General features: G+C 35.9%; 1 protein-coding gene across 8 annotated transcripts; it reads left to right on the top strand.

Moving 5' to 3' along the window:
- Nucleotides 1–50,924: 50,924 nt before the first annotated feature.
- Nucleotides 50,925–282,522, top strand: TUSC3 (tumor suppressor candidate 3). 8 transcript variants are annotated; one of them, XM_064652781.1, is made up of 11 exons: nt 50,926–51,074; nt 85,453–85,622; nt 95,155–95,272; nt 97,646–97,786; nt 98,348–98,488; nt 108,081–108,170; nt 138,177–138,269; nt 142,535–142,598; nt 150,074–150,148; nt 183,635–183,711; nt 282,177–282,522. In XM_064652781.1, the coding sequence occupies exons 1-11, from the start codon at nt 50,952–50,954 to the stop codon at nt 282,273–282,275; spliced, it is 1,191 nt and encodes a 396-aa protein (XP_064508851.1). In that variant the 5' UTR covers nt 50,926–50,951; the 3' UTR covers nt 282,276–282,522. The 8 variants fall into 8 exon arrangements, with proteins under 8 accessions (XP_064508854.1, XP_064508851.1, XP_064508852.1 ...); XM_064652782.1 differs by lacking the exons at nt 183,635–183,711; nt 282,177–282,522 and adding exons at nt 152,332–152,422; nt 160,456–160,736; XM_064652784.1 differs by lacking the exons at nt 138,177–138,269; nt 183,635–183,711; nt 282,177–282,522 and adding exons at nt 152,332–152,422; nt 160,456–160,736 and having other exon boundaries at nt 50,925–51,074.
- The last annotated feature ends 5,836 nt before the right edge of the window (nt 282,523–288,358 follow it).

Genomic DNA, 288,358 nt, shown 5'->3' with positions numbered 1-288,358 from the left:
ACTCTTGCAGGTTCAGGTGTTTCTGCTATAGAACTAATCACTTTCAAAAGCTTTTAATTGGCTATCTAACTTCTCCATGCTGCCCAAGAGCCGAGTAATCCCAAGTGGTATTTCTGGTCCTTTCATCAGACTTCTGAGGTTCCAACTGCTTCTGAAATTGGCCACTTGCCATGTGTCTTCTATGTCAACCACTGTTACAGGAGAGTAACATGATAAATCTGAGCCCTTCACAATTTTCTTACTAGCAAATTTCTTTGCTAAATTTGTCCACATGCCTGTAACATCAGAAGACTTTGGACCAGTTATTCATCTTCCGCAAAGGAAAACAAACTTGATGACCCATTTCTGTATCAATACAGGGTAATCTTACTATAGAATTGCACTGCATACTGATGGTGACTAGATTTTTTTCAGTTAAAGGATAGAAAAAAGTTTGTATTTTCTTCTGTCCTAGTACGTGCTGTACAACATTCTGATTTGTAGTAGTCCTTTATTTCTTCCAGGATTCCTAGAGATGGGTCAGCAGTCCCTGCAGGTAGTTCTCCAAAGAGAACCATAACGGGTGAGACCCCTATAAAATCTTATAAGATCTGAAGATCTTACTGATTCTGGCATTTGACAACCATTTGCTTTTTCTTTTATTTAGTGTACATTTACACCATGCAGGCATAGAATCATGGATAAAAACCTATAGCTTAAATTGCGAACTCTGGGCAGATAATTAAGGGTATGTGTAAGGACAGGGTGAATATTCAAAGCTGAAACACACACACAGACATTAGAGGAGCCTCATGTAGGAGCAGCATGGTAAAAGTTGAAGGGGTGTCTGAACAGCCTTTGAAATTGCGTTGCAAGCACTTGTGGCCTCAACTATCCCAGTTTTGGCACTTGGCTGACATAATAGTGCACACATCTGTGGGACTGTCTGCTCACATCAAAGGACTGCACTACTTCAGGCTATGGCACCACTGATGGACTAGTAGCAAGTCCCACAGACTCCAGGTGAGTATAACCAAGAGTTTAAATCTTTCTACTAAAGCCGTTTATGGATGTAAGACTAGGACGTGTCAGAAATGAGTTTTGTAAATCTAAGTCTGTGATCCAGCCTGTAGGAGACACATTCTCCTAATGCACATGCTTCCTATTTCTTGTCTGATTAAACGCCGTAATAATTACCTCTGTTACTGTAATCTTAGGCAACATATCAAAAAAGAAATTAAGCAAATACAAAATTAGATACTCTTGTTCTATAGCTGAAATATCTTCAGAGGGGTGAAGAGGGAAATAGATCCTTAGCTATAAATTCATAATCAGTCATAATTTGAATTCAATGTATATCCGTGGGTCCTGGTTTTACATGAACTACATAGTTATACATTCCAAAATTATTGTATGATTCTCTGCTGTTAGTGCTGTGTAAAGCTGGACATTGTAGTTCATGGAATTTGGATGTGTTGGATAGTCTCAGTTACATGGTTTTCCACCCATTTAACTGGTAAAGCATTTGTGTAACAATGACATCTTCTTCCAAGACTTGTTATTCAAGGGTTTTCAGATTTCCATCCTACTTTTTCAAGAGAAAACACCCCCAAAACATTATTACTCTCTACACCTGGTAACATTTGAGAGCCAAAACAGGCATAGGACTGAGATAAATAGTTGATAATAAGCTAGGGAGAATTTCCCATCTCATAGATCTTCAACAGTTAACTAAATTCCATAAATGGGTCAAATTCTACCTTCAATTACACCTGTGCAACCTAATGAAAAGACTAACAATTGCAAAGAGGGACTTTAGCCTTGTAGACGCTTTTTTTGACAGTAAATATGACAGCCTGAAAGGATATATCGTGTCTGAAGTCTCAGGCTAAGCATGCAGGGCTGCAGCTGGGAAGATTTTCATTTTTAACCTAGAACTTGAGCAAATATGATACAGAGTCATTGATCATAAAAGAATCCTATCATGTTGCTGTTACACTGACAGAAGACAAGACTGTTCTTCAACTCAGGAAATAGACACAGCTCTATTGTTGCATGGGCGTTGTACTCCATCTGAAGTTAAATAATTTATGTGTCATGAACCCAGCTCACATCTCAAAATCTGCATTTGCTGAACTATAATATCATCACTTCAAAATTGGCTTGTAAGATGAGAGTAGAAAAAAAACATCCTGTTTGTAAGAAATGACAAAGAGTAGCCTGAATATATTTTGTAGCCCCTCTGAAATATGCCTGAAGAGTATATTTCAGAAACTCACATAGAAAATAAAGGACTGTTGTGATGCCATGAAATAAGAATCTATACTGTAAATCTAAGATACTGTTTTCATTATCAAGGTAAAATTTCTTCAAGATATGGAAGATTGGAAATGGACACTTACCTGCTGAATCAGGCCTAAAAAAGGAAAAATTATGCCAACACTATATGGGTAATCCTTTGCTATCACACATTTCTGGAATATTTCACTTAAAAAGTTACCTGGACAAAATATTCATGAAATTAACATTTTTTAATGAAACTCCCATGACAACACCACAGTGATGTTTTGATGCAGTTGCTATATCTTTCTGTAGAACCCTGCAGTGTGGATTTCAAGTGTTTTATAGCACTTTTAGCATACACTTGAAATAAAAAAACACATTCTGTCAACTTCTGTTGATGGTTGCAAGATCTCACTGTAGAGACCTTTTAAATATAAACTCCAAGTGTAAAAAATACAATAGAAAAGGATTTTCATATATTTTTAGAAGAACATGATTTTTGAAGGTGTAAGCATGGGAGTGTTGAGAAAACAGAACTCTGATATTTCCTGGAAATCAGTTTTATTTTACAGAAATATTTGTACCTATTCATACAAATGCCATGCAGAACAGCCAGTTACAGACCATAAGAGTATCAAAGAACAGAAGACCAACTTGCAGAACATAAACAAATAATTATAATAAATATAGAATTGTAATATTGAGAATTGGAATTTGAACTGCAAGCTCAAAGACACTACATAGGAGTAACTTAAAGAGAAATGTATTTAGAAAAGTATTCTCAAATGAATCACACTCACCACAACCAAGGAAAAGTGTATGGAAAGAGCAGTGCACTCAGCTTGCAGCTTTCCCTGAGAAACCACCTGAGCACAATGACAGACAATAACACCTCTGCTATCCCCACATGGGACTGAGGCATACTGAAGGTCGCCTCTGATGTGCCCCAGCCCCACAGCCCCAGCCCCACATCAGGCAGCTGTGACAGCAGATAAGGTATACAAAAGAGCTGTATGTGCCTCTACCCGTACTCCCTCTTTTCATTGCCTGGAGAACTGCATTTAATCTCATGCCTTAGCTTTTCTTTTTTCACTTGGTGCATTCTAGGCATGTATGTGCCTAGCTTTCTACACTGCTAATCCTTGCTTCACCTCACCTTTGCTGATTTGACTCCCTGGCTTGACGTCAGACCTGTCTTGTTATAATGACTTTTCTAGCAGTCCCTGAACTGTGGGTAGCCCCAGTTACTGTTGTGGAACTTGCTCTGCTTAAGTGCTTAAGGACTGTATTTTTTGCTAGTGAGCCTACCTGGCCATTGTTCTCAGTTTCTGGCTTGTCCTCTGTTCAGGAGCAATTCAACTCTTGATGTTACCTGCCACCTTCTCAATAAGTGTTTCAGATGTGTATGAACAGCTGTTTTTATGGAGCCTACCAAATCAGTGGGGGCCCACCAAGCTGCAAAATGACCAGGAAGCTAAAGCTTTAGTTCTGTAGTACAACTTAATGTGGAAGTAGAAGCTCTTCTGAGTATCGAGCTGTAAATAATGTGTCGACAAGTGAGGTCTTTAGTGTGCATAAGGTATGCTGTAAGGTGGAATACGAGAAACACTAGCATCTAAGAAGTGGAATTTCATTACCTCTTTGTTCTCTTAACAACATAATTATACAACACAATAGCATGGAAAAGTATTCTTACTATAATTAGTCAAAAGCAATACTGCAAAGGTCAATTCACAACATGTTAATTTTATAGGCATATATAGGGGTTTACAAAAAAACATAGGCCTCAAAGGACTATAATGAGACATAAGAGTTAAAGGATTTACCATAACATTTGTTAGCATTTGTCATAACATACCTGAATGTTTAAGGGCACTTCAGAATATGCTTTTTGTGAATGTAATGCTGGTATCTGAGTAGAAATAAACTTGCATACAAAACCTTTAAACATCGATATTAGCACTATAATATATATCCCAAAGGAGACAGACTTCCTGTAAGTATTAGAAGATTATGAATGATTGACAGGATTATGTCCTGTAGATTTTTCCTTGCAATCCCTGGAAATACTTTAAGTCTTGGAGGCAAAGAGTGTGGTCAACCATCGATAGGCTTTTTATTGTAACATTAGACTTGTGGTTTATAATAATGACTGCAGCAATAAGTGCTCAGTAAAGTTTAGAAGCTGTTTTATTCCCTGTTATGCTGGGTGGAGATTCTGTTTAGCTACTTATCAACATAAATGGTTCTATTCCTGAAGATCCTCTTTTTCTAAGTGGAAAAGACACTCAGATCCAGGAAGCCCCTTGAGTATGTTACAGTTGTCATCTAACAGTAAGTTTTTTAAAGTCTAAATAAGATCATATAATGAGCTGGTTATACTACCTGTAAACAGGTATAAAGGTCAAAGGGAAGCAGAAATCTGAACAAGCAGTTTATAGTCCCTGCATAGTCTTGTGTTATACTTCAACTGAATTATGCTTCTTAACTGTAGGGATCAGTCATTATTAAACTGCAGAAAGCAAGCTGAGCAAGTCATTGCAGTATTAGCATATACTCACCCAACTGAAACCACAGCACTCCGTTTCTTTTCATTCATCTGTGTCTCTGCTACTATTCAGTAGGCCACCCACTGTTTGCTTACTTATTGCTGTATATGCACATTGGAGATTATGCACTATCATGCTCTATTTCTCCAAATTTTCCTTTAAATAAAAGATCCCCATGGCTTTCTAAATCCATGGTTTTCAACCTATATAAAGCTTGGGTTAATGGTGCCTATAAACTCATCACTTCTGTGATAGGTGTTTCTCAGTTTAGCATATGCATATTGGCTTAAATGACAGGTTCATTACCCGTTGTTTTTGTTAAGTAAAACTGGTGTAAGAATAAGTGCTGTTTGATCACCAGAAAGATTCAGATTATCAGAATATTAAGAATGTGCTGAAAGTCAAAATTATTGAGTGGATCAGACAATACTCTTTAAAATTTTTGCTTGCACCATCAAGAAACTACTAGCCTGGAACAAGTATAGCAAATAAGCTACACTGCATCGGTTAGTCTGACATAATCATCAAGTTTTCATGAGTCAAGTAGTCAGTGTGACTGGCATTATGCTATTACTGCTACTAATTAGACTTTAAAAAAAAAAAAAAAAGAGAAAACAGTGATAAAAACCATTACATCGTAAGGGTTAGCTGAAAAATTAATGCAGGCTGAAAGAATAAAAATATTCAGCTGCCTGATTTACAGAATTCCATCACAGTTTTTTTGCCTTTCTGACAAGGGCAATGAATGTGGTAGCCTTGTATGTTAGGATTTAGTCTGAGCAAGATTCAGTTGCAAATAATCATTTTTGGTCCAGCTGATTAGGATTTGGACTATAAAAGCCATTGTTCCATTCAAAGTCTTTCTTGTTTCTCTCCTTTGAACACTGTCAAAGCCTGGAGTGCCAGAATGATGCTGGGCGTGGCTTTCTGCTCATGCTTCTCACAGCAGGAATCAAAGCAGGCAAGCACCTTCCACTGAAAGCACATATGGCTATCAGGGAGCCAAAATATGTACACAAGCAAGATCCGTATGTGTGATGCAGACAAGTCAGCTGTGTCAGAATAATAGTGTTGGAGTATAAATTTGTAAAGGCACATTGGAGTTTGTTCTTGTAAAGGTGCTATGAGTCTAAATCAACATTCACCTTGGCACTCAGCTGGATTGGCAAACTTGAGCCCAAATTTGTGCACATCTACCTTGAGAAGCTATTGATGTGTAACCTCTCAGATTCTCTATGCCTCTATTAATGTAAATACCTATAAATTTAGTTTCTAACTTTACATTAGTCACAAAAAAGTTCTTTGTGTCTCTGCTAAGAAAATCAGTACTTTATTCTTTTTGAAACGTGTATATATTTCAGAGAAGCCAGTACCAGATTTTCAAATGCAGGCACTGGAGTAATTTTCTCATCAACAGGCTGAGTGGCTGGCTCTCAGAGCCACTGTGTGTGCTTCTCCATATTATCCAACTTGCATGTAACATTGGCATGTGAAAGTATCGATATCCGCCTGCATCCTCTGATCCATGTGTCCTCTCAAGATTTTAGTATGGTGCTTTTCCCCAAAATCTGGTAGCAGTATGTTTCGTGGAAAAGCAACCATAACCCAGCATATTTCAGAGAATCAACAGCCAAAAAGCTTTACACTGCTTATAATTTGCTTAAAAGAAAACTCTGGAGTTTGGGTTAGGGGTTTTTTTGAAGTTGAAATATTTGTGGCAGACATTTATCTTTAGCTCTGCAATATTTTGTATGAAAAGCACTAGCTAGCACATTGTCCTCTGAAGTAGCAGAAGTGGGAGGAAAAACATTAATCACTTACAATATAACACATAAACCAGTTCTGTGATCAACACTGAATCACACTACATAACTGTAAAATTATTGGATTGGAAACTCTAGAAGATGGAGGGAAGGGAAGATCTGACTAGTGTTGTAAAAGCATTTTGGTTATTGCTTTATATTGCACATTACACTGATCCTTAACATCAATTTTCAAAAGCAACTTCGTAGACCTACCTCAAAATTCTAGCTCTTATCCTGCAACTCTTTTGGAGATTTTTCTCCTGATTAAAATATAATGAGCATATAAAGAGTAAAATGTATAGATTAGAGGTATTCCTCTAACAATATATAATTAGAGTTATTCCCCCCAATCTCTTTGACCCATTCTCTATGATTTAAACAGTGTACAGTCAGAAATAAATTCATCACTGATTTCTGTGGGATGCTTCATAAAGCATTTAGGACATTTTCCATTACTCTAGCAAATTCCCTCTTCCTAATATCAAAGTGAATACAATTTGACAGGTGGAACTAGTAGTAGCTAATGTTCTTTCTTTCATTTAAAAAATCACTGGATATTTATCTATGCTCTGAATTCTAAGAGTCTATTTAATAGTATACTTACCGTTTTTATAATATTTGGAGAGAAGAACTAATGATTCCTGCGCATTAAGAGGAACATATTAACTAAATCACTGAAAGTTCAAGCTTGCAAATTTTTTTTCATCATATCAATACATGTCCTAACACTCTTGTAGTGTTAACACTATGAGACGTGTTAGGACACATGTCCTAACACTCTATTTTCTATAGAACTTTCACTTTTTTCCTTCTCTTTCCTGAGACTTTCTAATCTCTAGAGCAGGCTGGGTTTTTTGTTGTTGTTGTGATCTTGTTATAGGTTGACACTGTAAGAGCTCGGCTTTGTGTTCTTTGTTGATTTTTCACTTACTATTCCAGACAGAAACTTACTGATAACACTAGCAAATAACTCTGAGAAACAATAGCCATCCCCAAAGAAAAGGGCAAAAGTGAAAGAGGAATAGGTGAAGGTTTTGCTAGGAGTGGAGGCTTGGAAAGGAAAATAATAATCTGGTAAGTCTAAAGTCAGGTAATACAATCCTTAGGACTGGGAGGAGATGGATGGAAAAGAGAGTTCAGGTTCAGGAAAATGTTGTTGGATTGGGGATTTTGAAAATGTGAAAATTAACAAGGGTTTTGGAGTATTCCCTAGTACCTGAAGAGTAAAATGAGAGAGTGGAGCCTAAGAGCAGATGAAGGAAGCATTAAAGGAGCCCAGTTTTCAGAAGACTAGAGGCTTTCAGAAAATTTTAGGATGAAAGACTTGTTTATACCTGCTCTGTGAGCCTGCAATCCTTTCAGACTTTAAACTGCATTTAGGGAACTTCTGAAATACGTTTCTAGCTAAAGGTGCTGCAACTTGATGAGCAGACAAAAAAGGAAATGCAAAACAAAGGCCAGATCCTACCCTGGGTTTGAAGAATCCTGCTGTTTGGTGTTACCCTAAAAAATAACTCATTGAGCTGATCAATACAATCAGTGACAATATGCTCAATATGTTTTCTCTAGTAAAATGAAGTACAGATAACTTGTGCAAATACAATCTTTATATCTTGTTTCTGAAAGAGTCAGAGATTATTTCCATGTCAATTATATCTAAGTGAATTGTTGGTGGGATCATAGCTTTCAGCAGGAAGACCTGAACTCAGATATCTCTCTGAAAGTTTAGTTTATTGAATGAATTTTCTTTGATTATTCATTGGAATTAAGATAGATATAGGCCTATATTTGTTAATTATTTTTACACTATTATCCATGTTTTTCAGCACAAGATTTTGGCAAAATTTGATGTTTAACAGAACATATTGTGCTGAGACTGTCCTGCACCTTTTGCAGGAGCTTCTAACAGTTTTAGTAGTCTAGTAAAGCAAGAGTAATCGAACTGGTGTTATGATGTGAGGGCAGGAAGAGCAGATAATATGTAAAGCACTGTAGTGTGCTCTTATCCAGCTGCCATTGTTTTGCAGGACATAGTTGTTCAATTTGACTGAAATAAGAAGTGGATCAAGGATGAATCTTAATCACATCTATTTGCTTGTGTTAATTACACAAATCATCTTTGTCCTACTTCCTTATAATCTTTGTGAATCAAGCTAAAGTGTAAGACACAAGCTACAGAGCCAAATTCCCTCTGACCACAGACCTTGGCCAAACTGTGACACTAAACAGCTGTTGACAACCATATCGAACAACTCTACCAAATACCCTGGTGAACCCAATTTTGCCTAGTACCAAATAAAACCTGGAGATTACACTCTTTATTTCTACATGATAGATGGAAATAAATTGTTCCGTAAGGAACAAAGTCTGACCTGAAATCACCTGAATACAGATGAAAACAGAAAGATTATCTCACATCACATCATATCACCGAATATTAGATGATTTATATTTGATAAGTTTTCCTTTTTTTAATTTGGGGGGACTGAAAAAGAATTGCATAAATACTAAATGTTATACAAAAGTGAGTCCCAAGATAGAGATATGTATAAAATGATTATTAACAACCTTGTAGCGCTGAAAGCATTAAGAGTGGTATGGGGAAGGACTGGAGGATGGAATATTTGAGAAGAATATTAAAGAGGTGGATAAAAAAGAAGAAACTCCATTGTCTCCAAGAAACTCCCATGTCTCATTTACCATTTCAAAGTGATTTTTAACTCCCAGCATACTTTTACTAGGTGTCGAAGGGATTTCTATATATAGATCTTCCTTCTCTGATTTGTGTGGTACTTAGCCAGGAACCTTGAGTAACTGTTTTATATCTCGTTGCACAATTTTAGTGCTAGACACATGTTTAGTGGTGATATATCTCATTGATTGCAGAGAACACATCACATTTCTGCTATTTTATTTCTGTCTCATAAAACTAGAACTTCAGTAACTTTTTTGGGAAAGGTTATCCTTAATATAGAGCAATGAATCCTAGGTGGAGAAATTTTACTTCAATGAAACAAGTTGCTTAGGCTTCTGTTTCATAATATTTTGGTTTTTTCATATTCCATACTTTCAGCAAATGCTGACAGGTTTTTTTGAGGCTCCAGTGATAATCCTGAAACATTCCCAAGAGTCTGGCATCTATCCATCTTGTATAGATCTCTGTTGCTCTCTGAATGTTACATTTTCAGCTGTCTACTTGGGAAACTTCATTTCCATATGCTCTAGACTCTAGTAATTCCAAATATACTTTCCCTGTTGAAATGGAAAATCATTTCTTTTCAAAAGTTTCACACATAAACATGATTATTCTGAAAGAAAAAAAAACCTAGTAAGACTGAAAAGAAACTTTCTCCCTGTTTTTTTTTAACATTTTAAACCCTTCATTTAGTTGTGAATACCCTCAGTAATACATTGATTTCAAACCGAAATTGCCTCAGTTAATTGCCTTTGCCTCTTTCTTGAATTAAAAACTCCTACTCATTCTCTTTCAGCTTGAGATACTGGAAAATGGCAGTGGAGTTGCAAAAATCCATGTTACTGATAACCACCACGGTGTTTATTAGCACATGGGCATAGTGAGTTTCATTCCTCTATCTTACTAGTGCAAAGGAGTTTCATTTAAATTTCAGCTTACTGGGCAAGAAATACAGAAGAAAGTAGGAGTTTCACTCTTGAGATCAAAGAGATAAAACCCATATAGATAATAATCCTATAATTTCCAGGGCCTGAATATAGGTCCTTAGTGAGTGCATTAATTAAATGTTTGTGGCAAAGCTGCAAATGGCTATTTCTAAGACTGCATTTTCAAGCTGTCATCTCAAGTTTACTGTTGTGTTTAGTAGATATGTGTCTGCATGTTTAAATAACTAGAACTTAAAAAAAAGCCAGTGTTAGCCTGGTACCCCATTGATAGAACTGCCACACATGGGCTCTCCCCTGCTGTTTTTCCTGTGCAGGATTGCTTTGGATGAGCTTGAAGTGTGTGCTTGGGATTTCCAGATGTATTTCAGCCCTGTATCCTCAGGTAGTTTCTGTGAATCCATGAAACCCCACGTGTTCACCCATCATGCGTGTCTCATTCTGAGTGCACATACACCGTACAGGGGATGTTCTTGAGAGCACTCACACTGCCTGTGATGTTGCAGAAGAGTAGCTGGTCCACTTAAGCAGATCCAGCAATGTTCAGAAGAGTGGAAAGAAACACAGATGTGCTGCACATGTGCAGTGAGACTGCAGTCTGAAGCCCTGAAGCTGACTGCACTACTAATAAACTGTGGTGATATGTGCCTGCAAAACTGAGAAGGGGTTAAACCATATAAAGGCTACAACAGAGGAGAGAGAAAGAACTGTTCTCCATGTCTGTGGTAAACAGGATGAAAAGGAATGGCCTTAAATGGCAGCAGAAAGTGTCCTGTCAGACACTGGTTTTTATTTTTTTTATGTGTCAGAACTGCAAAGCCCTGAAATGCATGGCTTAGGTAGACTAGAATCTTCATTACTGGCAATACTTAATGCCAAGTTAAATAGGCACCTGTCAGGAAATAGATCCTGCTTTATAAAGGACACTAGAATAGATGATCTCCCCAGGTTCCTTCTGGGTTTATTTTCTTATGATTGTATGCATAAGAAGCCTGACATATCCCAAAGGTTTCCAATTACAGTGCATGAACAGACCATCTGTGCAAAGCAATCTCAGTGTGCCTGATGCTTCCTGGAAGCGTTTTACTTACTGAAACAGAAATATAACAGTTCTATTCATTTATACAAATGTCTGTCCAGAGTCATTGGGAAAAAAGTCTAATAGAGATACCCATCAAAGAAATGGGTTTACTCAGCATCTTCTTTTGAATTTGCATTATGCCTAATTCTCCCAAGAAGAGTGTATGTTGAAGATGCTTGACATCCTGCAAGTGTTAAGATATAACCATACTTTCCCTTGAAAATTACGATAGGATCCCATCCCATGCACTCTTAAGGGAAAAGATTCACCCTAGTTAAACATGTAAAGCAGTATTTTAATGAATGTTTTCAGGATCAGGTCCATAAGAATACTAGATATTCTACTGAAACAATTACTCCTGTTTAAGAAATGTATCAAACCAACTTCTTTAAACATTTTCTCATGGAAGGAAAAAACAAATCTAGAGTTGAATTACAGTACTAGTGAATGGTATTTTCCAAGACATCTTTAGCTGCAGTTTTAACATTATAGGCAGCAAATGTTTGTAAACAGCTGAATTGCATAGTTGGACATGGAATCAAAGCCTTTAGGTGTTTTGAAATTCCTCAGCTTCAAAAATGTGAGGTTTGAAGTGAAAATTGCTCTTGGATAAACCACTTATAAAGGAAGGCTATGTGGGCAAATACAATGATATTATGAACATTTGAAAGCCAGTGAATTAAATATTAAATCACCCAAGATCACTTTTAAAAATTTCTTACAGTGATAAGCATGTCTCTGGTTTATGCTATTTCTGAAGAGCTGGATTATTCTTATAGACATTATTATAATAACTTTTGGTGTTCATATAACATACACAAAGAATACTTTCAATATACATAGAATAATAATCTTTAAAACCTATTTGCTAAAAATATAATATATAGTTAATATAGGAACCCGTCTCTTCAAAGAGTGGAATGTGGTAAAACAGCTCAGTCTTCCTAACGTTAAGAACCGAAGAAAGTACTTGAAAATATCTCTCACTGTCTTTTTCCTTTGATTGTTGCTATTGCTTCTGTTCTTTTCTGACAGTAGTTGGTGGTACTGGTTAGATCTGTGGTAAGTTCAGAAACAAAAAAAATGTATCTTGTCTGGTGCTCATGCTGCAATGAATTTTACAGTCTTGGAACCTCTCTCTTTGTAAATGAGAAGTGCTATGATAATGTAAGTTAGGAATTTGGGAGAGTTTAGCATAGATTTTGAGCCCAAAAGGATGTGGCAGAAAAAAGAATACATAGAGAGAGAATAGGCAGAGGAAATTTTGTGTAATCTAATATTGGTTTTGTGTTTTATACTTACAGCTGATCTTGTTAAAGTTCCACACTGTAAATTGGACTCTGCTGAATCAACAGACACAGAAAGGAAGCTAGCCAAACTCCAAAATAATATCTGAGTTTCACTAAAAACCTAAAAGATATCAGATTCAGCCCTTGGGGGATGAAAATAAATTCTATTTACAGTAGTGTGCTGAGAATCAAGTTTTCTAAACTAAATGTTCAGTATAAGCCTTTGTTATATTCGTATGTTCCAAAATTTTATTAAATAAGCTAAAACATTTTTTTTTAAATTCAGCACAATTTTAAATTGTGCTGTTGTTAAATAATTAACATTTTGAATAACATAATAAAAAATCTCAAATGTCTGTTCCCTCAGCACAAGAAGACAGAGAAACAGTTGAAAGGCTGAGATGTAGATAGGGAAGTCTGGGTTTGGAAACAGTGAAGGAAGGGTAGAAGAATAAAATTGGCATGGGTTAATAGCATCTTCCTCAGAAGGTCATGAATATTACCGTACATCTACATTCGGCTTCTAAGACACCTAGATCAGAACAGAAAGACTGCCTAAAACAACTAGCAAAGGAGACTTCCTGAAGAAAGTGAGGGACAGACTGAACCAAAAAATAGATTGAAGCCAGTAAAAGATGCTGGCAAGAAAACAAAGAACAAGTTGGAGCTATTGGACACCAAGATAAAGAAAAAAAGCCAGTGAGTACAAGCATCGTGCTCACCAGCAGAAATGCCTAGTAACTCACTCACTTGATGCTGAAGACAGAAGATCACATCCACTCACAGCTCCTAATGGATGCAGGACCAGTACATTTTCACCAGTTGAAAAAGAACTCAGGGAAAGTGGTAAGGACTTGAAAGCCAACAAGTTTTTTCCCTTCTGCACCCTGAAAGAGACTTTCACCTGGCTCCTAGGGAACTCCTGGGAAAGTGGCTTTTGTCCCTTCAGTGGATGAAACTGAGACTTAGTCCTTTGCTTCCCTGGGACTGTTAGGAGGGGGAGTAGAAGCCTCTCCAGTGACACAGGCATTGGGGAATTGGAGGTGTAAAACACCACCCCAGTCAAATCTGAGGAGGGAAGGAGGAGGAGGGTAAGGAATCTTTTTAGTACTTTGAAATAAGTTGCCCAAGGGAATTTGAATAACAGTTCTTGTGCCCAGTATTTCTTATTAACTCAGTAGATTCTTGTTCAGCTTGCTAGGTGGCTATATTCCACTCCAGGACAGTGGCTTGCCTTAGTCTCTGTGTTGAAATTTCAGTTCTCTAAAACGGGTGCTGGGGTTAATAGATATCACTTGCAACTGTTTCATTGAGAACACACCTTTTTTTTTTCTGAGACTCTTTAAAATCTTTATCCCCTGCTAAAATTTAGAAACATTGCCTAAAGTAAATTGTGGGTGCTTTCTGTTTGGTTTTGTTTTCCTTGTTGGTTTGTTTTGTTTTTTTTTAATCTGTCTTTGGCTTTGCTTTAATTGGTGAAGTAACATGTTGGTTACTTAATGATGGGAACAGCTGAAAACTTCAGCCTAAAACAAGTTTCTATACCTTCCAATTTGGAGCAAGGATGGCAAAAAAATATGTTAACTGTACCTTTAAACAAAAAATACTTGGCCAAAAGACATGATGAAAAGAGTGGTGATCAGAACAGAATCAGATTTTAGGTGGGATAAATCTGCAACCTCAGGAGTAAATTCTTAGATTCTGGGAGTCTGGGTAGTTTCACTAAGACTTCACAGAATCACAGAATATGCTGAGTTAGAAGGGACTCACAAGGATCACCGAGTCTAACCCTTAGCCCTACACAGGGCTATCCCCAAGAGTCCACCATGTGCCTGAGAGTATCATCCAAACGCTTCTCAGGTCCCATCACTGGTCACCACAGAGACTTTTATACCCCATCACAGATTGTGTCTGACATTGTCTTCAGTAATAGTTCTTTGACATCTTAGAAAGAACATTTTACTTGAATATTTGGTGTTAGGATAGTTCCTTAATATAATCCCTTTAGGTTAACTCAATTTGGGAAAAAGTTAGGAGAGAAATTAATGTCTGTTGAATGCTCCTGTACCCTGTGCTAACTCTAGTTAAAGAGCTCCCTGATACCTCCAATGTTATGTAAAGACTGAAGCTCTTTGCTTGACATACTGTCTTCATGAATTACTGCTTAACCAGTGGCGTTAGAGTTTATATATATATATAATCTTTATATCTTGAAAGTCTTAGATCGTGAAATGGAAAATTTATTTTTGTTGTTGTTTTTCAGTTCATTTTTTGTTGGTGGTGGTGGTGGTTTTGTAGCAGCAAGCCAAAAAGTAAAATTAGCTAGTTGCAGTCTATAAACGTATAATGGCCAGATGAGAAACCTGTGTCACTCCTGTGTATGATTGAAGTATTTGATCTGTTCAGGAATTGCCTATTTTTGGATGACATTACTTACTGCAAATAAGTAATCAAGCTAGACAAATCTGGAGGAATAAAAAGAAAGATTAAGGATGTAGTGAACAATACTTATGTCTCTGCCAGTCATAACAGCTGTTAGAAATGTCTATTAAATGCTTTCATCAACTTTGCTTTCATCCTGTGATTCTGTGATAGCTGAAAAGAAATGTACAGGCTTTTAAATTTTCTTTTAAAAATTATTTCATAGGATGAGTTTAGACAAGAGATGAACCAAAAGGGCATGTAAGACATATGTTGAACAAAAAAGAAAATAGAGACATAAATTATATAGTCAGACCTTCTCTCATAACGAAAACATTGAAAGAATCTGAAAGACAATACACTGAAAAGCAAAGTATATTTGCAGGAAAATACTAAGCACTACAGATGGTTTGGACTTGATACCTTATTGAAAATATGGCAAAGTTTCTCATTGCCTTTAATGAGCTTTAATCTCTTGTTGTGATATGGATTTGAAAGCTGAAAGTGGGAATATGAAAGGGACTTGTGTCTAGTGACAGAAGAGCACACCTTGTTCTGCCAGGGACTAGTTTTGCTGTGTTTCTGCCAGTAGAAGGCTTTGCATTGTAAGGCATCAGCTGAGAGCTGGATAGAAAATGCCTCTCTTTGATCACAGCAGAGAAGGGAAAAGATTTCTCGATGCCTACCAAAACACAGGTCTGTTTGTCACTAGCTGGAATGCCAAGAACAGATATAAAATATAGCACCAGAATTTTTGTTGCGAGTTATCATCCAGCAAATTTCAGAAAATAACACCTATTAGAACTACCTGAACAGATGGAAAATGTCCATTGGGGTCAGGCAGGGAAGATAGTTAAAGCAGTGTAAACTTTTCATCTTCAGTGAAATCTTTTTGACCTGTGGGAGGAAAGGAAAACACAACAAGGAAGACGAACAAATGGCTCCAACACTAATAAATCTTCAAGGGTGGTTGAAGAAAGCTCAAGAACTTGGAAATGTGAGTAGAGAAGGGATTGCTTACCTCACAACCTAGGGAAATAACATTATTTGGGGAGGTTGGTCTGAACTGGCAAGAAAAGCATTAAAAAATTAAGAATTTTGAGAGATGTGTATTTAACTTTATGCATGACTATAAAACATACAGAGAAGCACTGATAAATGAGGGTGCAGCAGCAAGTAAAACAGGATCAGGTATAGGAAAGATGTATAGTTAGAGGGGAGAACTGCGGGTAAGTACTGTAAACAGTGAAAGCTTGGATGGGACAACAAAACGGCAAGCAGTTGTTGAATGACTCATGCTCAGTTCAGGACTTAGACATCAAATAGTGCCACTAGAATTACTAGTGTAGAACCTGAAAGCAGTTATTAATATGGCAATCATGGCAGAGCACAGCTGCAGCCAGGCACAAATCACTGTGGAAAGACAGACATGAAAGTAAAGATGCTGAATACCACTGCATGGGGTTCTGTATCAGATGCAAAGAAAAAAAAGAAGAGAGAGCCAGGAAAAACTAAAATCTGCTTCATGCCAAAATTCAATTTAGGAAAGGTTAATAAACCAGATTGTATCGGGGTAGTACTGTAATAGAGTCCCTGGATCAGATCTGGATAGAAAAAAATTATGCAGAAATAAAGCAGGAGAATAAGTACAGAGATTATGTCAGTATTGAGGACCTTAGTCTCCTAATGATAGACCTGACAAAGTAGTTACAGGTCTGTATATTCTGGAATCTCATAGCTGACAAAATTTTCCTCGGCTAATCAGTAATGAAAAATGATGGCAGAAGTGATTTCACTAAGACGTTAGAATATGATCAAAATGGTAGTCATGGGCGTGAGAGAAGGGTGGGCGGAAACCGTTATCAAAACTCAAAACTTTATTTCTGTTACATAGAAGGTTGATAGAGTTATGTGGTAAATTTTTGAATTTCATATGTTCAAATTTGATCAGTGAAGAGAACTGGTTAGTAAAAGTATCTGAACAAAGAGCTTAAGGGCTTGAATTTAGAATAGGTTCAGAATTCCTTGAAATCAAAGAAACCTGATTTCTTAGCAAGGTAAAATTGTTATCAGAAATTCAAATAGATTCAAAATCCCTCCTCAGGGTGTGTTAGGATTAAAGAATGAATTTTTTAAAAGGGGGATGAAAAGCTTCATTAAAAAAAAAAAAAAGCTGAATGTTACAGATCAAGAACTGCAGGGATAAAATAAATATAGCCTAAAGTAGGGCTGAGTTTGATCTCACAATATTAAAATCAATAGTAAACATTAAACATTCTACATATGAAAAACAAGCTACACACATAAAAACAGAATGAGGAAAGAGTGGTCATTAGCAGGTCAGGTGATATTGATACAGTCCAAAAGACAAAATGAAATCTTCATCTCAGTTTTTTCTAACAAGGGAAAATGGTGAATAAACTAGAAAGCTAGACTATTAGAAATGAGGATAGAGAAAATTCCATTGCCAATTCAAGTCAAAATCATTCTCCAAGATTCTAATGCACTGATATTTTGAGGAACCAACAAACTAGGAAATTCAATGGAAAAAAACTCCCACAGTAATGAACTAATGAAGTGTCTGATTTGGTAGCAAGGATTTTTAGTATGTTGGCACATGTAACGTGACTCTCTATGCTCACAGCTAAAAGAAAGATGTTAGTGAACAGTTTGACTGTTTTTAAACCATCCTCACAGGAAAGTTGGAAGATTCCTGATGAAACTTGCAGATGTCACTAAGAAGGGAAATGGTGTCAGTGCAGAAAACAGAGGAAATATTGTACTGAATGCGCTCAAAGATTGATGGAAGTCAGTGGTACAGCATGCACATTAATGCACACCAATATTAAATCTTGCTTTGACCTCTATCTCATCAGAGAGAAATAACTGCAGTGGAGAAGTGGTTGAGTGGTGTAGCTGTGCTTGATCTACTAGATGGGCACAGGATGTCTGAACTACTTCTGACATATGGCTGTGCAGAAAGGAGGGACAGAAGAAGATATGGCTACCTGATGCATTGGAACAGGCATTTCCAGTAGCGATGGAAGGGAGAACTAGAAGTCTACTCAGTTCAGTGAAACAGGGTCCAAGATAAAATTTCTCTCCATAAATAAAAATCAGGGACAAGGATATATATTGAGAGGGAGAACTCTTTGAACTAAATGGTGATGCTAGTGGAGAACAGGGGTTTTAAACAGGTCACAACAAAATTCATTGAAAAATTAGAAGGCTTAAGTACTGTAGAAGTGATGATCTGAATGAATGAGGCTACAACTGGAGCATAAGGAGCCATGAAAACTGTTAAAAGTAGTGCAGTCAGTCTAAGGAAAACTATACTGAGCTGTGATATCTCAGGACTAGACTGCAGAGGCCCCTTCTAATTCCTAATTACAAGAGTAATTTTCTTGCAAAATTACACTGATTATTCAAACACTCAAAGCAAAAATCAACAGAAATTGGAAAAGGAAAAATTAATCTGCGTGGGATGTATAGCTTATATGTATTAAAACACAAGTTACAGACTTTGTTCCTTTGTCCTTTCCAATGATTTTGAGGATATATTACTTGAAATTATTGAAGAAACATTTAAGGCATTCAAGTCATCAGTACAGTAGAAGCAAAGACAAAATCCTAACAAAAAGAACAACAGAAACTACATAGCAAGAAGACTAAATTCTTTGCTCTAGCAATCAGTTTTGATTCAAAACATCCTTAGTTCCTGCTGCGCCTCTTTAGCAGACATTTTAGTGCCTGGGTCTCTGCCTGGCCTTTGCTATGATTAGTGTTAAAGTTCCATTCAAAGCACTTCTGAACAATTTGTCATCTTTCATTGCAGCTTCTGTCTTCAGCAAAGGCAAGGTTCTCTTCAAAGTATGAAACATCAGACGAGTCTTAGCATTTTCACAAACTTTAGCTTGATGCTCCCTGTGTCTTTCTACCCACAACCTAAACATTCTAGTTCTTAGGCAAAAAATAATTCCTTCCTCTGGGAACTCCTGACAAGGACTGGGAATACTTCATTTTGATTTCTTATGCTGCAGAAGTACAAGCCATAAAATTTCAAAGACCCTCCAGCTAATTTTATTAAGTTAAATGACATCACTCAGCAGTCCTGAAATTCAAGTTCAGTGCACATAGGGGAGGAAAAGAAAGCTAACGAAATCCCATAAAATCTTTCTCAAAATATTTTAGTTATTTAAGTTTCAGATCTCAGATACTGCATAAAGGTAAAGCTTTTCTACCTCTAAGCTGTCCGCATGAAAAATATTTGGGTTTACTTTTACCCATCTTTGTTAGACTTGCCAAAATTTCAGCAACAGAGATGAAGAATGCAATTAATTTGCTGACTTAACATACCTGCATACCTATGCACACACATGAGAGGTTTATTATGTCCATATGCTGACATGTAATTGCACATCACTGCAAACTACCAGAAGAAACATTTCTTAGACACTCCCTAAGACAGTAAGATTTCTTTTGACTTGCATAAGGCCCTTTATTAGGTAGATTATATCACTGCCTACACTTCAATTCATTAAAATTTGCACACAATTTGCTTGAGCTTTTGAAAAACTGATACAGTCTGGCAATACATTCAATATGTCTTGCACTGAAATATAGACTTCATTACTTGTTGATTGTTTAGAATGCTCTACTTTGTATGTCCCCTTTATTGTTAGGTGCATTTTCCTCCAAATTCTGATTTTTTTCATGCACTTGATTTCTTTATGTCCTTAATTTAGTTTTAGCACTTTCCAGAAAACTTGTTCCTTACCAAAGGCAGCCATTTATTGCACGGCCCTTTCTGGATTATGTCAGGTTTTACACACATTTCTCTAAAGTAGTACTCAGAGTTGCTAGGTTTCCTTCAAGACAAGTAGCCTATAACATTGGTGGCTGAAATCATAGCTGTGTTCTTAGGAAAACCTGTAGGAAAATGTCATTATGCAAATTTTTGCTCCCCAACCATTGCAATACCTGTTATTTAATTATGATCCTAAATGGTCAACAGTTTAACTTCCACAGATTTTCGTGCACTTTTAAACAGTCTCTTTAGATATAAGTAGATCCACATTAATAAGTCATATAGGAAGCCATATACAAAATCATTGTGTGACATTTATGGGTTGGTGTAGAGTACGGGTAAGCTCATGCTTATCTCATTGGAAAGACTCATGCTAACTTCAGCTGAAACAGAACTTGGCCTCGACTTCAGTCCATGAAGACAACCAAAACATTCTCAAATTGTATACTACAACATGCTAAGTGTTCTAGGACACTGGTGATACATTTCTGTGCCTACTGCTGTAGTGCATAGTCTTTTTATCACTTCGACTAGGGGAATCAACATTAATTATTAGCAATGTTGTACCCATAACACAAAATCAGGCAAGTCTGTTCAGTAGAAATCACACATATGCTGTAGATGAGAACACTGATCACTGTAGTCCAATATATTCTGCCTGACAAAAAACAGTGTAAATTGGAGTAAAAAGCAAGAACAATGTGGTAACCTATTTTTAGAAGCTTCTTTTCAATTCCCCCCAGTCAGTGGTTGCACATGTCCTGAAGCATGAAAATGTCAATGGATTATTTTCATTTTCTCTAATGTAACTGCAGACAATCTTATGGTGAATTCTGAAGTTGCCTATAGAATCCTTATATTTATAAAGAAATACGTAGATTCTACAATGGATTAACTACATTTACAGGTAAATAAAGCATGTCTTTTATTAACTTTTAATTGTCTGTCTTGTAACAATAGCATGGCTCATTTTGGATGATAAGATGAGGTTATTTTAATTTTAGTTAGCTTTAAAATCAGATGCTGTTAATGCAATTTTATTTATCCTTCTTTTATTTCCTTATGTCCTATCTTTAAATGGTAGGAAGCTTTTCTCTTGAGCTTCTCTTGAGTTTTTCACTTGTTATTTACACCTTGTTATATGAAAATAATGCTTTCAGTTTTGGATGAATGGCTCCAATGGCTCCAGTGATTTCAAGAGCACCTGTCACCCTCCAAACCCTCGCTGTGCCTGCTCTTGTTGTTACTCCTGCAACTTGCTAGGTTGTCATCTGTGTCAAACCAAATGATTGCATGGCCAGGTTCAGCCTAGACCAAAGCACTCTCTTTAAACACTGGTGCCTCTTCTTCCCTCCCTCCTTTTTTTGTCTATGTATGCTTATGTTCTAAGCTGCCCTCAGTCCACAGGGGAATCCAGCGAACCCTGAACAAAGGGGTCAGTGAGCTGTGACAGTTCACCAAGGCAGGAACTTCTTAAGCCATACTGTTTCCACAAACCCTTCATCTTTAAATTGAGGCTTCTGTCTGTTAGAGAAGGTATTTACAAAATTGGATTTTTTCCAGAGAGTCAGGAAGAAAGTTTTGTTGCTTGTATATAATGATCTGACAGATATGGTGATGTGTCTGCATTAACCCCTGTTCAGAGAAAGGCTCAGCAGCTCTTATTCTAACCTCCTGCTGATACAGGTGCAGTTCTTGCAGGCTGCACTTACATTAGCTGTAAATATTGCTTTAACTTGTTTGGGCAGATGTAAACTGATAGCTTGCATAACTCAACTGCTTCACAGTTCACATCAAGTGCAGATCAGATTCTTATTTTTTAAAGCCTTTCAAACGTAGTGTGCAATTTTTATTTTAAATTAGCCAAGGGAAGGTGGTTGTGTATAGCCATTTCCTAGTTTTACAGGGAGCAGTCGAGAACCCAGATTGCAGTAAGTGATGCCATAAATATTTGTCTGATAACAAGGTCCAATTTGTATATATTTTTCTACTGAAATGTTCATGAGCTTTGTATTTTACTCCATGTTCTTACAGCAGTTCTTAAGGCTTTGCAGATGAAACAGCAAAGACTTGCTACCTAGCGTCTTATGCAGGCTGAACCACAGCTGAAACCTTCTGTTCTAAGGAGGACAAATAAAATGATTTTACCAGCATCTTAGTTCCTCTAGCCCTTTCTGCTTCTCACATTGCCCTGCCAGGAAGTAGGCTGGGGGTGTCCAAGAAGTTGAACCCAGATGAGGAAAAGAATATCCCATACCATGTGACACCATGTTCAACAATGAAAGCTAAAGGAAGAGGGAGGAAGGAGAGACGCTTAGAGTTACAGCATTTCTTCCCAAGTGACTGTTTTATGTGATAAAGTGCTGCTTTCCTTGAAATGGATAAACATGTGCCTGCTGATATTAAGTAGTGAATGAATTCCTTATTTTGCTTTTCTCCGCACGCAGCTTTTGCTTTACTTATGAAACTGTCCCTATCTCAACCCACGGCTTTTCTCACTTTTACCCTTCTGATTCTCTCTCCCATGCCACTGGGAGGAGGATGCTGAGCAAGCAGCTGCGTGGTGCTGAGCTCCCTATGGAGGTTAATCCAAAACACCACAGTTAGTGAAACCATGACAACAGCAGCACTGAATAGGAACAGCACTGTGGATGACTTAAAAAAAAAAAGAATTATTTCATTTCTAAGCATATCACAGAATCTCCTGAGTTGGACAGGACCCATAAGGATCATCAAGTTCAACTCTTAAGTGAATGGCCCATACAGGGATCAAACCCACAACCTTGGTATTATTAGCACCAGGCTCCAGCCAACTGAGCTAATCTCAAGGTCACATACAGTCATTTATTTTAAGTAGAAAGCCAGTTGTATAATACATCCAGTTCAAAATTATGTATTTGACATAATTAGATACCTGGCAAATGGTGTTATCAGGGTTGTTGACAATCACAGTTTGTATTTCTGCAAATGTTGAAGTAAGAAACCTTTCCTTGGTAGCACCATGCTATCATAGGGCTGAGTGAGAAAATCAAAACCTGGATGCAGAGAAACCTCTGATTGTCTTGATGCTTATCTAGAAATGCAAAAACTAAGGGCAAAAATAAATTTAAAAAAGCAAAAACAGATAGGGCTCAACTCTAGGAGCAATCACTTGTCACTGGAAAGGATCTGAAATTTGCCATAGAAGTCAGGTGAAGCAAATAAAAGCCTTCTTGGGACTGAAACTTTCTCATCTACAAGGAAGTTCTCATATTATTTCACGAATATAAAGGATTTATTGGGCAACAATATGTAACAGATAAAGGTACTTAGCAGACTGGCAACCTATCTCGTACACTTGTAAAGAAAGAGCTTTCCACACTCAGGGCTGTCTTTGAGTTATCAAAGATGTTACTCAACGAGCATCTATGTCCTGACCTCACAGTTGGAGATACTTGTGTTCTTTTGTGTTTTGCCATTAACATCTGTAGTCTGTACTGTTTTTAAAAGACATGGCAGTTGAACACATTTTCACCCCAGCAGTTACATTAAAAGACTTATGAGAGCTTGTCTGCTGTTGGGTGTTAGTATACAGCACTCAGGGCTGTGATTTACAGCACTTGCTACTTGATACTGCTTCTACACATTGACACTCATAATGAGCACTAGTTACTCACAAGCTTATACAGACTTAAAGTTTCCATGACCAGATGTATAAGGCAGCAGGTCAAGGCAGACAGCTCTGTCTATGCTGTCTCCAAAGCAGAACAAAGGGATAGAAACACACTCAAGTTGAAAGGTTCATCCCTGGATGCAATGGTCAGGTTTGTTTTGATTTTTCTATTTAATGCAGTAGGTTTGTAAACTACACTTCATTTAGAAATCAGTTAATACCCTTAGAACTCTAGATGTCTATTGCTCAGATCAGTACTTTAATTCATGTTGTGACATTTTTCTGCCTTCAATATATATTCACAGTATGCAGGCCAGGAACCAATAATGATTTAACTAGAGGAATTATAAACTCACAATGTAACCTAGTTGAAATTAACTTCATACAAATCTTAAAAGTATTGCATTGTCATATTTGGAGATATAAGCTAAAAAAATCTTTTTCTTTTCTCTTTAGTAGGGGTTGTTTTATAAAATTAGTAAAGCATTTGTATGATCAGTAAGCCACTAAAAACACTAGTTTCCCTATCACTGATCATTGTAATAAATATAGAATTTTTTATTTTATCATGATTCAGTTACAGTATCTTCCATAGTAACCATAAAAGAAAGGAACTATACAAAGTCTTATTTAATTACATACACACTATTACATTTTGATAAAGCCAGAATTACCTCAAAATAATTATTATTATCTCTATTGCATCTACATAAAGGGAAAATTCAGTATAGTACTAAAGGTTGGGCAGTAAGAGGACAGCATTAAAGTGCTCTAAAGTAAAATCTACATCTTTTAGATGTCTTTCGAGATAGTTCATGGAAGTGAGATTTTTTTTATCTTATTCATTACACATGTGCCTTTTGTAATGTGCATTCAAAGAGATCAATGCATTTGTTTTAGGCACAAGTGATTCCCATTTTAACTTCTATAACAAGCCAATGGTTGAACCATCACAGTATGTGGGCTTCGTTTCACAGGCAAAGATGTTGGTACAGTCCTGAGTCAGCAGTATCTTTATTAATGTAGAAATAAGGGTTATACAACTTTATAGTGAAGGCTCGACAATCCAGAAGCAGTCTTGCTAGAGCCTCAGCATGCTTACTGGTAATTGCAGTGATCATTGTGATCATTCTTTAAGAGCTGCAACGGCTTTTGCCACTGGCAAGTACCTTCAAAGATGCCGTTAAGCCAGGAAGGATGGTTTTCTTGCAAAACAGATGTATATTACCTCACAAGGGGCCCAGAAATTATGCAGATGTATGCAGAAAGAAAGGGGAATCAACTTTTTCTCTTCATCCAGAGCCTGTGAGGCTTACATAAGGACGTTGCCTTTGGACTTGGTGGAGCACAGGGATTTCTCCTTTGCTACATTGCTAATATCGTGTGACTGCCCCAAAAGGCAAGTGGGAGAAGAAAAATGCTTCTCGTAAGCCATCTATGTCAACTTGAAATATGTAGAAGAGAGAACATAGGTGATGCACTTTGGAGATCAATTACCCAAGCAGCATTCAAGTGCCTTGGCTTTATGTTTAAATACAATTAAAAAGGTACCTTGTATGCAAATTTTCAAAACACACTTGATTTACTCATTTGCCCTTGAGGCATTGCTAAGAAAAACCCTAAGTTAATAGTAATTACCTCTAGAAACAAACTAAGCAATGTCTCAACTTATTCCCAAGGGTGAATTCCCCGCATCAGTTTCTGAACTGTGAAGTCTTTAAGCTTAGACATCAACATGTAATTTAGATATTGATTATGAAACCTTTAATTCTCGTCATGGAGTGTCTTATCAAAATCTACTTATGAAGTCTTGCACTTTCTTCTGAAATTGAAATGTTCTGGACCTCACTATAGAGACACAGGAATAAACTTTTACTGTATATACTTTTAAGTAATTCCTTTAAAAACTATCAGCTTGTACTTTAAACTCAGATGCAACAAATGCTTCAGTGAAATGTTTCAGAAGTCATTAAAATAAACTGAATTCCTACCAAAACATTATGTAAAATAAAATCCTAATCAGGAATAGTAAGTTCTTGCATTAATGTTTTGTCTTGGAGATGCTAATGCTGCAATTCTTTAAATTTTCTTTTTCTGTGCAGGACTTGATCTTAACTAGATGCTATCAGTTCTATTCTTCAGTAAGGATTACTATGATGTAGTGATTAATAGCTATCCAAAAATATTGTTGTTAATTTTACACAGTTTAAAATCTATTATAGCCACTAGCAAGCAATTTTTTTTTATGTCCAGAAGCCTCAACTTTAAGCCAGATAAATCTATTAATGAAACATCTTTTTCTAGGTATTAGGACATACTGCCACCTGAGATTTTAGATTTGGCCACAGAGAAAAGTATCACCATATGAATTTTGACTTTTGCTAATTTGTTACATTATTTTCTCTGCAAAGTATAGTGCATTCTATTCATAGAATTAACCTTCAATCTTAAAAAAACCATGTAATTGAACTTAAGTTTGTTTTGCATTAATTAAAATTTAAATCAAACTCTCCTTGTTTTTCTTATGGTTGGCAGATATTTCCAGATATTCTTCTCTAGTACTCCCTGTACTATTACTATAGGATAGTATAAAGTAAGATACTCAGTTAGGGTTTATTGTCTACTAAAAAAAAGGGGGTTATTAAGGATGTTGATTTCCTTATGGTTTATACAGCTAAATCATACAACTAGTTGAATTAACTCTTAAATTTTAACACATTAATGGAAACCAGAGTCAAAAGTTCAGCACAGATTTAATTTATCTAAGGAAGAAGGACTGAAATCAATTTACTTCCTTTAAACTAAAGTTTTGGATAGTTTTGATTGATTAACATTAGTAAATTTGGTATACTCTTATGTGGTGAAGAGTACATAACATGGGTTAGGTGGGAGCCAGGCATTGTGATGCCAGCCTCCTGATACAGAAGACCTGTCCGCACCATAGTACACTCACTCATGATCTGTTAAATATTTCTGGGCTCTCAAATAGCTGCATGAAGTTCCTTTTCAAAGGATTGGCCCTTTACATACACTAGATTCTTCTGCTGAAAAAATATCTTGTGGTCCAGCAGATGGGATGTGCATAAGGAGTAGGAGCAACCATATCACTAGACAACGGAATATGTGTTGGTGAAACATCATCTATTGGTTTATCTGCTTGCTAACTTGATGAAGGATACAAGTGACTTGCACTTGTTGGGACAGCAGCAGAACTATATTTTACTGCATTGTTCTATTGGTGGTTAGATTTTGTCCTCACCACATCAGGACTCTAATTTAATTCATATACCATTGTTTGAGTTGATTATACTACATGAATTAAGAAGCTTTTTTGCCATAATGCTCTACTCAGACTTCTGATTTTAGAGTTCAACACTAAAAGAAGTAGATGCATATGATTAGCATCTACTAATGAAACTAATTATTAGTGTCTACTCTGAAACACACTAGTGAATGCAGATGCCATTTTGCTTTGTAGTTCTGATGTTTAATATTCATCAAGGTTTTGGGGAAAGTATTTTTCACTTGTGTTTAAGGCCAGAAGGGAGCATTACGTGTCATCTACCAGGACCTTTTGTATCATATCTGCCATTGAATTTTAGCCAGTTGATGCCAACTGTTTATTTTATAAAAGGACATTTGGTCTTGTACCAAAAATCAACTGTTAGATTCTGTCTCTTTCCCCTCGGTTTGCATCAGTGCGCAAACACCCTTCCTTTTAAAAATTCATGTCCTCTTTCTACCTTGACTGTGTCTGGATTCCAGTTATTATGGTTTATTAAAGCCTTTCTTTGCTGAGGTAGAAAGATCTTTAATGCCAGGTACCTGCTCCTCAAGGAAATACTTATGTATGGTGCCAAGCCACCCTTCAATCTTCTTCTTGACATGCTAAACAGATTAAGTTTTTAAGTCTCTTCCTCTAAGGCATTTTCTCAGCACTCAGTTATTTCTTATTCTTTCCTCTGTCTTCTCCAATTTGTTAAACATGAACAGCAGTAGAATATGTAGTATTCCAAAAACACAGTCAGCCACATCACCCTGAGAGATTAAGTCCCCACTTCTTTGTTTACAGACAAGTGTCTGGTTACACTGAGGTTACTGTGAACTGGTTTTCTCTTGTAAATCCTTTTCAGAGTTCACCTTTCCATGACTAAGGACTGTAATTCTTTATAGATGTATAAAACATTATTTTCTTGAATATCTTCAGCCTGCTGTGTGATCTAAGTGATTCAAGACTGTTTTGTTGTTATATGTTATTATCACCAGTCTCCAAGTTTTGTCAGAAGTATGTTTAAGGTCTTTTTTTGTTCCAGAACAGTAATTAAAATGTTTCATGGTAGCATTCAGCTGTTCTCAGCAGAGCACCACCAGAAGCATCCTGATTTGATGACTCTTTATGTTCTGATATATGACAGCTAGCTGCTCTAGATATACATTATTGAAGCTATTTAATGTTAAATTGTTAAACACGTGGCTGTATGTAAAAAAAAAAGTCAAAAGACCAAATTTATTAGATTTAAAGTTACCTTTATTTACCTAAAATATTATCATCAAAAGCTGAATATAATCCATGTGGATATATAATAGCCCAAATAATTAAAAAAAATCTCCAAGATTTTGATGAATTTTGAAACTGCTGTCATTGTCACTTGCCTTGATTTCACTAGGACATTTACGACCTTATGGTTGTCATTCCAAATTTTTTAATGTGGGTCTCTGGGCTGAAAATTGCCTGTTTTTCTTTCTTTATACTCTCTTATCTACAGTTTCTGAGCATACTAAAAACACACAGTGTTGTTTTTTTCTCTTGTATTATGCCATATATTGCAATACTTAACACAGAGAATTTCAAGAGTCAGAAGAAAATAAAAGAAAAAGCTCACAAACAAGACCAATGTGCACATGGAGTATGTGTGTGCCTATATCACCACAGGTTTTAGTAAAGCATGTGTTCAGGAAGCAGCTAAACAGATTTAGAAAGTAGCTGGCTGTACTTCCATTTTTTTTGCATTTTTGATACGAAACATTCAAATAAAAATATATCAAGAGATCATTGGGTTTGCAAATTGAAACAGACACACAAGTAGGGAAATACCAACAGAAAAGCCTCATGCATACCATTGTTTTCAGAATATGGCCACACTGATATTTAGATTGTATAGCAATAAATTGTATGAAGAATCTGTAGTAAAGGCATCTTGCACCATCAGCATCTCAGTCTGGCCCAAAATCTGTTCAATTATTACATAAGGAATGAAGCACTTCAAGATGCAAGTGTACATTAAGAGATGTGTTCATGTGGATGGTAGTAGGTACACAGCTCAACAATATTGCCTTGACAATGTGTTATCTTTGAGTAATGAGGTACCTCTGAATTTCTCAAAGTGAAGGTGGCAGTGGTCTCAGGAAAAACTGTCAGTGGCACCAGAAGATAAGAGCCTGACTGCTCCATGTACCTGGAACTGTACCATGTACTTGCTCTGGCAAGCTCAGGCTGTGCTACTGCTGGTGGGCAATCCTAGAAGTATTTGTACCAGGAAAAATCAGTAGGAGTCATTGTTACTCCCATAGTATTGGAAATCTCCCAGAATCTCCTCCACAAATAAGATTGTCAGAGAGGAGCTGATAAATAGCTGATCTCATAGCAACGTGTTACCTCTCTTGGAAGTAGTGCTACAATAAAATAGACTGAGATACTGTGAGAGACTGAAACTTCAAACTACTGTGAAGACACAAAGGTGCTATGCTGAAGCTGGGCTTTGAGGCTGATAAGAGGCAAATCCTGCAAGGCAGGATGGTGCCTTTCATCATGGTAATTGTCTCTTATCCAACTCTGCTCAGTTGTAAAACTTAACCCCCCCTCCATCGGGGAAGATCTGATTTGGCATAACTGCTCAGACATGAAGAGGCAGCTGCCATGATCTAAATGTGGTCATAAAATATCAAAGACCCTCAAAGTGCCCCCAGAGCCATTTTTTGAGGTCTTCTACCACAGGACTGAAAGCTCCCCCAACCATGGGGAGGTGCCAGGCATTCCAAACAGGTCTGAACATTTATTAACCCAATGGACCTTGTGTTTCGTGAGCTTTTTACCCCACCCAGATGGACAAAGACAGAACAAGACTTTGATCATCACTTCGACCGATAGTGCAAAAATAGTCTAATCATAGATTCATGGGTGGTGGTTATGAATCTTTCTACTCTTATCCTTTCTTTCTCTTCCTTCCTTTCTTTTTCCCTTATACATTTTTAGTGATATAATTAGGCTTTCATATTGCCATATTACTATTACTTTCCATTGCAATCAAATTGTTCTAAAATAAACCTTACATACATATATTTACAAGCATCGGTCATTCAGTGCCTTTTGCTCTAATCCACCCTAAGGGATCTATTAATAAGAACCTGAGTTACTCTTGCCTTCAGGGGCAGGTCATAACAGATACTTCTACCACAAATCCTACAACAAGAGTGGATGAACTGTTCATGGCAGTTCTGCCAGAGACCTTGATTTGGCAGAAGAAATTAGTTCTGCGTAGCATCTAAAAGTGACTGATATGATAGGGTGGTGGAGATAAAGCAGTGGAAATGGTCTTGGCCTTACCAAGGGGCAGCACTAGAACCCAAGGTACAACACAACTAGAATGCAGACTCCCCTAGGCATTATATCAGACTGTGTCAACTACAGTTTTGCATGTAGGTGATGCACATGGTGTGAATCCCAGTGCTGTGTGATTGCTGATAGTTGACACTTAGGTGGCATAGTGGCATTTGCACTTTAAAATGTCACAGAAAGCCAGAATAGCAATTCCTCCTCACTGTAAGTATTACTAACCAAGTGGGCAAAGTGTCTGTGCAGCTGCCTGGGTTTAACCCTGAGTTTAACCAGAACACTGAACTTACAGGGTAAGTGACAGCAGTCAGCAGCTGATGTGCAACACCATTAAAAAAAAAAAGTAACCGGAAAAAGAATTGATCCATTATTAGCAACATATGGGTCAACTTAAGAGTCAAGAACATGTTTGCAGAGCAGAAGTTTTACACTAGTTGTGAGTCTGATCACAGGAGTCAATCAGTCAGTTAGGAAATAGTGATATATTTGTTGCAAGTAACCTAGCCAGTGTTATGAACAGATTACAAACTGACAAAAATGACTTAAAATACATTGTCAAGTACAGTAAAACAAACAAACAATCAAACTCAACAAAAACTCAAACAATAAACTAACAAAAAATCACTCAACTTCAATAATCTGTAAGAACAAAAAAATAATAAGATAAGTAAAAGTAAAATTAATTCCTAAGTGCATTATGTGTAGTCTGTCAACTGAGATGATGTGGGCAGAAGGAGGTTTGTATCCAGCATTGTTAATATCTAAAAATGCTGACTTTCTGCAGACACAAGCAAATATTGTCCAAATTTCTGGTAGAGAGAAGAACTCACACATATTCTATTCTTGCGTATAAATTTTTACTTGTTAATGGTCAGAACATTTACTTCAAACTAACTTGAAAGTAATTTAAGACTAAGAGAATATCACTCGCTGTCCAAAGGAAAAAAAATACAGCATTCAAATCTGGTAAAGGCCTTAAGGTCAGTATTTTAATTTGTTCCACTAACAGCAAGTATGAGATTGACACTCTTAGGTTTCCAAATCTGGCCCTCCAACTGTGTGTATTACAGGAAGTCATTGACACTTAGCGAGCAATATGTCAAAGTAACTTGTCAAAGGTAGTAAGATCATAGGTGCCCTTGTTCTTTCACAGAAATCAGTCTAAACCATGAAGCTGAATCTGAAAGTTCAGGCAGAAACACAAGCAAGGGCTTATTGTCTTCTTAACAATGGAATAAGAAATGTGAGTCTGGTACAAAAATTGTGTAGGGGGAAGAATTTTCCAGAACCTACAATGAGTGGCATTACTGACTCTATCTTTCAAGAGTGCCATGGCGGGGAAGAAGACGAATTTGAATACTCAACAGAGCATAGCATGCAAAGTACCCACAGCTTTATTTAAGCCAAGACTACTGAGCAGCACGTATGAAACTTCAAGCTCTGAAAATAGACTCTGAAATCTTCCCTAACCATATGTTGATGGAATTAAAAAGCCAAGTCTTCAGCTTTCTCTTAAATAACTCTGCTGTTTTCTGTTATTACCTGGTACCATATTCTGTGTTGTTGTGGTAGAGGGTTATAACTGCAGCAGTTATACCATAGTTAAATAGAAACAGGTATTGCAGCCTTAACTGCCATCAGCCTGAAATTATTTTTGCAGAATCTTAGGAGACTGTCAGTAAAACCTAGAAGATTAAGATGCTTATATCACACAGAACTGCCATAAGGACCATTACAATAAGTTCATATGTTCCACAGGAATTTCCATGTAATTTCTTTGACTTAAGGATTGTATTTTTACATTTTAAAGGTAGTGCTGCAGTTCAAAAGTTGCAGATGTTATTCTGTGGTTTAGTAACAATAAGTATAGAATTCTGGGTAAAATATGCAGGCACATTTATCTTGAAGGTTACTTTTCTGTAGCAGTGGAGGGAAGATAAGCTGGCAAACAGAATCATCTCCTGAAACTGCACCATTCAGGTATGACACCATCACAAATACACTCTACAGTTTAATGCAGGTGTAATAATGATAGGGCTTCAAGAATTAATGGTTTGAGAATGACTTACCCAAAAGTGAAATAATGCGCAATATGCCTGTCACAGATATTATGTCAGCATAATTAAATTGGAAAATGTAATTAGTCTAGCATCTCAAGTAAATTTGTGTGGATAATTTTAATTAACACCTGTCCAATTTCAATGTAACAACATCCTACTAAATAGGGATGGTAAACGATTTGCCCTTCGCATTAGTTTAAAGGTCTTTACCAGGTGATGTCAATAGAGAATAAGTTGCACAGACTTAACTCAGTATCCTTTCGTGATGCTGCTAATTCATCTGCGACCGGTATGATTCATCAAAATATTTGTGAAAAGCAAATGTTTCAGAGTGAACTTAGTCCAGATGATCGGAAATGTATACATGAGATTTCATGAATGTGATACACCATGGTGCTCTACTTGCACTGTCTGCAATCTAAAGACAAGACTGAGGTGAAGACCTTGAAATTTAAATATTTAAAATGTTTAAAATTTAAGTGCCTTTCATTAGGCGCATCAAGTAAGTATGTTAACCCCTTATACAGCTAAGGACAATATAGTTGGTTTAGATGGACAGAAATGAATACATATGATGTTTCATATGTATTCATTATGGTAGAGGCAGGATGTAACAAATTGTGACATTCATAATTTTTTTATTATGTCTTTTCTATGCTCCCAGCTATGCAAAGAGAATGTTTCCTAATTCATTTGCCAGTGTATGGAGGCTATTTGTTCCAATCTGTCGCTCTCCAAGGGACTGCAGTTTTGTTGTCGATTGGCAAAGCGTGTGAAGTTCACTGCAATTATCTTTCAGATCCCTTATGTGTTATTATTTTCCTGTTACTTCTGGAACAGAAACCAATATGTAATTAGTGACAGTCAAATCTTTAAAAAGCAGATCAAAACAATATTTTAAGGGATACTAGAGCAGGTAAGAGTATGAGAGTTAGGTTGGGTATGTCTGGTATTCACAAGAACAATCAATTACAAGCTTCTTCTCAGGAAGAAGCTGTTACCCAGAGCAGAGGTAAAGAAAACCAAATCCTCTCTCCTATTGAAGAAGAACATCGAGTTGGAGAATTCAGATTCCAAGAAAAACCTTGATAATAATTTAGGGCAAGACCCCATCTGGACTGAATTCAGCTTTTTTAGTCTTTTCAAACTTGCCGTGCACATAGATAGTACAGTTCAGAATGTTGAGCTTGGGTTTCATTATAGTATGAATATATAAAAACAAAACTGAAAATTGGGGAATAACAACCAAGGCAGTTCTGTTATTCTGCAGACAAAATAAAGTTTGGGTGCCAGTTTCCACATTTCAGGACAAATTTTAGTTGCACTCGTATCATTTCCAGTATTCCTTAGTACATCACTGCTTTAACATTTTATTTATATGATCTGTTATTTTTACAAAGCTTCTAACTTCTTGTACTTAGTGCCTCTCAACTATACTCGCTTCTTTTGACTTATGGATCATTCAGGTTTGTACTCATGTATATGTGTTGGGAACGTTAGTACCAGCCAAGTAGCCAAGGTCTCTGCCCACCTGTCCTTATGATTTCTAAGGTAAACCCATTTTAACTGTTTACAATGGGACTCCAACTAACTCTGGACAGAACCATTCTTGGAGCTCAGCTGCTAAATAAGGTGGGTAAGGCTTTGAAATTAATTTGAAATACCTTTGAGTTGCACCTGGTTGGATGTATGACAGGTCTGGTGTGAAGTGTATGATCAGGCCTGTGCTTAGAAATAAAGTGCAATATATTCACTGCAGGAACAGTTTAGTAGTTTTACCCTGCATGTTTTCCTTCATAGTTATTTTTGTTCTCATCTTCTTTTTATGTTAATTTTTTTTCATAATGATAAATTAGTAAGCTCTTCTGAAAGTTAATCCCCTGTTAGCTTTGCAGATTCTATGCTAATCTCTTGTTAGCTTTGCTGCTTGTATTTCTGGAGCTGATTTGCATTTCCTAATCCAGAGTTGAATCTCTTTGCTCTGGGTACTTACGTTTGTATGGGTATATATTAAATAATTAGTTGAAGGATCCTCCCTATAGAACTTAACACAAATTGACAACATTTTATATAAGCTGATGTTTAAATGGCTTTCAAGCCAAGTATGATTTTTTTCTGATTTATCTTTTCATCTGGGAACAGACAAACCATATGTTCATGATTTTTAAAATTAACTCTCAGCTCTATTTCTAGAATAATATTTTTCAGAAGCTTGCTTCAGTGCTTGTGAAAGGGTTGCAGCAAAATCATGGACCTTCCTCCTGACTTGCAATTCTAGACACAAAGCAGTAAGGTAGGTAAGGACTGGACTTGTGAGAATATTCCTTTCCCTGGGATCCTCTGAAGGCTAGATCTCCTGTCTTCATTGTACTGCAGACACTCATGCACCCAGAAAAATGGATGTGCCTACTGCACTTGCCCCCTTGTGTAGCTAAACCAGGAGGACCCAAGATATTCAGGATTTTCATCTCCTCTGCTTAACTTGCCAGTGATTGTGACAATAGGAGTTCTGTTGTATTAAAAACGCTACAAAGACTGTATCAATCTTAAAAGTCACATAAAATTTATTTATACAAATGTGTATTTTGTTTCTGAGAATTTGGGCAACATAACTCCTGGTCATCTACTCCACAAGAGGAATTACACACATTTTTATCATAATATATTTAGTGTGGGTCCATGGAACATAAGAATGGCTGTACTGGATATGTAGCTTGATATCTGATCTTGAAGAGTGAGCAGTAGTAAATGACCAGGAAAGAGTATAAATTGACTACAAATGGTATTTCTAGCTTCTTTGAGACTGCCATAGTCCAATTTGAGTTAATTATTAGGAAAAATGGTCATTGTCTTTTTGCCTTTTCCATGACTCCTGCAGATTAAGAAGCCCAATTCTTTGTATGGAAGTTGTTTCATACCTTCGATCATTTTGGTTGCTGTTCTGTTGAAACTTTTTAAGTTCCTTTCTGTCTTTTTGGAGTACCTTTTCAGTACTACATTTTTCATTTCTGAATCAAAATGTAGTCAAACTTTTGTAACCAAATATGAAAAATCTCCCTTATAGTATAGTTTTTAGTATTACCAACATTGTGGATTTACCAATTTCTAGCACAGCAGTGTTGCTCAGTCACATTTCACTACGAACAAGAGTTACAAAACAAACACTCCATATTCTTGTTTGTAAATGTATGTAATGAATTATTATAAGCTCATATTATAAAATCATAAATTTAAATAAATGCAGTCAGACAAGATATTACTTTCACCAATGTCTTCCTAAAAAGGACATATTTACAGACACTGTAAGTACATGTATTAAAACTAACTGAACTCCACTTAGTTGGAACTTACATTCAAAGGTATCTTCATGAGATAAGTAAGAGTCCATATCAGGCAGAACACCATGGCACAGAACACAAGGTTGAATTGGTTGAACTGATCAGCAGGATTAGAAATTAATATAATCCTTCAAATTATTTTATGCACAATAGAAATCTTACCAAGTATAGTAACAACCCAACTATCCGTACCTTTGTGAAGGCAAACTTGGATGTGTGCCCCGTCTATGGGGGTAGATTCAACTCAGATTCAACAGGCTGGAATTTTCTTGGAAGTTACCTTGTCATCACAGTCTGCTAAATGAAGAAAGAAACCAGACATCAAACCAATCATATATGTCCTGTTCTGCTCTCCAGTATTTCTCCCCAAATATAGTATTTTATTTCACTAGCTTGGCTTTTTACTATAATAAACTTACTTAGCTTCTACATCAAAGCATTCAAGGTATTGTCAGCAATTTCAGGAGCGATGAGAAGTCACAGGAATTTCACACGCTAGAAACTGATAAATCTAATTGGTGAGACTGGTTTATCCTCACATTCTCAGCACAAGATCAAAATTCCTTACTGTCTTGTCAAAGCTCCAAAGGCCAACTGGAAGCTGCTATCACAGAGAACTATTTAGGGAGAAGTGCCTTTCAAGGAAAACTGTTATTTGAAGTCTCCTTGCACTATAGCAGAACAGTGAGGTTGTTGGTCGAACATTTGGCAGAATACTTGAAGAAAATAACAACTTAGGTCATGACCTAACATGAAGTTTATTATGTTCAAGTGCTAGGTGGACTTCTACACAGAAAAGCTAGTTAGCATTCCTTTTGATGCCTATTACATAATAAAATGATACCCGAATGGATAATGTTGTTAGATTGCCATGAGGTTTTTTTCTTTTAATTATGTTTTCTTCTTTTATCTCCTGCAGAATGCTTCAGTTTGTCTAGTTATTTAGATAATTAATATATACTTTTCCTTATACTAGACTATATTAGTATATTCTTTATATTATAGAAAAAATATTTCTATAAATATTGTATATTTTCATTATACTATACTATATTAGTATATTTTCATATACTGTACATTAATATATACTTTTTTACTATCTCATTAATATATAATTTATGGCCAGTGAACATTCCTGAATGTTCATTGTATCCACAGCCATGTGTCAGACATAAACTGGCAGCTGCAATTAGTTAGACATAGCAATGGTGTAGTCAGAGGTCATGTCTTATAACACAGTGACTCCTCATAAATTAAACTGTAAGTGGCACTATCAGAAACACTATCATTCTCTAAAGAGTGCTTGTTCTTCCATTAAATTCATCCAGAGGGAAGTAATACCTCCTTCCATGAAACTATGACAAGGACACACCCATTCACATATGCCCTGTTACAACCCTGGAATGTAATTTGTCAATTTAGTATGCTCATTTTATGTCATTCTCTTACTTTGCTGCATTGACTGCAGAGTGGACATATACCTAAAGTTTTTTTCAAACTCCTCTGACATGACAGACTGTTGTGGAGGCTCCTCCAGGCCAGTGCTGTACTGAGACCCTGTGGCACACAGAGCTCAAAGCTGTCAAGCTGAAATAGCTCAGGTGTCCTCACAGTGTTTGCGTCACTCCGCTTAGATCCAATGCACAAAAAGGTAGCATTGTATTGGGTTTGTATGTAAAGATTTTGGTTGCAGGGGGGACTGCAGGGGTGACTTCTGTGAGAAGCTGCCAGAAGCCTCCGTGTGTCTGACAGAGCCAATTCCAGCTGGCTCTAAGATGGACCTGCCACTGGCCAAGACCAAGCCCATCAGTGGCAGTGGTAGCACCTCTGGGTTAATGCATTTGAGAAGGGGGAAAGTGTTGCTCTTACTGCACAAGAGCAACTTCAGCCTGACAAGGGAGATGTGGGAATGTGTCAGAGACAGCCCTGCAGAGAGTCACTGAAGAAGGAGGGGGGAGCAGGTGCTCCAGGCGCTGGAGCAGAGATTTCCCTGTAGCCCATGATGAGGCAGGCTCGCCCCCTGCAACCCATGGAGTTCCAAGGTGGAACAGATATCCACCTGGAGTCCCTGGAGGACCACGTGCTGGAGGCTGTGACCCTGTGGGAAATCTGTGCTGGAGCAGGATCCTGGCAGGACCTGTGGACCTATGGAGAGAGGAGCCTGTTCTAGAGCAGGTTAGCTGGCAGGACTTGTGACTCCACAGAAGGGACCAACACTGGAGTAGTTCATGAAGAACTGCAGTCTGTGGGAAGGACTCGCATTGGAGAAGTTGGTGAAGGACTGCCTCTGTGGGAGGGACCCCACGTTGGAGCAGGGAAGTATGTGAGGAGTCCTTCCCTGAGGAGGAAGGAGCAGCAGAGACAGCATGTGATGAACTGACCACACTCCCTGTTCCCAGTTCCTCTGTGATACTGGAGGGAAGAGGCTGAGAATTATTGAGTTGAATTTGAACCTGGGAAGAAGGGAGAGGTATGGGAAAGGTGGTTTTAAGACTTGGGTTTTTCTCTCATTATCCTACTCTGATTTGATTTGTAATAAATTAAATTAATTTACCTAATTTGTGTCTGTTTTTTCCGTGATGAGAACTGGTGAGTGATCTCTTCCTGCGCTGATCTGAACCCGTGAGCCTTTTATTATAGCTGAGGAGGTGAGTGACAGAGTGGCTTGGGTGAGCATGTGGCATCCAGCCAAAGTCAACCCACCACATGTTTTCAAATGATTCACATTTGTAGTCTGAATATGTTCTTACACTACAATGCTGACTTGGCTCTCACAAGTCTCTTTTCAAAGAAAATTGACCAAAAAGGTCAACAAATATTAATACATTTCATGATACAGGAGGTGGTAAGAGAACAGTAACATAGAGAACAGATTATTTAGCAGGTTACTAGTTATAAATTAGAATTTTTATATTTCTATGTGTACTAAAAAATATACTACTGAGAGAGAATATAATTTGTGGTGATTAGGTTAGTTAGACTGCTGGGATTAATTTTTCAAGAGATTCCATCCTTTTTGTGCTTACATAACCCTAAATTGTGACTAACCATCATATTAATACAGAGCTAAAGAGCACTAACATTGCATGTTTCTGAATACCCCCTAATTGGCTTAATAAAGAGCTTAATTTTTTTTTCATTTGCCATAATAATGGTAACACAAATATGACATGACAGTTACCTTAAATTCAGTCAAGAAATGAAGAATTAGTTGTTTGTTTAAAAATTAAGCCCTTCCTTATATAGCAAAAGGTTGTTGCAACACTGTTCTGCAGTGCTGTATTTTTGCTGATTAATTTGTTTCACAGTGTATGGTGAGACACTCATCTGTTGACATAAGATTCATAGCCCATCTTTTAATGAAATTGTTAGAGAATGATGGAGGATACCTGCTTGTAAGAATATTGATTGTATTTTACTAATTCCAGTCTGCTTCTAAAACCTTAGGTGCAAAAGTAGTTTTGAAGCCTATGAACATTTAAAGAATAATGTCTTCTTGGGGTTTTAATCCCAACACACCTTTTCTGCAATTAGACTTTTTATTTATACTCTGTTGAGATGTCAAATATCTACATGTATCACAATCGAATTTCTATATAGGCAGAAAAAAAGATTACAGATATTTTGATACCAGGCATATGTTTTCAGACACATGTGTTGCATTCAAGTACTTTTATCTATTGATATCAATTAAATGATTGTCACAGTGTAAACAGTAAATGTGGAACACATTAGTTTTGTCTGTGCTAATTTTATCATGAACAGAGATCTCAAAAGCTTAAGCACACTGATTGTGTAGGACTGGTGACACACAGACCACTTCAAGTCTTTCTCTTATTGCTCTCTACAAGTAACTGAAACGCGGTTGTGGCCAGGTGGGTGGCAGTCACTTCTCCAAAGTAAAAAGCAAAAGGACAAAAGGAAATGGCTTCAAGTTGCACCACTGGAGGTCTAGATATTAGGAAAATTTTTTTTCACTGAAAGGATTGTCAAGCACTGGAACAGGCTGCCCAGGGTAGTACTTGAGTCACCATCCCTGGAGGTATTTAACAGATGTGTAGATGTGGCATTTAGGGACATGGTTTAGTGGTGAGTTTAGCAGTATTAGGTTCATGGTTGGACTCTATGATCTTAGGGGTATTTTCCAACCTAAATGGTTCTATGATTCTGTGATTATTTGATTGACTGAGTTATGGAAAATGGAGTAATAGAAGTTTTTCCTTCCTGCAGTTGTGTTTGTTCTGGATTATCTGAATAAAATTAGTTTTATCACTGAATCTGTCCCCTAGATTCCATTTATACCACAGTACATATAAACTTCAATTGCTTGGCAAGAAACATCTAAGTAATTCTTAGTGAACAAATACACCTAAGACGTTTTGCAGACTGAGGCTTATATTAGGAAATTATGACTACAAACTGAGTGAAACAAGGCAGATCCAACATCTCTTGCTTGATCAACATTTTTTACTTGTTTCTGATTACACTTATGTCAAGAGTAATTTGTTTTATCATAATATTTCAGACAGTTTTTATAAATAAAATCAAGAAAATAATTTTACTTTCCATAAAGGTCCTTGAGCTGAAAGACATCATTTCCACTTTACTATTGGCTTTTTCTTAAGCTGCACATTTTGTCAGAGCTTGAAGGTTAAAAGCTTTGAAAAGAAAACTTAAAATATCCATTAATAAAAGGCAACACATTGTATTATTATATTGCATAGATTACAAATGAAAAGAGTACTCCTAAAAACATGCTTTCAAATGTCTGAAAGAGGCCACTGGATTTCACTTGATCACTCCGGAAATAGGCTGTAACCTTGTACTATGGTGTTTATGCAAGAATGGCATTTCAAGTTATAGGAAATATCTAAAGAATGTTAGCAGACTGCTAACATTGTTGGCATTTTGCTCTTCACTTTGAATGAATCTAACTTCAATTTCTAATAGCTTGTTCTTGTTAGTGTCTTTTCCATATATTTTAAAGAGCTATTGTCTTTTCCCTACAAATATACCTGTTGACTCCAATCGTGTTATGCTTTACTCTTCTTTGTAATTAAATAGTCTGAACTTCCTCAGTCTTTACTGTAAGATAAAACAGAGCTCACATTAATCTCATGAATAATTAACCTTTCTACATTATTCTGGTTTTAACTGGTTTTCATGAAGTGAAGATACTCTGTGTAGATAAAATGTTCCAATTTTAGTCTCACTAGTTGCTATAGAGAAGCATTAGTACTCTTCTAATTCAATTTTATATCTCTTTGCTTATGTATAGAAGAATTGTGTTAGAGAACCACTACAGGGCCATTGCATGGCAATGGGGTCATATTATATGATTTAGTAATATAACCCCCGGGTCACATGTAATTGCTGGTTTTCTATTCTGTAACTGTTCTCTAAAATTATTCTTTTTTTTCTTTTTGGCTTTCCCTTACTGTTAGAATATGGTGCCCAAATTTAATAATTAATATAAATGAAATTATTTTAGCAAGAGGATACAGAACGGAGCTGCAAAAAGACAAGGATTTCCTCCTATCTTGTGAAGCTGATTCTATTAGTGGCAGCAGCTGTAATGAAGCTCACTAAAGAAAAACTTGGAAGTCATTAAGTATCACATCTAGCAAACTTTGTTTAAACATGCAAGCATTTGAACTCTGCTTTGGCAGTGGTCTTGAGTCACAGCACCACAGGTAACAGCTGAATCATTATGTAAGATACGTGTGTGATGTTTATAAAAAGCTGTTTGAGGTGGATGGTTTAGAGTTTTCTGCAAGAGGTTAGAGAGTATATTAAAGCTGGAGGAGGAAAGGGTGAGGTGAGAGGTGGTCTTAACCTGCTAATTATGAGAGATGTATAACTGGCAATAGTGGTCTTTGAAGCTCTCAATATACACAGTCTATGGAGGCATGTTAGTCCTCATGTAAGGCAGGGCAGTACTGGTTAATGTGATAAAGTTCGGAAGATGCAGGTCGGCAGTTCTTACAGGTACTATTATTTTTATTCTTTAAGATATCATCCAACTCACATTAGAGAAACAGAAGGACTTCATGGAAAAGTTTTCCATTCAGTCCCAGGTCTTCGGAGAGTAGCAGGGGAAGCAGAGGGAAGTGAGATTGTTCTCATTGCCAGTAGGCTTCTGATACCTTATTTCCTCTCTTTTATCTAATATAGCCATATAGGTAGGCTTTAAAATATATGTAAATGAAATGTTAAAAATTTATCTATATGTATGGGAGAAGACTGCTGTATGATAGCTTGAAAGATTTGTTCAGTGGAGAAAACCTCTTTTTCTTAGTATGAGTATTAAATAGCTTGCAGCATTCAAAGAACACTAAAATGATTTCAGAATGATAACAGTGCTAGTGGGAGACATTCATAGCCTGTGAACTGAGCTGCCATATCAACAGTATCATTTACTAGTTTTCCTGTTTGGAGAATCTCTCCTGATAACTTTCAGAAGGGTGACTAAGGCCTATCTCCTGTGGAATTGATAAGGTGGGTTTTTTTAGGAAATAAATAGGTATCCGCAGAAATCTCTGTCATATTAAATGCAAACTAGCAGGCATACCATTGCTTTGAAACATGGGATCTTTCAAGAACATTAGTATTAAAAGCAATAATAGTTAGAACCCTATGAAATTCAGTGTCATTTTCTACCCACAGTAGGTTAAAACTGTTTCTGTGAGGAATAAATATCCACAGGGATGCAAAAGAAGTCATTAAGAAAATTATAATATTTTACTCTAATTATTATAGGTCATAAAAATTTTTCCATTACCTTAGCTTAATATCTGATGTTTAAAACTATCCTCATAGGCTTGATGAATAACATCATTTACATATTTATGTTGTTGCTTACTTTAATAGGCAAAATATTTAAGATAGTTAAACTTAGAAAATCCTTTTCCTCTGAAAACGTCATATGCAAAAAGTTCAATATGCGTAACTATTTTTGTTATGATGGGTAAACACACTAAGATATCATGTTTTGTATTTGTCTTACTAGAATAACTTGATTTTTCTAGATCGTAGGGAGAGCTGTTGAGAGCTGGGACTTACAGTTTTAATTAAGCTTATTGTTTTGGTTAAAACAACAAGCAGCACAGAGGAGTTTTTTACAGAGCAGAATCTCCTTCTTCCTTGTTGAAGAACTTTGGTTTTTTGATCTTAAAGAGTTTCATACATTGCCTATCCATCCATGGTCTAGCCATCTCTCACAAACTGAGTCTAGGGCCCTTCAACATATTTTGATTCATTGCACACTCTCTAGAGATCATTTCACCTTTTATACTCACATAAAAAAAGTCTGAAAGTGATGAATACTAATAAAGGGCAATTAAAATTTTGTGTGCTATCAGCATTCGCCTAAGAGTATGCCTGGGAAAATGCACATTAATTCTCTCTTAATATCGTTCCTTAAAAGATAATTTAGAACTGAAATGATGCTATTGCAGTTAACTAACTCTTCGACAGCTTCTTTAGAGAGACTAACCAATTATTTTTAGTTTCATTTGATATTCTTGTCACCTTTACTGATTAAAAATAGTTTTCACTATCCACAGTAAACTAATCAATATTCAGTAGTGCTTAAACTATATTATTTTTACTAATAAAACATTAATTCTTTTCTTCCGTGAAAAATACACAATCTGAACTGGTATTTTACAGAAATATTTAGTATCTTCATTTAACAGCATTTCAGTACTCTATTACAATTATTATTGGAACAGATCAAACTTTATTCTGTACAATAAAAAGACTCATTACTGATGCAGAAATGATGTATGTTTGTCCTAACTTTCCTAGAGAAGAAATAAGTAGCATTCTCAAAGGTGTCATTTTTATTTAAACCTTTCTACAGGGAGACATATAAAAGAGACTGTTACTGAAATAACCACCTCTGCTGCCTGACTTGGGATTTTTTTCATACTCCTCTCTTTTCATTTGTCAATGAAATATTCATACCTAAGACTAGTAAGTATTTCACATATCCAGAATTTTGATGATCCTCAAGACATAGTAAAAATGGCTTGTGAGCTTGGTGTGCCGTGCCACATCCCTAAATTAGCATCCACCATGACAGTAATCAAGAAAATTGAAACTGGAACTATAAATTTTTAATACTATAAATTTTTCAGAAATTTCATGCACTTTGTCCCTCAGTATATTCCTGTCTTCCTCACAGATCCTATATCAACTATACATTTATAGTTGCATTTCCAGAAATCAAAATCCAGACTTTGTGTGGCAAGAGAAAGCTCCTACTCTTGGCCACCAGTAGGAAATGCAATTCAGAGGTTTCAGGCAAGTAATTGTAGTAACTCTATTTCATAATGCAGACCACTTTCCATTCATTCACCCAAAGTATTACATTTATTGATTATATTTCTGTGAATAGTGTTCGTTTATCTCATCTTCAACCAACAGTTTGATATCTACTCTGAAATAAGCTCTCTCTATTGTCAGTTAAAATATGTAGTCTCTAAGACTGATTCCTCTAATCCCAAAAAACGTTATCTAAACAAGCTGGTATCCTTGAGCAGTGTAGAAAAATTTGACTCAAACAGAATTATATAACATGAATCCACTTTGACATTCATGTCATGCCTGTTGGTGTTCAAGAAGCATTCATACAACACTCTTAGGAACTTCTAGGTTGCTTTTGTGTAGAGTCAGGAGCAGGACTCAATGATCCTCATGACTCCTTTCCAACTCAGGATATTCTATAATTCATATCAAGCACTTACTTTGGTCTTGATTCTGGAGTGAAGCATTAAAATGCACGAACAATTTCACATCCTTTTTTAGTAATCAAATGCCAAACTGAGTTTTAATAGAAAATAGCGTAGCTTTTGAGAGGGAAATGGGTTATGGTGCCACTCATTTAAGAATTACAGGTGACCATTGACATAGTTTCTAAGTTTTATCTGCTGTTATTTGCCAACAATGGAAAATTTCAAGAAACTTTTTTGCATGGATGTTCATGAGCAAGAACTGGGCAGGTAACCCAAAAATAAAGTATGTAGTTTCATCATCCTTCTAACTGATTTCAGCTACTGAGTATGCAAACTTCTTAAAGACAATATAAAATATAAATTTTAAATTAATTGGAAAATTCTACAAATTTGCAGTTATTTTTAAGTAGTTATTATTATTTGAAAATGATATTGCTGTTAATTGGGGAACTGATATATTTTTTCTAAATGTTTTTATTTTCACTTTTCTAATTTAAGCTTTTCACAATGTTGATATATGTCTGTAATTTTTCTTCAAGGTTAAAAATATTGCTATGATATTAAAGATGATACACCAATGCTTACAGTCAAAGTAACTTTTAAAATAAGAGTAGCCAAAACTACGAAATCAAAACAAAGCTTTCAACAAGGCTAAGAAACCAATATAAATGTAATCCACTCAAAATACAATGAAGACAAATATCTGACAATATATATGTATTCATAGCATAAATTCCTTTCCTATATTAGTCTTTAGGTGCACAAATGCATAGAGAATGAGAGAAGTACACTGCATTGATACCAAAGAGAAGATGGTATGACGTTTTGTAATCAGTCTGGTTTCATAGCATTTATCTTTTATATAAGGGATATAAAGCATGCTAATAAAATTTATTTCCAGCAGCAAACACAGTGCACTTTGTTGCACGTACTATAACTGTATTCCCAAGGAAGAGACTGGTATCTTGTTCGGGAACAAAATAGTATGATAAAATTGTTAGTGTGGTTTCAATTTAAGACGACATTTTCAGTATTACCAGTCTGGCCTGCTGTTTGGGGTTTTTCTCTGTGTGTGTGTTCATTCTGGTGTTTGTTTGTTTGTTTCCCCCATGAAACAAAAGGAGGAGTGTAATAGTTCACTCCATAAACTGGTAGGTTTGGATGGCTGACAGGTACCTAGGCAGTTTTATCTTCTCTACGGAGAGTGAAAAAAGTCCGGAACGCGACTCAGCAACAGCTACACTACTGCCAACCATGCCATGAGCAGGTTTTGTTTAATGGTATGCATCAAGATCTGTGCAATGCCAAAACCCAAGAGCCTCAGTACCTCGAAAAGCACATCTATAGGAAGTAATAGTCCTGTTAATGATAGCAATTGATTAATGGCAATGTGCCTCTCTGGGAGGCACCTCCCAGCAACTCTTAAGTTTTGTTTTGCACACTTCATCTTTAGCAGCAGAAAAAAAAGTATAACCCAGTACACCACCCTTCACACCAGACTTGGATGTGATGTGGCTCATTGGGTAGAGAGAGATCAATGGGCTATGAATGAAAAAGAACTCTCTGAAAGCTGATGGCTGAAAGCCAGAAGAGAAGATATCTTTCCATTTGATAGTAAGAGTAAACCCATCCTTCAACATTAAAGTTTACAGCTTCTGACTTGTGACTGTTAAATGACCATATAAAAATAGTAAAAGACTGTCCTTAAGAAACTGTGTCCAGAAGTTTGTAATATTTTCTCTTAGAAATATTCATTGCTCTTGCCTTTTACATTTTGTCTGTATCATAACCTACACATCACACTCATCTCCTAAAGAGCAGGATTGTGCTAACATGAATCACTTTACATGCCTATTACCTCTACGAATTTCAGATACATGAATTAGAACAGAAATCTGATTTTTTTGAAGAAAGTTCTGACACATAATTTATTTTGATCACAAATCACAATTAAATTAACTTTTTTTTTCCAGATCCTTGGAATTTTAATGAAAAACTTCAAAATATTTTGGCATAATTAGTTCGAAGGAAATATATAAGCATGTCCAGACCTAAAATGTTTCGTTATAGCTTAACAAAAAGACCAAACTATATCATTTCATGTCAGTTAAGTTGTACTTAACAGATGCAGTTCTTTCTTCCATGAAGCTGTAGCATATAAGCTTCTGTGCCCGTTTAAAGGTAAACCAGCAGGGGAAAATGAACTCAACCCAAAAGAGAGATTATAAATCAGAATAACAATTTAATAAAATAATACAATAAGTACGATTATACAGACAAACAATTGGTTTTAACCCACAAAACCCAAATGTATAACCCAGCACCCTGGGGCATGAACAGAGTGGTGTTTGTTGGCCCCCTGAATCCAAAGTAAAGGGAGAGGGGGAAAACCTGTTGGTGAGGGTGCCGTTGCAGTCTGGTCAAAAGTGGTGGTTGCAGTCCAGTCAAGAGTGGTGGTCTGCGGTCTGGTTGAGAGTAGTGGTCTGCAGTTTGGTTGAGAGTGGTGATCTGCAATCTTCATCTGGATCCCACGAGTGGTAAAAAAAGTTCCAAGACTCCAAGATTACATATTCTCCAGTTCAGGCAGGAATGCTCAGTACTTTCCTCAGGGCGGGGAGTTTCACAAAGGGTGTGAGGAACAGGGAGGCACCCTTCTATATCGCAGGCCTCTTAACACCTACTTTGTAGCCTGAGGAGTCAGGCTTTATGGGCTTTATGGGCAGAGGGTGTAAATAGTCTATTGAAAACAGTTTCTGGGAAAAGGCATGGAAGGCTATAGAATACACAGTTTTGGGTTACACCCATCCAATGATGAACTGGTCTCAGCTGTCCTAACTAGGACAGCTTACTATGACATTTCTCTCGTTGGGCCAGGCTGCTACTGTAACTAAATGTTCCAGTGATGGGCTTGATAAAAATCAGAACCCCTCTGCTGAATAAATGCATAGTTTTAGAGGTTGTAATGCTCCTGCAGAAAATATTGGTGGGGTTGTGGAATTTTTTTCCAATTAAAAACTAGAAAAAACAATACCTAACAACCAGAGCAGTAACTTTTATATATATATATACATATATATATATATGTATGTATATATATATGGATATGGCTGCCTAACTACTGCAAGACTTTAATCAGGACTTGATTGGCTGTAGCAAGGGTCAGGTTTGAATTTAAGGAACTACTTAAAAAGAAAAAAATGCTGACTTGAGTTCCACTTACAAACCTTTGAATGATTATACTAAACTTTCTTGTTCTGCGAGCTGAATCTCCTCACTCATGAATACAAATTAAATAACATTCAAAGGATACTCTTATTACAAGAAAAAGAAAGCTAACAGAGTATGTACGCAAGATATGAATTACTAATTCTTAAAGCATTACTAAAATGCTTTTAAATAGCTCACTTTTTTTCTTCTCTTTTTCCTGCTAGGCAACTGTTTGGCTACTGTTTTCCCCTCATGCGGCGATCTTCACTCTTTAAAAATGTTTAAGTGTTTCTGGATTGCAAGGTCTGATTTGCGTTAATGTGATCTGTTGGCTTGTTGTGTTCATGTTATCTCCTCATTTCACTCTCTCTAGCTAAGTTTCTTCCTTGTCTCCAGAGCCCCTAGTTGAGCAGTTGATTACTACTTTATCTTCTTTTCATTTGTTATTTTTTAAGGTACCCTCACTCCATTGCCTGTTCCTGCACTCATCCCATCTCTGCTATCTGAGCCTCACACTGCATTTTTTTTTCTCTGATAACCACTTGTAGGCAACTCCCACAGCTCTTCTCTCTGGTTATTCTATCACCTCTTAGGAGAGCTCATGTGATACTGAGAAAGGGTAGTCTTCCAGCTCACTGGTGGCTTTTAAACACTCTTATTTAACATGTTTGGTAGGAAAATTTAAGTTCACAAGAAATGCATAGGCCACCTTTTTTCTTTATTGATCCTTTAGACAACTCTTACCCAAAATGTACTTCCCTTGTTGTCCCAGGGTCATTCGCATTGCATTTGCATCAGCACCCAAAAATGTTCTGTTTTCTAAGGTCAGGATGCTCATCTCCCTCATCACTCTCTTAGCAGAGCTAACTCTCAAGAATAGCAACACAGCAAATGTGAAACAATCAGATTTCATGTAATCCTTCACATTAATCTTACCTTCTCCTGCCCTTCACTTTTTTCCAGCTTATGCTCCTTCCTCTGTCATTCCTTGAGGAAAGAACAAAGGGATGTCTTCCTTTCACTTTAGGTCCTCCTTGCCAGGTTCATATTCACACCTGCCATGATACAGCAGCTATGCCTGCATATAGAATCTTTGAGGCTGGTTCTATCAGCAGAGATTCCAGATAGCCTCAGAGTACCATACACATGGGAAAACGCTTTGCAGTTACAGATTCACTGGGTCACTTGTATGCTACATCCCAGTTACTGCATCAGTTGTGTGGTCCTCTTTATCCAGTGAGCTAGAAAAAAAACACTCAGGCTACAAAAGTTTTGGTCTGTATGAAACTCTGAACTGAGAAGAAATAATACTGTCTATGTTGCTGTTTCCTGCTTGAGGTCTGGACTCCAGGTGACAGAAAATGGAGATTTTTGATTTAAATAAATGTAAGAATTTTGACAGTTAGAGTTGCATTGTGCCAAAGAAATTTCTTAGTCTTTTTAAGGAATGAAGAGCTCCCAGTGCTTTACATGTTCTCAGTAATTTTAATGCCCTTTTCACAGCCCGAAAGGTCCATGAAGGGCCATGGTTTATTAGGATCACAAGGAGACCAACAGTTTTCTAAACAAGGTTGCAATGAAATCACCTTCTGGATTTAGCAAGAGTGGCCTGAGATTTTTTAATGAAATGTTATTTCTTATCACTCTAACAAACATATGCCTCTCTTGTTCCAATGCAAAGGTTCTATTGAATTTTTATCTCCTAAATGAAGAGAAGGAAAAAAAGTTATTTTTTGAAACACGCAGTTATGATCAATACATATATCCTGTCTCTGTAGAGCAGAGATCTGTGTTAGAAACATCTGCAATCCAATATAATGATGGATGTTTTTATTTATTCTATTTTTTTAGTCACTTCCTAACCTTGTCCTCATTTTTGAGGGACAGCAGGGAGGTAGGTACCATGGGTGGCCTACAATACTATGTTCATTCAGTGTTCACTAGGTCACTTAGCTTGTTATATGGTTAATTACAGAAATTACTTAGAAGTCGCTAGCATAGCAAGCATAGGGTTAATTACAGAAATCACTTAATGCTAGTGCTGTGCAGGGGTACTGATAGTGGGAATACTGAGACACAGTCATGTTGAAGCATTTGTACCAATAGAAATCATATAAGATAGACTATCTCGGAAGTGTAGGAAGACATATGGTAAAAACAAAGCTAACCTTCCTACATTCACTTCATTCACCCATGTGACCCTCCTCCTGTGTCCTGTCTTCTCTTCCATTTCCTTTTGTTGTCAGTTTTTTCTTTTGAACTCATTCCTTCCCCATTTGCAAATGAGGAGCAGCCATTTACTGAACGGCATAAATTTTGGGCAACTGAGGACTGGAGTGAATGGATCTGTGATTTCTCTCTAAAACAAGTAAGTAGGCATATGGACATCACCTGTTTTGAAGTCTTATTGAAGCCCTGGTATTTGAACTCAAAGTCTACAGTCAAGGGCTGGTGAGCCAACATTCCTAAATACTTGAGAAGCAGGGTCCATATTTCACACTCTTTTATGATTATTATTGCCAAACCATAATCTGAAGCTGATAGATGTGGATAACAGGTGGTCTGAACTCTCTTGAACTTATTATTTTGTAGATTATTTGGATATGACCTACTACTCCTATGGGCATGTGTAACTTCTGAAAGGCACGTTGCAAATATACCTCAAGAGAACACAATGGCCTATTTAATGTTTTAACTGCTTGGTGCTAAGTTGTCAGCAGTATCATCAAATTAGTACCTGATATTATTATAATACCATCTAGAAATTCTGTGCCCAAAATAAACAGATACTTTTGAATACTTTCTTCGTGCCTCAGCTTTCTATTTCATTGTGGTGTTTTGATTATAAAGTTCATAAAATTTTTGAGTGATATAGCAAGATCTCTGAAGAAATGAATAGTTCTAACTTCTGAGTTTTCAGGGCAGATGTGTGTAAGTAACTAATGCAGCACGAGGAGCGTGCTTGGAATTCTAGGGGGAAAAAAAAGTATATGCTCATTAATTTAACATTACCTATCCTATGCACCACGGTGTGTACTTTCAAGAAATACATAATCACTGACTGTGTATCATGAATGAGAATATCAAATTAAAGTTGCATGGTTAATGCTCTGGGAATTAAATTCGAACTAATTGTATTAGCATATTGCATTAATATTATTTTCTTCATAGGCAACTTTGTGTGTGTATAGTGAAATCTAAAAAGCGTATGTGCACAAACGTTTAGGAAAGAAGAGTCTGGGATTTTTGCTTTGTTTTTGCTTTTTTTTGTCGTGATTCGGATTGCACTCAGTGCTTTAGGTAGCGGGGAATTTGGAGCAGGAGGTTAGGTTGTGCCTCCCCGGCACAGCCCCCGCGGGAGCGCACCCGCCCCGAACTACATTTCCCAGGCGCCGCCGCGCCGCGGGGCGCTGCGATTGGCCGAGCGCAGGCCCAATGAGCGCGGCGGCGGCGTCCGCGGTGCCGCAGGTGTCGCCGGCGGGGGCGGAACATGGCGCTGGGCGCGGGGGCACCGCAGCGGCCGCTCCTGCCGGCCGGGGGCTGCCTCCCCCTCCTCCTGTTGCTGCTGCTGCTGCTCTGCGGACAGCTCGGGGGAGGACAGAAAAAGAAGGAGGTAGAGACGTTCGCTTCTTTCGCCATCGCGCCCGGCTGGATGTGCCCAGTCGCGCTGCCTCCCGCTCGGGAGTCCCCCTGTCCCCTCCCGTCCGGCGTCCCCGCGCTCCGCCCGCCCCGCCGGCCCCTCTCCCCTGGCAGCCCCGAGCGGGGCGGCGGGCGCCGGGATGTGCCGACCCTGCCGTGCCGCGGGAGGGGATGGCCGGCGGCAGCGGCTTCTCCAGGGCAGCGGGAGCCAGCGCCGCCCGCCGCGACTGGGGCGCAGCGCCGGGACCGCCGTGCCCCGCGCTCTGCCCCTGCCCAGCCGGTGCCCTGCGGTGTCGTGGGCCGCCCTGGTTCCGAGCAGAGGGCGGCAAGGGCCGCCGTCCTGGCCGCGGCTGCGCTGGGCTGGGCTGCGCTGGGCTGGGTGCCCGCCGCCGTGGGCCCAGGGGGCCTGGGCTGAGAGCCGGGGCCAGGAGCGCAGGTCTGCGGCGAGCCCGGGGGACATCGAAGTTAAACCCCGTGTTTGTGGTGCCAACTGAAAGAAATGCCCAACGTTAATAAATAACATGGAGGCGATGGAATCAGGTGTGTGTGTGGAAGGTGTAGGTGCTGGTAATCCTTTGAAGGTGTTCTCTGGGAGAGGTGTGTAGGAAGAAGCGATTTTAATTCCGTTTCAGAATCAACAGTTTTATTTCTAGAAGCTTTTGTATTTAAATAGGGAAATGTGTAAACTTGTAATGCATATATTTGCCTCTTTTAGGTTTCAGTGCTACTAGAGCTTGCTGGACTTCTCTTCTAGCTTGCTGTCTATTTCAGGCCAGGTTTTCACATACCCAGTGCTAGGCCACCTGGTAGAGTCTCTTTGTAGTTTCAGTGTAATTTCATTTTTGGGAGGAGATAACTTTTAACCAAACTGTGGAGTTTTATAATTTTTGATTTTTTCTTTTTTTTTTTTTTTGAACCGGTGGTTAGTGTTGTGGGAGGACTTGGGCTTTGTGGTGGTAGAGGAGAGGGAAAGAAAAATTTTTATAGCTGATGCTTTCTTTGAACTAGTGTCTCAGACAAAGAGAAGGACGGTCAACATTTCTGTTTTTCTTTAAAGAACTGTGTAGGTTATTAAGGCTTATGGGCCAAACAAATGAAACAAGGGTGAGCAAAGAGGGAAAGGCCAATGTCTTCCTGCTGATGTCCAGTAACAGAAGTGGAAGGAATGACTTAAATCTGTCTCAGGGGAAGTTCAGATTTGATATTAGAAAATGGTTCTTAATGAGGGGCTGGTTGGGCGCTGGAACAAGGTACCCATGGAAGTGGTCATTGCCCCAAGCCTATTGGTGTTCAAGAAGCATTTGGACAACATTCTTGGGTATATGGTTTAACTTTTATCTTGCCCTGTGTGGAGCTGGGAGTTGAACTCAGTGTCCCTTCCCATGATATTCTGCAATTCTAAAAGGCCAAACTTAGTGTAAGATTCTTAATAAGAATCTTAGATAATTAGAATTATCTAATAATTTAGATACTATTAAGTATCTAAATAGTGGACTGACTGTCATATTACCAAGTTAAGTAATAATCTGATCATGAAAATAAATCCCTTGGGTGTCACTGTAAAAAAATTAATACCTTCACTCTAGGCGTTGTCTTTTCCCCTCTTTCTGGAAAGAGTAAGCAGTAAATGTGTTGCCCTTCTGCTGCTATAATTAACTTCTTTTCAAAACTTTAACTTATTAGGTTTTCTTAATAAAATGTGTTTAATGTTTGATGCTCTTGATTCTCTCTTGCTGTGATGTGCTGGCATTGCAACTTTTGTTGACACTTTCATGTGGAGTGCCAGCTGTGCTACCAAGATAGCTGAAATAATCTTTCTTTTTTAAATGGAATCCTTTTCTAACAAGTAAATAATGGTAAATTAAAATGGACATCTACAATTACTTTATAGAAAGTTTCCCAATGCTATGGCAGAGGTGGTACATAAAGGGATGGAAATGTTTGGGGTTTTTTTTTTCAGCTATTTGGTCTTACAGTTCAAGCTGATATTTCTCGTCTGTAAAGCTTGTTGTTCAGTTTTCCTTTTTAGCTGATTTAAACTAATACATCCAAGTTTTCTGCATATTTTTATTGCCATTTTTCATTCCTTTTTAATACTTTTATTTAATGCAAGGGACAGCTCATACAGACAAACTGCTGGCTTTATGTAGACATAGTATGCTGTGACTGCATCTTTAGAGAAACTAGTGCAACACTGTAAATGCTTCCTCACTTTACATGCAAGCTTAAAGTGTAACAGTGTTTTTCAGGGTTTTATACATTGTATGTATAATATGAATATTGCTTTGTATGTGTTTGTGTTGTATATGGAAGAGCTAAAGTCTGACTCCTTTTCTTGCCCTGCTAACCTCATGTTAAAAGCTGTAGTAGTTTGCCCAGTATATATGGTGGGAAAAAGATCTGTATGTGCAAAATGAAACTTGAACTTTCTTACCGTGAGTAGTTTGGAAATAACATTTTACAATTGTTCTGAGAAAAATTTTGTGAATTGAAAGAGCACATACATGATCTTGTGCTCCGGGAGGTTCCTGTTCACATTACTGTCTGGAAGCACAGTGGTAAAAGGTAAAGGTGATTGAGGTTAGCTTTGTAAAGTGAGGCTTAGGTTTTATACAAAGACTGGTAAGATTGCTGTAGTTTTTATTGGAAGTTGGAAAAGTGGTTGAACACAGTGAATGGTTTCAGAGTGAACACTGCAAGAGGTCAGTTAATGTAGTGTGGTTAAAATGTGTATCCCGTGAGAGAAACCCAAATGACATGTCAGTTTCCTCTTTCCTATGGGCTTCGTTGTATCTTTGTTGACTTATTGCTAGCAGAGAAAGATGAATGGGGAAACATGAAAACATTGGTAAAACTTTGTGTTGATTGTGAAATACTATGTTATAGCTGTATTAGAAAATATGCAAGTTCTTAAATTACTAAAATACATTATCCTATACAGTAAAATATTCTTAATATAACTAAAGAAACTTTCTTCTCAGGCAAATTACTGAAACGTACTAAGGTTGGTCTTAAATTTGATTAAATCTGCAAGAATTTATAGAACTACTTGAAAAATAGATTTGAATTAGTAAATAGTCATGTGGTTTAATGGAAATTGTTTTTAGAATGACTGCACAAATATGTAAACACACAAACATTCCTATTGCTTTGCTTTAATCCTGCTCTATCCTTTTCTGTATTGTGGACACTCATGACATCCTTCACAACTGAGATAAATAGAAAACATTAGACTTCTGATTTGGAAATTAGTTTCTCCCATGGCTCACTAGATTTGAAAAGCCTGCTTTATTTAAAGAAAAGTAAAAAAAAGTTCCTGATTATGAAGTAGCAACAAGAAACTGAAGAAGGACTTTTCTCTTGGAAACTGTATGCATAGTGGGAGAAAAAAAAAATTGACTGTTTCCACAGCATTTGAGATAATATATTTGTATTGACATAGATGCATTTTCTGTAAGGCATATTCTAAATCCTTTTGATACTTTTTATATATCTTATACAAATTTGAAGTAGATTAAACTGTTAAAAAAATGAAAGGAGTCAGAATAATTCACTTTGAAATATACTGCGTGGCTTTTTATTATGCAATTTTTGTGACTGAAACATGGAGAACATTGGGTTTGAATGTTGAAATATTTCTCATAGAGGGTAATGTTTATTTTTGAGCTTTCAGGTGGATGATTCAGAAGCTTAGTTAAACTACTGATATGCAATGGGAATAACTATTTTTCTTTTGGTAAGTTGTGATATTTTGGTTTACCCTGAGTATTTTTAAAGGACGTCAAGACTCATGTATCTGTAATGGTTCTTTACCTTTTTCTCCCTCTCTTATTTCCTTGGAAGGGCAATCTAAAAGTTCATCCCAAAGCTCAGCCATGCTTTTATTATTCCTGAAAAATTTGTATCTGATGTGCCCTTAGGAGCCTTTAGGGTAGCTGTACAGCTCCTGGCTTTCTTCCCCCCTCCCTCACCCAAAGATCTAGTCTAAATCTATGAGTGTTCAATACCCACATCTATGAGACTGTATTTCTTGTCCTTATCATGACCATAAAGAACAGATTATTCTTTGATGCAGAGTCTTCTCAACTTGGAGAATGATTAAAGGTAGCATTTGACAGTTTTTCCTGGTTTTTTTTTTCTTACTAATAGAAGCAACTGTGTATTTTTTAAGGCTTAAAGTATTAAATGTGATAATTTTTCTGAGAAAATGTTCAATCCTGAACATAGTTTTCTGTTTTCTTTGAAATTCACTGGGATAGATTGTCAATATCCTCTTGTTTCTGCACCATGTGTTCTCATTTTCGTTTGGGTTTTCATATTGAGCCAATCTTGTTTATTCAAGGTTATTGATGATTATTACCATGTTCCTTACATTGCAGCCTGAATGGTATCTTCCACTTTAAAATGCCTTTCCCATCTAATTTATGGTCATTATTCACCATAAAGGTAGCAATTCTCACCCATTCGGAACTGGACCTGCAAAACATGCAGCAAAAGCTGCTGTCCTTGGTCTTTATTGCTTTAAAACTGAAAGAATACTACTTAGTTTCTTTCTCTATCTCCTGACACTGTTTTTGATGATCTGTAACATTCTTTCCTTCTGATGAATGTTCTGCCTGCGTATTTTATTGAAAGAAAAAAATATTTGGACATGTGGTAGAGCAAGTGGAGAAAAAGACAAGAGGAAAAAAAGATGTGTGATGAATGAGGAGTCTTCAGTATATATTCAATTGCACGTGTAGCTTAAGAGTTAAATTCTTCATGTCTCAGGATCTCTGATACTATTTAAAAAACATAGTGATAATTAAAACTTAAGTTTCTTCTCTTGGTCTACTGAAATTCTGTTTAACATTAAACTTGAATATAAGGCCCTCTTGGTCTTCTAGTAATGAAAATTTTGGTTTTGATCTCCGGACTGTGGAGCACTGCATGTTTTTGCTTTTGAGACAGCATGCAGAAAGTGTTTGGCAGTTATACCAAATATAGACTTCTCTTTAAAAACTTTATTAATAATTCAGATATGGCAAAGGTTGAATCTGTGAAGGGAAACTCAGGCCTGACTGTAGATTTGGCTTCAAGCCATTTTTAGGATATATTTTAAGTAGAGGTTTTATATCCGTTTGTGTAATTTGACGTTTTAGCTATTATTGCCGTAGAGAGAGGTTTTTTTCAAACAGTACTTTAAAATAACTGTTTCAAGTGAAATAAGTGTTAAGTCATGCCTGAAAATGTAAAATTCCTTAAATGCAATTCTAAATGTTTTTCTCTACTCTGTCCTAAAAAGAATGGGGTTTTTGGAAACCCCATTCTGGTTTTTACAGCAGCAAAAAACATCTATATCCCTTTCTTTTCTATTTCTAGTTAACAAAAGTTTTGAAGAAACTTGACAAAATTAACTAGCAGTTCTTATTTTAACAAATCTGCATGGAAAACCTTGATGTCTTCCATGATTGCATACAGTAAGTGAAATAAAGGACATTTAGAGCAGTCTGATAGAATTTTGTGATTGGATTACTGAAAGTTTTCTGTCCCAGCTGTCTCCATTTGGCATCCTTGCTGTCATAAGGCAGATCAGTGGCATAATTGATCTTTTCCCCTGTTCTGTTCTATAACCATTTATACAGCACATCCTGTGCAACCACATGGAAAATACAGATTGTATCTGCTTGAGTTCTGAGTGCTCTGGAAAAATCAGTCAGTACAATTAGAGTGGGAAAGCACTGGGTTCTTTGAATATGGGTTTGGGTCTTCAGATTTATTCTCTTTGTTTTTAAAAGTGTGTTGAAGGTCACCTTTTATTGGATAAAATAATCAGAACTCAAAAAGGAACTTTACTTTGTATTTGGTTTAGGCCTCCTTCTCTTGCTATAATAAATCTGAAAGCAGGTATAATTTAAAAAAATTATCTTTTCATCTAATGCTGTGAGATATAAAAATATAATACCTTCTTCATTGTCGTTTGTGTATATCAGATGTTGTAAGTATTCTTTTTTTGTTACAACTTTCCATCATGACGGATTACCATGAAACAAATGGGAAGATATTTTACAGTGAAGCTGAAAGATGCATTTCAGATAGAGAAACTCATATTTTTATATGCAATCATCACAAGTCCTTCGTATTCTGAGAGATAAATTGTTGCATGCATTGAATGGATTGCTTCTGACAGAATTACGAAAAAACCACAACCTGGCAATAGTTTGATTTCAGACAATAATCCCAGAAATTTTACATAGAAGGGATTTGTATTCTTGCCATTGGAGGCTTCTTCATGAAAACACTCTTCTTCATAACTGTTAAAGTGGTGGCAGGACTTGTAGCATTTCTCTGGGGAGACTGTTCTCTCACCTAATAGGATTTACTATTAGGACTTTACTTTCTTCTGATGGTTGTATCTGATAAGACCATTCTGGAATACCCCAAGTTCATAATCTCTTCTTGAGCAGTTGCAGTCCTTAGCTGAATTATGCCATTCCATTAATTTTCTTGCTCTTTTCTGATTGATCTAAAGCAACTAATTTTTGAATTTCAGATGCACTGGTCATTAAGCTTAGCAGAGTTTGGCTGTGTTACATGGAACATTTTGTATATCAAGTCCATAACAGAAGTGGTAATTACAGTTATGCAGTCCCTTTGTGGAATGACATTTTGAGCTCACAGAGTTGCTCAAGGTTATTGGCTGTAGCATCTGCTGCTCGAATGATAGAAACCATTTTCTTCTCTGCATTTAGTTTGGCTTTTTAATAATTTCATATCACTGTTGCTTTCTGCTCTACTATTACATGTTCATTTGCTTTCCCTATCTAGTTGCCTTACAAATTGCCAACTATGACAGAGTCTAGTCCTGAATCTTGTGCATTGACATTTCTGTTTAGCTTTTGTAGATTTTGATGAGTATGTGTTCATGTCTGAGCCACGTAAATGTCTCTTCGATGGAGATTTTTGAGCTTGTAGAGCAAAAGTGCAGGTAGCATAGCAAAAAAATCCTACTTAAAGTATAAAGTTAATTTCTGAGTTTTATTTTATAATTTCTACCAAACATTTTTGTTAACTTGATTGTTTTATGAAGTCCTTTGACACTTAACCTGTTTTTCATAACTCATGAAAATAATTGACAGTTGTTCAGCTAATTAATCAGCTAATTCACTTTAAACTGCATATTTTCAGGTCATGCTGACTACGTGTTCAGGCTTTTTCGCATATTTTGTGTCTTGGATCTTGTCAGTGGCAGAGGTGCATTCGGAATCTAAAGTTAGGCCTTTAACTCAAAACTGCTGTCCTGCAAGAGTCTGTTTGTTTAGAATAATAAATTGTTATATTTATATTGTAGCATTTTTTCTGCACTATACTGAGGAATATGGTTATTTTAACAATAAAATATGAGAGTTATTTTTGATTGGTACTGCTTAAACTTTCATTGGTTATTGTAGCTGCTTTGTCTTTGTTTACTTAAGTGGTTCAAATTATTACTTAAAACATTTTGTTCTTTTTACTTCTCTTAGCTATCAAGTCCATATAACCATCTTCTGATTTTGGTAGTAAACTAGAATGAAATATAAATTGCATTTAATCCATAATTAAATTTACTGGGGTACTGATATACTAAAAATGTGATACTGAAAATTATTTTTAATCCTATTAAAGTATTTTAGTGTGAATCTTTGTCTTTCTATAAAAGACATAACTAGAGACTCAGATTCTGCAAGAGAGATTAATGTAAGGGGTGATAAAGCTGAGCAGACAGAATGTTTTGAAATATAGTTCCTTTCTCTACTCTGTTTTTTCAAGGTTATCTAACAGTACAAAGAAGGTGTTTGAATACGGGTAGAAATCTCTTGACTGACAGAAGTAATGCTCTTCTAGATACCCTAGAAGTTGCAGGGCTAGATAGGGCTACATACAGCGAAGGAATAAATTAGCTATATCCACATATGTTTGGGTGTCTGTCCAAAGAGAGGAATTCAAGCTACAGTTAGGTGAGGGAATTGTAGAGCAATTTAGTTAACAGGAGTAGGACACCTCATCATAAGTCACAGAAACTGATACAGTGGGAGTAGTTGATATTAATTTGATTTCTGGGAAATTATATTCTACTTCACATAAAATACCCTAAACACTGGTCTGTCTGCCCCTCTGGGTGCTTGGGTCCTTTTAAAGTGATCTGTACTATTTTTTTAATTCAAAAAGCGGGCTTTAATTAAAAAAGCTCCTACTCTGAAATATATCAGTTGTTTTCCCTCTCCAGTACATTGTTTATACTCTCAAATGATCTCAGAGTATATGAACTGGATTCTACTGTCCTCTTGCACAGACAGAGAGCTTCAGAGAAAGTTGCAGGATTCTCTGGGCCACAGAGGAGTGACAAGAGGAAAGACAATTTTCTAGCTGAATGATGATCATTTGAAAGAGGAAAGTCCTGGTTTCCCACAGCTATTTATACATTTAATCCAATAACTGCTCAGTGTAAAGCATTGTAATACAATCTGTTGAAGTAGGTTTACTTGTCCACCATCTGGACATGAGTGCTGCCTGCCAAACCCTTTAAGTTAGGAGGGCAGTGAAAAAAAATCAAGGTTACTTTAAAGTAGTGAGGGCTTTTCAGGATAATCTTGCTTTCTCTGTTTAAGCAGCTGTCACTTCACTTGTGGCTGAAGGAAGTAAGTGTAGAGCGCACTATGCCCAGTGCTCAAAGAGCCAGCCCTGAAATTTTAAAAAGTAATGGAGGCCTTGGTGGGAACATAAAGGTGCTCAAATCCACATTTTTCTTTTGGTGTTCCAGGTTGTCTGTATATTACAAGAATGTAGAGCAGGGGGCAATTACACAAAATCTGTGTTGTAAGTACCTGGTGGAAGGAAGGAGAAGCTTGTTCAACTTTGGAATTGCCTGCTCTGATCTCAGTTTCTGTTAGCTGTAGGTCCAAATTCCTCAGTTAACTGCATAGAGTGGCTTACTTAATCTAAGTACCTTGTTGCTTCTACAGATACCAAGCAAAAGAGAATATAGCACAAGATTATAGGGATGTTTGATTTAGTCTATAGGTGGTCATATATCGCCTTATTTGACTTGGCTTTAATAGAATGCTAAATGGGGGGAGAGGCACTAAAGCTGATAATTTATTGTAGTGCAAAATATTTTGTACTGTAGAAAACATACTAGTAACTTGGCTACACCAGAAAGCAGTGAGGCCTGAAGTCACCCCACTCTAGAATTCTGGTTGTGATGTTAGTATTGGAGCTTTAGCAACCTCTAGTGCCATCAGTAGCAGTACTGAACCAGTGTAAGAACTGAATGATATTTCCTTCCTTCATAAGCTTAGGAGAGATGTGCTGATGCCTTAGGTGTGTTCATTTTACAAGAGCCTCAAGTGAGTAATGTTGGACAGATTGTAAGTTCAAGTATATTTCACGCATTCAGATGGCATGTAGAATCACAGAAAGTAGAAATTTTATCTTTAATTGCATTTTTCATGTCCCACCATATTAAAGTGTTATAATTATACCTGTGTTACTGTATTAGACTATTGGCATATATCTTAAGTGATTCAAAAATCTAGCTGAAGCTGTTCAGTTATAGTAACATTGTTTTTTTGAGCAATGAATGCACTGTGCTCTCATGCAGAACTCATGCTTGCTTGGCTGTGAGGGAGAAAATTATGAGTTCATTAGCTGATACAGCAGCTTTGTTTTCTAAAGTAATTTGTTGTCTGTACTTCTCCCAAGAAGTGAAAATGGAACTTTTCTTGAGTTTAATGAACTGTTTTGATAGCAAAAATGTTCTGGAGAGTTATAGTGAATCTTGCGTCTTCAAAGAGCTGAGACATTTTTAGCTGGTTTTCATCATTAGATCTATAGTTGCTTTTTCTAAGAATGAAAAATGCATAGACTTTTAGAAATTTGATTTCAAGTAATTTTGAAAGTTAATTTCAGAAGGTAAAAATTTAGGCTGTGATATGACAGTGTTTTTCTGAGAATGCAGTGTAATTTTGATAAACACTCACTTCATATTTTTATTTTTCTAATGTAGACATTAATTCCACTTCCAGTTTCCTCAGTGTGAGTTATTGAGTTATTCTCTATAGGGTACTACATTTTTAATATTCAACACAGAAATTAATGCTGAGTATTAGTGTCTAAACAGCAGTTTCTTAACATATTTAAACCATTAGGTTTTGCATTAAAGCTTTGTGACTGCTTGTACCGTCATGATTGAACATTCAACAAAAAACTTATGCTTTAGTCCTATCACAATTTTTATTTTTAATTAGATAAAAATTATCTGTTGGTGTCTATGAATATTTTTCCTAAACTACGCAGAAATAAATCTAAAAGTGCCAAGTAATTATTTTATGTTAAAAGGATTAAGTGCTTTATTTGTCACTAGAGATTGTCTACCTCCTGTTGAACCACAGAATCCATTCATTAACTTAGCACCATGCTATGTCCTTTGTCTTCTGTTGAATGACTTACCAGGGAAGGTAGTATTCTGGTGAAAGGAACTCTTGCTCAAGGAACTGCATAATACTTCTGTTTCTTAAGGTATGGGTAATGGAAAGAATGCCAGAACTTCGCGTGGATGACTGAGAGAGGTAAAAGGTTTTGTTGTTTGAAAACACTGAGGCACTAGTCACAGGGAAGAATGCTACATTTAGTGGTTCTATCATATTTCTATGTGTGTTTTTGCCTGCTGAGAAAAAGAATTTACTAGGACAGTCTGACAATAACGTGACCAATAAAAGGATGGCACAACAGAGTAAAACTATGGAGAATAGGTGTCAGAGACAGCAGAGAATGTGTGAATAATCATTAGTAATCAAATGACAGTGAAATAATGTGAGGATAGATGAAGATTTTTCTCACAGTGAAGAACATGAGTCGTGATCAAAAGTACAAAAGAAGTATTAGGAGACATACTACTCTGAAACCTACATTAACATAGAGGTAATGGCTACAATGTACAGGAGAGAAGGAAAAATCAACAGTCTGAACTTGTATCCAAACTTCTGTAATTAAATGGTTGTGTAATCTGACGCCTTCTGTGTTACAATTTTTCATTTCTAACAAAGAAATAAAAACGTGAATTTTCCTTCATGTGAAGTAGGATTTATATTAATTTGGATGCTCTGCTTTAGATCCTTCACTTTCTAGTCTTATAGTAGGTTATCCATTAAATTGACTGGATCATGTTGCTATTGTTAACCATGGAAAGTGCTGTAGATATTTTTGATTGCTTTTGATAAGTACTGTTAATGCCCCTAAAAAATACCTCTGTTCAGAGAGGCAGATTGACTGATATTTGGAGAAAAAAAATCTCTTAATTTCTTCACTCTGGAAGAATTGACCTTAAAACTAAAGTGACCTTTCACTAATTTCTTCTGAAGTAATGAAACAAGGTATTACTTTCTAAAATCCTTGTAGAAAAGAAATTTGCTATCTTACCTTCTCAGCTTGAGAGAGTCATTGATAAGACTGTCCGTGATGTTAAAGTCATCTGGAGACTTCAGGTATTTGAATTCAGTTATTAGATGTGTAACTGGCTTCCTCTGTAACTCTGCCCAATCTTCTTTGGTTGCTTGTCCATTTTATACATTGGAAAAATTGGTTCTTCCCTTTTTTCCTGCTTTTTCCATCTCATAGCCAAGAAAAGGGTGTGCTCCAATTTTATTTTTTTTTTTGATGTTGAGGCGTGGCAAGACAAATTACTTTTAATTCTTTTTGGAAAAAGTAGCAGTCTTTTTTTGGTACGTGCTCTGTGCTGTGTAATCCTTTTGTAAATCCAGGAATTTTATAAGCCTTCAGTTTAAAGGCAAAAAAAAAAAAGGAGGAAAAAAGCCTACTTGAAAAGCCCACATTTTCAGCCAGTTCAGCTCTCTAATGTTAATGGTTTTGATATTTTAATGCCTTTCTGAGTAGCATATAATATGTCAAATCTAGTAAATTTAATTTTGAAAAAAGTACTGTAAGTGCTCCTGATAGGTTTTGTTGATCTGCAAAAGCACTGTTAGACCTAAAATCAAAAGAATTTATGAAATTTGATTCTGTATGTTAGGAAATTTCATCAAAGCAGAGGAAAATGAATGTACAATGTAAGTCCATCAAATATTTGTGGTTACACATGGTCAAAACCCCCCAGCTTCCCTGCTCTTTTGAAACTTTGACAATACCAGGATAATTCAAATAGTCTTGAAAAAATATTGGTGCAAGGATGCTTATTTTTCTAGTTTTACTCAAATCTAGTCATAGTGCTCATGAAGAAAAAGTGTAATAGGAGGTCAGTCTCATAATCTCATATTCTTACTCTGGTAGGGATTCTGTGGATTTTTTACATTTCTAGAAATAACTTCCAGCTCTTCTAGTACAGTTTTCCAGTGCCTTTTCCACCTGTTTTTTATTTTGTTTTTCGAGGTATAACTTGTCTTCCAAAGCATCTGAGTTTTTATAAAATGCAGATTCACCAGCTGCAGTTTCAAGTTGCTACAGAAAAAGGTACTTTTTTCTTCCTGAGACTACATTCATATTCTTTTTAACCTACAAGTCTCCTTATTCCCTTCCTATATCCCAGCTGGTGCTTTTTTTAATGTGTGTACAGATTGATTCCGAACATTTAGTTCCCCTTTTGTTTAGTTTTTGTTATCTTTTTGTTTGTTTGTTTTGTTTTGTTGTTTGTTTTTGTTTGTTTTTGTTTTTCCTAGAAGTAAGATATTCTCGTATTTTGATGAAATCTTTATGCGGGCTCAACTCAGAGAGCAGACTCCATCCTGGAACATTTGTGGCTGCCCTCAGGCAAGTTGTGCATTTATTTTCTGCCAAAAAATGGTTCTTGAGGTGTGTTCAAAGTCAACTTTCAGACTGCCTCCATCCACTTCCTGTATTAGGTTGTATTTCTCTTCCCTTTAGTATTGAGGTGCATTATTTTTCTTTCTTCTGTTTATTCATGTTGTAACTCCCACTGGTTCTACTTTTTCTTCATATGATGATTTTCCTTCGTATGTTTTTTTGTCATGATACTTCTATGGTGATTAGATATTTTTCCTTATAGCCTTTGGTTTCATCTTTCCCATGTTTTTCTGGAATATTTTCAACATTTTTCTCAAGAATTTTGATATTTTTCAATTCTTCCTCTTCTTTGTTGTGATATTCTACTCTTCTTGGTATGTACAGATAGATTTTAAAAGTCATTCCCATGATCTGTTTTGTATCTCTTGTTTTAAGATAGATTGTCACATTTTGCTCTTTAAGGAGAAAGAATAGTGAAATACATCAAAATTTGACTCATCCTACTTCTGTGTCTGAAGAGGTCTGTGTTGTTTGGAATTTTTTCTTTTGTTCTCAAGATCATCCCTCTGGATTTGCTTGTGGTGGGGGAGGAGGGCACACTTGTAATCCTTATGGTCTCTGAAGACAAATGTGGAAAGGAATCAAGGGTTTGATTTCATTATTTGATACTCATCTTTTCTCTTACCCTCTGATTTGTATGATCTATTCTAAAATCAGAGACCATGTGCACAATAGTGCTGGTATTTATGCAAATACAGCCTGTCAGGACCAAATGAACTCAGTTTGCAGCATTCAAGAAAGACTAGATCATATTATTTTCTTCCTCCTCCTAGTTGCCATCACCATATTTGAGCCATTATTTGAGTTCCTCCCCATTGCTGAGTTGACACTGAATGCTGTATTGGTTTCTAATTCAGTTATTTGTTTCTGCCACACATCAGCTTTCCTTCAAGTCTGTACCCCTTGCAAGAAAAGACAGAAATTTAAGAATTCTGTTTTCATTATTTCTGGGCTTTTAAGGAGTCAGCTGTCGCTCGGATCAATCGTTCGTTTCCAGGTTGATAAGCCATTGTTTCAGAAAGCTAGCTTACAGCTTACACTGCAGAAAGAAATATTAAGTTCCTGTTTGATGTGATTCAGGTTTTCTTTGTTAAAATTCATGCTAATAGTGTTTTAGTTGTTAGCATACACTTGTGTCATATGCTCTCCTGCTGTTTGCAAACACTGCAAAGTAAGAACGAGGATAAATCCTTCAAATACCACTGTTACTATTTCTAACTGTAAGATACTAAAGGACATTCAGTTTTACAGATACTCAACACAGATTATTATTGTTGGATGTGACTTTTCTAATCATGGCATTAAGTGAAGAAGTTCAGAGACTCAGCATAATTTGCCTTCTCTGTGATCTCCTTTTGTCTTTGAGATTTATTAGGTTCCTTGCTTTGGCTTTAAGGTCTTCATTGTGACTCATAGGTTTTGAATTTGTTTTTCTTCCCTGAAAATTCAGACTAGGCTGCATAAATTAGCTCTATAAACTCTACTTTGCCACTTGTAGAAGAAAAATGGGATGATGTGGTATGAAATGCTTTCAAAACAAACATGATCACTTTTAGATGCTTTTATTTTTCCCTCTTCAGTCCCTACTGCAATTCCCTGAAATACAGAAGGCTAGTAATGGATTCTGATCTCATCATGATCACTCTCTGCACTAATCTATAAAAGGGATAATTCTTATTCATTAAGCTCTAATCGTTGCCTCTCTTGTTATCTGTCTATTGACAGGAGACCTCATGGAAGTGATTTTTGTCCTGTTGCTGTGTTCTGTTGAGTGAAAATGGTTCAGATGATATCTCTTCCTAGAACAGGAAACCATATGCCATATTGTGATTACCAGAAGAAATCTTTTTTTGTTTGATTCCTTTATGAGCAGTGGTGTAAAACTACTTTGTGCTTTAAATATTTTATAACAACAAATCATCTAGGGTTTCAGTATAAGATGGGTAAGAATGGCTTAACTCATTTAGGCTGAGTTCACCTATTCCTGGTATTTTTTTCTGTAACAGCATCTGCAAATGGACACCTAGGGAGGGGAAGTGTTACTCCTTCACCAGCCCATAATCTTCCACCTTTCAGCTGTTTTCAGCTCTGGTTTTCATGAATCTAATGTTTTCCACTAATGGATCTCTCTGTGAGGAATGCTCAGTCATGATTAATTCAGCAATCCTAGGTCTTGCACCTCTCTTTCCATGCTTTGCAGAATGAGGCTGTTAAGGAATCTGCGTCTGTAGTTACAGGTGTATCTGGAGAGGATTGACTTGGCCCCAAACTGAGAGTATTTTATCAAATGTAAATTCTGCTGTTGTGTGCCTGCTGTTGCAGGAACATGTTGTTCTTAATCCAGAGATTGGTAAAAGCGTGCATGAAATATTTTGTGTAGTTTTTGCATGCTCTCAGATGCAAACACAAAGAAACTGAATTTCAAATCTTGCAAGTTTGGCTGCATAGCGCAGACAACTGTTATGGCTCATGCCTTACTGTTTTAGTAGTCTTTGTCTTTGCCAAGTTTTTGGTGTCAAAGAAGGTGAGTACTTTTCATCTCTCCTTCTATCTAGGGTAAGATTGTCCATTTGACATACTGCTGAACTTACTGAACAGAATTACTGTTCAAAAGAGTTTACAGCTACCTTGCTTCATAGTTAATTTGTTCTTTCACAAGAACCTCTTCTGGCCTGAAGTAGATTTTTTTTTTTTGTCTTTGTCTCTCTCTTAGCTGGGAATAGTGAATGAAATAAAACTGCCAAATCAGTCTGGCCTTGAACTTACATTTTGTCATGCACAAATTGGATTGCAATGATGACTTTACCACCCCTGTTGAGGGGTTTTGTTCACATCTTTAGAATACTTGCTTTCACATCCTAATCAGTGTAGTATGGAAATATGTTCTTCACAGGCAGTCAGGATTCTTAAGAGTATGGTAGTTCATTTCCCACTATGCACTACCAAAATATTGGCCTCTCTACTTAATGTGCTTAAAAGCCTATTCTCTTACTGAAGCATGTATTTCTTTCAGGATAATTGGATTGATGTCTGGACCTTTTATCAGTGATGTTCTTAGGCTGTGAATGCATTTCAGCTTTCTGGGACTGAAAGTAAATAAGTAAGATTGAACTGAGAGTAAATTTGTGATCATTTGGCCTTTGAATTGGGCACTACCCTTTTGACTTGGAAGAGGTTTAAATTTGTGGAACTGGACTGTAATTACTGTAATGATAAAGGTATGTTTGGTTCTTTCTATACAGTAAACTGACACACAAATAGCTGATATGGCATGTCAGACTTAGTAAGTTTTTCGGTTGGTATAAGTTTTATACTGCACATGCTTTGAGCAGAGATTCTTCTCTTCTGTGGATAACTGTCACTCTGCAAATCATGCAGTTTCTGAATTAGTGAAAAATCAGAGCTCTTCATTTTTTCTGAAGTTTTTTCCCAAGAAACATAAGGAATGGGCATGTTATTCATAATCTAATAGTTTGCATAGTGAAATGACAAGCAATGAGGGCCACAATATGCAGGAAGAAGGGAATTTTCACTGAATATTGAAGGAAAAAAAATAATTCATAAGAAGAAGGTGCCCGTAGGGGTTGCAGAATCTCCATCCTTGTAGACTTTAAAAACTCTACTGGACTATGCCCTTAGCAACCCATTGTAATTCCTGAAGGTAGCCATGATTTGAGAAGGTTGAACGGGGTGACCTCTACAACATTTAAAACTGTAGAAACAGTAAATATCAAGAGCATATGATTTTTGAAACCCATTGTAGTTGAAACTACATTACATTTTGATAGAAGGGATGGTGCTGTAGTGAGTAGTCATATGATTCATTAGATCTTGAAGTAACTAATAAGAAATGCTCATTTCGCATGACTGTTTTGAATGAGATGATTCTGTAAGTCTTTTTTCAGTCTAATATGTCGGTCATCTTTCATCAATCATTTGGAGAGAGACAAGTAGGGTTATACATGACATGGGTTATTTCCTGTGATTAAAAACTAATGGTGCAGTATTTCGCTATGTTATACTTACCCACCTGATTGCTCTGTGTGATTGGGAACGAAGTGTGAAGGTCACTTCCATGAGATTGTCCTCGAATATTGCGATGAGGGGGAGGAGGGAATAATGGCAGCTATTTGAAAATGAATACCAATTCTAAGCTGTTGTGGAGAGGGCAAGTGTCATTTCTGAATAAACAAATGAGGAAATAGTTATCTGATTACATTATTGCATATCATACTGGAGGAGACCACTGATAGATTAGTATAACCATTTCTGATACCACTGCTGAAGAGTATGTTTGAAGAATAATAAAGTGTTTAGGAAAAAATTACAACAAATATTTATAATCTGCCTGAAAGGGAAAGGCTTGAATTCAGTCTTCGGCTAAAACCAAATATTAAGCATAAGCCCTTAACCACAGTCCAAAACTGCGTGTATGAAAAAAAGTCTGTTAGGAAAGGTCTCTCTCATCTGTCAGAAAATTTTATATTATATTTGACAGCTGAAAGCTGAAGCTTAGGCACAGTGAGGTAAGAGAGTAGGTGCAACTTTGTAAGATACTTCATTACCTTGTGGTTAATTTACTGGGGATTCAAGTTATTTTGTGGGTTTTTTTCATTTAGATTTAGTGGTTGTAATGTGTCTTTTTGGCTTAACCTATGAAAACTGCCTGTTTCATAGAATCATAGAATGGTTTGGGTTGGAAGGGACCTTAAAGATCATTGAGTTCCAAGCCTCCTGCCGTGGACAAGGACACCTTCCTCTAGACCAGGTTGCTCGAAGCCCCATCCAGACTGGCCTTGAAGACCTCCAGGGATGGGACATCCACAATTTCTCTGGTTCCAGAGAACAGCCTGCTCCAGTGCCTTACCACCCTCACAGCAAAATTTTCCTCCTAATATCTAATCTAAACCTACTTTCTTTTAGTTTGAATCCATTCCTCCTTGTCCTGTCACTACATGCTCATGTAAAAAGTCCCTTTCCGTCTCGTAGGCTCCCTTCAGGTACTGGAAGGCTGCAATTAGGTCACCCTGAAGCCTTCTTTTTAGTTAGGCTGAACAAAGGCAATTCTCTCAGCCTTTGCTTGTACAAGAGGTGCTTCATCCCTCTGATCATCTTGGTGGCCTTCTCTGGACTCGCTCCAAAAGGTCCATGCCTCTCTTGTGCTGAGGACCCCAGAGCTGAACACGGTACTCTACTCTAGGTGAGGTCTCACCAGAGCAGAGTAGAGGGACAGAATCACCTCCCTTGACCTACTGGCCACACTGCATTTGATGCAGCCCAGGATACAAGTGGCTTTCTGGGCTGCAAGCACACATTGCTGGCTTATGTCCAGCTTCTCATCCACCAGTACTCCCAAGTCCTTCTCGGCACGACTGCTCTTAATCTGCTCGTCCCCCAGCCTGTACTCATACTGGGAGTTGCCCCGATGCAGGAGCAGCACCTTGCACTTGGTCTTGTTAAACTGCACGAGATTCCCAGGGACCCACTTCTTGAGCTTGTTCAGGTCCCTCTGGATGGCATCTCATCCTTCAGGAGTGTCAACCACATTACTCTGCTTGGTGTCATCTGCAAATTTGCTGAGAGTGCACTCAATCCCTTCATCTATGTCACTAGTAGAGATAATTTCTGTAACTGATTTTTGTTTTGTGATTCATTTTATATGCTGTGTCACCTTCTATATGCCACATACTCGTATCAACAAAACATAACTGCATTGCGGAGTGATAGACTAGATACACTATTTTGTTAATCATGGGGCTTTGAGTATTTGAAAGGTGGTTGGATACAGTTTTTTAGAATATTAGCTGAATGCTTTGATCAGAGTACTCAGCACTGAAATTAGGTGCTGACATTATGAATGCCACTTGTCGATCTCAAAGTGGGACCAGAAGAATAATGCAAGTCATGCTTTCATAGCTGTTGAATTTTCCACAACCTGTGCAGATGTCTAATCAGTCAATTAATTTACAGGGTTTTACTCACAAGCCTCAAAGTTGGAATTAAGTTTTATATTTTTTTGAAAGTTAATGTAATTTCTCCAAAAGCAGTTTTTCAGTTCTTTGGAAGATTTCAACATTGTTTTGTCCTCTGTGCTCTTTCCTCCTCTTCTGTCCCCTGGATGACTTAAATATGCTAATATTATTTGAAAGTAGTGTTTTCTCTTAGGACAAGATTACTTGCACGTATGCAACCATACTCAGTTCAGTGATCTGTCATATCTGTCTTATGATCTTTGCTTGTCAAAAGAGGTCTAATGAATTACTTGAATTAAATGTATAGGTTTAAGTAGTTTTAGAAATTGCACTTATACTATCACGTTTCGAGACCAGAGCTCATATTCATATGGTGGTAACACCACTAGAATGTCATTGCCAGCTTCCTCGATGATCTTAAGCTGCTCTATATACTACAGTTTGAGCAAGAATATGAAAATAAGACTGTCCACTTGCTGAGGGTGGGTAGATTTCACACTTAATTTCACACAATGATTAAGCCATAAAAATGGTTATTTTAATCAATTACCTGAGGAAGTGGTCAGCTGTGGTTTAGGCTTGTAGGGTTGATACCGAGTGGCGGAGACTATATTCAGACGCCATTTAGTACTGAGGTCCCTGTCATGAGAACTAACAGATGGAATTATTACAAGAAAATAAATTGGCAGGTAAACTGAAATAAATTTTTTCCATACCATTAGTTTGGGGAGAAATGCTTTAGGGTTTGCAGAAATTTAATAAATATGCATAAGGTGATATTTGTGTTCCACATCCTTTACATTTATACTGGCTTATTAAAGATTTAATTAAGTTTTCTGAAAAGGGAAAGGATGCAGTCTTGCAAAAAAACACAGATGACAGTGTGGGTTCACAATAATTAGGGCTTCAGGGATAAAATAAAGGTTCTCTACACTTAGTGAATATTAAGGGAATGGCTGCTTTGAAAACTTAAAAAAATGATGGTGTTTTACTTACCACATCTGTCTTATGTTTGTTTTCTAGCCCTAGACCATCAATATTTGTGACAGATTACGTACCATTTACTTTTGCAACTATGAATAGTAAACAAAAGTTGCAGAAGGTATTTTACTTTACTCTTTTTGTGCGTAAGCAATTTTTTTTTACCAACTTCCTGCTCTTCATTATCCTGCATCATCTTTCTTTATTGTACATCCATTTAAATCTTAAAAACAGGTATCTCTGGATTACTTTTATTAATATTTTCCTATTTAAACAGCATATCACAAAGCATTGCAAAGACTCCTGTTCTTTTAAACTCCTCTGTCTGTTTTGCTGTCAAGGTTCTAAAATCTTGACAGTGGTTAGACAAAAAATGTGGCAAAACATTAACATGTGGACCATATTAATCCATGGTCTTCATTGGTCTCTTGTATTCTATGTGCAGAAATACATAAATAAGCAAATATGTTTTGTCTGTCTTGACTTGTAGCTTCCAAACTCTTGGGGCCAAGAACTGTCTGTTATGAAGTTCTTCTACAGTACCTTGCACAATTAAATTCTGCTCCTTGATTAGGATTTCCTGTGCTCTGATTTCATAAATAACAACAATACCGAAAGAATAATTCCCTTTGCAAAATTAATTAAGAGTGTAAATGAAACTATCAGTATTATACTTGAACGCTGGACAACATAATTTGGTCTATAAGTATCAGTGTAATATTGAAGAAATATCTGTTCTGCCATTTAAAAGGTGTATTCAATTGTGAGTTCAATACAGTTGCCATGGATTCTGTTACAGACTTTTGAAAGTAACTTCTTTCTTCTTTAGGCTTTGTAGCACATATTAAAGTATATTATTCAGTCATAGCAGTGTATGGCATAGCATGTGTATAGCAGAAGCTTGCATCCTTTGTGGTTATATACTCTCAATAATTTTCCAGGTCTGCTTTCCTCCCTCCTTCTATCATTATTGGTCCCATGTTCCTTTTAGAATCACTTCTGGTGATCTTCTGGATCTCCTGTTCCTTGAAGAAGAAATGCCATGGCTTGCTGAATCTTTCTTTTTCCATTCTCTGTTCTCCAGTAAGAGTTCTGGTGGCCTTATCTGCTGTCAGTAAGTCAGTAGTACCTTCTCCTGTCTTCTCATTCATTTCCATGGGAAAAATGGGTTCTTTCATGTTAATGAGTGATGAAAAAGGAGAAAAGAGAAAAAGAAGCTGTTAGAGGTAGCATGGACTGTGAGGAAAGATCGGCACATAGTGGATCTGGCTCTAAGGGGTTTCTACAGTTGACTGATGAACTGAATTCTCTCCAGGACAATTTTCCTCTAAAATCTGCATTGCCTGTGGTACATAACTTTTTGCATTGATGTTTTTAAAATATACCCTTTCCTGAAACTTCTTGTATTCGTTGAAATTTGCCATTTCAATTGTCTGAAGACTGCTTTACTTGCATCTTACTTCTCCACAATGGTCTGTTTAAATGCCACTTGAAAATACCAGGAGAGTAAATTTTTTTCTCCTTGGTTAACTGTGTTCTTTTGAGTGGGAACAGTTAATGTGCATCAGATACAGTATTTGTTTTTGTATAAATATGAAGTTTTATTTTAGTGTTACAGATTCTGGTAGCTTATCCTGAAGACAGAACTGTGTATATGCAAATTGACTTAGTCATGCTACAGATTATTTCTCCCACTCTCTTTTACGAGTGGCTGGTAAAAAGCCATCTGGCTCACAAGCCCTGTCTGTTCTATTTTATGAAATCTTTAAATACTTGCCTTTCAGTGCTCTTATTTGTCTTTTGAAGCAGACATTTACATAGTTTGACAAAGCAGTATTTTTTCCGGAAAATATTTTGTCTCTTCTCACCACAAAACATTGAATTATTGGATATTTGGCCAAAACCAGTGAGCCATACTAACAATAAGTCAGTTAGACAATCAGATGATTTCAGTCAAGTTGAAGTTTGTATATGAAGCAACCCATTTGTGTGGTTGGTTAATATTCATCCAGTCTCAGTCCTGCATATGTAACTTCGGGTGTATACATAGTGCAGAATACTTAACTATGTTATTTTTTAAATTTTTTGTATTTATAATGTCCTATATACATTTCATAATGTTATACATTTTATAAATATTTTACTTATTGTAATTGCTTTGTTTTGCAGAGTAAATTAAATTCAGTTCAACTACATTCTTGGAGAGGGAGATAAGGACTTATGTACCAGCAAAGTAAATTGGAAAGTAATGCCTCTTGTACTTATTTTTAAATGTGATTCAGACCTAAAACTTTATAGCAAATCATGTGCTGTTCTTGTAAAAGGACAGGTTTCTGTCAAATGGAGATAAAGTGTATTCTCAGCCTTTGTGTCTGTAGGGATTAGGGCAGTAATTGCATCTAATTTCTGGTGATGCTTTCTCCTCCCTGTGGTCATTGATGTATTATTTCACTGAAAATGTGTGGGGAGGACTTGAAATGTCTGCATTGGATGCCTTGAATCTGAATATAATTCCTATTATTTTACATTTCATCTCTCATTGTCAGAATGAGAGTTTTTCTTAATTGTTTTCTTCTAAATATAGAAGATACACTAATTGTGTAACTTGAGAATTTTATTTAGGGATGTGCACACACATAATGCAGGGGGAAGGAAATTTTGACACGGTTATTAGTTCTGTAGGAAATGTATTTTTTTTAAATGTCCTGTTCATGAAATATGAAATCCTGACTCCCTTGAACAACATGAAGTGTAAATTGCACCAGACTAAAACTAGAATGAGCTAATAAGTAGTATATACTTTTCCTCTGGCATGGTTTTAGGACTGCAAGAAGTTTCTGTGATGAAAACCTCCCTGTTTGACTATAAGGTGGTGCAACCAATGTCAATGTTCCTGATTGGCATTTTTCCTTGTGATGAGGTGATTTACTGTTTGTTCTAGCGTGTTCAATGAATATTCACCAGTTTTGTTGCTAAGCATATTGATGAGCTTTGCACTTATTTATTACTTATAATTGGTTTCAGGCCTATCTTCCTCTGAATAGCACTTACTGTTTATCTATCGAGATATCCACCTGTTTATTCTGCTTTAGGGAACAGGAAGATTTTTTCTCACTTATCTTTCACTATTTAGTTAACTCACGTCTTTGGTCATCTTTATAAATGAGTTGGTAGCGTTAAATTGGCAAACAAATAGATCAGAATCATTCTGTGTTTTTTGGTCAGTTACTATTTCAGCTTTCCTGGGTTTTCCTTCTAGTGGCAACTGTATCAGCTTAAATCATTGCGCTACTGTACAAAATCATACTGTCAATGTATCCTGTATTTCAACTGGCAAACCTCCCTACTTCTTTAGCAAATGTAGCATTTGTGGGGGAACTGGGGAAGTGGCTGTCTTAAGGTTGAGTGGGAGAAAGTGCAGTACTGGAGACCTTCACATTCATAAAGGTAAACTTTTTTTGTTTGGTTGTGGGGGGTTTTCTGTTTTTTTTTTTTTTTTTCTTTGTTGTTTTGGTTTGGTTTTGGTTTGGTTTTTGTTTGTTTTGGGGTTTTTTGTTTGTTTGTTTGTTTTGGTGGAAAATCTGCAGTTGTTTTTAATCCTGATAGCTCTTATATCTACCAAGTCTGGAATTATAGGGGTTTTTTTAGTGAGAATAGTAATAATATTCTACACAATATTTATTTCTTTTCTACTGTATTTGTACATTGGAGTTTTAATCCTGTGGGTACTTGGGTTAATGGGTAAAGCATAAAGAACATCTGGAATTTTAAGGAAAAAGTGCAATTTTTATCTGTGGTAGGTAGTTAGGAGATGTTTCAGTCCCTTTGGTAGTAATAATAACTTTTTCCACTCTAAATATTAACGGTTTTGTCTGCAACTTTTTGATCATAATTTTAAAATTCTTAATTTTTACATTAGTTTGTGCATAGTTAGGTATCATACTTCAGAAAGTATTTGACTGTCTTGTCACAAGATAGAAAGTGTTTATTGCTTATCATCACCATATCTTTCCTCTGACATTAGGCTTTGAATTCACTTGTTGAGAAGAGGCAGGTGAGAAATTTAATTCTGTTTTTTAGTTTCCCAGTGTCCTAATAAGGAAGATGACCTTTTGTATTAATATAAAGGTGTCAATAAAGAATAGGTACTTGAGAATCCTCTCATTCATATCAAAAGGACCAAATCTGTGACATCTGCCTATAAGTGGTTTTTTTGTTCGTTTGATTTGGTGTTTGTTTTTGTGGGGTTTTATTTATTTATTTTTTGTTTGTTTGTTTCTTTGTGGTTTTTGCTTTTAATGTTTTGGAAGATGAAGAAGCCAGAGTGCTCATCATATCTAGAACATTTTTCAACTAGATGCTTTGTGTTCTTTAGATCAAATTAATTGGTTGTTCTTTGCTTGTTTGGAATAACTTGGGAATAAGAACTCTGCTGATTTGTTGATTTTTTTTTTTTGTTGTTGATTTTTTTTTTTTAAGGTCAGTTAACTTCCTCTAAAATTCTTTTCTCATTTTAAGTGTCTCTTATGTAATAAAAAAAAAATACTGTTATATTCCTTGATGGAGCAATTAAAAAAAATTATTAAAGGGATTCTATTGAAATTATTTAGGTGTTCTTCATTGAGGTCTTGGTGTTTTCCTGTACAAGCAGTTATATTTCTGATTACCCAACAGTGCTTATGTGTCCTTAGAATAATTTAATTTCTGCCCCATCATGTTTCATGTTTTCACACATGAAACCAAATTGCCTCTGATTTGTATTGTATTTGCTATGCATTTTACATTTTAAATGGTTGTTGAATTGATTTGTCCTTAGTCTTCGTTCTTTTAACAGGATGCAACTACCCCTTCCCAGTTGTTCTTTAAAATCTAATTCACTGAAAAGTTTTGATGCATTCCACAGCCTTTTGTAAGATTTTTTTTTTTTAATAAAACTTCTTTTCATTGTAGCAGTTTAGTCATCTGTTCTGTACTTTCAGTGATTGGAAATGCTGCATCTGATTTTAACCTATTGTTTAAAATAACTTAGAAAATTGAAGAAGAGTTTACTGTTCAGTAAAGTAATGTCTTTTCACACACATCCTTTAAATGTCATGCTTTTCATCTAGTGTTCTGAAATTGAAAATGTTTTGAGGAAGGGCTCAGAAAGCTGGGACTGTTTATTCTAGGAAAGAGCAGGCTCAGAAGGAGTTACATCAGTGTAAATAAATACCTGGAGCGTAAAGTGTTAAGACAGAAACCAGAATCATTCGTGCCCAGTGAGTGACTAGACAGGGGGCAGTGGGCACAAAACACTTCTATACTGAGAAGGTGACCAAGCACTGGCAGGACTTGCCCAGGAAGTTTGTAAACTCTCCCTTTTTGGAAACACTCAAAAGCTGTCTGCACATGGTCCTGGGCCACGGGCTTAAGGTGGCTCTACTTGGTCAGGGGTTAGACTAGGTGACCTCCAGAGCTCCTTTCCAACTTCAGCCATTTTGTGGTACTGTGAAATTGGTCAGGTGTTGGAAATGGAACCTTCAACAAGACTAGAGAAGAAATGCAGACTGTTTTCTTCATGTTCAGACTTGGTCAGAATTCTCATTGTCCGTACGGTATCCCAAAGAAGGTGAAAATTCAAGGTAAAGTTGACTTTTTTATTTTCTTTCAGTCTTTCTCTTATGAATATAGAAATTATTACAGGGCAAATTATTCTGTATGTGAAGTACAGAAGCTACATGCTTTGATACGTACAAAACTGGTATACGAGCAACTGATGCTGGATTACCGGGTTCTTATGGGTTGCTCTGTAACACTATTTCTTTAATAGTTCATTTAGTTAAAGAGATTCAGCTGAACAAAGTATTTTGCAATCAAGTTGAAAGGAAACGGTTATATAGCACTGTTTGTAGAAATGTTCAGCTTCACAAATAGTGCTTGAGAGTAAAAGAAAGACCACATTTTCAAATTTGCAAAGACACTGTGGGCTCTTGTTGCAGAATGAGGAAGAAAGAAGGAGAAATGGCTTGTGTCTTCCTGTAGTGTCAAACCTTTGCTTTTAGTAGACAAGTACCATTTCTTCAAATGATCTTGACTGCCTGCTGATTCCAACTAACACGTAAGAAGTGAAGGGAAAAGAATAGGATCAAAAGTTATTTTTTAAAAATAAACACAATATTAATAATATCTCTGAGAAGTCAATATTCTTTGTAGCAAAGGAGCGGTATACAAATGGCTTTCAGTTAGTTAATTCATAATTCTACACTGTAGATTGAGCCAGGCTGCTAAATTATGTGAGATGGCTATTGCAGAAAGCTGAACTTAAAAAAAAAATAAATCTTGGAATCAAGAAACTCAGAATGGCAATATAAACAGCACTTAGTTTAGAAGGCAGACATAGCTAAGTTTAATTTTACCTAAAATGCAGAAATATTTGAAAATGGCAGGCTGACTGAGTTAATGTCACACATCTTGATAATCTGTAGCTTTTGAGTTGTGTTCCTGGGGTTAGAAGGAGTTTCAATTTGTGAAATAATAATTGTGCATTGAATTAACTTGAAGTATCTGCTTAAAAATCATAAACTTGCGCTCTGAAAGGTATGGCTGTGTCCAATTCCCAGTAATCTGAAGGTTCTGAATATTGAAAAAAATATACAGTCATTTAGAATTTGAAGTTTGATCATTTTAATGAATTGAAATATATGTGCAGTGTGATGTTAGTTTTTTAACTTTTTGTGCATAATTTTAATATTTAGCTAAAGATTTTTTCCCAATTTTAATCAAGAACTTTTGCAACGTTTTTGCTAGGTCACCCTGAAATGTTTTCCACTGAGAATAAATGAAGCTTTTTTAGCTTTTGTGTATAACAAGTACTCTTGGAATCATCCTCGTTGCCCTATATTATGCTCTCCTGAGACTGATATCCTTCCAGTGTTAAGGTGACCTAAGCAAAATATGCTTTGAGGTTTAGCTGGTGCTTTTATTGTAGAGTCTTTTCTCTAATTGATAATTTATCCTTTTGATATTTCTCATTATGTTTTTAATTACTTCCACACTTGCAAAAAAAAATAAAAATAAAACAATAAGGGAAAAGCCTATAGTTGTATAAAGCATCTTACCTAGGCTAATTTCTATAGAATTTGAATGGTTTAACTTGTGTTTATTTAATGCAGTACAGTAGGGATTATCTTTCCTGAAGGAATTTGTATGCTTGTTTACAGGACTAGAGTTCTACTCTGTAATTCATAATGTTGACTTACAGACTTTATTTAAATTAGATGAACTTTATTTTTTAATGAATTTAAGTTATCATAAAGCTTGTGACAAAGTGTGAAAATTTTAAAAAGTATAAGTTAAAAACAGGATGAATTTCTTGTATTTTGAAATAAATTGTCAATTTTTGATTGTATTCCATGGAAATTGAATATCTTTGTAAAATCAGCTGGACAACATACATCTCTGTAAACCATTATGCAGGTTACTTTCTATCTTGCATTTTCTACTGTGGAAAAAATATTAATATTAATACTTTCTTGTACAATGTTCAGAAAATGACAGCTTTGTATAATAAGAAATCGACCAGATTTTTCTGAAACTGCTAATAGAGCAACTTATAGGCTAAAATTGGAAAAAAAACCCAAAACAAACCTCAGTACTTTTAGTTCTCTGTTCATTTATCTACTCAGCCTTAGAAGGACGTTTTTAGGCTTAGTGCCACAAAATGTAGGCTATTTTACATAAAGATGAAAATCGGTGTCTGATTCCAAAAAGCGAATCCTCAGTCACAGCTAAATGACTTTGAGTCAATGGAGCATAATATCAAGTCAGTCGTACTGTGCCAGCTTACATGGCTTCTCAGTTATGTTCAGGCAATGGCTTTTTGTAAATAAATAAATAATCTGAAAGGGAAATAAGTATCCAAACAGATTTCTATATGTCTTACTGGTTAGTAATATTTGCATTAACTCATGCACTTCTTTTGTTGAAGAGGAGAGAACAGAGAGGAAAAGATTTGCAGTACTGATACAGCCATTCTCAATGGAATTAGTTTATGACCTTATGAGTTACAGAACAGTTTGTACTGTGCTTCTGATGCCTTCAGAATTTGATGTACATGCTCTTAATTTCTGCTGCAGAAAAATATGGTGCTCACTGGAATATTCAGATACTTAATCCTGGACTTCTCCATTGAACCTAGGGTTGTGAGTCATGAAATTAGAGATTGCAGGTTTGACATGACTCATGGTTTATATTCTTGTTTAAAGACAAGTTCAAAAGAGGGAATAAATATTTTTGATGAAGCTGCTGCTGCTGCATGCTTTAATTTGAAGAAGAATAAACTTTGATAAAAGTGATTTTTTTTTTCTTGGTTTCAGAATAGCCTAGGAACTTTTAGAGAAAAGAGTGAAGACCTGGACAGATTAAAGAAATTACCTTTCTTTTAGCACTTTCAAGTCCATGAGCTATGTGAAATCTTCTTTAGAAGGCTTGTGCAAGAAAGTAGCCATCTAGCCCATTTTAGTGTGTAGGAAATGTTATATGAAATTACCTGAGTATTTGTGGAGTTTTACAAACGATAAAACTGGTTTTGATGCGTTCAAGGATACTGGTGTGTTGGTAGTGTAAATGACATTTATATGCAGGCTTCAGGTGAACAAGGAACAACAGAGGAATGTATGCCTGTAAGAACACTTTTAACGTTAATTCCATTAATGTAATGCTGTCAGTAATTACATATCCGTGAATGTTTATCAGACACATTTTTAGAAGAGTTAACTATTCTTACTACATACTGCTGAAATGTGTTTATTAGTTCAGTTAGTTTCTCTGTACTATTATTCTTAGTGTAACTAAAGACTAAAAAGGAGACCGTTAAAATAAATTGGAATTTAAGCTACATACGTCAGATTGAGAAATTTATGAGATACTTTACATGCCTTATCAGTGCAACCTTGTGTTTTTTGTTGTTTGTTTTTACAATGAGTGTTGTCCTGAAATAATGGCTTACAAAGCTAGCAGTTTTGGGTATTTGAGGCACCTTAGTGAACAAAGCAGAATTTTCATCAACTGTGATTTGATCGGCATTATTTGGTTTTGGTAAGATACACATAAAGGAAACATGGAAGGCAAGCAGTCTCATTTGTTTTTTTATTTTATTTGCAACACCATAATTTCAGAAACACTCAAAATCTGTAGGTAACTGATCTCTAGTAGCAAATATAGTATCAAAGCATTAATTAGCAACTCCTTGATTCACAGTTTCTGTAGTGAAAGAAATAAAATTTGAGCTACTGGAGGGAATTTGAATTTTTCATCAGAAAAGGGAATGACTTGGTAATAACCAATGCCTCAGCCTTATTAGTAGTCAACAGTAGTTTGAGTCCCTGGCTAATTTATTTGAAGACTTTTCCTAGTATAGGTATCTGGTCTTACAACTCTTGACCCTGCCTTTCCAGAGCAGAGGTCTTGGTATTCCATGTTCACATACTGAGCAGTATTCAGGACCCTCTTATATCAGTGAGACCTGAAACCTCTTCTGAAGGTTGACAGAAGCGAAGTGGTAGAGCTGGTGTGTCTCAAGTGAAAGCAGGCTTGTTTGAACAGCGAAGCATTGAGTAATATCATTGGGACTGTGTTCTTTTATTTTTTTTAATAGCCCCTTATGCCTTAAAAGCTACCTGTGTGAAGTTGTTCTGACTGAAGGCAAAGTAAATGAAAGGGGATCTGAAGAAGAAAACTAATTCAAAATACGTTTTCAGTAATGTAAACCTGTCAGCAATATGTTTATATGATATAGAAATCTGATAAAACTTTCTTGAGAACCAAGGAGTATCTTCTCTTTGCCATACTCCAGCTATTTTTCTATGATTTTGTGTTTCACAGATCAACAAATCTGAATGAACAGTATTTAATTTTTATTTTTTTTTTTTTTTTAAATAGGAGATTTGTCTTGAAAATGTCAGGGACATCCATTGGATAGACAGAGCAAGCAGCATTTATGAAAATTTGAATGGTGTTTTGTTTTGTGTTATTTGGTGCCCCCTGCCCCCAACAAGACAGTTTTATTTAGGCCAAAAGAAATTTAGAAAATCTGGCCAAGGAAGATTAACAGTTAATGAGACAAAAATGTCTGGATACAGGGTGGTTCTTATTGTTGTTTATGCATTGTCTTGTAGGCACTGTGTCTTGGGAGAATGAATAAATAAAGCTGTGTTTTGAGTAGCTAATCTGCTGCTCACAGAGTATGAAAGGGAAGGCTTGCAGATGACAAGCTCTGTTAGGTTAAGAAGCAGAGAGGAGATACAGGGGATCACTGGGAAGCAATCCCTAATGTGGAATTGCTTCAGGTGTAGATGCCAAAAGCTTGACCTGCCAGCATCTTCTGTTTCATAACTTGTCACAGTTTGCCTATGTTTTTGACAGCAGCAAAGATAATTTTCATAGGTGATTGCTTTATGGGAAAATCCCATTTTCTAAAAAATGAACAGCTTTTCTTGTTCAGTAAGAAAATTCCTGGATTTTCACTTGTTGCAAGATAGTATAGTAACAGCAAGGAGTATTATAGTTCTGTTTGCCTTACAAAAATTAGCATTCATGTTGTTTCCACACATAGATCATGAATGTTCTTTTATTCTGCTTGAGGCATCAACCACTGAAAATACATAAATGATATATATCTGCCCCTTCACCCATTGATTTAAAAGTTCTCTATATTTTTATCAGTAGACTGTTATCTCTTGACTCTGTTGTAGTTATTTGTAACATCAAACCTAGAGTTTTCTTCCTACAGGAAGAATTTCCCCTTTCGTATTTAGGCTTCTAGGATTTGTTGTCTGTTTGGGGTTTTTTTCCTAGTGTTTCAACTGAAACAGTTCCATTGAGTTATTGGTATAAGTACTCAGAGGAATTCTGCAAACCAATAGGTTTAAACAAATGTAAGGTCTTTACTTGTATAGACTATGTGAAGGAGCAGAAAATTAGCCACTAGAGGACAAATGGGATAGTTCCTCGTTTTCTGGATATTGTTCATCGCAAGATGTGTTTTGTCAGATTTAGCCATTCTCTCCTATTTCCAGATTTTCTCTGGCAGAAAACTTTTCCCCAGGTGGTGGAAAGAGGTTGAGTTAAGAAAATTTGTGTAAATGTCTAAAATCCTAATGGGAATTCACTTTGGTAACAGTTTTAGGTATGGTTTGTATAGCTGGATGGTAAATGATAGAAGAAAACTACTGGAGAACATATTCAGTTTCAGTATCTTCATGGCAAGAACAATTTGGGATAGACCATTGTCTTTTCTAACAATGCTTTGCTGAATATTAATAGATTATTTTTATTAGGGTAATATGGAAAACTATCCCTTTTGGCTTTAAATGTTTTCTGTCAATTTTTTTTCAATTTTCACCACTCTCTTTTACACAAGAGAAATTTTTTGACTGAGGTAGAGCTCATACTTTGGTTCAACAGTGTTTTTTTCTTTTTTATACACTTTTATCTGAGAAATATTTTCTTACAAAAATATCAGTTACAATTTGAATTATGAAATCCTTAAGGTTGTTCTGCTGCTTCAGCATGTTTAAAACATGCTCCCCCCCCTTTTAACAGACTGACCAATTTTCTGAGTGTAGTGTCATAAAAGTACGTGCCTTTTTGATCCAAAGCTAAAGTACACAGTTGGAATTTTGAAATGTGCCATATTTACTTAAGACAGATACTGAGCTTGAAAATCAAATGCATGGCTAAAATAGAAACTTATTTAAGAGTAGATTTATTTCTTAGATTTCATTATTAAATGAAATGAGGAAAAAGTTGCTAACTTAGTAGCATATATTGTGAAAATATTTCGTAAATGACAAAAACAATATCAGGCCTTCATCTCTCTCTAAAGAGTTACAAATCAGAAAGACTTCACTGTGAATTCTAGAGCTATCAGTTCCAAGTTCTCTTCTATCAATTATTCTGCAAAAGAAGTCTTTCTGGAATAAAGCGTAGGAAAAATTCGGTAGGATATCGAAGTGTGGTCAGTTACCTAAGAAAAGGGTAGCCTATAGCAATCTATTCAATAACTTTCTATTTGAAAAGAGTAGATTGCTTCAGAATGCAATGAAGGAAGTATTTAAATTGTACCTGATGACTACATTCCTCAAGCACTAGCTTGATTACCTAGTTTAGTTACTAGCTTTTTACCTAGTGCATTTAGAAAAAAAAAAAACAACAAAAGATACAAGTGGTTGAGAACATTATGGTGAACTTCAGAATATTGCATAAGAGCTCTGTAAAGGTGACATTGCGCATGGTTGGATCTGAAAGAATCAAGGCAATTTTTTATTGGCAACAAGCTTCCAAGTAAAACTTGGTTTGGGAATTCTCTGAGTAAGTCTTCCAATATAACTGTTTCTTTGATAGAAACAAGTTGTGTAGCATTAATAGAGCTGGATTTTTTCCTCTCCTTGTTTGTTTTTTTTTTTCTGTCAAAATCATGCTTTTGCTTTCATACCCTTAATGCTATTTCATGGGTTTCTTTTCTCTGAATAAGGCCTGTTCTGAAAAGTCTTTGGTTTTCTGTTCCAAGTAGGTTATTGTACATCATTCCTGTGCTAATATAGAAGTCGTGTCTTTTTATTAGTTCTCTTTGGTTTATCTTTTTGCTGCAGTTATTAAAGCTTTTGGATATACTAGTTCACATCCTTTTAGCTCCTTATGTTTTATTGCACATTACCAGCTGCAGTGCCTGATGCAAAACTAGTGAATCTTTTAAAATGACCAAAGATTTAATTCAGACACTGCTAATTCAAGGAAACTTTACATATGTCTTTTAGCAGAAGAAAAATTATGGTATTAATTGATTAATTTATATAAACAGAGTTGTAATCTCTCTTTCACATTTGTGATAACAAATATCAGCTAAATTGTGAGAAAAAGAATGAAACCGTAAAGGATATTTTTTAAAGGCTTTATAACATCAAGTAAATGTGGCTCTCAGAACTGTTCATGATTTACACTGATCAAAACTTTTGGACTCAAGCCTTCTGATGACCTGTGCCTGATAATTTTTAAGATGGAAGGTCTTACAGGCAAAATGTAATTTTTCTTGATCCTTGCAGTTCAATCCTTCCTTCCCCTCATATATCTATCTCTGCTCTTATTTATAGCATTACTGATTTGTCAAAATGTTACTAGATGACCTAATTTTTCTATTTCATTCCTTTTTTTAAAGAAAGTCCTGGAAAAACCACCTTGTCTCCTTTCTCAGTTTTTCTTACACAGTATTTGAGTTTTATCCTTACCTTGCCTCTCATTGTATTCTCTTTTCTCAGTGTCCTCATTTCAATATGTTTTTTAAACTAGTTTATTCTTCCCCTCCACAGTGGAGCCTCATCAGTTCATAAACCCTTTCACTAATTTGTGTATTTTAACAGAGGTCTGAGATCTTCAAATTTTCTGAACTTAGTTTCCCTGTTGTTTGGTGCCCTTTCTTCACTTTCTGTCTGTCTGCCCCCTCTCTGTCCTTCCCACCTTCTTTCAGTGCTCAGCTTCTGACTTGTAATATTCCAGTTTTCTCCACGCTTTTTTGAATTCTTATTTGATATAGGCAGCTTCCACAGGGTCTGTGAATAGGGAACAGAGGATATAAAACAAGATAGATTGATACATTGATCTTGATACAATGTATGTAGCAATCCACCTAGACTACTGTCATTGAGACTTCACTGAACCTGGGTGATTTAGGAAACGAAACAATTTCTGCTGAGCATGTGTGACATCAGGCTTACTTTATTAAAAAAATTCTAAATAGATTTTTATAAGAATACTTTGATAAATAAGGCTGTCTTCTAATATGTCTCATAGCTTCCTTTAAATCATTCATGTCATGGAATGCTTTCAAACAAAAGCAACACACAGGCAGGGATTTTTTTTTCTTATACAATGGTAGTAGTTCAGTCAAAATATTTTGGGGTCCTTAATCTTGAAAGCAGCTCAAAATGTTGATCCCATAAAAGAATTTACCTAGATGGGTTTATATGACAGTGCAGTCCTGTCTGTAGCAAAATATAAAACTTGTATTAATTTAAATTCAATATGATACATGTTTGTAGGAAATTCTGAATATAGTAACTATTTCTCTCTCTGTAGGTACAATTTTCTTTCATCTTTATATTTGAGTGACTGACAATATCTTACTCTCATTTTTACTAAATAGAATAAATATAACATAATGCTGCGTTTTCTGAAGCTTCAATTTTTTTAAGTGGAAGTTAAATGATTGCTGTACTGGCAACTTGTATTAAGGCAGTCAACCTTACTCTACTCCTTTGCCTTTGGTAGCAGCCTGTTTGATTTCATTTTATGGATCCTTTTTGTTTAAGACCACATTGAGTTATTTTTTTAAATACTTAAAATTTCCCTGTCTACATGAAAGACTAAATTGTGCTATAAACTAACTTTTACTATATACATATAACATATACCTATGACTATATAACCTCTGGATTAAGTCCATCTAAGCTCTGAGGGTGAAAAGGCAGAATATAGGTACAAAGCACTTAAACTTTAAGCTTAAACATTCCTCATCCTTGTCCTCAATTACAGAATCTTTTGGCTGAGAAGGTGGAACAGCTGATGGAGTGGAGCTCAAGACGTTCGGTCATCCGCATGAATGGAGACAAATTCCGAAGGTTTGTGAAGGCTCCACCTCGTAACTACTCTGTGATAGTGATGTTCACTGCTCTTCAGCCACAGCGACAGTGCTCTGTTTGCAGGTAATTTATACCTTACTGAACTTTCTCATCTTCCTCACCAGCCTTCAAGCGAACATTTGAATCAATGTGCAATACACTGAGTAGGGTTGTTCTTTGCATGGGATAGATGCACACTATTCAACAGGTTCATGTGCTTGTTACAGCATCTTTTCAACTGTCATTTAATCTAGATGTCAAATTTTAGGATTCTGCCAAGTTTTTATTTCTTTTTTGAATTACAATTGAATAAGATGTACACAACTAAGGAAGACTTTCTCTTTAAGAAATCAACTTTATTTTATTATAGTTGACCATGATCTTTCCAAAGACATTGTGTGACAGAAGTGGTTCATTACCATATAATAATGGCACTTCACTGATTTTTTCAGTAAGAGATGTTGAAGGCTCTGATGCAGATGTGACTTACCCTGTGATTTCACAGCTTTGGACAGTTCTTACATGCAAGCACATTGTTCCACAAAGACATGCTTATTGTGGAATACTTTCTGGCACTGCACTCTGATATGTTCTGGTGTCTCCATTTAGAATATGTATTAGAGTGGCTTTGGTATTCCTCTAAGTTCAAGACCTTTTTGTGCAAGTTCCTAGCTCAATAAATTAATCCAAAAATTACTAATGATAGACAGGCAAATAAGGCCAAGGGACTGAAAGGTAGTCATGCACTTAATTACCTTACTGAATCAGAAACTGTGCTAATAAAACCTTCTTCAGCCAAAATATGCATTAGAAATTATTGTGTCTAGAAATAGATTGGATTATTGTGCAGGGAGCTCTAAACAGTGTTTAAATAGGCAGTAAAATACTCTGTAGAACTATGAAATATGCAAACTGTATATTAAGAAATATTATTTCTTGGTTTTAAACAAGTACATTTTAATCTATATACAGAGTTGGTAAACATAGCAGCTTGTTAGATTTCTGATGTGTTGGAATGGGACATTTACAACAGAAACTTCAACTCGTGTATCTGTAGTCGTATATGGGTTTTATTGGATTGTTTTTATAGATTAATTTTCCGTCATTGAAGTCTGTTGGTCAGTTTTGAGGGAGAGTGTATAAATTGCCTTTCCATGAGTTCAGTCTCCACATAAGAACTGTGAAGGTGAAGGATTAGGTATAGAAGCTTTCCAATATTCTTAAGTCAAATGAATTTTTAGTTCAGCACTTTGGTTGCTGTTGTTTCTTCTTTGTGTTGCCAGGGTTCAACTTTAGGAGAGGAAATAGAAGTCGAAAGTTTACCATATTGTTTTAAATCATTCCTTATTTTCTTACCCAGTGGATAAAGCTACAGGAGATGCACCAAGTTCAGCTTTATAGGGGTCATTGTATTTGTCATTATAATGGCCATAGCAAATTCTTTCCCTGTGCTATGTACAGGTCTTTTATAGGGCATGTGAAAACAACATAAATACTGCTTTTTTTAAAGGAAGTTAGGTTTGCTTGCAAGTGTGTATTGTTTACTGTACTGAAAAAGAGCTTGTAAATTTTATCTTGTAAAAGGCCAGACTAGACATCTGTGTAGAGAAGCAACTGAAAATCTTTAAGCATAAAATGAAGGAAAAATCAGCATACTACATTCAGTTGGGCTTGTTTAAATAAATGTGAAGTTGCAATCCACTTGTTCATGGGAAATAAAAGGAATTTAGTGAGGTTGATCATACTGCACGTAAGACCATTATCAGGAAAATCGACATTTTCAAATCAATTCCTAATTAATGGACAGGAGCACTGAAAGTATATAGAGAACTGAAATGCGTGCATTACTTGATTGTTAGCTATTCACTAGCCACTTTGCCTAAAGGAAAAATAGATTTTTTTAACTTAATCTGTAATGTTCTGTGAAGATGCTTTTGTGCAAGATTTGAGTTAACTGCTACTTGTCAAAATATTTTCGGAGCAATTGTATACAAAAAAAAAAATCAATGTCATATTTCAGATATGAAAAAGCACATAGACTGAAATCTTTGACTTTGAATAACTTTGTCACAAGAATTAGAACTTTTTTTTTCCCCCTAAAAATTGAGCCTTGTTAGGCCTGCGATGCATAAACTATCTACAAAAAAAAAAGTTTTTGTTGTTTCCTTTTGGTGCTTAGATTTGAAATTTCTGTGTTTTGTCTCTTCTAAATGTCCAGTTAATAAAGAACATGTGCACAGTATTTTCAAAAGGTGAAAAAAAATATTTGTGTGTGGCTGTTGAATAGAGCTATGTCAAATTCTAAGCATGAAAAACACAGTATTATACATAAAAAATAAAAAGAGGGGGAGCAGTAAATAACAAGAAAAAAATACCAAGAGTAGGAAATGTGGTCCTCCTCTGGAGAAGAGCAGTGAAAGCTAATGGTTATTAGAGCAAGCCATTGTAGATGAGCACATTTGAGACCAGAAGAGATCATTTGTGTCCTATCTTGTTAAAAAAACCCCTATATCCTTTGTGTATCTGATTTTGTATTTGGTTATATTTAGAATGTTTGTAGTTTAGAGGAGCCCCTGCTTATAGTAAAATCAGTATGACTGTTCTGGCTGGTGTTTTGAACGATTGTGGCCTCACAGATGGAGAGGTAGCTTCCTGCATTTGAAAGGTTAGTGTCACTTTTGGAATTCCTTCCAAGTGAATGCAAAGTCAGTTTGGTGATCTATGTTCTCCACTGGACAAAGGACTATCATGCCTGTCCATTGCTGAGAAGTGCTGTAGCTTGGACATTGTCTAGAAGGCATGAAGGAAGGATTCTCCCCTTCTGCAACCTCCTACCCTTTTTAATGCTGGAAAAGTTCCAGATTTTGAATGGAACTTGGTTGAGTTCACCTATCCGTATATCAAGGACATAGTGTGAAAAGCTGACCAAATATGTCTCAGAGAATGTAATTTTCTTTGTGCAGCAAGGAAGACATTATATCATCAATCACATAAATCACATGATTTGTGAAAGTATATGGAAATCATATCAACTTACTTTTAAAATACCACTTAAAAAGAAGTCCTTGGGACTCTAGATATTTGGATAAAGGTTTGGTATTGGCAAAAAATAAACTTTCAGTCAATCTTGTCTGAATCAATCTAGTCCTAACACATGGAGGCTTCTGAAAACCAGCAGCTCTGTATACATGTTAGTAGAGCCTCTAGTCATGCCTCTAGATTTTTTTTTTTTGAGGAAATTCAGTATTTATCCTAAGGCAGAATTTAGAGTGAAGATTTTACATATAACAAGTTTAAACAACAAACAAGTTTCAATGTACTGATCCAAAAGAGTATTGAAAGCTGTCTGATGCCTTCACAATTGTGTTAGTGGTCGCATAAATGTCAGTTTTTCTGTTGACACGATTATTTAAGTTCAATATGACATAGCTGGTGTTGGGAGATGAATTAACAATAACAGATTAGATATCCAATGTGCTCTCAAATGGAGGTCAAACGTGTTTCTAATGGCTTAACATGGGGGATTTTTTCCATGCACATTTGGAAATGCGTTTGATTAAACTGTTTTAGTTCCAGGAAATTAAACTTGGTTAGTCTTAATTGACTTTACCTGTTATTGCCGTTCTTGGTGCATATACTCTGCAACTGCACATTGGAAGCAGATCCTAAAGGGCCCCTTGACGCACTGTGATGATGAATCAGTTTGGATGAGCAGTCTGAAATAATCTAACTTTGAACAGTGATGATTCAGGATATAAGACCAGCTATCTTTTTCCCTTGGTGTTTAGGTCTTCACTCAACTAGATAGTTTATCTCCGTTACCCACATCAGTCACACTACTAAAGAAAAAATTACTTATGTATGTAAGGAGGAAAAAAGAACATTCATTCTGACAATAGTATCTTCACAGAGATGAGGAGACTGTTTCTCAGACTGTACTTTGTATTACATACAGGCAAATAGTAACTTCTAGATTGACTTGAATGCGTTTTTGGGTGAAAATTCGCTTCCGGCTTCTGTGCTTTTCATCTTTTTGCGTTTTGCAGTCTGCTCCCCCGTTTTATTCTCACCACATTTTCTTAAGTGATCAGCACCTTTTTACCAACCAGACTTCAGTGATCCCGGGCTGCACTTGATTTTTTAGCTACACGTGGGCTTTAGCTCTATCCTGCTGATGCTGAATGCTCCTCTGCATCTTTCATTCTTATAATTAAGTCATTCTTTTTTGTTTGTTGCTATACCATCTGACAACTCCATAAGCAAAGTCTTTTATTTTACTTTCCAAGCTCTGCTTCTCTCATCTGATTGGCAGAAGCAACCATCTCTGCTTTCAGTGCAGGTGTATATCAGAGACATCTTGTTTGTCTCCAGACAGTTCACATTTTTGTCTGGTTCATTTTGCAAATTCATTTCTGGGGTATTTTCATTTAGAAAGGGATATTTGGGTCAGAAAAATGAAATTGGTCACTTGAGCTTTTCCTCAACAGCTGAAGCCCATCACAGAAAGGTGCATATTTTGTGTTGATTTTTTTTTCTTAGTGTTCCTTGAAAAGATCAGAGCAGAGGCTAAAGATGCTGAATTTCAGTGGATAGGCTTTATAGGTTGACCTGTGCTACTAGTTTGTTATAAGATAATGGTTAAAATATGTAAATTAGACAATTGCGTCTCTCTGTGAATTAAAAGCTACTTGAAACAAACAGATTTTGGGTTGCATACTTTCTACTATGCTTGTTTATGCCTGTGAATTCCCACATGTTTCCTTTTAAGAGGTGAACCTGTTTGAATTATAGCAAATCGAGATTGAAGCCTAGAATTCGCATCATAAATGATCAGGAGAAAAATGGGGAAATGCAACAGAGAAAGCCTATGGTAATGGCAGATGACCACTTGTGGAGACAAACTTGTAAACTGCACTAGCTGAAAACTGTTTTGTTTCAGTTCTAGATGATGTTTAACAGTATTTTTCAGTGGAAGTAACAAACCTGCTTCGAGATTCTTGGAAAACACAGTTTTGCGAAGACTGTGCAAAGAGTATTTATGAAGAAGAAAGATGAAAGTGGCTGGTAATGCAGAGGAGTTGGGTAGCCAGTAATTTTTTCATCCATGTTGACCAGACTATTGCATTTTTAAAAGCGTTAGAAGTTTTTTTATGTTGAAAGGAGCGGGTGATTACTCCCATTAGCTGAAGTTTTCTGTGTGTGTATAAATATAAATGTAAATTATACTAAAAATATGTAGAATATGGGGGAGATGGTTCAATTTTTCAGATGTGGCACATGTTTTCTAATGACTGCTTTGGTTTAGTTTGAGTGACAAGATTGAATTCTGTCAGAAATTATTAGTGGCATCTTTCAGAACAAGCTTGTAGTTGCTGAAGAAAGCCTGCTGCAGAATGGGCTCAAAGTTAACTGCTTAAGTTATTCCTCCTTACAGGTTTATCTAAAACTATGGTTATAATTCAACATACAGTTTGTGTATTTTTAAATTTTGAGCTTAATTTTGTAGTATGTGTTTAATAAAGGTCTCTGAATGTAGCTGCCTTCTGCTAACTCAGTGCATAGAAGCAAATAGCAAAATATATGAGAGAAGAGATTCCTCATGCTTTTAACATCTACCCTATCAATTAGACCTCCAAGAGGAGGTGATTTTTTAATTCTGAAAAGAGAGGGATTCTGTTGGTTTCCCTGCTAAAAAAGATATCTCAGAAAAGAAATATGTTTTCAAGTAGCCGATCCAAGAGTAGGTCAACAGCAAAAAGAATTGTGACCGTCAAGGAGGCATCATCAGAAGGAAGAAACAGGATCCTCTGTTTTTCTGTGTTTTGGGGGTTTTTTTTTGGCCACTTGATCAAGAGGAGGTAGTGAGAAAAGTCGTTGGCAGGTCTCTTAAATGTAGTGAGAGGAAACTGTGATTTGAACTTTTTTTCAATGAAGGAATAGGAAATGTGGAAGGAGCTGTTGAAAGTTAAGCAATTGCTTTTCCTGTGTACTTCAGGATCTTTATAGAAGTACTGATGAGTCCTTTTTAACCAGGCAGTAATTTCTACTTGGATCACAAGAAACTCCTTATTCTTCCTGTGATCACAATTCTTTATGTTTTTACTTCACAACTTCTACAAAATAGGACCTCATAGCTTCTTTTCATTTGTAGAATATTGAAAATTTCATGGGATGCTGTAAATAGAATAGCATGGATTTTAGCTTGCCTTCCCCTTTTGTAGACATCTAGTTTGCAAAATGAGTGTAGTTTTCAACTAGTGTCCATACACTATGTCACCACATATGTGGTGAATTTTCTGGACACATTTGTAGATTTTTCAGTGCTTTTCTTGAAGACAGTATGAGTCACTCTAAACAAAATTAAAATCAAATAAGCATTCTGAATTTGTCTTCTTGATACTGAGAAGACATCAAAATATGCATTTAACCCCTTGTTTTAGTTTTGGAAACACGTCTCCAAATAAAAACCAAAAGTTGTTGTGGAAGTAAATTGTAGCATTGCTTGCAGTTTACTTTAAACAGATGGATAAGAACAGGTAGGTGACCTGGTAGTGCATTCTGTGCCAACTGTACATATGTAAGTATTTTGTACAGTACATACTGTGCCAGAAAATAATGCTTTACTGCTTTCTTTGTCAAATAATTCCACACTCTTATTCTTTTCCTAATATTCCATTTGTGTTTTTCTTACTAAAATATCAGGCTAATAGAATAAAATTAATCTCATTAAATATAGCTCAAGCTATACAAATCTGATTAACTGCCATAGACACCCACATAATTAATCTTTTTTAAATAAAACTTTTAATATTTCATGAGCAACTCTTGCGTAATGGAAGAATTTTCGTAGAGCATTTGCTTAGCAGCTTACTTTCCAGAATATTGAATTTTCTGAGTAAATCTAATAGTAGCATTCCCTTTGATCTAGCCACTATTTTCTAGTAGCTGGTCAATATTACTGTTGTTGTTGCTAGTTCCTGTGTTGCTGGTATAATGAAGTTCTTAAGAGGTGACTATAATAGCAATAGCATTCAGATGTTCTCCATATATCAAAAAATCCTGTCAAGCAAACAAGAGCTACTGTATTTTTCGGATGAGTTCAACCCAAATGTACTTCTTTGCTTTATGCCTTTATAGTATTTCATATAATTATTATAGCAATTTTGTATTATTAACGTTGATCCATAGAAATAAACTGATTAAAATGGGTACGAACTAATTATAGACCTAGGTAGATAAAAAGTGACATAGTTGATATTGTCTGTTGTTAATTGAAGGCTGAATTTTTTTCAGTCAAGTGCTTGTGTTTTTTACTGTTACTGAGTCTGACAAGGAATGAACCTATGCTACAGAAAGTTATTAATGTGATTGTATCAGCATTGTATCAATTGGAGATTATGTAGTGTAGGATGATCTTCAGTTGTGGATGTGGTAATCCTTTAACTTTGTATTCCTGCTTCTCCTTGTTTCAGTCTTTCTTCTCCACACCCTTCAAGAGCTGCTATGAAGATGTATTACAGAATTGTTATTTTCAGTCTGAGGATGAAATTTTGCTTTGACTCTGTTACAGAAAATCTAAAGCAACCTTTTGAAAAATTATACTTTCTATCTATTATATTAATTCAAAATAGTTCGAAGATGCAAAATGCATTGAGATCAGCGGGAACAAGAGTCCTCTCAAATAATGGGGGCATAAGTGGAGGATCTGAATTTCCCAGAAATACTGTTTCATCACAAGTGAAAGGTAGATGAAGAAGAATGATGGCATCAAGATGAAGTGATTTTTATCTTGTTCTTCTAATAAAAATGGTTCAGCTTTAATATAGCAGGCTTATCAGAAGAGTGCACTACAGATATTGCTTAAGCTTTTAAAGCATTCCTTTGATGTTGTCTGACTGCCCTCTTCAGGATGACAGTGAATATGTTAGCCTGCTTAGTGATACCTGTTTCTGGAAATAACCAACGAATGAGTACATCACTTTTTTTTTTTTAAATTGCAAACTGCCTGTTGAGTAAGGCTGTTAAGTAGCAAATTTTACCAAGTCAGGTAGTAAGGTTGAAAGTTGAGTTTTATTGTGCTTCATGTTATTTATTCTTTGTGGGAGTAAAAGGTCATGAATTTTCATTTTAACTCTTAGATTTTTGTGATAGTTTTTTCATGTACAATGTATGTCTTAATAGTACACAACTTTGCTGGAGTTTGTATGTAATATATGTAATGCCTAAAGTTGATCTCAGTTATGAAGAAATGGTGAAGGTCTTGTGATATCTATGGTCCTGTAACGCTCTTCCCCTTTTTGTGCTCTCTCTTCTGTATGTTTAATGCAGAGTTTCTCTTACAGCAAACAGATTTTTGCATTCACAGCTTTTAAATAAACTGTTCTGCACCATCTAACACATAGAACTGTTTTTCTAGAAACACTGTTTTGAGAAAAGCTGCAGAATACATTTATTTATACTCCTTATGTATCTTTCTATATGCAAAGTCGAGTTGCCAAGTGGTGAAATCCTAGTTTGGACTCTACAGCAGATGTGATTAAATAATAATATGGAAATTAACAAAGGAATCTGTGTCAATCAGGAAGTACTGCAAGCATTCTTTCATTTTTTTTTCTCTGAATTATTTTGTTGGTATTGATTTGTCCTATTAAAGAATCTGTGTGTTTATGTTTGTGTGTTTAGAGAATGTCTCTGCTGATAAAGATCCCGAGATTATTCTCTTAGAACTAATTCCCTTTCCCTTCCTTTTAGTGCAATCAGGGCAAAGTTTTTTGGTTTGTTCTTTTGCTTGTTTGGGGGGCTTTTGTTTTTTTGTTTGTTGTATTTCAGATTTATTGTGGTGGGGGTTTATTTGTTTTTTTGGGGGAGATTTTGTTTGATTGTTTTGGGTTTTTTAATTTTTATTTAAAGTGGACAGGTGAACAAGCAAAACCTCAAAAAAATCTGACCTGATTATAGACCCATGAGTAAAGCCAAGAGGAGGCTTTCTGACATATTTGAGTAGTAGCAAATCACCTTCTGCTCTACAAAATTATCACTTTTAAAACAAGTTTTAGAGAAATAATCTGTAATTTATTATGCTACTTACAAGCCTACTGTTTATTTGGTTAGGATCATTTCCCAAGTGCTTAGCAGTTTCTTTGGCTCTCTTTTTATGGCTCTGCTGATTTAGGAAGACTGCTACTTTCACAATTCTGTGTTGTCTGTCCACTGGTTTCAGAATTCCTTATTTGTAGCTGTTTCCAGCAAGTAAATCCTGATATTGTAATCAAGGGCAACATAGGCATTTGCTTGCATGGATCTGTTAGCAGATTTTTGTTACACTTGCCACACAGACCACTCCTGTTTTCTGAGGCTTTTAAATATGGAAAACATTATTTTTTCTTAATATCATCTTGGAATGTCTCTGGTATAGTTTACCTTAACACATTTTATAATTTTGGAGAAGATGAGTTTGAAGCAAAGAGTTGCATAACTAGCTGAAATGTTTTAACTGATAGTATGGGTGTTGAGAATGATACTGAAAATATAATTTATCTAGCTGTTGCAGCTGGTTATAGCAAATTTTTGCCAGTGAATGCCATGTGGATGTACATTTGTTTCTTTTCCTTAACAGGCAAGCTAATGAAGAATATCAAGTACTGGCTAATTCATGGCGCTATTCATCTGCTTTTTCAAACAAACTGTTTTTCACAATAGTGGATTATGATGAAGGGGCAGATGTTTTTCAACAGGTAAATGTTGGACACTGTAAAGCATTGTTAATTTTTAGAACTACATGTTGATTTGCCAAATAATGCAAGACAAATTATTTTCTGCATGTAGGTGTGTACCTCTGTGTTTTGTATACAATTTCCTCCTGGTTAAAAACACTGCAATTTCTATGACATTAACAAAGGCAAACTCTACCAATAACCACTTCTAGTTTTTCCAAGTGTAGTTTATAATCTTTGTTTATAGATTGCATTATACATGTGTATTTTTTTTCCCAAACAGTTGTTAATGTAATTTTTTAGATGAAGAACATTGCAAATAACACTTGCATTTAAAGATTTCCTTTATTTTCTCTTTAGAGGTAAAAAGCTCTTAACTAATTGCTTTTATGTGATACAATATTCTTCAACTTCAATAATATTTGAATTAGCCTGGAAGTTCTTCAGGGAAAAGAGAAGAGGATGGTTTACATTTTATATATCGGCTATAAAGAGTGAAAAATCAGCTGTTGGAGAATAGTTTGTCTCCCTTTAAACTGAGTAGTCAAGGCAAAATGCATCCCTTGAAAATTAATACTAAATACTGACATGATTTTCTTTGATATTTATCCATTGATTGAAGCTAAAAATGCAGATTAAGAGAAGTGAAAAGCTTTGAAGTTCTCCATATATTTTAAACACCTTTTGGTGAAGTGTGTGATTTAAAATGTTCGGGGGAAAAGATTAATATTTATTTTTAAAATACTTAATTAAAAAAGTTTAATTACAGTTTTTAGTAAATATTTTTACTTCCAGTTGAGATATTAGAATGTATTGTGTAAAGAATGGTTATTAGTGGCTTAAGATTTTGCTTTACAAATTAAAGATTTGCTTTACAAAAATTTGTATTATTGTAACTTACATGATTATAATAATACAATATATGTTGTTTGTTCTGGCCTTAAGCCAATCGATACATGTTAGAATAGTCCAATTCAACTTATTCCTTGTATAACAGAACACAGATTCAGTTTTATTTTGAATGGTATGCATTTAAAGTCATGTTTACATGTAGATGAAATTAAACATCAATATGTAAGGTTCCTGCCAGTTTTAGAGATGCAGTGTTAAGAATACATTGTACTAATGACTGTTTTAAGGTGGATTTGGGGGAAATTCTGACCATACATTTATGTGTACAAACAAGTCATGTAATATTGATGCCATAGCAAAAAACCTCAAAGGTAATGCAATTTGCATTTTTTAGCTTTTGCTATGTTTACAGAGAAATGGTAAAGTAGTTCCAGACCAACTGCCCCCGAAGTCTATCCAATGTCAGAAGGTTTCTGCATCTCAACATGTTTCTGTATCTTATATTTCATGTAACAATTTCACAACATTTGTCTTAGACTTTCTTGGAATATTTATTTCCAAAACAGCTCAATAAAGAAGAGGGGTATTTTTTTGCTTAGATTAAAAACATTTTAATAGTTAGTAATTTCTGTTGAAAAATTCAGTTCTGTACTTGATTAAAGATTAAGTTTGGGTAATGTAAAATTAAATTTCATTTTTCAGGAATGAAACAAACAGACTTACTCTGCCTTTTTTATTTAAAGACCTCCATATTGCATCATCTTTAAGTATTACCTCTGATTTTGTTTATTTGCATTTTCATTTTCTAAAGAGCTTTTTTGCACTATTTTTGAGGTGTCCTGAACATCGAGGAATTTTATGTAGTAAAACTATATTCTCCTCTACCACCTAGCAGAGTTGAAGTCAGAATTTCAAGTGGCAAATGTAGATGGAAATCTGTTTGTTTATCACCGTTGGGAATTTTCATATATCCTCTGAATGGTTCCAGTGACATCAACACATGAATTAAGATTTTCTAGGGAAAGTTATGTAGTCAGTGCTAGTTTATCTAGGCCTTTCTGGATTCAAAAAAGACTAGTCACTCGTGATTAGTCGGTCTTGCAGCCAGTAGAAGGCTAGATGAATGGTATAGTTAACTTCGGATTCATGAGAGCTGGGCAAGGGAAACAAATCAAGCTGCTTTACTCCCTTTGAATATCTCCCTGATATACTTTAATAGATTGGATGAGTGCAGGTCTCTGTTCTACCAGTTACAGGAAAGGTCTTACAGCATGTGAAAACCTTAAAGCATAAGATACTCTTACTCAGAAAAGCTTGTGGGTGAAATACTCTGAATAATTAAACATCCTGAAGAATCTACTGGAGGGAATATTCTGAGCATTCTTTTTGGAGGACTATACATGAAGATGTGTTAAAACTGTAATGTATGGAGGCAAATAATATTTTTGTGCTAATTAGACTTGCATTATTGAGGATACTGTGTTGTTTTATTTTGAGGATAGTTACTAATTCTTTTTCCTGCTGTTTTTCCTGGTTTTCTAGTTGAATATGAACTCTGCTCCGACTTTCATGCATTTTCCTCCAAAAGGTAAACCCAAGAGAGCTGACACATTCGACCTGCAGAGAATCGGATTTGCAGCCGAGCAGCTAGCTAAATGGATAGCTGACAGAACAGATGTTCATGTAAGTCTTTCAACATTTTAAAAGTTGAAACCAAATGTATCTTTGTAGTCTGAGACAGACTGATGACAAATTCCATCTTTCCTTAATTTTTTTTTTGTCAAGCGAAGGTTCTAGAACACATTAAAAAAATAACATTCACGGTATTTGTGGTAACTTCTGCGGTTTGCAGATTATATTCCATTCTTGCTTGGTTAAATTTTCTGTAGTCTTATTCTGGATGAAAACAAGCAGTGATAATTAGCTGTTAAGAAGTAAAATGTGCTTTGCAAGACTATGTACAAAACAAATAGATTTGAATGTAGCTTCTTCTAATTCAGATAGAACCTGCAAATCTGTTGAAGAAACAATGTTTTGGAGTTGAAAAGTTCAAAATTATACGTGAAGTTTTTTTCATATTATGTGCTTATTAAAGAAAGTACTATTTTTTCTTATTTAAATATATTTAGGGATTAGTCTTGCTGACTTTGAATCCAGATTTCAGATGCTCCATATTTATCTATATGGAAGATGATCTGTATGTATGCATTTATTACAATCTGTATTTGCATTTATCTTTTCCAGATTAGAGTATTCAGGCCTCCTAACTATTCTGGTACAATTGCACTGGCTCTTCTGGTATCTCTTGTTGGTGGCTTGTTGTATCTACGAAGAAATAATTTAGAGTTCATCTACAACAAAACTGGTTGGGCCATGGCAGCTCTGGTATGCAGATTTTCCTTACTAATTTGCTTTTTATTAGTTTCGTATCCTAGCATATATGTCTTCATTACTTGCATGGTAAATTACAAGCCATTGCATTAATACATTGTTCAGAATGATACTATCAGAAAAAGATGGATAATCTAGATTTTGGATCTAATTCTCATAAACAGTGAGTATCAGTTACTATGAGTGACTCACTGAAAATTAGCAAACTCTCTGATAGCTGCAGATTTCTGTTTGAACTTTAATATGAAAATATTTCCAAAAATAAATTTTACTGATGTTTATGGCTATGGTTCAACTTGTCCTTTTTTGGTAAAATCAGTAGTGTTATGATTGATTTAGTGTAGATATTGGTGTCAGAATATCACTTTCAAGTGATGAAAGGTTGAGAAAAGTAACAAAGGCTTTATATGTTTGTAAGACAATGATAAAATACCTGAGAAAAAAAGAAAAAGGGAGAATTCTATCCAAAACTGATTTCAGTAGTACTGACTTTAACATTCTACAGTTAACCTAAATGAGAATAGGATGATCTTAGAACCTTAATTCTGAGGAAAGACTGGATCTAGCCAATTCTGTTTGAAACACTAGTCAACTAAATCCTCAAAACCATAAATAATGAATTAAGGTTTAATTTAGTTAATAGTGTGTTGCAGTGTGTTTTGTTATATCACAGTTTTCGAACAACTGAATAGAGTGATGAAAACATGGACTGTGCAGTATAGTCAGCTGTCATAGTTTTAGATAGGCAATAGTATGCAAGGATGGTAGAAGATAGGGTGTATCAATAAGGACTCATTACTCTGGCATCATTGTGATTGACAGAAGAGGAAAAATCTGAGGAGCGGCATCTGAGGCTTAATTTTCAGGGACATGGCATCAAGAGCATGGTTACCAACGCTAGAAGAGCATCTGGGATTATCGAGTCCAGTTCAGCATTTTGGTGCTTAATAGAGCTCCTTCCTGCTGTACTAGTAGTTTTATCAATCAAGATCCATACCTGTAAAAATTTTGTCCATGTGTTTTGCACAGTATAAACCAAGCTTTTATTCTTTTGCCATTGAAATCATTATTTATTCACTTGATAATTTAAAAGATTTTTTCTCAACTTGAATCAATATGAATTGACCTTTCTTGAAAGCACATGGCTACGATTTTAGATGGAATGTGAGTTTATTTGTGCATCAACATTCATATTTTATTCGTAATCTAGGCTCCCTTTCCCATGAAAGCTTGGACCAGATGGTCTTTTCAGGTCTCTTTTTACCTGGGCTATTTTATAGTTCTGTGTATTTTAGCTCTGCTAGAAGTCGGTTACTGATGTATCCTATAATCAGTTTTGCCTTTTCAAAGGTATATCATATTGATGATTTGCTATTCTGCTGTGATTCAACAACATGAAAAGATACTTTCTTTTTGTGATACTTTCAGGTGATGGGTCTTTGGCAGCCTTTATTACACAAATTCAAAGATAAAGTTACCTAATACCTGTTAAGCACTAATTAATTTTTATGTCTGAATTATTAATAAGATCTTAAAGACAGCTCTTTGTTCAGAATTCCTTAATATTTGGCATTTCTCTTGAATAGTGGTTACTGATAATGCTCTTTTCTCTCATGTGATATCGTAGCTTTTCCTACTAGTGCACTTTGCATGCATTCTTTAAGCAGTTTGTTAATCTACACCATACATTAAGGAAGGAATAAAGAACAAGTTTTCAAATAAACCACCTGTAGGACTAGATTTCAGGTAGAATGATGTTTCCTTTTGATCTAGAGAGCAGCGGGCAGAATGTCTTCCTTGTTGCAGGATGTCATTTGGAGTATCCTGAGCTCTAGCACAGGGTTTTGACATTCCTCTTCCAAAGTAAGTCTGTCATGTTTAGTTTCATATATTTTTTCTAGATTACAAGGTTTTTTTGATCATAATACTTTTTAAATATGTACTACCACCAGAAAGCTCACATTTTATGTGTATCAGTCTAACATTTTTTGAACTCCCGATCTTTAGCAATAACCTGAGTAAAACAATAATTGACACACCAAAATAGATATTTGTGTCAAAAATCAAATAAAGATATGTAATAATTGGTATTTCCTTTGTTTAACCATGCACTGTATCTCTGGAGACAGTAACTTCATTTCAATTTCATATTTCTTAGTTTCAGATCAAAAGTTTAATGTTTGAATGTTTTGGGGAATTGGTTTTTTTGTCTTGCAGAGGTTAAAAATGAGTTCTTCAAATCATAGAATTATTCTATTACAAGCTGCATTCAATAAATGGTTGAAGACATAATTAATTTCCTAATTAATAAAATTAACACATCAATTCTTTCTTAGAATATTTACCGTTCTCCTTAGCAGCAGCTTGACAGCTGAACATTGCATCTAAATGTAACTGTAAATTGCAGTGTGGAAAACCTATAATCACATTCCACTCCTGTGGACAGGTTCAATGTCCAGATGGAATCAAATATTTAAAGAAATTCTGTTAATGCCATTCAGTAATTGCTATTCTGCTGATTGTATCAAAAAGCAAGGGACTAAAATGGCATTAATGCCATTTATTGTTGTTGCTAATACTGTTTCCTATAAAATTCTGGTTACTTTAAAAATTAATAGTACTGAAAAGATGTTTTAGAAAATGTTCTTATATCTAAAAGTATATAGTAATTAATCATGGCATTGAGCCAGTGCTTCACTATTTTAATTGTTATTGTCCTTCTGACTTTGCAATGTTTTTAAAGCCCTATAGTCTGCAAAATGATGTTTTGTCAAAGATCATACAGTTACCAGAAACCCTTTTGGTTTTATTCAGATTTACCCAGCCATACAAGTTAATTTTATAACTTCTTTTTGATGGAATCAACAAGGGCTCCAGATTGAAGGCTTTTGCACAGATAACCTCAGTTAATAACTGAAATATGTTAGAATTCATAGAAGAAAATGGACAATCATTAATATATTCCTTCTAAGTTATCATGTAGTTATGATTCCCTTAGATCATGCTTCTTTTTCTACCAGTAAAATTTAGAGCGTCTTTTTTGATAAAAACTCATTAAAAGGAAAAATGGAGAAGATAGTGTCTAGTAAGATGCTTTTTACGAAGGGTATAAATAAGAAATAAATGTTTAATTTTAAATAATTATATTCTTCATTAATATTTTTTCCTCTTTGAACTTTAAAAAGCAAATTAAATAGAGAAAGCCTGGCAAGATGCATAAAAACTACAGGAAGCCCATGTTTTTAACAGAAGTATAGGCAATTATCTTGTTCCTTATTGGCAGTTCTTTTTTTCAGATGATAAAGAACTGAGAAAGCATGGAAGCTCTTTTCTAAAAGCTGTAGGTTTGTGTTTTGATTGTTTTTTGGGAGATCTTGTACTGTTAGGTAGCTAGCATTCATTAACTAGCGTTCGTTAGCATTAATTCATTAAATTTAAAATAACTTTTTTTAATTTCAACTGAAAGTTTTTCATAAAGATCCTGGGATTCAGTGACTGCAAACTGTGTCACTGCAAACAGAGAACTATCTAGTTTTCTTTTTCTTGCTTTTTTAGAGCTTCTTAGTTTACTAAGTTGAAGAACTTTTTATTTTCCCAAATGTTGAATACTTTTTATGTAAATGAAAAATGGATGGTACCTCTCTGCCCGATTGAATAATTTGTTGCTTAAAATTAGAAGAAAATTCTCAGCATAAAAACGCTCTGCTGTTTTTACTAGCAGAACAGAGGATCCCAGAAAGATTAACTGAGTTTTTGTTCAATAACTCCATTGATACCAAAGTGTTGTGTCTCATAGACAATATTTCCAGCACTGTTTTAGGAGAATATTTAGGAATGCTTGCACTGGTTTTGATAGACTTTCAGAAGTAAGACCAGAGCTTTCATCTCACACATTAATTGCAATGTCAGTTCACACAAAACCATTAAATTGGTTTTGTCCTCAGCATTAGATTGTGCAACAGCAATATTTGTGGTTTCATCCCCTCATTGAAGCACTGCAGACTCTGGTAGTATCTTGTATGCCTTAGGCATTTTCATTTGCAACATCACCCAGCAGACTTTTAGAATGACAAGCCCGAATGACTGAGTCACAGTACATAATATCCCAAAAGATGTCTTTTGAGATCACATGCATTACTTATCCTCTAGATTATCTTAGACTTTAATTCAAATTCTGCTATTCATCTATGGATATTTTTCCTTCTGACATGCCAACACCAAGATGAGGAAGGAATTCTGTCCTCAGATATTTGCAGAATGGTGTCCTTTTATGCTGATAACGAGAATCAATTCAGACACTTGTCAGGACTCTTAATTTCTTAAGCAGGCAGAAGAAAAGGTCAGACAGTATAAACCAGGCAAGCTTCTAACATTTTAGATGAGGAATTGCTTCACTTTAGACAACAGTATTTGTGCTGAGAGTTTATCTGTTCTGTTGGCTGGAATGTGGGCAGCTAGGGGTCTTTTGAAAGCACTTACTTTACCAGGCTGTCACTGTGGTTTTTTGCATATAATTTTCAGTTTTATTTATGTGTATACTTCAGATTTGCCTATATACCTGTGAAATCTGGGAAGTCAAAATTCTGTGCTCAGATTAGAATGGCAGCTCCCTAGGAGCTGACTATATTGGGCAAAATATGTCAGGTCACTTGAATGAGGAGATAAAGTGTGTGTTTGCTTGTTCTCAGAACAGTTAATGGGTATGAAAATGTTTTGTGCTGATATACTCCACAGTATCTATACCACATAATACATTCATCATTAGTTATTGGTCTAAGAGAGCTTGAAGGGAATTGTGGCTCCCAGTGGCTTCTTCACCCCTTTCTGGGAATGAGAAGAAAAAAAGTCATGTGTTTTATTCAAAGATAGACATAGAAAAAGTCAGGTTCCTCTGTGTGAGTAGATAGGCATCTCAAAAGAACAGCAAAAAATGCTGATTATTAATTTCCTTTTCTTCCTATAGTTGAATGCTTTAGGGGTGCACATTTAAAGATACAGAAATCCATTGTCTTTGCTTCTGTGTTATAGTCCCTGTCCTTGAATTGTATATCTCTTATTGGCGATTCTAATAAGTGATGGATTGTTATGTAGAAATTGAGCACGGATCTCATAACTCAGTTAGCTTCATTGATCAGAAAAGCAAAGCTAAACTGGATAGGAGGGATTTGTTTAAACAGTAATTGTGAGGTGGTTAAAACTTACATATGCAGAACAACAGAGAAATTAAGTGCAGAACTGGCTGCCCATGTCTCCCCTTTTTTTTTTTTTTTTGAAACTATACTTGAATTTAACTAGTCATAAATTAATCTAAAGTTCCATTATTTTTCTTACATTACATAGTGTTTTCCATGTTCTTGGGTCTAAACTTGAAAAGAAATCTAATTATTGGCTTTGTATGGTATCTGCTAATAGGAAGTTTCTCTTCAAAATGCATTCCAAATGGCTTTTTAAATCTCCAGTAATTTTGTTTAATGAACTGGCAGATAGTCTTAAACAAAACTTATGTCTTTGAGAAAGGATGTATTAAGCCAAAATAAATCATTTGACAAAGTTTGCAAGACCAAGAACAGTTTAAAGATTCCCGTTGATGTGCTTGTGAAACTGTGTCTTGCTAGCAATTCAGTGTTCTGCTGGGACTCTTGGTGCTTAATTTACCTTGCAACTGTTCACAGTAGCCTTGTGGTTTAAACACAAATGCACCACAGGTGAACTCAAAGCAGTTTTCCCCCTTAGTGAAACTGAGGATGGAAGTCATTAAGAAAATACCACTTGCAATTTGTTAACAAGGTCCTTGAGCAGACCTGTCTGCACATGTAGTGTATTCAATTAGGACTGATCATAGGGGGAACTTCTTGCCACTGAAGACATCCTGTGGACATTTGGTCTTGGAACCATATTATGTTGTAGCAAATCACTGTTCTTTCCCTCTCTGTGCTACACCAGTCAAAAATGTAGATCTAATCTGTTTGCTTTTATCATTTAGATGCAGAGTAAGCTACTTAAATCTGGAAAGTCTTAAAATAGTTTGAACCCTGAAAAAACCCTGAACTCCCTTGATAAATCAGGTGGCATGCAGCAGTTAGTGCTGTTCTTGGAGTCTGACAAAGAGAAAGAAGGGAGCAGAGGGATGAAAGGTCTGTAGCACTCCTCTCTGTAGAACTGAGAAAGTAGAGACTCTTCTATGAAAAAGTGTCATTATGCTCAGAGATAAGTGCCTTGGCTTGAACTCCAGTTTTCATCCTTCGAACTTTGACAAGATCCAAGAAAACTGCAGAAAGTGGCCATTTCTCTGCATATGAGAGTAAATATGACGTCATTAACCACATGGTACAGATTGATCATTTGTAGGAATTAATTTGGTAAAGTTTTGTCCTGGGAAAAACGAACTCACAGTAATGGTGAGTGAACTAAGCATTTTGGAAACTTTAGGATCCCAAGCCATGGGATTCTATGGAAACTATGCCATTTGGAATGGCATCAGCAGGATGTATCTTAGATATGTGCATCTGTTCTGCAAATAGTGGTGTGTATACAATAGAAATCTATAGTTTCCACTGTTGGGGTTTTTTTTACCCAGATGATTGTAATTGGAGAATATAGAACACAGCAAAATGAGCTTGAATGTCAAATGCTATCTGTAGCATACCAAATGCTTACTTAAGGGATATGATGGAAGTGCTCTGTTCTTAGGACACTTAAAATAGATGAAGATTGGAAGAGGACTAGGGAGAAGCGGGAGAATGTTTTCTGGCTCCTGAAAAAGTAATTTTGAAATACACCGTAAAAAGGAACATGATGGAAAGAAATCATCGCAGATCCAGTATGTGGTGTACTGAATTAGTTTCCTTGGTCACTAGCAGTCTGAACTGAAAGAATATGAATGATGCCTTCAAGTTAAATAACCATATTGTTAAGTCTTTGCTTTTCAATAATCTTAATACTCGACATTTTCTTCTCCCCACTATTGTGTCACCTAGGTATTTTTTTGTTAGATGTTACAGTCTCAACGGCATGGTATTTGTATTGGCAAGCATTAAAGATCTTGATTAATTTGAGAGATTTATCGTTTATAAAATATATGACTATGTAAATTGAGCTGGAGTCTTTTTAATCTTTCTTTATCAAACCAGATTTGGCCCTAGAGAATGTAAATTTCAAACAATAATTTAAGAATTAGAGAAATGATATTTCATAGAAGACTCATCTTCAGAGACCTAATTTTTGTATTCTATGCATCTGTTATCTTTCAGTGTTTTACTTTTCACCTAATTTTTTGCCTTTCAAAATATCTTTCACCTCACTTTTGTTATCCACATGTTCAGTTTCTATACTTTTGTGCTTTCACATAAGCTATCTATTGTGTGATTCATCACCAAAATTGCAGTATAAATTTCTCTGCTAAAACAGTGTGCAAGGTATAGAAATAACTATCTGTTACTCTTTTCCAGTAATGTCACTGTATACTCTTTTCATTTTGTTGCATAATATTAATTAAAACATAATCCATTTGCTAATAATCACTACCTGTATGCCTTCATCTGCCATATTAATTAATATACTGTTACATTCCAAATCCTGTTATAGGCAAAATGAAACACACCTTATATTTAAAGCCAAGAACCTGTTCTTATTGTAAGTAAAATCTTAACACTACAAGGAAGAATTATAATTAAACCATATATGAAAATGTATCTTCCTTTTCTATTACAAGAGAAAAAAGTCTTAATCATAACAGCATAACTAAAATTGTTTTGCACACACTTCTTAGTGTCTTTGCCTTTCTCTGATGTCATGGTTACTCTTCCACTGTTTATATCTCGAGATCATTCTTTGGCTTTGGTTTGGGGTGATGGGGTACTATGGTGAGTTGTCAGCATTCCAGGTTCTCCTCCAGGGAGGAGTATGATGTTGCTACTTTCTTCCTCCTTGCTTTAGGGTCTTAGGGGCTATTTCATACTTTGTGCTTCCTTCACTGATCTGCAACTAAATTTTACATCAGAATTTACTGGGTAAATGGTGGTGGTCTTCCATATGTTGGATGCTTGTCCTTTGTTCCTTTTGTTAGCCCTAAAACTGTTTTTGATGAGCTCCCATATCCGTGTTTCTTTGTTCACTGTTGGTGTAATATTTATAGGCTTGGGGTCTCCAGTGTAATCCTGTGCATCCTTTCTTATCATTCCATACTGGTACACTGCATCCTGTGTTTACAGTTCTGCTGTCTCTACAGTCAGCTCATGCCTGCACTACATCAGTGTGTTGGTCATAATTATTTCATCCCAAACAGAATTGGGGGGGGGGGGAATTAATGAGCCATGCGAAGATAAGCAATTGTAATGTAAACTAGACATAGTCACGCGGTCTTTGGAAAAATTGCTGTTTCAGCTAAAGAAGTTAAAAAACCCTAACTACCACCAAACAACAACAAAAAAATACCAAACAAAGCCCCCACCAAAACAAAACCCAAAACCAGGAAAGCCAAGACAGATTTGAATAAAGCCTGACAAGATTCAGTAGTAAGGCTTTGCAAAATTTATTCATATTACTAGAGGTGACAATGCTGCATTTACAGGGATACAGAGCTCCAGTAGCTTATATTTACTTCACAAATGAGTTACTAAGTATTCTTTAAAAAAAATCCTTTGAGGGTTTTAGTAAACCCTGGCTTAGTTAGTCATCATGATATGAATTTTTACATTTGTGATCCATCTACTTATGACTTAAGTCATAAGTATGACTTAAGTGTGCTGTTGGGAATATTGATATACGGTAAAAATGAGCATATATGTAACTGTATCTAAATTATCTTGTAATTTTTCTAAGGATTATCTATACTGATAAGACGCAAGACATGTTTAGGTTATACAAGTTCCCTATTTCTGTTTTTCTCATTTGTTAATCAAAAGATACGATATTTTCCTCTTTAAGAGAATCATAATGACCTTCTATGAGAATTAAAGTCTGTTTTTACAGTTGTCATGTATCTCTAACCTAACTTCACACTCCTCCATAGGGAATTTCACTTTTCTAACAACTCAGTCGCTGCTATTTGTCATAGCTAAAGTGAATCACAGTCATATAGGACACACAATGAGAATTTCATAAAATAGGACAGGGGTTTTTTTAATAACTGGATTTTTTTCTGTGACTTTTTATATCATTTTGTACACCTGAAAGCAAAAAGGTAAGCTAAAAATTTATATAGAATTTAGAGACAGAAATATTTTCATGAAAGGTTGTATAAATCCTGAATACTAGTTTCCAGAACATTTGCAATGAATGTCTTCTACTGCTCCAAGTGCTTGTTGCCATATAGATGTGCAAATGTGGCACATAAATACAGGATTATTTCAAGAGAGATTTGAAAAATCTCTCTTGAGCTAACTCATTTTCAGAATAACGAAAGTGATTGAGAATTTTATGAGAGCAACACATCTGAACACGCGATGCTCAAATTCAAATAGAGGAAGATACTGTGTCTGGTTAGGGGAACAATTACGTATCTAAAGCAAGAATCACCAGCAGAATGGTTTTCTGTTCAATTCATCATGGTAAGTTAATAAGCATATTGTTTTTCTGTTTTTCCTAGTGTGTTGTATTTGCTATGACATCTGGTCAGATGTGGAATCACATCCGTGGACCACCATATGCACATAAAAATCCTCAGAATGGACAAGTGGTGAGTTGACTATTTCAATTTTATTTTTAGGGGAACCATTATATAGACAGTCACTTGCTACAGTGAATCTACAATTGCAAAAAGTTGCAGTTCCATAGTTCTGTATGACAGTCTGTCAGAGTCTTAAGTCTCTAGTTGCAGGCAGAGTCTTTGGAATTTTAGGTGTTTGAAAGGTGCTACCGTCTCTAATTTGAGCAATGACGTGGGTGGCTGTGTTTTCCAGAATTCTCTCTATGAGGCTCCTAGCTGTAGTGAATGCGTTGTAAAATGTTCCATACCACACAATTTTCCGCTGCCCAAAGATAAACACAGATATTGTGTCTTTTTGTAGGGATGTGCTCCCTCACATGGTAAAAAACAGATCTCTTTTGTTTCTTCCTTTCAGGCTACATTTACACAAACCCTTGAGGTTTGTAAGCTCTTATCTTCCTGTCCAGAGCATTTTATTTAGAAAAGGAGATGCCAAATATTTTCATGTGCTTTGTACCATCTCCCATCATGTCTGTAACACTTCCACTGAACTTTATGGAATGCTCTATCCTGTATCTCTTTGCTCCTTTAATTTAAATTCTTTAGCAACTTTACTAAGTTGACTATTGCCAAAATTACTGTTGCCAAAATTAGTTAGATCCCGCTACTGCTGTCTTTGAAGAATTATCTCATTTGCTTCTTCCTGCTCACAAATTAGCAAATGTTCATCAGACTTCAGAAAAATAAACTCTCTTTGCCTGCTAGGAAAATAAAGAGGACCTTGTCAAGTTTCTACCACTCTTAGTTATTTACCACTTTTCAAGCAGTTTCTTGGGATGGAATCTACAGAACTTGCAATGAACTTATCGATCAGGAAGCTTTTCAGTAACTAATGCCCTGTTGAGCTATTTTCAGCTTTGGCCATCACTAGTTAAAGGAAACTGTCTTATGCCTTAAAGAAAAAATCTATTTTAACTCCGTTAGTGTCATATCTTAATTGGAGTAGCAAAAAATGATGGTTTGAATTTGATTACCAATCTGCATTTTATCAATCTACATTTACGCATTTACATTTTATTGTTTTATCAGCATATTGATTTCATAAAAATGTCAGGATTTCATCTGTGAACTTTGTTATTCAGAAATAGAATTGATGATGTAATAAATAATCTTAATAAAACACTTTATGCAAATTTAGAATTTTTCATTACTGCTTTGCAGATTAAGTTTATGATGCTTTCTTATGGAGTGACAGAAAGGAGAAATACTGCATAGAAAAAGCAGCATTTGTGACAAGTTAGTTTTTACCATGTCCAGTTGTATACACATTGCCTGTCTTAAAGACCTGTTTCTGAAGTCTATCCTACATTAAGTAATCTTAACATATTCCTGAATTTGTGCTGGATTGTCTAAGTTTTCAAGTGTGGACTCATATCCTGAGTGTCTGTAAAGCTACTACTTTGGGAGTGTTAGCACACACAACTAAATAATGGAAATAATGGTAAAGATGTTTTTAAATTCTAGATACTAACCTATTGTATTGGTAAACATACATGCATTCTTTTTTGGTTTTACTGCAGTATATGACTTCAGGTAAGTTGTGTCAGTAAGTAAAACCAGTCAGATCCTAAAAATTAAAAAAAGGAAAGATGCAGGGTCACCAAGATCCTGCTTTAATTGAGCTTTCACTGACCAGTATAGTTTTAATTTAAAACTCTAACTTTAGAAGTGTTAGAAGCCAATTAAGTATTCTATAAACCTTTACCTATTTTAGATTGTGAGGTTTTTTTTCAAATAGCAGTATTGAACATTTTCCTATTTCATTTTTCTAGCGCTTATCTATCTTTCTGTGACTTTGAAGTCATAAAAGTGCTTATCTAACACTTCTTTGAGATTTACTCAACCGTGATAATTCACTGTAACACACTGTGAATTAAGTCAGCAACTGCTGTCTTTACATCTGGATGAAATTTGACTCATCGCTTTCTTTCCAACGTCTAACATTTAGTACTGATTCCAAATGTACATGCCAGTTTTGTACAAGGATTACCTGTTTGTAATACTCTGAAACTTTATTGACAGTCTTACCATGTAAATTTCTGATTTTAGGAGGAGGCATAGAATTGCTCACCAAGCTTAACAGTTTTATTGTTAGGTTCTAATCTTACTGATCGAAGTTTTTCTTACTTCATAGGAGCTAGTGGTTAAGTTCTGTGCTGGCCTGATATTCCAGCAGCCTTTGAAAGTGGTAATAATCTGTCTTCATAAACTGTTCCTTACCTCACGTATCTCCCATGATATGTTTTGTTCTTGCTGTAATTCTGGATGACAATTTCTTCTTAAATTCCTGTTGGTTTTTTGTTTGTTTGTTTGTTTGTTTTTTTCAAAAGATAAAAGGACAGCTGTTTGCTTTGCTTAGACAACACTACTTACTATTGCCAGTATCTTGTGCAGGTAACATTACCAGTTCTTAAAATTTTTGGCTTGTGAACTGGGGTTATGATTCTTTGCTTGATTACCTAAACTACTCTGATTTTATTCCTTGAAGCTTTCAAACCATATTTTTGTGTTTCTGTATGTGCTCTCTTATTGAGATTGTTGCAGTTAGTTCCTTTATTCCCCATTGCCATCAGCTAATTTTGGGTTTTGGATCCATGGGAAAGCAGCATCAATTTTAATGTAGAAAGCTGAATCACACTGTTTGATGTGTCAGTTCTAGTTTAGGTTGATGAAACTGGTGCTAGTCTTCTGTCTTGGCACATACTTTATTTCTGTTTCATTTCTGGAGATCTTCGTCTTTTGCCAAATCATTTTGTTGGGATTAGGCCCTTACTGACTGTGTGACACTAAAATTGGTACCTGTTTTACTGAGACTGAGTGTGATAACTAAACATACTGTTGGTGTCTGTGAATAAAATCTTGTGAAAATTCTGATTTTTATTCAGAACTTGATCTGAATAGAGCTGGTGGTGAGATAAGTAGAGAGCTGGAGAAAGCAATTACATGGTTTTGAGCCTTTTGCAGAGGTAGTTCTGCTGCTGTTTAGTTGACCTAATAGCAAAGAATTCTCATTAGATTTTCATCAGCTTTTAATCAAATAGCAGCAATGGCTAAGAAAGCATTTATATATATATTTCCATGGATTAGCAGCCTTTTGTTTTATTTTGCATACAAATTCCACAATTTTTATTGTGCAATATACTTAAGACTGCATCTTTAAAGTGGTTGAAAGTTTGCTGTAAATGAGAAGAGGGCAAAGGACAAGCTCGATCTAAAATACTGGATGGTTTCCAAAGCTCATTATTTCCTTTCCTTCTCTGAGAAGAAATTATTAGAAGTTGGAAAAGGTTTTGTGTGAAGAGGAAAATATGATGTTTTTATTATCAGTTATTAGTTGCTACTTTGTGGAATAGACAATTTTATTATTTGCCACTATATTGGATATTTTGTAATGTCTTATATTTAAAAGATTGTTAAAATTGCTTAAGCATAACACAAATTATGTCCTTAGGAAGCAATTTATCTTTTAGATAGAATACCTTATAATATCATATTAAATATAAATATTTGTTCAACTGTAGAGTTGATTCATCCTTCCCGCCTCCCCCCATCACTTACCTTTCACAGTTTTATAACCACTCATCTTTATTCACTTTTCTTGCTAATACAGATATGTGATAATGTTTCTGAAGTTAAATGAAACATATATTTGCTGGTACAATTTTTGCATTTGTCAATGCAAAGTTAAGGTACTCTGAAAAATTTCAACTAAGAATATTGGGATTCTTAACTCATGTTAGCCCTCGACTGCTAAGCAGGATAAAATGTCACTGAAGTTAATTAATTCTTCATGGTTTCTGATACAAAGGTTTTCATGTCAGTCTAATTAAAGTATATGGAACCATTTCTTGAAACAGTTTTAAAGAATTACTCCCTTTCAAGCTCAGTAGGTCACAGTAAATACATTGTCCTTTTGCCTTCAGTGTATCTGGAAGCATGTTTGAAGTACAGTTGGCCAAGATTTTCTTTGTAATGCCTGACTTTTCTGCAAGTGGCAACATTGTTTGGTAGCAATTTCAATGCATACAACAGTCAGTTTACTGTGAGATATGTTATTATATATTTGTCTTGCTTTTGGATAAAAAAAAGTTGATATAGATTATTATATCAGTACCTAACATAAGGTATGAGATTGGTCTGACTTTTACCACAGGAATATTTTGGTGTAATATTATGGTAATCAAAACCATACTATTGTTGGAAATGCTTCTCAAAATTTTAAGGGAATAGCCAATTATTTGTTAACATACTGGAGATAAATAAGTTGTGCTTTATTTATGTAATGAATATTTTTAATGAAATAGCTTTCCTGTGATTATCAAAGCAGTGAATCTATTCAGAAGCTGCGAGAGGTAGAGGTTTCTCAAGCCTTTAAATTAAACTTCTGTCATGATTTAGTCAAAAAAGTTAACAGAGGGCAGTGTAAGGCATAGAACTAGTATAAAACAATCTTAATTCTGTTAACAGACCAGCACATTAACGACTGGGCAACATCATATCTAAACTACAGTTGGGAAAATTATTAACCTGTGTTAGAGATCTGTCTGAATTTTTGAGATTGCAAGGGTGATTGTGTCTGGCATTCTGTATAACATGTTTCTGTCTTGAGACTAGAACAGGGAAACCATACAGGGAAACTCTTTTTTTTACTGTGGGAAGAAAAGGAGGTAGGAAAATAGTCATGACAGAAGGGTTGCTGAGATGAGGCATTAGAATCTCTGCGTTCTTATAATGGTCAGTTCTGGACACATGCATGCTGTAAAAGTTCACATAGTACCATTGTATTGCAAGGGCGATTATTTCGTCTCAGTAAAGATGGAACATGTTCTCATCAAGTAAAACCAGATTTTAGACAAGTAAGCATTCAGCAAGTAGTCTATCATGATAAAAGCCAATAAAATGAAATAATAAAAAAAGCAACCTGCCAGATTTGAATTGCTTCTTGTAACAACAGAAATCGAATTTTAATTGACTGATACCACTTTCAACTAATAAACACTCCTTGTCCACCACTCTTTGCCTTCCTTTTGCCAAGTGTAGATGGGCTCCTAGAAGCTATTTAGTTTAATTTGAAACAGCTGCTTTCTGCAGAACAGCTCTTTTTATGTCAGAAATCAGGGAGACCTCAAATATGTAGTTATATCTGGAGATAGAATGACAACGCAATACAGTAAAATATACTTTAAGAGAGAAAACCAGAATGACACATGGGAAAAACTGGTTCATATTGTTCTGTTACTACTAGAATGAGCCATTTTCTTAAATTCAGCTTAAATGCCAGACAGGAATCTAGTTTTTCTGTCTCCCCAGATTTTACTGGTTGTGTCGATGTTAAAAGGTAAGAGGCTTCTCTATTACAATAATTTTGATTGGAAGGTAACTTTGAAGATTGTCTAGTCCAGCTGCTTGTTCAGAGGTGGTCAGGTTGCTCAGGACTTTGTCTAAGAGAATTTTTAATGTCTCCATAGTCAGAGATTCCCCAACCTGTTCTAGTGTTTGACCATCCACAGAATTCTTTTAGTTTTACCTTTTAATTTATTTTTGTCTTTTGTTTTTAATTTCCCTCAGGAACAGTCAAGGTAAATTTTATCCTTCTCTTCAGTAAAAGCTGATTTAGCCAAGTTCTTAATTGGAATTTAGCAGTAACGTTAATAAAATATGGACTTAGCCCAGCAGAACAGCTTTTCAGAACTCCTGTCAGCATACTTTGGCTTAAGTGACACTAGCATTATTATGATACCAATATCCAAACTGGAAACAAGAAAAAATTAGGCCTGGAGTAGTCAGAGATTTTTTCTCAGTATAGATTCTGCTCTGAATAGAGTCATGCAGATATGCTTCCTATAGCTATTAAAGAACTTAAGCATTTGTTTTCTTCTAAAATCTTGCAGCTTTGAGAGTGGAGAAGGGAGAAGTGAGGAAAGGAACATATTTTCTCTATTGCACAACATCTTTCAATCTTTCACTACTTTTGATGGATTATTTTAGTGACTCTTATCTGTTCCCTGTAGAAAGATAATCTATGGTACAAGGGTGCAGATGTTACTTGTGCCGAAGTAAAATTTCAGCAGTTGGGAATTGTCTTGTGAACTACTGAGGAAGTATCAAAATATTTTCTATTCTGCAGAGCCTTTTAGAGCTATAGACCTGGCACATTTTTATGTTGGTGACCTCTTACCTTTCCATATAATTTGGCTAGTAAGCTCTAATGCTGTCATTTCAGTGTAGCAGATTAGATTTCTCTTATGCCTGTGAACAATGTCAAGAGAAGGAACATGCATTTGAGTGTGTTAATGGAAATGAAGCAGCATACTTCAGACAGTCCTTCATGGACTAATTCACCCATAACCTCCAGTTCAGAGAGACACCTTTTTATTGTGGTTATTTTTTATTGAAGATAAGGAACTTTTGATTTTTTTTTTTAATCTACAAGGCAATAGTTATTTGCTACTTGATATTTTATTAAATATAAAATGCTTTTTGTATGTTTTCACAGAAACAAAAATTATTCTGACATTTTTTTTTGTCTATCTCTGGTGCCAGCATTAATTCCTTTCTTTGGCTAACCTTTCATGTTAACTGACTATTCCTGAAGGAAGATACAGTAGAAGAAGACATAAAGACTAAATTAAAAGGTAAATAAAAAGTTAAAACTAAGTTAAAAGTTTTATTGTACGTGCAGTTTATTCTTCTGAGCCTCTAAAAGACGGTAAGGTAGTACTATATATCTCACCTGTTACATATCAAATATTTCTGAGTTCCTGAATATTAAATGGCAGGTTATCTGGGTTTTATTTTTCTGTTCCTTGAATCATTCATAAGATTAAAAAATTTTTTTCTTTATAGGTAGTCTGGGTTTTTTCCCCATTGCCCAGCAGCAAAATTACATAAAGGTTATACAGAGTCTGAACCCTAGTAACCGAGGAACTTCAGCTGGTATGCTCAGATAGTCAAAACCTATTGCTATACAAAAATGAAAATAGAATAAGCTGGTACTTAGGAAGGTTGTACATAGGAACAGAATGTGGGAGTAGGGGCTCTGGTAAAGGGAAGGGTTGATTGCTGGGTTAAACTTTTTTTGTTGTTGTTTGGCTGGGGGGCAATGTTTTGTGACTTTTTTTTTTTTCTAAATCACTGGTAAAATTATCACTAATTTTTATAACAGCAGGCCTATTCAAAGCAACTCTGAAAATCAACTTGAAGCAACGTGTGTATCCGTTTTTCTTTTGGCACAGTAATGCTTCAATAGCAGAAATGAAATTTTGTTCAGCTTTTGAACAAACAATGAGAATATTTCAATAAATTAAGGACATTATTTCCTAATTTTTTTGCATTTCTCAGATTAATTTATACAGTTTATTTATCTAATATTCTTTGGCTGGCATTGTACTTCTGTTTATTGTAATGGTTGTAATTATAAAAGAAATTGAATGTGTATATATATATTTTTTGTCTTCTTGATAGTCATTGTAAAATATCTTGGAAATATAAAAACTATTTTGCAGATTCTATAATGCTTATGTCATCAAAAATGCTATACAACATGTGTTAGTAATGTTAAAGCTTTCTGCTCTTCTCTTATGTCCAAAGGACAAGTTCAAGCTATTGGGACTCTGTTCTAAAGTATTGGGTGAAAATTTAGATGTTTTGTTTTGGTTTGGTTTTTGTTTCTTTGTTTGTTTGTTTCTGTTTGTTTTTTTTTACATTAGTTCCAGTTAGATCCTGCTCACAAGACTAGCTTACATGGCTGTTGCATTATCAATACTTACGTTTAGAAGTAGATGTTGCTAAGTCAGTTGTCTTGCGGTGACTGTGTAACTGGCAAGCTGTGTTTATCAAAGTCCCAAAAAATGTTCGTAAGGGAATTACTGTTCTCCAACTGCTTTGCCCATATTCTTGGAGTATGACGAGGAGGTAATGTAAGTTCTATCCCCATTTCTGGTCAGCATTCAAACTTACTTTATGTCCACATTGTTGAGAAACAAGTTCACAAAGTAGTAGGCTTCACACAAGGAATTATTTTTGTTTTGTACTAGCCTTTAGACAAGCACATTTGTCTATCCCTTAAAAAGCCATTGCAGAACTGTAGCCCTTCTCAGGAGAGTTTGCTTCTGTGTAACACAACTGAGATTGATCTGCTCTTTAAAGGTTTTAAGGGCATCTTGCGTCAAGCTAATATTATGCACAAAAGTGGGTTGAGAAGCAGATTTTGTGTGCATCACCTATTCTTAGTATTCAGTACTCCCAGAATCAAACTTTCATATTTATTAGAAATAGACTGTAGTTCTTTTGTATATATTTGTACTGCAAAGAGGCATTTTGCACAGTTCCCCTTAAAAGTCCATCATTAATATTTATACTCAAGGTGTTAAAGGCTGGAGCCCTGGATCTTCAGGTACAGTGCAAATTAAAAAAGTCCTTTACTGGAAATCTTGCAAGTGTAGCTTTTGAGCAGTAAACAAAAGCATTAAATAATCTCCTTCATGTTCTTAGGTCCTGAGGTCACTTAGCATTGCAAAATGTTCTACATGTACAAAAAATGGCATTACCATATAAAAGAGGGAAATTCTTTGCATTTACCAGCCTCTCACACTTCTAATACAGGTCAATAGAATGAAAGAAGAATTTGGTTATAAAAAACATTTCAAACAAAAAAAATGTATTCCATAGTTCATATTAACCAGAGTAATCCCTCTTAGATATATAAAAGTAGGAATTGTTCATAGTCTTCTGTGTGGGTCAATACCAGAATCATTGAAGAAGTAATTTTTTCACAGGAGTTCTATTATTGTTTTTTTATTTTGTTTTTAGACAGAGAACAATTCAATGAATAGTATAATGATTGAATAAACACCATCTGGTCTTGTCCAGTGCTGTAATTTAAGATATTATTAATGTGGGAAATGAGGAAAAAAGACATAGATTGCCTTTAGAAGACATGTAGGTGTACTACCATTAAAATGCCTTGGGTGTAAAATCTAAGCTTCAAAATTGAGTGCTGGAAATGTGCAGAACTATTTGGACCTGGTAGAACTCACAGCCCTTTTGTATGGCCCTGTAAAGAACTGGAGAGACTTCTGGCAGTGTTAGCTACTTTACCTTCTGAATGTACATTTAACTAGAAGTATGCTACAGTAAATGGAGATGATGCAAGCATTGGATCAGGTGCACAGTTTAATCATGGATTTTAAGAATTGATTACAGAACAAAATTGAATTAAATTTCAGGTGTTAGTCATTTAAAATCCCAATAATTGGTCACTTACAGTTATTAATTAGCTCTGGAAAATACCAAACCACAAGGATGTGATGTGAATGTATATGCCATTTGAGGTATTGCTCACAGAGGCCTGTGGTCTTTCCACTGTATTCTTCTCATCCCTTAAAAACCACTAGATTAAATTCAGGCCTACAAATATTTTTCAAAACTTGAGTAACTGCAAAAATAGAAACAGTACAAAAACTTTAATTTGTATTTCTTCTGGCTTTTTCTCCTGTTTGTTTAATTTCATGATTCCCTAACCCTGCTAAAATATTGGAAAGCTTCATTTACTGAAGAATAAACAATTGAAATCCCTCCAAACAAGCATCTTAAAGCTAAGAAAAAAAATTGTAGAAGAAGCAGGCTAGAGAGACATTCAAACCACTGTTACTCAGAGGATTATTTTCTGTATAAATTGAAGAACATACCTTCCAGAAAAGATGGCATGTATAGTACATGGCAGAATTAATCCTGAAAACAGACAGCACAACTGGAACATTTAAACATGCAACAGCAATTTGAAAAAAAAAAGGATAATGAGGAAAAAAATCAAAAACAAAAACCAGAAACAACTTCCAACAGAATCCTGGATTTTACAGCTATACATCTGTATACATTTCACCAATACGCATTTGCTGATATATTTAATGAGTTTCTGTTCTGTGGAACTTATTCTCTTTGAGAGCTAATGAATAATGTAATGTTGGGTTATTAACATAAGTACCAACTAAACCAGTTTAGTCCGTATGCATCGTATTGGTTTGAATTGTTTTCCTTCTCCTTTGCCTCTTAATTTTTTTTTCATTCGACCATCTACACCATTTCATATAGCGCTAATCCATAAAATAACTTGAAAGCCTAATTCATACTGCATGAGTATGCAGTAGTGGAAGGGCCCTTGTACATTGTCCAGTCATGGGCAAGTCTATCTTATCGAAATCTTTGACTTTAATTAAGGTTTTGCTCCAAGACTTGTTTTACAGTGCTGTTGTACCACCTTTTGTATTCACATTAAGTTTTCAATTGCTGGGGCAATCACAGATGCAACACTTTGTATGTTGATTTTGACTGAACTTTTTTAATAGGCAGATCAAAGTATTGAATCATGTTCAGCCCATGCTTATATAGTAGATACTTTTTTCCTGTCGGAGTTCTTTTCATACAAGGAATACATGTAACAGAATGAATTGCCAAAGTTCAGATAAACAGTAACATGTTTTTTTTTTGTCAGGAGCACCCTTTAAGAAAGAGATGCCTGATGGATCTGGTACCTGTCTCTTTGGATTAAGTGTGCTGTATTTCATGTTCCTTCATATGTTCAAGTGTTCTTTATTTCAAAATTTATTTAGAAACGTTTCATGTGATTGAAATTCTACTTCCTTCTTTCCAGGATGGGTTTGGTTTCTGTGTATGCTGCTCTGTAAATTTGCAATGACATGGTCAGATCGACTTGGCTCAAATACATACATAAAAAATTAAAATTGTTATTTGGCTTTAAGATTTATTTACTAGTTTCAGAATTCTGCTTTTTGAGTTTTCCTTCAGCTTTTTATGTGGTCTAGATGCATTCCGTCAGCTGTGGACCCTTGTATCACTTTTATTCATCATAAACACAGAATTCAGAAGCAGGGTGATTACCACCCTTTACTGCATATTAACTTTTTTGCTTGTTCTCTGCTTTAATGATTGAAATTTGAGCTATCTGTTTGCATTTCATTTGTGTGGCCACCTCAGTTTGCCTCTTGACAACCTTCATTTTATCCTTAAGCTTCTTGACTTTTTAAGAGGGAAATGTATTTGCTAGTTAGCCTCTTTCCAAGCTCTGATTGTTCATTGTATTTCATTTGGGATTATTAATCAGTTCTGGAATACTTCCCTGAAAGGTCACTAATTTATTTATTTATTTATTTGGTTTTATCATGTGTGAGATATAGATTCAAGATAACTTTATTGAGTTCAACGGTTAGTCTCTGATTCATTCAGTTTACCAAATTTTTCGTGTGGCTGATTTCCCTCATTAATTTTCCATTTCAATTGAGCTCTTTAGAAATGTAAAAATCTTAAATTGAAAGTTTAAAATATGTTATCATTAATATTACAATTTATTTTACTGAATCAAGTAATTTTACCTGAAATTATTTTATGTTTCCTGTGTCTTTACAGTGTCCTTTTCAATATGAAAAATGCACTTAAAATATTATTGATTCCTGTGGAACCAGTAGGTAACTGAGGATGGAATCTACCAGGTGTCATGTAACGATCACTGAGGTCTGTTGTTAGTAGTATCTGTTTCAATTCTACTTCAAAAATTAGTCTCCAATCTACCACGAGAAGTTCTTTTTATGAATGCTTTTTGGTTCTTCAGCTTTGTTATATCCCTCTCTGTGAGTGGAGTCTGAGTTCTCTCTCTACTTTATTGTCCTCCTCCAAAGCCTGAAATGTTCACTCTCAGTAGTGTCTCTTTCAGTTGAGAGTTGCTCTTTTGAAACCCAGGCCACCTTTATTCCCAGCTTCTGTACTTTGTTTTACAATACATAGAACACATGGCATTATGATACTTTTGCAAGAAATGTTGCCAGAAGGTGAACACTAGGAGTCCAACCAGTCCAACCAGCTGCTACTGGTTTGTTCAGTCCACTGGACCAAAGAGGAACTAGTGTGAAATAGAACCACTTGAGATGTGTACAGTGTGGATACTGGGTTTGGAGAATTAATATGTACTACTTTCTGATGTAAACATATCCTTTGAGTCTTCAGCAGCTCAACATAAGCATCTTTACATCAGTAATGGTGCTATTCTTCCAGTCAAATTTTGAAATTTGTTTTAATATGAAACAAGAGGCTTTACTTCTGTGAAGATATTTCAGTCACAGATTTGTATCTGATACATCTGTTCCTAAGAGGAGGCATGCCTTATATTTTAACATGCATATTCTAGTAAAGAGTTATTAAATAAATTTATATCTATTTCTTGCTAATATATGTATAAATGAACAAAAGCTAAGATACAGCTTTGGGGTTTTTTGGCTTTTGTCTTAGTAGCACTGTACTGCTCTTTTCTCTATTTCTTGAAAAGACCAAACATCTGTAGGCTCCTCAGAGTCTTGACTTAAATGCTTTTCTAGACTGTATGTCAGATGAAAAAATATATTGTTTGTCTACTTAAGCTGAAGATCTTTCCTCTTCAATCTTGTAATTTTCTATTGACAGTGAAAATGCTACTTTGAATAAATGTTTAGAAAATGACTGTACCAAAGGGTAAACTGATTTCTTCATTCCAAATTTGTAAAGCAGTTTTGTGTTGAGAAGAGATTCTAAATGATGGGGGGGGGGGGATGTCTGTATGTAATTAATAGCTAACTCAAATTCACAATAATTTTAATGAGTACTTCAGTTTAACATTCAAACTAACTTTAGGAGTTTTAGAGAAAACTTTGATATAATTTTTGTTTAATTATCAAATTTAATTTCTCAACTGAGAAACTATAAAAGTAACCTAATACCTAAATGCTATGTATGTGTGATAATAATTTAAAAATATGTTGTGCCCCTTGAACATTTCAATTTGGATTTTCTGTCATATTTTGAAGTATTACAGTGGGTGAATCCTGGCCTGCTTTGTCATATTTTTATTTCTAATATGCTGTGAAAGTAACTTGCTTTTTTAACTTGCTATGAATATAATTTTTCTGTATTTAACAGGTCATACTATAGAAATATTTTTATATCCCCTTATATATGACTTTCAAACACAGTTTTCAGTCCTTTAATATTTTTATAATTTTTACAACTCTTTGAAATGTTAATAAAAATACATATTCAAGTTGATATATGGATCCTAGACATAATCAATTTTAAAAGCTTAAAGCTTAATCTTTTAATACAGCTATCACTTTGGTGTGTATAGATGTGTTTCCTAATTGCAGTGTTTCCTTTTTTCATTTTAAAGGTCAGTTCTATTATTCCTGATGTTTTTATTTTAATTTGGCAAGCTAAAAAAAAAGTGAGTAGAACAGTTTCAATGGTACAGTAGTTGCATTTAAATATCTACCCAAACACCAATGCATTTCTCAATAGAGAGTTTGCCAGAAAAGAGTTGCTAGATGATATTAAAAATACCAGTTTCAAGGGAGACAAAAGAATGACCTTCAAACTTTTTCTGACTTTGTCTCTTATCAGTCATGCAAGTGTCAGAGTCATAATGTGAATACTCAAGAAGGCTTTGAATTGTCAATAGAGGAAGCTTCCTCTTTGAGGTTATATTTGCTGGAACAGAAGAGATAACACTATTATCAGTGCTTTTGTAGTGTAGCCAATTTCTCATTGCACATACTGAAATGCAGTTTTTAATACAGTTTAGATGTTAATGTAATGATAAATATGTCAGACTGTTAAGCTAAATTCTGAATGTTTCTGTCAGTCCTGATACAGTATGAAATTCCACTCTGGTCTCTGTTAGAGGTTTTTATGAGCATTTTTTTGGGGAAAAAAAAAAGTAATTTTCAAACACATTTCTAACCTCCTCTTTAGGAAATTGGCATTAAATACGTGTTTCTTTCTGAGATGTGTTTTGAATTGTCAGCCAGTTAGAACTTCAGAGTTTAGTGCTGGAGTGTAAATATACAGAATAAAAGCTAGCTCACTGTATAATATACAAATACTATTACAAGCTATTTATGATCACTATAATTTGATTTTTTTTTTTAAGGCATTCAGGCTCTGTGTTTGATGCAAATTCTCAGTGAATTCAAAAGTATTGTGCAAATTTTACATGGTAATAGAATTGTGCTAAACTTTTACGTTGTTACACTGAAATTAATTGAGAGCTTAACCACTGCTGGTGGACTGTAGAGAGCTAGAAAGGCCTTCTTTATAGGTCACTGTTAGCAATATGTCAGTTATTCAAGATAATATCTACAAGAATTATGTGTTACCTCAACTATAAGATATAGGTAGCCTTGTGAATCTTTACTGCATTTAGATTTCTGAAGCAACATTTGTGTTTTACTTCAGTGAAATTCTCATACTTGATCTTCTAATGTACAGATTAGCAAATAAAGATTGATAGAACTTAGGGTTTCATCAGCAATCTCAAGTATTTCAAATGTATGAAAATAACCCTTAATATCTAATAAGTCATTATGACAATTAACATCCAAAAATCATCAAATATGCTAAGTGCCTGGAGAATTCTACGTAGGCAGAATTCTGGCCTTGATGAAAGCTAGACCTTTTCTTGTTAGTCTCATACAACATAGTCCATATTTTGTGATCGTTGTAACTGTTTATTCCTGCATATAGTTCTTCCTTTGGCATTAATCCAAATCTTAACACAGTCCGTGTTTCCCTGTTAGCATCACTTAAGAGGCTGATAACAAACATTGTTTTTGACAAGAAGATGAATTCATTACAATGGCCTTTAGATCAACTTTGGATGTTGTGGTAAGAACTCTGCCAGCTGAAAACCTCACTGTCAGAGTGTTACTGATTTTAGCAAGGTACATAGCTGATAATACATATTTTATACTATGTGAGAGATTAGTCTAGAGTATTCATCTTACAGAATGAGGGCTAAATTTTGGTTAATTTCCACTTTGTTGTTCTTAGTTGCCTTATCTCTTCTCCTGCCTATCTACCTGCCTCCAGGAAAGCAAAAATGGTTGAAGCTGTGGTTAAGTGCATTCTTTCTCAGTTTTCCTGCTCCTGAGGGAATAATTAATTGAACTAAAAAGATAAAGATATAAAATGTTAAATTCTTATACCTAGCCTGGTATTATTTTCAAATACATACTTTCACACTTCTCTTTGTACCTTAACGGGTTGAATCTTAGCAATCTTTATACTCCTAAAAGGATCCAAAATGTAAGAAGGAAGTAGAGAAATAATTGAAAGAAATTAAACAGAAGAAACCAGATGGAAAAATATTTCACTTTTTATCCAATTTTTCTTTCAATTATTTTGTTTGTATGATAATGTAAAGTCCTCTTTGAGAAAGCGTCATCTACCAAGGCAATGCTGATAGCAGGCATTCAGTTCAGCTTTTGATATCACAGACTAACTTTTAAAAATAAAATTATTACATCTTTAAGATAGCTAAACAATTGGCATCTGTATTTGAAGTTGCTCTTAGCTCTCTGTTAACCGATTTACCTGTTTTGAAGGACATCATAAATAAAAATCAAGGAACCTGTGTCATGAATCTTGAATTACTGTTAGGATGAGACTGAAATATACTGAAATGTCTGGAGTTACCTCCCTCCAGAAACATAGCGTCTTTTTTTTCAGTGATTCTAATCATTGTTTTCTGAAAATAGGATCTATACATGATATAGATTAAAAACTGGCACTCACAAGTATTTTATAAGCAAACATTGCAAAATAAGTCATATGTCATTCTTGTTAAATATGATTGCTTTGGCTCTCTAATGCACGAGATTTACTCATTTAACATAAAAAGTTGTATCAATACTGGTATTAAACAATGGCATTAAGTCAGTGATGTTGTACAAAACTGGTTACCTCTATTAAGAATTATTGGAAGCTGGCCCAGAGCAGGTCAAAAGAATAGGAATTTATTTTTGATCATTAGTCTGTGACTATGACAATAGTTAAACCTAAAGTGACTTGAAAAATTGCTATGAAGCATTGATGTCTTGTGATGACTGTCTAGATATTTATATTTTTAATTTCCAGAGTTGTTTGTGGATTTTAAAGATACTTTTGTACTAGTTTGTAACACATATTTTGATTGCACATTCTTTATCCCTAGTTCAAGAAATATATAACTAAGTGGAAGGAGTGGATGGATATGAGGGCGAAAAAAAATTGCCTGAATGCTAAATTAAAGCGTTTCTTAGGATGGTCAAATGAATTAGTTAAGAATAATAGACTGTTTATAGAAACTTTGAAAATATGGAAGTATTTAGCATTCAGAAATATGCAATTTGTTACCATATATGTGAAGATATTATTGAAAGAAAATAAAAAGCATTTCCTGATGTACTTTTTTTTTAAAACGTAAATAATGAGAGTTATATTTCAGAGCTATAATGTCTAAAGGTTTTTGGTTTGTACTGTTTTTTTCTTATATTCTGGAAAGCTGATAAGAGTCTAAAAGTTCAAGGTTCTGTCATCTTCTGTCATCTTAGTTCCAGGGCTGGATATTTCTTCATGGGATTGCGGTTTTTTTGTTTGGTTGGTTTTTTTATTTGGAGACAACACAAGCTATGTATTCTCATAGTCAGAAGCAGTACAGTATCTAGTTGCTCTTGGGTAGAACAATGCTGTGCCCATTTCAAATCTTCCTTTAACAAAGATTTACAGGAAAAACCCAAGCTGACTAGAATTTGTCACCATTCTTAGGAAGCTGGGCTGTGTACAACCACTTCCAGTTTCTGATGGGTCTGAGACTCCTCGAAAACTATGAAAAACTAAAGAAAAGTTGTGTAGGAGGGGAAAACTTCTTGAGTTTGTCCTGTGTTCATTAAAAAGCTTTTGTGCAAACTTCACTGGTAGTCAGTTTCCTTACCATACACTTAAAATATGAGTAAAAATCTTTACTTTTTAAAGATAACATGTTGTCTTTGGAAGCAGTTTGAAGAACATATGCAATGTATAAGAGATATCTGGTGAATACTTCATTTATATTGAATTGACTTTCAAGCTAAGAACATGGAAGATTGCTTAGTTTACCCTAGAAGGCAGTGGACAATCTGAGCTGTTAAAAGGCAGAGGCAGGATGAGTACATTTAAGATACTACCAGCTGTATGTTGTCAAGAGGAGTAGAGAGTTCAGGTAAAGCTTGTTGGAAGAGTTTAAGTGTTACATTATACTTCTTAAAGTTGCATTGTGCGTAATGACAAGGTACACATTTAATGACTTTAAAACTTGCTGACTACTTAAAAGGTTTTAATAGGGCGAGCTCAATAAGGAAGACTTTCGGGAGACCAGAGTTTCCTAGTAATCTCGATATTATTGTTCTATGTCATTAGAAGCATTTCAAAGAAAGTGAAAGGTAGTGTTCTTACTGGAGTACCGGGAATGTGGTGAATAAGATGTCAATTTTTAAGAAGGTGTGGGAGTGTTTGCAAGGCCCACACTGAACTAAATGCTCTAGATAACAGTTGATAAGATAGGAATACATGTGTGAAGTGATTGTGAATGGAGTACCTAAACTAGTTGAGAAGGTATTTGCCCTAGCATTTTGTTAAAAGTGTAGTAACCATCAGATGAATTAAACAGTAACCAGGGAATTGCAAAAATACTTTTCAAATAAAATGAGGATCAGTCTGAAAATAAGTGTAAAAGAATTTTTACCAATTGGGAAGGATCTTTGTCTAGTTGACAGAGTGATACTATAGGATGTAATGTGTAAGAGTGCAGACATGATTAAATATGACACATTGGAGAGAGGAGCATGGCAATAGAGGGAAGTCTTGCCTCATGTATCTTTCAAATTCCTTGAAGGCATCAACAGGCATGAGTGCTATTGCTGACAGTCCACTTGAACTGATGAAAGTTTCGTCATCAAGTAGATTTGAATAAGTTACAAAATGAGATCTAATAAGCTCTCATGACAGAATAAGGAAATAACAGGTGTAAATTTTTACTTTTTGAGGTGAAGGAAAATCAGTGCTATCTTAGAGGGGTTTATTATATCATCTTTGCTATTTACTCTTTGTCTCTTTCCAAGAGCTTGACAGTTTGCTGTTGGCCTTAAGTTATTTGGAAGGACAGAGAAGGCTCAGCTGCTGTGTAAGTGGAGTTCTATGCAGAAGAACTGTGCAAGAGTGTAATCTGCCACTTTATTGCTCTGTTGGAAAAAACCTGTAAAGTGATGTGAATTAAAAAACAGGTCATACATTTTCTCCTGTAGAACTAAAATGCCTGTAAAATGATTGGCTTTAGGCAGACTGTTTCTATTCAGGAGCAAGGTGTTTTGCTTAGAGTAGCATAATCACAACAACCTCTAAACATTCACTGGACGAAAGAGCAAACAGTTTAAGATTATTAGAAGAGCAAAGCACTTTTACTGCTATAAGTACAGTGTTTCACATACAGCTTAAGTACAATCTCAAAAAAGCTCAGATGATGACACAGAGTGATCTAAAGTATGGAAGTACTTTTGTAGAAGGAATGATTACAAACTGATCTGAGTGCTGCATTTATTTAAAATAAATTTGAGGGTGACATTTTCAAATAAAATGTTTCTACGTGTTAGACAGCTGTAGGTCTCTTTGCTGCAGGGTATCATACATATTAGGTTTTCAGCTTTCAAAAAGCTGCTGTTCAAATTTATAGCTGTTAAACCCCCTTAAGATGGTACTTCAAGGCAGTCTGCCTAAAACCAAAAGCATGTTTTGAGGAGGCACTGTCTTAGGGAGAGGTTTAAAGGAACCATTCTAAGTCATAACCTAAACATCAGTCTTAAACTATAGTGTCATTAATAGCATCTGTCTTTCAGTGTGTGAAAAGATGACTTTTAGGTGCAAAGTAATTCTTCCTTTTGTCCAGAGAATTTAATAAAATAGTAGAGTAAAATTTGACTGCAAGTTATTCAGGTATGTGTACTTCAAGAGATGTGAAAATACTGTATTGTCACAAGAATAAAGATTTCCAGTAGTTGGTCATTACAAAGAAGCTAATGGATTCCTATTGTTACATTGCAAGATTGAAGAGTCTTCTGTGCGGTCACACTAGAGCTGTCTTTGTGTCACACTGGAATGCCCTCACATCATTTATGTGGTGTATATACTGATTCACATTCTTTGGAGTTAGCAAGGTGTAAGGAGGAAGGGAAAAATGTGGACTGGTAGAGAGCAATATGTAATCCTGCTAATACGTGCAGCTGCAATGCATGCCAGCTGTTCAGATTAGCTTTTGAGGGAATATGGATCACTGGAGACATGTACTTAAAAACAGAAAAGACGTTCAGTAGCAGATAGCTCTTAAACTGTTCAGGCGAAGATATAAAAATGTACTTCCTAGTGTAGTTTATATTTTGCAGTACTTTGTCAAGGCAGGTGCTACATTCCCTATCATTTAAGGGGGTTTTAGGACGTGTAAAAGGTGCTTAGATGGGATTGGAGACTTCTCCTACTGAGAGATCGTACAGGTAGTACTTTGAGGACTGTGATCATCTGTTTTCTTCCTGATGTGTTATCATATCTTCTTCCCTTCATAATCTTTGAGAAGGGTGAGCACATACATTACATACAGTAGCTTCTAGCCATCACTGTTCCTTGTGGAGGTAGACACAGCAGTAGAAGTCAGGGCTTCATCTATTAGTTACCTTTTGGAGTAAGCAAGTAATAGTTCACTCATGATGGGGAAAAAAAAAAAAAAGTAAAAATTCAAAGAAGTATTCTGTTAGGGGGCAGAGAAAAGACCTCGCCTCAGAGAAACTTGAAATGTGAAGTGTGTGATACCAGACTGGATGTGGATAATTAGGAAGATGTCATGAAACTTCCCCTACATGTTTTTTTCTTGTTCAATTGCTTAGTGTAAGCCATATTTTAGGTCACTAAATAAGTACTCTCCAGGTCAATTTAGAAGGAACTCAGGAGAAAGACATTTTTTACCTCCAAAAATGTGGCTGGCAGTTTACCTGCTGAATCTCTTGCCTGAGGTTATTTGAGAACCTATTCTTTTATATTGAAAGCTTGAGTTCTTTTTTCTTGTGACAGCCAGTTTAGTCTTCTGCAGCTAAATGTTATGTAGAAATAAATGTTATATTTAAATTCTTTAATATAGAATAAATGGTTTTACTTTATAGATTTTTCTATGCAATTATGTGGCTTCCTCAATATTATATATCTTTCTAAATATTAATGTTCTGAAATTCTATCACCAGTGAACAATCAGAATGAAATATTGGCTCTGTTGAAATCAATAGCAAAATGCTTATTGACTTCTTTTGAATCAGCATTTCACCCAAATTATTTCAGGTGCGAAGAAACTTCTGTTCTTCTACAAGTATCATGGGACTGGAAATCTGCTTAGGTCAAAGTCACCTTGAGATTTTTTAACTAGGCCTTCATATCATGTATAAACCAGAGAGGTGTGTATCAATCTTTCTTCTTTTTCGTTCTTAATTAAAAGATACTTTGAGAAATCACTGTTTGTGCTAAAATAATTGCCTAATTAGTGTGTAAGAGCTGAAAGGAATTGTGAAAGTCCATAGAGGTGAAAGGGGACAAAATTCATTGTGAAGCCAACTGCTCCTCTGACACTGTGAATAAACATATATTTAACATTATTAAAAGAATGTTTTAATTCTTGTATAAAGTGTATTATTTTTCTCTTCAATTAATATTTCTGCTTTTATTGTTTCATAAATTCTTTTCAGAACCATCTTCAACACAAAGCACTAAATACAAGCACAAAAGAATATTGTGTCCTTTGTAAATTCTTTTCACTTACTGCTGATCTTGGGAAGCATGTCAGTGTTGTCCACATATCTTAGCTGCATAGACTGAAAGCACTTCTTCACTGCCATTCAGCCTGAGAACATCAATAGAAACATTTTTTCAAACCTGGAACTTTTCTGTTTGTGCTTTAATTGGAAGAAAATCTATGTATATATTTTAGATTTCATTTATATTATATTTCACTGCGATACTCTGTTGCTTGCTTAATCAGTACTGTGTTGTGATTCTTCTTTGTATGGTTTCTTACAGTGGTATTTCTGTTCTACTCCATCTCTCATTTGCAGTTTAACCCATAAAAGTCTTCAAAACCTTATACATCTCCCTGGATTTACTCACTGTGAACTCCTTTGTGGTATGTCAGCTTTTTGGAAATGTTTCTGAGCAATTTAACGTCTGGTTTTTTTCTTTTGTTTATTTATTTTTAGCCTTTTCCTCTCTTTTTTGTGTATTCAGTGTCCTTCTCAGACAGGCTGTTGCTCTTCGCCTTTTCTTCTTAGTATGTTCTCATCTGCCTACTTCAGGCATCACAGTGTTTCTACTTTGAGCATATGAATGCTCTTAATGTAAAGTTTGTTGTTGACATCAGTATTTTACCTTTTCCTGGTTAATTAATATGCTATTCTAAAAAGTGAGCCATCTTAAGTTCTTTGTTTTTCAACAACTTTGCCCAAATTAGTAATACTTACTTGCAAACTGCCCTCATTTCTGCAAAGCCGTGGTCTACTGAACCCAAGTTTTCTTCTCTGTTACTGCAGAGAAAAGAGGATTATGTATCATGAGGTATTGTGTCCGCTCTCAAAATTCTACTTTGCATTTCAGTCCACTTTGGTTGCCTGTAATTTATTTATTTCAAAACACTTAATGTGTTGTGGAGGTACAACTTTGTTATTTTATGTATCTAGGCACAATAATTGAGCATTGAATAACTCAGACTTCTGGTATTTGTAGAATAAGGCTAAGCTTATTCTCTCTTTTCTGAGCTGCAAGCATACTAAATGTTCACAATTCAGTACTTGTAATATTCTTAAATTCCTTGTATACTGTAGTGCAAGTATCGAAGTCTCATATGAACAAGCACTTATAATATTTTAATAGAATTTTTCATTTGGCATCAAATAATTCCCAGTTTTCCTTGTCCCAAATACATGGACATCCAATGTTCAAGTGATCCCCCTCCAGGTATTAATGTTTATTGCTTCTTTAGTAAAGCTAGTATTTAAGATAATTTAGTATAAGCTTAAATCTATTGATAATTCTGGATGTCTATAAGACTTGTGTTGGTTTTTGCAATCCTGTGGTGCAATAGTGATGCTCCACTATTTGGGTTTTTTTCTTGGAGACAGCTGATGGAAGGAACTTGAAACACAACTCATCCTGCTGACAGCGGTATTTGATTTGTATTCATTGCTGGCTGGAATACTTGCTAAGGATAACACAGCAAATAGGTCTGAGGTTTTGTGTCATAACATAAAATTTTTAGCTATTGGTTTTTATAGTATGTTAAGTGAATGCCTGCCATCATAAACATAACTTTATAAAATACATCATCACAAATTTGATAGTTGTTGAAGTACAAGATGCCTAATGGCATAGCACATCCTTTGAAAAAATGTTCTCAAACTCTTACATTCTAATAATTAGGAAGCATCTGCCAGTGCATTAAGCAATGAATTCAAATAAGTGGCTCCTATAACTGCCTTCATAAATCATGGATTTAAAGCGTTTGTTATTGTGAAATAAATTCCTATTTGTCAGGTGTGCCTGCTCTCAAATTTTATATTCTAGACATGGAGTGATTCCTTTATTCTCAATTTGTTCTGCTAAAGGCTTCATTTTCTATGTCATGTCAGCAGTGTTTCTTCCAATTTGCTAACTAGACCTAATATACCATGCAAAAAATTGCTCTGGGCAACACTGAACATTTTTTAGTAACTGAGCTGTACAATTCTGATTACCATAGGCTTATTCTAGAAAACTGAGAGGAATTTTAAAAACAGTACAGCAAAACTTATTAAAAATTTAGTTTTGACCCTTTTTTATAGGTATTCAGTTCTATTTTGAAGGTTTTGTACAATCATGTGAGGAGGCCTGTATTTTTCCATAGTCTTTTTCTCCAAATGACTGCTTCTTTGTGATCTTAAATGTTAATCAGCAGAAAGACCAAATGAGAGAGACTGTACTGGGAAGAAGATAATAAGCATGTCTTTTCCATTGAGAAAACTCTCATGTAGATTTCAGTTTTCCATTATAGTTGAAGTTACTAAGTTGGCCTGTAGAAGAATAAGGAGAAGAGAGTTTAAACAACACACCAAAAAAAACTGTTTTGGAAAAATAAGATTTAAAGAAAGTTTCCCTCAATTAATGCATGCCAGCCTAAAATTCTGTTTTCTTAAAAAATTTGATGAGATGCTCTCTTTATCTCGAGAGTAATATTAATATGTAATGCTGTGGAGAGAGACTATGTAATGAGTTACAATGTCAGATTTAGAGCTTTAGATAATTGAAATGATATCCTATTACAACAACATCAGATAATAAGTTACACCTAAATCTGAACAGAATAACAAAACTCTTGTGGTAGTGAAAATTTTTCTTCCTTTTCACTGACTTAAATGTTGATACTTTATGTACCTGCATAATTTGGTACATAAAATTGTTTTTAATAAAGAATATTAATTCTTAAGGTTTTGTTTTGGTTCACCATCACATAGTGGCAAAGGATATAAGGATATAAAACCCTAGGATGTGCAGGCATATATCTGTCTGTTTCTGCTACATGACGTGTAATAAAAAATTCGTTATAAAACTTGCTTCATAAAACTTCAGAGTATTTGAAACAGTTATGTGTGTCACACAAGTATAATTTTGTTGTTGCTGTTATAAGGAAAAAAATCCTGACATACAAATAGCCGTACACAAGTCCATTACTACAAATGTGACTTTGGCCCATAATGGCAGCTGCAGCTTCATTTTCTTTTGTTCAAGTTTTGGCAATTAGCTGACAGTCTTTCTCTCAAGAATAATCCAGTGTTCACTAAAGTGTAGTTTGAAAGGAGTTCGGAGACTGACAGTTCTACTCAAGAAATAAACTTTTTAATTCAATCGGTTGAATCTGTTACTTTATACTGTGTTCATTCAGATACCTCTTTTCAAAGTAAGGGTTAAGGTTTATAAATTGATATACAAGCTGTGCTTCAGATGGTACTAAAAATTACTTTGGCAAGAAAGAAAAGCATGGCTTTCCTCTCTGGCATGTACCTAACTACTCAGTCATATAGACTAATTTTTCATGCTTAATTTTGCATACCTATTCATGCCTGCCTAGTATGTCTCAGCTTCCTGGTTAATTAGCATTAAAAAAGCTGCATTCCAAATATACAGATATTTCCCCTGTACTTCACAAGTTTGTCTGCAATTGCAAATCCAAAAAAATTGACTTAATTTACTGTGGAATTTGCAGTCAGTTGTCATCGCAAAACCTGTACCTGGAACAGCTTAATACATATCTCTTGAACTCTATGTAGCAGAGTTAGGGGCAGTATCCAGTTTGCTTGGGGAAGACAATTACATGAAACACAGGATTATCCTCACATTCCTCTGTTGTTGTTAATTGGATTGTAGCTTTGGGGTAATTTGAAATTTGCACCTCCCCTTGCTTCTGCTACAAAATAAACTTGTTTGTTTGTTTGTTTGTGTTTTTCACAGCTGTTTGATTTCAGCGTAGTCTATTTGGAAACTAGTGTCATAGTAAAGTCTGTCTGTCTTCACTTCTGCTTCCAGCACTTCAGTATTCAGGTGAAACTACCTTTTTTGCCTCACAGCTTGAAATCCAATCAAAAGAACACTTTGAAATTTCAAAAGAGAAAATACCACAGGTCCTGACTAAGAAATTAAAAACATCTTCTGAGTTCATAAATATTTTACATATATGTTTTAAACCATGATTTAAATAACACCAACAACATGAGCTCAGCTGAATGGCTAATTTCAGCTCTTCCATCTCTATAATTTATAAGGAAAACGTATGGTGTACTATACAGTAGCTGTCTTTCTTGTTTTGCCATGACCACTCATTGACAGAACACCTACAATGTGAAGATCATCACACTCCTACACTGTGGCATAGGTATATGGCAGCAATCATATTTTACCTTAGACTGTTGGGTTTTTTTTAAAGACCAGTGAGATATATCCCATATTGTGCTTAGCATCAGAATGAGAGCAAAAACTAAAGAGATATTTGGGAGTTCAGAAAATAGTTCTTATTACCAATGTGTTTGCATTTTTAGATGAATTCTGTTCATGAAAAACATCTCAATTTCATTTGTTTCCAAATTAGAAGTATCATGGTTTGGCTTCCATGTGTTAAGCAAGCAGTCCATATTCCAAAACAACTATTAACAGTAGAACTTTAATCACAGCTTTTCTTTCATTAGAATCACTGCTTTGGTTGTCCAGCTATAATGAAATGTGTAGGAATGTCACTTTTCTCTAAGAATTTTTTTCCATCTTTCTTAAGTTGATTAAAAAGTAGTCAAGTTGTTAAGCAAGACATCACAGTTGCAAAAGTTTCTTTTCCTTAGGCAACTGGGCTAAACTGTGTCATGCAAACTTCCCCAAACTACCAGAATGCTGTTTCAGAGATCCTGGAAACTCTGGTCTCTGTTAAAGTCTCTCACCTGGGTACTGTGTGTCGTAATGCCCATTCAGAGGGAAGGCATTTGTTGCATGCCAATCCATTAAGTAACTTGGAAATTAGGTAAGAATAAGGGTACCAATGTTTTATTCCTAATGATAGTTTAAGTTCTGTGTTTTTTTTGAAACCCACAAAGTAATGATTCTTTGAAGGATTGCTGCATCTTTTGTCATCTTCTTTTTTTATGATTAATAAATGTTGGAGAAGTCCCTCAGAATTAATTCTTATTCAGCAGGTTTTATCAAAGCTTCTGTATATCTGAGCAGAGAATTCACAGTTTCTGGATTTGCAAGACTCCTTTGATTATCTGACTCCTTTGATAGCACTTCTAGACACCCTAAATAATGCAGCATAGCTATAAAAGCTGCCTAGGAACAACCAAAGCAGCAGCATAAACCAGGATTTCTATAATACTGTTTTAAATTATACCAACTACCACTTTCATCCTGCTAGTCTGCTAAAGTAAGGCAGCATTTCTCCACTTTTGCTCTAGGGCTGAAACCCAGATCATATTCTGTGCTCGATGCCAGACGGACTTTGTAGAAGGCAGCCAGCACAGCCTGTTTCAGCCAACCAGTCTTGTGAAAACTGGCTGCTGTCTCTTGATTCAGTTTTGGTTTGGGCAATGGTGAACACAGCAGTGAGCTCAGGCATGGAAAATGTAGCTCATATTCATTGAATTAATATGAGAGAATCGAAGAGTCTGTATGAGACTGTTGTGTGTATCTGTATTATATAAACTCTTAAAAAAATTCAACATTAAATATTTTATATAAAGGGTTAAATTCATCCATAGCTATTAAATTCTTCCATCAAAAGTGGCTGATATGATTTATGGTCATGTTTAGTAATTGAGAGTCTGAACAGTTGCACTAACTGTTACACCAAGGATGCCGAAAAAGTTATAAATACATGGAGTTTTATTTGGAGGGGTCCAGTGTTGATTTCCTAGGTATCCTACTACTTTTTAGAGTCAAGTGCTTGAGTGTAAGCTGAATAAAATCACTAAGTGCATAAGTAAGACCTCTGGTGATTCTGTCCCTCACCATTTTGTGTATGCTGGTGTGTTCACTTCAGCTATTTTGTTAGTCCTGGTCTTGCTGGTCTATAACTGAGCTGTATTGGATTTCATGTAGAGACATAACTTAGAGAGACTGCTTACTAGGAATATAATACAGGAAATTTTCACCAGGTTGGCTTATATTTGATTTGGACATATTCATAAAGCTAGTAGCTGTTGAAAAGAAATTGTTTCTTTCAAGTAGCTTAGTCTTAAATTAGAGTATTTCTGTTTGATTATTAAATAAAATGAAGATTCCTGGAAAAAATATTGTCTCAAATAGCTGACTTCTCACTTCTTACTGTCATATGTGGTTTTCATTTTGCCAGAAACACAAAATCATTTATTTAGGATTTCTGTTAGGACCAAGTTTAGATTTAGTTTTGTGTTTATTACTACATTGAATTTTGAAGCCATTGAATATCATTTGCACATGTCGCTTTTATATCTGGGTATCTGCAATAAAAGAAATTACCCTATTAAATACTTGTACATTATACTAACTATTGGACATTAATATGTGATTAGACTTGTCAGAGGTTTCTGAGCTGTGTGGTAAATAAACCAAAGTCAAGACTTTTTGCATTTCTTTAGTTTTTGAGATGGGACTTCATATATTTATTTACTCAGTTTCAGTGTTGTTTAATTTCTCTGAAATAAACTCATACCCATATTACTGGGTCCCATGTCCTCTGTCCCAAGAAAAGGTTTATAGTTATTTTGGTAAATCACATCCATATGCTAACAGAGGTTCTACGTTGTTCTCACACATGTGAATAACTTAGGCCCAAACCAGCATCATCTCATGTTTTTTCACATCAGTGGTCACAATAAGGCTTTTGAGGGCTGGCTGCTATGGGGAAAATAGGTCACTGTACATGTGCTGTCTCCAACAGGTAATAGTATCTCCTGTGATGGAAAGAAAGCAGGGAATTAGATTAGGCTTCTATTTCAGATTTTCACAGACACCTACCTGGGCTAATAACTTCATAAGAAGTCCCCTATTGGGTTCTTAAGCAAGTTAAAACTCTGATCAGTATGAACTGAACAGTTACTACTATGTAGGAATAAAATAAGCATATTTGGAGAAGATGCTTCAAGTGAACCTATGTGAAACTATACTGTTTTTACAAAGCATAACATTTCAATAGGTAGCTGCAATCACAGAGTCAGAAAGCTAGGGCTTTGGAGCTGCATGAGATTTGGTTCTTAATCTTGATGGGCAGTTTAAGCTGCTTTTGAAGTGTTACGTAGTTAACATAGAAGAAAACCTGTCTAGAGAAATGTAGTTGTGATCATGAAATCACACAATAAAACATTCATTAATATACCTTGATGTTTGATTTCAAAGTGTTTGCTTTACTGCATGAATTATTTGTTCTCTATAAAATGTTTAAGCTTTTTCTGCACTTAAAATGATAAGGTGTGGTAATGGTATTGTGAGAGAATGTTTTAGAACTTTCACTTTTTAAACATTTTAAACATTTAAAGACTGCTGAAAGTCATACTACTCCTGGCCTTGGAAAACATATAAATCTGAATTGATAGAGAAAGTTCTTTTTCCCCTTTAAGTTAAGAAGTTAGTCTTCTTATATCTAATGTGTGTTCTTGGCAAAATTGGTGGTCTTTAATTAAAATATGCCATTCCAAAGGCTCGATCATAATTAAGTAATCCATGGCCTTCTGTAATGTTCCTTTCTCTGATGAATTTCACCCTGAATGTTAATGCAGTAAAAGAAGACAGATTAACAACGTTTATCCTAATGGTGTGGAATTCATAAGTCTCTCTTTGGGGCAGTTAACTACTGTGTTGCTTCATTTCTTTCTAGATATATTAGCTTGAACTTGGCCTGTTGTCTCCTTCAGGGGACAGTCTCCATCCAGGGGTTTCTTCAACATACCGTCCAAGTTCAGCTTATCACTATGAATAATTATTAGCAAAATTAGTCTGCTTTTGATTAGTTTTCAATACACTTTTTTATTAGATGCGTGTCATATCTCATAAACTCAAGACAGGTTATTTCTCAGTTATCCAAAATGATTATACTTCATGAAGTAGCTTTGTATCTTAGGCTATTACTAAACCCAACTTAGTTTAATAAGCTCCATTTACCCTAGCATCCTTCATGTACATACTGATGGAAAAGAAACATCATGATGTTTGTTTTAAGAAAGATTAGTGAAGCACCTGAAATCATGTTTTAATTTTGGGCACTTAACAAATTCTTCTTGCCTTGAGAATTAGCACATCTCACAGAGGCCTTATTTCCCCTTACTTTGTTTCTGTTTTATTTACATTGCATTAACAGAAAGGAATGGAAGAGCACAGATTATAGTTAAGTATATTACTGAACCATGACAACTGCCACTCTTGAAGGGAAATCAAAAGCACATTTTGCATTTAGGGGAATTTAAAGGTATATTACATTGCTGTTATCCTTTACTATCCTGGTGTGGTATTATATATGTACCATCTGCAGTTCCATAACACTAAATATTTAATGAGTCTATGAATATTAGATAAATATTTAATACAATTTTGTAGAAATATGCGAGCATTGAACAATTGTCACTACCAAAGAAAATGGCCTGATTTGAGGATATGATTATTCCAGTTCACAGATTAAATAGCTTCTGTGAAATCCGACCTGAGACAGGAGAATGCCGGAGTTGGAAAAGGACTGATTATTCAAAGTGTGAATTACTCAGGCTTTGGTTCCCCTATTAGTCCTACCAGTGAGGCATTTACTGTTGCATCTCTTGTGTGGCAGCAGTAGTTGGGTGGCTGTACAGGTTTCTGCTCAAGCTATGCTTGTCTCTCTTCTGACAGACTTTATCTTCACGTCTTGCGTGGTCCTCCCTCTTGATGCCATTAAAATGAAAGAGAAATACTGAGTTTATTCATGAATTTATTTAAAGCATTTGCCTAGAGCATTTGCAGCCAGATAGGCTTCACAGAGTTTCCAAATATTAAATGGATTCAGTGTCAAAAAGCAGAAATGATAGCAAAACAGAAATCTCACTTCTTGGTGTCTTAATAGTCTGTAGCTTCAAATAAAATTTCATGAGAATATCTGCCTTGCATATAGGTCATTCAGCAATCTTCTTATAGAAGGAAAAAAGTAATAAGAGAATAAAGAAACTTCACATGTGACCAGATCCTTTCCTTAGCTTGAGAATTGATAAATAGCTAATTCTTCAATATTCCTTTAAAAATGTGTCTTTAAATATATTCTATTTTAAGTAAGTATGAGCCCCAGATGTCCATGAATTTCAAAATTTGATGTGTCAGTGGCCATTGCAGTGTACAAAACTGATGTGTGGGGGTACGTTTGCATAAATATGTGTCGGTACAAATATAATCTATGCTTCAGTTGGCCTCACAGTATCGTCATATGCCTGTAGGGAAAAACATTTCCTTAAACATAAGGAAATTCTTTTTTCAAGAAAAACTGTTTGCTATAATTTTTACATTAAATACTGCAGTTCTATCTTCTGAAAACTTCTACTCTCTTTTTTGTCTGTTTAGAAAGGAGGTCTGAAAGTGCATTGGGGAAAAAACACAGCCCATAATTCCTTTGTGAAGTGGTTAAGAGCCATTCCTCATAAGAAATGGGATGAGGTACTGCCATAAATTCATGTGATTCACAATATGTTGTGAAATGCAAATTCCTTTGCTTATCCTTCCTCCCTGGAACAGTCTGTGCTACTTTATGTACTTCACTAGCATTGCTCTGACTGACCCACAGCTATAGAGGAGATGCACCACGGTGCAGTTTTGAGTATTTGGAGAATAATGTCTTGGGGAAGCAGTTCGAGGACTCTATTGGTCACACACAGATTTATTGCTAGTTAACTTTAAAAAAAAAATCTACCTAAGGACACTTGTAAAAGCACAGGGAAGTTAAGAGTTAAAATGTCAATACTGGACAGTAAACATCTGCTTTATTTAATATTTTAACAAAGTAGCTTTGAACTGGTAAACTCTTCCTGTTAATCTGAGATCTCTTGCCACTCAAACAAAGATGAAGCTTGGTTTTTGTCTTTAAGGTGGCTACTCACTTTGCTTTTAGCCATTTCTGTCCCCTCTCTGGAAGCAGAGCAGGTATATAACAATTGTCTCTTACTAGGTTTTTAATGTACATGTAACATTTCTAGAACTAAATCAAAGAACATCCACCTCCTTGCAAGCAAGGCTATGCCTTTAGCAACTTACATTTAAAGAAATATGATTACAGCATTAATCCCTATGAGACATTTAGCCAGAAATTCATATTCATCAGCTAGTTTTCAAATTACAGTCTCTGGTTCAGGTCTTCTAGTCAGGGTTTTTTTGTTTTAGGTTTTAGTTTGGTTGGCTCAAGTTTCATATTTGCAAATAAACTGTATCTAGTTCATTATGCTGAGTATCAGTTGGCAGCTAGGACTCTTATCTGTCACCTAATTAATTGTGATAATGAGGCTGTCTTTCTTTTCATTATTTTGTCTTCTTAAAGACTTTTATCTTTAAAGAGACTGGTCAAATCCTGATATAAAAATGAATATTTTACATCATGTAATAAAACTAATTACTTTGTTAATTTAACCAACAGGCAGGGAAAGATATTCTACTCTAAATTTCTTGTTCTTTTTAGGATTTTATCATAGCGATTACCTATCTTAATGAATTAGGAGAGAAGCCTCCAGGGGGACCTTATTGCAGACTTGCAGTACTTAAAGAGATCGTATTAGAAAGATGGGGACAGACATTTTACACCTGTTTTAAAGGACAAAGGGTAATAGTTTTAAACTAAAAGAAGATAGATTTAGACTAGATATGAGGAAGAAACTTTTTATCATGAGGGCGGCGAGATGCTGACATAGGTTGCCCAGGGAAGTGATAGATCCCCCATCCCTGGAAATGCTCAAGATCAGGTTGGGCAGCTCTCTGAGCAACCTGATCTAGTTGAAGATGTCCCTGCTCACTGCAGGGGGATTGGACTATATGGTCTTTAAAGGTCCCTTCCAACCCAGACCATTCTATGATTCTGTTATTCTAATGAGAAATTTCTGAGAATGTCTTTCCAACAGTTGAAACCTTATATTATTCTGATACCAACCCTGCTAGAGCATTACATTAAATCTCTATACTACTTCTGTAACACATAAAAACTTGCCTTAAGTTTTTTTAATCAGAATATGATTAAAAAAACGGTAACCATCTAATTAGTTTTTCTATAACTTTTAGTCTTTTTTTGTGGCATTTCAGCTTTGTATTGTAAGTAGTCTGCATGGACAGTATTGTGAACAGTTTACTGCAAACTTTGATCATCAAGTCTGAATAGCTACTGAGAAATTTTCAGAGTTGAGAGCATATTAGCTGGCATTTTAAAAAACATCATTACTGTATGGGTTTGGCAGCTACAGGGTTATGAAACTGTGCTATTTCATTTAAAAATTATTTGTAATTATTTATTATTTCCAAGTGAAACCAGAAGTCACACAAACTTGAGTGATATTTTTAAATAAAGTTACTATGCTGGGTGATGAAGACTAGAACCTAAAATGTTCTTCCTCCCCAGTGTGGGACAGATTTTTGTCATCAGAAGCAGTAGCATAAAATTTTCCTTTTTTGGAGGTGAGGCTCTTCACCTCTGTTAGGAAGAAAGCTAAACAATATAATGTCAGCAAATTGTTTTGAGGAAAGTAATGATTTCTCCATATAGTGTCTGCATGTATATGTTTTTATGTGCAAACTTTGGATTCTGTTCCTTCAGTGGTGTTACAGTGAATTAAATTGCTACCATAAGACGAAGAGAAAAGTAATTTACTTTAGCAAAGTATAAAAGTGTATGAATAAAAATGTCATCTCTCATCTAAATGTTTTGCAAATACATAAGGCATTTATAATCCTGGTAGTCCTGTGACAACCAGTTTTATTAATCAGTGATAATAATAATAATACCTCTTCAACATAGAGTATATGTCTTTAGTTCCCAATGTGTGTTTTCATTCAATTTAGCATGTGTGTAGAGAAAGACTAGTAGTGATGATGTATAAATGCATATAGGTATTTAATAACTAAATAGGGCTACTAAACCCTGTTGCACTTTCCTGATGAAAGGCTCATTTTTTATTTCAGTTCACATTGTAATAACAAATACAGTATATATATTATAATCACTGTAAGCTTTAGACTATAACTTTGTGCCATGATCAAAGAAATAGGTGTTTATTGTTTGTTAGGCATGCTTGAATCCAGATCCTGCAAGTTTGTATGTAAGCCTGTGTGTATATATATTGCTTTAGATGTGTGAGAAATAATGACAGAAGGTCACTATTCACAGAACTGTGATCATGTCTGAGTCAGAGTACACAATGTATCAAGCATTTTAACTTTGTCATTAATTTTTATTAATCTGAAATATTCTTCCTTTGTGTTATATATATGTGTGTGTGTGTATATACCTATGTATATATATAGGTATATTTAGCCTTAGTGAGATTGATAAGGAGTCATGCAAAAAAACCCAAGAAATACAATTTGGCTCACTGTCGTATTATACTGCAATGAGATATTCTTCTGAGATAAGTGATTTTTATCTTGTTAAAGAAAAAAGATACCTCTGAGAGATGGAATCTTTAGATACATGAAGGTCTTGGCTGGTTTAGCTTTGATTGGTTATTTGAATGAGCATAATATGATTGAATTCTGAAAGCAATAGATAACCATCTACTGAGTAAAAACTTCTATAATGTCTTATGAAATACATGATCTGACACCACATCAATCAGAGCTTAACTACTGTGGAAAAAGGCATTCTTTTGTATTTCAAAGCATTAGAGTATTTAAAATCTGAATTGTTCTGAATCATGACAAGGATGGTATTCCACCAGAATTATTCAGAATAAAATTAATTAAAGCAACATGTATGAGTGAAAAAATAAACAAAACCCTGCATCCATAAGGAGGGCAAAAAGTTTCCCGTTTCTTTACCTTTATAGATGTGAGCATTTTTCTTTCTATTTAGTTGGGGTGAAAATTGTATCTGTGCCTAAGAAGAATATGTGTAAATAATACTTTGAGAACATGGACATATTTAATTTCACATAGAATAGTATGACAAACTCTACTCAATATTTGTAATTGATATAGTAGAGAAAGACACAGAATCTCCCTCATTTTGTGCATGTTTGCATTCCTTCAAATTTTTGCTTCTTTTTTGCTATCATAACTAGTTAACAATAAATTCTAACAGCTTTTCACTAATGTACTGTAAGTTTTTAAAAATAATTGTACAAAGGGAGCCCATTAACAATAATTATTTGGGGTAAGGGGGAAGTAGACTGTGTTAGGCTTAGTATTAACTTCTGTTATTGCAGTCACAACACATCCATTTAAACAAGACGGTTTATGAATTAGGATCTCTGAAGGACACAATTGTACCTTATTGCAGAAAAATGAAATATACTTGTTATATATATCTCAATCTGAGAAAGACTAAAGTCGAATTATTTTTTTAGAGTCAGGATTCAGCTTTCACTTTTGTAAAAGCCATGCTGATGCATGTCCTTGGTTTCATCACCTGCCTTCTCAAAAATTGTATCTCCTAAGCAAATAAATGTATGTCCTTTATTCCACAGTGGCAGCAGTGTGAAAAAGAGTCCAATATAATATAATGTTTGAAACATTGCATTCACTGTATATACATGCTTTGCTAAATATACTATTTTTAACACTCCTTTTTACTAAACATGTATACATAAACTGTGCTGTTAATTTCTAGCTGTTGCTGCCTGCATTTTTCTGCAAAATGGGTTTTACTTTTATTCTCAAATATCCAGTTGTGCCATTTTCAGTGGATTTCTTTGTTTTAAAGAGGATTGTTTTTCATTTTTATTTTACAGAGTTACATACATGGAAGCAGTCAGGCTCAGTTTGTTGCAGAATCACATATTATTCTTCTGCTGAGTATCCTTCAAAGTGATGATGAATATAAAAAAAGCAAGATGAGGCACAGTGTGATGTTAAATAAAATTGCTCTGGCAGGGAATAGCTGAACATTTGAGCAGGTATTGTATTTTGCCTTACTTGCTATATGTTGAAGTAAATATTCAATGTTGTTGCTATTTACTGCCAAGTAAACCTGGCATTCCTTTCGCTAATGTGTACCTTGTTATATCCTTTGTTAGTCTTATGCCTTCAGTGTTACCTTTTCGTAGCAGAAACTAATTTTCTTCTTTTTTTACTCTGTGTTATAATAGTTAAAAATTCATTGAAAAAATAATTTTATTTCTTCTTACTGACAAGAAAAGCATACAGAAATTTACCAATCATGCACGAAGATGATTTGTCCTCCAGTAGTCCTTGGATTTTTTTTTCCCCCACCTAATCTAGACAGTTTCCTACTACTTCTTGAAATAAATAACTCAATCACATTTGTTCTGACATCATCATCTCACAGAAAGACTCTTGAGACCTACTTTTACCTTTTACTCTTTCGTTCTTACTGAATCAGAAAAAGTTAAATGAATTTTTTTTTGTGAATATGTCTTAATAAACTGTAAGAAAAGCTTATATGTTCTGGATTTTTTAAACCCTGCTTCTCATCAGCTTTATTCATTGAGTAAAAACTCTAGTCGCCATTAACCATTTTTAAAGTCTAGTTTCCATTACAAATACCTTCGTCTGAGGGGAGCAAACAAAAGAAAATAGTATTTCCCAATTTAAAGTAATAACTAGATCTCAGTTACATTAATGCAGCTGTCTGAAAGAATCCTTTCAGTGATATTGTTCATTGCCACTTTCAAAAGGAATTCTCTAAGGTTTCATTTCATGGCTCAATACTGTTGAGATGAGTTTTTGGTCACACACAAATTTCAAAATGAAATCTTTGCCATGAAATATTGACAAATGTGCATGAAAATTAATATTTCTGTATACTTTCAATGCTGGTAATAATTATTAGCTGCTACATTACTTCTTCATTATTTGCTTATTGAGAAAATGTTGCTAGAAAATGTGGGAATTAGAAAAAAAGTATGCCAAATTGATAAACAGCAGTACATTCAATTTATCCTTTAAAGTTTAAAAGATGCATTGAATTTTAAAACAAGGCATTACTATGCTGGTAATGTACATGTTTCATTTGGTTGCTTCTTTTTACTTTGTAGTAGTAAGGTTGTCACTTTTTGCTAGATGTTGAAATAAAATGTTGTGTTTCTCTATAAAGTGAATTTTTAATACCTCTGATGAAAAAATGTGAATTTCCATTGCATTTCTATACTTGTTTTTAGATAGTGATTCTATCCCATTTACTAGATGATATCTGTATAAAAATCTGCTGTTTTTCCAGGCTGTAGCTGCATAATTAGGACATGGTTAAGAAGGACTTGTGAAGAAGTCAGATACTCAAATTATTTTGTAAAGCAAAATTAAATTCAGTAAAATCTATACAATGTTACTGATTACATACCAGGTGTATGTACACAGACACCACCTAGGACTGGTAATAGGGGTGAACTTCATTACCACTTGTGGTAATGAAAAAGCATCAAAAAAGAAAGTGATGTAGTTTGATTGGCATTTCAGTGGTTGAAATGCAAACTTCCAGCTACATCACTGTTGTGAGATGCATATTTCAAGGAGTTTAGGGGAACTCCAGTGCCAAGACTCATGTAATGCTTCCTAAAATTCTTGAAAAGCCATTTGACATAGCTGAAGCCAGAAAGTTTTAAGAGAAAGAACCTTCAGGGTTATTTTAACTATCAGTACAACTGGATTTCAGGCCGTTAAAAAATACTGAAATACATCTTGATTGTGTACAATTCATCCATAAATTCAGATTCAAATAGATAATTTTCAGACTATTGTCCACTTTCTCAACTTCTGAGTTAGGAATCATCCTTCTTCACTGAGATGAGACATTTAGCAATTGGTGTCTTAAACATGCTACTTCCTCAACCCTCAAGGCTTGTCAAATCATCCCCTGGGATGGTTATGATTTGAGAATTGAATAGTATAAGTGGAGTATTAGTCATTGCTCATTGTTTCCTGAACTGAAGCAAAACTGTATTGAAAGAAGCAATGAGACGTGTTTCATTGCACAACCATACTTTTTGTATTCATTAGTTTCTATATTAATTCATTAATATCTTAATTAATGACGTAGAACAATCGAGTGCACCCTCAGCAAATTTGCAGATGACACCAAGGTGAGTGGTGCAGTTGCCACACCCAAAGGACAGGATGCCATCCAGAGGGACCTGGACAGGTTCCAGAAGTGGACCCATGAAAATCTCATGAGGTCTAACGAGGCCAAATGCAAGGTGCTGCACCTGAGTCAGGACAACCTTCAGTACCAACACAGGCTGAGGGATGAATGGATTGAGAGCAGCCCAGCTGAGAAGGACTTGGGGATGCTGGTGGGTGCAAGGCTGGACAATGAGCCAGCAATGTGCACTTGTAGCCCAGAAAGCCAATCGTGTCCTGAGCTGCATCAAAAGGAGCCCCTCTACTCCTCTCTGGTGAGACCTCACCCAGAGTGCTGCATCCAGCTCTGGGGTTCCCAACACAGGAAGGACATTGACCTGTTGGAGCGAGTCCAAGAGAGAGGATTGGGTAAGCTTGGAAAACAGGTGGCTTCGGGGTGACCTATTTGTGACCTTCTAGTACCTGAAAGGAACTTACAGGCAAGGTGGGGCAAGACTATTCACAAGTAACAGGATAAGGGGGAATGGGTTCAAGTAGCTTTCGATTAGGAAAAAGTTCTTTACTGTGAGGATGGTGAGGCGTTGTAACAGGTTGCCCATGGAAGTTGTGGATACCCCATCCCTGTAGGTGTTCAATGCCAGGTTGGATGGGGCTCTGAGCAACCTGGTCTAGTTGAAGGTGTCCCTGCCCATGGCAGAGGGATTGGAAGTAGATGATCTTCAAGATCTCCTTTCCCAAACCCAAACCATTCTATGATTCTATCATTCAATCCATTATATAAAAAAAAAAAAATAAAAACTCTTACTGTGAAAAGAGGCTAATACCTTGTTTTTGAGAACAGCATGTAGCTGGAGAATATTTCCTAAATAGAATTACTAGAGTACATGTTTTGCTTGAATTTTTCAAATGTAAGTAGAAATTAAAGTCAAATGGAAATGGTTGAGATAAAGAACCTGTAATGTGATCAGTATTTTTGAAATTATATCAGATATTGTAGTGGTTTAAGTATTAGTAGGAAAAGGTTAAGACAAATACCTCTATCAGCAAAGTATGCCCCACCTTGTAAGGGGCCAGCAAAGAATTTCTCATGTTCTAATCATCATGCCCAAGCACAAAAAAAAAACCAGACTAAACAAACAAAACCCTCAAACAAACAAAAAACAACCAACCAAAAAACTACACCAAAATGAAACAAACAAACAAAAAAAGATAAAAAAGCGTGCATGATAATCTCTCCCCCCATTTTAGGTAACAGTAAACTGAGCACAGGCTTGAGTGGATGTTTTCTAGTTTTTCTTGCTCATGTGTTATTAAGCAACTGCATGATCTGCAACTAAAAAGGTAGTCATTTCTTTATGTGTGTAATGCTAATGCCAGATTTTGTACTCTTGGCAGAAATACAGCAGACTATGAATGAGACTACCAAACTTTTTTCACAAAAGTAACTGAGTGTTAGTCAACCTCTTTTCTCTTCTTCTTTCTTTCCTCGCTTACTACTAATTAGGACTGTGTGAAGTAAAAGTATAAATTATGTCATCATCATGGCTAGGCTTCGCCAACGAAGATTTGGGAGGGCTCTACCCACGTTTGTTGAAAGGGTGTTGGTGGCTAAAAGGGCCAATACGAGATAGGCACGTCCGGTTGCAAAAGGCACAGCAGAAAGACTGCTCTCCATTGCTGGCAAAATCCTGGCAAGCATACTCTTGAATTGACTAATATCCACTATAGCAGAAGGAATTCTACCTGAAAGCCAATGTGGTTTCAGAGCCAACAGGAGTACCACAGACATGGTATTTGTTCTCAGACGGCTGCAAGAGAAGTGTAGGGAACAGAACAAAGGTCTCTATGTAACCTTTGTCGACCTCACCAAGGCTTTCGATACTGTGAGCAGAACAGGTCTATGGCAGATTTTGGAACGTTTAGGTTGTCCCCCCAAGTTCCTTAAAATGATCATCTCACTCCATGAGGATCAGCGCAGCCAAGTCAGATATGCCAATGCACTTTCTGAACCCTTTCTATAAATTATGTATCACATTAATAAAAGTAGGAATGATCAGGTTTTCTTCCTTTTGGACGTTCTGTGATTAAATTTTCTATTAGAGTATGCTAATAAAAAGTATCCCAAATTTACTAGCAATCGGTTTCATTTAGTAGGGTATCTGTAATTTTGGAGTTTATTGATACAATTTTTGGGTTTTGTTTTGGATTTGGTGGTATGGGGGTTTTTTCATACATCTGAAAAATCATCTTGATTTTTACAAGGGCTAAATATTATGCTATGTTACTACTGATCATTTTCTGTATGATCTTACAAATTTTGATGATCACTGTCTTTTTCATCCTACTTTAAAACTGTTGTTCTTCATGTATCAAAATTCAAAACCTTTTCAATAGCACTATCTAAATAATATGTTTTCAGTTTTTATGATAAGCATGTATCAGCTGGGAAAAGGAATAACAGAAGTTTCATATGTAAAAGTGTAACAGGATTTACACAGAAAAAAATTTTACAGTGGAATAAATTTATCAGAAAACATGAACATCTGAATTTAAAACATTTGCTTGCCATGGTTTATCTGAGTGCCACATTCCCCCCATGTTTTCAAAACAGTTTCATAATGCATAGTGAGGCAGATAAAGAGGAACTGGAAAATAAGTACATCTTTTGATGCCATCTCATTTTTGGCACATGAAAAACTGTCGAAGTAAGAACTTGCTAAAGTTTTACATTCTGCATTGCTAGTGAATTACAATACTGTAAAAGATTATTTTAAGAGCTAGGACTATTGTTTTCTTTTGTAGAATATCAAAATAGTGTAAAGGCATAATGGAGAATGTTAGAAACAGGAGTTAAAAATAGAAACAAGATGTGTATTCTGTGATAAAAAGCTACTTGTATTGAAATCACAACTCTGTTGAATTTTTGCTTCCACATCAGAAAGCTGCAGCAAGTACCATGCTCAGTGTTACAGTGTGAAGCTACGAAGCTGATATTATTGAAGGTAAAAGGCAACCAATGAGGCTGAAAGCTCAACAATGATGACTAAAGTTAGAAAGCAACAACTGAAGCAAAAATAGTGACAATGTGAGGGAAGTTTTAGGGGTAATCATGTGAGGCTCCAAAAGAGAGGGGAAAAAACCAGCATAATTCAGGTGTTTACAGAGCTAGAATTCTCAGTTGCAGAGCAAACAAGTTACTTTTGTGAGGCTGTTATTCCTGGTGGTAAGAAAAGTGAATTAAACTCATGATCTGGTAAAAAAATTAAGAACTAAGTTACAAAATGGTTTCTGCCAGATAGCTTTTTAGTGCGTGGTTGGCTGGTTTGTTTCTCAGAAGCAACCAGGTAAGGGAAATAGCAAAGGACCACATTATGTATTGATATTACATGAGATAATCACACAGAAAAATTCCGTTTACAGAGCGGTTCAAAACCTTTGCAAAAGTAACACTTCCCCAAGAGGATTTGGTGACTTACCCTCACATCCTGGGACTGTTTTTTTTTCCCCATGACTGTTAAAGTCAGGACTAAAACACTACTATAAATCCAAGCGAGGTATTGGCAAAATAAAGTAATCAGATAATGCTAACTTAGGGACTTTTCTTAATAGGGTAGAAATACGTGGGGGAAATTTTTTGTCAACCCTTCTTGTGGCAATTGCCTCAATTAATTCATGTTAATGCTTTTGTAACATCTGAAAATAGAGAACTGAGTGATTCTCATGATGTTCTTTCCAATTCTTTTCCCTACTTGAAGCATAACAGTAGCATAGAAGATTCCCGGTCTCTTATGCTCATGAATCTGAATCTTGACAGGCCAAATTTTTAGAAAGTAATTTTTGCCTTCCCACCCAGTTTGCATAGTATCATGGATTCCATGGTTGGGTTTTTTTCACAATATTTTGCAATTTTTTTTTTAATTTTGTCAAGTCCAGTAACAAGCCTCCAGAAGACTTGAACATAAGCATTTATTCATGAGTGACCCTAAGCCTTATACACTGTGCATGTGTGAGGAAGGTAATTTGGGCTACTAGTCTGTTTTTAACTAGAGTTTGATTTAGGACTGTAGGTAGATGACTGTATCAGAGAAGTGGTGTTAAAAATAATAGTTTTTGATGTTGTCTATTGTCTTTCACCATCGATATTTGCTTTTTTAAATCTTGTATTTTTCATTTGTCTCTTCTTATTCTGTGTATATGAAATTTGGAAGTCTCAAACCTAAATCAGGCTGCTCATCTCTGATGAAGTGTGATTGTGTTAGCATTGACAGTTCTAAATCCTTTTGCTCAGGCTTAACTTAATTAAAATTGCATAATGCAATTCCAGATGTCTAAGCATTTTTGTATAATTTTGAACATTACTAAAATGAAAAATATTAATATGAACATTGATAGTCATCCTGCTTCCTAGCCCTGGGGTAATGCTTAAAACTTCAACCTTATTTGAATCTGTTAACTGGTGAAGTTCGTATTTCCTGAAATTGTGATTCTGAAATAGCACCCATGGTTCACTCCTGCTTCAGGATGGCATTCGGGCTTTCTCTGCCTCAAAACAGATGTTATGCACAGTAGTAACCTTCTTTTTTGTTTATATAGTTTCAAATAAACAATAAAGTGAATGGCTTAACATCTTGCTAGATTAGTTAAATTGTTTTATTGTTATGTACTTGCTCACACTAGTAACAGTTATAATGAGACAACAAAACATTGAAAGTGACTGAGGACTTGCCTCTGAGATGTTTCTCTGCTAAACTATTAAGCAATATGACACTAAAGAGGAAGCTAATGTCTTATCTAAATGCCGAAGAAGATAAAGCAGTCCAACTGCTTCAGTTTGTGTCAAATAACCAATGAATTGTGTGCAATTGCATTGAAGGATCTTATAGTTTTTATTTTTTAAAAATCCTTTACTGCAAATATACAGAATATTATAAAATATCGGTGAATAACTATTTCCATAGCTGTCCAAAATTTGTGTGTCCTACTTGACAACTATCCTTTAAAGCTTTTTGAACCTTCTTTCCTTTTTTTAATCTAGAATGCACAAAGAAAAATTTTACTACAGATTTTTGCCACAGGTGAGCATATTGGTGCAGTACAGATTGCGATATGCGGTTTTTATATGTAAATACTTCCTTTCATTTTATGAACTTGAAAGCTTTAGTTTGTAGATGTACCTTTGTAGCTTTCTCAACTACCCCACACACCTGCTGCTTTCCTTGACAATGGCAATACAGATGCTGCTATCACCATGGGAATGGTACTCCTGAATGAAGCTGCTACCTCCAAAGGGGATGTTGGAAAAAGGAGAAGTAAGTTGTACTAAATAGCTAAGGCAATGTTTAGACAATTAGAAGATATTGAGAAATTACAAGTGAATATCTGATTAGGTTCTCAGAAGGTCTTTACTTTAAACCAGTGTTTACTTTTTTGGGGTGGAAAAGAGGAGAGCATAAAAATTCTGTTGATAAAACTACATTCAAATGAAGTCAGTAAAAAAGTGTTCTGAGCACACTCAGCCAAGGTACAGGTTGACACAGTAGTATCTCTACTACTTAGAATTGCATAAATGCTTTTTGGCTCTTGAATTACATTGAAAGTGAGTGACTTAAAGAATAAGAGTTTCAAAACATTGTTTTTAAAATTAATTTAGGCATTTAAGATGACAACATCCAAAGGAGTTTGAATATTCTTTTACTTGATAGTCTTGCCAGTATCATGTCTTGAGAGGAAGATGAAAACCCAGCAGTAGATATAGTATCCTAATCTGTAATGTCTAAAGATTTTTAGTCTGAAGTACAATTTTTATGTTTTTCTGAATGTTGTTGTCATTCAAAATATTTGCAAGATTTTTTTGTCAGTGAATTACATAAACACACAAGATGAAAATATTTTATCCAGAATCAAACTTCCTCATACTTGGAAGATACCAGATTTGCTACACTGCCTCCCCTTTCTTTTGAGATCAGTTCTTTAGCTACTTCTCTGTAATACACAGTATTGCAGATAAGACTGGCCAACTATTTTCTATAAAAGCATTCTAGAATGCTTTGTAACTCGTTGAATGTTTGCTAGAGATCTCTAATCAGTAGTGATTTGAGAATCTCTTTCAATGAGCTGTAGATGAATCATTTCATTCTGAATATCTTTTACAGTATCTAACTTTAACACTGATGTTAGAGGAGACAATGACATGAGTATAGTTGAAATATAATCTTAGATCTGGGTCTGTGAACATGAACACAGTGAAATAAAAGTGGACTGCAGTACAAATTCAGACTTTGCTCTTTGTGCCCCTTATGTGAATGCTTTCTGTGTATCTGGCTTGCACTGTTCATGCTTCCAATTTATTCATCCGTGCTTTGAAATCATATTTGTGAGTGGTGATTTCTTTATAATGAAGTGTGTTTATTAGGTTTGTACATGGCTAGTTTTCTCAAAATAACTTGAAATTTTATATTCCAGTTGACAGGCGTCAGTTTCCACATGGTCAGTTTTAATGAAAAAATGCGTCATTGTCGGTTTCCTTGGATTCATGTTTGCTCATCCTTTGCTCAAAGGCAGCACACTTTTGAAGCATGAATATTGCAATTAAATAGCAAAGGTTTGGCTAAAGTAGGAGTAGTATAAGAAGAGGAGTTTTTAAAATCAGAGTAGCTCACTTCGTCTAATGTAGAGCAGCTGCATCTGAGTTATATGCATCAACTTGTAACATTTTCCCTTTTTAAAAATGTTTATTTACATGCAACAAAGCAAGCTATCACGATCAAAGGATGTTTTATCCTATTATTCCACAGGATGCCAACAGATTTTCCAAATTTTGTTTATTAATTTAAGCATTTACCTTGTTACTTAATTCTTTGCCTGAAAAGGCTCAAAGGATGCTATCGGAAGATCTGCATCATTGTTATTTAGTTTCAAAACCTGAAGATTTATATTGCTATTGAGTTAAGAGTAAAAAGTGATTTGGCTACCAGCCTTGGAACTTACAACAGTGAAATTTTTAGCCACCAATAACTAGATAAAGTAGTCACTAGCTGTCTTTGCTGTTACTTTGGCCATAGATGGTTGACTAGAGAGAACATGATTTCATCACTAAAGGGATATTTTTCTAAATGTATTTTTTTTTCCAAAAAGAAAAGTAAATACCTGAAGTTACATTGCTTGATATGTATAATTTACAGGGTTATTAAATCCTCTATCAGCAGTAAGGTGTTTGCATACACATATATTTAGTTTGCAAATTTCTGCTCTTTTTTTCTTGAAAGTACATTTACCCTGACAAGTTATTTTTTCTTAATAACCATAAATGTTATTTCCATATGTGTTTTAAATCCTGTCAGAAGATAGTGGACATCAGTATTCAAGGCAGTAACATTTTTATATTTAACTGTGTCAAAATTCTCTATAAATAATTGACATAAATAATATTCTTTGTGAAGATTCCAGTTTTAAATGTTTTATGTGCTAATAAACAAAGTTATTTTATTTCCAGTAATATGTCTGGTGGGCCTTGGTCTCGTGGTCTTTTTCTTCAGCTTCCTGTTATCGATATTTCGCTCCAAATACCATGGCTACCCATACAGGTAATTGTCATTAAATTCTCAATTTATAGATTGTAATAGCTTTGTATAAGTTTAAGAATAGCTTTCAGGTTAACAATCTTTAATCCTTACCACTGAAGTCAATGGAAGGTGGAAGAAGCAGGAAAAATGGTGATTAAGTCAAGCAAACCAAAAAGGGCTGAAAAGCTCATGTTGTTAAACATGACTGCTAATGCATACCAGTTAAAAGGGTTTGAGCACAGATGTGTAACCCATGCAGTGCCCCACGAAAAATGCAAAAGAAAACATGCTTTCTTTTCTAAGGCTTTATTAGATATTTATTTGTGTATCTTTATAACTAAGATGTACATAAGATGAAATACAAAAATACCAAAGCAGTATGCAGTGCTATGCTATGACTTTTCACTAAAAATACCCTTTTTTTTTGTCAGCCCCACCACAGAGGAGAGAAAGGGTTATAGTTTTTCTAAAGTATATGTACACCTGTCATTTAAAGAGTTGTAATTTTTCTGACAAACAGAAAAGTAGATTTCTGTGATTACGCCTTGTGATTAGTGAAACAGCCAGCTTTATGTTCTGTGTTATGTTCCACTAATAAGTATTCAGCCTTGCAAAGCCAACTTAGATCTAACATTTGAGCTAATACATTACAATTGTTCTATTGGTTTTTACTGTGAGACTTTAGAATCATTTTCTTGTTTACTGAGGTTAATCACTTTATGCTGATTAATTGACATTTAGTTTAAGTTGCTTCAGATTAGTTTTAGCATTTAATAACATCACACTGAAGACAAGGAAATTCTTCCCCTTGCAATGTGTGCAGAAGATGTGCTCCTACTTTTTAGTAATTTCTGCTAAGGAAAGAATTTCTGCTGTAAAGCGCCCAGTAGTATCATACTGCAGAATTTCATCAGTAAGAATTTAGTAGTTTGCCATCTGGGATAGTCAGTATGGCCTCTCAGCATCATCTCGAGATTACCTTCTAGCTCAACTAACTTGGGGTGAAAGACAGGATCCAGTTTTCCTAAGTGTGAGGTATTCTTTCCATTAACTACTTAAATCTTAAACTTAAAAATGCAGGAATGATGAGCTTAATCTGCAGCTCAAAGCTCATTTGAGAAGCACTACCAAAGAATGGCAACCCATGGTCTCAGCTCCCTTCCCTCTTCTCATAACAAGTTTACTAAATGGAAAAGGCAGTTGGTGGTGCTGGTGTGTTCCCTGCTATGCAGTTTAACAGCTACGAAATAGAACCTGGCTGCTGTACTACTTTCATTTTCATTTCACTAGTTTCTTAAGAATATTCATATCACCTATTAAGAACATGCTTATATGTCTGTGCCAATTTCCAGCCCTTCCATGGCTTTTGTGAATGTTTGCAGTAGGGTTTTTCTGGCTTCCGTGTGATATGTAGGATGTCTGGAGTTGAACAGTAACTTGTGAACATTAGTATGCTCTGTGAGTTTGCATGCCACCATGATACCATTGATGTTATTGCAGACTTAATTGCTCAGGTCTACTACATATCTTGTAGTATCATGCATTACAAGCTTTACAAATCTAATTTTAAGTAGTGTATGATTTTTCCTTCTTTTCTTGCTGTTCTGTTTGCTGTAAATATTTGGTGGAGTGGATTTTTTTAATATAATTTTATTCCCCCCACAATTAATCTTGTATTTAGTGAAATACTAGACATCTTTTCTTCAATGTATCTAGCAGAAGTTGGAACCCTATGTAGATTTTGTACTTCTCTGATAGTATCCAAGCTAAGAATAAAGGACATCAAGAATTGGGGGTGGGGAAGAGGAATTCTGAATTCTATTAAAAGTGTAATTTCGAGAAATTTAGTTTGATATGCAATGCACGTCAAAAAGAAGTGCACCTGTTAGTATGTTAAACCTGGTTAAGAAAGAAATAAAAGAAATCCAAGACAGTGCTGAAAAGAATGATTCATCACAATCCTGTTAAAATGAGGTAGTGCCACATCATGTTGTCACTATGAAGGAATTATTAGATCTATAAACCAAATTCTGTCTTAAGGAGATAAGTACACTCAATATCACAACTTACAAATCATTAACACCCATCAAGTAAATCTGTTTAAAAAAATGAACACTGTGTATGTATAAATACATGAGAAACATTTAATAGGTGGCTAAGTGTTATGCAGGGCTTTTTTTATCATGTTACTTCTGCAGAAGTAAAAGAGATCTATTGGGCTTACTTGATCTGTCCTAGATTCTTCATGTTTTCGTGGAAATAAATTAATCATTCAATCTTAAAACCTCACTCAATGTAGAATTATTGGAAACCGTCACTAGAGCTGATCCTTTTACTCTGCTATTATCAAATTTCATTTGATAGTTTCCCAAATGTGTAATTTATTTATGCAGTCCTTTCCAGTGTTAAATCTTCCATGTTTCTTTTGGTCTCTTGAGTAGCTCTGACCCGATTTTCTGTTGTGCTATTTGAAATAAATATCCTATTGATTCTTTGACACTTCAGTGGTCTCAACCATGTCATCTTCATCACAATTTCATAGTGTTTTTTAGAGAAGTCCATTTGATTTTTGTGCATGGTTCTTGTGAATTTTAATGAAATGAATGCACCAAACACTAAAGAGGACCTTTTAATTTAGTATCCTGCATTTTAAGTTCAGTCATATATGCTAAAATGCATTAATCTTTTTGTCTACATTCCTTAAGATCTTTCAAAAAGTTCCATATCCCATCAGTTGATCCCAGTGTAGATATATCTTAAGATGTGAAGTACGTCTGTCCTTTTACTTTCACTGGTTGTAGATTTCACCTTGGAATGATCAGTCTTTACATGATAAATTGTCCTCAGGCTAGTAAAGTGTTGCCTTTAGCAATATCAACAGCAATGCATACCAATGATCTGTTAGGAAAAAGGGAAGTTTATGTTGGCTTGTCTAAAGCAACAGTTAAGGAAAACTGAAATTGTTTCAATGCTGTATGCATGACCTCAAGCATCAACTTTACTGTCCGACTTAAAAAAAAAAAAAGTCAAATGTGCTAAATTGTTTCTGTTCTCTGGCACTGAATAACCAAGTCAGTCCTCTGTGAAGCATCATGCATCAATAAAAAGTGAAACTGTAACACAACCTGCTGTGCATCCTCTTTTCTACAGTGACCTCCATGTAGTGAAGATAAATCAAAACAGAGTTGGATAAACATAGAGCAAAAACGGGAGAAAGACTGCTATTTCCTCATCTAATGTGCATAAATAAAAGTACTGGGCATTCCGTTGTTTCTTTGACCCTGTAATGCCATTGTCATTGTTAATTTCTGTGATAAAAAAAAAAAGTGTCCTGAGGAGTGCTAGATATGAGCACAGATCTATAAGGTCCTCTTTAGAGGGCATGTATGTCGGAGGGGATAGTAGTATTTTGTTTACATTTTTTTGATCCACTTCAGATATTTTCCAATTCATATTTGATTCTTTCTTCCAAAGAACTTTCTTCTTGAAGGCTAGGATTGGGGGAAAAAATTGTTTAATTAATATGCTGGTAAAATGCCTTTATACGGTAAAGCATTGGAATGGGAAAGGTGACACAAAATGGAGGTTTCATGGTTTAACCCCACCCAGCAGCCACGTAACACACAACTGTTCACTCACTCCCCCACCAGCAGGACCGGGGAGAGAATTGGAATGGCAAAGGCCAAAACACTCATGGGTTGACATAAAGACAGTTTAATAAGGAAAGCCAAAGCCGCACACACAAGCAAAGCAAAACGCTGCTTCCCAAGGGCAGGCAGGTGTTCAGCCATCCCCAGGAGAGCAGGGCCCCATCACAAGTAACGGTGACTTGGGAAGACAAATGCCATCATTACAAATGTCTCCCCATTCTTCCTCCTTCCCCTCTGAGCATGATGTTATATGGTGTGGAATATCCCTTTGGTTAGTTTGGGTCACCTGTCCCGGCTGTGTCTCCTCCCAACCTCCCATGCACCCCCCAACCTCCTCACCAACATGGCAGTGTGGAAAGCAGAAAGGGCCTTGGCACCGTGTAAACACTGCTCAGCAATAACAAAACATCTCTATATTATCAACCCTCTGTTCAGCACAAATCCAAAACATAGCCCCACACTAGCCACTGTGAAGGAAATTAACTCTACCCTAGCTGAAAACAGCACAGGAGGTCATCATGAAAATTACTCACTGAGCAAACACAAAACTCTGTGCTAGAGCCATTTTTGCAATGGCAGGGCTTTTCATACCTGCACTAATTCACCTTTTTTATGGGAACTAGATGAAACTTTTCATTTTGCTAAAACTCTCACTTTAATTGCTATCATTAGCTGTTGAAAGATTATGCAATAATTTTATTTTATACTGTTGAACATTTTCCCTTTTATAAATCTTTCTGGATAAGACAAGTGTGTTGATATATCTGAGACAATGTTTTTTGGAAGTCTTCTCACCCCAGTATTTAGAGTGAATGGATGATATATTAAATATACTCAGTGATTAAAGATACTCAGTGAGTGATTGAAGACTCTTCTTCACTATGGATCAAAAGTATGAACTCTAAGTTAGCTTTGCTAGTCAGTTAAGAGCTTGGAGGAATCTCTGGAAACCTCACTTTAGGCAGTTTCAGCCCAAAAAGCACATAGAACATGAAAAAGAATGAGAGAGGATGGTAAGAACAAAATAGAAGATACCAATACAGTAGCACAGTATTGTATTACTGGGAATGTTAGGCATGTAAAGCTTTGTAATACTGGTTTCTTCAAAAGGACAGACAAAAGTTTTGTCCACGCCTTACTGATGTTAAAAACAGTTTCTTGATTATTTTTTTTAGCATTGGCTGCAACTAATTAACTGCCCTGTGTTGTCTTCTGCCCTGCTTTGTTTTCTGAATGAAACTTTTAGCAGTTTCATTATTGTTGATGCTTTAAATTGTTCTGTCAAGTCAACATGTTATCATTTATTGTTTTAACCTCATATTAAATGAAATGAACACCTGAAAATTCAAAGTTTTCATAAGTTTTCATTAACTAACTTACATTAAGTAGCTTTTAAAAGAAGTTTTTAGTACCTCCAGTTGAGCGTTTTGTTATCTAGATTATCCTTCATGGCCATTGTATTTTGGTATTATTTACTAGAATAATGTGGAAATTTTTTTGGTTAAATCATAAAAAATAATCAGCCTTCTAAACTATGTATTAATGGAATGGAAAGTACATATTCTGTATTGACTTAGCAGAGAAAGTGAACTAAGCTGCAAGGAAGCATGATAAATAAATGTTGCCTTATTTTCATCAAAAAACCATAAATATTAAGTCAGATATGAGATATTCATTCACTGTATAGAGGACAGTAAATGCAACAGAAACAGACAAATTGCAAGATGCCCCAGAACATGAACATTCCTCACATTCACTATATACACTACATAAGACCTGTCTACCCTCATTGTAATTAAATTAGTTTCAGTTCAGTTGTGTAATATGGAGCCATTGAAATTAAATGCAAGTGAATAAAACAGAATAGTTGTTTCTTGGAAATATACTGATAAAATATTACTACACAGAACAAACAGACATCTAAAATTAAATTTATTAATAAACATGAGCACACTACTAGCAGCTTTTTAGATGTTCCATGTTGATTTCATGCAAATTCAATTGATTCACCTTAAATTTATGAACTGGTAAATCTACTTCTGATAAACACCAGGTTTGGCATTCTGGTCTATCATGCCCAGCAAAATTGGCTATTTCTTCAAAATGGCAGAAATCGGGATTATTGTAAAAGACAGGAAAACAATAATACACAGCTATCAAAAAGCATCTTACATTTAGCATTTTCAGTACTTCTACTCTTAATGTGGCTAAACAGTTCATCAAAGAAGCTGCCCATTGAAATGAAAGCCAACCTTGGTTTTCTCTGTTCATCTAAACCATCAAACAGCACACTGAATTCATGACTATCCACAAACCTCCACATTCTTCTCTATGTGAAGTGTAGACTTCCGTACTGGTTTCTAATTCTTTAAAGAATGGGAGATCTGAATTCCAGGTGTCTGGACCTGTAACAGATCTCTTAGGAAGGATGTGCTTCTTCCTGTGGCAAACAGTTTGGATGCTCTTCTCATAGGACCTTTCTTCTGTGATTACCACCATTAAAAATGCCTCTTCTTGCTTTTATGTCTTCCCTGTAAGTCTTACAGTGTTGCCATTTACTTCTACCTATTTCTTCCCCTTCCTATCTAATTAATGTCTGGAATGGCACAGTTTGGCCAGCTTTTTGTGTTCTACTTCCCAATTCTTCATAAGGAGACATTTTCTTTTTTCTTTTTGCAGATCTGTACCAACACATGTTGTCCAATCTGTTATTCTAGATTTTTCAGAAACTGCCCACACCCTGTCTCTATCTTTGTGGCTACTCTATGATTTTTCACGGTGTTTTGGCTTTTTGTAGTTTCCACAGAATCGCAGAGTAACAGAATGGTTGGGGTTGGAAGGGACCCCTGGAGATCAACCACTCTGCTAAAGCAGGTTCACTTATAGCAGGTTGAGCAAGATCAAATCCAGGCAGGTTTCTTCAGAGGAGAGTCCACAACATCTCTGGACAGCCTATTCCATTGTTCTGTCATCCTCAAAATACGGAAGTTTTTCCTCATATTCAGATGGAACGTGATGTGTTTCATCTTTCTGCCTTAGACTTTTTCTTTCTTTGTGTATCTAGCCTCTTAAGCTTGTTCTGTAACTTTCAGTGTTTCTCTTATCTGTATTCTGTATCGTGTCTCTGAGCTGCTTAAGATGCAGTTTCCTTGTAGACAGAAAGTAAGAAACAGTAGATAGTAGCATGTTGTTCCAAAATGACACTGCTGTATTTGTATTTCCTTACAGTTATATCGTTGTCTCTTACGCCTCTTAAGCCTATCAGTTCTACTTTCCTGATTATTGTATCTTCAGTCCTCCCCACTCTCCCCTCCAAACTTTTTCCCTACCAATAGTCCTCTCTCTTCGCATTTCCTTTCCTGTACATGGCCTTACACATCTATCCTAAACCTGGGTTATCGCGTGTGCTCAGCATTCTCTTACTTCTCCACTCAGCACCCTACAATTCATCTCTTCATGCAGTTGTTCTTGCTGGCTTTTCCCTTTCATTAATCCTTTCACCCTCCAGCACCCAGCCAGTTGCCATCTGTTTTGCCTTGGTTTGTATGTCTTGCCTAATGAGCTTGTCAGCTTTTTGCAGCAGTGAACATCTTTATACTGATACAGTCTTTTAAGCTTATGGCACTTGTATTTGTTTTGTAATCATTAATTAATTATGCCATGAATGGAAAACTGATGAAATTGCTACATGTGTATGCTAGAGCACATTGCATATCTATGAGGAGTTGCAAGACCTTCCCAGTGAAGCTAGAGGCAGTACTTCCGTTCAGTAGTTCATTGCTTTTGTGTTTGTACAGCTAGTCTATAGTCATGGACAAATCTTTCTCAATGTGTTCCCATCTCCCAGTTTGTACTCAGTAAAGTACTTAGAAAGGTATGACACACAATACATATCTGCATTTTAGAAATGCAAAGTTTTGTTCCAGGGGTAAAAAAACCAGCAATGTCATCTGAAACTTCTTAATGTATTAAAATACTAAGAAGAGTCTGCAACCCTACAAAGCCTTGCCAAGCGCTATATAGCCTTCCCACTCTGGTGCCACTTCAACAGTAAAGGAAGAAGGTTTTAAATAAACCTGAAACATTTCCTAGGAGAGGTCTCTCACTTTAAGTAGTAAGAGCAAATGCAGAACTTGATTAAAGAGAACAGATGTTTGAAGAGTGTTTTCCTTTTTAATTTTTTAAATAGGCAAATTTAAGTTTCAATCACTCATGTTTTATTTGATAACTTTCCTGCTTGCTTAGTAATTACTAAATGGGATATAAAATCTTAAGAGATTATTACACGAATGTCAAATGACTTTTCAAATTAATGTTTTGAAGTCCTTATTTATTATTTTCAAATAATTGTGCTGTGTTTTATATGCATTTTGCAGCATTTAAACATGTTTTCTTTTTTTTCAGCTTCTTAATTAAATGAATTCAAGCGGGATTCATTTAGAGCTGCTTACCATGAAGATAAGCTATAACTGCTATTATCAGCCCACGATTGTTACATGTATTCAAGAATCTTTTGTTGGTTCATCTGTTTTTGTGATAATTTATATAGTATGCTGATAGATAAATGAATGCAGTTTTATGCAATGAATGCATAATTTATAGAAATATAAACATCTAATTGGAAAGTGCTAAAATGTTATGAATATGGTGTGCTCAAGATTTTAAATAAATTTCATTATAATGGGCTTCTGTTTAAGTCTTCCTTATTGAATCCAAAGGGTGTCACCAAGATTTTTCACACGAAGTTTGTTATAAGATTTTGAGATGTGTTTTAGAGGTGAACAAAATAGCCTCAGTTTTTCAGCTACTATTGAGAAAAATATCATGGTGGAAACTATAATGATTTTCATGACTCTATGCACCTTGCCCTCACTTTGCTTTGTAACAGAGTATGTATATAGAGTCTCTAATCACCTTTGATATGCTAAGCCATTAACATAAAATTATATTCTACATATTTTCATCCTCAACTTCTTTTTCTCACTCAGCAGTATATGCAGTACATACGTTACCAGTTCAACTCTCTCTACAACATGCTTATTTTTTGAAATAGCAGCAGGAGGAAGGTATTATCCTGAATAATGCTTATGAAGCAGTACAGATGAGCATATTGGAACAGGAGTTACCGTAGTTGCCAGTTTTCTGTGTCCACACAGCTTTGTGAAAAGCTTATGTAGGAATTTGGAATGCCATTTAAAAATGCCATTTTTGTAGCTGTTCACATCTCATATTATGTGAATCGCGCATAAACCTTTTGCGTACACCAGCATAGCGTATTCCCAGTGACTCAGGAAACAAGAATCATCATGTGATACTCTTCCTCAGTCCTGCTTCTTCTTTTTTTCCCTACTGGTATTTTTCCAAGTGATACTTTTCCAAGTACCAGTTCACTGTCAGTAGCAGTATTCTTTGTTCATAAGAATACCTCTAAATATGAGGATAAGATTGACTAGACTTTACAAAACTCACTTCATCTAATGCTTTTATCTGTTTCTTCTCCAAAAAAATACTGATATTTTAAGAACTAGGAAACATTTTAGGAGAAGAGAAAACAGGAAGGACAGCTTATATGTTACACAAATGCAGAGCAAGACCACTGGTGTGGAAACGCTGGAAGGTTGTAGAGCAGTATTTAAAATAGAAGCTGGGTAAAAACTGACAAACTCAAAACACCTGGTTCACAGACTGATGTGGACTGTCAATGTGCCAATGGGGGGAAGCTAGGACAGAATTTGCAAGAGGTTTAAGTCAGTGCTAGAAACCTGAGAAATGGATGGAAGAATTAAGTTGTGTGGTATTGAACAACAGCCCTATTATAACAGACATTCAAAGCTTTGGTGGAAAAAAAAATAAAAAATCCATGGGACACTGTTACCAGACTACTGAGTTAAAGATGGCACAGCAGGATATGCAGGTGACAGAGTGGGGCCATATGGGAAAGATTGCATAGACTGCAACAGCGTGGACCTCCTATAGGTAAAAAAGAAGCAGTAGGTTCCATGGTTGGAAGTCTGTATTTTAAAAAATAATTAGAACTCTCCTACTGACCTCTGATCAAGATGACAACGGCAGTCAGAAAGAGTAGAGAAACTGCAAGTTTCAGACATGCAGTAGTAGTGAGAGATCTCAAGACCTCATCCTAACGCAATTTAAGTATTTCATCTTGTAATGAGGTAAAGTGTTCCAATGACATGTGACTGCCTCCTGGAACAACTAGTAGATCTCAAATGATAGCCAAATCAGAAGGAGCAGCTTGAGTAGTGCATGGGTACTAGCATAAGAGGTATTCATGGGATGTCTACTCTATAACAGCAAAAACAGTACAGTAGGGTAAATGCTGTTGCAAGACAGGACTCTCAAAGTGAAATCTGAAATAAAAACCACAACACTGCTCACAGGTCAACAGTAAAATAACAGATTTAAAAAAAAATTATCTGAAGATGATGCTCATGGTGGTTGCATGGTAGCACAGACTTCTTAAAATACACCAAAAGCAAGGGACCAGGCAGGGAACTAGTGAAAGAGTTGGTGAAAAGATTTAAGGGGCACCCACTGATAAAAAATGTGACAGAGGAGCCAAATTCTCTGTAGCAGCTGGACCAGAAGACTTAGGTCAAAGTGGTTTAGCACATTCTATGTAATTGTTTTAAAAAGGTAACTTAGATGCTGGTAAGATCTCAGGACCAAATGGCATTTATCAAAGACCTCTGAAGGAAATCAGATGTGAGGTTGCAGAACTGCTGAGCAAGGTGCCTTCACCTATCATTACAGATTGCCTCTGTATCAGAGGACTGACAGATTGCCAACACAGCTGTCATCTATAAAAAGGAGAGTCTAGAGGGAAGACTGAGCTACAGACCAATGAGCAATTTCCAGTCCTGATGGGATGGTCAAGTCTGCAATAAAGAGAGCAAGGATAAACACAGTCATCTGAAAAAGATGGAGGACTTGTATAATGGAGCATTTAAGTTTACAAAGCTTGTAGAAGGCTAAAATAGTGCCAGGAAAGCACAAGGATAAAAATCCTTTGGCAAGGATTTATTAAAGAACCTAATCTGGATTTGGGAGAGGTGTCCTTTTCACGACTTGAAAACCAATTAAAAGTTAGAACTTCCTTTATGACAGGAAAGACAAAAATAGAACTTTCCTGAAGACTAGTACTGTGACCACATCTTCCTTAGTGACGTGTAGAAAGTGCATGTGCAGTGCAACCTGCCTTACAGAGAAGCTCACGGTGCTGTGCTGATAGGGAGGAAAGTCCACTAAACTTTACAAAACTTGATGAATGGGTAAAAAGTTGGGAGGTGAACATCATTGCATCTAGAGAAAATAAATAATGCCTTGTTCGGCTAAAACTCAGGAAAGAGACAGTAGAGTCATAATTGAACAGATTTTAGCAGAATTGTCAGTGTGCACTGACAGCCAAAGAGAAGATGTTTAGTACCGTGTACAAGATGGTACTAAATATTTAGTAGAAGATGTTTAGTAGAAAGTTTGGATAACAAGGCAGAGGACAACACTTTACAACTACACAAAATCTCCATGGATTCCTGTTGAGTGAGTGCTGCATATAGTTCTGATGTACACATCTCAAAGACACAGAGCAGTTCAAGGTACAGAAAAAAGGCACTGGGAATTGGTCAGGGAGGTAGAATTCCCCCTCATGAAGGGACACTGAAAACACTGGAACTCTTCAACTGGAAAAGAAAAAAAAAACTGAGGAGTGAGTATGATTGTGGCTTACAAGTTTATAAACACTTTAGATAAGATAAATACTAAACACTCACCAAATCCTACAGTGCTAGAACAAACCTGCAGCTTATTTAAAAGGAAATATGTCCTTATTACTTTTTCAGGAGGTTGAGGAGATAGACAATATTCAGCAGGTTCAGAATAGGGTCAGAAAATTCGTGGCCACAGTTCCACAAGAAACTTTAAAGGTGATACAGTTTACCATCCTTAATGCAGTAATTCTGGATGCTGGAGAGAGTATGAGGTAAATAGACCACATTCTCTCTAACTACTATCTCCAGTCAGCCAGAACACTGAGCTAGATGTCCTTTTGGTCTAACCTCCTCAGGCATTTCGTAAGCTCATTAAGAACTGTGAAGGAGGAGGGAGGTGACATTAAGGAGAGCTGTATGATCCACTGCAACTTTTATTCTCTTGACAGCACAAATAAGCAGGCCTGGAGAGCACCAGCAAACAAGGAGAAGGCAAACACAGGTATTGGCAGAGCTCAGGAGGATAAGAAGGATTTCAAAAGACCCCAATCCCAAGGCATGTGGTTAGGCAAACCCTGTAGGTAAAAAAGTACAAAAATTAGCAGAACACTAATACATACAGTAGTGTATTTAGATCTCAAGTGCTGAGTGACAAGAATATATGCAATCACATTTGAAAATATATAGAGAAATGTGTCATTAAAATTCAAGGCATTTTCACCACGTGATGGATCAAAAATCTTGGGATCTTCTTTTGATGCAAATGCACAACATGTAATGAAATGAATGCTATTTGTCATAAGTTAGAAGTCTTTCATTCCTGTTGCATTTGTAAGGAGTAGATAGCACAGTTCCTGTCGTATTTTATAAGTGATTGCTTCCAGTGCTATGAATTTATCACCCTGACTGTAGCCTTCATAGTAGTATAGGGACAGGTTGGAGTTTGATTTAAAGAACGAACCAAAGCAGAGAGAAACACACAGCTGTAGGCAAAAAGAACTTCAAGTCTACAAACAGCAGGCAACACAGAATCCTCCATTATTTTTGTGCTTGCTCTGCTGCATGCTACCTGGCACATATGCTTCCTCCCACCCTCAGGTTTAGATGTTTCTCTACAGACCTTAGCAAGCATCTTCAAAAGCATTAGCTCCATTTTCTTTCTTCCTTGTGTACCAGCAGCTTCTTATTTGTGTCCTTTTTCAGTATCAAAGGCCTCAAAGTTTTTACACAAATCCCTCTATTTTTGAGGAAACCTTGTATGTTTGTTTTGCCGTACTTTGTTAGTTCTTTAATTGGATGTTTATATAATTGGAATAACATGTGTTGTCATTAAAGGGACCATTTCTATGAAAATTAAATAAACCTGAAGGTGGACATAAGTAAGGAGAATCACTTAAAAGTACACAGATTCCAAATGAGCAGAAGTGTGGTACTGAAAAGCTTGATGGCATTTTTCACTAGTTCATGTTTGCAGCAGTGGACACCCACAAACTTGTAATAAAAGAAATCCATACTTGAGGATCTAAGCATAGAGATTTACAGGAGCAAAACCATGCAACTGAAGTTGAAAAGAAAGTGTAAAAAAAAAGTAATCATCCTTGTCTTTCGAATTAAATTTAACTCCACATACTCTTCAGAACAGCCAAATAAAACTTTCTCCATACTGATGTTAAGTGACATTTAGAAGGTTCAGTGTCCTATTACGGACCCGGAACAGACCTCCGCATGATTGCAGGTGTCTGGTCAGGATCTCATCATTAAAAGATTTAAGATGTCCTCAGACCAAGTTAGAAACTCTTGTAGTTATGTTTCCAATTCTTTGTAATACGTGAACAACTGAGTATGATTTTGCTCTCTATGTTTGGTAGTACTGAATAACTATATTCAAGAGAAAAATGGCCTATAGTTTCTGCCTGTGAGAAAAATGTAATATAGATGTGTGCTGTAATGTGAGTTAAAGATTTTATACACTTACTGAGGCTTTGGACATTTTTTAGTCCCCTATATTTTCTGTCCTAGAGGATTTTCACCCCCATATTTTTCAGTCCCAGATGCACACACACACATACAAAAGAATGCCGCATTAGGAGTTCTTGATGAAAAAATGTTGGAGCTCTGACAACTTCTTGTTAGAACATCTCAAATCCAAGAGCAGACATTCACCTATATGCAGTCCATTTATGAACAGGAAAACTCTATGTTCTCCTCTTAGATGTGGATACATGCTACTGTAAGAGCAACGCAAGTTCAGAGCTTGTTGTTTGTCATGTGGCAAACCGAACCCTCATCATCCGTAAAGAAAGATTAGGTCAAACAAGTCTCTAGCTTTCTCTGACATTGTCATGTAAAGACAGTACTTGCAGAGGAACAGAGCTTCACAGGTGTTGTTTTTAATTTTTTGTTACCTATGTTAAAAATTTAAATCTCATGTCCTCCGTTTACCCCATTTAGCTATGCTACTACGCAAGATATAGATAATATGAGTAAGCAACCCAAAATTTCTTTCTGTCTGCACCACAGTAAGTGTATGATGCCCAAAAGAAGCATCTTTCCATAATTTCAAGGAATGTTTTCATTGTGTGTTAACATGGGTCTGTATATTTTTTATTTGAGATTAGTAACTTCCATAACATTAGGCTGTGTTGGACCCTCTAAAAGTACTTGAATTAAATAGGGAATATTTCTCTGATTTGTATTTAGCCTTTTTGCCTTGCATTTTAAAATGCATCACAAGTATAAATAGTAATGAAGAAGCCTTAGAAGTTCCAAAGTAAAAAAGCTTTGTTTTGTCTTCTAATAGTTATATTTTTGCTTCAGGAGTCCTACTCTGGAGAGAAAAAAAGCCTCAAGGTAAGTCATTACTGAGGAGCACTTCAGGCAAAACCAGTGCAAAATAAGAGTTTATCTAGGCTGTAGCGCACAGGCTTCCATAAGTATTTCTTTCCCCTCTGGTAGCACTTGGTGCAGGACTTTCATTCTTTGGGTTTAAGAGTAGAGAACAGGAAGCTTTACATTGTGTTTTAAAAAGAGCTGTTAGAGTCCTGTTCCATTTTATTTTGTTTTGTAATACTGTATATTTTCACTAGAAGTGGAGTCATTTAGCAGAATGAAGATAAACAGAACTGCTTATTTATCTGAAAATATTTTCATTGGTCAAAGCTAGTAGAAGTTGTTGTTAGTATTAGAGGAGGGTTGTAGCCAGTTTTTGCCCTCGAGATGTCTATCTACCACCAGCACATCTGATGGCAAGTAATAAATCACCTCAATCCGGAGATTGGATTTGCCCATCTATTTGTGTTAATAAAAAGTCCTCCCTAGTCAAGGTATTTGGAACTAGGAATAATTGTACCTGGTGCCGAACAGCCTTTAGCCCTTCCTTTTCTATAGTTACTCACTCTCCTCAGCTGCATTTAACCAATTCTTTTTCCCACCTCCCTCTTGGACAGGGCCATGGCAGGTTGATGGCCCTACTAGTATGACAGTTAAGATCCTCATCAGCTGATTGTTGCTCAGATACCCTGTTTTCTTCAGGCTCTCCTCTTGAATCTCTGACTCACCACTTTTAAGTCAGAGCCATAGAGCTTGACTGGACTGTGCTGTGACTTTTCTCAGAGAATCTCTCTAACCACAGAGGTGTCCAGCCCCAGGCCAAAGCTCCGTGCCCTCACACACACAGCGTGTTCAGTGATTGCCTGACCCAGGTGGACTTTCTTCTTTGCCAGTTTCCCTGCTGGTCTCCTCCTGAGGTGACACTCTCAGAAGAGGGCTGCACTGGCCTGATCCCCCTGCCCTTCGAAGCAGAATGATCTTTCCTTTTCACAGCTTTTATATTATAAAATCCTAAGAGAAAACAAAGCTAAAACTCAGCCTCTGCTGTATGGTGTCGCATCGGTCCAGAGACTTTCCTGCAGTTAGCAGGAGGACTTGTTTCCAGAGGACAGACTGAAAGCACAACACAGTAACAGGTACATATTTGCAAAAATGAATAAAGTTTGCAAACAGTACTTTTCATGCAAGCACTGCAATTACTTGCACTTAAGATGTTCATTTAACATATAATGTGACAAAAACTTGAATACGGAGAAGATTTAGAAAGAGCTGAGTTAAGCATTTCTCCAGCACTTCTCATTCAGGGAGAGCAGGATATAGTCACAGTTCATTGCTTTATAATGCTGCGTCTATCCTGAAGCCATTGTAGGTTCATCTCAAACTTACCCTCACCACTCAGTTATTTAGGAATCTTTTTAAGTTCTGAGAATTTTAATGAGCATTTAAAATGCCTCAAGTTAAGAAATTGATGACAGTAATGGTATGATTTCATCCTACACCATTCTTGTATTCACATCTGTTAAAAGCCTTAACCCAGCAGTACTCAGCTCTCATGAAAGAGCTGCCTCATGGGAATTTCCTCAAAGGAAGATTTCCTGCTGGGCCTTTAGCTCCTTCCCCAGACCAGTTCCACAAAAACAGTATCTAAGCCACAGGCACAAACATCAAGACTACATCAAATCCAAAGATTGTATTTTAGTTCACAGAATAAAAGCAGTGAAAGCATTCATGCCAGTGCATGATGGCAGTAAACAAAGCCACTATCATGTGCAATTAAGGCAGACAGATAACACTGAAAAATCTAGCCACCACAGCTTTAGAAACAGGTCATTTTGCATGTTTTAAACTGTTCCCAGGTGAGGCAATTCTTAAGAGAGTAAAAAATCAGTCCTAAATGTCTACATACTTAATTATTAAAATATCATAATATCCTAAGCCCTCTGTCCCCACAGAGACTCTTGCTGGGAGAAATCTCCATATATTCTCAGTGAGGCTCAAGATATCAGTGTTCTTTGACAGACAAGCTTTGGTTACTCACATCCTACTGTTCATATCCAGTAAAAAAACACCCACAGATGCTTCAACTCATACTCTTCAGGGATATATTAGTTGTCATCAACAGACCAACTAGCTGATACAACTCAGGAACTATTAAGATATTAACATTCAGATTTATTTTTCTTTTAACTCTCTCACCAGAAATTTCTTCCACAAAGCAACCCCAAATAACCTACACCTCTTCCCTATGTATTCAGGGACATTTGAATGCCTCCGGGGTCTCTGTTTATTATGAAATTAAATTTCATGAAAAAATAAAAATTTTTTGATCACTAAGAGCTCTTCAACAGAGCTGCATAGTATAAGAAAGCTTATAAACCAAGGTGTCTAGTATTCCATATTGAATTTGTCTTCACCTTAAACCCCCCTAATTTCACAGTCTTTCCTTCAGCTTTCTTTCTTGCCAAATCTTAGGCATATTACAGAACCCCCAAATTTTCTGTTCCTTTAAGAGGCTTTCTACTGCTATTAGTGCACAAGTATCATCACTTTTCTTTTTGAAGTGGCTTAGTACTTTCAAGTGTCATTCACACTGAGGGATACCTGAAGAAGTGCATTAAGGGACTTTGGTTTCAATTGGTTGTGCTTTCTGGGTCACTCTTCCTTCAAACACCTCTTCTGTCTGATTAATTTCAGAAAAACATTAACATTTAATGTCATTACAGGCTTAAGTAGATATGTATCATCCTCCTGAGGGAAGTAATTTCCTTTTTGCAGGTCGAAATTTTGGTGACAATAATATAAATCAGCACTGGAAGTTGCTCTAGTGTGTCATGCATTAATAAAGACAAAAAGCTGGGCAAGATAATAGAGATAAATGAAGATGTATAACAGAATGGCTTGATACAGACTAGCCTTCAGCATGATTTGCAGATGGAGCAAAGCAAGCAGCAGTACTCCCAGGAGTGTCAGAAGTCAGAAGAATACTGCTCAGTATTTAAATTTATAATATTGCTATGTCAGTGGATGTATAGATAAATTACAGCTGCAAAATGTACTCTTGATGCACACTAGGTTCTCAAATAACACATACTTTTTGCAGTTTAATAACAAGTGTATCCTTACAAGCTTTCCTGGAGTCCACTTGCCATACTTCCCAAACCAATGTTCATGTTATGAAGAAATAATGGAATTAGGCCTCATTCTCCCCATAAATATTATTTGCATCAGGTATGTTATGTGTTGATAATCCTTTATGTCAACTTACATATTAGTTGCAGTCAACAGTACATGGTATTCAGGTAACTGGTAAATCTGCTCTTAAGTAGCATAAGTGAAAACAGAGAGCTATGTTTGTCATAAGGAGCTGCTGGCATTCAGTGGTCAGTGCTACAGCATGCCAAAGAACCCAACTGCACTATTTTTAAAGAAGGACACAAAATAAAGCTTTTACATGATACTGATGGTCGAAAATGTCTGGGAAGAGCTCATTTAGCCCATACTCTGTACCGAGAGGATGCTGTGATTTGAGTTTAACAAAACAAATATAGGATATAGGTATAATTTGGCTTGTGGATCTGACATGTAGCCTTCTAGTAATTAGGATTACAGCTTTATGAGATAGAAAATAATGAATAATCCTGGCTTTTAAAAGCAACAATTACATTTTACATTAATCTCTTGTTATGCAAAGTACTTGTCTTCCTACTTAGGAATAATTGATTGGTTTCCAGTTTACTCAGTTTAGGAGACTGCTGAGCTGAGGTCGTCTTTACTCATGCTTCCAGCAGGCACATATTTGCACTAATTATTAGTATAATCTTCAAAGTCCTAATAAAAAGTGATATGGCAAGAACAAGAGTGCTTAGTGCTTCTGATAAAGAGATTAAATCAAGCTTAGAAGTCTCATACTAAAAAGCAACTTAATATTTACAAGTTATGTCTCCTATACCTTTTATTTCAGTTATTAGTTTCAACACAGGACTATAAAAGCAAAAGAGAGCAGGCAACATGAAACACAAAAACATGGAAAATTTCCCATTATAAATGCAAGTTATGAGTTTCCATTATTTGCAAGCAGATGTGAGCTCCAGAAGATGGTAAAGGTAACTGCAATGTAAATAAATAAAATTGGTTGATCAAAATGAAAATAAAAAAGAACCAGTGTGTCTCTTTACTGTTTTTCCTCTCCATCTGCATACAGTTGTCCATCTGCATGGGTGTTGCGATGGAAGTTTCAGGTTGGTTGTTTACAGACAAAAGGACAACCTTTCTTCCAGCCAGACACAACCCTGGGAGTGAAGGATATGGCACACTTTCCAAGGGTGCTGCACCTCTTCTGCTGGCACAGGCTTCTTAGAGCACAATGTCAGTCTGCTGAGGAAAGACTAAGTGAGCAGAGAATCTACAGCGTAGACTGAGGTTTAAGGCACTCTGAAGAAGCAGAAGAGAGAAGACACATACCTAAAATTCAGATATGTTAGAGTCCATCCTGTCCAAGGAGAACGCAAGAGACCATGCAGGGATCTAAGGCAATCATCCATTATGCAAGGATACAGTGGGAAGATAACCAAGATTTAACTCATGTTTTGGTATGTTTTACATGGCAGCTCCACATCCTTATTCAGAGTACCTTAATAAAACTCAGCCTTTGAGTTTTATTTAAACTGCTAGGCCTTTGTCATCCTAGCTTCAAGAAGAAGACAGAAACAACTTAATTTCGGCTACTTCTGATCAACTCAGGAAAATCAAGAATCTCAGATAAACACTGAACTTGGAATGGTTTCACATGTGATACACATAATTCTCACAAAGAGTCTTGTGTTTCTTCCCAGCAGTTCCCAGCATAACAAAAAAACCCTGAGTCCACAGGATATGCAATGATTGCTTTGACAGGGAAAGTTATAAGAGGTTTACATGAACATTCATATACCAATAATTTTCCCAAAGCAATATACCAGTACAGTCCCAGCACTGGACTGAAGTCCCACAGCTATGCCTAGGACAGCCTCTGCCCTCCAGAAAAACCTTTCCAACACAGAGGGCAGCTTCCTAACGCAGTTCTCCCTGACACCAGCCACACACCTCTATTGCTTATGGAATCCATACCATCCATATCTCTGAGGATTCCTTACTCTCTGCAAAACTTCAGATGCACCTGCTGCTCTTTTATTCCCAACAACTGAGCCTGTTTCCTTTGGCTCTGCTTTATTTATGAGGTTAACCCTGGCCTTGCTCACTGCATGTTTGTAAAACCTATTGGCGCATTGGTTTATAGGTGTATAGATATTAATTAGAACCCTAACAGTAGCTGAACTTGTTACATATGTGAGTTGTGGCTACCCTTTAGAGTAGCTAAATGAAAATTAACATTGCCTATTTTAATATGGAAATATTTTCTCTAAAATAAGCATATTAAATAATATACTATAATTAGTATAATTAGATCTATTATTTTTCCTAATTATACTAATTATAGTATAATGAATGTTATGCTTTTTTTTTTTAGCAGTTATGTTTTCTTCAAAATAGAGAACGGTTCTGGAATTCAATACACAGAAGCTTTGAAACTATCAATATGATCGTAACAGTGAAAGACTACTTGCGATTCCTTTTTCCTTTTTTAATTGACATGATTGCACTTACTAATATATCTGAGCTACTGCCAGAGTCTCCTGCAAAGGATGCATTCATTAAATTTTAAAGCTCGGGTATGCAGTGAGTGACTGTCTCTGAAATGAAAGCTCTGTTCTAGTGAGATTCAAAGCTGAATACAAGCTCAAAGGAAAAATGCTTCTTCAAGTCCTTCTTAAAACTTTGAGCAGATTTCCAGTTAATCATCTTCAAATTCACTTGCCTCCTAAACTAGAGATGCTTATTTGTAGCATAGGCAAGACTATTTTGTATTTATTATTGAAGCTGGGCACCACTTTCAGGTTGATTGTCGATAAGTGGATCCCTTTATCTGAGACAGTCCTGAAAGTGACATTTTTATGACTTGGAAAAAAATAAAAGGGGAATCTGCAAGACTTTAGCTATAAAGAGGAGGCTCCTGTTTTTCAGACTCTGGCTACCAGTGTAAGGTTAGATAACACTTTTCACATGCATTTTGGGAAAGTATTATGCCAAATACTTTTGCATAAATGTAATGGGGTTTTTTCCTTCTTTGATCTAATTCCCTTTGATCTAACAGCTAGTGTTTAATTAAGACTAATCTTTGCTAATGAAATGGAAAAAAGTCACAAAAGAGAAAATTAATGGTCATGCTGTCACACATAGGTCACTCTCTAACAAGGCCTGCACCTTTTTCAATGTGAATCCGTTTGATGGACTTACTTCCTGCCATTACTGGTCTTGTCCAATGTCACAGGGGTACAGTCCCTCAAAGTAAGTGTTCACAAAGTATGTTGTACTGGTGCAAGCTGCCAGGGTGAGAGATGTAGTTATACTATTGAACAGCACTGTGGCTGAATCCATTTCCTTCTTTTTCCTTTGTGGTAACAGAGAAAATGATTAAGAAAAAATGCTAACAACAGTAAAGAATGGTACTGTCCTTCCAACTCCAGATGTTAAGCTCTTGCATCCTTTTCCTAATTGCAAAGAAGGACTTGAAAAGTTGTGAGAACAAAAATAAAATTATAAATAAATAAAAATAATGCAAGTTGAGTTGCTGATAGGGCTGAACCTGTAAGTGACATTCTGCTCTCTGCAGAGCCACCTTGGTGGATATCACCTGTCTCCTGTCAAAGCCCTCGAGTCCCTGCAGGGATCTAGCACAAATCTGGATAGTCATTCCACTTGGTAACCACTCCCCTTCCCCACCAATACTTCCTGTCCTGCACCAGGTGTAGACACCATTATCTGGACACCATTATCAGTGATCAAAGAGCAGCCACCACTCCTGACCCAGCTGAGACATGGAGGGTAAGGGAAAAGGGGGAACACATCACCACTCAGGGCACTCTGCACACCTCCTTTGGCTGGAGGGCTGCTGGAGGAGTGACCATGTTTCCCCCCAGCTCTCCCCTTCCTTACCTGCAGCGCTTCTTGCCTCTGGAGACAGCTCCAATTGTCTCTACCCAGAAAGAAGGAGCTTACTCTCCTGTTAATGAGAAAGCACAGTAAATTCTCTATGGAGCAGTTGCTTTAAGTGCTTACTAAACTCCAAACATTTCATCTTAATTAACTAATACTAAAAGCCTTGCAATATTTCTCATATTGAATCCTACAAACTGCATTGATTCTGTAACTTGGAGAAGGGCAGACCCTGAAGTTGTCAAAATGAATAAAATATTTTAGGTCTTTCTATCAACATCAAGAAAAATAATGAAAAATAGCAGTGTCTGTCCTAGAGAAATGTGCAAGTCACAGTTGTGGTTTGCCCAAATAACTGGTAAGATGTGATACGACCAAGGAAAACGGAAACTTTTAGATGCCAAAATCTGAGACTACATGAAACAATTGATCAGTTGAATCAATAAAATAAAACAGAACAGAATAGAATAATATAGTTGAAAATAAAAGAAAAATAAGATGAAATGAAGTGAAAGAAAATAAATAAAATAAAATAAAACAAATAAACTGAAAACTCTCCAAATTATATGTAATTAACTGTTGGAGTCTAATCGATATCTTAGAATTGTACCAAATCTCCTGAATTCAGTGGCAGTTACTAAGCGGTGTCCAATAAGCTGTAACGATTGATAAAATTATACCATTTGCAATTACACAGAAATATTTTGTGGAAAAAATCGAAGTTGTAAAATTTCACTGCTAGACAGAATTACAAATTGTGTATATATTTTAAGAAAATTAGCTGCAAGTTGTAAAGAGATTTTGATTATTTATGTGTTTTTAAATGTTTCCTTAAATGCTTGTTGATAAATTTTTTTGCTTAGTTAAACTACGCAGTCATAAAATGAATACTACTCTTTTTTTCTCACAAAATGCCCTTCATATTTTGTTTCACTTTTTTTTTTTTCTTGCTACTGTTGTTGTTGCAACCAGTCAGGATTGGTGATATTCAGTGTATAAGTGCATACAGCTGCTGGGGAAACAGCTGCAATATTGCTCCATACTCCTTAGAGTGCCACAAAGTCAGTGCATGAGGTGTATGAGCACATTTTGATATATTTGAAAATATTTATGACTAGATGTTTACAATAAAGTTCCAGAGGTCTGAAATTCGCCACCCTGATTGATCTGAAATAATATAAATATAGTGAACCTCACCTATTTTCTTCTGTACATCTCACCCTTCCACTTTTCTAGACATTTAAAAATAACAAATTGGTTAGACTACTAATCAGTTTTTGAGAAGGGAAAGGCTAACACAATGCATTCCTTTGAACTTCTATAAGTAAACAAAAACTTTGCAAACGTGCTTCGGTATTCATGCTTTTCTAAGCACATACATATTCTGCATCTGCTTTAGTCTGTCTGCATCCAATAGCATCTTTCTATCATCTTATTAAACAACTATTGGATCCTGAAAGTCTGTGTTTGCATGCATCACTTGTGAGGGTCCCTGGGAACTTCCACGCAAGAGAGCACTCAGCCTTATCTTAACGATACTTCCATATTTTTAGAGGTTTGTTGATCACTGATATTATCGGAATTGCATCTTATTACTCCTTCTTTCAAAGCCTCAAGAGAAGAAATCAATTCTAATGTTTCCACTGATCCATGGAGGAACAGTAAAGCAATGGAGGAAAATATATGAATGTACCTGAAGAATGAGTTTCTCTGTAGTGGGATATTTTGCTCACGACTACCTCTGCCTTTTAATTTTCTTTCTTTTTATTCTGCAAAGAAAAAGGAGCTACCTTTATTTGTTTCTTGTCAAATTCCTTGGGATTTACCCATCATAGAAAAGTTTTAATTGCATTGTCAGGATTCATTAAACTGCATTTTGACTTGAAATTCATTTTCTGTCATGAATGGAAAACTGTAAAAAAATAATAGGTCCTTTAGGAAAATTACTTGAATTCCTTTAACAATTACACTGATGTTTTACAGACTGAAAAGAGGCAACAAACTTAACTTTGTAAACACCTGGCAGAAAAAACAATATAAACAATAATATGAACAAACATTTATAGAATCTGAAAGAGGAGTAAATGTTGGATAAGCAAGAGAAGAAAAAAGACCTTGAGAAGTGGGGGAAGAACTGCCAATAATTTGGCCACAGAGAAAAGCCACTCCCTGACTCACCCTGTTGTCGCCAGCACTGGCTGAGCCCTGCAGCCAGGATGGAACAAGCAATGGACAAAACCCAGGAAGAGCCAGGAAATATCAGCAGCAAGACACGATGAATGACAACTCCTTCATCTAGTTTTCTGACCACATTGTAGAGAGAGATGTATTTATGGAGTTAACAGAAGTGAGTACACAGTAAGCCTCACTTGTCTCAAACTCTATTTCTGTATAATCTCTGTTAAACTGTTTTTCTTAATTCTGATGCTAGACTGGTAGTAGGAAGATGGAAATGGGCAACGTCAGGTATCCTAAGAGAGGATATCTAGTGTGAGAATCCAGCTTATGGATTGTATATATACTCAAAAACCCTAGGCAGAGGAAATAATTTATTATATTCTCCATTTAACCAAATTCGTTTGCACATTATGTTTTCCTAAGTCTAATTAACCATTAGGTTGTAGATATTCTTTTACATGTAGGCTACTATAACTTCTCCCTAATGTATTTAATATTTTTGGATACCGCCTGTACTTTAATTTCACTATAAATTTTTTATTTTTTTAATTATTAAATCTAGCAATAAGAGAAACCTGACTAGTTTTAGACATTTTGGTAATAGTGTCTGAACTAAGTCCTTGACTATTCTTTCTGCTGATTTACAGCAGTTGACAGATGATTAAAGCTACGTGTGTCCAATCACGAAAAAGTTATTTCCCTTTCTACATTCTTTGATTGACAGGAAAGGTGAGAAATGGAAGTTCAAGCAAACTGTAGCAAATGAGATAATTTTAAATTTATCACTGTGCAGAAAAAGCAGCACTTTGCATTACCAAATGGACAAAAAATAGGGCCCCAACTGCCAAAATTTTGACACTGTGAGGATTTTTATTCGATTATGGGTTTGATTTTCTTTCTGATAGCAGGAACTAAGACATTATTATGATGTATCCTGGATTCAGCAAAATGCACTGCATTATTTTTTTTTACATGTCCTTTGAAGACAAATGTATTTTAGTGCAGGGCAAAATTCAGAAAACCAATGGGGAGGGGAGGGAAAGGGAAGGGAGATAGGGCAGGACAGGGCAAGTCAGAGAAGGGCAGCAAAGGGCAGGAAAATGGAAGGGCAGGGGCAGGGCAGGGGGGGGGCAGGGCAGGGCAAGGAAGGGCAAGGAAGGGCAGGGAAGGGAAGGAACATAATTGTAAAACTAATTCCAGATGGAAAACACGGCTAAAAGACAGATGATGTAACCACACTAGAATATAATCAGAAATGGGCTTACTTACTGCTGTAACTTGTTTGAGGGATGCTCAATGTAGTGGTTTGGTTTAGGCCTTTTCCTGGCAACCAGGTCAAAACTAAGGAAGTACCCATATCCCAGTATTCCATTCTATTCTTTACACAAGCAGGAATATAGATAGAAGGGGGGAGGAAGTTGGAAAGTAGATCTCTTCCAGTGGATTTTGGAGAAGACAGGCAGTGTCCCTGAGTTCTTTGTGTGGGAGTGTAAGTCTGTAAGTTTTTGAGAGGCCGTTACTTCTTTCCCATTTGAGAAGAAAGATCCGATGGTGTGGACTCTGCTTTCTTAAGGAAAGTATTAAGATTTTGTTTTACTAGTTCTTTATTGGCCATGTATATCTGTTTTTCTGCTTTTTTTGGGGAGTGTTGAGGTTTTCTTTCTTATATGTATATAGTTTTTTGTAACTGTATATAAGTGTAAATATATATATATTGCTTTGGTTCTGTTATTTCGGTCTTTTATTGTTTCTTTTTCCTTCCCTTTCCTTACCCTGTGTTCATAAAAGGTGAGGGGGGAAGCCCTTTTGCTGTGATCTTGGGCTCTTGGCAGGGAGCCAAGTCCAAACAACCACACTCAACCAGGAACGTCTGTTTAAACCCTGGGGATGCATTAGACAGGAGACAGACAGAGTCCATGCAGAAATGGATACGGTTGTAGCCATTCTTTTGTCACTGAAGGTATTCAGGAATACCACATGCACAGACTTCTTTAATCCCTAGTGATCCTGGTTTGCAAAATACTCTATTGGGATTATGTGAGTCAATTTACTGTAATCTGACAACCTATCACACAAATACTTGCATCATTGATATGGGGAAATATTCAGACAAATAAAATGCAAATTTAGGTGCCTTTGGAAAGAGCACAGAGACTCATATTTCTTGATTATGCCTCTCGTGAGATACTAACTGAACAATATCCCTTCTCACTTGTTATGCTGGAACTCTATTTCAGTGTAAGGTAAGCTTGTTAAGTTTCCTAGTCTTTTCACTGCTCAACTTAACCAGCAGACAACAGTTTAAGTCAAATTTGGACTATTGTTCTTGTCCAGCAAATCCTTAAACTCAGTATTTGAAATCATCATTGTTTAATCAAGTGCTTCTAGTAATTTAGAGTGCAGCATAGTTGAAGATGAAACAGGTAAGCAGTATTTTTAAGACTTTTAATTTGTTTGGTGTTCCTGAAAGGATGCTTGCTGTATGTCAGATTTATTAGGCTGTGACTTAAGTAATACTAGAACTTTCTCGCTTGGCTGCAATACTATGTTAATCTATTAGAATATTAGTTCTAGTGGTTATCCTTGTATGCAGAAATAATTCCTGAAAACCAAAGATCAGATCCTGATGAGTGAGATGCAAGCAAATTTCTTTTTGTCTTTGTGTCTTTGAGCCTAAAGAGGTATGCACAGCATCCACTCTCTTTAGAAATCTCTTGAGCAGAAAATCAGGATTCCATGAGATTACATTTCCTGCTTCAGTGAATATTTGGGAATGTATTGACCCACTTCATCTCATTCAGGATTATTTTAAGACTTGGAAGAATGAGTAAAAGAGGACTGTAATTAGCAGGCTACACCTGAACTACACAGTGTTGTGTTCTCAAGCAGGAAACCAGTGGAAAATGACTAATAAATCCTTTAGATAGAGTTAGGCTCTTTTATTACACCTTCTCTGAAAACACTGGGCCATCTTCCCACTACAGGGGCTCGTGGTGTTGGAGAGAAAGAATGCAATGCCTCCTTACTTTCAACAACGTGTATCACAGTCTCAGAAATCTGTAGACATTTTGCCTAGGGAGCCTGTAATGGTTAATGTGTTCCAAGCACAACTTTATTCTATGTTTTCAACCCTGAGAATAATTCTTGTCAATGAATTTCCTCATGATTTTTGGTTTCAGTCAAAAATGCTTATGTATTGGAATGCAGTTGCTAGCAGAATAAGAACAAACTTTTATACTTTATGATTACAGATTTTTATTTCAGTCCCAATGGACTTCTATGTTTCAAATTATTTGACTCTTCATCTTTGAGATAAATGCAATAATATTAACTGAAATTTTTATCTCAGCTACTTTAATTTCCACGTGCACTCTCTTCAGTGTTAGATTTGATCATGTTCCAGGCTCATAACTGCCTCAGAGCAGGGACCATCTTTGAAAGTGCTGTGGGATCCAACCTTGAAAGGCTTCCCTAGCAAGACGGTAATTTTTTCTACTTTTCCCAAAGGTTAGCTACTCCATCAGACTTTCTCTTTTTTTAATGGCAATTTTACATCTTGCAACTACTGGGTCCACTTCATTTTCCCCATAATGCAGTTGGTATGGTGGAATTTCAGGGCAATGCATCCTCCTTTCTGTAACAAGTGTGGAAACACCCTTCTGTCTCAACATTTAAATGATTAACTTAATATTTCTTTTCTATTAAAAAAAAAAAGTTTTAAATGATGAGGCTATAGGGATTTGTGTGAGATTTCCTTTAATATGTCAGAGAATTCTTAGTTCTGGCATTATCCATGAAAGACAAGAAATGTGAAACATAAGCTCTATCCTCTGTGGGCAGATTGCCTCTGGCAGCAAAAACTGAAGGAATGGACTTCATTACCCTACATCTCCAAAACAGCAATAGTTGCAAAAGTCACAATATTGCCTTAAGGTTATTTCTTATCTTACCAAATGCCTTGAGGGGACAGTCAATCCTTGTTCTCTCACATGCTGAAATACCGCTCACATTCATTTATTAAGACAAGGAGAGGAAAGAATTTTTTACATATTTTGACTTCTTCAGAAATATGCTTACATAAAATTTCATATTAGTACTAGACATGAAAAAATGTATGTATAATAAAAGAAAGAATAGTTGGTTTAAGGAATATTGTTCTTCAGCATTGAATATTTTCATGCTTACTGAAGGTTGACTTGTTTGGATCACTTAAAAAATACACCTTTCTCACCAATATAAACAATGCCACAGAAGATGGCATTAAAGAAAGCAAAGAGTACAACAGCCTGCTTATTTTTCCCCTTTAATAAAAACTGTGGTTTCAAAAATAACAGTAATCTTAAAATAAAAATAATAAACTTAAAATCTGCTCAACGCTTTTCAGTTCAAAATTTTGTCTTGTAAAAATGCTGGAAATAGTTCCGCTAAAGACTTCCATTTGAATTTCAGCAATATAGAGTTTTGGTTCTCAATATCAGAGATAACTTCCTCTGCTTAGTGTAAATAAGAATAGCTGGAGTCTGGGTATAGACAGATGTCTATATAAAAGATGTCAAATATAACAGAAATATTTTATGCTTTGCTATAAATTGTGCTGTATGTGCAATTCCAAAGTTAAACCAATGGTGAAATATATATATATTAATTATATATGAAAAGTAAATGTTCTGGCCTAAGACAGAAGAGAGCCAGGAGATGATGGGTTATAATTTTAACAGCATCTAAGGTATCAAAAGGGCTTTACAATGGAAAGCAAACCAAATTAGTGCCAATGTTTGAGCAGTTGCATAGTCTGTAGAGTCAAAGCTTCCAAATATAATTTCTAAAATTATCCCAGTCCAAGACTAGTGACATGTCTAAATGTCAGGTTTGTACAGCAAGTATAAAAATACTAATGATCCAATGATTTGCATTATGCATTTAGTCATTTTGATTTAATACAGGGGTCGAGGTGGAAAAAGACATCTAGAGAGAGGTAAAAAGATAGACGTGTTCAGTAGGAAGGACTTTTCGCCTTCAAGGACAGTTCAGTCAACAAACCTCGTTAAAAGCTAAGCTTTCCATCATAGGAAGACAGAGTGGGGAAAATGCCTTTAAAGTCAATAATATACCAGTTTCTGTGTAGGTATATGGCACTAGGAAGTAATGTATTTGAGAGGCAACAGGAGGTGAGTAGAGAGGTGAATAGAGACCATTGATGCTTGTGAGCAAGCTGGAAACATTCCTGGATATTCTCTAGCTAGTTCTGAGAGGAGTGAAAAATCAAATAATGAGCCAGATAGGATAAAAGCAAAGGGTAGTTTGCCTTTTGAAAAATTGGAGAAAACAAGGAGTACAGAGAAAAGTGATCTATTCAAAATTTCATCACTTCTCAACATGATTTGGGCTAACAATTGAGCCAGCATGTGACCCTAGATGGGAAAATTAGCTAATTCTTATTTTATTGATCTAAGCTACCCATACCGATTCATTCATAGTCTATCCTTGCCACTGTATCCTGTTGTCTGCTTGGGATGTAGCTCTTTGATCTGTTCAGACACTCAAAGAAATTTCTTCCTATTACTTGTTCCCTGCTTCTTTTTCTGATTTGCTTCAATCAAGAAATATTACATCTTCTGTGATGTAATTCCAGCTTTCAAAATGTTTAAAGTCCAAGTTCAGAAGGACCCAGTCATAAAGCATCTTTTGCAGCAGCAAGAACCTGCCACCTTGACAGCTAAGGCATCCTTGTTCTCACTTGAGCTGGAGGGCTGACAGGAGCCAAGGAGAAGCCACCTCTCATAAAGGCTTTATCCTGCCTTTGCAAAATCTGTGACTTCCTCTCTGTCACAAAGTAGTCATAGGGATTATTGCCTCCCACAGAAGTAACATCCTACATCTAAAAATAAAAGTGCTCCTGTCTTCCTGCTTCCTTGTGTTTGGACCTCTGTGGGTACAGGGATGCAGACGTAGGGTGAGCCCAGTCTGAGCTCCAGGGTGGGTTTGAGACACTGAAGATCATCAGGACTTTGCAAGTGGGAGAGGTGATGCTCTGGAACCAGTCTACTCCACCTGGAGCAGGATTAGTGCTGCTCCTAGAAGCACATCAGAAAAAGCCCCTGTCTCCAGATTGAACCTAGTGACAGGAAAAGGAAGAGTGGATTATCAGAAATACTATTTTCCCATATATGTCGCCAGTCTTTCTCACTTTATTTCCTAGTAAATACCATATTCCCAGCCCTACCTTTGTTTACATTTCATTTTGCAAAGCTAGTCTTGTTCATGAGTGCAGCATACAGGCACTAGTGAGAGTACTTTTTGTGATAAAATCTGGAGTGAATCTGGAGCCATGTGTAGCATTAATTTATTTAATACTTACCCAGATCACATTGGTATTTATAGTGACAGCCAATAAGCAATTCCCATTTAAACTAAAAGAGCTAGTATGCCCTGATTTTTCTCAAGTAATGTCTGAGTTCCTTTGTCAGCATGCTGTAAGGAATGCCCTCAGCATTTCTGTTGTATGGCTGTTTCTACCTATGGTTACACTCTATATGAAAAAATATGGGTCCTAACCTTACAAAAAGGATCATTACCTGAAGAAGAAGATAATGAAGAAGAACCATGAAGAAGAAGATGATGAATACGATCAGTAAGTTTCACAGGGGATAACTGTTCCTGCTAATTGGCAGTTATTCTAGAAAAGGAAAAGCTGCCAACTGACAGCTGCATACATAAAATATATGCATATACATATACATCTTGCAAAGAGTGTGATTTTCATATTCTGTTATGAATTTTAATCATAGAAAAAAATGGTAGATGACTGTGCAAAAATAGTTACTTCTATTTGCCTGTGCACATCAACCTTGTGAATTTTGAGAGACAGTGATTATGTCAATATCTAAGTGTCAATGAAACCAACTATGAAGTTCAGTTAATTCTGATTTATTTTTGGTCATGAATGTTGAATGTGACTAATCCAATGCAACAGTTGTGACAAAACAAACAGGTTGACTACATATGTACTTAGCACTGGGGAAGGCAACTCTTCCAGTCTTATTATCAGTTTCAGGAGGAAGTTTGTTGCATACAAACTTGACTGTATATTTAAGGAAATAAGGAATCCCCTTGAATCAATTATATTTTTTTTGTTTCCATTTCCATTACCTAAAGTTGTTTCCTATTTTGTCATTACTTACCACAGTTACAGAGTCAATGTAGGATTTGCTGCTCATAGGTTTTTGCAGTGACTACATATCTAACGTATTCAGAGAGCTTTTCTTCAGCAATCCAAAATTATGTGATCAATTTTTTAAGCTGCCTCTTATGACTGACTATTAGATCCAAAATCAGACTCTTTCTGCTACCAGAGTATATAATGTTTGATATTTTGAATGGAATATATATTAACTTTAATAACTTACTTTTGTTTGTGTTGACAAGTTGAGAAAGAGTGTATGTTCTGTGAAGTGATATATTGCTTTTTAATACATCTAGGGAAAATAGTGGTTGTTGGGTAGAATTTCACAGAAGAACATAATTTTGCAAAACAAATTGCATTCAGCAACATTACACCAACAAAAATATTGACCCGCAATTTTCACTCCACTCTGAATCATTTAAAAGAAGGAAAACACTACAACTTTCATTTTCTTGCTGTGACAGAAACTTCACAAAATTGTAAAACTGTGCACTGAGGTTTTTTTATCTTTTATCCATTTGAGGCGTAAATTTAATTCAAATGGTACAGCTGACATAGGTTGTGATTTAGAAGGCAGAAACCGTGGAATTTGTAGATAATAAAGTTAAAACAATATCTGACTATTCACTCTTGACAGGGATCTTCAGAGTCTTCAGAACAAGGAGTTGCTGGAAGAAAAGGAGGCAGATAAGAAACTGGATGGGAAGGACTCAGGTACTATTACTTGCACAAGTGAAACTGGCAATAAATGCTGAACATGAAGGAAGTCTATATAAAATCATGCACAGGAAAAAAAATAGCATATTTCAAGTGTGGGCAATTGCCAAAATGAAGCATTATCTTGACAAGAAGTCCAGATTCCTGGGCTTGGATTTGGATTTCAGAGGGGCATAAAGATTGCAACATCCATTTTCCATAAATCCCACCCTTTCATTTTAATTAACTTTCGTACTTTATTTAGCTTCAAAGGCATTTAATCAGGTACAGCTAGAATATTGTAGCTAGATCTTCCAAGAGACGATAAAATGTCTAGTTCTACTTTTACTGTGGTCTAGGGTCTACTTGCACTTGTTCTAATGGCACCAGGATCATACTGCATAACAGATGATCTGTTATCAGGCAGGCAATGATGAAGACTGAAACTAAATTGCTTTTACTCACTGGGCTCAGTCTGGTGGGGATGGAGTTAACTTTCTTTATAGCAGTCTGTGTGCTGCTGTGGTTTTGATTTGTGACTCAAATGCTGGTACTCACCGATATTTTAACTACTGCTGAACAGGACTTGCACAGTGCAAAGGCTTTCTCTATTTTTCACTTTGCCTCCCACAATGAGTAGGCTGGGGCTGAGCAGGACATTGGGAGTGGACACAATCAGAACAACTGTCCTGAGACGACCAAAAGGATGTTTCATGCTGTGTAATATCACATGCATAATTAAAAGTAGCAGGGTAAACTTTCCAAGGTGACTGTTGTCCAGAGACCGATTGGGCATTGGTCTGCTTCTGAGAGCAGTGAGTGATTGCCGTGGCGTCACTAGAGGTTTGTTTTGACCTTCCCTTCATTTATTAAATTTATCTCAGCCCATGGGTTTTTCTCACTTTTGCTCTTTCAATTCTTCCCCCCACATGCCCCATGCTTCCTAAGATGGACTTTTATTCGCATACCCTTGCTTTTTTGTCAGTGCCTACATCATTGCTTTTCTGTGGATGTCATGCTACAGTGCTGTACAATGTCAACTGAACAGAAAAAATTATTACTTTTAGCTTGCAAATTCAAGGTGGCTTCTCATATTATACCATAAACATTAGTGACAATGCCTGGACAAAGGTTATAAGACTTTATTTTTAGAATTTAATTTTCAAAGTGGTGCAAATACTTCCCCTAAGTTCTGCCTCTAATGTTTTTTCGTAGCTAAATTTTGTCCATGTACAAATGTAGTCGCATTGCTCAAAAAAACAAGTGCTTAAAAAAACTCATTCCATAGTCTGTACCATAATATTCTTGCTAGTTATTGCTTGTAATCTACATTATTGTGTTTAAAATTTGATAGATGTAATAGAAATATCCAAATGTGTACAGGGCTTAGAACTCAACCAGCCTTTAGCACTTTATTTTCACATATTTTACTTTGGGATTGGTTCAGGAAAATAAAACAAAGCTACCTTCAATAATGTATGCCATATATATTATATAAGATACACTTACATTTCTGAATTTGTACAGTATATTCATACACCCAGGTATCAATTTCAAAATTACTGTTGAAGCAATGCAACATTTTAAAAGATGTTGTGATAAAAAACCATAGTAACTCAGGGCAATTCTGTCCAAGTTGTTTTCCATTAAAAGTATTGTTTGATATCATTCATCTTCAACATGTTGTGTTTCCTTTGGGCTTCTATTTCTATACCTGCTATGTCAGTCCCATTGTAGCAATGACAGTGATTTATCAAGCACATTAAATCCGCAGTATCTCTAGCTAGAAAAGCTAGTTTTTCAAATATTAAATCTCATATGTGTCACATTTAACCTGCCCTGAACTCTTGAAACAACTCTGTGCTGCTTTTCAATGAAATCAAATTTTATTTTGTTAGCAAACTTTTTACCTCAGTGTAACATAAAACATCAGCTGCTTAAATTAGAGGTCTCATAGAATTACTTACATAAGGAAAACCAACTTATCCCAAAAAGTCTGTCCCTCTTTAGCTTATCTTCCCCCTTACTCTCTGATTTGTCACTGTCTCCTTCAATTTTCTCCAACCATAAAAGTGCCTAGCTGTCTCTGAAGACGATTTCTGCCGTTTGCTTTACTGGGCATAGTGTAGCAGGCTGTGCAGGTTGGCTTGTGTTACTTTGTCAAACCAATTCCTGATTCAGAACTACCTATTAGATCATCTTGAAGTCTTCCCTTTTCCTATGATCACTAATGTTGACACATCTAAGAGACCACAGAGAGGAACATAAAAGACTACAAGAAGACGCTAAAGGAAAGGTGAAAAGAGCAGAGCACATTTAGCTCTGTCAGTTACAAATGATTAGATGTAAGATGACAGATACAAGTGTAAGGAGTCAGAAGAATTTTTCAGGTTGGTCAGAAGGAAATAACATTCATGGAATAACTGTATATGATGGATGTTTTTATAATCGTATATATGATGATGTCAAGGGTTTTCTGAACATACTAGGAAAGAAAAGTTTCTGTCTTGAAGAGCTTGAAAAGTAAGGTGGACATTTTCAGGAGAGGGGGCAACAGAGAGTCACCAGCACCCATAGACTTTCTTCTGCTGTATGTTGTGGGGAGTGTCTGGCCTTTTGAAATTCTTTTCTCTCTCTCAACCCTTTCTACATCAATTAAGAGTGATGAAAAGGAACACAAGTAAATGAACATTGAATGAACTCATATATGTCAGTTGTGTCTATAGGAGTGCATGTTCAGAGGGATAATTCACATTTTCTTTCGCATACTTACAGATAGGTGTAAGAGCTCCTCATCAGCTTCTAGTTTTTTAGAGTTGATGAGACTTCTTTTGGGGCAGGAGCTGATTCCTTCTTTGAAGGAACTATATAAAGGTTGTAAGAACCTATCTACCTTTTAAAATTATTATAACATTTTCCAGCAGTGGAATCTCTAAACTATAAAAAGTAATATAAAAGCTTTGTGCTGTCTTGATACACATGGATGAGCTTCATCATCTAATAAAAGATGTATTTGCTGTATCTCTGATGTAGCTTTAAAACCTAAAGTCACTTTATCCTCCTCATAAGTAATTTCTTTCAGACCCAAATCTCCATTTTATTTGAGTCAATTGCAAAACTCCTTTTAACTGCAATATAATAATACAGACCCAATAGATGTAGCCTTTAGATAAGTTATCATCCATTCCTGTTAGGCATGGCTATCACTTTCGATGTAAGATTGTATGCCAGTGGGCTGAAGAACCAGCCAAGGAAGATGAATAATGTTCTCACCAGTGCCAGAGTTTTGGTCCCTGTCCTCAGGGCTTTCTGTTATTGATTTATAAAACAAAATATTTCAAACAAAAAATCCAGCCAGAAAGAGCTAGAAAATTTCTGGCTTCATCCCAGCTACTTCTGCCCTTCAGGCAGAGTGATAAGGTGGAAAACCTGACTGCTACCACCTTACCTTAATAATTCTGCGACAGTTTCCATGTCACCTTCTCTGCATGTAGGGGATCAGGAAATTCTTTAATTTCTGTGGAATACTTTTCACAAGGGTGCTATTAATACTAGTTTCATAGTATCACATATGATGAGAAATGGAAGATACAGTCATGCATTTCAGCTTGCTTTATTTGCCACTGTATTTAAAAACACTGAATTGCTCTTTATAGTTATCTTGTGCAAACAGTGATAATATTCAGCTACTGGGTTGTTTCACTGTACCAGCTCAACATCTTGGGAAGAGTCTTCGATTTTACTTGGGAAAGGAGCAGATCTGACGGACAGGAGCAGATCTGACGGACAGGACCAGTACTAAGTGTGGCTGAACCTTTCTTCTGATGAACAAACCCCAAACCTTCTTGAACTCTGGCTCTACAAATGATTTGATTGGGTCAGACTGCCCCACTATCTCCTCAAGTACAGCAATCAGATGGTTGTCAGCCAGGAAAAGGTTATGTAGCAAAAGCAGTGTAAATTTCATAGCAAGGAGTAACTGCTAAAACTTTTCTACTTAAGTGGAAGCAGCAGGGAGTTTGGCAGTGAGAATGCAACAGCCACATACACTTTGTGCTCCCAGAAGGAAAGGTTCCTTAGGGTTATGTGAGGATTGACATGAGTAGCTTCAAATATGAGTACATTTACTCATCTCCTGGGTATCAGTGAGAGGAACTGTCTTTATAAGAATGAACATTAATGTTTCATATTTTAAACTTGGTTTATGCATAAGTTTTAATCCAATGCTGTGACTGTAGAAAATAACAAAAAGTTTTTAATAAGATCAGATACAGAACTTGTGAATAAATCTTTGCCTATATAGCTAAATATTTTCTTAGAGGTGTGTAACAGGCTGTTCACCTCCAGATACCAGTGCCAAGTGCATAGTTGGACCATCTCCTTCAGACTGAGTATGGAGGGAATTGGTTTGCAATGAAGTCAGCAAAAAGCTGGCAAAGTAGCCATTAATTATATGGAAGGGACTCAAACATCTTGTTGAATTGAGATAGGCACTATTATTCAGTATTAAGAGACAGTCTGAGAATTTCTGTAAAGTTTTGGCATTCTTTGTAAGACAAACGTTCACCAGCTTTATATGTTCTTTCCAGAGAACTGTCTCCTTTCTCTTATTTTTTTGATTGATCTTTTCTTCTTTATGCTGAATGCATTTAGTGATTTTGCAACACCAGTTGATTTCCTCCCAGCACTGTAATTTTTCTGCTAAGAACTTTAATGAAAATGTTTGAAAACATTGAGTCCCAAATTTATCTTATAGAAACTCCACAAAAAATTTCTTAGACAATAAACTCTCACTGTGTTTTATGAGTTCTTCATGCATCTTATGATTTCTCTGTTTCTCTTCACCATCATCAATTATTTCCTTTAATTCAAATGAATTTACTTATGAAAATATCAAAGGAAATTAGTGTGCTATGATCTTAGAATGATGTGATATTAATTTGTTAGAACTATGCTGCATTGTATTCAGTTTTTAGATTGTGTCCATTTGTATTATATTCTTCTTCAGGCCTTTTTAAAGATTTTCATAATCCTTGTGAAGGGATACATGATGGGAAATCCCCAGGATATTTTACCCTCTTTGTTAATATGATTTCTCTCGGCCTTTGCTTTTCTCTGCCTGTGACTATTCTCAAATGAATACATAATCCACTAATAATATTGTAATCATAATTGTAATATTGTAATCATAAATCAGATGATTAAAAAAAATAATAAAGAAAGAAAGAAGATATGCTAAGAGATACACAGTATCCTGTACTAACTTTTTTGGGCTATCCAGTCTTCTCAGCTAGCATACACTTTGCAAGAGTAAACTCCATCTCCATGTTCATGCATGTGTCTGAATGGCCAACAGGGTCTTTGTTACTTGAACATAAAGTGAAATATTAACTCAGTTTGGGAACTACATACTAGCTCTTCTCTCATGTATCATCACTTTTTAGTCGCCTGCATGTTCTGTCCCCAGTTGTTTTAAGGCTTCCCTATACATCTTTACTTCTACTTTGACACACTTTGCTAATCATCCCTCCTTTTCCCCATTCCTTTCAGATACTATATATAGTTCAAACATCTATCTCAAGGTGTTCATGCTGGTAAGTCTGGTTTTTGGGGTTTTTTTCCACAAGAATTTCTCTGTCTTTTTCCAAGATTTAGATCCTGAGTATTTATAGTTCCTTCAACCGAAATAAATTCTTGCTTTCTGTCACATTTCTGTCTCTCAGTAGCTTGCTTATCTTCCCCATTTTGTTTCCAGGGGTTTTTTCGGGGGTTTTCCCCCAAGTCTGCCATTTCAAAATCAAGTACCTTATTATTCTTACACACTTATCATTTAATTTACAATCTTAGAACTTTGCTTATTTTAACACCATCTATAGCTTAAGTACTTACTGAAAACAAGTTTTATATTTAACATTTTGTTGAAGAAATCTCTCAACTACCATCTCCAGGATTAAATGAGTCTATGAATATTTTATTCATTTCCTTCTCAGTCTATGTCCAGTAACTGAAGATTCTGAAGTTATATCACTGTTGGAATTATTTTTCCATCTAGAAACACCATGAAGATCTCTATCCTTATCTATATCTGACTCAAAACTTCCCAGTGTCATGCTTGTAATTCATCTTTCATCATGTGTCCCCACACGATTTTGATTCTAAAAGATTGTGCTTTATGCATCTCATATCTTCTTATTTCCTGAAGCTTTTAATATCCTTAAAATAGAATCACCTTATCTCTTTATCAGTCCGGAGCAATGCAGATCTTTGCATGTCTGTGTTCATGTCCTGGCTGCTGTTCTAATATGCTTCTGCTACCTGGAGAAAGTTATTTCTCGGGTCCTGCACCAACAGTTCTTGGTTTTCTGTTTTACCACTGAGACTGCTGACTATAATGTATAGCCATTCAATTATTTTCTACTCACCAGAAACTAATTTCCTTAGCTGGATTAATCTTGCACTATCAGTTTCAGCTAACTGGCTACAGCTCTCATCTGTATGGGTACCTTCTGCTTTCTATCCATTCTCCTGACCACTGATAATCTCTTATCTACTGCAGGGTCTTATCTATCTGATTTCTTTTCCCCTGTATATTAAAACTACAAAAAGATATGTTGAAAGCTTAATAAAACAGAATATTAACCCTCAGAAGGGGAAGCAAATATTTTTCTTCAGTTTAAAAATTCATCACAAAATTTGGTTTTTTACACCAGAGATTGGATCAAATTTGAGGGAATGGAGGAGATGCTATGTAATCGTAAGCTTAATTTCTTTTGCCCCAAAATATCCATTGGTGCAAAATGATAAACTTTAGAAACTGTTGTTGATCCTCATCACCCTGTTTCACTCTATTTTCATTCATCACGAATAGGAACTGATCACAATTACGATTAAAGAAGGCTGTTGTCTTTCCTTCAAGCATCATGGTGGAAACTATTTTTAGTTGAGCTCTTTTTGAAATGAATATGTACTGGGCATTTGTAGAACATATGAAAGCCAGCTATTACTGAGATGCCTAAGAGCATATTTACAGTTTACAGTGTGCTGTTTGACCTGTGCTCCCTCTTCAAGGGGAGAAAGCCTCTGGCACTGTGTGTCAGCAGTGCCAGCAGGTCTTCACGGCTGTATCTGTTCTCCTCAGTGCACCTCGACATGCAGAGTTGCCAGGAGCCTTCTTCCTTCACGGCTCAGTAGAGCATTTTCTTTCTCTACTGACAACTCTGTCAGCAATTTAGGGCTTAGCTCTTTGCCTTGCAGTTTCTCCACCCAGATATCACATTGCTTGATTTTGGCCCAGCGCTAGACCAATTAGGCTGCTATGTCTTCACGTGGCATGATGCTAAACATATATGCCCAGTGACTTCAGGTTGCAACTTTATATATTTGAGGGGGAGGTGACAGCAAAATAAGTATTTGTGCAGGAATAAGAAAATCTGGGTTTGAGCGTTTCAGTCTAAGGCTGAAAAAACTAGGACAAAGTAAATAAGAGAAATTTGTAAATCTATCTTGCCGAGATGATGATTTTAAATTGACTATGGTTCCTTATTTCTAAAGTATTAAATTACACATAGAAAATTACATTAAATAATGATTGTTTTTCTGAAGGGATAAAGTTCATTTCATGCTGCAGTACATTAGCTTAATACGGTAGAACACTATTGTATTAATACATTTAATTCAATTTTACAGAATGCTTTTATTGAAGAGATTTATGAAGCTACACATCTTGGCTTTGCTAAACTTTGTAGGAACCTCTTCATTAGTTTTGATTTACATGGATACATGTTTCTTGAGGTGCTCTTTTATTTGTGAATTCAAAGCCTCAAATAGCACTTGTGTTGCTATCAAAACCTAAATTACATATACGACATTAGATCCAAAAGATTTCATAGAAGTACACAGTCAAAACAAATGGGTCCTCAATACCAGCCTCTTTTTAGCACTGGAAATGCTTGAAAATTCCAGGCACATCAGATGCCAATACTAATTTTCACTAGGTCTCCAACATAAGCCCTAAAGCCCTGACAGATAGTGCTGAACAGTTGGATGGGCTGCTTACACCCAAACTCTGCCAGATGCCTTTATTAAAGGTGCTTCTCTCTCTCAACGATCACGCCTTAATGAGCTTGCTCAGGGCCATGTGGATGGAGTGCCCTTAGCTCTGGCACACAGGTCCAAGGCCAAGAGCATCATCCAGGCCGGGGAAGGTGAAGGAAGCCCAAAATGAGGGCAAATGTACAAAGGAACAGATTGTCAAAACAAAACTATAAACACTCAGAGCACAGCCTCAGTTTACCTTCAGTTTCCTCATCAGCCTCCATCTACTGCTATTTGCTGAATCATAATCAAAAAAATAAAGATTTATATAAATTATGTGTTTCCACCTTCTTTTCTGGATTATTGACAGACCAATAAAATACTTGTTTCTTTTAGAAATATTTAAGGATGTATATGTGGGAGTTTTGGAGAGGAGAGGAAGAAGAGGGAAAGGGAAATTATTATATCCTGTCTTTTTTTCAGTCCCAACTGTGAATCAAAAATACTAGGTGTAACATTTAGGAACACACGATGTAGTCCTTTGATACCTCACTGCTGGACCAGTGTGTGTGAAAGTCTTCCTCAACAGTTAATCCTAGAACTTAGTGCAGTTTAATTTCTCTCCTGGCTCTATGGGATGAGTTCAGTTATTTGTCTGGAAGAGGATTTTTAAAGAACTATTCTCTTTCACGGTGTGAGAGAGAGGCAGAGAGAGACACACACACTCTTGAGATCTTCAGTGCCTGAGGGCATTTCCTATTTCTTGTAGCAGTGAACTTTTCTGTGCTCCTTCAGAGGAGCAAAAAAACAAAATGAAATAACTTCTACTTTATCACCAGCCTCAGAATGTTTCTGTGCTACCCTTTCCTGTCACCAAGCGAGGGCTGCATTCTTCTTCGCGGTCCCAGATGATTAAACACTGATTTCTCGTAGACTCTAAGAAAGCTGCTTTTGAGTTAGGAGTATTAAAAGCTAATCACAAGGAACAGTCCTACATGAGAAATCTCTAGCAATTTTCTATCCTCATTATCAGTGGGATAATCAACTGAATTATAGAATCAGCTTTTTTCCAGACAATGAATTCTCTGAAGTAAACAAAACAAAGCAAGAGCTGTTTGCTTTCCTCAGTGATTCCTCTGGGTCACCTGAATTGCTTTTATAGTCCTAATTTTCCAAGAAGTCAGCACTCTTTTAAGTAACTGAAATGACTTGGCCAAAATTTTCAGAATTGGTGGGATCTATCACCTTCTTGCATTTCCAGCTGTGCAGTGTAAGCTTTCTAATCCTGATCAAGGGAAGCCAGGCAGAGTATGCATCTAGGTCACATAGAAAACATGCATTTTTCCATCTATATCCATATATTTTTCTAAGCTGTTAACCACTGTAAAATTTAAGCTCTTCCTGTACCTTGTTGAAGCAGGTTAGTATCATTCAACATTACTCTACAAATAGGTTCTTTAAAAAATTTGCCATTCTAATTCCCTGATGTTTCACTTCCCTAAGCAGTTTCAGAGACCATATCCCACATCTGTAAGCAACTCAGATACATTTAGCACACTAATTCCCTCTGAAAGTGAGTGGGATTTTAAATATGAGTTCCCTATGAACTTTTGAAAAATGTATCCTAAATAATTTGCTAAAGGTCCCAGAGGGATTATTTAGTGAAATTAGGAGTGTTGCTTTTATTTCCAGAGGTCCCATCTGGTATTCTTACTACCTCCACAACCTGTCTCAGCAATTCTACCATTCCTAAAAAAACTATGTTTCTATTAATACAAAAAGCACAGCTGTTTCCCATTGTGAGTGTCTTTTAGAACAAACCAAAAACGTGTTTTGGAGAGAACCCACCCTTTAATGAAAGTTTGTCAAGACAGAGAATTTTTTTTTTAATAAATGAATACAACGTTTGGAACAGTGTAGTAGTGCACAGATGAGAAAATCACTTGTGCTTTTCTTACTTAATTTTAGCAGATACATAATGATCTCTGGTTATGCATTGGAAGGCCCTCATGCAGCTGACCACTCCCTCCATGCACTTCAATATATCCTATTTCTTTTACCATGTGATATGCTGGCTATTTATAAAATTATTTAGGATATATAGAGTATGCAATAACTATATGTTTTGGAATCATTCCAGAGTTATATTATTCTAGGGCTGAATAAGAACATAGCAAAGACAACTTGCTTTTTTCATTGCTTTATTCTTTGTTTGCATACAGAACTTCTGTTACATCTGCTAGAAGCCGACTTTATTCACAGGCATTTTAAATAGTTGTCTTCTTTCACAGTATATGATGAAACTCTCCGTTGAATGGAATGCTAGAATTTTATTTCTGATACCTTGTTTGTTGGGTTTCCTAATCAACTATATAATCTAATGAATATTTGTAATCAAAATGAAACAAACGATACAGCTTTTAACAGAATTTAAACAAAACAGAATCCAGAAAACTTTCCCAAACTAGCCCAGGTTTTGTTAGGTATTTTGTACTTTTCACAATAATATTTCCACAAATCATCTCCAAGAGAGAAAGAAGGCATAAATCTGGCCAATAGTGATACTCCTTAAAGTTAAAAAACATCTTTGAGTTTGTTTTTTTTTTTCCTGAGAAAGAACTATTTCAACGTTTATTTTTAAAAGCTTAAAAGGAATCAGAGCTGAAGACAGTCCCATTCAAGTCACAATCAGATGTTTTTACCACATTCCCTGACATAGTAAACAGTTTGTTTCCTTGTGGACTCGTATTTCCTTTTTTTTTTTTTTTTTTAATTTATCTGGACTGGATTTTTTGTGTCACTGGAACCAATTTTCCGGTTTACTTTCATTCGTGTGCCACCTGTAGTTTGACTCTTTGTTTGCCCTAGAACTATGTGCATAAAACTCATTTGATCTCTAAGTTCTCCTGGCACATAATTGGAATGTGAAGAAAGCAACAAGAAAATGCTAAAGCTCAGCAAGAAATTATTACAGAAAGAAAACACAAGTAGGGGCTAAGCGATCTTTCAGATGTAAGAGCTTTTGGAAGAGTGAGAGGGAATGTTACTCCTACCAGGGCAGCCTTAAATTTCTGGATGTCCTCAAGGCTTTTGGTGTTACCAGTTTTGTACATATACAAGAGGTGTATGCTTACCCCCATAGAAAAGCATTTAGGTTTCTAAGTCCTGCTGACTGCTAAATGGTAGAATTTCATGGAAGACCAAGTTAGTTTTAAACTAGGAAGATCTTATTTTTCACTGCATAGAAGTCAGTAGTTTTCCTTTGCTGGATATCAGCCAGTGTTGAAAAATAACTCTTAGAATTATTTTAAAGCAGGAGTAGATGATTAGTGCAGGGTGAAAATGATTGTGGAAAAACAGTTCTTGTGACTCAAGGAATATAAATAAATCTATTTGACCACCAGTACCTCATCTGATTTATGAAAGCCCAGAAGTCACAACTCCAGAGGGCAACTAAAATATTTTATGTGACTGATAATGACCACACATTCACCTCCTGAGGTAGAAATGTCTCCTTTGTATTCATTAGATCAGAAGTAACTCTTTCCTACAGCATCATCCTTTCACCACTGCACTCTTTATATACTAAAAGAAAAAGACAGGTTTTGGTTTTTTTAAAACAAAAAGTTCTATGTTTATAAACAAGCTAACCTATACAACAAAACAGCTGAGATTTCACTATGATCAGATAAAACTGCAATAATGAATTGCAATAGCTACAATAAATCAGTTATAATAGCTATGAGTTCTTTCACAAGAGCCCCCCCACCCAGAGAGAACAGGCTCACCTAGGTACACACATCCTGCCTGACACTATTTTCTGTATCTTAAAGATATGTAAAGTTGTTCTAAATTGAAGCTTTAAGGAAAGCTAAGTGGTTCTAGTTGAATTTTATTCTTCCCATCACTGCTAGTTATTTTATTGTTATAATTCATATTATAAATTAATTTTTTCCATGCTTAACCAATTTTAATCTCCCTGGGTTTTGTACCAAAACTCAATAGAAATCATTTTCCTAAATAATTCAGAAGCTTTCAAAAATTTTGTGCTATCAAACAGTTAAACCTGTAAAAGATTGGATCCATATGTTGTGCAGCGTATGCAACAGTCCTGAAATGAAAAACTATACTTTTAGACACCAGTGCAGTGGAATCAAAACACTGTTCAGAAGGAGGAATAGAAGTTATGGAAAAGTTCACAGGTGTTTGAATTCTTTTGCTAACTCTTTTGCCTAATTCTGCTGCAGGGTGAAAGAGAAAATAATTATTTTATATGTAAACCATCTGCTGGGGCCTAATCAAAACTAAAAACCAGGCAGAAATCATGATTTCCCAACATATAGGGCAAACTTCTAGTGAACAGAAGTCACAAAGCTTGCGGACTATTGGCAAAGGCAACTGTCAACCACAGGTCTTTCTTCACAGCAGTTACCCAATGAAACAAAACAAAGCCCCAAACTCATCTTCTGATGAAAGAAACATAGAGTGTTCTGTGTCATCAAATGCATGATCATGATCTTGACTGCTTCAGCTCAGGGCATTCTGGAGCAAAAATAATAAGGATGAGGAATGTGTAAGACTTCAGCATGCTCTCAGGTTTCCAGTAAATGCAAACATTTTTTTATACAGAAGTTGTCATTACACACTTGCATTGTATTAAAAAGGGAAAAAGAAATAAACTAAAAAAAGGACAAAAAAACCCACCAAAAAACTCACTACCTAAGCATCTAAACTCCTCTAAATGGCTTTGAAATTCCCAGAACTTAATGTCATTTAGGAGCTAGGAATAGCTTTCTATTAAAAAAATATCATATTACTACATAATAGTATGATTTTCTATTCTTAATTTATTCCTATTTCTTATTCCTATGATTCTTTACGAACTTGGAGATTGGTAGCTTGCAAACAGCATCTAACCTTTCAAGGTTCAACCTTTGAATCTGTTAACAGTCACTTTAATTAAAATGGTCATGCTTTCAATTGTCAGATTTCGTTTTTGTTTGAGTTGAACACCTTGCACACATTCTAAAGAACTGTACAACTTCTTTGATGTAATTTGACTTATATTAATTTCATCTATGAGTTTTTATGAAAAAAATCTTAAATGTGAATTAGTATATGATACAAAAGCTAAAAATATTTAAAACCAGGTGTAATTCACATGGAGTTCTCCACTATGGCATTTTCTCACTGAAGCCAATGAGAAGTTTTGTGTAGATAAAGTGAAAGAATAATAAAAGAGAAAACAGCCTTTTCAACTCTGAAATATTATGTTAGAGGCTGGATTTTATATTTTAGAAGTCCCTAAAACATTTTAGATTGATTTTTTAATTTCGAAAGGGCAAATTTATATTTAAATATGTTGTATCATATTTAAATATTTGGTGACTGGTATCTGGTGACCTCAGTTCTATCAGAACACAACAGAAAACTTGCATATTCTACTCAAATAATTTTGGGATGAATCACAAAAGTAATAAAAAACTGATGCTCAAAACCAATGTCTGTAACATTCAATTCATATTTCATTCCTTTCCATCAGATGCAGAAGAATAATTCTCATTTAGCTTTTGCAATGTCCTGGTAAAGAGATTGAAATCTACAAATAATGATATAATAATATTTGCCAAGACAAACAGGGCCTGCTTGTCTTTAGCCACATTACCTCTTGTACATAACCTATGTCTCTCATATGTAGATCCCAAATCAATTATAATTCAATATTTGTACTTAAAATCTGACTTTTAGTGTATATTACTTCTCACAGACTTTATGCCTATGATGCCTGCTTATGTAGTGACAAAGAAACTTCTATTTTTCTGCAAACCTTCCTCTGGAACTCGTCACAATATCCAAATACCCAAGAGTACGTCATACCTTTGGCTGTAGGGTCTCCTTCACCCCTATTTCTATAAGCTGCTAAAATGTTTCACATTTTTTGCTTTCACCTTTTGATCCACATTTCCTACAACATTCAACCATCCTTCCCTTCTCTACCTTGTTCAATATTGCTGGACTCCCATACTGAAAATTCAGGGATCACAGAATCAGAGAATATGCTGAATTGGAAGGGACCCACAATGATCATTGAGTCCAACCCTTAGCCCTGCACAGGACCATCCCCTAGAGTCACACCATGTACCCGAGAGTATTGTTCAAACGTTTCTTGAACTCTGTCAGACTTGGTGCTGTGCATCAGGCAAAGCATCGCCAGCCAGTCGAGGGAGATGTGATTGTCCCGCTCTGCTCTGCACTGGAGCAGCCTCACTTGGAATATTGCGTGCAGTTTTGGTCACTGCAATATAAGAAAGATATTAAGCTATTAATTGGACACCAACCAAAGGAGGGCAATGAAGATGGTGAAGGGCCTTGAGGGGAAGCCGTATGAGGAGCAGCTGAGATCACTTGGTCTGTTCAGCCTGGAGAAGAGGAGACTGAGGGGAGACCTCATTGCAGTCTGCAACTTCCTCATGAGGGGAAGTGGAGGGGCAGACACTGACCTCTTCTCTGTGGTGACCAGGGACAGCACCTGAGGGAATGGCCTGAAGTTGTGTCAGGGAAGGTTTAGGTTGTGTAGATAAAGGTTGTTGTAGTGGGTTGCAGTGGGTTTCTGTGACTGGGTTTTGGTAGTGGGGGCGGGGGGAGAAGGGGGAGGGCTTCAGGAGTGGCTTCTATTGGAAGCTACTAGAAGAGAAGATTCACCTGTCACATTGAACCGATGCCAGCCGCCTCCAGGACAGACTTCCTGCCACTGGCAAAGGCTGAGCCTACTAGGAATGATAGTAACGCCTCTGTGATAACATATTTAAGAACAGAAGGTTGTTGCACAGAAAGAATTCCAGCCGGGGAAGACCGGAGCAAGAACGTGGAACAACAATGTAGACACCAAGGTCAGTGCAGAAGGAGGGGCAGGAGGTGCTCCAGGCGCCAGAGCTGAGGTCCCTGCGGCCTGTGGTGCAGACCATGGTGGAGCAGCTGTGCCCCTGCAGCCCAGGGAGGACCATCGGGGTGCAGAGACCCACCTGCAGCCCATGGAGGAGCCCATGATGGAGCAGGTGGATGCATGAAGGAGGCTGTGACCCCGTGGGAGGCCCAAGATGGAGAGGAGTCCTGCTGGAGACCTGCAGCCTGTGGAGAGGGAAGCCCACGCTGGAGCAGGTTTTTCCTGGGTAGGACTTGTGGTCCCTGTAGGTGACCCACATCAGTACAGTTCATTCATGAGGGACTGTACCCCATGGAGGAGTGACCCACGGTACAGCAGTTTGGGAAGAACTGTTGCCCGACGGATGGACTCATGCTAGAGAGGTCCATCGAGGACTGTCTCATGTGGGAGGGACCCCACAGAGCAGGGGAAGGACTCCTCTCTCTGAGCAGTGGCAGAAACACTGACCACAACCCCCATTCCCCGTCCCCCTGCTCTGCTTGGGGGGAGGAGGGAGAACGTGGAAAGAAGTAGCGGTAGAGGGAAGGTGTTTTTAAGACTGTTTTATTTCTCACTCTTTGGCTCTATTAATCCTGTTACTAACATATTTAAGTACTATCCCCACTTTGAGTTTGTTTTGCCCATGAAGGGAATAGGTAAGTAAACCCCTCCCAGCTGTTATCTCAACCTTAGATGGTTTTTTTATTCCTCTCCTCTGTCCAGTTGCAGAGGGAGAGTGAGAGCATCTTTAGTGGGTACCTGGCATCTGGCCAGGGTCAACCCACCAGAGGGTGGCTGAGCATTGGAACAGGCTCCCCAGGGCTGTTTCCCTCAAAAGCACAGTGTTTCTGTGTAATACTCCTGGGCCTGTGAAAACACTTTTAGATTCTGAAATTTTATTCTGCATTTGAGTTTCCAGCCTCTTACATAAAATTATTGTGTCTGGAAATTTATCTTCTTGCTGAAAGTTCAATTGAGAGCCCAGTGACTGCAGGGATTAGTACTCTCAGGAAATATTGTAATTTGGCACCATTATTTCTCTGACCACAGGTGTCTGCAGTGAGATTACCACGTGGAGTTGAAGGACACATGGCCACTTGACTTTCACATCTGTAAGTGACTTCATGTAGGCTGCGTTTTCTCTCTTTCAGCAGGAAAATACAGACATTCTTCTTCATTTAATGTCTGTGCAATATACAGCTTACTGACATAGGTGACAAAGGCTTGCAAGAAAAAAAATCCTTTTAGAAAAATAGGTTAAACCATTTATAAAATTTAAGAGCATCCTTTGGTTGAAAAAAAGCATGATCAGGGATAATAAAAACTTCAAAATGGTCGATTCTACCATTTTCAAATAAAAATGTTTCAATTTCTTCTTTAAAGAGGAATTCCATTCTACAATTTATTTTGATTTAACTAAAACACAGGGATCAGAAATAGAATGGAAAGTTTCATATTTCATCAAATAACATATTTTCTCAACCTGAAATTATCTGGGGGAGGTTCAGTCTTCTGTTTAATTTAGTAACATTTACAAAGGAATTAATTTCAGGTCATCTGAACAACAATGAAAATAATTTATATGTTTAGCCCCATTTTACTTCAACGAACACTGATTTGGACTGTAGATTAGATTGTGGATTTATTTGATATATACTTAATTTCATGTTAGATAGTTAACATATTGGATACTTCTTGTAAACATCCAGATGGTATTATACAAACAGTTGAGATTTTATCATCATTGTTGAACTTCCATTATAACAGCAAATAAAAATTTATTGCTGGGCTAGAACAGACACTTCCAAACTTATTATGGTTTTAAAGTAATACACTATTGTATAATCATCCCTCTCCTGTCTTAGGCTGTCCACTCTTTGCAAAGATGTTTCAGGTGCCTAATCCTGAGCTGTCAAGCTGATGAAGAGCTTCATAACCTTTTCTCCTAGGTAGCCTAGACTCATCCCAAGTCTGCTCCCATACAACAATTCCTCTGATGGAACGTGACAGACTGGCATAATACTAAGTAATAGTTAACAGGGAAAGGGAAAGAAAAGGTCACCTGAAAGCTTTGTGTTCATATTGTGGAGACCAATTTCATCTTTTCTGAGCCTGTTATGAGCAGAATAGATCCTTACTGAGACCTAGCTTTCTCTAATTTGAAGTGTCAGGCTGGGTAGAAGAGGCCATTTTCTCAGTTGTGAACTCAGAGATAATAATGCAACTAGCTGGAAAAGGCAGCTCATGCCTATCAACCAGCCCCTGCCTACAACCATTGCTACAATTCTGCTGTATTCTGTTCACATTGGGTAGTTACATTATTGTCGTCAGATATGAGGTGATTTCCCACAATTATTCTGCTCAGAAGTTAATTTTATATTTTGGTGAGACTCATAATGTTATATATATACTGATGCCGTAAGGTCCATCTGTTTTTTTCTTTTCCTAATTTTATAAGCTTTATAAGTAGTTAAGTAGTAAAACTAGATTTTAGAAGCTGCAGCCCTTATTCCCTCACCCTTTAGCACAAGTAGTTTACACATTCCCTACCCCATCACCCCATTCTATGTTCCCCATATCAATCCTACCCATGAATTTCAGTAGAAAATCTTTAGGCTTTTGTCAAGGCAAGGCCTATGCTGTTTAGAGAACACTCATATCTTGGCCTGAACCACAGAACACAGTCAAGAACTGAGTGACCATGTACCCTTTGTGCTCTGAAGAAGATGAAGATGATGAAGAAAAGCCCCCAGACCCAATTCCCGGGGGTGGGCCGTGGGGGGACCAGGGCAAAAGCTACAGGATGGACAAAACTTGGATTGGTCAGGCAGTATTATAAATTGTAACACCTGAACACGGCCTGCACGCACATGATCTTTATGCCTAGGAACAAATTAAACCCTTTTCTTATCTCATCCTAAATTAACTGCTCCGGAGTTTTTTTTCCTCAGCACCATTAGGCATCAATACATATAGATGTGTGTGTATACATATATACTACACATATATATAAATATGTATGAGTGTATATATATGTATGGATGTGTGTATATATGTATATATATGTGTGTGATATATGCATATATATATATGTATATGTATATAAGTAATCGATCAAATTAGGTTTGCTGATTTTATTGCCAAAATCAGTGACAAGAACTCTTGTCCATTTACATATATGTTAAAGCATGTACTCTCTTAAGGTGGGAGAAACTCCTGGGAACTGAAACCAGTCTTTGAAAGAGCAGTCTCAAAGAAGATCACAGAACAGAAGGAATCCCACAGAATTTATACTTTTTTGATAAACACATCTTATATAAACATAAATCAAAGAAAGGCCAGCATTAATAAGAGTAATTCTACTTAGAAAAAAGAAATCGAATGTAAAAAGAGGCCATCTAAGTATACACTATGCATATTTAAAATATATAATTTAAATGCTCTTCTCCTTCCTTCAAGATTGGTACATAAATGCTATTTGAAATAGTAAGGTCTCTTGTAGAATTGTGTAGCATGACTTTTTTTAAAACATGGAAAAATTATTAGTGAGACAGATGCATCAATAAAATGTTTTAATATAACTTCTGTTGAATTCATAAAAATTGTTCAATAAGTGTTTCATTTATTTTTGTGATATGCCATATGAGGATTTTGTTAATACACTGTCTTGGTTGGCAGAAATCACATTCAGTAATATTGAGTAATTTCATTGATACATTATTATTTTCAGAACTCTGGGCAAAGGTCACACAAGTTTACCTTTGTCTTCTAAATCTCTCACAAAAGTAAATCTAACTGGAAGCAATTCGTTTTTAAACAAAAAGTCCTTCTTAAAGTAAAACAGAGTTAGAAAAAAGGCTTAGTCTTTATTTTCTTGTCTGCCAAAAAGTTTCATACCTGCAAGACTATTTTAACCCTTCCAATATCTTATAAACTTGCTGATATTTTCCAGAATTTCACCATATTTATTTGATTTGTAAAAGTGCCAGAACATCAGAAATTATTAAATATTATTGCAAAACAATGCTGTCAAGGGCGATCTATTTTCTTTACTGTGCAGACTGTAACCATAGTAATTCATACACTCTGAGACACTGTTGCTTAAACAAGGAAAGCAAACAGTAATAATCCTGAGATAGTGATTGACCAGGAGCTCTAAAATAAGTGGTAGCTACATAAAGAAAAACTTCTTCTGAGTTTGCTTACATAAAAAAATAATCTGAATTGAATCTTTATTACCACAAGCCTCTTCAAAAAAACCTTGGGTGTCAGTTACCAGCTATTGTGCTAGAGAACTGAAACTGGATCCTGCCTATTGTGAAACATTACAAAACAGCCCAATTAGGTTCTAGGTCTATGAAAACAGCCACCTAATGCTGTGGTGAGAATAAGGATAGCAATGTTATTGGAAATATGTTCTCAAGTAGTGTATTGCTACTACTAACTAGTTAAATTATTTTGTGATAACATATGACTATCCTAAATGTACAATACAGAAACTGACACAATGAATTCAAACTAAAAATTTAGTAACTGCCCTCCAGTTCAAGTTACTTCAATTTGTAAGCCCGGTAATGCAGTACCTGGCATGTGAATGATCAGCAGTACTCACAAGCAGTGCCAAGGAGCTTTGGCTGAATTGCCACACAAGAAACCTCTCTACATTTCCCAGTTTGGATTCCAAATTTGAAAAGGGAAGATCAGAGCTGAAATGCCATCACAGTGTCCTTTTTTGGGAGAGGTTGGCATTCCCACTATGAAAGCTCTCAGTGTATCATAATTTTTGAATATTTTTTGTGAAATATGAAGTCTTCTAAGAGCTTTTGAAGTTCTTCAATTATTGACCCTGCATTTCATCTTTCTCTGTCATTTTTGTGGATGTCGGGTTTTGGGGTTGTTATTATTTTGTTTTTTGTTGGTTGGTTGGTTTTGTTTAGTGCTTCAGTTTTGTTTGTTTGATGGTTAGAGAGGGGGTTGGGTTTTTTGTTCTTTGGGGTTTTTTTCTTTTTCTTTGTTGTTTCTTTGCATTGAGGGAGATCTTGGAGATTCTTTCACCAGGCAGACACTTTAGAGATAGGCTCATGAGAAAGCTCTAGCATGACATCTGGAGTTTGCCTATTGTATGACAGATATCAATCAGGAAAATGGACTGAATTAATTTTGGACAAATTATCTAATGCTTCATTATAGCCTTTTCACATCAGTTTACCTTTTCTACTTTGGCCATTTAATGTTTTCCACAGTCAGTCACATTTTAGAACTTTTCCTCATTTCTGTGATAAGCAGAAATGAGCTGTCCTACCTACGACTAATTTCTAGCAAATTCAAAAGTTGCTGTAAAAAGTGTTATTTCCAGCACGACTCTTTTTGTTCCTCGATGAGCTACAAATATGTTTCTTAATTCAAGCTGAAAGGAAATGAGGAGGTGAAAGGAAAGGAAAAAAATGAGTAAAGGAGACATTGAAATGCAAAAAAGTTTTGGTTAGGAACATGACTTTAAAGACATAAGATCCTCTGGAGTGATACTTCAGGTGGTGGAGTTAGATCATTTCTGACAGATCTGGAACAGGGGTACTATTGCAGTAAGCATACTATCTTTCCTAATTGTTAGAAAGTTATTCTGTTGCCTGGCTTAATGAATAGAAATATACCCTAAATATTGAACTGAAAGTCTGAAATCTTCACTCAGCTTCCTTTGACTCGCAAATACAGAAGGCATTCCTAGGAGTTCAGTATGGCCTCAGAGCAGGCTTACTGAGTTGAAAAAGGAAATTTGGAGTTGCAGGTTCAGGTTCTGGTACCTCTCTGTACCAGATTACTTACCAATACGAAGTGCTTTTATTTGTGTGAATACCCGTAGACTGAGATCTTAGGCTGGTTTATAGATATTCTGTGGCTTTTGCTGCCTTACTTATCACCTAGAGTTGAAATGTGTGTCCAGCTCCCTGGAAAATCAAGACTGCAAAGTATTAACTGTCAGGAATTGATCAAGTCAAATTAATTAGCACTTCTGAAAATGTATCCTTTCATTTTTCTTAATGTGATTAACATGTGGTCTTTGCTGGAAAAGAAAAATTGAACCTTGACATAAATATCAAAGTAGATGAAGTAGGAGTGTAGACAGATGAAAATGGACACAACAAAAGTAACTTTTCATTTAGTCTATGTAAGGGTGGACAGTTTCTGCATTTGCCCATAAGGGTTGTTGTTCATACGTAGAATTCACTAGATTTACCCAGTTATATTTTAGGAAAGTTTTTAATAAACAGAGAAGTTAACAAAAACAACAGAAAACAGTTTTAAAACAGACTATATATAATGTCAAGAAAACTAATCTAAGTTGGGTGGGGTTTTTTCACTATAATTTGATACAGCTGGGAATACTGTATAAGCAGCTGAGTGAATCAGATACTTCAGAAAAAAAAGCCATCACAAGCACAATTGGTTTTGATCTCTCAGAAGAGGGGTCTTTGAGAGTCAAAGTTTTCTCAGATCATATGTAGGAACAGTCCCTATAGCTAACAACCTTGGCAATGCAAGCAACAGGGTAGTGGGAATGGACACTTGAAAGGCAGAATCCTTCTCAAACATTCCTATGCATGCAGATAGTATGCTATCTGACCCTAAGTGCTTTTTGAAAGGATTCCCATTTATCATGGGAAAGAGATAGCTCAAAACACTTGACAAAGGAGAAAAATTAAGCATATCTAAAAAGTAATAATAATAATAAAAAAAGTTCAAGCTCTTTATTAAATTCTGTGTTGGAGGAGAATAATTAGCCTTGATGCAATCCTTCAGCAATATATTTTGAAAGTTATCAGCTTCTTTATAGCACCTCAATCATAATTAAAATTACCCCGAGGACAAAGTTAATGCATGTGCACCTAGAAGACCAAATAGGCTTTATTTGATACAACTTTTAGAGTGTTATTGAAAAAAAAATAAAAGATCTGCAGCCCTCTACTATTAATGACCTCTACTCTTAGTCTAGAAATCCTACTCCAGTTCTTCAGGGGAAAAAAAGAAAAAAAGAAGTAAGATCTACATATGTGCAAAGAGCCAGAGATGATAATTTCAGGATCTCTGTATTATGATTTCAAGAGACAAGGTATTCTAATCTTCTAGCAGAGTGGTGAATTGTTTGCAGTGAGTGCACTTGAGGAGCAGAGGAAGTGAATATTTGAACAATTTGCATATATTATGCATTTATATAAATGTGGAACACAGCCTATCTATAAAAGTATAAAATAAACCAATATTTTCCTTTCCTGTACATTATGTTATTTGAGATGAGATCTACCATTTTGTTCTGACACACAGGCAGATATTCTCCATGCTAGTAAGGTAAAAATCAGTTTATATAATCAGAATTTCACATTATATGAGGTTGAAAAGAAATGAAAGATAGAAAATTCATGTTTTTAAGGCATTGGCTTGTATTTTGTGTGCTACCTCTTACAACACTTGGTTTTAGCTTTCCATCATTTTTCCCTAGCCCAACACAGCTCATCTCAAATGGGACATCCGAGCTATTGCTGATACTACTTTCCAGACTGTCTTACTGAAGTCTATTACACAACTACTTCTTTTGTTTGCAGTGATGTGCTCTCATTTTTCCAAGATTTCCATATTAGATTTCATTATTTTATTCCTTCCTACCCTGTTTTTGAAGTCTTCAGAAGTCCTTCTATACTAGTGTCCAACCAAGTACCTGGCAGCTCACTGCTGCCTTTAGTGGTTGTAGGCTTGAAACCTATGCTGGCCAAAGATATGGCAGACAAATCTTTCTTCCAGGAATCTTGTGAACATCATACATTGGGAACATACACATATATTGGGAACACTAATGCTCTCTGAGATCTACCACTAAACCTTGATAAACCATTAATAAGAGTTAGGAGAGGGCTGCCAAAGATGGACAGGAGTGAGTTCTCCAAAAAGGGCAGTGAGTTGAGGCAGCAGGGGAAGCTGAGGCACCGCCAATGTTGCCCAGTAGGATCCAGCCAGAGTGAGCAGAGCATGACTGCTGACAGGGACTGGGAGCAGCCACAGGGTCAGTCACAATCATCACTGGACACCAGGCCTGGACATGAAGCTGGGATAGTCAGGATGAGGTCCTGCCGGGCTGGGAGCAGGCATCAGGGCAGGGCCCGAGCCTACGTGGAGCTCCTAAGCCCAGAGATGGAGATCCCAGGCAGGGTTTCTTGCACTGCTTCCTCACTATGTCTTTTACACAGATAAGATGATTATAGTAAATCTGGTGCTGGTGGAAACAGTGAATGTATATCCTGTATGAAAGTCTCCATGCTTATATTAATCAGAAAAAAAATCTAAAAAGTAAAACAAAATTAAATTTTTTTAAAAATTATCCTTCTTGGAGCAGCTTCCTTTTCAAACAGAAATCCTATTCCATTGCGAAGAGCTGCACCTAGATTCTGCTTAAAGAAAGGTGATAGAAACATATCTGCAGTATTACTGTGAAAATGTCAGGTCTCCACTTGACTGACACACACATGGATGAAAAACTGCACTCCATTTTTTTTCATTTTGGTATACATCAGCGTTACTCTTCAACTTTATCAAGGGGACTTTTTTCGATTTCTAAGAATCATCCTTATGTCAGCTGCTGTGGAAGTGTCTCCATTCAAAATAACTTCATGTGTGGCTGACAAGCTGCTGGAAGCCTGAAATGTTTTTGTTTATTAAGAGACACATACTGTTTGAGGCATAAGTGTCGCCTTAATCCTTAATCTCTTGTGCTCATCAATGACTTTTTTTTTCTGGGATCGAATTTATGAGACTAAAAGCAAATCTTCCATATAATTTTATTGCTATGGAGAATATACATATTTTACTTAGTTCAGGGTGGAAGTGAGTTATAGTTGCCTATAGTAAAAGTAGGTCTACAGTGCGGCTAAGAATGGCAGCTTTGACTATGGCTCATGGTCTTGGCTTGGGTCGTAATTCTAAAAAGTTGTTCTGTCTCAATAGAGTTCTGTGACTGCATGAAAACAGAACTGTTTTCTGTGCTGGTCCTAAGTTGGACTTGGGATGACATGGGAAAGAAAAGAAGCATCCAAGTAATTGAGAAAGGCATTGATTCAAAGATTTTTACTCCTGCCACTCATCCCAGAGGTCACTGGCAGAGTGTGTTTTGGCTTGAAAGTCTGAAGAGCAGCCATGGGGATGCAAGTCACCCTAATCATGAAATTGGAGATAGATTCTGACTCTCTGAACTCTCCCCTTCTTACATGTTAGCTAGGCAAGGTCTGGTTGGTTACACATGCTCTCTGAAGGTGTAATCAGTCATCCTCTAAAAGAAAGCAGATAGTTTTCAAATATCATCTCTTCTGGCTTTTCAAATGCTGCCATTTCAGAAGGATGTTAGGAGGGATGGGTGGTTTTTATTTTGTTCAAAATAAATCTGCAGTGCGCTAACTGGCATATTGGAATGAGACTCCCTGCCTATTGCAGTGTAATGGATAATGCCAGAAGCAGAAGCATTCTAGTATCAGTGGGGCTGCTACTTATGCAAGGGTGGCTTTTTTAAAAGAAGCATGCAAGTCTGAGACTCTTTAATGGTGCTGTCAGAGCTGTTTGAAAGTGAGAGAAATACATTGTTCCTAGGAAAGGATATCTCACTGAAACTATGATGGCATTGCAATGGTTTTAATTTCTTTCCCTCTACCTCCTAAGGCAGAAGACTCAACTTTTGCAGAATGTAACCCACATAACATACATTATCAAATAAAGTATTTTATTAACTGAAAAATCTTACCGGATATGTCTCAGGTGGTGACATGAGCCAGTGGTTGTTATTGAAACTTTATTACCTAATGGGATTTAAAACTTAATTCTTCCAATAGATAAAAGCTTATTCTGCATGATGGAATGGAGTAATATCTTGTATGCTATCTGTGTGTTCTTCTAAAGCCACTGTAAATATTGAAAAATAATTATTGTCAATTGGAAAATATTAAAAAAACTACCAGGAAAAAAAATCAGCTTTTTTCATAAAGTCTTTGAACAAGTTATACAGGCAAGAAAAAAGAGATCTTATTCTTCTCTGTTCCTGGTCAGAAATCTGAAAATGTCTATGACTTGTAGCTGGCAGATCTGGTTGTTGGATTTTTTTAAATGAAAACTGGGTCTGTGTACAGCAGAATGATCTGTATGCAGAGTGTGCAGTTAATCACTGCTATTCACTATCAATAACACAGATGGATCTGCCAATTTAAGTTGTGAAACATATGGCTTTAGTAAGGAAGAAATGACAGCTGAGTTAAGTATCTTTGACAGAGTAGCTCTAGAAAAAGAATATAAAGCCAGTTGCTTTGAAAATTTCCTTGCTTTCTTCAAAGCCTACACTCTTCACTTCACCCTCTGTAACCTTAATATCCATGAGTTCTGTTTCATGTAAGAAGTTTTTCATGCCTTTGTACCTTTCAAAATTATATGAGATACATAGCCAGGAGCAACTGCCAGGATTAGCATTACTGAGAAGAGAACATGCTATCTCTTTCAAGTCAGAGAAACCAATTGCTTTTATTACATTAAAAACTGACTGTGGATTATATATCTTCTTCCATTACGCTTAACCTTTCTTTTAAAACTATTAGTAGTATATAATTTCATTAAGGTCCAACTGGTCTCCTTAATAAAAAGCTTTCAACTGCTTCTGACTTAAAAAATTTTTAAAAAGCCTATCCAGGACTAATTATATTAGTTTCACCAGTCGCTGAAACTATAGTTCTGGGGAAATATTTCTAACACATAAATATAGAACTTTTAGAATTCCTAGTTAGTTTTGTTAGGCCTCTCAGTCTGAAATTTACGAAGAGGTGCCAGATAACTAGTTTTTTTCTCTTTGTGCAACAAAGAGATCAGAAATTTAATACAAATTATTTTCATTTAGGTTAATTGATATGGAACAGATACTGTAGTTTTTCATATTTTGTTTCAGTGCTACACTGAGTCATGGTTCACACTGTTTACACAATAGTAGTGTTATAAGGTTGCAAACTCTAAAACCAAGAAAGAGCTGTGTTATTGGATATCAGGTATATCTGAGGCTTTAAAACCGCATCATGATTATGAAACAGGAAAACACTAAGACCTCAGTTTTTGCAAAATGCTCCCTGGTGGGAGAATATGTTTAAGGACTTCTGAGAATGTTCAGTAACAGAAACAGCTTCTGTTTTCACACTCTCCCACGTACAAGTTATTTACACAAATCCTGCACTTCTATTATGCTGTATGTGCTTCACATATATGGTGTTTTCTTCTGTAATGTGACAGATAAAAATGCCTCGTTATTACAAACAATGCCTGTGATATTACAAAATCCAAGAACTTGGTCAAATTTGTCTAATCCTGTACATATATGGATTTCAAATACAGCTATCATCTAGGTATCTATGACTAAATATAGTACATATTATAAATATTACTATAAACTGATTACAAATGAAGGACAACTAGCATTTTATTTTTTATTGGGTCAGACGTTTGCACTGTTTTGAATAGGATATAAACATGTATCTCAGCAGCCTTTTCTGAGGACGAGACATTTACTTTTATGGTACACAAAAAGCTTGTACTCAAGCCATAGAAGTTTGAGTCTCAGCCAGCTATTAATTTGATGGAACTATTCTTCTAAAAAGTCATTATAGTTTTGCCCTGGCTTCCCTAGATAAAGGGTTGTTCATGTCAGTCACAGTGAATTATGGGGGTCCCAGAGGCATTTTAGCTCTCAAAGGCATGGAACACAGAAAGGCACTTGATGAAACTTCTGTGTCTCATTTAGAAGTGTGAAATTCCTTCTGTTTGGTACTAAAATCTGGACAAGAACGTAGACCAAAACATCATGATTTCTTAAAAAATTTCCTACTACTAGGAGTTTTAGCTTATCTCAAAAGTGTGGCTATATGGTGCTCGTATGGCAGCTGTGTGAGAACATTAAAGCTGACATGGAGGAAAAACTGGCCCTTTTGACTGATTTTTTTTCACCTTCATTCCATTTTCTTATTCATGAAGGAATAACAACTGTGAAATTCCCAAGAGCTTCCATTTGAGCATCATAACAATTAACAGCTTTGAAAAACCTACCTATTTTTGCCACCACAGTGGTTGCATTAATAAAGCCATAGCTCAATAGGTTTTCAATATTCTTGCAAAAAAATGCTGGGATATATCACATTAGCAACTCATGTCCAATGTTGGCCACTGTAATGAAATTCTAACATCGGAGGATCTAATGTTAGGAAGGAGAAAGTATATTACATCAGAAGAGTTCTCTATTCCCTTTACATTTTTAGATTTTGGGTTGTCTCAACTGAACGTAAATTGTCACAAGTTAATTTTTGCCACCTTTTGTCCTTGTGTTGGGATATTTGTATAACACATTGGACTTTTGCCATGTAGTTGACATTGGCATAAATAAAATGTATTACTTCTTTAATATAGGAATTTAAGGCATTATCTGTCATTGATACAAATAATCTTTTTTCAGAAAAAATTGATTCTGTGTTTCATACACAGTATCATAGTTCTCATTGTTACAATGGGCATATGGATCAGGGGAAATGAAATGCAATGACGAGACCAGAACATTTTCTTCTGAACATGTAGTTCATTGAGGTTCATTTTCAGTCTCAACTGTTTATTATTTACTGAGGTCTCTACATACAGAATGATGGGGTTTTTAGATATTATAACATATTCCATGTAAATTTTTGAGGAATTCCAAAATAACAAAAGTAGACTTATTTTAAAAATTACTGGAATTTACTGGCCATTTCCAGGCTTTGAAAGCAAACCTAATTTTGGTACACAAATATAAGCCTATTTGCTTAGTGCTTCTGAGAAGCACAATGCTTCTTGGCATAGAAAATATATTGTACACTAAGGAGAAACAATTTTCACAGACATATATCATAAACATGTGTACATAGTTTTCTGTGTGTACAATTATGTTACACATTTTTTTCATTTAGCCGTAAAATATTTTAAATAAATATTTTAAATATTTATTATAAACCTTTATGTGACTGAAAAAAAGTTTAACACAACAAATAAAATCAAAGAGTCAAGACAGGAGAAATAACACAGCTAAAACTTATAAAATTATAGAAACACAAACAACAGTAATAGTTCAATAGAATAATCAAATGACAAGATACTAGCCATACAATATTTAACATATGTAATTCAAACTAAGAGGAGGGAGAAGAACTGGATTTTAACAGTAAAAAAAAAAAAAAGCTTGGAAATTTGATTTGTTGGCAGACAAGAAACATTCTTCATATGCTGATTATTGTATGGGGTCAAATCTGTATTATATAAAATCAGAGGCAAATCACAGCTCAAGAGAAATAGTCAAAACTAGGTAGAGAGTAAGAGCAGTAATTGATAAAAACAGAATTGAAGGAAGACATTTTGAATCCTGGTACACGCCACACTCTTTTCCTTATGCCTTGTACAGCTTTTCCTATATTCACTCCTCTCCCCTTTGCTGTGGACATGGTGATTCCTTACCCAAGATCACAGCAGCTGATGGGAGTTGGTCCTGTATGCTTCTTTTTCCTATCCCTCTCACATAAAATTCCTGTACTTTGTTTCAAGAGGTTTTCCATTCTTGTATGGAATGGTGGGTATTATTTAGAATATTTAAGAATGATAATATTTAATATTATAATATTTAAGAATATTTAAGAATCTCTCACAAGATTAACAACATCTAGGGTCCCAGTATTCTCTAGAATACGCTGTGGAAATCAAGCATGAAAACTCATTAATTTTTAGCCTTAAATATGCTAAAGTCTTCTGAAACTTATCCTTCCCCTAAAGCTGTAGCAGATAGACAGTCATTCCCAATGTATAGTTAATGTTGCAGATGTGTCTATCTCTATAAATGCTCTTTTCAAGATATGTCTTTCAGCAGCTTTTATTTGACAATTGTTAAAGGTGAATGTTCCACAAAGGACAAATGATCAGGTTCTACAGACCGTCTAATACAGTTAATGCAGAAGGAGAAAACCATAATGTAGCACTTCGGCACAGGACTCTCGAGACCTTGATTATATGTTTGGTAACACTATAAAAATGCCTTTATTGTAACATTCCTGAACATGTGTCATTTGAGACCTACAATAAGTATTTCATGTATTTGTGAAAATTGAGCTGTAAATCTGAGGAAACAGCTGCCATTAAAACCAAGATGGCTGTATTACAAGACATCAAGACATAAAAGGATTACGTTTAGAAGGTTAAATTCAATGTCATTCTTTTTTCAGTCATGAATTGTAAAATCCATTCTGTTGGCTAGAAACCAGAAGCAATTCAAAGCTACTCTGAAATATGTATTCAAGGGAGACAGGGGTAGGATGACAATTAGTTTTGGAAATAAGAATGTAATTTCTGATTACAACAATAAAGATCCATGAAAGTTGTCCTTGGCTATTCAATAAACCCAATAGGTATGCATTCTTATCACAATACCACTTTGTTTCTGAGATACCACCTCTTCTGAAAATTGCAGTGCTCTGCTAACTCTCAGAGACTTTGAATGTAAGGAACAACTTGTATATTTCTGCAAACATCCTCTGTGGTTTGTGATTTTTTTCTGGTGAGGGTCCCAGAGAGTCAATACTGAGAAAAATTTCTTCTGAGTTGGCTAATAAATGGAAGGCATCTTTTAATAGGGAAGGCTAAATTAGCATGACCTGTTTCAGTCAAGCAAATGCAGGCTTTCTATAAAGAAATCAAAGAGAAAAAACTGGTGTGGGGGGAAGCCTCTCAAGGTAAAGGGCAATTCTCAACACAAGAAGTGGGTACAAAGTGGTTATGAACAGATTTAGTTATAAATTGGAAAATTCCTTGTCAGAATAATAGGACAATAACCTAATTGCTTTCAAAATGGGTCACTTCATGAAGAAGTAATATGGGAACAGCAAGGGGTCTATTCTGAATGCCCAGCAGGTTGTTTGAATGATTTCCATGCCCTCACCCCACAGTCCCATTTTTTCTAGATTTCTACTGACCTCTGTAGTTTTTGTGCTATGTCCATTTTGAAAAGATTTTTTTAAAAAAAATTTAAGTATACAGCACTCTGAATCTGGACCATTGCTAAAAGATATAAGACTGAATTTGTGCTTAAAATTTAAATAGGTATCTAAACACATTGATTGATTAACAACACAATTAGTTCCATCTTAGCATATTTCCCTCATGGGATAAAATAAATTGCTCTTGTAAAAAAAGTCTTCAGTTTATCCATTATCTGCACTACTATTTCTATCCCATAGTAAAATAATTGTTGTTTCATGATTTATTCTTTACCACTCAACTAAATGCTTGTTTTTTGCTGCAATAACACCTTATTTTTGAAGAAGGCGTAAGGCAACACTTGACTGATCAGAGTTACTTGCATATTGATACAGTTTACATTAAAGTGCTACAGGAAAAAACCTTAAATGTCCTAAAAGCAGGGAGCAGAATCTCTTATCCTTACCATCAAGTGTTCTTTAGGAAGCTATATTCCTGGCTGCAGAGGTGAGGAAAGACTCAGACACAAAAGGATTGAAGTCCTGACCCTCCTAAAAGTTTGCAGGCATTGTGCCAGTAGCGTCCTAACCCATCACTCAGAGCAGCAGAGATTTCTTACTCAGAATCCCAGTTTCACAATTATCCCTCACTGTTGCCTTTGGTTAGACCTACAAGAAAGGAGCTATATTTCCATTTCTCTTCAATTTTCTACAAGTTGATTTAAGCATCCTTCTCTCAATTCTGTGATTATCCTGAATCCCATTCCTAGTGTCTGGTAGAAATTTTACATCTACATTTTAGGTAGTCTAGCATTGGCTTTTACAGTCTGGTCCTTAGTGTCTTGGTTATATTCAGATCAAAATCTGTGTTTTGCACAGTTTCTTTTCCATTTAGTGAACTGGTTCATAATTTAGGGAGAAATTTCCCCAAAGATTTCCCAAAGAGGGAGATTGTGTAAGTATTTCAACACCATGAACAAAAAGTGCTGTTTGATTATGAATAGAGTTTAAGACTTAAGTAGAAAGCATTTTAAACACCCTAGCAGTATAAGCAACTAAGGGAATATATGGAAAATGTCCAAAATGACCTGAACCAGTAATAGCAGGGTAATCCAGGGGCTGGAATGAACAAGCACAGATTATTGCTGTGTTTAAATCAGTGTTAAAGCTGACACCTAGAAGGTAGATGATTCTGAAAACAAATATGTCGTTGTATTGGACTGATAGGAATGACCAGAATTTTGAATGGGCCTCGAATCTGTGGCATCATATGAAAACGTTATATTTTTATAAGATAGACAAAAAAATGTAAGAGTTTAATAGCATCTGGATCTCATTTCAAGCCATGGAAATGGAGAAGAAAAGTCAGGAATCTGATTTAGCTGTATGTGCTTAGTATAAGTAATAAGTCATATATGCTTGGGATATTGTATTCAGGCAGAGAGATTGAAGCAGAGCAGAATGTACTAATAAATTAAATAGTTGCATTTCTATTGGATTGTAAATGATATTGGTTGTTTTGTAAATATAATTTTGAAAAATATTCATATGACATTTTCTTTTGTTTCAGTCACTAGGGCATTAAAATGTGACAGTAAGTAAACTCAGGCAGTAATGGTTTTATGAGCAGACTAGCACACATTAAAAATGCTGATGTATACAATATTACATCAGCTTGCAGTGTCAACAAAATATAGATTTATTCCAGGAAAAAGAATATTTTTAGACAGGTTTGCTTATATATCTAGCAGTCTTGTAAATTATTCTAGTGCTTATGAAAAATACCAACCTAGACAAGATGAATGCTGGAGCCATTTTTTCATTCCAAGTAAGGTACAGCAGGGCCAGGAGTGCGGCTTCCTCCAGACTGGCCTACCAGCTTAGTTCACTTGTGGCTGAGTAGCCCAGACTGTGCCAGAAACGACAGGAGGCAATGCTAACCAGGACATCAAATCTGTTTGCATTGCAACCATGTTAGCTCAAACCCTAAACCTCAGGTCTTAGTTGAAGCACAGGTCAAGGTCCTTTGTCTTCCAGGTCTTTTCAGAAGTATTGTGCAGACTGTAAAACTTTTGTGTTTAAAATAAGAAATTCAGGGGTTTAGGTACCTTTATTTCATGGAACTTTGCCTCTCTTCCTTCCATGAAGTGACATAGCCAACATTTAAATTAAGTAGCTGATATTTGAACACAATTTCCATAATCTTCATAGGGTCTTTACAAAAATTTCCCTTCTAACTGTTCCCCTAAAGCCATAAAACACACTGCCATTAACTGCAGATGAGACTGACAGTTTTCTCTAGTAGATAATGGAGAAATTTCTTATGCCTGTAATCTAAAGTAACACTAGTGTAAGAGCTCTTTAACACTCTTGTTTGTGGCTCTTTTCCCATCAGTATTCATTTTCTGCTGTTGATGTCAGGGGCTCATTTTTTTCATGTTCTGATCAATGTACCTACACAGTTTTCCAAACCCATTCTGTTTCTCAGATGTTGTGTTTTGACTAAGATCCTTGTCTTAAAAAAGGTGGGAAAAGTAAAGCAATATGAAGAGAGTGGGATAGTGTTAGGAGAGATGGTTCACACAGCTGACGCACAAATTCTATCATCCTTTTAATTTTGGCCTTACCCTTACTTTCATCTTTTTATCCCATTAAATGCTAAATCACTAATAGTGAAGACAAAGAATAAAGAAAATTGAAAAAGACAAAAGATGGCCAGCATTATGAGAGGCAAACAGCTACTGTACAGATATTACTTATGATATGTTTATATATATTGCTTCCTTTCTGCAGGAAGAACAAATTTACCTTATTTTTTGGATCATTATAAAAAAAAAAAAAAGGGTTGGAAAAAGTAAGCTCTTTCTAGCATCTCCAAGAATAGATACAAAACAACCAGTAACCTAAGCTACAATATTTACCTTTGTGAACATGTTATTCTTCAGTGAAAAGAAATTGATACAGTATATTAGTCTCCTTTTGAAGTGGGACACAGTAGTAGGGTTGTGGTATGGCTAGGAAAAAACTCCACCCTAAACGTTTGTCTTTGCTTAAACATTTACATTAACTAAGCTTAAATTATAATTTTAATTGTTATGTTCTTGTCCCTTTCATTTATTGTGATGGAAAATGGGTGGAGATGATTAGATCAAATTATTCTTCATTTTCTCTTTTAATGGTACCTTGGTATAATAGTAATGCAAAAAGTCTCAGAAGCACAATTACTATATTGTAGCTTAAGAAGAAAAATGTTTTAAGTGTTGATGAAGAGAAGTACTGAAGCTTGTTATAATAATTTTTCTGAAAGCAGTTATTTTGCCTTTCTTTTAAAAATAGAAAATTGATATTGTACTATAATTATAATCATAGAATTTAGTACTGTTTTAATAAAAATGAAAATCTCAAATATGAAACAGCACCCATATGAAGCATGTAAAGCTCTGAGGAAAAAGCTGGAAAGTTGCCAGTGTTAAAATCTTATGAATATTCAACAGGAAACTTAAATGCAACACAACAGCAATGATGCAGTAATTTTAAAGCCTGAATAAAAATGAAAATAAAGGATTTTTTACTGTTATTTACTATAGTTACTATACCATGTTTTGCATTTGGGATGTACATGTAACATATAAAAAAACATAGGCTAATCAGAGGCATTTTAAGAATGAAACAAAAATGTTCATATATTTTACAGGTACCTTTAAGAGCATTAATAGAAAGAGCTAGCAGTGGTAATAAGTCATGGTTAAAGTACTCGACTGACCTTTTGGTTTCCATGGGAAGCAATGATAAATAATAAGCACTGTAAGTATCAACAGAATAACAAAATATTTCTAGTTTCTAACTATTTCTGTGCTTACATTCACTTACATTAATGAATACATAGCCTATAAAATTTTCATTTATTTCTGTTTAAAAGAGTGAATGGGATGGTTCGAACTACAAATGGGAGGCATTTCTGAGGTACCTCTGGGTGAGATGCACACTAAACATACATGCTTCTCAATGAAAAAAGCCATATCTCCATCCCACCTCTGAAATCAGGCTATGAATTACCACTCATACAGCACTGGAACCACTCATGGAAATGGCAAAATTGCTGCTGATTTTGAGAGAGTGGCATCTCACACCAAAGAAATGTTACTTTTTTATTTCTGTTGGACTGTACCCTCCATTCCAGGGACTGCCTTTAGATATAGCAATGTTTGTTTGTAGGATTTATATTCAGGCTTATGAATGTTTATTCACTTTATACCAAATGTAACAACAGCAGTGTCTGCATCTTGGAGTAATTTAAATAGACACCACAAAACCAGTATTTTTATATCACTCTCCACTCCCTGCTTTTTGTAAGAAAATAGGAATATCTGTCTTGCTTTGTTCTTTGCATCTGAAAAGTTTGTAAACTGTACAATTCTCACATTTCCTATTCCATACCTGTCAGTGTTTCATACTTGAAATGCTGTGAATACTTGAGTGAGACGTTTGTGTGCCTGCAGCTTTGTAAATTCAATTCCTTTCAAGCTAAACTCTGCTTTATTGAAGTTAAGCAGCAACTTAATTAATTAATCCATCATCTATTGAATTTCTTATGCCTCAAATGTTTGTTTTGTGACTCAGATATTTCTTTTTAATGCAGCATGCCATTTTAATGCAAGGAATGAGTATAGCTTAGATAAAAGAGTTGGGATGCAGCTGGGAGATACAACATGGCATTGAAGTTTGGTTGACATCACTTTGGGAAGGCCACAGAGTTCACTGAGGAAGAGAGAGGGAGCAAGTTCTTACACTGCAGCCATAGAATTCAGTTATAACACTATATCCTTGAAAAAACAAATATTGCCATTTTTCTACTTATAAAAAGAATGGTTCTGATTAACATCTGATAGTACAAACATTTTGGACTGCATCACTTATTACGGTCATAACAATAAAAAGTGGAATAGTAGCTTATTTAGGACACTTTTTTAATTGTTGACCATTGGGAACTTACCTGTTATTAAGTACACTGAATACCACATTAATCTCATTATACGCTTCTATAAAGTGTATCCTGAAGGTGGGATTCTCTTGGTCAGACTTTGCTGTTCTTAAGAAAAGTACCCTCATCATTTGTGAGAGTGCTATGGATGCTATGCCTCATATTTGCTGCTAATTCAACCTTAATTATGCATGAATTCATGTTAAATTTCTATTTAATGAAGAAATTACTTTGAGACTTTTTCAGCTTCTGCTGGGAAACTCTTGTATTTCATATCACTAATGAATTACATTCTTAACTTTATTATTACATTTCCTGAACAATCAGAGTTTCTGGTTCGTGAATCACATCATTATTATTTTATTATGATTTTATTTTTATTTGATACACTGTAGTTCTGAATTATAGATGGACTTCATTTTCATTCTATTGCCTGCCAAGATGAATGCACTGCTTTTTTCCCCATTGTCATAACTGCAAACCCTTAGAGTAGTATGTGGAAGAGTTTACTTTCCCCAGAGGGGAAAAAACCAAACCAAACAATGGTGATAATATGTAGAAAGGCCTCAAGTATTTCCTGCAAAAGAAAAAGCAGCCTGCTTCCATATTTATGTGTAGAAGCTCACAAGATAGAGACTGGCACACTGCCATTTAATTTCATAGAACTATGGAAAGCTGAATGTATTTAATCCTGCTGAGATTCCATCCTTTTGTGTTTCCTGCAACAAATCAAAATTATTAAAAACAAGTTTCACTTAAAGTTTCCATAACTGGAAAGTTGTTTGATATACTTCAGACCAGAAGGAAACATGGGTAAGAGCTAAAGTTATTAAAACTTGATCAGTGGGGGTTGTTAGAAGCAACATCATAAGACAGAGTGAATAACACTGAAATTGAGGAGAAACAATCAGATATTAAAAATATGTTTCAGAGGACCATACTGGATAATGTAACAGGGAATATCTTTTATCTAAAAAGCTATCTAACAAAACTTGTAGAAAAGTTTAGACCAACAAAGACTAATCAAATATGACTGATAGCAAGTAAAACCATAGCGTTTTTAGAATTATCATCTTATCTGAGAATATAAACAGCATGTGACACAAAATGCTACATATCAGGAGACTTGTAACAGCATATTCCCGTAAGTAGTTCAAATCATTGTGGAACTTTTACGTTTTTGCCTAGTTACTGGAGGGTTTTTTCCCAGTTTCATTAATATATCTTTTAATTTTACTGAGGAAATACGAGGTAGCCTGAAAGTAGCAGAAGACGATACTACTGATTGTCTACCAAAGTTGTTTTACCTTCTTTATCATTGCTGTAATCAGTTTTACATCTGCATATTTCATGTACAGAGCTCCTCCTTGGGAATGAGTAATATTTCTCATTCCTCCTGGTCTGACCAGCTGACAAAAATTTGAGGAATGGGGTAACTCTTGGCCTCAACACCACATCATCTATTTCAGACAGAATTTTCATAGGTTGTCTTTTATAATTTTTACCTTCATGACTAAATAAACAACAAAACCAAAGCAATATGAAGTAGCAATTGTCCTGAGTAAATGCAGACTGCACACTGAACAAGGAAACTTTTTCAGCAGGCACCCATATTTCCCCTTCCATCTCTCTCTACCTATTCTTTCCTGCCCTGTACTTTGTTCAGTCTCAGAGAAGTCCAAAAGTCTTACACAGCACAGAAGTTGCTTCACATAGTAGAATGGCATTTTCTGTCTACCTTATATACGATTTTTGCTCATTAGAGAAAGACCAGGCAAGATGCAATGTAACAGGATCAGACCTCTGATATTTGCATAATAAAGTAATTCTTGTCCTTGATTACTTATGATTAGTTCTTCTTCTATTTTGCCCAGTTAATTTGTCCTGTACAGATGTAGCTAGCGTTGCCAAATTGTTGCACATTAAATAGCTTAAAAAAAATCTTTCAATAAAAAAGTCTCAGTTTGCCTTCCCTCACTCTGTTTCCTTTTCTTTACCTTATCATAATTTTTTTGTAAGTTTTAATTTTTTCCTTTGAAAGCTAGAAGATTTGGTATTTTCTAGTCACTGACACTGACTAAGTATTTTGATTATGACTAAGTGTTTTCTGTTAGAGTATTATTATTATCATGGTTGGCCCTCCTGGCTGCCAGGGCACTGCTAACTCATATTCAGCTTGCTGTTGACCAGGACCCTCAGATCCCTTTCCATGGCACTGCTTTCCGGCATCTCATTCCCCAATCTGTATGTACATCCCAATATGTATGAGAGAGGTGATGACATCAGACAGCTCTTTGAGGATTCTGAGATGAATCCCCTCAGGCAACACAGATTTGTAGGGATCCAGCTGGAAGAGGAAATCCCACACTCTTTCAGGGTCAACTGGGAGTCGATCATTCTCACAGTCACGGTCCTCCACCTCAGGGCACTGAGACCCCCTTGGTTAATCTTCCATGCTGAAGACAAAAGCATCTCTGCCTTGTCATTGTCCCTATCTGTGAGGTGACCATCCCCATCCTGTAAGGGGCTAATGATATTTTTACACTGCCTATTGCCGTTAATGTATTTGAAAAAACTCTTTGCATTGTCCTCCACATTTCTGGCAGCTTCAACTCCAGCTGAGATTTGGCCACACGAATTTTCTCCCACAGTGGAAAGCAGCAGCTCTGTATTCTTCCCATGTCACTTGACCTTGCTTCCAATGGGGCTTCCTTTTTTGTTTCATTTCCAAAAGAAGATCCCTCTTCAGCCAAGCCAGCCTTCTGCCTCACCTTCTTGACTTCCAACATTTGGGAATTGCTGGTTTCTGTGACCTTAGGAGGTGATATTTGAAAAGTTAGTGCCCCCTATGAAATACTTGTTTGGTTCCTTTTTATTACCTTATTAATTTACATAATAATGCTTGATTGGACTTCTCCTAATCCATATGTAATCCATACAAATGAACATGGAAATGTATAGTCTTTATTTTTTAAGCAAAAGACAATAATCAATTATTTGATAAAAATGAAAATGTTTTCCTTCTTTTCTTTTGTCAAGAAGTCCCTGTAAATAGAACTCAGTTGCAGAGAAAGGAACAATGCTGGATGGCAATTTCCACCGACACTGCAAACCTGTACAGCCTAAGCGTCAACACCATTAAAGTTATAGAAGAGCTGATATGCTACTTGACTAATAGAAAACTAAAGGCAGGTAAGGTAGTTAATGATAATTAAATGGATTTTTGGAAAATATATACTGTCAGGCTAATCTGATATTCTTTTTTTCCCTCCATAAGATTATAAACCAATTGATAAAATGCAATTATCAGTAAGGCATTTGTCTTGTTTCTGCATGACATTTTGATTAAGAAAGTAGATTGATACAAAATCAACATGACGTGCATTGACTGGATTGAAGCTGACTAATCAGCAGTCAAAATGTAACAGTAATTGTCACCGAGGGGGTCGATTCCAGATAGGTGTCACAAAGATTGGTTCTTGGTCTCATTCTGTTTAATATTATAGTTAATGGGGGAAAAAACCCTATAAAATTGGTACTGACAAAGTTGGCAGATGACATAACTGATAAAAATGGGTATGATAGAATATAAGCAAACAATATGTGATTTAGTATAAACAAATGAAACATTATATATATGGGGGAAAAGTATGTACCTCTAAATTTAAGGAGACTGTCTATGGAAACCTACCATCTACAGTTGAGAGCTTCTGGGTAAGAATCAAGGGGCAAACAAATAGTGTGGATGTCATTGTGGGAGTCTACTATAGACCTCCCAGCCAAGACAATGATGTCAATGAATAATTCTTTGAGGAGTTAAGGGACACTTCCAAGTCAACTACTCTTGACTTTGTGGGGGACTTCAACTTGTGAGAAATTAACTGAGAGCATCACACAGCTGGTTCAACCTGGGCCAGACATTACATGAGCAGACCACACAAGAGAAAAAACTTCAGCTCAGCAGCTCAACCTGTTCTTTCCATATGTAATAAATTCCACATTATGGCTGAAAGGAGGAGAATACTACATGTCTTTATCAAAGTAAATAGCAGGAATATTTGATGTGTAATTATAAATTTTCAATGACTTTTCCTAGATAGTAAGTATATTTCTAATGTTCATGCCTTTTCTCCCAGTTTGCCCCAGGTGAACCAGTTTTCTGGCTATGTCGTTAAGCTGTTAAGGCTCAAACAATTATTCATTGTTTGATTAGGATCCTGAACAAGCATTCACTAAATATCACCAACCTCTATGTAAGTTCAAACATCCACTAGTATTTGCAGCCATTATATGAGTAAGTTCACTGATTACTACTGACATAGCTATTTATTGTTCTCTAATTTCTCGTTTTCAATTTTATTTTTTTTTAAAGATAGCATTCCTGGATAGAATTCATGCTTAAATGTGGAAGGTCATGAGCATTACGTATCATATATTGGGCCTTCATTCAAAAGATCAGTTTAATACACATTTGAATCTCACAAAAATATAGAAACACAGCAATAGCAATAGCAGTTATGCAACTATTTTATTCTTACTAACTTACTATTTACAGACATTTCAAAACACAGACGAAAACAGTGTCTGTTATGAGCTGGTGAAAAATAAGTTCATGAAGTCTCCCTGTTCTCATTATAGTGACCGAAATCTGGTTTTAAATTTGTACTGCAGGAGAACATTTTACACAGTAGAAACAGTCAGGCACTCATAAAACAGTTCAGGTTACCAATTTAAAGAATGGCACTTTAACACTGCACCAGCAAAACTAGACTTTAAAGTTAAAATATAACCAACAAAGCAGATATCCTTTATGATAACTGTGCATTTAACAACAAACGCCAGGAAAAAAATAAAAAAAGAACAAAAGAGGGAACAGGATAACAATAAGCATGTGAAAAGTTTAACCATACAAGTCCTCTCCTTGCCACTTTCATTTGTTCTCTTCATGGCAGCTGTGAACAGATTTCTCAGTGAAACTTGAAGGAAGACTTTTTAAAAGGTAGTTATGCCATGAAACATTCAGTCTTGTGCATCCTGAATTCTTTATAACGTCTGTCTATAAAGCATACTGACTTCCAATGCCTCAACTTCCATTTGTCCCTAAACATTCCTAAGTACACACAAAATGTGGATATTGCCTTTCTAAAATGTATGGGATTTTCAAAAATATACATTCCACACATAATGTATAAAGGCACATTTGAAAAACACATTTAAAAAACCCCACCTCTTTACAAAGACCAGAGGGAGAAGTTGAATACAGTTGGATACAAAAAAATCCTTTGCTGTTCAAAATTTTGCAGAGAGAATAATCACACCATATATTTTAGGCACCCAGTTACTAGATTTCAAAACAACTAAAGTGAGTAAAAAAACACTCCCATAAAACATAGACATTTCGACAAAACATTCCCAAGTGAAATACAATGTATTATTATTATTCTACCATTTCTTCCTATAGTAGACAATTGAACAAAATAAGAAAGCAAAATGAAAGTAATACTTTTATATTTATGTTTTCTGTGTCAAATTTTTCAAAAGAAATTCCAGTTTGCTCAGCTTACAAATTCTCATTCAACATCTGAATACATGTAATAAGGACAGTAGTAAACTCCAAATGAAGAGAAATGACATTGAAATCAAACTGTTCTTCTCACAAAATACTTTAATCTTGTTTACATAGTCTGTGAATTAACTGATTCAGGGTTACTTATTAATATATGTCTTTAATGCATTTACTCTTTGCCCTTTCCTTTCTGTCCAAATTCCGTTAAAAACTGCAAGTCAGAATTGCCCTCAGCAGGTCATTTTGTGTCTAATCTAGACTCAGACTCAACCTTTGAGTTTTTGGACTTCAACAGATTTACATCCAAAATGAGTCTAAGTGATTAAGCCCTTTGAAAGTCGACGGGGAATATTTGGGTTGGCAAGTCTATAAAATAGATCTGGGAATGAAAGAAGAGGCCATGTTGAAATAAAAGATACTGATATGTTTCCCCTGAATTTTTCAATTTAGATTTTTGTTTAGTGCGCTTTTTTCTATGCCATATAATATTTAGCTGTATACTCTACATGGAGTTCTCACTGAAGTTTGTGGTGCTATCCTAAAAATGAACACGGTTCATTTCACTTCTCAAAACTCAGCAAAATCCCTATCATTTATTTGTCTTGGATTATATGGGTAAAACCCCTTCATTCAAACCATTTGCTCAAGTTCAAGGTTGAAAATTACATGAATTAATTTTAAGTGTTAAAAAATTATGTGTTGTCTAAACCAGACATGTAGGCTGATTTTGTAGTAGTTAGATTATAATATGCCTCCACAGACTGATTAATTCTCTCCAAAGATAGAGCCTAATACAAGTAATGTTAATTGTCCTCCAAAGATGTTTACTTTTCTCCATTAATTATTGAGGGAGCCTAGACAACAAGTTAGGGCAAGGAAATTAAAATGTTTTTCAAGGAGGAAGTAGGCCCAAATGTCTTCAGTGGGTTTTAAATAATCGCTGTAGCCGCTCTCCTTAACTGCAATAACAACATTCTGCACAGGATTGTGCAGAACATGAGGCAGGTTGATCACAGCTTTCTGACTCAGGAGTATTGGTGTATTTCTGTTTTTAACTATTTAACTCATCTTGGTATAATATCAGTACAGTGTCCCAAGCCAAAGTAGAATTATCTAAAGTAATTTTTTGTCTGTACTCTCTTGTTCCTGAGACAGAAATCTGTATCATTTTCAGGGATCATAAAGTACTCTGAGCTCATTGCAGCTAATCTCATTTTTTGTTTTTACCATTTTTTAAATGGATATCTAGTTCTGGTAGCACTTGAGATTTCTTTTAATTTCCGGTGATATTGCAAACAGAAAACAATAATCTTCCCAACCTGCCTTATGTGCTTTTTTTTGCTTGTTGTGCCTCCATCGGGCCACTTCCGTCAAATTTTTTTCTTTACAGAAAAGCTACTATTCACTCTCCACTTTATTCCAAGCTATTGCTATGGACATTTGTTACTGGGTATATAATTTTATGCTTGAGCCTCCACCTATCAAAAATTGCTGCATCAACATCTTGTCCTCTGATCATAACATAATTATCACTTTCAGAGATAATGAACCTCATCAAGGTCTTTTTTTCCTCATTTTCATTTATGAATAAGTTTGGCTACTGTCAGGAGCTGATGAAACTAAAGAGAGCAAGAGAGGAGGCAACACACTCAAACTGATATAACGCTGCTGAGAGAGTGACAGGATGTTTTTAAAAGAAAATCACTGATACAAATTGCCTGCCAAATATTCAGCTGAACCCTGAATGGGACCAGGTGTCCTACTTTAAGAATTACAGAATTTTATGGGCTATTTAAAAGTATATTAGATGTGATAATTAATGACTAAAAAGTTTTATGATTTCAGAAAAAATTCGGTTTGTCTACATGTTGAAAAATCCAGTGGTTTTCTAGTAAAATGAATATTTTCAAATATTTCATGACGGGGACATTATCACTGCTACAGTTAATAAAATCTAGCAATTCATGCATTTCAATATTCTCTTTTTGCCAATAATTGGCACCAAGCACTTGAGAGAAAGATGGAAGGAACATTGTAGAGAATAACTGTAACATGAATTTCTCCAAAATCCATTGTCAGCTTATATAGTGATGCAGGTGGACTTTTATTTATTTTATATATTTTACTAAAACCCAAATGAAGTAAATAAATAACATTTTGTTTAGTGTAAGTAAGAATAACCTTATTCCTTGATGGTTCATTTTCATGTTAATATTTTTATAATGTATAATCAAAGAAGACTAATATGTTATTTAATACCATAAGATGTGTAATAAAAAATATATGTTGTTTTTCCTGTTATTTAATGGATCAACTCTAAAAGAAAGGACTTAGTGAACTAGTTAGAATAAATGGTGAAACTGAAAAAGACTAACACTGAGAACTTGATATCTTGTGAAATTAATAGAGCAAGCACCTAAGTTCTTTTCAGAATTCAAGCTGATATTCTTATCCTATTGTTATACTACCTTAGGAAAAAAAATCTTTGATTCAAAATAAGAGCATTTTTATAAGTTTTTCTAGCTTGGGACATTTTTCATACAGCCATAATTCCGACATCTGGTAAGACTAGTTTGCAATTTATATTCCTTGGATACAGGCTATAATACAAAATGTAGGAGAAAGCAATACCTAACAAACAAACAAGAAAAAAAACCAAAACAGTCCCAAAGGAACAATAAGCACTCAAGGAAAAGGCAAAACCACAGGAATATAAAAAGAAGACTCATGTTTATTTAATGAGTGCTCTTGATGTGGAAGAGAGCCAAAATAACCACTGACATTTTTGTGATTTTGACTTTTTAATTGCTTGTTTATTCCTTTGGGAAGCTTGTTCAGGCATCCGTTAGATTTTTGCTAGCTAAATAAAGTGGTTGTTCATGTACTTCAGATTGCATTTGTAGCTACCTTCATTTCTTATTTGTTTTTGAATTCACTTTTAGTTGCATTTAGTTGAGTTATAATGCAATGTGGTAAAAAACTAAAGTAACTGTACCTTAGAATTTACATACTCATTTAAACAATACAGAAACATGGAAGGAAGCTCAATGCCATTCTGGATTAGCCTAGTGGACATTTTATACAGTAATTTATGTTTAGAAAGAGTAGAACTAAGAAGCTTGAGGGACTGAGTCAAGCATTCTGCAGCTGGCATACGTATGGCATAATCTACCCCCTCACGTAGGTCACCCACTCCTTTCTAATTTTTATAGATTTAAGCATTAAAGCCATAAAAAGTAGAATTTAACATCTAAAGTTTTATTTTCACTAATTTGGAGGACTCTGACTTGATCATCATATAAATACTCAATTCCTCTTTGAATCTCACAAAATTTAGTCAAAATAAACTCTTGAAAGTAGAAGTCTCACGATTTAACTCCACTGAATGTGAAAAAGTCCAGATAGTCTTTCAGGTTTTTGCCTTTGAATTAGATTGAGTGTCTCCATGTTCTCATGTTACGAAACAAGCAGATAAGTATGCTGACTCCATCTTGCCTACCACTGATTATATTGTAGGTTTTGATCATATTCTCTTTTACTCATTTCTTTTCTAAAGCAAATAATCCTAATCTTTTCAGCCCTTTTCCTATGGCATTTCCCTCTATAACTTTATTATTTTCACCCTTCTTGAGCTTCCTTCATTTTGAAGTATCTTTTTAAAAGCAAAGTAACCAAAAGCCCAGGTAAGATTGCAATATTGACTTGTAGAATTGTTTCCAATTATATACTCCCAACTCTTTTTTCATGGCTGGCGTTTTTGAGGAGAAAGATTTGCATTTCTCTTTCTTATGCACTCTACCTAGCTTTTGGTAATATCATATGTTGTCTGCTTGTCAAGCTGCCCATTGTCCTGTTTGGTTATAGCTTTCTGGAGCTCTTCACTGCTCTTTCTGGTCCTGGTTAGCCTAAGTAACGTAGTAACATTTGCACATTTCTTATCTCATTCCTCACTTGCTTTCCGGGGACAGTTCTTATATGAAAGATAGCTGTTATACATTTCTCACAATAAAACATTTCTTCTCTCTTGTCCCCTAGGTAGATTTTTATCCATAACAATACTTGGTCTTTCCATTCATGTTTACTTCATTTTGCAGAATCCTGATTGGAATCTCAAGTCTTTGACAAGGCAATTAGTCTACATAAATTAGACTCACAGGAAGTCACCAAATTTGTACATTCAAAGAATTCTGAAAGATTCAAGCGTGTCTACTTTTTTTCTTCCCCTCAGAAAATGAATACTCTTGGCCATGTTAAGATCAGAGGCCTTATTCATATATCCACTTCAAGAGATGCAGTGTGATGAAACCACACATAAGAGATATGTTGTCATTATTTGAATCACAGGAGAAATCCCTGACAGTTTACACCTTACTGGATATTTGAAAATGTACCTCTCAGTGAAAATATCTCTTATGTGTGGCTTCTTTAATGTTTGGTATAGCACAGAAGTCAGTTGGTATAATTAGCTGAGATGAAAAATCAAGGGGAAAAAATCTGAAAATCAAGTTTGATAGGCTCTGGTGATCCTCATACTATCTCTTACCTAATCATCTTCAGCTATCAGGTAGATATCTTCCAGGCACTTCTCACTATTTCTTTTTCAATATTTGTTTATATAATGACATTGGAGTCCATATTCAAATATTTTTCTTAGTTTTACCATTAACTATACAAACTTTTTTTGATGCGGCATTCTACTGATTTGTAAAATGTACTGTCTTATTAAAGACTAGTTTCCCCCTGGATTATTATTACTTATATTCTGCTTTGTTCTGAAAGTTTATTTCGCTCTAATTTCTATATTACTTGGCTCTGAGTAGCTTTGATCCGCTTCTAAAAAAATTTCTCTTCCTCCAATAAACCATTTCTTTGCACAATAGCAGGGCTGAAAGTGAATACAAGGCATAAAAAAGAATTCACTTTGGTGAATAACGGTGAAATAAGGAAATACTGAAGGAGTTTTTTCCTGACTGAGAAGGAAAAACTCTTGTTCAGCTTTTATGACTATTTAGGATTAAGCTTCTAGTGGAAGCACTTTGCCAGGATACTAGGGTAGAGGTCTACAATCTGACTGTTTCTCATATAGTCAAACTTCCCATTTGTAATTCAGACTTTTGTTCAAAACTTGAAGTTTTTTACTTTGTGACTAAAAACTGATTCACTACTCAGTTAAAAGGAAATTCAATGTCAGCTTTTATTTTTATGATAAAATGAAATTTTTTCTGAATTTTCAGTGTGGAACTAGTAAATGTTCCAGAAACTGAGATGATATAGTAACCAGTTCTATTTTACAGCCTACTGTTAAACCTGAGAAAATTTTTCTCACAGATGTTCTGACTTTCTAGCATGTAGCTGCCAGTTAAAGTTTGCAACAACTGCATGGTAAGATACACAGGTATCCCCAGAAATACCAAGTCAGTGGAAAGAATTCAATAAAAAGTTTATTTAGAAGACCAGAACACAAAAATCTAACAGTGCGGTTCATGTGCTGGGCCTCAGGGAGCGAAAGGCAAGTTCCCTCAGGGTCCTTTTTATCCTCTCTCTTTGTCCCCCACCTTCCCAACGCCTCGATGTGTCTGTTAGATCTACCTCTCTCTTCTCATATACCAGAGAGCAAGGCTGAGAACTTCTCTTGCTATGCAGGAGGAGAAGGCTTTGAAACTGCCTTTGAGAAGGAGCTACCATTTAGGCAGAAAGCCGTCCAAGCAAAAACCAAGTTCTAACTTTCCGTTACAAACTTTTCCAGAAATGTATCTATTCTGACAATAGCTTTCAGGTAAAGAATGGTGGATTTCAATGCATCTTATTTTATTTTTTTCAATATTATTTCTCCAGTATATTTCTCTTGGACTGCCAGAGGGGTTTATTTAAGCATCCAAAGCAGTTATGAAATTTTGCCTATAGTTTTATTGAGTATTTACCTCTGATTCTGATTTGAATACAGTGAAATGTGCACTGTGTTCGTGAGACTTAAAACTGAGGTGCTTTCAGTGAAGTATGTAATAGAAACTGGTAGTTTTCTAAGAGTATCTTTCAGCATACTGACAAATGAAGGAAATAGAGAGGTCTATTTCTCCTCCTCGACTCACGCCAAAGATTCATGACCAACCCCAGAGGAACAGTGAGAAAGCAGGGTTTGAGTAGAAAGGGGTTTGAGTAGAAAGCATTTTAACCTCCAAGGGAGAGGAAAAAATCTTGAGAAGATCTTGAGAAATGGAAGACAGAAATTCTGGGTACAGCTGATTCCCCAGGACTAGTATCATTTATGTGAAAATAACCACTCATTTAATTACAAGATATTATGGTCAGAAAAAATAGAACATCCAGACACAAGGAATTGTACAAGAATCTCATACATGAAGGATAGAGAGGATCCAGTTACAAAAAACTCTCTAAATAAAATAATAAATCCTCACTTAAACAATTTTAAAAGCAGGCCTTTTCTGAAGTCAGAAAAGATGGTGGAGTTGATGCTTTACAGAGGGATGAGAAAAACTAGTGAAATTAGAATCAAATTTTGGAGATTCAAAAATCTCCCTTTTTCTAGTAATGAATTGAACAATTGGAGAAATGCAGTTAAATAAACTGTAAGAGTGAAAGATGAGATACCCCAGTGGCTTACTGCAGAGCTATCCAGCAGGCAACCACATACTAAGCTTTTATTTCATACAGTACTAAACAGTGTGCCGGAGATATATGAATTTCTAAGCACTGAATTGAATATGATCTCACTGAAATCCTGAAAATTGAATAACAAAACAGTTCATAGAGTTTGAAAGAACCTTTTTTTTTTGATGTTACAGTCTAACATTTGGATTCAACAGTTGTGCAAGATTAATGCAGAATGGGTTTGAAATGAAGCTAGGATACTATCATCAGGTTTTTCTTATTCCTTTTCCCATAGGGTGTGATTATGTCACTCCTTGTAGCCTGCTGAATAAGAAGCAGATAGGAGAACCCTCTTCTTGCAGAAAACAGAAATATGCTGTTTTAAGCACTCCTTTAAGCTGTTTTACAGTGTTGTACATCACAGCCTGAAGGGTTCTGAACTAGTCATGTTTACTTAGAAGCAAAAGAATGTCATCAGCATGTAACTATTATCATCAAAACCCTAAGACGAAAATACTAAGAAGTTTGAGCATAATTATTTGTCAGGTTGTTGCATAGCAGCACTACGTGAGGGCAAGAATTTTTCTTTATTTTTAAAAGGGAGCTGGGTCCTTGAGAAAGATGTCAGATTTCTCCCATGGCTTTCACAAAATACAGTGTAAAGTTATCATAGTATTTTGTTTGGTATTCAAAGAATATACGCAATTTCTAGAACTCTTGAACTCTTGAAAACCAAAACCTGTTTATACAGTAGCTCAGATTTAAATGCAGAAGATATTGAAGCCTTTTTTTTCCAATGAGATATATTTTACCTACCCTAGCTGAAATGTTGAAATGTTAAAATTTAACAATTTTAAGCTGATAGTGTCTTTATAGCTTCTTCTAAATTTTTTAAATAAACTGACTACAAATATTATCTACCCTTGTAGTCTGCAAGAAAACCTAGCCACCTTGGAGAACTCATATAGATGAGTCATAAGGACATTTAAGAAGGAATTGGTATTGTGTTCAAGGGGAGATCTGCAATCAACAGAATTTGTTGAAGATTTCAGCACAAATAGTACTGTAGAATCCTTTTCTCATATCTTTAAATCTGTAAGTAATTGAAGTAGTAAATGTATGGGTGCAGTAGTGTATGAGATAGGGAGAGTTTATGAAAGTTGGAAACACCCACACATTCAAATGTGATCCTCCACTGATTATGCCAAACTTATTTATAGAAATGGATAAAAATTTAAGGATAAAAATAGTGTTGGCTATTTATTTATTTTATAAAAAAACCTCTCTACATTCTTATTCTATTTTCCAACTTGTTACCATTGAAATTAAGCAAAACAACTTTTATATAACAACAAATATAACAACTCCACATAGAATTACATACATTATATAAACATTACCAAGAATTTAAAAAATTGGGTAGCGATTGCTATGGATTTCTACAGATTTTTACTAACTTATTTTGGATTTTTTTAACGGTTTGACAATCATTAGCTGGTATTGGATACAATAATATTAATAGATATTGTCTGGAAATTTATAGCAAGCAGGATGTTCTACCTTGATATATTCTATCAATTAGATTATTGTAAAGAGTCATATTGGACAGGTGAGGGTTATAACCATTTCCCTCATTAAATACTAACAAACTGGGTTTCATAACTCTTCTCATTTCATTATGCTCCCTGGATTTTTCTCTGCTTGTTAACTATAATCCTAATAATCACATATCCGCTCATAGCAGCTTGTCTTTCTTAATTCACTTATCTCTGCTCTATGCATTCCCTTGCTAGCTGCAGCTTTCGTTAGTTTGTCAAACCTGTCAGCCAAATGTAGAGCAAAGAATTAGTAGTGAAGAGGGAAAGATGCAGTGTTCCAGAAAGAAAACAAAACAATATTAAGCAAGCAGCAATGAGGTCTGAATTTAAATAGGTAAATTTAGGATTCTGCAAATTTCTAGCTTTGCTCAAAAAATCCTCCTGAAAAATAGTGCATGAAATGAACAACAAAGAAGAGTTAGACTAGGTGTGAAGCTTTATGAGACCAAAGTATTTGAAAAGATCAAAGGAAGCATACAGGACTAGTAATAAATAAAGAATGAGGAAATTAATGCAAGAGATGAGGAGTGATTAAAGTTTCTTTCTTCAAGAAAAATTTGAAAGGATACAAGAGCAAATGGGAGTCACCACACTAATAGGGGTGATCTATTTGTCTGTTTAAATGTTTCCTGATAAATGATACTTAGAATCATGGCATATCCTGAGTAGGAAGGGAAACACAAGACTACAGGTGACTACAGCAGTAGTAGTCAAAAGAATAATAAACTGAAAAGCTGAAATATTGTTTAGAGACAGGGCAAAAACCTTTGTTTTGAGAGAATAAAGCCACATGATCCGTATTGCAAAAAAAAAAGACTGAAGGCAATGGTGCCTTCTGATCACTTTAACAGACAAAGGTTCCAGATTTCTTTGGTACTATATGAAATCCAGCCAGTAAATGATAGTCCTCAGAGAAGCAGGTAAGAGTCAAATTAGCTTTTCTTGAGGACACTGGTGAAATTTCTTAGCCTTTAAAACACTAAACAGAGAAGCAAAAAGTAGAGAAGCATAATTTAAGGTTATACATCCTATGCATCCTCCATGGTAGGCAGAAGGAAGGGCTTGGGATTGTTTGCAATAGTGAAAAATTAGAGAGATTTTGAATTAGATGAACATGAAACTGGAAAAGAAGTTTCCATACATATAAGAACTACTTAGTTTCAAAGACCAGAAAACATGCATCAAAAGCACTTTAAGCTAGTTAGGAGGTGGGGATGATGGGGGAAAGGAGGGAGAGAACTTCTTAGTTAATGCATGCAGTACAATGTTCTTATGCATGAGGGCAAGTTGATGTGAAACGTAAATAGTAAGACTTAGTATATTAGTACATTTGCATAAATGCAAGAAAAAAATAGATATAAAATGTAAGACATCACTCCCTAGTGGTTCTGGTAGAGTTCTTAAAACCTGCTCTTGCACAAAGTAAAAAGTTTGGCCAACTTTCAGTATGATAAAATCTGATGCCTACAGCATTAGCATTTACGGCATTATCACATTACCTTTTTATTAGATGCAAAGACTAATAAATATTGATATTCTGTAAATGAGGACACAAAACATAAAATAATTGACTGGGTAACTATTGTAGTCTCCTATGTTAGAAAAAGAATTGAAGCAAGTATTTCCAAGACTGTCCTATAACAAATCTAGATCAGATAATACTGCATTTAACTCTCCAACTGTTTTCTGTGGAAAAAATAGCTCTACAATAACTTAAAAAGGATGCGAAGTTTTAATTTTAACATAAGTACTGGAATCTAGGAGTTACTTGATTTATTTCTATTTTGGAGCATACTATCTCTTCTCCGTTTCTTTTGATAAACTAACATGCAATTATGTGTTGATAGCTGTAATCCAGCTTCCATGAATCTGCACATTCTGCCTCTTCAAGGGTCCAACCCATAGCTGTGTTTACAGGGATTATCTGTCTCACACATGGTAGCTATCTGAATAGTGGCAATAGCTAAGTGAAAACTTCCTCTGCAAGTGAAAAATTCCTTTATAAGAAGAATGTCGTTTGCAAGCATTTGAAAGAACATGTTGGATGTTGTGGTGGTTTGATCCTGGCTTGAGAGCAGTTGCCCACCAAAGCTACTCTTTCACTCTCCTTCTCAAACTGGACAGGAGAGAGAAAACATAAGGAAAGGCTTATGAGTTGAGATAAGGATGGGGAAAGATCAATCACCAATTGCCATCATAGGTGAAAGAGACTTGACTTGGAAAAATTAGTAGAATATTTACCAGTCAAAATCAGAGCAGGACAATGAGAAGTAAAACAAATTTTTAAAACACCACACCCCCACCCCTCCCTTCTTCCCAAGCTTAACTCCAGTGTGGGTCCATTTTCTATGGGGTACAGTTCTTTGGGAAAGGCTTCTACAGTGTGGGGTGACCCATGGGGTCACAAGTCCTGCCAACACACCTGCTGTAGAATGGGCTTCTCTCCTCATGTACACGGCCGCAGGTACCACCAGGAGCCTGCTCCAGCATGGACCACCCATGGCGTTCCATGAACTCCCATGGAGGACCCCGCGCTGGAGCAGATGTATGCCCAAAAGAAGTCTGTGACCCCATGGGAAGCCCACACTAGAGCACGTGTGTTGGCAGGACTTGTGACACAATGGAAACTCACGCTGGAGCAGCCTGATCTTGAGGGACTGCACCCTGTGGAAAGGGACCCAGACTGGAGCAGTTAGTGAAGAACTGCAGCCTGTGGGAAGGACTCACATCAGAGGAGTCTATAGAGGACTGTCTCCCATGGGAGGGAACCCAGGTTGGAGCAGGGAAAGGACTAGTCTCCCTGAGGAGGAAGCAGCAGCAGAAATAATGTGATGAACTGACCATAACCTCCATTCCCATCTCCCTGCACTGCTGGGTGGGGGGAGGAGGTAGAGAATTAGGGATCAAGGGAGGGGTGAATGGAATGTGCTTTTAACATTTATTTTACTCCTCATTATCCTCTGATTTTGATTGATAGTAAGACTAATTTCCCCAAGTCTAGTCTGTTGTGCCTGTAACAGTAAACAGTGAGTGATCTCTCCCTCTCCTTAGCTCAGCTCATGAGCCTTTTACTGTATTTTCTCTGCCCTATCTAGTTTGAGAAGGGGAGTGATAGAGAGGCTGTGATGGGTACCTAGCATTCAGCCATGGTCAAACCACCACAGATGTCCACTCAAGCATGTCTCTATGCACTGACAACAAACATTAAGAACATAGGGAAGATACCAGCTCCTCCCAAAGCACATGACAGACCCTTACTCCAGGGGCTGAATAAAGCCCAATTATTAGATTGCAAAGGAGCTCCTTCCTGCTTTGGGAAATATTGAATAAAATTTCTTTGCAAGTGCAGAAGTCTTTTATCTATTACTGTAGTGACTAATTATAGTACTCATCAGCAAAGTTGTAAATTTTCCTTTAAAACTGGTGATTTCTCATTCTGCAGCAGCTCATTTGTATGTTCGTTCTCACTTTATATAGCATGTTTCTTTCTCAGGATAAATCTGGAAAGCAAGAAGGCTTCAGTTTGTCCAGTTATGATTGCTGCATGCTTTGTCAAACATATCTTTCTAAAAGAAGGGGGAAGGGATTCACTCCTTTGTGGAAACAGTTGGAAATACTCAGGGAATAATATTTCAGAGTGCAGGTTGAGATAAGCAGAGATACCTGCGTAGACCATCAGAGCTTGAGAGTAAATCCAAAGCTACTCCTGAAGGTTTTGTTACACCCCAAGAAGGCAGTAAATGCTGCTGGATGAAAACAACCCTAGGGAAAAGGGTTATTTAAGGTTACTTGCTACTTAAGGACATAGCTGGCAAAGGGAGTAAGATCTGTTTCCAAGTCCCCTTCTTTCCCTATTCACATTCTAATTTTTTCTTCTCTTTTAAAAAGAGTTTCTCTTTACAGTGGAAATTCTAATAAAAAGAGGTCTATAAAATTGTTTGGTCTTTTTGGAAAGCTCATATAAAAAAAGACATAGGCAGAACTGTCTTAAGTCTCTGGCTGGTTTGGGGTGCTGTGCAAGAACCTTGGTGGTTATTCACTTGCTAGTTAACACTAAAAAGAGAAGTTATCATTCTTCATTAAGTACATTCATGTGTTCAACTGCTTATTTCTGTATCTCACTTTGAATTGTATTACTCACTTGGAGCAGAATCATCCTGGGAGGATGCCAGATAAAGTTTCCAAAATGTTAATAGCTAAAGGCACCATATCCATATAATCGACAGAGCTCTCTCGCTCCATTTTGCCTGACATATCCCTTAGATGCAATTTTTCCATTGGATGCCTCCATTTGTGCAAAGGGAGAAAGTTAGTTGTGGGTCAGCCAAATTCTAACTCATAAAAAAGCTAAAATTCTTTCTGGATGAGTTGCAGTGCTTTCAATGTGTGCAGGATTCCCTCTTTTTCCCCTTAGGTATTGCAGACTCCACAGGATGGAAGTCAGATAATGTGCAACAAAAAAGCTTAAGCCAAAGCTTGCTTGAGAGAATTTGGGATGGTGCTCTTCCACAAATACCTTCCATAAACAGGGTACCTGCATTTTCCCTTTCCCACCCCACACCTACAACTGCACATGCTGAAAGCAATAGCCTTTGTTAAGAGTCAGTCATTTACTGAGATGAACAAGTGCTGCTGTCTAGTCTGCAACACTCCTCCCTTACTGTGATTGATGAGGCAGAAAACTATGTATTTGGAATTCAGCTTAGGATTTAAGTGACCTAGTATTGTCCCAGAATTCAACTAGATATAATTTGATTTTCCATATTGCCAAGTCTGAATAATCTTTTTTAATTAAATGTATCTTGGATTTAGTTTCATGCTCTTTGCACAAATATGTCCAGTGTATCTTGTGCTATAGTTACTACACATGGACAAGTATTACTTTTCATTTACATTTTATAGTACATTTTGCTAACAAATAAACAATGCAATTAATCAAATTAATGGAGAGGAAATACTTATTGTTTTATATTCTTTCTCTAGAAGTTTGGTTACCATGAGGCTGCTGTATTTAAAAGCTGATTTAATAAATGCAGTATTTTTCACTGGATAATAGCCATCTGCTGTCACTGCACATACACACTGCCTGGATAACTGTAAGCAGTTTAAGTTTAATCTGCAAAAAGGTATCAATTGTGCCTATTAAGTGGCCTGAGTATTATGCCTGACAAATTATTCACACTAATTCAAAAAATAATAAAGAAATAATAAAAATAATGCAAAGCTGTCAACAGCAATAAGAGCAAAGTTTAAAAACATATGAGGAATGTTTACCTTTTTCAGACAAAAGGGAGTTACAGACAGTTATTCCTGTAGGGATTATTTTTCTCATCAGTAAGTTGGTTTTATTTTTTTCTTTAAACTTCTAAGTTCCTTATTATGCATGCATCTTTAATCTGCCTGTGTTGAACCATCAACATTTTCCTTAGTATGGACTGAAAATGTGAAGATAAGAATACTGACCTATTCCCATGGTGATTAAATGCATTCAAGGAAAAGGTTGTTAAAAAGGTTTTGTCTAGGTGTTCAGAAGTTTGGGACAGTCTATCTGTGAAGCAGAAAAGCTGGGATGCCTACTGTAGCCTGATGATGTGTTTGATGAAGCACAAAGGCTGACCAAGTCCCAGATGGAGTATTAGTGCCTTATATATGCAAAAAAATAAAGTTTTAGTGTATCCTCTCCATCTGTTACATCTTTAACTCGTATGCTGTAGTCAGCAGCCATATCGTCTGACCATATGAAATAAAATATGCTGTCAAAAAGTTCATTGGCAAAATGTTTTCAGTAAGAAGGAACTGGACTTGCTTGAGTACAAGTTTTCATCTCCAACCATGGAAACTGTAAGCGCTTTCCTTAATTAAGAGTTTTGGAACCTTATTCATTTTACTCAGTCTACTCACAGACATACAATTTGTGAGTGTGGTCTCAGCTGCATCATTTTACCCTTAAGCTGCTCTGTGCAAACCCTTTTTCTTAAACACCTTTTTTCCCTCAAAAATAATAGAGGGCAAGTAGACTGTAGCAAAGTGCAAATTTATCACAAAGAAAATATGCATCATTTAGTGCCTTCATTCTTTTGCATATAGTTTCTTAGGAAGAAATCATGAACTCTTCACTAAGAGGAGAGGCTTAATTAGGGAGCTATGTCTATGGATTTCAAATTCCTGGGGACACTTCAGCATTCCACATAGTCAATGCAGCAGTCCCACCAAACTGAAAAATAAGTCTCCTTCCCTTGTGTCCTCAAACATATTACAGCCAGGAAAGTGGAAAGCATACACATGTATGGAAGTCTGAAATATTTGTGTGTGGGAATGCACTGTGTTCAAGGATAATGGGTGAGTGGATTCCAATTTGTTATGGTGGCAAGCAGTCAGCAATTACATTTCTATCAATACGGCTGGAGTTGTTTTGGAATACCCTTTTTTTTTTTCAGAACTGTGAGAAGAGCTCTTTAAGAAGCAGCTTATCACTGTGTACGATGGTGCAGATTCAAAAAGCACGATTACTTCAGCTGCACTTCATAGACTGACAGACCTGAGGGTCTAAAGGGTCAATCTGATTATAAAGTTGGATCACTTCCCATAGGTCACTATATTTCACCCAATTGCCCCTCAACTGAATTCGGCAGCTTGCATTTCAGATAAAGCACATTTTTCAGAATAAAATCCAATTTTTATCTGAAAAGAAAGAAAAATTATTAATTCCCTTAAAAAAAAGGAAAAGAGAAGTTGGTAGATGAATCATAACAGTTTGAAGTTTCTTGATCAGTAATGTATTACTAGCCAACAGTGGGTCAGTGACCTGTATGAAATACAATAATGATCTCAAGGCGCATCACAAAATCTATCTTAGCTCCAATTAATTGGCATCCCTGTTGGCAGTTTCAGAAGAAATTGCAAGAACTGATTGAGCACTGAAAGTGAGCCACTCTCTCATTCCCACAAGGGAGTCTTTTCAGCTTAAAATTGAAGGTGTTTTGGAAGACATATAAAATGGCTATGTAATCTGTTCTCTTGGAAAATATAGAATTTCTGTTTTCAGAATTTTTGATGAAATGATTCTGTGAGTGTCTCAGTTATTTCTACTAATAAACGGGGGAAATCTAGAAAGTATGAAGTAAACCAATTTATTATACAAAAATACGGGAACAACTTTGTTGTACCTACATGGCTGGACATTAAGGATGGCAGAACAGTTTTTTCTTCTTCATATCTTCCCTTAGAGACAGTATATTTATAACAAGTTCTTCACCTACTGTTCTCATTGCTTTGGGGAATACTAAACAGGCATGCCAGTTTTTTTACTGATTGTTGTCAACTCCACTTAGTACTTTGTTATATTAGTATACATTAATTTGCTATTTTATTATTGCTGCAGGGCATATACACATCATTATGTTTCAGGGTAGTGGCTCATCATTATGGTGATTATTCAAGAATGATGTGTCGGTGGCTTTAATGGGCCAATAATCCAGTAATGAAGGTTCTGTAATGGAATTCAGTACTGTTGTGAGATTATTCAGTACTCCATAGTGATATGATTTACAGAGCTGTAAAAGCTGTGCAAGTGGAATAATCTGTTAATATATCTATCTATAGGTTTTCAAGGTTGTTATCTATGTTTTTGTTTAGGAATTCTGGCTTTCACAGGTGAGATATTTCCTTGAGTTATTGAGGACTTTTTTAATAATATGGAAATTTTGTATTATTTTACTAGTTTTCTGCAACCAGATGTTTAGAAAACTGGATTGTTTTAGACAATAGTAATGAAACAAGAAAAAATATAGGAAGAAGATATGACTTTCTGTGAAATGGACATTCCTTATATCTATGAAAATGAGAACAAATACAATGAAACAATAAAAAATTAATATACCTTTTATTTATAACTTTAAATGTTTGGTAAACAGTAAGGCATTAGATGAGGGTGAAGCTTATAAGAGTGAGTTATTTCAATTATATTTTCCTAATTTGCATAGATACCTGGTTTTGAGTGTATAAAATAATTATTTCACTAAATATGAATATTTTCTCATAGTAAAAAATATCACTGTACAAGATTATTAGTATCTGTATACATGTACACATATGTACATTTATGTAACTTACATATTTTGTACATATATATTTTGATATTACTCTGTGATGAGATAAAAACATAGAAGTTTAATTTCTCTGTTCAATTGTAATGTGATTTTCTGTGAGCCATACAAATATAAACTTTGATTTCTCTGCATCTCAATTCCAGAAAAAACAAAACAGTAGGAAATAGTGTTGTCATTTGCAGCCATGTGCTCCTTAGAATTTTCTGAGGTAGGAACAAATAAGTCTCTAGAGTGAATGAACTTTGCTAAGAAATCACTGGCATCAGAAACACAAACCAAACAAACAAACAAACAAACAAACAAAGAAAAAGCAAAAAAACCAAACCACCACCAACAAAAAACCAAAGTAAATCAACTTGTGACCATAAATCTAGTAAAAATAGAACTATTTTAGAGATAATCTGTTGTACTACAAAAGGTTGAATACTGCAAGACCAAAGAAATCTGGACTAGTAAAGAACATAGAACATATTTTTCCAATAAATTACCCAAAGAATTGCTACCGACAAAAAAATGGAAATTGAGTTAGCAAAATGTCTTTACCATCTTTAAACACAGCTCTTAATACTTTCTTTACTTTCAGCTGCACAAGACTGTAGGTAATAACAGACTGATTTTACTGTGTAATATTTGTCATATCCATGTCCATTCTCTGATTTAAAAAATACATTCTTGATGTTAAACTTGATATTTGAATATAAATACAAACAAATACTTTCTTTTGGAATCAGAATGGGCTGGATGTAGTGTATGTCAATTGCCATACCTAACGAGGCTTCTTTGTTTAAGTTGTTATAGAATGATACCACTCAGCCTCTGTACACCCTGGAAATACTACACATGTTTTTTACTGTAATTTTTGGATATGCAAATCTGGGGAAACATGAGTTAATCTAATGCTCAAATATGAGTTTTAACTTTTTTAAAGTTTTTTCACTATTTTATAACTTTCTTTGTTCAGCAAAGAAATTGACTATTTAGAAGCTATAAGTTTGATGTATCATCTGTAACCATATTTAACTAAGAAGTTACCATTTGTTTTTAAAGTTTACATTATGTAGGTTGCACTGCCTTCAGTGGGTACTAAATTTCAAAAGATGCATTTAATTTTGGTAAACTGAGAAAAAAACTAAATATAAGGTGATAATTAGTGATAGTCATGATATTATCTTAGACTTTTCAGAATCAAACTGATAACATGGGAAGCTTCATAGAAGTCACTATTACCAACATTTAGGATGAATACTGTAAGCATGATATGCAGTCAGAAAAAGGATGTTGATTGTGTGATACACCATGAATATACCATACAGCACTGATTTAAAAAAAAAAACACCCAAACTAATAATTGAAATTATAAACAGGACAATTATAATTGAGGACAGAGACAGCAAACGTATTCCTGTATGAGTGAGCACTATCTCTGTAAAAGTGGAAAAGTCATTGTGTCTCTAGAAAGGGTTTTCTTATTGTTTTTTCCTTCATGTGCATCGAGGGGAAATGTATTCAATGAGGCAGACCCTGCACCTCAGACTCTCACACATCTTTGAACAATTCCACCAATCTGATAATTCAGATTCTAGTAGAAGGCACATGTCCTGAAATTAATTAAGAAGACAATCAACCTGAGAGCTTTAGGAAGCTCTGTGGTTGGTGGAATGTAGGGTATCTTCAGGATCCACCTTTGAATATGTTCATGGAACTTTGATTAAATAAGAAGAATTTAATTCCAAATACTATTATTTTATCACTTATTTTGTATGGCACTACTGATTTTAAAAAAATTATCTGTAAAACCAGTTTCTTTTTTTCTTGCTATTTTTAGTGAACTCACGGTTGCCTTGTGATGTATTGATTAAAAAAACCATCAAAATAAACACCACTTACAAATAACGGTGAGCAAAAGACAAGCTCAATGGGCAAAGAAAGCTTTCACTGAATAATTATACACTTCTTTAGTAAAAGGACAAGAAAAATTGAGTTATTCATCTATCATTCCCTTTGATGAAGCATTGTACCAGAATTCTCTGACTTGATCTCTTGGAACCTGTAAGGAAATTTCTCTATGTAAGTGACCCAAAGAGATCAATCACTAATCTCTGTTGTTCAGTCTTTCAGAACAGAAAGGAATCCTAAGAATATTCGATATGTAGCATCCATCTGACACTTCAAGTTCACAGAATCACTTTCTGTACATCTGTGTGAATCCTTTTAAATGCAATTTAAGTTTTTATTTGGGCACCGAAACAGGTTCCCCCAGGGAAGTGGTCACCGCACCAAGAGAGTTCAGGGAGTGTTTGTACAATGCTCTCAGGCACATGGTATGATTCTTGAAGTGGTCCTGTGCAGGGCCAGAAGTGGGACTTTGGTGATCCTCATGGGTCCCTTCCAACTGAGGATATTCTGTGATCCTGTCAGTTTCACTTCCCCCTCTGCACTAACTTTCAGAATGGTGCCACAGAATGGATACTGCAATGGGAGCAATTTTTTTTTAAGCGCTGGTCCACATGTGTACAGACTTTCCAGACTGAACCAAAAGTACTAAAACCTAAAATCTCTGTCAGGAAATACCCATGTCAGCTGGCATGACATCCATAATTAATAATGATACTTCTGAAATCTCGTCCAAATTGGCTACTAGTATCTCAGCAAGTAGCGCTGTTGAAGAGTTGCAGTTATAGATTGCAAGAAATCAACATTAGGATATTATTTCAATGTCCTGTCATTACCTTGTTATATCAGGGGGTTAGCTAATTTTTATTCTCACCCCATGTCATGGTTTAACTCTAGCCAACAACTAAGCCCCACACGGCCCCTCGCTCGATCCCAAGTGGAATGGGGAGAGAGAACTGGAAGGGTAAAAGTGAGAAATCTCGTAGGTTGAGATAAAGACAATTTAATAGGGAAAGTAAAAGCCTCAGACACAAGCAAAGCAAAACAGGGAATTAATTCACTGCTTCCCATGGGCAGGCCAGTGTTCAGGCATGTCCAGGAGAGCAGGGTCCCATCACACTTAGTGGTGACTTGGGAAGACAAATGCCATCACTCCGAATGTCCCCTCTTCTTTCTTCTTCCAGGTCTATAAACTGAGCATGACACCATGTGGTATGGAATATCCCTTTTGTCAGTGAGGATCAGCTGTCCCAACTGTGTCCCTTCAAAATTCTTTGTGTTCCCTCAGCCCCCTCCCTGAAAGGGTGGGGTGAGAAAAAAACCTTGACTCTGTGTAAGTGCTTCTCAGCAGTAACAGAAATATCCCTGTGTTATCAATCAGCACAAATCCAAACCTTCTACCTACTATGAAGAAAATTGACTCTATCCCAGTCAAAGCCATAACACTTCACCATGAGGATTGAATTCTACATCAGGATTGCAAACCCTTAGCAGAACATATCTGCCTATGCAAAATTTTCTTCTGGAGTATCCCTTGTAGTCAAGTACTTCAGCCATTGCATTAAGATTTTGAAGAAATTTCAATCATTTGTATTATTTCTGGACTTGGTGCTGCATAAGGCTGTCCTTTTTCTTCTGACTAATGACATATTTTCACCTATTCTTCACCTTCACAGATAGAGTATTCATGGGTTTGGGTGGCAAGTGATCATCCTTTTCATAGCTTTGTCAGATTCTTCCTAAGAGATATAAAACATTGAACTGCTCCATTAGTTATCTGGGCATTGGAGAAAAACAGTCATGCCAAAAGCACTTCTTAATGTATTGTCTGAAACAATGGAAAAATCCCTTGACTGAAATAGGTAGAAAATATTTCCAACCTTGAAATAATCATAAATAGTGCTGATGTACTACTTAGCTTGTCTGTGCATTGTGGAAAGGCCTCAGATATTATGCCACAGATGTAAGCTGGTACAGTGTAGTACAGGGTAAGGGTGCAGCTGTTGGAAAGGACAGTCTCATTCAGATGCAGATCACATTGTGTTATATAAGAATGCATCAGAGTCTTTATGACTTCCTGGGGTAGTAAATTTTCATCCTGCTGACAACAGGAGTAATTGCTGTGTGCAGAATAAAATCACCTGTTTAAAAGTTTAAGTTCTATTTTTATGAACTATGCTTCCTTATGTCTTAGCTAAACTTATTAAAGATCATAATTACTGTTATTACTACTCATTATAGTTATGTTTGTGGAGAAAGTATAGAAAATTTTGCAAATTAACATGTGACTGTGGAGGACAGAGAAGTAATATAATTTCCTTGGTACTGAAAGTTGTATATTCCACATTAGCTGTTGTATTAATTACTGATGATTTAAAATCCTTTTGGTATTATGGAGATGTCTAGATTGAATTTTCTGCAAAGGGTTTCAGAAATCTCTTATGAAAATATGTTGTATTAGTACTTTGCTTCAGTAAAAGTACACAAATGAAAGGAATGCCTTTATTAATAAACAAAATCTATAGATACCAAGCTATGGTTAACTTGTCACAGATGAATTTTCTTGTGCTAAAATTAATATCATATACAAGTTGGGTGAGGAAAAAGATGAAAGAGTGAGAAAATATTAAAACACTTTAGGTCATATGCCACAAAAAAAGAAAAGAAAAAGATGCAGGACTCTTTTGTAAGCAGTGGCTCAAGCAGAACTGACAGAAGCCTTTTTTTTTCCTTTAGAGCTAACAAAATTGCATATGCTTGCTCAGTTATTGGTTTTTTTTCATAACAGAATATATATCAAAGCCTCTGTATCAGCTCAAACTTCTCTTGAATTTCATAATCCATTTAAAATCTTGATTTTTAAAGCTGCTTTCCATGGACAAGAAAAGCATCATCAGTTGTGTTAGGTCTTACAAAAGGCCAACAAAGCAGATATCTTGGTGGTAGTCTGTTATTGACCACTCAAGCAGAATGAAGAGGCAGATAAAATATTCTACAGGCAGCTGGAAGAAGTCTGACAATCACTAGCCCTTGTTTTCGTGGGGGACTTCAACTTACAAGACATCTGCTGGAAACACAACATAGCAGAGAGGAAACTCCAGGAGGTTCCTAAGCGTGTGGCAGATAACTGCCTGGCACAGCTGGTGAGGGAACCAAGTAGGGCAGATGCCTGCTGGACCTGGTGACAGAGAAGGACTGGTGGGTGATGTGAGGGTTGGAGGCATCTTTGCAGTCATGAAAGGATAGCAAATCCAGTTCTCAGAGAAGTAAGGAGGGGCTCAGCAGAACTGTCACCTTGGACTTCCAGAGGGTCAACTTTGGCCTGTTGAGGAACCTGGTTGACAGAGTCTCTTGGGACTCAGTCATGAAGGGCAAAGGCATCCAGGGAGGCTTTACTTTCTTCAAGGAGACCTTAAAGATACAGAACAGGCTGTTCCCATGTGCTGAACTCATAAAAATCTCCATATTCTGGTAGGTAGATTTCTTGTTGTTGATAGGAAAAAAAATTGCTATTTGCATAGGAATATGATGGCTTCCTATAAAGAAAGGTTTCATCCATCACAAACACATTAAGTAAGAATATCAATGGAATTGTTAATAACTCTCAAATTATAAAAATATTAGTGGTGTGATGCTGTGCCTTTTCCATGCAGAATATCAAATATTTACAGTGAAATATTTAAACATTTTATTGCTCTCACATAGTTTCACAAAAAGTTAGAGTCTTAAATAAATATTATGGACAACATTTTTTTTCAATAAATCACATATCTTTTTAGAAGAATATAGCTGAAAATATTGGTATTTTTGTATTTATTTAGAAAATTATTTGGAGTATATGAGCGTATCCTTTTGAAATTTCAAAGCTCAGAAGTGCATCATCTAACTTATTATTCTCTTGCACATCTCCTTCTTTCACATTTTCCAGTTTGTAGATGAGTCTATTGCTCTCCCACATTCCCCACGGTATTTCCTACTTTGAAAGAAAGAGAACTGAGCTCAGTTCTTTCTCATATTCACAGGGATTATACTTCTGGTTTTAGAAATGCCTTTAGCATCTTCTGTTCTGACAAAAATCTATTGTACTCTATGACAAGAGAGGTGTGTGTCTTTTTCTGATTCTTAGTGTTTTCACTAAGTTCCACAACTCACAACTTTTTTTCTGTCTACTGATTCTTGGAGTTCATTAAATATCCTCTCCACGCATAATTAATCTATACAAATTGTAAAAGGAAAATAAATTAAGGACAGTACCTATTTGAACATTGTAAATGTTTCATATTTCTTGATTGAAGTTATTGTGCTGGCACTGTTTATCTATTTCATGTGTCTAGCTATGAATATGGAGAATTTCTTCTCTGAAAGTGTTGTCAAGCATTGGAACAGGCTGCCCAGGGAAGTGATTAAGTTCACCATCCCTGAACATGTGCAAGAAACAACTGGATATGGCACTTTTCTTTTTTCAATTGACATGTTGGTGTTCAGTCAAAGGTTGGACTCAATGATCTTGAAGGTCTTTTTCAACCTTAATGATTCTATGACTCAATGAATACTATAATAATCTAATCCTGCCTTTCTTCATTATTCATATTTTTGTTTCTACATGTATTAAGGTACATATCTTCTTTGAAATATTTTCTAAAGCAGCTCCCTTTCTGTGTTTGGGTATACAAAAATTGCTAATTGGAATCTGTAAAATAACTTCATAAATGTATTTAAGGCAGTTACAATTAATAGAGCAATTTCATTGTTTCAAAATACAGCCTCAATTGCTTGTGAGGAGGTAAAATCTTGAATTAACATTTTTTTTGCCTCTGAGTTACTATCCAAACAAACTTTTTAATGTTTGCATAGAGGTATGCCTTAATTGGTAAAGGCAGATAACAGCATCAGAACTGAGTTTTCCTTTGGCTTTTCCTTTGATTTCTTTTCCAACATTAGGCAAATAAATCACCTGTTTCTGGCAAAAAGATGTTGTATAATACCCCTTCCAGATGAAATACTGTGATCAGTCTGAGATTATGAGTGGCAACACTAAGAGTCTTAATGAAATACAAAAAATGCTTTTACCAGATATTATCATTATGACAAGCTTGTAAAAAACAATTTTAGAAATCTTTTTGTCAGCATACAGTGATCATAATAAATAGATTTTTATTTGTTAGTCTATATGTTTCATTTATACTTTGGATATTATTTCTATTCAGAAACTTAAATTATTTGGTTAGTTGCTTAAGACACAAGCATTGTTTTAAGATACTGAAGAAAAAAAATTATCTCAGCCTGAAGTCTGGAAATGGAGAGTTATTTCATTTACATGGTGTTGCATTTCCAAACTAGGCAGTCATCACCAGGAGATCAGTTTTATTACATATTGAATAAGAGCACAGGTTTTAAAACTAGAGAGGCAGGCTTTTAGCAGGCACTGATGAAGGCAGTTAAAGATCTTCTAGTGACACACAAAGTGATCCCAGCACTTAAACTGTGTCCTTTCATCTTCCTCAATTTCTTCTGTAAAGGGAAATTTAGTCTTTCCACATGGTTTACTGGATTAAAAAGTTTTATACTCTCTTAAATGAAGGAAAGTTTCTTAAAAGTGAAACCCCATCTAAACTAAAAAAAATTACTCCAGACAGAATGGACAGAAACATAGAATGTTTCTATGTCCACCATATGTCCAGGTGTATTACCAAGACAATGAGAAGATGGAGCAAGAAGGAAAAATCTATTGCATAGCTGGAGATAGCCCAATGCACAGCAGCTTTCACCCCTGCAGGGCAGGGATGTGGCTATGTACATACTCAGACCCAAGAACTGTCATAAAGTGTTGTAACCACTTTGTACAGAGCTAATACATGAATAATATTTTTAAAATGCACAGATATGTAAGCAAGGTGCCATGGAAATATATGTGCACTTTGTATGCAAACATGCAGACAGGCTATCTTGGGAATCATGCTGATACAAACATCTATCTGAGTAGATATTTAGCAGCTTCTTTGTAAGGCTACTTAATGTATTCATATCACGGTGTTTATTTTTGAAAAAAAAAAAAAGGGGGTTTTTTTTCCAAGACTCAACCAAGCTCAACTTGTATTAGTAAGTCTTATACTGAAATCGGTTGTTGTCATTGGTAAAGGCATTTGTTTCACCATTGGATAGCTTATTGGCAAACTTTCCTCAAGAAGAGCTCAGAAGAGTTCCGATTGTTTGCTGATATATGGTCATTTTTGCTATAAAGCGAAAATGTTACGCTTAGGTTATACTTATGCTTTTTTTACTGCTTTTACAAAACACAAACTTCAGAGCTGCTGTGTCCCATAAAAGCTAAACTCAGCAATATGTTCTTAAATAATTGCTGAAAAACCTTTATACTGCTTTATTGAAGTCAGATAAATTTTCCAGAAACAGAAGCACTGACAGTCTTAGTTTCAGCAGAGGGAGAAAGGAGATAGAAAAATGAGATACAGTGTATTTTGGCATATAATATTTTTTTCCTTTGGTGGCTTGACTGACTCCAGAAAGAAAAAGGTTTTGTGCGTTATACAAGCAATACCTGTTTACAGTTCCAGAAAATGCAGTTGGAAAAAGTAAAAAAATTCTGATCTTCTGTTCCTGTTGTTGCTGATAATATCAGTTATTATTTTGCCTTGTCCTTTCCTCCATGTCTCTGTCAGATAGATTGCCATAACATATCTGGAAAGGGCACATGTGAAATACATGACGTGATTTATTTCATCAAAGATCAAAATGAGATGAAGCTTTGTCTGACCCTACAAGAACAAGTCACCCACCGTAATTGCAACATTTTCTACTGAGAAAACAAGACAGCCATCACATTGAAGGAGAAAACAGAAACCTGTGTGGAGGTAACCCAAAATCCATGACTGTCTCATCCATGCAGTGTGATGGTGTAAGGGCAAAGACAGTAGCTAAGGGGGGAAGCTGAAATTTATTTCTATGAGGCTACCACAAAACCCTTGCAGCAGATGCAAGGGAAATCAATTTTTTCTGCTTTCACTCAGCAGCTACATACAGCAAATCTTTTAAGCAACAAAGTCACCCCTCTTCACATGAAATTCCTGAGAGACTTTGAAGCTCAAAGTAAACTTTACCTTTCCCATCATGATATTTATAGTTAGGTGACTATGTACATATTTTCATTCCTTCATAGTTCCATAGTTCAACTTTTTCCCACTCCTATACCTACTCCTTGCTGCTTCATTATTTCTGTATTGACAATGGACTTTCTGGAAATTAATTCTTTCAGTGTTAAGCTCCTGATTAACAGACACAGATCTCTAGTGTCCATGGGCTGAGAGCCTTTTTCATCACCTTTTTCTTCTTTTCAATTATCAGTCAGAATAAACAATTTCTTCTACAGGGCAGCAGGCACTATTATTACCCAAGCCTTCTCTTTAAAATAAGGCAAAAGAAAACAGGTTGTCAAGCAAATGCTGAACCACTAATGGGTGGCCCAATGGGTATCACAGATTGCAGTTTGAATGGGATGGTCTGATTGGCACAGAAACAATAGGCTCATCGTGAATGAGGAAGTCAAGAAAAAATACCTGTGTCACATATCTTGGGCATTCCTGCATCTCTGGAAGAAAGAACAAAACCAAACCCCACTCTTAAGAGTCAGAGATTACTGCCTCTTATCTTATCCTTCCCTTGGGCAACTGGAACAAACTAGAAGGTTTTACGGTTCATCTATAAGAAAAAAACTTCACATCTAATTGTCAGTTTACACAAACACCCGTATCACAAAATTGAGCTCAATTGTTGATAAGGAAAATTGACAAGAAGATGTCAAAGGTGCTTGATAAACAGCTCACTTAAAGCAACTAACTAATCAAGGAGCATCAACCTATGTAAATACTTGATTCACATGGGGTGGGGGTGAATCACAGAGAGCAACAATCCCACATGTTTCTCCAAGGTATAGGTATGCAGGATGTTGTCATATTAGACATATTAGTGCTTTTCAATGTCTGCGTTATAATATGTCTCAATAAAAAGGCAACAAGTTGGGAATGAGGCTGAGAGCTTGAGATCTCCTCGGATTCTGTGTATTGATTGAATTCCTCAGTAGCCAAGTCAGAAAAACTTGTTTGTCCTGGAGCATTTTGGATTTTCTGGTTACATCATTTAGTCTAATAAATATTCTCCTTTGTGCCGTTCATATTCTTAGATAATCCCTCCTATATTAATAATAATACACCACAGCTGTACTGCTATAACCAGGACTAGTTATTGTCTGCTTATTTTAATTTTTGCTGTGGTAGGACTTTAGTTTGCATTTGGTCTACTTTCTTCTTTTCCAGGCAAGGCATCATGATGACATGTATATTATGAGGTATTACAGGCTAAGAATTAGGCCATTCTTCATTTGGTGAGCATTTAGCTTCACTTACACAGACTCCAGCATTGAACAGAATGGGGCATTTGGCAGGTAGGTGAAGTAATTAGTTTACCTTTTGTCGTTGGTGAATTTCTTGGAGTTAGAGCAAATAGATATTGTTAACAGCAGCTTAACATTATTACTTCTCTCACTTATCTAAAATGTGTTTACTCTTAAATATCCCTTAGTTGTATCCCCTTAGCTAAAAAGATCATTACAAGTTTTATACTTTGGCTATGTGTACTATATATGATGCAAAGATCCCATTTGAAGTTATATTTCATACCTGAATTACATGAATGTTCTTCTCCCAACTTATAAGTGTCTCACTGTATTTCTCTATTTGAAAACAGGTGCAGTGCTTTTTTGAAAACTATTATCCTTTGCTAGTTTTCCAGACAGGAGGGGTGACATTGTCATTTTTATGCCACATAAAAGATTTCAACTTGAAAACATAGCCTCTCTCATTCACATAGTATCTGATTTATGCACTCTGAAAAAAAAATAGCAGCAACATTTGCTTTTCAATAACATACAGAAAAATGCTTCAAAGTCAGTCATGCAAGAAGCAAGCATACAGGAAGGGATCTTAAATACTAGTTGCTGATAGATCATGAACCAAAGCTGCCTTTTATGTATCTTGAAGAGAAAACTTTGTAATCATCAATGCCATCAGTAGTGATAGTATGTTCACTGAAATCCTTATACCAAAGTGAAAGGCTTGGGATTATCTAAAAGCGATTGTTCATTTATTCATGAAGTAGAACTGAAAGGCTTCTGTGTAGTGTTGGGCCTTTCCTTAGTTAGTACATGAGGGAAGTAAGGCAGTAGTTAAACTTTGTCTGAACAGTAAGTTCATTATTTAAAAAAAAAGACAAAAGTGGAATATTTCTGTGGGAAGAACAAACAGGTTAATCTCACGTATTTATTCTTAAAAGGTTGTCAAGAATTGTGTTAAATGCATTGAGAAGACATTTGTCAGGCAGATAAAACATAAAGGATGTTGGATTCACTGTAACAGTGAGAGTATGCAAACAAATAACTGCTCAAATTTAATTTTTTCTGAATCCCTGTAGATAATAACTGCTAATCTCCAGCAGAATTAAAACAGGAACATGTAGCAAGAGACTTACAGCATGTGTGTCTTCCATAGATCCAGCTTAGAAAGGCCAGTCTCTAGAACTGAGATGAATAGTTTTTTAACATCCATTCAGTCAATAAAAAAAAAACCTGTGAGATTCCTGCAGGTACCTTGTGGATATGCCTCTAAATCGCTGTTGATCAAAGATAGTTTTCACAGAGCCACAAAATATTTTGAGTTGGAAAAGAACCAAAAGAATCATCAGGTCCATCTTTTAAGTGATTGGCCTCAATGAGTATTGAACCCATGAACCTGGCATTATTAGCACCATGCTCTAACCAACTGAGCTATTCCACAGCAACATTTTATTAGTCTGATATCTTCCCTTCCAATAAGGAATAATCTGTCATGACAAATATGTTTGGGCAGATTCTGCCCATGAAAAGGCTGCTTGCCATTATTGTTAACTTCTATTTATATCTTTGTTTTGCATCAATGCCCAATTTACAAAACATTGGTATATGTTAACAGTCATTATGAAGAATGTAATATCTCTCTCTGGACTTTCCCTCTCTGGAGACATTCAAAACGCTTCTGGACGTGTTCCTGTGTAACTTGCTCTAAATGACCCTGCCTTGGCAGGGAGGTTGGACTAGATCTCCAGAGGTCCCTTCCAGCCCTAACAGTTCTGTGATTTTGTAATATCTTACATCCAAAATACAAGTTTGAATAAACCTGAAGACATCTAAAGACTCAAAGTTTCACACTGCAATTGTATATGCACCAACTTAATTCGGAATTGATAGCTAATATTTTGTGCTTTAGCCTTAGAAGAAATATATATTTCTGAGGCTGTCACAGTTGACACAAAATAGAAGCTCAGAATACACTAGAGTTTTTCTGAAATACTTTTATTTTTAATAGACCTAAGAAATTTTTTTAAATCAAGAGTAACATCCAAAAAATCTCTACTCACACTTAGATTTGTGACAATATCCAAGCCAGTTTGTATTTTGACAAGGTCTATTAGAAAATTTCGCACTCCAGAGAGCTTTATCACATGCTATCTCAACAACAAAAGTGAACATGCTATACATTTACAGAAGCTATTTGATTATCAAATATAATGCACGTTCGAATGGAGAGGAGAGTAATGGGAGTACATCTACCAAATTAATTTGATTTTAAAGGCAGATAACTTTATGCTATATCCCTATTTTATGACAACTTTAAATGTCATAAAAAATACTTGCAATCCTTGACAATTTCTAGAATCCCCTAGAGAACATCCGATATAGCTTGTGACCATGTCAAGCAAATTGTTTTTAATTACTAACCAAGCAACTGTGACCTTCAGAAAACAGTTAAGACTGTTTAAAATTCCCCAAAAATCTTGAAGCAATTCTATAGTATTTTGATGTTAACTGTATCATTAATGTAAACAATAATCAATACTGAAGATTTTTCATTCAGAGTGTTTTAGAATAACATTTGCATTTGTGACTGATGTTGAGTATAATCAAAATGACAAATAACACACTTGTAAAACATTAAGTTTCAAGGAAATTCTGAGAGAAAAAAAAAGGTCTGCATTAACACAGTCAAAACTGACTTTGACAATCACATAGGTGTTTTGATGTAAAGCCTGAACCTGTTACTACAAAAAAGACCTGAATCACTCATTATTATATATATTGGTTTATCCTTAGATGTCCAAAACCTATTTAGGACCTTGATCTTCCATTTACTTCATAAAGTTACCATTTTTTGATGTAGGATACTCTTTTCAAAATCATAGTCTACAAATGTTTGGTACTATAGATGTTGTGGTCACTGCAGAATGAATTCCAATACCAACTTTGAAACAGAAGAAAAAGACTTTATTAATAAAATTTAAAGTGGTAGAAGATATAATAGATGGATATAACAGAAGTGGAAGGAATGACAATATAGGATCAGTACAGAATTCCCCTAGAAAAGAGTCTTTTTTCTGATGCCAGTAATGGTTGTCAATCATAACTGACAACAAATTATTCCCATTGGGAATAATATTCTCCTTGATAGTTATTTTTCCTTTAAAATCTGCACTTTAGGAACTTCCCAGTCTGGAGTTTTCATCTAAGACTTTTGTGTTTATAGTAGCCAAAGGATCTATTTTTCATGACTTTGACAAATCCATTTCTGAACTAACTTGTAGTGGCTTTTTTTCAATTCCTCTGACAATTAGATTCACAATTTGATTATATGTTGTAGTTCTATGCGAAAGTACTTCTTTTTGTTTATATCAAGCCTACTGCTCATTATTTCCTTTGAAACCCACTGTGCTATTAGAAAAGTAAAATCATCAGTCTCTTGTCATGTTTGTTATACCTTTTTAGGTATAGATTACAATTCAATAGATTATTTCTTTCTCAGATGAGACATTATGCAAACTTCTCTTTTAAAGTACTATCATATTAAAAAAGAATCATATTTAAGTTGTATGAGAAACTCTTTGTCTTTCTGATCGTTCTTTCCTAAACTTATTCCAATTATATTGTATTCGCTTGAGGCACAATGACAAGAACTTCACTTTTTTATAGTTTGGATCAGTTAAGCATTTTGTTCTTGACTTAGAAGTATCTTCTTTTAAGATATTAAAAATACACTTTATATTCATAAATAAAATTTTCTAAAATATGTTTGCTGTTTTAAGTATAAACACAACAGGTAAATTCATAAGTGAATTCAGGATGCACCTTATTCTTCAGTCTTGTCAACATGATTCTCTCTACATTCATGCAACTGCATGAATTAGTCCATTATCGCAAAAATTGCAAGTCACATTATCTTTTTGTAATGCTTGATATATGCAGGCAAAAGGATTTCAATAATTCTTTCATTTCAGGATAAAAAATGCTTTAACATTTTAGTAACCACGGGATATGACATACTTTTCTTAGTCCTTTGAAGTGCACCATTGGCTTCTAAATGAAGGAGTTGCACATTTGAATCCACACTTTGGTGTACAGTCTGTGAATGTACCAACATATTCTCCTCACTTCTTGGGGTAATATAATCCCTGGGGTAGTTAGAAGTGAACTTTCAAGAAGAAGTGCTACCAGTGGGATTTTACGGGGAAAGCCATTTAGCCTATAAAGAGATGTCAAAGAGAAAGATATAAAAAATACAGAATAAAAATGCATTTGTCAGCTCTGGTTCACCTATGAATTTTTGTTATAATGTCTTTTGTGGAATGAGATGTCATTACTAAGTTGTGTATTGCTTCAACATAGCCATCCATTACAGTAAAGCAGAAATAGCACATTCCATTAATCACAGACACAAGGTTAAATAAAGATGTAAGAATATCTGGAAAGCAAAGCTTCAAGTGTATGTCACCTTAATATATTAAACAAATGTCTTAGAAGGGGTTATAGGCCTGGGAGAATAATAGGAGTAATATTAAGCAGAGTTGCATTAACCATGCTTAACTCAATAATATTCACTTTTATTGCTGTAAAGAAATTGATTGTTTGAGTTGTCTGTCATATGGTACATAGCATTTGGAATCAGAGGGAATTTACTGAAAAAAATGAGGAGTTCAATTGAATCAATTCATTTGGTTTGATAAATATTCCTTTCAAATCTATTTTTTTCTTACAATTTACTAAGCTCTTCCTTCCGTGTTACAAAGATGGATGTACACAGAATACCTGTCAATTCATTCTCATGTCAGTGGTCATTTCAGCACTCTGTACTTTTATAAATAAAGACCCCAATATGAGGCAGGATAACTTTGTGGGGTGTTATACTATGGCTGGCTGGCTTCTATATATTAAGAAGCATTGTTGGTACAATAGCTGTTCCTATTTTACTCCATTCTGATTTTTCCATCTTTTCTCACTTTTTCATTTATAAGTTGTTTCTTTCTTTAGAACTGTTCTTTTTGCCATTGTGCATCCTTCCTATTCAACATTCCATTTCCACTTTCTCTTCAGCATGGTTCAAATGCTATCATTACTCTCAGTAACTACGGATATTTATGGTGCTCTGCAAGAATGAAATATACCAGATAAATAACAAAGTCCCTGCCAAAGTCAGCTTGTAATCTAAAGGATCAGAAATATAGTCATTGATGCTTAGCTACATTTTTTGCTTGCATGCCAGATTTGCACAGATTTGGTCACGGGGTGAAATTTTTCCTTAGTAATATCAAGACATACTCCTCCTGCCTGGGGCTAGTTAACCTTCTAAGTTCAATTTAGACACTTTATCATCAAATTACCTTTTGTTGTACATATCTGCCATTAGCCCTTGAGAAGCTTTCATTGACAAACTTTCTACCCAAATGTTGTAAAAGCTTGATGTTGTTTGGTGTTTTTTTCCTCTCATCTGTAATTATAGCTATTATAGCCAAGAGCTAACTTGTATTGAATTATCTCAGTACTTTAATTTGAGTCAAAAGAACTTCTGTAATGCTTTTTCCTCATAATATTTACTTCTTGCAGCCTTATAGTTATTTTCTTTTTACACTTTACTGCAATCCAACTTCTCTGCCCTGATGTGGTCTCACCTCAAGTACTGTAGAGTTTTGGGCATCACAATACAAGAAAGATATTAAGCTATTGGATAGTGTCCAGAGGAGGGCCACGAGGATAGTAAAGGGTCTAAAGGGGAAGTTGTGTCAATAGCGGCTGAGGTTGTTTGGCTTCTTCAGCCTGGAGGAGGAGACCTCATCACAGTCTGCAACTTCTTCATTAGGGGAAGAGGAGGGGCAGGCACTGATCTCTTTTCTGTGGTGACCGGTGACAAGACCTGAGGGAATGGCCTGAAGCTGTGTCAGGGGAGGTTTGGGTCAGACATTAGAAAGAGTTTCTTCACCCAGGGGGTGGTTTGGTGCTGGAACAAGATCCACAGGGAAGTGGTCACAGCACCAAGCCTGACAGAGTTCAAGTGTTTGGACAATGCTCTCAGGCCCATGGTGTGACTCTTGGAGATGGCCCTGTGCAGGGCCAGGATTTGGACTTTGATGATCCTTGTGGGTCACTATTTCAGCTATCTATAGGATTGTCTGAGCAGGTTTAGTATCAGAAGCCATCAGATATCTTAGCAAAATTTTAGAAAACACTGATTACCACCCCACATATTATCCTTAATCACTTTTATTGTTGCAAATGCATCTTTGTATTTTGTATTCTCCTTTTCGACACAAATTTGTGGGCTAGTAAGGTAGAATATCCCATGCTGTGGATGGAATGTGATGAACAGCAATACCATGCTACAAAAAGGACCAGAGTTGCAACACTTATAGATTATCTGAGGATAATTTAAAGAAAAATAATACATTTTTTCTTTAAATGTTTCTGACTTACCCAATCACATATTCATTCCTCCTAGCCTAAATTATTAGTGACGGATGCTACTAAAGTATAAAGTGGAGTGACATAGTATAGCACAGTTTGAAAGGGGGTAAAGTAGGATAATATCTTTGTGACAAAGATAACCAAATCCAACTTTTCAAATTACAGATGCCTAGACTTGCACATATAATTTCTTCTGTGCTACATGAAAACTGCATATTCATTGGTTTTAGGGGACTAATTGTTTCAGAATTTGCATTCATATTGGCTATTTACCTAAAGATTTAGAAATATAATTGCTATTCCGTTTTTTAAATCATGACCTGAAGTTGTATTTTCAATTTTTTGACTGTACCTAATGCCTGGAGATAAGGTGATGATTTCATTCTCCATTTCAATCTGACCAGACACTTACCCCTCAAACAGACTTAGTAAAACAGCTTTAAGTAAAAGGATTACTTAAAGATTCTAGTCTGTTTTAATTGAGAATAATCAAACTGCAGTAGCCATATGTAAAAAAAAAAATTGGCAATTTTTACAACACCTGAAAAATGGTTCTCTCCTACATTAATTTGTAAACATTAAATGATAATTTCAATTGCTGCAAATTTATTTAAAATAAAAAACTAAATATATTATTTCACAAAATTTATAGATGCAAAGGATCATATTAGAAAGGAATAAGAGAATTACCTCTGTTTAAGAATGGCAATACTCTTTGATGCCTAGTTCTGTCTTTGCCTCAGGAAGGGAATTTTCCTCTTTTTTTTTTTTTTAGTGTGAAATCTAACACATTTACACTGGAAAAATATGTTTGGGAAATTCAAGATCACAAATGTGCAAGAATTCCTATGTATTTTTCTTTTCCTTTAAATAGTCATCACATAGCAGGACTCATTTTCTCCAAATGTGTTATTATTTGTCTTGATGGAAAATATTTTGCTGTGAAAATAGTTCATATATCTGTGAAAAACCCTTGATCAAGGGTAAAAGAAGTTTTTGGCATTTCAATTTCAATGGCAGTTTATGTTGAGCTTGTGTGTAACTCTTAGAAGGAAACTAAACAAAATAAAAACCCAAACCCAAAACAAAACCAAGCCCCAAACAAAAAAACCTCCAAAACAAAACAAAACAAAACAAAACAAAAAAAACAACCCTCCATAAAATTGTAAAAAAAAAAAAGTAAAAAGAATATTCTGCAATAATTTTGGGGTTTCTTATATATTTCCTCATGTTCTTAGGGTTTTTTTTATTCCTTTGAGAAAATCACATTGGACTTTTCTGTTATACTCACTTTGTTGTACTAAACACTGAAAGATGGGCTTTCTATTTGCTAAGCCAGTACTGGGAAAGAAAGAAATGCTGTTTAGACTTATAGACTTATATATTTTCTTCAGTCTATATGAAAATATATGGGAGTGGTATCGATAGTCCTCTCACATTTTACCTTTACTTGACTTGTACTCCAAAAATAAGACTCTACTCATACAAAAATAAGCTACACTGTTTCCCTTTAAATCCACGTTCTCAAATTATACTGCTGTGGCATCATTAATTAAATATGCTGAAAGTTGTAGAAATGTATTAAAAAAAGTCTTATACTGAACTTTAAGTTTTTGAATACCTAATAGAAGATGAGAAAACAGGAAGTACCAGTAGTAAATCTTCTGCAAGGAGGCAATTTGAGTGAAGCAAATGGAGCAATACTTTTTTACTTGGTGTAAACTGGCTTACATAATGTTATTAGTGTTTAGTAAGTTCAGTAATAAAATCAGGTGATCTGACAGTTCTCAGTAAAGGGTCTTTTCCCAGTTACATTGAATTACTTATAACTTCATCATGAAGAATTTTGTGAAAGAATTCAGCCAAAATAGATCAGCCATTTAAAAGAAGGGACTGATGGATAGTATAAGAATATTAAAAAAGGAAACAGAGGTGTTGTAGTATCCTACCACCATGGGTCAAGGAAAATTCATTAACTTTGTGATGTTCTATTTGTCAGAGCTATGAAAATCTTGCACATAAATTAATCAAGTTCTAAGTTTGAAATAAATCTCAGTAATGTGCATCAGCAGCATCTACCTAGAAAAGAGCGGTTTTCAGATTGTCATGTCTCTATCGGCAAAAATGAACATCAGCTTTCTCCTAGGTGTGATCTGCTTGCCTCTGTCCCACACATAAAGAGCAACTTTGCTTTTACACATACAGACTGAAAGTTGCTTCAACTTGAGGATATGTGCATGTACACTTAGAATAAGATAAGGTTTGTTTATCTATTCAAAAATACTTTTCTTCCAGCAACAAAACTTTGTCTCCAAATCAGATTTCTTATTGATTTCTCATTAACTAGAAACCTATATATGAAAGAGGCTTCTGTCTCTTTCCTTCCTTCTTTCCTTCTTTCCTTCCTTCCTTCCTTCCTTCCTTCCTTCCTTCCTCCCTCCCTCCCTCCCTCCCTCCCTCCCTCCCACTGAGAGTTTCTGACAAGGAACAGAACTGATTTCTTTTCAAGGGTGCTCTTTGGAAACATTTTCAGCTACTACGCAGAGATGCCCTTCCTCTGGGAAGGCAGAGAAGAAAATTCATATTTAATTATTTCTTCCCCACAGTATTATTCATCAGCCAGTTTTTTATTATCTCAAATTTTATAGTAGCCAGATGTATCACAGAGTGTTGTGTCTGTATTTTATTTGACTTATGAAATTCCTTGAAACTCACTTTCTGAATTTTGACATTTTTAAAGAAGATTAAATGTTCTGTTATGTTTAGATATGGCCTGCAGTGAGCGTTTCAGGTCAGCATTTAGAAATTTTTGTGTAACTGAGACATAGAGAAAACCTACTTGATATTTAACCAGAATTGATTAGTTTGACTGCATTGGTTGCAAACCTTACCCACCAAGCAGGATAAACCATATAATCCTGGGAATGGACATTTCAATCTACTGAGAAGATGTTCTACTGCTCTTGCTTTATGGGATTTTACAGATCCTGGCACAATTGATTCAGATACTACAAAACAGCACAAATTATGATAACAGAAGGTGCTATAGCCATCATACAGATTACCCCTGCTGAAAATATATCTCATGCAAATAACTATGGGCTTAAAACACAGGGTCTGTTTTGTTAAGGTGTTTACATTTCAATATGTTCATTTGCTGAATGGGGTTAATCTTTTAAACAAATTATTATTCTCAATACTACCTACCAGTACTTATGTGTTAGCCTTTGCTGTCAAATTTTGTACTAATAGTAAATTTCCAAAGCCTCAAAGTTAAATAAGAATGAGAAATTTGTCTGAGTAAATTAAAACTGTTTGAAAAAAACAGTGTTATTTAGGTAAAAGTCAGCAAATATCTTTTCTGACAGGGAAAAGAAGCATTACTGAAAAGGTTTGGTTAACGGATGTCACAAGACTGTTAACAGATGATTAGCAAATGGGTTTAGAAGAGTTTTATATTAACACAGCCTAGAAAAAAGATTTTTAAAAGTTCATAGTAGGATGAACCTTAATATTCCATTTAGCTTCATTGCTGAGGGCTTAAAAAAACAAGACAGATGAAAGGTTGCTGAAAGGAATTCTTTTCCCATCAAAATGCAAACCATTTTGTCATTTTCATCTCCATTTATTATGTTTCACATTCACAGAGAGAAATCTAAGAGTCAAGAGGATACACTTGGTATTACAGCCATATTTAATTGCTTTTTAAGACCTCTAGAATGTCCTTACCGATTACCCTATTCCTTCAAAATTTCCTTCAAAATTTCCTCATCATCATTCTTTTGTTAGTTTGTCTACAGCACAAATTTCCTTTCAGCCTCTTTGGCATTGTTCCTTGGCAGGCTTTTGCATTATTTCCCTCTTTTCTGTTGATCCTCCATGCCTGAAACTCATGGCACTTTTTGGGCTCAGCTAGTGTAAGGCTGGATCAGATCTCCGCAGACCTGTGCACCAGCTATCTCTTTTATATCATCTAGTTCATCAACCTACCTCAAATCAGTCCTTAAAGTTAACACCAACTCCACCCCCCCATGCAAAAAAATTTCAAATTTAACCTCTGCAAAGATTCTAACATTTCCTCAACACCTTGGGTATGTGCTTCAGGCAGTTTTTAATGTGCCTGAGCTAGTTTGCTTGTGTCTGACCTACATTGCAAGGTCATTGGAGTAAGCTCTGTGTCCTCTTACTTGTTTGTACAATGCTAAGAATACATTCATCACTCAGCCAATAATACAGTACATAATAAAATACTATCTATTTTAACACCACAGCTCTACACTTGAACTTTGGGGACAGGAGGATGTAAAAAGACAATTTGCTGCTTGGGAAATTGCTGAATTTACAGCCTAAGGGTGGAAGAAATCCAGTTTTCCCAGGACAAGTGTCTTTTTTTATCTCCTTGTATCTAAGTTGTACACAGTATTTTTCTATGTAATATATTTGTACTTACCCTCCAGTCTCAATGAGATGTTGAGGCAACTGCATTTCACATTCTTTCAAATTTATTTCTACTTACATTAAAAAAATAATCTGGCCCCTTAGCTTTAGAGCTGTACTGGAGCCTTACAATTAACCCTGAAACTGGATAAATTAACTTTATATTTTATTGTAACCTTACACTCAAGCTCCATTTATTCATCTTCATTATTTTCCCATCTCTGTTTCTTGAGAAGCCAGAAAGCCTCCCATCAAGATTATTAAGGACAATTTCATGCTAATGACAAAATTTCTCCTTTCCACAATTTCAAACCAAAATGACCCAGCATGTTACTGGGCTGTTCACTCCCCCATTCTAACCTTGAACCAGAAATGTAATGTTTTGAGCAATGTTAATATGGTAACAATAACCTCCTGGAACAGATTTTCTTTAAATAAGTTTTGGCTTTAAGAGCAGATGCTTCACCTCAGAGATTTCTTGTATGAAGTTTTAGAAACTTGATTGTTTCTATTTTTACACAGGCATTACACAGACATTTTACTCTACTCCAAAGTTAAATAAATCAGGGAGGACAAGAGCAGATGACTGTTCAGCACAAAAGTATCAGCTCCAGACTAAAGTTGGAAAGGCACCCCACCTCTGGAGTCCTCAGCATAGGAAAGACGTGAATGCATTGGAGCAGGTCCCAAGGAAGACCACAAAGATGATCCAGGAATGGAGCACCTCTCCTACAAAGACAGGTTAAGAGAGTCGGAGTTAGTCAGCCTGCAGAAGAGAAGGCTCCAAGATCTCATTTCAGCTTTCCAGTACCTAAAGGGGGCAAACTTTTAGTAGGGCCTGTTTCAGTAGTACAAGGGATAATAGTTTTGAACTAATTAAGGGTAGATTTGGACTAGATATAAGGAAGAAATTTTTTACAATGAGGGTGGTGTAGCAATGGAACAGGTTGTCCAGAGAAGTGGTAGATACCCCATCCCTGGAAATATTCAAAGTCAGGTTAGATGGGGCCTGATGTAATTAAAGATGACCCTCATTATTCCAGGGGGTTTGGATTAAATGACCTTTAAAGTTCCTTTCCAACTCAAACTATTCTATGATTCTGTGGTTCTACATTTTTCGTATTTGTACTTCATCTGCTGAAGACAGTTATTCTAAGATCAGACATAGGCTACATAAGGCAATACAGATCAATGAGAAAGAGTTTCATATTACATGATCTTACATCTGGCTGCTGAAATACAGTCTGCTCACTAAACATGCATATACCACGACTGTTACAGCACCTGCTAGTATGGACTGGTGCAACAATTCCAGTCCTGTAATTTTTCTTTATTCTTCCTCTTTAATTTTCCAATATTTCGTGCAGTTGTTTGATTCTCTGGTTTTTACTTCCCTATTAATTTTCTCTAAGAATGATAATTTAATAGTAAAAATAAGTAAGTCAATCATGTAGTGCTGTAGAAAGACTTTGAGACAATTGTATTAGGCAAATATCCTCTTTTGTTTATGTCCTGTGGCTACCTAAGGCTGTTGCATACTCAACGTACCGGAGTTTTTCTGACTTGAACTGTCTTCCTGTATCATTCTGAAACCCTGAGCTTCTGATTTCTAATCACATGTTCTCTGACATACAAGAGTGCTAAGAGTGAAAAGTTGTGGCTAAGAGTTAAAAAGAGTATTGTGAAGCCAAAGAGTCCAGACAAAGAGGACTGGGGGCATAAAACCAGACAGGGGTATAATTTATGTTTTCACAAGCCAAAAATCACAGTCCCAACCCAACTGTCTAGGTGAATAAGATTAGAGACTTACCAAGAAATTATGACCAGAATCAAATTACAGATGCTGTCCCTACATTGGGCATCACATATTTTGCTTGTTAGGGCAGTTTCCTGAAAGCAGAACATCATAAATACCTATTTCTTTGGGCTTGAAAGCTTTCATTTTGAATTCTGCTCCAAAGACATGGGAACTAAAATGCTCCAGATACTTATATCCTGTATTTTATGTATTGCCAAATTCTTTTGTGAATATAAGTACCAGAAAATAAACCCTCATCTCTCTTATATCCATGTGAAAATTCCTTGTCTGAAAGAAAACTTTTATAATTTTTTTAATGTTTAATCTTAGAGAGCATCAACCTGTACATGAAAATTAGCATCTTCACTGTGAGTTCAATGACACTCTTTACAACTATATTTTTCTAATAAACTATCAAATCTAAAATAGAGAACTTCATGTATGACTATGGGACACACACCTGTAATGGGAATGCAAATTTTGCATATTTGGGATTACACTTCAAAAAGATAACCTAATGAAAACTGAACATTTAAGATTTATGATTTTAAATACTTAGGATTACACAATGTCAGAGTGCATTGCATGGTAAAAATTTCCTTCTTTAAAGAAATTACTGGTTTTAATATGATTTATTAAATTTTTTAGAGTTATCCCCTGTTCTCTGGAACAAAATTGAGATGATCATTCCAAAATCTAAAAAATCACATATGTGTCCCTTGATCAGAGACTATTTCTACACTTAGAAGTCTTAGAATCATAGAATCATAGAATCATAGAATCGATTGGGTTGGAAAAGACCTCCGAGATCATCGAGTCCAACCCTTGGTCCAAATCCAGTCCATTTACTAGATCATGGCACTCAGTGCCACGTCCAATCTGCATTTGAAAATCACCAGGGATGGTGAATCCACCACCTTTCTGGGCAGTCCATTCCAATGCCTGATTACTCTCTCTGTAAAGAATTTTCTCCTGATATCCAACTTAAATTTCCCCTGGCGGAGCTTAAGCCCGTGCCCCCTTGTCCTATTGCTGAGTGCCTGAGAGAAGAAACCAACCCCCACCTGGCTAGAACTTCCCTTCAGGTAGTTATAGACGGTGATGAGGTCACCTCTGAGCCTCCTCTTCTTGTTTAACTTTATCCTGATGCAGAAACAATAACAGTGCTTTTGTTATTTTTACATAACCATTCTTTAGGAAATACTAATAATACAGAAAACATGTACAAATTATGAGTTAATGTGCACCTCCCTTGTCCAAAAGATGCACCTGTGTGATCACCAGATTCTTCATGTTATCTCAGAGTGCTACAGGCTACTTTAGTTATTTCAGATACTGCCCCACTATCTGTTACAAAAAAACTCTTCTCATCTGCCATGAGAAACTTGTTCTGTTACATGAAATATTCTGGAATTTGGAACCGTTAAAAATGAAAATTTATCTAATAATAAATTTCACTGAAATGTAAAACCTTAATGGTGACACCTTTCCTTTTGCTGTTTGCAAACAAGTGAGAGATGGAGGTTAGCAGTTTAAAATTTAAAGAACGGAAAAACTAAGACAGAAGTTGTAGCTTCTATTATTTACACTGTTAATGAGACTTATTGTATGACACTGGGAGAGGCACTTAGCTTCTCCATTCCCAAATCTGCAAATTAGATTAGTACTTGCCTACCTCATTCATCAGAAGGCAAATTCAATGATGCATATGAAATCTTTAGCACACCTTCTTACAAAAAATGACATATAATCTGTTATGGAGTCATAGATTTGCAGATAATCTTTCTACCAGAGAGTTGATTTTGTTAGTTGATTTGATTACAATAATTTGTATAAAATATCAATAGTACACTTGCTTCGTTGTTTATGAATTTCTATACACAATGGGAGATATTCAGGTGTTCATTCACATGTATAACTTCAGATGATAGTGCCATAAAAAATGTTAGTTGGCTTTATTCCTTTCTTTAAATATTTTCTTAGATGCTAGGGTAAAGCAATAACATTTTCTAACCTCTATGTGCGCCATCAAGATATTTTTTCCCCATCCTGATTGTAAAACCAGAACTAGTAAAATTTTTTTATAAGGAACCTAGGGACCCCCTGGTGGTCTAGTGGTTAGGATGCAGCACTCTCACTGCAGCGGCCCAGGTTCAATTCCCGGTCAGGGAAACTCCCCCAGGCAGATGGAGCTCGTCAGCCCTGTAAGACCATCCATCTAAGAGAAGGTCACTCTAAACAAACCTACGTCCTGAGGACCTCGCTGCCACTGTCCAGGTTCGCTTGGCCCCAGCAGATGAACCTCAGGATTAAAGGGTGGGCTCAGTTCAGCGCACACTGTGTCTCACCTAAAAAATCCACTGCGCAGGCTCGAAGGGTAATGACCTTTCCCAAATCTTCGGTCGCGAAGACTGGTCATATATTATAGAGGCCATATATTACTCATGTCCTGTTGACAGCCAGCTCATTCCTATTCAAAGATCTTAACATGGATAGCAGAAATAGGGACATAATAGTCAGTTCAGATAAAAACAATTATAATACCTGTGGGTCAGAGAAAACAAGAAGATGTGGTAGGATTATTTCTGCTCCTCTGCATACGTAATTCAGAGATCTGATTAGATCCACAAATTCTATTAACGATCAGATAGCATCTAATATAAACTTTCCTTTTCATTTCTGGCTTTCCCTATGTCTTTTCAAAATGCTGACCAATTTTTTTTTTCCTGAAGATGCTGTAATTCCACCTCATTCTCTCCAAATTTCTTCTTCAATCCCACTAGCAAGTGAGAGATTAGGAAAGATAAAAATAAGTACTTTCAAATTTGTAGAGAATTATCAAAGCTTGGAAGCTTTTACTTCCTATCACCTTATAATGAGACTTTCTTGGTCTTGAAATTGCATCTTTTGTGGTATGACATGACATCAGAGTAGGATTTAGTTGCAAGGTTTGCATTTTTTATATTCATCAAAGATAGGCTAAATATTTCCAAAGAAGAATTAGGAATACCAAAGATACATTTTTAAGTTCTACAGCTCCTTTTATTGATTTCTGTATACAAAAATGATAGAAAGTATAAATATTTTCATTTATGTCCCTGAAACCCAAGGAAGTCTTCTTGAAGACAATTTATTTGTACCATGAAAATAGCTAATTAACCCAGTCAGAAAGAGTTATTATTTTACTAGGCAACATTGTAGTCTATTTACCCTTTTTATCATCTAATAAGAAGTGCTGTCAGAATGGTTCATCTCATATCTATTCTATTAATATGTGATAGAAGCTGTAAATCATCTGTAAATCAGTTCAGTTCATGAAAATTAAAGGCTGATAAAAGGCAGGCATACAACAAGCATCACTGCACAAGCTTTTTGTCATATCAGTTGTTGTTAAAGTTGTTCAGTGAAACACACTCATGGCAATGCTCAGTATACTGTTTCATTGAAGCCTAAATATATGCAGCCTTTCAGCTCCTGAAGTTCAGTCACAGGATTTGTTGTTTTGTTTTCTCTATATTTTCTCTGTTAATAAAATATAACTAACATCAGATTTTTGTTTAGTACATTAGGTAAAAAAAAAATTTAATCTTCTTAACTGCTTCCTCTGCATATTTCTCATGATCTCATGATCTGACATCAGTGCATGGTGTCTAAAAAGTTTTGATGTCTATGTCAATTGATTTATGTTGTTGATATTACTGTACCTCTCCATTTTATAAGTTTGTCTTCCAAAGCATCTCATTTTTTGTACTTGATCTGGTTTTCCTTTCTAGCGTCCAAGGTATGGCACATTATCCTGGTAGTCTGTATTTTAAAAGAGTAGGTAAATATTTTTCTTTGCATAACATTTATGTGAAGACTTTTCTAAAGGTTCTATAGGTCATTTTGGACATGAACACCAAAATCTGTGCTAACTAATACAGCAGTTAATAGAAGTCTTTTATCTGGTTTGAGCTGCCCTCCCCCTGGGAGATGGTTCGAAGTGGTTGATTCTAGCTGAGCTCCCGCTAAGGGACCAATCGGAGCTGTTTTTTCGCCCCTGTGAAATTAGATATTACAACAGCCGGATGTCACTGGCAGAGTGTGTGTGAGTGTGAGACCATGAGGTGAGAAGAGAGAGGCCTGCTGGCCCCACTTGCGGGGCGGGCCAGGCCCTCTTCCTCCCCCAGCCAGGCTGCAGGGAGCTCGGAACGGTATATTAAGTGGACCGAGTGCCCTTGGCCAAGGCTAGGGGGCTTTTTTCTCCCCCACTGCCCAGGAGAGGTGGTGGCGTGAACTTGGAGGCCAGCCAGGGGGGTTGGAGCTAGCTAGCTCCCCTGGCAGGCAGGCTTGGCATTGGAGCTGAGCCAGGAGATGGGCCAGGGGTGGTTTGGAGCCCAGAGATACAGCTGCAGTTCATGCAGAGCTGGAAGAACTCCAGGCAAAGGAGAGAGAGACCGAAGCAGCCTCGCTGCTCCCTCTTTACCCCCATAACGGTGGGGAAGAGGGTAGTGACCTTGAGTGAGGCTGAAGAAAATGAGAGACAGGCCAGGAGACTCGGAGGGTGCCCTAGGTGAGGTTTGGACAAGGGCAGCCGAAAACCAAAGGAGGAATGCCTCCCGTGACACATGGAAGCGGAAGCTGCAGCAGCTAAAACAGAGAGAAGCCAAATCAGCAGGCTTTTTCTGGGTAAGGACTTTTGGTGAAAACTATTTGGAGTAAAAAGACTGAGCAAGACCCAGAAACCTGCAACCTGGAGAGGGAGTGTGAACATCTTACTCTCTGGGAGGAAACCTTCACTAACCAGGGGGAAAGGACTCACAAACTGACTCCCTGGACCTTTCGTGATGAAGACCTGATGACACAAGTGTTTCCCTTGCAGCTCAGGAGGAGACCTCAGCAGGAGCTGAGGGCTGGTGGGGGTGCAAGAAGACGCCTTCCCTGATACCCCAATGAGAGAGAGACTTTTAACTATTGCCCTGAAAACTTCTCCTGAACTGATGTGGGAGGGTCCAACGGTGGTTCTCTTAGCCTTTCCTCATAGGAGAGGTGCTTCATTCCTCTTGGTGGCCTCCCCTGGACGCACTCTGACAGGTGGATGTCCTTCTTGTGCTGGGACCCCAGAGCTGGATACAGCACTCCAGGTGAGTTCTCACTAGAGCAAAGTAGAGTAGAATCACCTCCCTCAACCCGCTGGCCACAGTACTTTTGATGCAATTTGATACAATTGGCTCTCTGGGCACATTGCCACCTCATGTCCAGTCTCTCATCCACCAGCACCCCTAAGTCCTTCTTGGCAGGGTTGCTCTCAACTTGTTCATTCACCAGCCTGTACTGACTCCGGGGCTTGCCCCAACCCACATGCAGCATCTTGCACTTCTTCTTGTTAAATCTCATGGGCCCACTTCTCGAGCTTGTCGTTACAATATAAAAGTAGTTTCTTTTTCCTGTTGGATCCATTGTTCATCTGACAGAATTACCTTTACCGGAGTTACTGCTTGGTTCTGCTGGCTTCACTCCTTGAGACTCTCACCCAGACAGCTTGTTCATCTTGGGATTGTCTTCTCTTTTCCTTAAAACAATGAAGTAGCCAAGCATAAAACATTCACAATTCAGTTGCTTAATCAAAACTGTCCAGCTATAGCTACTGATAAACAACTAAAAAAATTTGATTAGAATCTTGAGGAGCTCTGATCTTGGGGGGCTCAATATGAATAGAAAAGACATGGGTTACCACCTGCCACTCAACCAGACAGACTCAGAAGAGTTTGGTGATTGAGGAACTTTCTCAGTAGGTGGAAGGCTTGTGTATTTATTTACCTACTATCTGAGAAGGAAAATAAGTGTGGTTTTCTACTGAGGTCTGAGACAAAAGGGGAGTGTCTTTCTTCTGTTGGATTTAAGACTTTCCCTCTTGACTCCAAGCAGAAAGATGGACAAATTCACCAGTAGGGTTTTGTAAACTTAATAATCTAAGCTTCTACACATTTAGAAACCTTGGTATTTGTGTAGACACTGTTGCTGATCTATTTCATGTGACCACTGAAAGAGCATCTGTTGCAGGAATATACTAATTTCATTTAAAAAAGAAAATTAGCAGAATGACTGACTAAGGAAAATCCACCTCTTCACAGACACATGAGAGCTGTAATACACCTGTGTGAGCTCAGAGAAAAAGGGCAAGCACATAAGAATTGAGTTGATATGTGATGCTTTTGGTTACAGATTTTCTGTGATTCACCAAAAAACTGCGTCATAAAAATACAATGGGCATGTTGGACGAGGGTTAGTGATACAGAAGATACAGTATCCCAAGGCCTGACTGTTGGTGCATTTACTGAAGAATTTTGCAGCATGACAGACAAAGTTGAAGAAACTGTGATTTAGCAAGTTCAGAGTAATCATAACAGCAAAACCTGGTGATATAACTTCAGCATATGTTATAAAATCCTGCCAGTGACATTGGGTGTCAGAATGGGACAAGCATTATGCCACTGCCATCTGCACTACTGAGGGGAAAAGTAGTGCAAATATGTTTACTGTGGGATAATGAAACACAAAAGGGTTAATATCAACCAGCTGAGATAAGGGGAATGAGAGATATTTTTAGGAAATTAAAAGGAAGGTAGGCTGTAACCACAGCACTTTCAGCACAAACTAGTCATGAGGTGTTCCAGGTGGTGATCATGGTAAAGCTGACATAGCCACCTCTAAAACCATCTAACATGGATTCTGCCAAAAACAGCAGTATTTGAGAGAAGAGAATATGGAAAAAATATTGTGCTGGACACATATTATCCCCGACTGCAACCACAGTTCATCATACTTTCCAGGCAGCTGTGAAAAAAGGTATCCTGGATGTGGTTCTAATTTATGGGAGTGGACAAAAAAGCTGCCTACACATGCATGACCACAGGCCTCTGGGCTATCTAGCTGGAGTGGCCAGAAACATAGGTAAGAGTTCAGTGCGGAAGGCTCCCTGCTACTGGTCTAAAGAAGAAAAGAAAATACAACTAGTAAATCTGCACCAAGGAAATATTGGCTCGAAGTCAATAGAAATTTCCTTAGGATACAGTGAATTAAAACTTGTTGTAGCTGGTGTAAAGAAATTATCCTCACTACAGTTATCAGTTGTCAGGGGCTTGTTGCAGAGCTTTAATATTAGTCTTAGCCATTAGGTATTCTCTTTCCAAAGGTATCAGTCTGGATAAACACAGGAAGTGTTTGAAAGTGTCTTTGTGCTTGAGAGGCAATTCTTTTAAAAACAGATAGATGGAAGGATGACGGGTGTCTTTTACATTCATAAGCTTGTATTAGTGCTAACATTGTACTGAGAGAGCACAGATACCAAGAGTATTCCAGCTCTTGAATCCCAGTTCTTGAAACAGGAAAAAGGAGACAGACATCAGTATTTGAGCTTAAAGCTTCTCCAAACAAATTCAATTCTATTTGAGCAATTTTCCTTCTGAATTTTTAAACTATTAATATAGCATGAGTAAACACAACTAAGTTTCACAAAGTACTAATAACATGAAGGGGCAGAATAGCATTAAGTGAAATAGTGTAAAACGACAAATATATTATTATTCTGAGACCTATCTCACCCATTGTTATTAATATTTCACCACCTCTATTTAGCAATGAAAGAGCAGAAAATGAATTAGGGCTCCTGTCCAAAAGAAAACTGTCAGAAAACAAAAAATAAGAAAACCTGGTATTCATTCCTACCGAATTGTCAAAGGCATGTTTCAAATTCTCAAACACAGGCGAAAAATCACAACATGTTTTCAGCTTTGATAATATGAAAATCTCGCAGAAATAGAATTATTATTTAAATATGAAATGATATCTTCAGGCTTGCTTCTTATCTACTCTTCTGCAGCAGCTACAGCAGCATCCAAAGAGAAGAGAAACACTGTAATTTTCTTTTTCTAGCTTTATCAATTTTAATGTCTTCTCTTATTATTATTATCTATTAGACCTTTCTGTCAGAGCTCAAAGTTGACTTCCGCCCCTGTTCACAAAGCTCTGAGTGAAAGTACTGTGTTGTTCAAAATCCTTTTGGAACTATTGCCATTGGCTTCAGCACTGAGTTTCAGTATTCCAAGGAAATGTTCTGGTAGACAACTATATCTCTAATACCATATCAAAGTTTTTTGTAATTCTTGGCATGCTTTTCTTCAAACTGGATTAATGGAGTCACTGAAATTGAAGGCTGGAAAACACTGTCAGTGATTATAGAAGGACCATATTTATTGTCCATACTAAGCCAGCAGCCATTTTTTGCATAGGAACCTCTGCCAAATTAAAATACAGGTAAGAATCAGGAAAAAAAACTACATCTGAAATTTAAAATATTTTTGCTCTTGTTATCTGAAAACTGCTGTAATGCTATGATGATCTGTCTTCAATTCTAGCTCTGTGAGAAAACAGCAAAAAAAAATAAATCATGGTACTTAGCTGCAGTGGAATGCCACTGGAGTCAAGGAAAACAGGTAAGTCATGTCTGTTTCCCATGAAAATTTTTACTGCACCAGTGATATTAAGAAGGATTTATTCTGTGAAACTAGATTCAGCATCACACAGTCTTAGGAAGACCCACTGTGACAATGTGGCTTTTAAGCATCAAGGATAACCTCCCTCTGGGAGCCTGCAGCTGAGGCAGCCTGAGCACCCCAGGAGTCCAGGGGATGCAGTCACCCAGGCTGCGTGGGTTTAGTGGCTGTTACCTACCCATTGCTAGACCCCAGCTTCCCAGTCAAACATTAGTTACAGACATCGCACAACAATATTACGTCAAATGCACTTACATTTCTCAGCATTTCCTGTGGGTTACCAGCAAATACTGCTGTTAAATGGGATTACAAAATTTTCTTTTACCCACTGTGGCTAGGTGGTGTAGCAGCAAAACAAACTGTTGACACAAAACTAGAAGTTCTCTCCTGGGATTATCCTTTTCTTTCTGACCTTTTTCAAAATGTCTATTTGCCCAGACTTTAGGCAGCAGTGAATGCATGACTTACTGCATGGCTCCCAAAACCAGACTCCATGTGAAAGTAGTCATGAGAAGCAGTCACTTCAGAAGAAGAATGCAAAAAGCTTTAGTAAGGAGCTTACTTCTCTCTCTGCCAATTGTTTAGGGGTGTGGTAAGCCTGTACAATAGGCAGCCACCCCTGCCACTCCTTGCAAGATTTGAGCTCATCTCTGGTGCCATGGCAGGTTTTCAAGCTCCCTTTATTGAATCCCAAAAGGAGGGAAGGAGATTATGAAAAATAAGATTTCATACTTTCCAAGGCCTAGATCAACAGGACAGAGAGGACAGGCTGCCAAGTTTAAAGAAGCTGGGCCATTCCTTGGAGATGACTGCATGGTCTAAACTCACTACTTCATGAAGAGGTAGATCTTCGAGACCCTAGAGTAGATAATCATGTCATGAGACTATAACCATTGCATTTTGCCTCCTCAGGAGATCACATTTCCAAGAAACTTATGCAAGTTTGTCTTGTATCTCATCTGCACCATAACAATTTATTTCAAACATAGACTATATTACTGTAAATGTCATGCTGTTGCAAAGTTATTACCAACAGCTGTATTATTAAACTGCGTCATTTTGTTGAAAATGAAAAAGGTAAAAATAAAATCAAAGGAAAATACACACATATACTTCCATCTAAAAAAAGCAACAGCTAATTTTGATAGTGATCTCAGGGAAAACAAAAGAGCTATAGGGAAAGGGAGGAATCACATTCAGCTGCATACTTGGTGGCCTGAAGGCCTGAAGTATGTATGTCAGAACAATTTGGTGTTGCATCATTACTTGAAAACAGTAACTGGCTTACCACATGACTCCTTTTTCCGAGTCACAAACATATAAGCCATTTCAATTATAAACACTGTCAGGTAATGAGGCACCTATTGGTGAATATGGGTACTAAAAGTGTACTCAAATGGTTCTGTGACAAAATTTGTCTCTCTAGTGCTTACAAATCTGTAGTGACATATTTTCTCTGGAACTGCAGTAAAAATATCTGAGAATAGAAAAAAATTTTGATGTGTGTCATAATAACTTTGATGTGTGTCATTAAAGTTTTTTCTCTGCCTTACTTTGATGCTAACTGGATATCTAATATTCAGAAAAGTTGAACACCAGTAGTCTTCCCAACTGACTCAACCCTGGAGCTCATCTATGAAGATGCATAATCAATGTTGTCCATAGGAAGCAGAATGTCTTCTAGCAGTGCTCCACGATATGCAAACAATTGGGACCTAAGGGACATGGTTTAGTGGTGGACTTGGCAGTGGTAGGTTTACAACTAGACTCTATGTCCACCCTAAATGATTCTATGACTCTATGAATTATTGTTATCTACAAATAAAAAATGATTAAACAAGGAGAACAACTATAAAAGTAAAGAAAAACAAGATCTGATTCTCCACTCTTGTATTTTTCCTTTCTTTTCCCTCTCTTCTTCTTTACCACTTTCTTTCTAAATTTCCTTGTCTTTTCCCTATTTTTCTTTGATGTCCTTTTCTTTCACCTTACAGTTTTTAATTTTTAGGTTAGAGTTTTCTTTACTGGTTAATGAAAATGGCATGTCTTTTGTCAAAATAATTATAATTAATATAATTAAAGGTAATGACACATTGCATAGATCGCTGAACTAAGTAACAACTAGTAAGTGGAGGAAAGCGCTGAAAACAATCTCATATGAAAAGTTTCTAGGATTATTTCCTTTAAGATATTTTCATGACCCATTAGTTACTCTTAGTGCAAGGTTATAGAGCTAATGGTACAACAAAGTTGTTTGAAGCCATGCAGTAGAACGCAAAATGTCTCTCCACAATTTTATTATTGAGAACATACATAACAGGCTGTATTAGCAGTCCCGTTGAATTTACTTTGTCCTTTTTTTCACATTAGTAGCAAAAATATATCTCTACTTTCTGCATCCCATGTATGTACCTTCACCTCAAAATGTCTTGAAGTCATTTTTTAAACCATGGCTTCTAAGTTCTTTGAAAGCCTCTTTTTTGAAAGTCCATTTCATTAGTGCAGACATGAATGAAAATTGAATATTTTATAATTTGGGGGTTTAGCTGACATTGAGTTCCAATAAGTAGACATTCTCAGCAACACTAAAGAATATATAATGTTCAAAGATGTAAATACTGTGCTGTAGCATGGATTTCCTTGTACTCTGAGTTGCTTGTATTGTACTGTACTGTAATGGTGTTGTATTGCATAGACTCCTTTTACCCTGCTTCCCTCAGTGTGTATCAGAGTCTGTGGTGTTATAAACTGCATACAAAAACTTCATAAGGACGCAAAAGTTAAATTCAATAGAGGGTGTACACACTTTATACCTACAAAGGAGTTGATCAAAGAGGAGTTAAAACCATCAAGTTAGAGATCAAGAGAACACTGGCAATAGAAGAAACAGGATCAATACAGACTGTTTTGATTTAGAAAACTGATAGACAGTGCTAAATGTAGAAAGAGGAGGAAATGAAACTGCAAAGCTCTAGGGAAAACACCTGAAGAATGGATAGAAACAATGTCAAAACACTGCAAGTCAACGGTTCAAACAGGACTTTACAGAGAGATGAAATGTAAAGAAGATCAGAAGTACTCCTACAGAAAACAAAACATGGATGCCAGAAACCCACCATCTCTGCTACTGTGGAAGAAAAAATGGGTGCATACCCACTTTTATGCATGCCAAACTCACATCTGAGATAAAAGGAGAGCTTGGTATCCACAGAAGAGCTCTAAGTAACTCTTTACTTATGCCCAAAGATGATAGTCTGCCAATACACCCTACAGTGGCAGCCACTGCTGTTTGTAGGCACATCCTTCTTGCACTACCTTCATGGAGGTCAGAAGGAGACTTGTAGCAGGCTGTCCAGGACAGAAAGCAATTAACCTGATTTTTATATCAGTTTAGATGTCCACAGTGAAGCAAAGCCAGGGAATTCAAAATTACTCCTCCTTGGTATTTGTGTTTGCATAATTTTATAATTGACTAAAGCGAGGGAAAACATTTCCCCTTCTACTCAGCAATATGGTTGTATAAATTGTGGATGTGGCAGAGATGAGCTTCCCAAGTTATCATGCAGGATTGACTTTATCAGGGAATTCTCTCAGACTGTTAACAACTTGTCCTTCCTTAGAATAGGAAGGACAAGTACCTTAGTTGAGCATTGTCTGTGTTTCTTTTAATTGCTTGCTATGGGCATTATTTCTTGAACTTCTTTTAATATCTGTTGGCTGGGATTTCAAGGACAACAACAATGTCCAGAAAATCCTTAGGGTATAAATGAAACCTATTTGAACCAAAAAAATAGGGCACTGGAAGTTTCAATATAAGCCAAATTCCCTGCCAGGTAACGGCATCTGTTCCATTTGCAGGTTGTATTATAAAGCACCTTTATGGAAGAGAATTTTTAGTTTTCCTAATTTTGTACTCCAAGAAAAATATCATTGATCCACAAAAAAACCCTACCTCTTCTTCAAATGAAAATGTGTCCAGTTAAATTTGCATTTTGATTTCATGTCTCTGGGTGTAAGATGAATGAGTAAATACTATGTCTGGTTTTAAAAATAAAGTTTACATACATCTAGATTTTAGGTAGCTAACTAATGTTGTTGACCAAAAGTAAATCTGTTGGCACATCTAAGCAGTCAAACAGAGACTTTGTAAATGAGTCTGAAAGAGCTGAGCTGCCTAAATTGTAAATGAGTCTGAAAGAGCTGAGCTGCCTAAGTTGCACTGGAGTTACAGTGTAGCTGATTAAATGCTGATTTGGCTCTAGGCTCCGACTGCCAATGTCACAGTGGTGAGCCAATTTCCTGCCTGCTCTACACCATAGTTACTTTAAAATCAATGTATGAAGTTAATGCACTTTAACTTAGTACTGACCTAGGCTGACAATTTTCTAAGAACTGATTTGAGTGCAGAACATCCTGATTAATTATCGACCAATTAGAGCTGTTTTTACATTGCTAATAAATGCAACCCTGATTCCATATTTCAAAATATATTACCTCTTTTTCCGATTTTCACAGACAGATAATACAACTTCTTTTCACCACTAGGGAGGGATCCATCAGCACCTATGGCAAGTTAAACAGTGGAATAAATACCAGTACAAATATTTGCAGTACTGGAGTTTTCACACTGTATACCATTTAATTTTATTTAGAATCACAGACTCTCCTTGTGGGTGGTTTCCCATCAAATTCCCTGGGAGTCTCATGTGTAAATCAATTGATCTCTTATTCCAATTACCATCATTTAACAGTATAATATGGTGGCGTGAACCATGATTTTGAGTTCTCAAGCTTTGAATTAAAATACTACAAGAATTCAGTATTTTTTTTATTTCAGCTGTATACATCAGAGCATGAATTTAATTGAAACAGTTGTATTCCAACATCCTAAACTGCAAGACAAAGAGAAATAAACACTAGTGAAACCTCTATGTGAAAGTCATTTCACAGATCTGCAAAATTAGTATACCTACAAAATATTGGATCTAGATTATTGCTTATTTGTTTGGGTTTGGGGGAGAATTTTTAAATGCAATGCAGCATTGAAAACACTCTTGAAAGCAGAAGTCAATACACAGCAGACTGGTATTATCATTTATTATAAAACAGTTGGTTAGAGTGTTCTAAAAAGGATCTAGATCAAATTCTGATACCAAAGTAAATCAATTTTTACACAGCAGAGTTTTTATTTTATCAAGGAAATTTTGCCTGGCCATGTAAAATATTCTACAGTTTATTCAAACGACCAATAAATGCAGTCCATCACCTGTACAATTCATCATCTGACAAACAACTTACCTCTGAGTCTTTGTTATCTACTGGTCTCCCTCTACATATCTACCGCTTCTCCCTCCACTGACTAAGAGGACTTTCAGAGAATTCAACCGCAGGCCCTGCATATAATTTTAAAGAAAAACATGATGATATTTTTATTCATGTTATTGAAGTATAAACTTATTTCCTTTTTTCGTTTGCGTTGTTTAAAGACGATTCATCTTTGAAGTCAATAGCTAAAACTTCCAACACAGATAGACACACAATTACACAGAAGTGACAGAACAAAACCCCTCCTTTTCACAGAATCATAGAATGTTTTGTGTTTGAAGCGGCTATAAAAATCATCTAGTTCCAATATCGCTGCCATGGCCAGGGACACCTTCCACTGGACCAGATTACTCAGAGCTCCATCCTGGCCTTGAACACTTCCAGGGCCTCCCCAGTTTCTCTGGGCAACCTGTGCTGGTGCCTCACAGTAAAAAATGTCTTCTCATCAAATTTAAATCTACTCTCAGTTTAAAACCATTCCCCTTTGTCCTGTCACTACATACCCTCTTCAGCTCTCCTACAGGTCCCTTTTAGGTACTGAAAGGTGCTACAAAGTCTTCTCTTTTCCAGGTTGAACAACTCCAGCTCTCTCAGCCTGTCTTCATAGGTGAGGTGCTCCAGCCCTCTGATCATCTTGGTGGCCCTCCTCTGGGATTGCTCCAACAGGTCTGTGTCTTTCCTGTGCTGGGGACCCCAGAGCTGAATGTAGTACTCTAGGTGGGTTCTCACCAGAGCAGAGCAGAGCACAGCACAGGGGCAGAATCACCTCCCTTGACCTGTTGGCCACACTTCTTTTGATGCAGCCCAGGATTCAGTTGGCTTTCTGGGCTGCAAGCACACATTGCTAAGTATCATTGAGCTTCTCATCCATCAGCAACCTCAAGTCCTTCTCAGCAGGGCTGTTTTCAGTCCATTCTCCACCCAGCCTGTATTTATACTTGGAATTACTCCAATCCACATGCAGAATCTTACACTTAGCCTTATTGAACTTCACAGGGTTCACATAGGCCCATCTCTCAAGCCTGGCCTGGTCCCTCTGAGCACCACCCCTTCCCTCCACTGTGTCAGCTGGACAACACAGCTTGGTGCTGTCAGCAAATCTGCTGAGGGTGCACTCAATCCCACTGTCCATGTCATTGACAAAGACATTAAACAGCACCAGTCCCAATACCGGCACCTGAGGATTGTCATTTGTCACTGCTGTCCACTTGGACATGGAGCTGTTGACCACAACTCTGAGTGCAATTTCTCATCTACCAAGTGGTCCATCCATCAGATCTATATCTCTCCAGTTCAGGACAATGATGTCATGCAGGACAGTGTCAAATGCTTTGCCCAAGTCCAAGTAGACAACGTCAGTTTCTTTTCCCTTAGAAATATTTAAGAACAAGTGGCTGACACAATAAAATAATCAAGTAGCATGATAGATTGCAGGAAAAAACCCTCACATTTTAAGAATCTGGAAGACAACATGCCACGGTCCGAGGGGGGGATGGGGCCATTACACAGCATGGACGGGTCCAGAGGCAAGGTAGAAGTGCAAGTGGAATACTTTATTGAGGTGTCCAGAGGTTTTATGGGTTTCAGGCGGGGAAAGGGCTAGAACATGGGATGGAGCATGAGACCGACAATCAGGGGAACAAATCGGGGTAGGGACACAGGAAAAGGAGGAGGAACGTGGGAGGAATCAGGGAAGGAAAGGGCGAATGGTGGCTGTCTCCGCAGCTTCTTCAGCCTATCAGAGAGGGGAGCGGGGAAGCAGGGAGCAGGCATGCCTGGGCATGCCTGGGACATACAAATCCTGGGGAAACATACAATGTGTATATTTATAAACACGTAAGAACTGTAAAGTCCATATCATAAAGTCCTTTCAATCACTGTGCATCTTTTTCCACTCCTGAAATCGTTCCCATCCTGAATCTTGCTCCTTCACAACAAGAAGTATATAAGGTCCAGCCAGCACAGATATGTCAAAAACAAATAATGTTAAATCTGGCTAATTACCTCCTGTATCACAGGGAACTGACACTGGCAAACAAAATGGTTCTCACATATTTTTTTAAAATAGTTTAACCCAAAGGTAAAAGGCATTAAGACCATGTGCAATGAATACTCTTGAGAGATGAACACTGAAGGAAAATTTGTTGTGCAGTAGCTCCCAAAAGAAAGGTCTAGAGAATACATAAACCATTGACTATGTTAACAGTTTCAAGAAATGACAACATCATCCTGTGAGCATAGTCCAAAGGATACATGAAATAATCCCTTCCTCAGTTCAGAACTTGAAGAGCCTTGGCTATAGCGTTTTGCCAAGTTTTGAGCTGTCACCTAGCAAAAAGATGCGAATTTCTTCAGTGAAGTTCAGAAGATAGCAACAAGAGTGATCAGGCACCATAACTCAAAAGAGAGCTCGACTGGATAAAACCTGTTATCTGTCAACACTAACAACTCTAGCATAGTAGGAGTATCATATCAGGTGTCTACTGTCGAGTTTGTGTTTAGAAGTGATTTTTAATATATGTACATCACTATATACATGACTTTATGAGGATAGAATGGAAAAGCACCTAGCCAGTTTTGTACTTTTATTACAAATTTTAGAAAGATGAGCATACATTTCCGCTGACACCACTGAAACTCTGTGATTGGAAATGACGCTGGAAATCATGAATGACCAGAACCATTACCTGTTCTTAAAGTGCAATTTGGTTTCCTAGGCATTCAGCTCTTTGGTGAAACTGTATTGAAAACAGCAGAGCTACTACCTTCTAAAACTTGTCTAATATAGTAGAGGTAGAATGATTCACAAAAAAAGATTTACTATTAAACAGCAATGCCAGTAACAGCTTTAGGGTTAGCAATCCTGACAATTCAGTGCTCTTTAGCTAGGGTTTTCTAGGATAAGGACCGTCATACCTGCATGATATATTACTGCACCATTAAGTAGATGTGAAGCATCCATCAGTGGTCATCACTTGAACAGGATATGGAAAACTCTGAACCATTACTCTGTTCTGGAACAACATTTCTTATTTTCCCAAGCTCTTGAGCACCTGGCCTTCAGCAAACACATGAATACCCAAAAATACACTCATGAGTAAATGTTTGCAGAAGTGGCACAGAAGAAAACTGGCAGCTTTGGTGACAAATTTTCACTCTTTTCTGACATATAAATATGGTTATAAACAGAACAGACTGAAGCTTCAGTACAAACTACTATTGTTAAAGCCTGTCTACCTGAGGATTTAAAATAGTTTTGCTTATTTATATAAACCAAGAGAAGTGAAAACAACGTTGCTGCAATGTGTTGCAAAATATTGTAGAATAATGTGTTATGGTTAAATGCTACAGAGGGATCTCTTAATGTGAAATTGATACTGATATTGAAAAGCATAATTTCTCATATTAATTCCAACTCTAGAATAATTTAGTGTTCTCATATGTGATATGTAGAAATTACCTCACACTTTTGTGGTCTCCTGTCAAAAACCATAATAGTATCATATGATACATCATCCTTTATGGTCAGTACCTGACAACAAGAATAGACTTTATTCATTAGATAAGCTTTATTAGTGGATTTTTATTGTTTGGGATAACAGCTGTGATTAGCAGAAGTGAGAAGAGAACACTTCTATATTGCAACAGTTATTTCAAAAAAACAAAATTTATTCCACTGAGCAAAGCTATACAATATCATTACCTCATTTTAGGTTTTTATAATTAAAGTCAAGTAATTCTTTACTCAGTTCAGACTTGACATAGAAGTATAGAGTTACTTGGCTGTCAGGGGCATTTTTAGGCACTTTTCCCTTTCAATTTTCTCCAAGCTGGAGTAGCCTGTCTCAGAATCTTTCAACGAGATAATGAGGGAAGAAAATAACCAGCACAGAACGGATGAAATTTTCAAAAGTATTTCCTTTTGGATTTACATAGTTCACGCACATGAATTGTCCCAAAATACCTTGGAAAATCAGAAGTTCCTCGAACTTCAACAATGTACTTTACTTATAGGTTAGTCATTTACTTATAGCAGAAATATTTACCCTCTCCCCATATTCTCCACATATCTTAACTGATGGAAGCAGATTTTAAATTTTGCCAAGAGTTAGATAAATCTCCTGGGATCTCCTAAATAAGGGGAAACCAAATGTGATCTCCACTTAGCCCATAGTTCTCTGACTATTCTGTCAAAACTGAGGATTTTTCCAAATGAGTGAATTTTAACTGTAAGTGTCACTACCAATTTAAGTTGGCTTAAATTTGTTCCTCTTTCAGAAGGATATTCATGGCATTGGCTGTCTACATTGGTGCAAGAAAATTACAGATTAGCTAGATAGTTCAATATTAATTTAATTTTTTTATGCAAAAACTGCAGGACCATGCCAGGTATAAACTGCACTTAAAATAACAAGAAGCTGTTCCTTTGGGCTTTTAGAAGTTCCTTCAAAAGTCAAAGTTTGTCTTACTTCTTTTGCAATGAATGAATCTTAGCAACTACTTAAATCTTGCGGTGGAGTAAATGCGATTTCTTACCTTGCTGATTCATGTTCTCTCATGTATGTATAGCACTCATTACTTTTGAGTCATAATGAAAGACAAAATTGCATAAAGAAACTTAATTTTGCTTCCCATCTTTCACTTGCCCCTCAACATGGATTGCTGAAACTGCAGCTTAAAATCAGTATCAGAAAGCTTTTGTTTGATTTTCATATTTAGATTTCATAACTGTTCTGAAATTATTAACAAACTGATTTAATTTTCCATGCCATCTCTGATTATTTTTCTGATTTTTTTCTCATAGGCATTGAAGATGAAAATAATAGATGAAGTATTCTTCAAATTGATTTCCACTTTCAAAAAAAAGCTTCCAGTGAATAAGCTCCAAATGAACATACAGTAATACTGTTAAATCCTTGGCTTTAGTTGACATATATGGTTGCAAAAAAATTAAATCAATGGGACAAGTATCAAGATCTTATAATTTTGTTATGGGATTTGTCTTCCAGTTCCATTGTATTGTTTCTTATTACAGTTTATCAGTCTTCTGTTTAATATTTAGGCACGAGTAAAATAAAATAAAATAATGAAAGATAAATCAAAAATAAAAACATAAAATTAAATAAAATAAAATGAAATGTAATATTGAATCTAGAAGGATTATCGTGTCATTTTTTTCAGCGTATTTCTCTTTTCATTCCCTCATTTTTTCCATTATGGATCCTAAATATTTTCAAATTTGATCCATGGAAGGTATTTGGGCTTGTATAAAGCCTCATTAAAGTCAGTAGATGCCCCTGGGCATACTAAATTCTCTCTACATCAAGCTCCTTTTTTGCATGAGTTTCTGGGAGCAAATATCAGTATTTTCAAATTTGTATGGCTAAAGCAAGTAATTTACATCAAAGTGGCACTATTTCCATAAGGACTGACAATGAAATACTCCCAGGAAAGCTAACATGAACAGTAAATGATTTTGGGAAAAGTGGGCATTATGTAACTGCATGATCACCAGTGAAAACAAAATTGGAGTACTGCAGCTCATTCTGATGTCTGCAATGTAAAAGGGAGACTGACAGACTGAAGAGAACAGAACAACCCCATTTACCTCATCAAAAGAGAAGCCTGTGATATTATTTAATCAAAGTATTGGAATACGTCCAAGAAAACACAGTAACCTTTTTTAAGAGTAGAAATTTATCATTTTAATAGAAAAAGAAGGGCTTTAAAACTTTGGATACTAAATCCAGATTTATATTAAAAATAAAGGTATCTATATGTCATTATGAGAGTGGTTAGTGAATCAACTCTCAAAAAAAATTACTGAGATAAAGAATAGTTCTCCATTTCTTGACAACTTCATTTCAAGACTGATTGCCTTTCTTTAAAATATATTTTGTGACATTTTAATACAACTTTAATTGGATGGAACTGTGTGGCATATGGTCCTGTCACCAAATCAGATGGACATTTCTGCCTTTTAGAGTGTAAGAATTTGTGAAGAGGTCTCAGTGGAATATCACAGGTGTTATATCCCCACTTTTGAAAATTTGCTTTGTAGTAGCACAATCAATGATGAGCTATAAATCCAGTACACAGTTCATAAGAAAAAATGTGGAACAACATTAAGGATATTAAAAAATAAATAAATTTGAGTGATAATTGAGATATATAATGTGTGTCTAGGTACCTAAATAGAGCTCTTTTTGTTAATGACTTCTTTTTTTTTCAATTGAAAAACATTTTGAAGGAAAAAAATCATGTTGAAGTTTTGGTACATGAACTAAATGCCCTGAAAGATTTTGGTGTGACAACAGTGGAGAGGAAGTTTAGCATTTCCTCCTCCATTGCATTTGCAGTAACATTAAACCTCCCTGTAAATCAGCTAGCCTCAGGGCTACTTGAGAGGGACCACCCCCATCACAGAAAGCCTGTTTCAGTACAGGAGGCAAGGTCTGAGAAGGAAGGTAATAGTTTTATTAGACCAGCTTAGGCTTGGAGTGAATTCAATCCTCTGTGGAGACTAGCAAGGAGGAAGTCAATTAACGCCTGTTGTGCTGATGTTTTCTGTGGAGTGGATAACCAAACAATAACTACTGTGTGCCTCTCTGGAATCCTTCCCCGCATGCCCTTCTTTTCCCAGTGGTAAACTTCTGGGTGATTAAATTAATGGTCATGCAGCTTCAGTGCCCTCTGTGATGCATGATGGGGCAAGGTTAAATTCCCTGTGGACTGCAGGGAAAAAAATTCTCCAAATAATTCTCAGGATGGAAAAGCCAGATTTTAATCTTCTGTTTGTTTAGATACTATATAGGAGCTCCAGAGTTTAGTTGTAGATGCAGATATCCTACACAGACGTTTATTACTCATGCCAGGTAGATACAGTGGGGTTAGTATTGCTGGTGAAATGGGTGCTAATATGAACAGTAACAAAAACAGACATCTTTAGAACTTTGTCAGAGTTCATAGGCAGCTATTTCACTTCATATGAAATGAAATATTTTCTGATCAATAAATGTCGACATTAAAAGCTTGTTTGCTCTTATTTGCTACTACATGGAGTATTTTCTTGTGTTTCGTTTAAAAGCTTGTATTTTACTGAAGGCACTATTTTGCTTTCAAAAGGAACACAAAAATGAGAAACTCAAAATTTTCAGGGGCTCATTGAAGTCATTCTGTTTAAGCATGGAAAAATAGCTTAGCCAAACTTTTGCTGGTGTAGGTTGACTGACATCAGCAGGGTTTACACCAAGACCTAATCCTGCCTGATGAATGCGCACAGCACATGGTGAACGAGAAAACAATATCTTAGCTGAAAAGAAATGGTTGTGAGGCCATCTTAGGTGGAATATGCTAACTGTTCCTTTGTTATTCTGCTCCTACACACCACTAAGGAACTTCTCACTAAGCCCATGAATGCAAAGTAACTATTTGCCAGTTTGTATTAGGGCTTTCTCCCAGATTTATTGTACTGTACTGTACATTCACAAACCATGTGAGAATAAGGACCAATGAGTTTTCTGCTGTTCAGTAGAACTAGATTGTTCCTTGTACTTGTGCTGTTCCAGCTGTGAGGAAATATTGCCTCTAGGCATGGGCACTGCATATACCTGACAGACACCGGCAGAGAGCACCCAGCCCCATTTCATTTTGCAAAAGCTTTGGACAGTCAAAAGGGCCTGTGCTGCTGAAAGGGAGTATGAAACATGGGGCAATAGCTTGATGGGTCTTCTGACTTAAGAGAAAACATTTTAGAAGGTGTACAATATCCAAGAACAATATTTTTCATCCAGAGGTTTATCCTTGGCAAAATAAAGGATTCATCTCTCTTAGCTTCCATGTCATTCTTTCCCTTTAGCCCCACAGATTTTGAAAGAGGCTCTTGAATATTCCTTAACACTTAATTGACTGTCCCTGCACTACTTAGAAACCTGCAGCCGAAAGGGCTGGGGAGTAAATGGGCTGAAATAAATGAGATAGTTCTGCATCCCTTCCAGAGATCCTGAGAGAAGATAGAATAGAGATAAAGAGAAGGAAATACTTCATAAAATTAAGTGCAGCATAGGCAGGAGGTTACCAGACTGAAGTATGCTCTATGAAGCATAAAATTGCACCATTGTTATTAGACCTGTTTCAAAATCAGAGCTAAATATTTTACACTGTGAAGGAGACTGGTGGTATAGTTTACAATGGTGAGATAATACATTTTTCTGGAGTCCATGGTATTTTCTAACCCACTGATGTTGCTTTAGTACATTCAGGAATTCCAATTGGACTTCTGCATTTCTGCACTTCTCCCATGGGATGCACTCTCTGACAGGTTGGCCACCTATGTATAAAAGTCATCCCTATGAATGCTACGTTCACACTTCTCTGACTTGTCTCCAGAAGAAAAAGAATAAAACTGACCTTTGTTTTTGTCTCAGGTCACAAAATATTAGGAGAAAAAAGACAGATACATAATGGAATTCAGAATTTTGTTTTTTGCAGACACTTCCATCCTCCTTAAAGATGCATAATCATAATACAAGTTCAATGTTTAAAAAACCAGGTATCACGGAGCAGGCATTTTTCTATAGCAAAATAAGTCTGAATGCTTCTTCGAACTAAAAATTTAATTAAAATCTACACTATGATGTAACACTTTTAGTTGATTCAAACTAAAGAATGTGACCAGTATCAATGCCACAGAAGTCAATGAAAGTCCCTTTTTTCCCCTAAGTATCATCCCACATATCGAGTTTTGAATATCAACACTTTGTGTTATATTCAAACCATACACTGAGTTTCTTTGACACATTTAAAAAACTTTTTTTAACCTCACATGGGAAAAAGGTGGTTTTTTTCCTCAGAGCAGTAGTTTTTGAAGTTGAGAAGAAGCATGATGTGGGTGGCTTATTGAGGCACAGAGCTCTAGACGGACCTCAGTACCTTTGTGCTATCAGTAGCAGCTCGTGCCATCTGATGTCTACTCATGTAGCAACAGAGCAGTGCTATTCTGCTCTGAAGAGAAGAGCACAGGGACTTGTAGAGCTCCCTGGAACTCTCCCTGTCACTACACAGGGAGGTGGATAACAGCCACAGTTGCGTCTCAGACAGTACAATCACAGTGAGCTCCAGCATCATCCTAAAGTGCATTATACTGGAGGTTTCATAGTCATATCTCATCTTTTACCTATTCTTCATTTCTGTAAAAATGATCTGTGGTATACACATGATCTAGCAAGATTATTGCTTGAGATAATCCACCACAGATGCCTAATTTTTGAAACATGAACTTGCCTAGTGACTGCAACAGTGGAAGCAAAAACAAGTAAGGAGCCAATAAAGGTAATCAGAAATATTTTGAGTCCTTCCTCAGTGACTCTTTTTGAAACTGAAAACAAGAAGAGATGAAGGGAAACTCCTTCTGGTTTTGTAAATAAGGAGTATTTTGCCTAAGGCATGACTAGAGAAGTCCAGAATATAACTGACTACTTATTACATTTGTCAGTACAGACATACTGAAGAGCTAATTGAATATGGAAAAAACTTTTTGTAGACAGTCAAAATAATTATTCCAGAAAGGATTGAAGCAATAAAAAAATAGCACCAATTCTCATAGAAAGAGCAGTAGTAACTAATCTCACTAGAAAAGATGGATTTTCAATTTCCTTCTGCCAGGAATATTCTATAGATTGTATACTTCACTGTTTCTATCAGAAATTTCTTCTCCTTATATTTAAGCTTTTCCCCACTTGGATATTGTTTGAGAACACAGTTCTTTCTCCCTCAGTGGACCACTAGAAAACAGAAAATTTCCATTCTGGGGAGAAATTAACTTGCTCCTTTGAGAAAAAAGGGCCTCAGGAGACCCAAAACATCTAACAAGCTAAGTCTACAGCATCTTCTGCTGAAAATCACTTAGGACTCAGGCCAGTCAAGAGTAAAATATTCACTGTATTATTAAGCCTGAAAATACTGCAAGTACACACAGTAACTTGGGGCAGATTTGGAAAGATGGTCTTTTTAAAGGGTCAAAACCAGAAGCCATAATTAGACAATTTAGAAGTCAGCAAGGAGATCATTAGAGCAATTTCTTAATTAAGTGGTCCTGGTCCAGAAGACTGTGAATATTTTATCACTCTAACATAATCCTTATAACTAAGGATTCAAGATAGAGAAATTGTCATAAAAATCACACAGAAATTTGGAGATACTGTAATTATCCACAGAAAGTTTGCTTGAAAAACACATTCACAAATAAGTAAGCTAAAATAATTGCCTTCATTTATTCTTTATTTATAAGCTGCACGTGGTAGGGAAAAAAAGCTTTTTAATGAATGTGTGACATAAAGCAGCTTGATTATTTATAATTTTAGTAGAATTACATTTTCAGTTCACAGCAACTAGAAGAGAAAAACAGAATTAACTTTTGACTTGGGTTTTAGTTCAGCATTATTTTTCTGTATACATGTAAGCATATCTTTACAGATAAAAGTTCTTTTAGAACAACTATTAGTAATTCAAAAACTTAATGCATGTTGCATGAATTTAAGAACATCAATCACTTCTTTAGAAATTTAATTCATATTACTGTGTGTATTTTACTGACTAAAAGGAGCTATCTGTATAGATCACAGGTTTTGGATAGTTTGATTGTGAAAAGGCCTTTGAGATGTACTGAAATGAATAGTCAAAAAGTGTTTACTGTGAAAAAACAAACAAACAAAAAACCTAATCAACCAAACAACAAAAAACAAACAACAAAACCCCAAAACAAAACAAAAAAGTCCAGGCTTTCATTTTCATCACTCAAAGGAATTCCCAAAATTTGCTGGTCATGCAGTCCTGCCACCCCTTTGGTCTGGCAGAAGGGCCCCTGGGAAAAGACCTCTCAAAACATTTCCACTGGCCAGCCTGACTCTTGCAAGGCTTCCAGCTGGTTTGGTGACCTTGGTCGCAGTGTGCCAGTGGCTGAGGTCAGATCTGTGCTTACAGGCATCA

Source organism: Pseudopipra pipra, chromosome 4 (genome assembly GCF_036250125.1).
Source record: "Pseudopipra pipra isolate bDixPip1 chromosome 4, bDixPip1.hap1, whole genome shotgun sequence".
In the NCBI taxonomy this organism is placed as follows: domain Eukaryota; kingdom Metazoa; phylum Chordata; class Aves; order Passeriformes; family Pipridae; genus Pseudopipra; species Pseudopipra pipra.
Note: the sequence above shows the minus strand (reverse complement) of the source record. Positions and strands in the feature narration are given on the sequence as shown.

Excerpts from the sequence above, each read along its gene's own strand:
- TUSC3 (XM_064652781.1), top strand. The coding sequence starts at position 50,952 with ATGGCGCTGGGCGCGGGGGCACCGCAGCGGCCGCTCCTGCCGGCCGGG. Across the intron at positions 97,787-98,347 it reads CTGACAGAACAGATGTTCAT|ATTAGAGTATTCAGGCCTCC; the intron begins GTAAGTCTTTCA and ends TATCTTTTCCAG. Across the intron at positions 138,270-142,534 it reads CTCATAAGAAATGGGATGAG|AGTTACATACATGGAAGCAG; the intron begins GTACTGCCATAA and ends TTTATTTTACAG.